The sequence below is a fragment of the Dryas octopetala genome, chromosome 6, assembly GCF_963921425.1.
Source record: "Dryas octopetala chromosome 6, drDryOcto1.1, whole genome shotgun sequence".
NCBI classification, from domain to species: domain Eukaryota; kingdom Viridiplantae; phylum Streptophyta; class Magnoliopsida; order Rosales; family Rosaceae; genus Dryas; species Dryas octopetala.
This window is the reverse complement of record NC_141371.1, coordinates 6810737-7089596: the sequence shown is the minus strand read 5'-3', so window position 1 is coordinate 7089596 and position 278860 is coordinate 6810737. Positions and strand designations below refer to the sequence as shown.

The following is a 278860-nucleotide window of genomic DNA, read 5'->3' as shown; positions in this document are numbered from 1 at the left end:
GGGCATGGGTTCAGTTCCTCCTGCAATCCTGGCAATGAAACAACACTAAAATATAAGGTTAGTTTAAAATTTTTATGCAGCACAACTGCAGAAGCCCACAAAATAATATTACCCAATTAGCAAATGGGTAGTTGGTAGTTTGATATACACTCTTTCTCAAATAGCTTGTACGGGATTAAATTGTTGTCTAATATGATATTAAAGCTCTTATTCTTGGATATTCTGAGTTTGAAACCTTCAATATACATTTCTCACTTAATACATATGTATAGATTAAACTGTACGTGAAGAAGAGTGTTAGCTTAATATACTTATCCGAACAACTTAAATTTTTAAAATTTAATGGCTGTCTCATAATAATCATATAGAATTGATTTAGAAGGAATATAGAAATTGGGTTTTTGGAGGAGGAGAAGAGAAGAGAGAGAGAGAAAGGACAATTGATGCCATTAGTGAGGAGCATAGATGATGTGTTGGGGACAGCATGCTTGGAGAAGTGAAGGTGAAGGAGTGGTGGATATGGGGAAAGGGAAGGGGGTGAAGGGGCGCGTGAAATAAAAATGAAATGTTTCCTATGCATACAACAAGTGTGTCGAGTGAGGGAGGGTGGATGGGGGCACAAGTTGATGCCTCATAACCCACCTATGTTTTATTCAATCATCCATATATATATATATGCACAGTGCTCCATAAGTCCATAGCACACCACCTTCTATCTCACTCCTCTGATATTACCCATACTTGCTCTGTTCCTCACATAAATATGCAAATGTTAAACAAATGTCGTATTTGAAAACTATTATTCAGTCAGTGATGCCCATCTTGGGAGATTTAAATAAATACACCCCTATGGGACTGTCCATTTTTGGCCTTTTTCAAGTTTTTTAAAAATGGGTAAAAATGGGGGTTTGTCTGGATTTCTAAAGTTGCAAATCTAGGATGAATAAACAAAAAGGGGCTAGCTAGATTATTGATAAATAAAGAGAAAATGCTAATATATACTTTAAGCCAACACTAGTGAACGACTTATAAGTTAGCTTCTTGTTATTCTTCAATATCTTTGCATCTTTGCCCAATTGAAATTAGAATGTGACATAAATGACATTATTATATGTGGACTTTTCAAATCTATGTTGGAGTAAGTGGGGTCTATCATTTTCACGCAACAAAATTTTCGACATTAAATTGTTCTAACAACTCAATTTATTTATTTAGAACTTTTTAAAGCCAAGACAAAGTATTTGATAAAATGTCTCAAAGAAACAATTGCAATAGGTAACTTGTTGTATTTTTCTTAAACAAGTTGTTTATTAACCAATCTCTTAGCCTTCTCCTTCTTTCTATTAACTTCAAGTGTTATACAAACAAATACATATACATATAATGTATATTTCACAATAAATGGACAACTTATTTATGCTTTTGTTTTATTTATGATGCCAAATGGTACAAAAACAGCAAGGGGGAGACTAAAAAATGAAAGAAAATAAGGGGAGGGAAACAAAACAAATCAAACAAAGTGGTCCACGCGTGCCAATGCTTGTAGTTGTTGTATTGTATGTGTGTGAATTTTGGGTGTGCAAGCTTGCTAAGGTGTGTCCTCACGTGTGAGGGGTTTATAAATACGCATGTGGAGAACGCACCACCAAAGAGAAGCTTTGTAGTGGTCAAGCTATAAAGCGCTTTGTGTCTACTTGGTACTCGAATTTTTCTGTGACACATAGGTTAGGAAGCAAAGAGACAGAGAACGAAAGAGGGAGATTCTTGTATTATTACAGAGGGGTGTTTGATTTTGTTAGCAGCACAAAAAAACAGGTGAGTGAGTGACTGATTGAGAGAAATGGAGATTGAGAGTGAAATGAATAAGCAATCAAAGTTTAGGAGGATTTGTGTGTTTTGTGGGAGTAGCCAAGGCAAGAAGAGTAGTTACCAAGATGCTGCCATTGAGCTTGGCAAGGAACTGGTATATATAGAATGGTGCTCTTTGAAATACAGTTTTGTTTTTTTGTTGTTTTGGGGTTCTGTTATGTTGCTTGAGGTTTTTAAAACTTGGGTTCTTGAGAAATTTTCAATTTTTATCTCCTTGGTTTTGGCGGAGATTGATTGTGACCATCTTTTTCTTTTTGTTTCTTGTTTATGTCAGATGGGTTTTGCTCAAACTTCATCTTGTTTATGTTTGTTGCCTTTTTATGTTAACTTGTTCTATTTTTTGGGGCAAGCACATTATGATTGTAACTTGTTTGTCGCTTGGTTCATGGGATTTTTACATTTTTTTGCTAATTAAGATTTAATTCCTTGAAGCTCAAACTTTTTTCTTTATTAAGTTTGTCTCTAGCAGAATGCATGAAAATGTGCTCTCTCTCTCTCTCTCTCTCTCTCTCTCTCTCTCTCTTTTCTTTGGTTAATGCTCTTTCTCTCTCTGTCATTATCAGAAAACTCAGCAACACTAAATAAACCCACTTAGAGATGGAAAAAGATTCCACTTTTGCATTACATGCTCTATTTATTACTTCCACATTTTTTTTTTATTTGTGCATTTGTATCTCTCCTCATTTAAATATAAAGATAAGAAGTTTGTGAGCTAATACGTACTGATATGTTGTATGAGCATTGAAGATTTTTTATTTTCTTTCTGCCATTCTCAATTTTTTGAATGTACTCTGAGTAGTGTGTTCCCAAATGAGTTCTTGACTTCTTGAAAAGTACAATTTCGAGCCAGTACCCACCTCACATATCTCATACTTTATTCACTTTTAGTCTTGCTGATGACTTTACTTTGTTTTCTTGAAGGTTTCGAGGAACATTGATCTGGTTTATGGAGGAGGCAGCATAGGCCTAATGGGTTTGGTTTCCCAAGCAGTTCATGATGGTGGTCGGCATGTTATTGGGTATGTTTTTGCTCCTAATTATCAAATCTCAGATGACAAAGGAATTAAATAAACTGACAAACAAAGTGATTAAGAAACAATAAGTGAGTTGAGACTCTTGTTATGTTTGGTTTTCTTGTCCATTGCAACTGATTTTGTCATGTTATTGTCTCTCTGCAGAGTTATTCCCAAGACGCTCATGCCTCGAGAGGTATGTTTCCTATGCCCAGATAAAGTCCTTGAACTTTTCCGGTTGGAAAGAAAAAAATTATAATTCTAGTTTATTTTATGTGTGAAACTTATACACATATGTATGTATCTATATATATGTATCACAGTTATTGGGATTTAGATTCATGTTTAATTCTTGTCTACCTCTTTCTTTCTTTTCAATCTTCTGTTTGTTTTTTATTTCTGGGAGTGGGGGTGGGGATGATGTGACCACTTGAAGCTACTTTTTTTATTGATTTTATTTTTCTCCTTTTTGCTCTTTATTTTGTTCTTTGTTTCTTGCTCTTTTTTTCTTTTTGTTATTTACTGTTTGGCTCTCTAGATTTCTGTTCCTTCAATGGATGCTTGGGAGGCTTATCCATGTCACTTGAGTACTTGGCACTACCCCACTATTATGTACATTTCTGGGTCTCTGGTGGTGTCTCTGATTTCTTTTTCTTTATATCTGTTTTATATGATCACTCGAGATATAAAGCATTCTTCTTCTTGTGTTTTTCTGTCTTGGCTTTTTCTATTCATCGAACTTTGTTTATTTTGCCATGTGGTGAGCTCTAAAATTAGTGGCTGGGGAAGAGCTGGGTTGAAAAATTTGTATTAAGTTCATCATTTCTGCAAACTCATCATTGCTTTGCTGCACAAAGCTCCAAATTTCTCTCTCTCTCTCTCTCTCTCTCTCTCTCTCTCTCTCTCTCCAGATTTCAATTTGTTTAATTTTTTTTCTGTGCATCTGTACCATTTTGCAGTTAACTGGTGAAACAGTGGGGGAAGTGAAGGCAGTTGCAGACATGCACCAAAGGAAGGCAGAGATGGCTAAGCATTCAGATGCCTTTATTGCCTTACCTGGTTAGTATAAGGCTATAAGCCTGCACAACTCTCTCTCTCTCTCCCTCTTTGCCTTACCTGGTTAGTATAAGGCTATAAGCCTGCACAACTCTCTCTCTCTCCCTCTTCCTCTCCCTCTCCCTCTCCCTCTCCCTCTCCCTCTCCCTCTCCCTCTCCCTCAAAGCCTACCTGCACAGTGTTCACTTGCACCAGAATTCTTGAACAAATAAAAAAAAATATATTTTTATTTTACTAATTCTAGCATGTAAGACTGACCATATTCCATAGTTTGATTTTGTGAGCATTCCCAAGTCCCTTTCCTGTGTTTGATCTGTAATTTCTCCAAACCCAATAAACTAAAATCGAAAGATCAGTGAGTGAGACAAAACCACAAACCACAACAGAGTGCATAACTTAATTATGCCTCTGGACAGTTGAGACTTGAATCTTAATTAAAACCATCCCATATTTTTGTTTTTTATGGCAATCCTTATAGCTAATTTACCTCTAGAAACGCTTTTGTTAATTAGATTTTGAATGCTTGAGCTGATGCCTTGAAATGAGTATATGACTAAATGTTGAAGCCTAGAAGCAATGCACAAAGGGAGTGAGGAAGAATTTGTCTAGATTAAGTCAAAATATCTTGATATTTTGCTGCTGTGGCTGTTATTTTTTGTGATGGTATAAATCATAAATGCATTGATATTTGATGATGCTGTGATTGCGATTGTGTGAATTCTAAATCATGACAACTTTCTCAACCCTCTTTCATTCACAAACCCCAAGACCCATCATGATTACAGAGCAACCCTTCAAATTTCAGTCCATGACCCATCAACATCTTACACTGAATATTAGAGCTTCTGAGCCCTGTTTTCTGTGGTTAATATACTCTTTTCCCAAATTTAGTCTTGTAGCCTGTAATGTGACTGCACCTGCTTATGGAGAAAAGGATAGCATCGGCTCACTTTCACCAAATAGTTTTGCCAACTAGCACCTGCACCTGACAGGGAATGATGCTGACCTCTTTCAAAAACTCCATGTATATCATCCAGAGTTTTAAACATGGTAGTATGATAGGGGAGGAAATGCAGGGGCAAAACAGTCATCTTCCTGTAATGGTTCTGTTGAAGAATTGAATTCTTCCAACCCAAAAGAAAAAGAGAGCACAAAAAATTAAAACACCCTCTATAATATGAGACCCATTATGGCCTGCTTGGATTAAATGGTCATGTAAATAATCATGGGTGCATGTCACAAAGTGACAAAGAACATGGCCATCATCAAACAGATATGTATTAAGAGTTGAAACTTTTTAATATTCTGTAGTCAAAGGACATTGCAATTTGCACCAAAGTTCAAATGAGCAGAAGTAGCTGACAGTATTAATGAGTCTGTTTTTCCTTTTTAGACCAAGATATCAGTGGTCTTTCCCTCCTTTTCCATGGATCAGAGAAATTAATGATTAATAGCATAATCCTTGTCCTTAGTCCCAGAGTACCTTCACTACTAGTTGTCTTGTTTTTCCTCTCTCTGCAATCAAAGTAGGCATCTAAAATAATGCAACATATTGTACATAAGGATCACTTAATTATTCAAATGCAAGACCCATGAAGCTTGGACTGTAACTCTGGAATGCAAAAACTTAATTGGATTTTACATGCAGGTGGTTATGGAACTCTGGAAGAGTTACTTGAAGTGATAACATGGGCTCAACTTGGAATTCATGACAAACCGGTAATTCATTTTTCTGCATTATTATAAGTTTATAACCATCTTGATGGTAAAACTCATGAGTGATGAACTTTTTGGGCTTAAACCACCTTTTCTTGGTTCTTTTTTCTTTTTCTTTTTTGTCTGTAGGTGGGATTGCTGAATGTTGATGGATACTACAATTCCTTGCTATCATTTATTGATAAAGCTGTGGAAGAGGGATTTATTAGCCCCAGTGCACGCCACATAATTATATCAGCTCCAACAGCAAGGGAGTTGGTGAAGAAATTGGAGGTAATCTTAAACATTGTTTGATTTTTTTTCTCTATGAAAAATTAAAACCCTTCATTTTAAATCTATATATCCAAATGCAACATTAGTGCATTAACCTCTATTGTTGTTGATTGATAATTAATGTCTTGGATGAAAATTTTGTTTGATGTTTAGTTTCTTATGGTGATAGGATTATGTCCCATGTCATGAGAGAGTTGCTTCAAAGTTGAATTGGGAGATGGAGCAGCTTGGCTACACACAAGAATATGACATCTCTAGATGATATGGGCTTGCAACACATTAACGCAATTGCTGTTGGAATTTTGGAAGTTGAAGAAGCTAATTTGTAGAACTCTAAATTTCTGATATGGGGAATTTCTTTCCTCTTTTCTTTTTATTTATTTTTGTAAATTATTGCAATTGACCTCACTATGTCAAGCTTCAACATTCCTTTTTGTGGAAATTTTCTTCCCCTTCTTAAGTTGTAACTTGTAAGTAACTAAGTACTAGAGTCTTGTGAATTTTCCCTATTAATTGTTAACTAGTTTATACCTTATTTCTTTTTGTTTTGTAGCCAAATCAAATGTGTGCCAGCACATATGCTCTGTTTCCCCTTTGTTGTGTCTTATCACTTCTATGGAATCAAATCACACCAAGTAAATGGACTAATGAAATGCTTGACAATGCATTGAGATGTGGTTGGAAATATAGAACCAATGGGTCCAATTCGAGGGACAATTAACCAAGAGAGAAAGAGGGGACAATTGTTGTTGCAGACATATTTAAGCCCACCTTTTCAAGTTATGCTTTCTGTTAATGTTGGAAGCCATGGCCAACAGAGGGGGCCAAAGCCAACCAACCCACCAGGCACCAACAATTCCAAAAGAGAAGTAATGTTGATTGGAAGTGGCAATGGAGGGGGCCTATTTTGAGAAGAGAGGACTGGTGCCCTTTGCCGTCCAACAAATGGGACAAAGACATGTGCTATGGCAGTATGGCCTATGGATGAACATAGGAATCTGAAATGTTAAGTGTTGGGGACATTTCGGACTGTCACTTCTAGTTCTAGACTTCCAACATTTGCCTGTGGTTGATTCCACTACAGTACTACTATGTACTATTTGATGGGGGTTGGGAGTTTGTGTCTTGTAAAGTGTACGTGTTGGTGAAATAGTAGTAAATTCTTAACAGTTTTTGGATATGTGGGCATAAGTGTAAGTGAAATCATTTCAACAATTATACATACAATGTCTCCTACTTGGTTTGAAAATCAATCAAGAAATTGTAATATGTAAAAATGAGTGCAAAATTGATCTAAAACCTAAATAGGTTTGAAGATCAATGGATCACTATTTTCTCTTAAAATTTATCCTTTGAGGCAGGTGTAATGAGTGCAAATTGTAATTTTTTTTATTTTATTTGTTACATTTGTGGAATCAATTCTGAACCTAGCCTAATCCTAATCCATTATCCCACCTACCCTCACTACTTGATTAATCCCAAGGGTTTAATTAAATCTTTTTTAGTAAGAGGGATGATGTGAGTATTTTGGTTTGGGCAAGTGACAATAGTTTCACTCAATGGAAAATTGGAAATTAATATGAAATTTCCAAAACAGATTTAACTGGATCGGCCCAACCTGATCTGAGTGGCTAATCTATATGGGCGGGCCTGGACTTGAAATATGTGTCCTAGCCCAGCGTTGCTTGAGAACTTGACCAATATCTGGTTTTTCAGTTGAGCCGTTGAGGTATGAATTTAAAAGGCCTCAGACTCAGAGTGACAAGGTGTAGCATAACAGGTTAAGTAATTGGAATGAATTGAACCACAACCTAACTTCTAAGCATGCATCACTTGCTCCAATTCACAGGCATGCAAAAGAATAAGAAATCTGGCATGTAAAAGAAAACAAGAAAAATATAATATAAACACAAAGATTTGAGGCTTTGAAGTTGAAGGGTCCACTTCGCTAGCTATTCTCATGATCTTGCTGTCCATTTAAGCATGATGTTGGTGCCATCCTATCAGAAGGCTTTGATTCTTTTGGACTACAAGGCTCCCTTTTTTTCCTAAAACCTAACCTTTTGGGAAGGATGTTCCAACTTCTCTTGGTCTTCACCAGCTTCTGAAGCTCCTTTTTCATACTTGAACACTCCTTTTGAAGCTCTAAAACTCGTTCCCTCATGTCGCGATCAATGCCCAGAGCTCGGTCTTGTGCAGGGTCCATTTGATGGGGAACATCATTTTTGGTGGGGAGCTCAAGGTTTGCACTGGGATTTTGTGAGTTCTCAAGATTGTCAACAAATAACCAGCCAGAAATAGATGTACGGAGTCGAAGCTGTTCGAAGAAAAGGACTTGAACAATTACTCGAAGAGGTAGCCTCTCATTCTGGGCTGCATGGGTGCTGGCTTCCAGTGACAGCTTGTTGCAGTTCATGAGTCTGCAGAGTTGCTCCCTTTCACAATCTGTAAGCCAAGGATGTGCCTGTGGTTATGAAAATGTAATGTTGTTAGCATGCATGACCAGGCATAGACACCAAGGTCATAAGAAAACACGATTCCAATGGTACCTACTGCTTCAGCATTTAGTATCATAGTAGTGGTGTCTGAGTAAAAATTGGGCATTTTTGAGAATGTTAATCAAAGTACATATCAAACTTCAGTTACAGGAATCCATTAATGACCAGACTGGAATTAAGGTTAAACCAAATATCATGAAGACAATCCACGCGCTCAAGTTTGTCTTACCTTCAAGAAAACATCAATTGCATGATAAATGCCATCATCCAGCGGCCTAGCATAATCAGGGATGACAGCAGCAAGTGCCTGAAACTTCGGTAGCTTCAAATTAACATCTGGCGCTACCTCGGAAAGATATCCATCCACCAGACTGGCCACCATAGTAATAGGTGTCAGTGGATCAGTGCCAGTCATCAATTGCCCCTCTTCAATTATGCATGGAGAACATGAACCAACTGCAGCCAGGTTTACTGACATGAAATGGTCAAGAATCCTCTGAATGCAGTCTATGTCATAAAGAGTCTCCACTGAATAACCCATATTTGGTATGAGAAGATCTACAAGCACAGCTTGGTCCAACTGGACACCCACCTTTTTCTCCAAATTTTCTCTACATGATGGACTTGCATGTAACATCATAGCAGTTCGTAGCAGCTTAAGTAGAAACTTGGAGGATGTGACTCCTTTCTTATTAGGAAGTAACCCCACAATTTCTTCAAGTAGAGCCCTTTGGTCTGCCTCAGATATGGTTGCACCTGAGTTTGCATGACTTGCATCGTTAAAGCTCGATTGCCCATTCATCAAGGGGAGATACTTTCTAGCATAGGACATGAGAGAAGCAGAGATACTCTCAGGCCTCATGCCTTTTGATTCAACAGCTTGAATCAATCGTTTGTATAGAGGTAAGCTAAGGAAGGATGCATCTTCGTACCACCAATCATCACCGAGAGGTTGTTGCTTAGTTTCATCAGCAGTTATTCCATTCCATAAGACAGCGCCTGTTGTGTTCTTCATGTCATTTCCTCCTGATATAGGCCAACTGAATAACTTTGGGTCTGCACAAGCTTTCATAGCCATGGAATCAATGCATCTTGAAACAATGTGAAGCTCTTCAGCATATGGTTGAACTTCTTCACATGTTTCAAGAGCTACTATGGAGTCTCTCCAAGTGCCGAAGACTTCATTAAGGAAAGCCTCTGTTTGTGCAATGAGGTTTCCTTGTTCATAATCTTGAGTCATTCGGAGGTATTCTGCTGCACATCTAAGGATGACAACATTCAAAGCAGTTAACTCTATTTTAACACCGTAGCAAAATTTGGCTGCAAGCTCAAATGCTTTAGCTCCTCCGGGCACACCATGAAGTTGCAAGACACAAACAGATCCTTCCTCAACAGAACACTCTTCGATAAGCTTCTCTAATAGCCCACTTTTAGAAAGCAATGGAAACTGCAGTAGTTGCCAAAATAGGAGCTAGAAAATGAGAACAGAGCATGAATGCCAATAAGAGTTGAAGTGATATGCAAATTATGAAAAGTGCAGACAGAGAGCATACTGAAAACATAGATGCACAAACGGTCCTACATGCACACACAAACACTACAATTTCTTTCATACTGCAAACATAATCAAACAAAATGCACCTTGTGGAGGTGAAAAGACATTTCCCCAACTTGAATTATAACATCGCTTGGAAGCCCAGTTGTGCAAAGCCTGAAAGAAAAACACAAATCAGATCCATAAAAATAGAGCTAAAATCATCTACTACAGCCATGAACTTGACTCAACAGTAAATTCTCGCAGAATCCAATTGTCACACCAAACTCGTATTCCATGACACAATTCATCTTTGTTACACACCCCTATGTGGTTGCTAATGGTTTTCTATCAAATGGGTTTATTTTCTGTTTAAGTTCTAAGTAAATAATAAGAAGTTAAGACTCTATAATTTATACACGCTTCTCAAGCAGTAGAGGACTTTGACTCTTTGAGTCAAAAAATGGAGTCACTAACACCATAATATTGCTGCAATTTTCTGACCCTGCTCATATCACACCCCATTACCCACAAAGTTGCCATGGCCTAAAGCCTAAAGGTCAATGAAAATATTGTCAACCTTGTTGCCTAGGCAGGACACCATGGTTATTTAAGCACTTTTGTGTCTAGGCCGAAAAAAAAAATCACTTTTGTGTCTAGGCTACGCATATATGCAATCACTTATCAGGCATGCACAAACAAAGGGCCCTACTTTTACAGTACGCTAATACTAAAACCAACACAGTCCAGACCAGATTGCTATTAATGCCTGACACATATAGATACATACATACATATACACATATCACTATATCAGTTTTGATGAATTTGAAAAGGTAAACTAAGAAACACCCATGTGAGCAATCTCTAACTCGTCAATCGTATCTATTTGTTTGTTGATCAAAATGTAAAGGCCTTACCAAGTTTGGCCTTCGCGGTGAAATGCTTCAGACTTAGCGCCCAGCTTCATGCAAGCCATGGTTTCTGGTGGTCTTCTAAAATGAGCAAACTCAGAATCATAAATTTAATTGAAACATCACCTCAGACAGTCACATAAAGACTTGGGTGTGAAAATGTGAGTGAAAGTGAATGTGTCATACATGATTTTGGGAAATGCTTTCAGAATTCAGAGAGAGAGAGAAGTAGCGAGTCTACAGCAACAAGTGAAGGAGAGAAGGAAGCGGTTGAACCGTTTCAGTGGCTCCAACTGAAGTTGCGCTCAGACTCCTTCTTTCATGTCCTATTCTCAGGTTTTTGACACGTCAACATGGGCTCATAGTAATGTTACCAAAAAGCCCATAGTATCAAACTTGGGCTCATGGCAATGTTACCAAAAACCCCAGAACATCTAACTTGGGCTCAGAGACAGTGAGTCTACAAACAAGGGCCCCTGTCATACTTTTATGGTCAAGATGCATGACCCATTTGCCACCAGGAAGTGGGCTTAATTTCACATAATCATTCATTTTTAGACCATGTGATGCATTATTTTGTAAGACTTATACCTCTACAAACAAGAGTATTGTAATATGTATCATTTCAACGCAAGTAGATCTCGTTTATGTTAGAGAGATAGTATAACCAATGACAAATTTATATTAAGGGTTGCATGAACTGTAACCCATGCAACTTTTTTTTTTTTCTTTTATAAATTTTCCTAGATAAAGTTAATTAACCCTCATACACCCCAGTTTGGCCCACTACAGTCGATCCTAGCCCACCCTAACCTATCTAATCCCCACTATAGCTCACCCTATATTTAAAACAGTATAATTTGTCCCATAGTACAATACACAATCAGTTCATAATATAATACAAATACTTATTTTGAATTGATTCTTATATGATGTGTGATTCATATTCATCGTACAACATAAACATTTAGTTCTTATATATGGAGATGGATCCATGGTATTCTACTTATTAATTTTTGTAGATAAACGATTTCTAATTTATTTAATTTTTACAAAATTGATCCTTTAGGAGTGGGCATTTGAAACCGAAATACCGAAACCGAACCCGTACCATTCCGTACCGTGTCAATTTTATGCCGAAAAACAATACCGATTACATACCGTACCGTACCGATTCAAAATCGGTATGGTATCAATATGAAACTTTCAATATCGTAATATACCGTACCGTACCGCACCGAATTATATTTAATTTAATTATTTAATATTCTTTTAATTATGTGTCTGTCATATTAGTGGCTATTTGGGCAAGTCTATAGACTATAGTAGACTTGCCCACAGCGAATTCTCAATCCCCTATTCTAGTATTCTCCATTCCCCATCAATATTTGGGCAAAAAAATTAACTAAATATGTAAGAATATTAGGTTAGAGCAAGGAGTAAAATTTCGGTTTCGAGGAAATTTTCGTGGAAATTTCGATTAAAATTTCGATTTCGACAAAATTAGATAAAAACGACGGAAATTGCTATCAAAATACGGAAATTTTGAATGAAACTTGACTATATACTTATTTAACATATTATCTACTATATTGATAAAAAACATTGAAGAAACCAAATTATATAGTAGGTTTTATGTAATATAAGATGAATATAATGCGCGCTGGTGGTAAATACTGTTAAAAAAATGGATCACTAATTAATAATTATATAAATAACACCTCAAATTTATTTATATTACAATTTTTATTTAACTTAAAAAAATAATTATATGTATACATACTTGCTTCTAATCTTTTTTGTTAGCTGTATATTTTGTTGACACTGTGTTCATAGTTAAATGTCATACATCTATTTTGTTTATATCAAACCGAAAATTTATTATAGTTAAACACTTAAACTTAAAATTATGGAACACAGTAAGGCCACGTTTGATATGTTAGACTGTGTTAGATTGAACTATTCTTATGGATTATGCTAGATAGTGTTGGACTAGAGTAAGCTAGATTAAGTGTTATCTTGTGTTTGATGCTATATCGGATTAGAAAGCTGGATAAACTAAATAATACTGTTCTGTGTTTGATGCATGACCAGACTATGCTATAATTCCTTTTAATTTTTAAATTAATAAAAAATTTTAATTATCTTTTTATTTTTTCTTTATTTTCTTTCTTTTGTTCTCATTTACATTTTTTTATATATTTTTTTATTACATTGTGCACTCATCATTTTTTTTCTTTTTACTTTTCCTTTTTTATTTGTTTGGCCGTGCGCACAGATAATACAATATACTACGAAGTATAAAGTCAATGTAAAAAACCTGTCCACTAAATCCAATTAGAAAATTTTAAAACTTTAAAGTTCCTGATGAACAATAATTATGATAATAAAATGTATGTAGATGGATGACATTTTTTTTTTGGTCAAACAAAAAAGATGGATGACATTTTTTATAATTTATTTTGAGTGAATTAAATAAAAAAAATTAAAGTCCTCTTGGTGTGCAAGTGGGAAAATAATTAAAGATATTTAGTGCCAATTGGAGAAAGTTAGATAAGAGGTTTTGCTTTCTGACTGACGTGGCTGCTTCCCATCCTTTTGTACCTCATATACTTTACTCAGATATTTCCCTGTATTTACACTTTTACCTTCTCTTTTCTGAACGTGATCTTAAAAGTTGCACAGCCCACAAGGCTGCTTTCCCATCTTCTTCTTATTATTATTTTTTTTCTATTCTTTCTTCATTCTCTCTTTCCTTCTTCTCTTTTCTTCCTCTCTGTTTTTTTTTTTCTTTCTTCTTTGTTTTCACCTGAGTTCCTCGGGTGCACTCATCATTTTTTTTCTTTTTACTTTTCCTTTTTTATTTGTTGGCCGTGCACACAGCCCACAAGGCTGCCTTCCCTTCTTCTTCTTATTATTTTTTTTTTCCATTCTTTCTTCTTCTCTCCTTCCTTCTTCTCTTTTCTTCCTCTCTGTTTTTTTTTTTTTCTTTCTTCTTTGTTTTCACCTGGGTTCCTCCCCCTCCCTCAGATTTTTTTTTTTTGTTCTTTTCTCCTTCCTTCCTTTCTTTCCTTCTGTTTCCTGCACACACTCCCCCTCCCTCAGCTTTGGGAGGTCGATCGGCATGCGGGTCGATCGGAGCAGCAGCCCACCCATCTTCAGACCTGGCTCCGAACCACATCGCGGCGATCTGAAGGATGTTTCAATCTTTTTTGCCAAACGGGTCTAATGGGTTACTTGTTTGTATTTGGGATTTTGGTTTGTTTTGTATTTTCTGATTGATTTATGTGAAATCGGATTGCTTGTTTGTATCTGAGATTTTGGTTTGTATTTCACAGCGAAATTTCGTCGAAATTTTGACAAAATTTTACCGAAAATTAAGGGTTATGTGATAAAATTTTGGGATCCCAAAAAAACGAAAATTTCGGTGAAATTTCGCCAAAATTTTCGAAATTTCACTCCTTGGGTTAGAGTTAGAGTTAGACAATTACTAGCAAAGAATTGACAATTAATATGTAAGAATAAAAGTGCAAGGGATTGACAGTATATTTTTTGGTTGTTAAATGTTGTTTTTTGACAAAATTTTTTTTTTAAATGTTGGCACATACCGAAACCATACCGAATTCATAGAACACTAGTATGGTATGGTATGGTAACAATTTTAAAAATGTCTATATCATACCGATACCGTACCGAATAAAAATTTCGGTATGATATCGGTATGAGGCTCATACCGTACCGTGTCCATCCCTAGCGTGGATTGTCTGCCTTTGACCGGTCCAAAAGATTAGTCAGGTATGCAAAACTTGGCCCAAGATAGCAGGACACCCTCGATTACAAAATAAAATAAAATAATAAGTGGGCGGGTTAATTGCATGCATGCATATATATACATATATGCGCCGGCATCGGCAGCCCAGGCGGCTGTGCATCTGCCTCGGCCAACCTGTTCAACACGTGTGCAATTTTAATGTTGTCACCAACCATCCATAAACACTCACAAGTCACGACACTATTCTAATATATTTCATATATATATAATATATTCAAATTAATCTATGTAGTCTTCGTGAGTTTTGAGAGCAGACCACCCACTTTGGGTGCAAAAACCCCAAAAGATGTGACCCCTCCACTCAGCCACTCTAATATTCCCACTATATGTTTCTTTAGATATTTGCACCATTATTGTGCTACCAATCCATGCATATATTTGTGTGTGAATTTTTTAAATTAATATATAATTTAAAATATATAAAATTATTTTTCTATATTATAATTTAATAGAAAAATATAATTAGGCTAACAATTAGTTAGGGCCAGTTTGATATTGCTGTGAGAAAAAACAGTTGTGAAGTAAAACAGTTGTGAAGTAAAGTCAACTGTAAGATAAAGCAGTTGAGTGTTTGGTAAACTATGTTTTCAAAAGTGCTGTGAGTGCAAAAAATAATATTAAAGTTTTTGGTAAATGTTAATATAAAAATGCTGTGACTGTGTATAATTACTAAAATGGACATGATGCTGAAAGTGCATTTCACTTATTTGTTTGGTAAAAATAAAATGTTTTTTTTTACTTGTTTTTGAAATTTTTTACTACAAATTTTTATTAGCTTTAATTTTTCTAAGAACAACATTATTAAATAAGTATGCCTATTATTTTTTTAAATATATTATAATTTTAATCGTATAGATAAAATATCATAATTAATTATCACAATATAAAATATAACTAACAATGAACATATTTTTAATTTAAAATAAACAAATAAAAATTATAGAAATCAATGAGGGTATTATGGATGAAATACAATATTCATTGTTGTTGTGAGTCGCTGTAGCTTTCAAAAGCACCTAGAAACCTGCTTTCTATTTTTGCTGTGGGGAGTTGAGAATTGTGGGGAAAAATAGTTTTTTATTTTTTTATCAAACACCAAAACTACTGTAGGTGATTAAGAATTGTCATCCACGGCAATTTTTTGGTTCTCCACCGCAATGCCAAACGGAGCCTTAATCTAATGACACACATGTTACATTCAAAAACTGACTAATAACTGAGTGGTGAGAAAAAGGTGGAAAGACAATTTCAAATTGAGATAAGTTAATAATTCAATAATGCTAATTGTTCCATTTTTTTTTTTCTATATTTGTATTCTACTTGATGTGTCATTACTTCACTAGAAATGTATTTCTTTTTTCTTTTTTAAGTTTTATTTTTTAATTTTTAGTGTCTAATGTATAAATATCATATAAAATGGTATGAAATTATGGTATAAAAATGTGGTAAGTGTGACATTACTGTTAATAATTCGATCACTCTTAAATAAGTAAAGATTTTTTTTTCATTATGCCATCTATACATGTTAAAAAACAATATTCGTACGAGTAGAAATATGGCCCTATGAGGTTATGACAGTTCTTGTTTGACTGTTTGAGGTTCTAACCATAATTTTGACTTGGACCAACTTTCACGTCGGCTTTTGTGCATGGATGTGTATTTCCAACAAACTCTTCACTTTTTCACTTTTTCACTTTTTCATTTAACCAAAAAAAAAAAAACTTTTGACTTTTTCATAATTCCATAATTTTGTTTTTCCATTTTCAAGGGTGGAGAAGGCTTTGGCAATTGGCATTGTGTTAGTGTCATCGGTCCATACCCAAAGGACTGTGCGGATCACAACACAATAAAAAAACCACGGGGGCGGGGCCCGTAGAATTGGTTCCTTGGCTTGGGGCCGAACGTCGCAGATCTAATCCCCCGTGATGGAAATGGGACGACGTCATCCATGATAAGCAAATTGACACGTGTCGGCTTGTTCAGGCAGAGGCATGAACAATGTGGAGAGTCAACGTCCACGCATTGCCTGCTCTTGTTGTCTTGTAGCTGTCAAGTTAGCGCGTCCTGCTTGGAAATCTCACTCCGCTCCGGTGAATTCCTTGCTCAGTTTCAGTGACAAGCCAATCATATTTCACCACGCCAGCATCCGGGTTAGGATGCACCCCACTACGACTGTTGACGGTGGGATTGTTACATGGACGTCCCTATTTTAATCTTACTCAAATAGTGAAATGTGAATTTTCAAAAATAAACACAAAAAATAGTAAAAGGTTTGAATTCTCCAGTACTTTATCCTCCTAACAAAATAGTAGTGTTTTATTAATTTGTACCACCTTAATTAACCTCATCAAAATCAACACTCTCCTCTTTATTATTAACCTAATTCTTATCATGAGGCCACTCTCAACTCTTAAAATGATACAACTAATTTTATAACTAAGTCAATATTTTGTCCATTAAGAATCGAATCGGTTGAGATCATGTAAAACAACTTAATTATATTGGAGTGGTGGTAAATTTAGACCAAGTTTATTAAATTTTGAAAACCTTTAATTAATAACTCGATCAGATGCTTAAGAGCATTTTTCAATTATATTTTAACTATGTACAAGTGAATAAAACATATACAAAATGAATTTAAGAAGTCCCTGTCAATTCATAAATTTATCCATGTTTTCTACATTGCAACTATCTTTAATGTCGCATAATTTGTTGGAGTTGGAGGGATGTAGCATAGGGTGGTACATGCCACAATTATTAGACAATTAAGATCAACCACCCCTAAAGAAGAAAAGAAAGATGCTATTTATGTCTAGTAATAATTATAAGGGTTAATTACAATTTAGTACCTCAACTTTACCTCCTATTTCAAGTTAGTACCTCAAGTTTAAAAAGTTTCAATTTCATACATCAACTTCCATTTTGTCACAATTTCATACCTCCGTTACTACTACCGTTAGGAAGTCCGTTATCTGCCTACGTGGCGCTGACGTGGCGCACGCTGACCCAATCACTAAGTGTTGACTTGATTTTTAATAATTTCCATGTGGCAGAATAATAATAAAAAAAGAATAAAATATTTAAAAATTAATTAAAATATAAAAAATTGAATTAAAAAAAACACAACCCTCATCCCCTCCCCCAGCCCGACCCACCCCCTTCCCCCTCCCCCTCCCCCTCCCCCTCCCTGCAACCCATCCCCTCACCACAACCCAACCCTGCCGGTAACCTCTTTCTCTCTCTCTCTCTCTCTCTCTCTCTCTCTCTCTCTCTCTCTCTCTCCTCATCCTCCTTGGCCGCGATGACGATATGTTGTCTCTCTCCCCCGATGCCACTACCATGTTCGAGATCTTCCTCCCGAACCATCGCCAGTCGTTCCCTTTGTTCGGCGGCAGCGTCACCTCGAGTCAGAGACGGCGGCGTAGTGGTCCACTGCCTCTGCGAAACTCTAGAGAAACACCAGGTGGTTGTGGTCGGCTTCTCGTTTCGCCACCGTGACGATCGTCCAGCATCATCCAGCAGAAATTGAGAAAAAAATAAAAAATAAAAAAAATACCCATCTCGCCCAGCAACCCAAAATAAAATGGAAAAACCCCATGATCTAGATCTTGAATAAAACGAAGAACACTGCATCGGTAACCAAGATCAACCCCAAAACCATTCTCTTATCATTTTTGCCCATTTATGTCTTTTTCTTCATTTTTTGAGGGGTTTCTTCAATTTAATGTAATTTTTTTATCTTTTATCAAAAATTGTTATTTTTGTTGGATGAATTTTGATGGGTTTGAATTGTTTGGGTGTACTGCCAATTTGGAAGCTTGGAAGCACAGAGGGGGAGGGGCTGGGTTGTGGGGAGGGGATGGGTTGCAGGGGAGGGGTTGGGTTGCGGGGAGGGGAGGGGAGGGGAGGGGAGGGGAGGGGATGGGTTGCAGGGAGGGGAGGGGAGGGGATGGGTTGCAGGGGAGGGGTTGGGTTGCGGGGAGGGGAGGGGAGGGGAGGGGATGGGTTGCAGGGAGGGGGAGGGGGAGGGGTGGGTCGGGCTGGGGGGAGGGGATGGGGGTTGTGTTTTTGACCAAAAAAAATGGGGGTTGTTTTTTAATTCAATTTTTTATATTTTAATTAATTTTTAAATATTTTATTCTTTTTTTATTATTATTCTGCCACATGGAAATTATTAAAAATCAAGTCAACACTTAGTGATTGGGTCAGCGTGCGCCACGTCAGCGCTACGTAGGCGGATAACGGACTTCCTAACGGTAGTAGTAACGGAGGTATGAAATTGTGACAAAATGGAAGTTGATGTATGAAATTGAAACTTTTTAAACTTGAGGTACTAACTTGAAATAGGAGGTAAAGTTGAGGTACTAAATTGTAATTAACCCTAATTATAAATCATGGGTATTAAATAAAATAAAATAAAAGAGAAATCTCAGAATAACCAGTGGATGTTTATGCTGGTGGGTTGGCTGTCTAAGGGTTTAAATGCCTCCACTTGGTCGTGCAAGCATTAAGTAATTGAGGGACAAAAACCCACCTAAAGTTGATAGTTGACAGTGTGTGTTTGGATTCTCTGCTTCTTCTTTTTTTTTTTGTATGTTTCAATACAAATTGTGTTATATAAATCTAATAATTTATGAAACATCATTCACACACAAAAAAAAGTGTTACTAAAACAAAAAACTTAAAAAAAAAAATAAGTAGAAGATCTGAATCGAGATGGAGTTACAATTTGAATAATGTAATAACAATAACAATGTGGGGGAGGTCCAATGAGCTGTGGCATGGGCTTAACTCCATCAACCCTCAACTATGGTTTTTGTTTATGGTGCCTCCAACCACTATCTTTTCATTTATATATCTCTTTCTTGGTAGGTCCCCAATAGAGGCAGCAGGAGCTCATGTTTTTGGTTAGCAAGTCTCCATCCATGGGGTTTGCAACATTGGTCACAATATTGTGGCCCTAGTTTACAACATAATGAGTACCAAATGGAAAGTTGGAAGTGAAAAAAACATTATGTAATGGGGAATTGTACGTTTTGTCATAATCAGGTCGGATTGGAGGCTGTGGATCAAAGGGACTGACTGCTCCCACAGGATGACACCACTCAAAACTCAAAGGGTAACAAGACTAAATAGCTAGGTTGATAACCCATAGGTTTGTTTCATATGAACTATATTACACTAGATAAATTTAGTATACAATTTAATTAAAGGGTTTTTTTTTCTTCATATTTAGTACCTAAACTTTGACCCTTATCTTATTAATGTGGTATCTAAACTTCTATTTGTCTCAATTGAGTACCTAAACTTTTATTTTGTGTCTAATAGGTACCAAAATGAATTTCTGTTAAAATTGTCAACAAAAGTTAGGGGCAATATAGTCACTAAAACAAATTATATTTTAATTATTTTATTTATATGTTTTAAAAAAAAAAAAACACAACAAACAAACAAAATATAATTTTTTTGAAGTGACCATATTGCTCCTAATTTTTGTTGACAATTTTAACAGAAATTCATTTTGGTACCTATTAGACACAAAATAAAAGTTTTGGTACTCAATTGAGACAAATAAAAGTTTAGGTACCACATTAAGACAAGAATCAAAGTTTATGTACTAAATATGAAAAAAAAACCCTTAATTAAATTACTATGGTTGGTAGGTAGGTGAAATTTAGCTAGTATACTATATTTAATTATGCCATTTCGATTGACAATCTAATTACACCATAGATCATCCCTCCTAAGAAAAAAAATCCGTCGCAAACTTGGAAGACATTCAGCTAGCTAAGGAGGGTTGTCGCAATTGTACATGTTAAGATTCTTTTAACCAAAGTTTGAGGGAGCCCGGATTTTTTTATCTTTAATTTTGAATTAAGAAAATTCTTAAAAAACCAAGATGTTGACGTTATACTCTCACGTCAAGCGGTTATGACTGACTTACTCTTCAATACAACAAAAACCGTCTTCCTTTTAGATAGATCATAAGAATCTGAAACTCTAGAATCACATTCTTACACGCTCATGTGTCAAGGTGAAACAAAGATTGTATTTAGTCTCTTTGACCTTTTTAAATGAGACTTGGGATATGAAAAAAGAGAATAATAGTCGAACTATAAAACTATAGTCGTAGATGAAAAATAAGTACTCTAGTATTAGACTTAGCAACAGGTCGTGTTTTTGTGGGTTCGTGTTGTTTTTGTGTGGTGTCGCGTTTGAGTCGTGTAAAAAATGGCTCCACCCAAAAACAATTCGTTAAGCTAACTGCTAAAAAATGTCAACACAAACACGACACATAAAATAATGAGTAAACACGATATGACCCATTTCACTCGTATTCACATATTGGATGTGAGTTGACTCGTTTCAACTCACCCTACTCATTTCACACATCAACGAGTATCAACACTCGTTTCACTCATTACAACAAAATATATATATATACTTCATTTTTAAACAAAAAATACAACGAATAAATCCACAAATTACTAAATTACCAAAATACTCTTATTTTTAACTGGTCCAAACGTGCTTGTCAGTTAACTCGGAAACGATATGGGTGGCTAACATGTCCACATGATATTAACACAACACAATAAATCTCAACCTGAATATTGAATTTTTTATATAAAATTGTATCATGTTAACAAGTGGTCGTGTATAATTTTGTCATATTTATCTAATAGTAGAGTTACAAGTGCTGACAATTATATTTCTTCATTAAATACTCAATAGAAGTACCTAATTACCTGTTCATTGTACATTAGCATTGAATTAAAAGATGGATCTCATTTACAGGAACCAAATCATTAAGTCTGGTAAAATGACAGACTTTTGATATCGGAAAGTAGAGTGAAACTAAGATCAGAAACGGTACTTTTTTTCATGTCCATTGAACTCCCAATGTTTCGTTTAATATGACCCCAACAAAAGTCATAAAATAAATGACAAATTTATTTGAACGGACAGAGGCCGCAATCCATTTAAAGTTGATTGAAAAAGTAACGCACATAGACGTGGTGCTCTGTATTGAGATTGATTAGCAATTGGCATGCTTAGGTTCTTTAGCACATGTGAATTTAATTTTGGTCATTTAAACGTGAATTTCATATTTATTAAAAATGTGACATATACATGGTAAGAAATATAACTTTTCTTAAAAAATAAGATAAAAATGTGGAATTAATAAGAAATGCACTTGAATGCTCGAATGTTTTAACATCCTCCAATATTGTCATATTTAACATTCTATATGTTATATGAAGTAATATAAACGAAATAATACAAATTGCTTAATTAGAAAAGAAATTAATTTTGGTCATTATCTTAATTCTTAAAGATTAAAAAATAAAATAATCTATTACCAAGAAAATAATAATCACTCGGGTCATTGACTAAATATTAGCGCGTGGTTTGCACTGGCTAGAAGCCTATTTGCAATTTCAACATTGACCGCGGGTGTAGTTTAGTCCTTAACCGCAGTTTACGACTGCGTTGCCTTGATTTTAGCGCAGAACTGAAAAGCGAACCCTTAACCCACTCACTCACGAGATGGTGAATATCTCGCGGAACACGGAAATCTATAACAATAGTCTGACTCATCCAATATATAAGTAGAAAAAATTAAGCCCTTGTGTTGATTGCTCTGAAGTCTGAATAGAATTAAATAAATTAATAATTTAATTGGTACTAATAGAATAAGATGAATCAAAAAAAATAAATATAAAAGGATACCTTCCTTAAAGATCTTTGTTGTTTTGCTGGCTTCTGAAGATACACACAGTTTCTTCAGATCCGAAGAAAAAGGTAAGTAATTAAAAATTCAAAACATATATACACATACTAATGTTCCTTAATATTATACTTAGTCGGGTTTATTTACAATTTACACGGTCAATTAGACGAGCGTTTAAGTAAAATATATTGCGCAAAATACAAATATTTTTGTTTGTTACCGTGAGTCTGTGGCAGTGTTAAGACGACCAGTGCCTGATATTTGTAGTAAAAGTGAGAGTGCGTGCGTTGGTTTGTTTTGATCTTTATTTATTTATTGGTGTTATTAAGCTGAGAGTGTGATTTTGGACTCTTGCATGATCCAAAAGGCTTTTGGTGCTCTGCTCTCTGCGTGTTTCTATGGCTTTTTATCTTCTTCTGTGTTGAGCCTCAGAGTTGTTGCTGTTGCAGTTGATTGATGAGTCTTTGAAGCCAAGACAACGACGACGACGATTCAAAGAGACCGACGACGATTCTCTGTTTTTGGTTGGAGAATTTTCTGCCGTGTTTTTCGCGCAGAGATAGGAGGAGAGGTCGGAGCTCGAATTTCACACACTCTCTCTCTCAGCGTAGATCTTGATTCTCTGAAAGTAGGCGCGGAGATTGAGCTCTGAGGACTCGGCGGATTGGAATTCGGAAAAGAGCAGAGTTGTTTTTTTTTTTTTTTGGCTCAGTTTGAGTCTGAGCGTTTTTCTTTTGTTTGGTTGAAAGAAAAGTTTGGTGGCTTTGGACTGGTTCAGTGGAAGCACTGCTTAATTAGGGTGTTGAGGTTGTGAATTCAATCTTCTGTTGAAGTTGGAAGAAAGGCGGAGCTGGTTTTGATTCCGAATTTGTGTTTGGTAGGGTTTATATCGGGTGCTAATTGAGTGCCAAAGCAATTGAACCTCTGAATTGAGCCAAAAATAAATGGATTCGAAGTCGAGGTTTGCTGTTTGGAAAATTAGATAGGGAGGGATTTTTTGTTTTGAAGATTGATAGTGAAAACGTGGCAGAAAGCTTTGTTTTTCGGCTCTGCTTCGAATCCTATATGCTTTATAAGGTAAGAAATCAATCGAATGCAGTTCATTGATTGTACTAATAATTTGTATTTTCTTATTTTCTAGGGTTCAATTGATTGGATTTTCCGAGTAACATGGCCTAATTTGGGTGGTTAATATGGTTTAATTTGCAGCATAATTTACAGAGAGCTAGAAGAAAAGGGCGGTTTGGATTTGTATTTTGAATTTTGTTTGTTTAAAGAATTGATATGATTACGTTTATGGATTCGAAAGAGAAAGTGAAGGAGGGAGAGAAGTGCTTGGACCCTCAGCTATGGCACGCGTGTGCCGGAGGCATGGTTCAAATGCCGGCAGTGAATGCGAAGGTGTTCTACTTTCCTCAAGGGCATGCCGAGCACGCCTGTGGCCCTGTGGATTTCCGAAACTGGCCTCGGGTGCCGCCGTACATACTGTGCAGGGTCTCTGCTATCAAGTTCATGGCGGATCCTGAGACGGATGAGGTGTATGCGAAAATTAGGGTGGTCCCTTTGGGTGCGAATGAGGGTGGTTATGAAGATGATGGAGTTGGGGCGCTTAATGGGTCGGAAGCACAGGATAAACCAGCTTCATTTGCGAAAACGCTGACCCAATCGGACGCAAACAATGGCGGTGGGTTCTCTGTCCCGCGGTATTGTGCTGAAACCATTTTTCCGAGGTTGGACTACTCGGCGGATCCGCCTGTGCAGACAATTCTTGCTAAGGACGTTCATGGCGAGACTTGGAAGTTTAGGCACATTTATAGGGGGACGCCTCGGAGGCATTTGTTGACCACTGGGTGGAGTACTTTTGTGAACCATAAGAAGCTTGTTGCGGGGGACTCAATTGTGTTTTTGAGGGCGGAGAATGGCGATCTTTGCGTTGGGATTCGGAGAGCAAAGCGGGGGATTGGAGGTGGACCGGACTCTTCTTCCGGCTGGAATCCGGCAGGTGGGTATGGAGGGTTCTCGGCGTTTCTGAGGGAGGATGAGACCAAAGTAATCAGAAATGGGAATGGGAGTGTAATGGGGAAGGGGAAAGTTGGGGCTGAATCGGTTTTCGAAGCTGCAACTCTTGCTGCAAATGGACAGCCCTTCGAGGTTGTTTACTACCCGCGAGCAAGTACTCCCGAGTTCTGTGTGAAAGCCTCGTTGGTGAAAGCAGCATTGCAGATCCGCTGGTGTCCGGGAATGCGATTCAAGATGGCCTTCGAAACGGAGGATTCGTCGCGGATAAGTTGGTTCATGGGAACTATATCCTCTGTTCAGGTTGCTGAGCCTCTCCGCTGGCCTGACTCACCTTGGAGGCTGCTCCAGGTACTCCTTTCACTTCACTCTGCTTTGGGTATGAGCTTATTCGTTTTTAGGTGCTTGTTTATGCTTTTACAGATAAATGTTGCCTAAATTTGGCATCCATATGTTGCAGGTTAGCTGGGATGAACCTGATTTACTTCAAAATGTGAAGCGCGTTAGCCCATGGTTGGTAGAATTGGTATCGAACATGCCCACCATCCATCTCACACCCTTCTCGCCGCCAAGGAAGAAGATGAGACTGCCACAACACCCTGATTTCCCATTTGAAGGTCAAATTCCAATGCCAACATTCTCCGGAAATCTCCTTGGACCCAGCAGCCCCTTCGGTTGTCTGCCCGAAAAATCTCCTGCTGGCATGCAGGGAGCCAGGCATGCTCATTATGGTCTATCCTTATCCGATCTCCACCTCAACAAACTGCAGTCAGGTCTATTTCAGGCTAGTTTCCCTCGGCCACTTGATCACCCTGCTACGCCCACCAAAGTTTCCAATAACGCCATGATTCAAAAACCTACCATGAGCGAGAATGTGTCTTGCATGTTGACAATGGCACATTCCACCCAGACTACAAAGAAACCAGATGATGTAAAGCCACCACAACTCATACTCTTTGGTCAACCGATACTTACTGAGCAGCAGATCTCTCTCAGCTGCTCTGGCGATACAGTCTCACCCGTTCTTACTGGAAATAGTTCATCAGATGGGGGCAATGCAGACAAAATGGCAAATCTTTCTGAAAATTCTGGATCCGCACTTCACCAACAAACCCTACAAGAGCGCTCATCTTGTGAAGGTTTCCAATGGTACAAGGATACTCGCCACGAAATTGAACCAAATTCGGAAACGGGTCACTGTAAAGTCTTCATGGAGTCTGAAAATGTAGGCCGCACTCTTGACCTTTCACTAATTGGGTCCTATGATGAACTGTATAGAAAACTGGCAGACATGTTTGGCATAGAAAACTCTGAGATGCTGAACCATGTGCTCTATCGAGATGTCACTGGTGCAGTCAAACACATTGGAGATGAACCATTCAGGTATGAATCAACTCCCATTGTTCTTGTAATATATAATTAATTACCTTTTACTTATTAAATGAATGGTTTGTAAGGTAATATGTTGATCAATTTATTGTTGAAGTTGCAGTGACTTCATGAAAACAGCAAGAAGATTGACGATTCTAATGGATTCAGGCAGCAACAATGTAGGAATGTAAAGAAAGAAAAGATGAAACCCCTTATTGAATTGTACAGCTGGTTGATAAAATCCTCTGTTCCAATGCTGACCTTTTACCCTTCCTGAAGTTTGCGGGAGAAGCCGCTCTGATCCAATTTTCAAGCTTCCAATCTAAAACTTTTCGAGTTTCTTAATTTTTCTTCCTTTTGTCCAAGAAAGGAACATTTAGATTTTAAGACTTTGATTACAATATCATCATTTGCTCAGTAGTTTTATTGGTTTTGGCTTTTTTCAGGTTTCTCCCTTCTTTTTCCCCCCTTTTTGTAGGAGTTGGCATTATGTACTTAAAGCCTTTTGATAATGGATTAAGTCTTCTAAGAAGGCAAGCTTAATTGAGTGAACATGTACATTAGATAGACAGGAACAGAGTTTGAGTAGAAGGAAATTCCTATTTGTCTTCTTCCATATGTAGTTTGAACTTGCAAGGAAGTGAATGCATTTTGCTTGGTAATTCTAGCCGTCTCTTTTACTTCAAGTGTTTGTTTTTGTGTTCCCCATTGTTGCTTTCAATTAAATACCTAGTCTCATGAAGTTGTAAGCATCACATATTGCAAAGTATTGTATGTGGCATTTTCCATGCCTTGCTTTGCTTTTTAACTTCGTTGTTGGTGGATCAAGAATTCAAAAATGTCCTTTATTTTCTTGTTATTTTTATTTCTTTCTTGCATGAATTTTTGAAACCCCTCTCTCTCTCAAGACACTCAAATGTCATTACCAATGAGAAAGGGATTCATCCCAAACTTACTTCTCAAACAAGTATAATTTAGAAGAGGAGGTGTGCATCATAGAAAAAAGAGAAAAAACAAAAAAATAAGGGTTGGTTCCGTGCATGACCAAGAAAAGGAGTTGGTTAAAGGTCTAATCAGTGTTCACCATCAGGTTATAAAACACAAGTTTTCAAGGTGAGTTGACTAAATCCTCTCATCATCATCCCAATTCTCATGGTTTGTTAGAGAGAATCAGTCGTTTTGCACGACCACAGATTTTCAGGGATTATAATCAAGAATCCCCAGCTACCACAAGACTGCCACTATGTATTTGAAGAAAATGAAGTTTGTTCGTTAAAAAATTCTACCATATAAGTGTATTTCGAACTTTTAACTTTTTAGGGATTCATTTTTCATTATTGAATTATAAATTTTTCATCTAAATATGTTTGTATCGAAAATTATATCTTAAAATGTGTGGACGATGAAAAACTGTGTTTTTATGTGTACATAAAAGTTACCAAATCTTAGAATTAGTATTTGAAGATCATTTAAAGTGCTAGTGAAATATATTATATAATTTATATATAGTACCCACAAATTTAAAGATCTACAACCTTTACTTTAGGGTGAAAAAGATAAATTCATCTAAATTCAAGAGTTATGAATGTATCCACGATAATGCTGAAAAATTTAAATTTGTATCCTAAATGATGTGTCATTATACATGTAAATGTTTTACTTAATGTAAAATAAATAAACTTTAAAGTAGACAATATATAAATCAGTAAAATATTGACACATTATTTGAAATAGAAAATTAGGATTAAATACCAAATCTCAATAATTTTTTGGTATAGCATGAAGACCATATAATATTTCAATTGAACTACCAATTTTGAATGTAATTTTTTAGATTAGGTCACAAATATGTTGACCTCTTTGATTTAAGCCTTTTCCATTTGACATTTTTATCTTTTGGCCCATATATAATGAATGTTAGTTAAAATTTATAAAATTTTGACAAAATTGTCCTTGAGGCTTTTATATTATCTTGAAAATTGCTAATGTAGTCTCAACTTCACATTTAGTTGTGACTGTACGACACTCACAACTTCAAATTTAGTTGTGACTGAACAACAGTCACATCTAAGTTGTGAGACAGTCACAGTTAAGTTGTGACTTAATTGAATTTTTTTTAGAGAAATTATACTATAATATAGTATAAACAGAGGTCAAAACAATACTTTTACTCAAAATAATATATAGTATAGTGGTGTAAGTTGTCTTTTTCAATTTACCAAGACAGTCACAGTTAAGTTGTGACTGGATTGATTTTTTATTTTTTTAATACAATATAGTATAAATTAATGTAATATTTGTGATGTAATATTATTTTTATTTTTTTATTCTAGTAGCATGTGATGTAATCTTTGTAAATTTTAATACCTTTTACTTTATTAATTTGTTTGACTTTTCAACTAGTAGCTAATCTAAAATACTATTTAATTTTGGTACCTAAACTAAAAAGTTATTAAAATTTAGTAGTTAAAATCAATGGACCTTATTTGAAATCCAAATTTAAAATATGCTCATATCCGCATGTTATACAGTATCCGCAACATAAAATTCTTAGTATATGTCGGTTGATATGGTAGGAATGTAGGATAAACCTTTTTTTTTTTTTTCTGAGCTGAAAAATGGAGTTAAAGCCTCAAATATTGGACTGGATAGAAGTATAGAAATAAATAAATAAATAACTAATTGTCCCAATCTTGACGCCACAAAGTATGGGATATTAACTTTATAGTAAATTATTATATGATTTAAGTTATTTAACTACTAGTTGGAAACTTGGAAGTAAAATAATCCTATTTATGTTTTATGGGGATTGCAAAAACAAAAATTGTCAAACACAAAGTCAATAACTAATACGTGGGGAGAAACAAAACAGCAGCAAAGGAGCTGGAAAGCAAAGCCAAAGGCGAAGCAGAAAGGATCCAATTCCTCTAAGGAAAAAACAAACACAAAACACATTCTGTCTGTTTAAGACTTTAATCTGCCGCACGTGCGAACCCGGCGGGTCCCCACATGGAGCTCCACTCAATAATGGATTCACGTGCGGGCGCACGTCAGCAGAGCTTGGTAAGAGAAAAACTTTCGCTTCTTTTGCGCCGTTTCGTTGACCGCGCTGTTCCTTTTGCTTTCCCAATTTTCACAATTTTATTACGTAACGTCGTCGTTTTGGGCCTTCCCAAATATATTACTATGTTTACGGTTTACCAACCGCGAACCAGCATCCGGTAACGGGTAACCACCCGGTGGCCCACTTTTCGGGTCGGACCCACAGCTAGTTATTTCAATTTATCGTGGTGTCATTGCGATAATATTGTATATAGAATTGAATTGAATTATGGGCTGGTTTTATAATATATTGTAGTGACCATGATCATCAATATAGGCAGGGACCAAACACAGGTAATCTCAGATGGATAAGTCTTTGGTAGACCCAATCCAACCAAAGCTGTGTTTTCAACAATGTCAAAACTCTTTTCATATTGATCAAAGAAAAAGATAGAAATGTTTTCTTTAGTAGAGAAATTAATGCTCTATGTTTTTTGGAGGACCACTTTGATTGATACTTCTCTTGAAAATGTTGTTAGAAAATATGCCCCAAGCCTTGTGATAATGATCTTAAAACTACCTAAATTCTAAAGAATGTATCACCAAAAAAAAAAGTGAATGCATGTGAATAACACATGGAAAAGTGAATAGAAGGTCAAGAAATATGTATTCAATAATTTAATATAATATTCGGGTTCAATTGAAGCATATCTTATCCAATAATAAAAATCTACCTACCCTTTATTTATTTCTTATTAATAAAGAAAATTAAACTTCTATCAACCCATTTTATCTCAAATTACATAAATTACAAAACATACATGGCTTTGACATTTTTTTTTTTGGGAGGGAGGGTAAATAAATGTTATTAATCATCTCTCCTTTACAAGAGATGGGCATAGCAACAAAAATGGTTGCCTCATTCAATTTGTGCAAGTGGGGGGCATTTAATTTGCCAACCCCAATAGATGAATACCATATTAAGGGGAAAGGGAAAGCAAATAGTCAAATAATGAAGGGGTGGTCAAAGACTCAAAGCACAAACAGAGAAGAATTAATGGGAGACAAAAACCCTTCCCAAAGCATTGTTTCTTTCTTTGTTTTTATTTTTATTTTTGGGTTATAATTACTTTGTTTTCAGTTCCCACTTTCTCCACCATACATGGCAGTATGGCATGGTTTCTACCTAGACAATTAAACAAACACATTCATATATCTGAGCCCTTCTTTAGTCCCCACATCACATGTCATTTGCTGTTCAACTGTAAAAATTATCTCTATTTTTAATGATATAATCGCAAATTTATCTAAGAATTACAATTATATTTGTATGATATACGGGTCTGCACCATAGCTTTGTTATCCAATATGAAAATCATACTCTCAAAATCCATCTAAGAATCATGACTGTGTATATATGACATACGAATCTGCATCAAAACTTTACTATTTAACAGTGAAAATTATATTCCATTCTGAATGATGTACTCTCAAAATTCATCAAAAATCACAACTGTCTATATGACATACTGGCCCGCACCATAACACAATCCCATATATAAAATCATAAACTAAAGCAATATTGTATTGGTATGAGCTGAGGGACCATGAGATGAGAGACCAGTGACCATGACCTCCTCCTAGGGATTACTTGACTTTAGAATTACGCCAAGGAAGTGTCAGTTTTGGAAGTGGGTTTTTTTTTTTTTTTTTTGAGAGATCCAAGCAACGGGAAAAGGGGCACTTCCGCACTTGTACAAGGGACATGTGCGTCATCAACATTGAATGAGTGTTGTCTAAACTCTAAACTGTCTGTGTCTGCTCTGCTCCCATATTTGACCCTGCCCTTTAGGAATTACTAGGCTTTGTTGTCATTTGCCAGTTGCCATTGGCATTTTCCTTTCTCATTATTTTGTCTGCTTTCAAGTTTCAACACTGAATTATTGCTGACAAGGCTTTTCTCTTTTTAACCCATTTAACTCTATGGGTTGATACTATGGCAAAAAAAAAAAAAAAAAAAAAAATCTATGGGTTGATACATTCTTCTAAAAAATTGCAGCCATATATGTGGACTTTTTTTTTCTGTTTTTCTTATTCCTTATATGGTTTGATCATTTGATAACTTCTTCTCTTTGGGCATTTGTTTTGAGAATTAAGAATTTCAAAAATTATAAAATAACAAATCCTACAATATTAGAGATTTTCGTTTACATTAAGACTCTTTCCACAATTACAATTAGACGTATTAAAAACTCAATTGAGTTCCAAAATTATTAAATGTTAACAAGAAGAACTTACATATCCCCCTATGTGATACCACATAGTATCCCCACCATCTCTTATTGACTCTCTCTCTTCTTTCACTCTTATTTTCTCTCTATTTCTCTTATCGTTTGTCTCTATCTCTCTTTTCAAGGGATGCCACATCACTACAATATAGGGATATGTAAATTTTTTCCAATGTTAACTACAATATAAAGTAAAATGAAGAAGCTTCACTTGCACAATTCTCACATATAGAATTTCAATCAATTCAAACATATGGCAAACTAGTCTAATGTTTTAAGAATCACTTGAATGAATCTCAATTTCCTGTGAAGCAAATCAATATATTGACTTCTTGCGGTATTTTAGTGAGTGGTTTTGTTTATATTGCGATTCTAGTGTCAACATGGTTTATTATTTGGAGTCTACAATCACATTTCACTATTCAAAATTATTTGAAATCCAATCCTAAGTTGTAAGAATGAACAAATTATCATTGGTTACAAAGACCTTTCGAAAATATTATGATCTTGTTCGCAAGTGAGACTAAATACCATGTATCTATTCGTGACAACATTTATATCAAAATTGTGATCATGTGATGAGTAATCACATAGTTGTTAAAACCACTATAATCGTAGAAAAAATGGTGCTGAAATATTTGTAGAGAATAGGTATTTGATCCATAATTAAAAACATGAATTTAACGCAAAAAAACAAAATTGAAAATAGAAAAGGAAGACTTTTTTGCAAATTGAAGAGGCTTTTATTACGGTACAAGTAAATAAGTTATGGACCCGCATACCTGACTTTTCTGTGTTCTGGTTAGTGGTTATGGTCCCTATCGGGTTCGCGTCTTTTACCCCAAAACAAAGTCTCTTCCTAAAACGACAGAGATTCTGATGACGTGGCGAACTACCACGCCCCCCGTGTGCTGTGGTCCCCACAATCTCTGCCCACCGACTTCCATATGTATGACGTACACGTCTCACTGAAAGCGACATGTCGTTGAAATTTCATTGGAGGGCCTGAGGCCTCGAATGTTGCCTTGGGCTAATGCTTAGCCAACAGACCAGGTTTAATACAAATGGGTCAGAATTGGCCCATCATTAAAAAAGGCTGGGCTGTATTTTTCTGGGCCAAAATCTCCACATGGGTCCACTTACTGTTAAGCCACAGTCTCATGATTCTCATCTCATGTGGATTGATCAATTTCACGATAGCACTAAGTGCTACAAGTAAATAACCAAGAGATAATGCATTTGAAAATGATAGCACAAAGTGTTGAGGAAACGGGTTAACGAGTTAATTAAGATTGGTCAATGTTCGATCTCTTTCAATTAAGATAGGTCAAAGTTCAATCTCTTTCAATGAATTCAAAGATAGGTTAAAATCTGAACTGCGAATGTGTAATACTCACAAATAATTGGGATTACCTAGCCACCCAGTTTGTGAGGTTTATTTTAATTTTAAAGTAATGCCATTTGGACCAAATTAAGTGACCAAATAAGATGTAGACTAAATGAGATATCACTTGAGAAAATAAGGAGATGAGATCCACATAACCACATGGAGATGTGTCACTTTAGTTTTACACTTTTACTCCAGCCATTCATTTAGTAAATGTTTTTGTTTTTCTCTTTAAATTTGGCGGCTGGCACAGACATGTAAAGAAAACTGATGTGTCAATTGATGAGTTTGGTATTTGCTACACCAGAAGACAGTGGGAAGCTAAAAATTTGTGAGAAAATAAATAGGGATAAGCAAGAGAGTCGTGACCAAATGGAATAGGCTCTGCATAAATTGACGGTTAAGATTGGAGAGTCACACGATTGTCAGGATTAGCAGGCCTCTACTAGGTTTGGCAATTTAACAAAAATTACTTAGAAATCTTATTTTCAGTGGGACGAGCATAATACAGCATCAAGCTCAAGGATTTTAACAGCTAAACTCTGAAACCTGATGCCACAAACAAATATACATTATGCATAATCACCACCGCAGACCATCATTAGTACCACTCCAAAGCAAATTCATTCAACACAAATATATGAAGTTAACACTGAGATATAGGTAGCCGAAACACTTCATCAACAAGTAGTTTTCAGAAATATATATAAGCTGTGTCATCCTAGGGGTTGTTGCGTTACAACACCATTACTACCACTGCAAATAGGGAACATATAATCTGCACCATCCTAGGATGGTGCAAAGCAAATTCATCCAACACAAATGTATTAAGTTGACATTTAGATATAGACAGCCCAAGCATTTCATAAGCAAGTAGTTTTTAGAAACATATAATCTGCACCATCCTAGGGTTTCAGTACATACAACACCACCTCTTAAGAGACTAGACATTAGCCCCACTGCCAGTGCATTGTTATCGGAAGGGAACACCTGAAAACAAACAAATTTATGTGTTAATATTCTGAAACTTCAAAAACAAGAAGAAGAAAGCTTGGAATGCACCTTCATCATCACCATTAGGCAGAAACAGCCTGGATGAATGATGATAAATTCTCGACCAAATAGCATTTTTATTTACAGAGAAACTATTGAGTGATGCAGGCAAAATTCAACAGAGCCTGGTTGATTTTCTACTATCAGAAAATTCTAACTGCCTTAATGAGCATATATTGAAATAACTTGCACTATTAAACTAAGCCAGATTTTTAAAAAGTCCAGTATATAATTAACAATTGAACACAACCAAAACCCCAATAACCCAACATAATCAAATCTGTTACGAAATAACCACTCTGAAAACATGCACAAATAGAGCATCATTTACATAAGCTAGTAGACGCACAGCATCGGGACATGAATTAACTTTGAAATATTAAAGTTGTACTGCACTCCCAACATTAGTTGAGGGACTGAAAAGGAGATTTGTGGGACTCCCCTAACCAACAACCTTGGGAAGTATTTAGGAGTTCCTTCGATCCACTCTAGAATGACAACGGAAAGTTATAAGGAAGTCATTGAGAAAGTTCAAAGTAGTCAGGTTCTTGAAAGAAAAGTTGTGGCAGGAGATGACATTCAAATTCCAGTTTACACAATGCAAACACATAAGTTTGAAGTCCTAGGACAAGATAAATACGCAGTTTTTCTGGGGAAGCTCTTTTACCATGTCCAAAATTCACCTTACGAATGGGATGGTGTATGCGGCCAAAAGCAAAAGGGTGGTCTGGCAATTAAAGGGATACAGTTTATGTACAGTACCTCTCTTGAGCAAGGCTAGTTGGAGCCAGGAGGACCATGCAAAGAGATGATGGTCTTTGGTCCAAAACGTTTAGATACAAGCATACAAAAGCTACTAAGTACTAACTTGGGTTTCTGAGATAAGAAAGTACAGGCCATCTGTAAGGTGCGGCAGAGAGGCTTAAACTGAAGAGTGGGTAACTCCAGTTTTCAATTAGCTTAGAGTTTACCAGAAATATGCACTATTTAGCTTTGCTTCACTATGTCATAGCCATAGAATCCAATTTCTTAGCGGCACAACCAAAATTCTGAACTAGTAATGTTTAAATTTGACAAGGAAATTAAGAATTAGTCATAGTCATAAAACCCAATTTCTTAGCGGCGCAACCAAAATTAGAACTAGTAATGATTAAAATTCGACAAGGTTATTAAGAGCTAGCCATAGCCACAGAACCCAATTTCTTTGGGGCACAACCAAAACTAAGAACTAGCAAATCAAGTAAGATAGGCAAACCCTAAAAACCCAATTCGCCCAATAAATTAAAAACCTTAAAATATCCACAGAATTGCAAAAATTGAGTATGAAGATAAGAAATTTAGCATGAGAGTGGACGCAATCGAAGAGAACCCAAACCTTCAGTTGTAATAGAGCTCGAGGCCCATGCCGTCATGGATTTCGTAGTCCTTGAGAGTGATGTGGTCCTTGTAGACATTGTACCACTTCTGGATCCGAATCTTGTCGGAGCGGGTACCCGTCTGAGCGGCCACCAGCTTCTTGAGGTCCCCAATGGTGTCGTCCTCGTTGCACTTCACCTTCACCTTCTTCCCCAGCCGATCGTTGAGCACCACCTCGATCATCTTCGATTCTCAATGAATGATCAACCTAACCCTAAACCAACTGAGAGACCCAGAGACAATTCAAGCAAGATTAATATACGACTCTCAGGGGCTTTATGGTCTTTTCAAATCTTTGACGGTCTTGCCCTCGCCGACTACAAGTCTACTTTCCACCCTCTCTTCTTGGTTTCCTTCCTTCTCCCTCGTTTCATGTCTATTCTTGTCCCACACGCATAGAGATTTTATGAAAGACTAATTATAGATATGATCTTCAAATTATATCCTATTTGACATTTTACCTTCTTAATTAAAACTTTTGACACTATTCTCAAAACTCAATTTCGGTTAAAGACTTTATTCCAAAACTGTTAAAAAAAAAAATTTTGTTAGTTAACCACATGTGGCGCCACGTTGGCACCATATGACCTTCTACCTTACGGTCATTTTTTTCTTCTCATTTTCAGCTTAAATTGATAATTAACACGAAAATACCCTTAAACAGAAGGCTACATATGCACAACTAAAGGAGAAATTAATTTTTTAACGATTTTGGGGGTAAAATATCAAAATATGTAGTATGAAGGGCAACATGTCAAACATTATATAGTTTGGGGGTGGTATATGTAATTAACTCTTTGATAAGTTAATCAAAAGTTTATTCTCTCTTAGGTAAACAATATTATTATGGTTACAGATTAATGTCAATTTGGTCCTCAGACTATTATACTTATATCAGTTTAGTTCCAAAACTTTTAATTTGAAAAATTTAGTCCTTAGACTTTTTCAATTGTGTTAATTGAGATTATTCAGTCAATTTACACACTTCTAATTGAGATTGTTCAATCAATTTACGCACGTGAATTTATAGTATAGTTTAGAGTAACCATTATGTCCAAAAAAAAAAAGGGCACGTGATTGGCACATAGTTATATGCAAATAGAGCTTTGGATGAAAAGTGTGTAAATAAACTGAATAACTTTAATTGACAAAATTGAAAAAATATGATATTAAATTGACATTAATCCCTTATGGTTATGATAATACTAGTTAGTCACTTAGTGTAAGTTAAAAAGAAGCATTATGTAATTGGCATATGGGGAAAAAGGACCCGTTGCAATTGGTGCACCAAGTCACCAACATCAAAAGTGTTGTTGGGTCACTCCACTCACTCATCACCGAGTCAGGCAGAGCAGCACGCCACACTGCCACACATGACAGATGACTGATGACTGATGATGAGAACTGGACAACAAAACCCATCAATTCCATCCATTTGTGATTCGGGTTCTTCTTCCTCATCCCCTTCCATTCCTTCACCAAACAAACACCAATTCAGCTGAAAAAGCAGGAATCTTGATTCTTGTTGAGAGGGATGGGATGGTTCTAAAATCGCTGTCTGCTGAGTGAGAGTGAGAGTGAGAGTGTAGACTGTAGAGAGAGAGAGAGAGAGAGAGCGATGAACGTGAGCCGCCCAATGGTCCACCCGGTGGAGGCCCCACCCATGACCGACCCGGCGGCCCAGGACCCACTCCGAGTGAGGATGAAGGACGTCCAAGGCATGCCCGGCACGCCAGGTGGCCTCGCCCTCCGTCTTTGCCAGTTCGTCTTCGCCTCCGTCTCGCTCTCCGTCATGGCCACCACCAACGATTTCCCCTCCGTCACCGCCTTCTGGTAATGCTTGCTAGCTTCTCTTGGGTGGGACCCACATCATGGTTTCACAATTTATTTTGTATTTATTGGTTTAATTATTCTTGTGTTTTGGTTTTTTCTGCTTCAGCTACCTTGTTGCTGCTGTTAGCTTGCAATGTGTGTGGAGCTTGTCACTGGCAATTGTTGATGTGTATGCTCTTTCAGTGAGACGGAGTTTGCGCAACTGCAGGGTTGTCTGTTTCTTCACCGTTGGAGATGGGGTAAGAATTAAGATAAAGAATCCAAACCCATCTACTCTTCTTGCATAGCTGCACATGCAATGCTGATATTCTTGTTGATTAGCTTTTTAGGTTCCATGGGAAATTTAGCTCAAGTCTGCTAAACTGGCTAGTAGAATGTGAGCTTCTATTTTCACCAGAAATTTAGCTAACCCTTATTCTATTGCCTCTTTGCCACTCAACCCTTTACAAATGTGACATTGAGAGATTTCCCTTCTGGGGTTTCCTCGAATTTGATGGAGGTGCTTTATCTCAGGGGATTCCTGTAGATATCCAGAGCAGAAGTTGATTTCTGGCGTAATGTTTTATTTAATTTCTGTTGGGAGATAGCATAACAGTGGTTTTCCATCCATTTTATGCATTTTTTAACTAGTTTTTTTGTTAGCATGTGCTACATTCAATTATCCATATACCATTGTGTGGATAGTAAAATTTTCTACTTCTGATATGCATGAAAATCCATTGTCAACAAAACACATGGTGGGGTGACAAATTGTAGATAACTTGCACATTGAAAATGCACAAGTAAAATATACACACATTTACACAAACTAAGACACTTGTGCAAACACACTCACACTTTCACTGACTTAAGCATAAGCAGAATTATAAGAAGAGATGATCCGGAAAAGAGAGAGAAGTCTTGATAATTTGAGAAAGAGAGTGGCAATGGTGACTGTTAACACTCCCTCTTACCACTGACTCTCTCACATCTGCTCTATTTGTCATATTGAGTTGCTCGGGTACTTCTATGAACTTGGTCGTGTTGAGTACTTTTGTGAACAAGTCCACCACTTGATTGTTTGTCTTCATATAATCCATATTTACTTGTAACACCTTTTCTCAAAACATAATGATAATGTACTTCTACATGGTTGGTCCACGTGTGATTACTGAAACTAAACAGACCACTAAGAGATCAAATTTGTTGTAGAGTGGCATTGCATTGTCAATGAACTGCATCAACCATGTACTTTTGTGCAATGCCATAGTTCCTGCTCTATATTTTGCCTTCGTAGTTGATAAAGTTACTACTGGTTGTCTCTTACTACACCAGGACACTACTCTGTCCAAGACTGACAAAATATGTTTAGTAGTTGGTTGGTCCATGCCATGATTCTTGCATAATCAGCATCACAATAGCCAACTAGCTTGCTGTCTTTACCTTTCTTGTGCAATGAAATAAGGTTAGATTTGCCCAACCCTATGCAACAGTAATGAAACCTTCATGTTTGGGTCTCTAGCCTCTGGACAGTTATTCTTCCCATTTTAGATTTTGAAATACTAGTAGTAGGATCTAATAAAGATATTTCTCGACATAGAAACGCTACCTTGTTAAAATATTGGTTGGTCATTGTATCTCATTGAGTGATGGACAACAACTCATCCTCCGAAGTCGCAATCTTGCATTGTTTCTTTTAAGAAAAGTGTCACAAATTTGTCCAATGTTTTAAGTGTTTCTACGAGCCTTTAATGTGCTCAAGTATCTTTTCTTTTGTCGTTATCTTGATTGTGAACATTGTCTTTCCTCCTCTGATCTTTCATTTCTTCAAAGTGGTAGCATGTTGTGGCCGTAGAGATATAACACCATACATATTATTATGGTTGTTGAACCTCTTGGTACCAATGACCACTTCTAGGTCCCCGTTATGATTCAGCCTAATTTCTCTTAATTCCAAGCTTAATCCTAGACAAGTTTCACAGTCCCAGCCTGTGCACGACCACTTGAAGCATTGTGAAAAACTGATCCCTAACTGGGTCACTCTGGTTCCACACCACCATTTCCCACATGTGACATTGACAGATGTCCCTTCTGGCTTTTGCCAAAATGTGTTGCCTTCATTTCTAATCAGAGATCGCTTAATATTAGTCCTTCATTTCTAATCAGAGATCGCTTAATATTGGTCCTTCATTCATTTTTTAATGAGATGCTTGGTTAATATGTACTTGTGCAAATATCCATTGTTTGGAAGTTGGAAAGTAGAACTTGGTGCTTCAGAAAGTCCATCCTCTGCTTACAAATATATGGGTGTTGTTTTCAATTTTTTCATGCAGATCACGTCCACTCTTACATTTGCTGCCGCATGTGCTTCTGCTGGAATTACTGTACTCATCGCCAATGATCTTAACAAATGTGGTGTGAACCACTGCAAAAGGTTCGAGACTGCGACAGCTATGGCTTACATCAGTTGGTTTGCTGTGTCACCATCCTTTCTTTTAAACTTTTGGTCTCTGGCTTCTCAATGAAACTCGGCAAGGGAGAATTCGTCAGTGAGCTGAGTCTTCTCATGTTCACGATTTTTTGCCCTTTTAATGGCTGTGCTTTTACAGGATATTTTGCTCTTATTCTGTACATAGAAACATTTTTCCAGAGTTTATTGAGGTAAAAATACATTTAGAATTATCAAATAATAACCTTTAACAAGGAGATCTGTATAATTTTGGATTTTGTTTCTATTATGAATCCTTTTCCTCATTGTGGTGTCATGTGATTGTAGTGAATTAGTGATACACTAGAAAGTAATACCAATCCATATTTTGCTTGAGTTTCATAACAAACCAAGATGCATCATTCAAATGATTTTCATGGGGGCCTCACTCTTTTCTCGTTACAACAAAATTCGTTACATTAGTTTTGTTGTTCCAAAAGCATTTTCCTATTGGTTTTAAAGTTCATAGAAGCTATAATCTCTCACTCATGAGTCATGGCCTAGGCCCTAGCATGTGTCTGAGACACAAATGCTATCTGAGTGAGACATTCATTTGAAAGCAGCTTTAGAAATTGCTGCAGTCCAAGCTTGTAGGTTCCAAATGGAGATGCCTGAGTACATTATGTGGCTGCATATGCTTTGTAGATCAACTTTAGTGAAAGGGTGATGCAGATTATCATGTGATCAGTTATAGCTTCTACGGCTGGTGTTGAAAAATGATAAAAGGGTTGGAATTTGTTTCAGTTTTTTGAGGGTTGACATGCAACAGGTGTGAAAGAAGACAAGTCGGCAAAATACAACCAATAGCTTTTGCTTTAAATGATAAAATAATCATAATTCACGGATTGCATGTTCTTCCGTTTTGCTGCTCTGTTCCATAGGTCATGGAAGGCATTTCTTAGGTCAAGAACCACATGATTCTGCTTTTCTCTGAAATTAGTAATGGAGCAAACCCTGAAGAAAAAAAATCTCTACCGGCCGTCCAGAATTTTTTCTTATTTTGGGTAAATAAAATATAGTTTTTGTAGTTTTCTAAGAATTTATTTATTATAGCTTTCTAAGAATCTATTTATTTTGTATTTTCTGGGCGGTGACTATATATGGAAAGTAGTTACAGTGTTAGTCTGTTAGATATGTACAACTCCCTCATTTGGTAAGTGTGATAATTTTTCTCGTGTTTAAGAGTGAGGAATGAGGATTATAAGGGTGACTTTGACGGGCTCATCTGAACACGAGATTAGCGTTTGAAAGCATAAAGGAGAAGAGAGATGGCAAGCAAGAGATAACCATCTTTTTCATCTTCACTTTTTGTATTGTCTGCGTAGAAGAGCCAAGACAGTTGGTAACGGCCATAGGCTTTCTTATGCTATTAACTGCTCCTGGAGGATCTTCACAATCACTATATATATGTTCCAACCTTTCCTCTAATCTTTAGCAATTTGTACCAAAGAGAGAAGGCCTTGAGGGTTGGAATATGTCTAATAAGGAAGTTGAGGAGGAAAGAAGGCTGTACCAGTGTGCAAGCAACTATGAAAAAATTGTAAAACAGGTATTATGCAATGTGTACCTCAACCAACTAGATTTCTTTTTCCCTTATCTAAACTTGGACCATGTTTATTAATCATGATTTCATATGCATTTTATTTTCTAGCTTTTATTTTCTTTTATTAAGGGTAAAATAGGTAGTTTCACAAGAAAAAAAGAGTTGGAGCGAGTATATTGTGCAATTGGAATGACATGAATAGAAGCACTCTTTAGTTTCTTATGGCACATAACTATTGGGATGAATTTCTGTTCTTGCAGTTTGATGAGCTGATTGAGATGATGGACACCAGGACCAGACTGCCTAAACGACGAAGGGTATCTTCCGTAAAACCCCTGAACTAATTTCCAGTCATCTTTAAATATTACTTATGTGCATGCAATGCATATATGCAATTCATTTACGTTTATTCTTTTGGTTCATGCATGACAGAGTTCTACAGCTGCCCCTGCACCCCCAACTGAACATGAAGACAATGAAGTATTTGTACAGACAATAACAAGATTTCTCAATGACCTCAAAACCAACCCTGCAGAACCTGACTGCTCCACAACCACCAGAGATGGAGATTAGTTCTGCTTAACAAGTTCAAAAAAGAATGGCACAAAGATGTGGCCCTCACTACCATCTAGGAGAGTATGATCTAGCTAGTAATTGATATATATAGAAATATCAATGTCAAAAGAAATATAATACCATCTATGAAACTCTGTCTCAGCATGGTTAGCATATAATAATACTTTTCCCAGAAGAAACTCTGTCTACAGTATTGTTCTCCGTCTTTTCTACAAAATCTGACTTAACAAAAGAAATAAAACAATGCATGCGCGCATAAAAGCTTGATAAATTTCCATACAGGCGCAGACATGTACTGTCCAGCAGGACAGCAACGATGTCCTAAGAGAAGAAAGTAAACTAGCAACCATATGCATTATAGCAGAAGCTAAACTAGTAAGAAATGGACAATATATTTTGGTCAATAAAACTGTAAACTTTCAGAGTTCAAAAGATTTTCCCAGGTCTGGAAGGAGCAGCCATGTACAACACCCACTATTAGTATATACCAAGAAGAATTGAAAGAAGAGACATTTTACATAAAACAATACGAGCCACAGACAATCAGAAATCCAAAATTTCACATCTTTCAATTAAATGAATTACTGGCTCTAAAATTCATGAAAATCTATTAGCACAAGGAATTCTTCCAGGAAATGTACAGCAACGTTGAGCAATTTACATTTGTTCCTAAGCATGAAGAAAATGGTGGTGGAGAAAAACATTGTATATTCCTAGGAGAACAGGGCAGCCATTTTATGAGAGCCTCACAGTTTCCTGGAAAGCAGCACAGTTAAGAGCTGTAAGGGGGAACATGCATCTCACATAGACAATCAAGAGTGCCTCGCTCATGGTTAAGTAACCACTGGAAGCTGCAAACTTACAAAGTGCAGATTGTGCTCATGAAATTAGTTTCTTGGATAAGAGCATATAGATTGGACAATAATGAAAAATGAGTTAAATTTGGTTGTGATGAAATTTTGGACCCTTGATCAGATAACCTATTGCAAGCTGCACTTCAGCTTCTCAGTCTCAAGCTCTTGTTTCAAGGCTTCCACCTGTTCAAGCAAGGCCATATTTTCCTGGAATTTCAGAAGTTGTAAGAAAAAGAACGAGACTCAAACCTAAAGGAACTTTTAACAACCTAGCACCATTTCCTTTCAAAACCAGTGGGAGAAAAAAAAAAAAAAAAAAAAAAAAAAAAAGGGGAGACAAAATTTTGATGTAAAATCAAAGCCTGCAGTGAATACAAATTTTTTGGGTGCGTAACATAAATTGATTGTAGCAAAATGGTATTTGATAATAAGAGCAAGCCATTGACAGCATGGTTTACACTGAGCTCCCTAATCCAGGTTTACCAAGAGCTGAATGAAGTGAATGTACATTGAAAAAGTACAAATGTGAGAGGAAAAGGAAGTTATGGGACATCATGAGAATATTTATATTAAAGAGTCGCGTATTGAAACTTAGAGAAAAAAGATCACCTTTTGTAGCATCACCAATTTCTGGTTGATGCCAGCAGCATTCCCATCCTCAAAAGACTCCTTTATCTGTCAAGAAGACATGCTTAATCAGTCCACAAAGGGATGACAGGCACAGAACAGACCTCTAATCTACCATGAGAATGGAGGGAAAGACAAAGGATCCAAATTCTGTGCATGTCTATTGTTGCTTATAAGAATAAGCCTGCATATTGAATGCCAAAACAGATATATGGCCCTCATCCATTCTAACAGCTAAAACCCCTAGTATTATAACTTGAGCCAATATGATGGCTATGAAGGAATCCGCTTTACCACCCTTTAGTGCATAATTTACACAGAAATGTTTAAAGCAATCATTTGACTGGTGGCCAGGCCAGGAATGAGCTTAAAAATTATTAGTATTGGCAAGTGAGAGGCGCAGTGCAAGTGAATATTATATGAAAGCCAACTACAAGCCAAACCAGCAGTTTTAGCACAGGAAACCAATAAAAAGGAAAAGGTTAATGATTTACTTGACAAGATCATGTTGTTAGACTGATGCATTACTTAACAAGTTATTCAACTCAATGATGCCCTTCCAAAGATTGGCCCCAAATGCGCTTCTACAATTTTTGACCAAAAAATTGTAATATTTTTTGGTTTTTAAAAGTGGTTTCAATCATTATTGGGGTTTGGGCACATATCATTTTGAAAGACTAAATCTTGCTCCAACATCCTTAGGAATCTATGCATGCAAAGTCACACTCCTAAGTTCATATGGGAATTGATTTGCCACACTAAGTATACATTAGCTACAATGAGATTAGTGTAAAAAACCGATAGCATGCAGTCAATACTACACACATAAATGAAGCTCTAATTGTTGAACAAATTGAAGGAAACTGGAGCATCCAACCCAAAACCAATTAGCAATAGGTGGAGAGGCTCAACTCCTTATAAGGGACTATGCAAGGCTATAATTTTCCAATGTGGGACAACACTCCACATTCTCACACAAATTATTAAAGAGTTTTCAAAAGGGGAAAGTAAATATGGTGCGGACCTGTTTGAGTTCGTTCATACACTTGGTAGCCCTTTCTGCTTCATTATCGTATTTCAGCCTCCACTCAGCAGATTCATCCATTGCTTCCCGATTAGCAAGGTCGAATTGTCGTCTACAAGATTTTGAGAGAACAAATATATAATTCAGTAACAAACAATTTAAACAAAATAAAAAGAATATGTAAATTCACATATTATTATGTAAACAAAAACCAACCCAGAACTGGAAATCCCATTTCATTCCAAGGCAATATTAATATCATTTGTTCACAGATTAAGCTCTGGAAATTAAAGGGTATATGTAAAATTATATAGTACAAAGTGTAAACATATGACCCAATCTAAGAAATTAGGATTGATCATCAATTAGCCAAAGAAACAGAATAGAGTCTTTGTCTTTTCCCACAACTGATATCAGTTGTACCATTAATAACTGTAAAGTCTATAATGAAAAGTAACGTAAACACTTGAGCTTAATTTTAGCATTCATTCATTCACGGATTCCTCAAAATTTGAACCCCTTAAACAAATTTGAAGTAAAAAGAGAAAAGATGGGAAGTTAAGCAAACCTTAAGAGCTCGGCGTCATCAGAAGAAATGTTATAATCGATGGTCCAAAGCCTCAAGTACACAGCAACCCCTAAAAACATCACCACCACCAAACCCACCAATATTTTCTTGCTCCCTCCACCACCCGCCATTCTCAATCTCTCACTCAGGACTTACTCAAGGTTCTGTCTCAGCAAAGACAGTCTCACGCGGGTAAGATGATGGGCCTCAACTACTCGGAAAAGGCCCAACAACGTCATTGAGACAGTGGCCTCAACTGGACTATGGGCCATGATCAAATACCATTCTTTTTTGGGTTTTTTTTCATATTTAGTACTTAAATTTTGACTATTGTTTTAATGTGATACTTAAACTTTTATTTATCCCAATTGAGTATCTAAATTTTTATTTTGTGTCTAATAAATACCCATGTGAATTTCTGTTAAAATTGTTAACAGAAGTTATGGACAATATGTTCACTTCAAAAAAATTATATTTTAATTATAATTTTTTAGTTTTTTTGTTTGTTGTGTTTTGTTTGTTTTTTTGTTTTTTAAATAATTTTAAACATATAAAGAAAATAATTAAAATATAATTTTTTTAGTGACTATATCGCCCCTAACATTTGTTGACAATTTTAACAGAAATTTATTTTGGTACCTATTAGACACATAATAAAAGTTTAGGTACTCAATTGGGATAAATAAAAGTTTAAGTACTACATTAAGACAAGGGTCAAACTTTAGGTACTAAATATGAAAAAAAAACCCTTCTTTTTTTTTCTTAAGTTCATTACTCCATACTACTAGACAATTAAAAATCTTAATCATAAATATAGTCAATAATATAATTAAATTAAAGGACAATTCCTACATATTAAGCGTGTCAGTCAACATAAATTAGACCATCAAGTACTTGGGAGTTACATTTGTTATTGAGCTGTATATGCATCTATAATTACCACTTGGTTTTTTTCTTGATTTTTTATTGAATTTTAATATCTGTGAGGTTGATTAGGTTTTTTTATAGTGTGTTTTAAGAAGTTTATTGGTTGAAGATTCAATATTAGGATTTTTTTTTATTGTGAATATATAATGTAGCTGCAATGTTTATTTTAAAAAAATTTAGCTACAATGTTGAAAGTTGAAACTACAAGTACAGTCAATTAACGTTGCAATTAACAAATACAAATATAGCTACCGAGAGCTTGGTAATAATTTTTGTTATGGAACTTAATAATGCAACTGGCTATCAAGAAAAAATGAATCAATACAGCCAATGTTCAATGTTTTTTCAGTGACAATTTTGCCCCTATTCAAAATGACTAAAAAGGACTAACCGTAAGCCAATCACCCATACAACCAGCCATTTAATCTAAGAATTAAATTTTTAAATCTTAAAATGTAAGCAATGAACAGAAACCGATTGATCGATGGCAGCCAAACATTAAAAAAATAAAAAATAAATCATATGGGATATGTACATGCAGCATATCCAAAGATTATGTGTTTTAGACCCTTATGCTGGTAGGGACACGTGTGAGAAAAAGAGGAATAATGGCCTCACTGCTGAAGCCTTAAAGCATCTAATTCCCATTTTTATAAGGCATTATTATGGGGGCCCAATAATTTGGAAACCAGACAAGGCCCACAGATCTGCAAAAATACCAAAAGCACATTCACTGAGTGAGTTTTGTGTCAAATCTCATCACCCGCATTCCATAAATTTCCATTCATGCATTGCAGACTTTGCGGTCACATCTCTCAGCAGACATAACTCATTACAAGGCTTTCTTTCTTCTGCTCTACGGCTCTACCCTATCCAACCCAACCTAACGACAAAAGCTTTTATGCTTTGGGTCTATCATCTATGCACTAAATATTACTAAACATATCAATTATTTTTCTAATATTTTAGATCTCAACCGATTTAGTAGTATTTTACATTTTAAAAAAATAAGGAAATTACAGATTTGGTCCACTTATTTTATACCTAGTTCAATTTTAGTTCATAATCTTTTTTAAGTTCTGTTTTGGTCCACTAATTGTTTCATTTGTTCAATAAAGGTCCAGATTTGTGACTTTAAATCCTTTGGGTTGTGTTTTCTTCAATTATAATTGAACTATAAGTTATATTTCATCATTTCTTAGTCATAAAAACAAATTTGGAGTATTATAATCTAAAAGAATTGAGATTGGGTGAAGTTTGAAAAATTGGCAGTTTCGGGTACCCTACTTTGGGGTCAATTATCTTGAGTTTTAGAACTCCAATTTGAATGATTTTTATATGGTTGTAAAGAAGAAATACATAGCTTTAAAACAAGTATATGTTAGCTGAATTTGGGTGAGATTTGATAGGATAAAAAGCATGCCAAATTTGAGAAAACAAATATGGACCTTTACTGAACAAGTGGAACATTTAGTGGACCAAAACAGAACTTAAAAAAGATTGTGGACCAAAATTGAACTAGGTATAAAATAACTGGACTAAATCTGTAATTTCCTCTTAAAAAATTAATATAGTTTTTCATTGGTTCATAATTAGATTCATTTTGCACCTTGTTTACTCATAACAATTAACAAATAAGAAAACAATTATATCATGTGAAAAGATTCATTATCTCATAGTGACGTCCCTCACACATTCACACATATGAGAGAGGAGGATTAATCCCCAAATTTTAATGTCTCAAATCTCTCTCTCACATTTGTGATGCCACATCAGTACATCACTATAGAGATAAAAAAGTTTTCTCTCCATAACATATATATATATCACATCATTAATGAGAGGCTATTATTCCCTAGCCAAAAAAAAAAAAAAATCACATAAGTTGATAATCAAAAATTAGGATAATTATTAGTGTATATTATATATTTGTCCATCTCTTTTATATCGTGATAGATAGAGATGTTCTTAAGAACAAACAAATTGAGACAACTGCTTCGAACTTCAAAATGGCAAAGGCCCCTAAGGCCTCGTTTGTTTCACAGGACTGTCTTAGCATGGATTATTTATAGGGACTGGCATGGACTAGCTTGGCATGGACTAAGTTAGCTAAGAACTGCCTTTATGTTTGGTGTAGTGCAGGACTAACAAGGTGGAGATACAGATTTGAATCCCAAACCAGAAATGAAATCCCAAATAACCAAAAAGATAGAAAATTTAACACCCACTTCATAAAATTACAACAACCAAATGAAATCTCAGATAAAAATATGATCTGGAAAGTGATACATATTCAAAACCGTACTGCAAATCATGGAAAAAACAAGAGGGCTCGAACTGGTTCCGTAGTGGACCAAATGGTGAAACAGATCATCCTTCATCATCCTCAAAAGCTTCGAATGCATCCCAATTCCATCCCCACTCAACTCGATCGCCGAGTTAATCAAAACCAGCGCGAAAAGCTGCACATCTTCATCAGCTGTTTGCACTGTATGCCCATCTGTCTCCACCACTTCAACCACATTAAGCAGAGAGCACAAGAAGTGGAATATATCAACCGCACATCGAACTCCATACCCAGAATCCAAATTCCCATCAACATCATCAGCATCTTCAGTATCAGTTTCGGAGCCATTATCATCGTCCCTGACCTCGATTTCAGGCAATCTTGAAAATATGATCTGGATCAGCTCGTGCATTGTGTACCTGGCACTTCGCTGGAGCAAGTCCCCTCGGTTCGTCGAAAGCTGCACGACATGAAAGCATGTGTTGACGACGGTGCAGACGGCTTGATCGGAGAGCAAAACCGAGGCGCGGTGGTTCATGATGGCGGTCAGAACGTGCAGAATGTTCATCAAGACGGCGTCTTCGGAGACCGGGTCGGTCCGCTCGAGCCGGCAGGTGGTGATGGTGGTGACGACGTGGTTGATGGCGTCTTTGGCCCCGGGGGTCTTCTCGTCGAAGACGCCCAGCTTCAGGATCTTCAGGGTGGCCGAGAGGGAGACCCGCGTGGCGGCCGCGTGGACGTCGTCGCTTTCGATCACGTCGAGGAATGGGGAGAGGTAGATGGACGGGTCGATGGTCCGCCATTCTTGTTGGGGGTTGAAGATCAGAGCGCGCAGAGATTTTAGGGATTGGAGAAGAGATGGGTCGATGCTGTCTTCTCCAATAGCAAAGCAGTGGGTGTGGGGGTCCACCGGACGGCGACGGATGACGGCGAGGACGGCTCCGACTTCGGTGTTGAGCTGATCCAGATCATATTTTCGGTGATGATGGTGAGGCTCCATGTGACGATGGTGAGGCAAGGCAGAGGTTCTTAGCTAATCCTCCACTTTTTCATGGGTTTCACTAAGCCTATCTAAGAAGGTTCATTTAAGTTAGAGGGGATTCACTAAGCCCCTCTTTTTTTAATCCCACTCTCACCAAACATGGGCTTAGAGTCTTAACTAAGCCAATCCCTGTTAAGAAGGTGAAACAAACGGGCCCTAAATTTATAGGTCTTCTTATATATTTATTTACATTATTAAATTCATATTGAAAGCTCAATTTTTTTAATTTGCTTCCCTACCCTGATAATAAACATTAAAGTTTTGCTCCAAGTCCCCAACCAACTCCAACTATTGACCCAAAAAAAAAACCAACTCAAAGTCCTTTCTCTTTTTGACCATAATGGTTTCAGTAATTCTAACACCCATCATGAAAAGTGAAAACAAAACCAGAGGCATTTTGCTTGTCATTGATGATCCTTTTTACGCAACCCTAATTAGTGGGAAAGTAACAAACTGAAATGGAAATTGGAAGCAAAAAACAGTGTGAAAAAAAAATCAAGCAGCGCCCCTGGTTTTTGGTAATTTAATACTTATAACCTATACATTAATGGCAGTTCGTTGGATTGGATAACCCATCTACATTAGATTAGTCTTATTGCATTTTAATTTTGGGCTAAGGAGATGCCTAGTAGTAGTTGGTCAATGATGAATTTGGAACAAGCTATGCTTGTCTTTTTTCAATTTATATTTTTCTATGTTTAATGTTGGCTGTTCATTTAGGGGGAGTTCTAGAAAGGTTGACATTGAATGGTGAACCCATTAATATTTGCAGCTGAGGATTTTGGCATATTCTGATGCCATGGAATGAACAAGTAAAAGGAAATACATAATACATAATACAAAAATACATAATTATATTTTGTATCACCTTTTTAATATTATGGTATAAAATATAATTAGTTAAGATTATACAAAACGCAGTACTCTAAAAGGTAAATTTCAAACCTAAAATGAACACCAAAATTCTTATATCTTGATTTTCATCAAGCTACCCTTGTACAAATCCAATGAATAGTAAAACCATGTCGTAAGTCAGTTTAGAATACTTATTGTTCTAATTTATTAAATATTATTTTGGAGTCATTGAATATACATGTTGACAATACGATGAGTGAGGAGTGAAGACAACCCAAAAAAGCTCGAAGTGTGCTTGCCTAGAAAGTGTTTAAAGACAGGTGGCCAAGAAAAAAAAAAAGTGTTGAATGACACTTTTTGAGAACCGTTTTTGGAATGCAATATTAATTAAGTAGTATTTTACAACAACGACCACCCACTATGAAACCAAATACAAAATACTTGTTTTCTATAGAATACAAAGTCGTAGGGGGCATTTGTCATCCCAAAGGGCATGAATTTTGCTTCAAGGTTTCTTCTGGTTGGTCTGTAGCTTTTGGACCTACCAGCCTACCAACCATTAACTAAGCTTCATTTTCATTTGCATTGCTAGACTTTCTAAATTTTCCTACTCAATTATATTAAGTGATGTGACAATTTTTTCATTTTTTCATTTACTCATATCTAAATCTATTTCAACATCAGTCACTAGGAATTATGATATACATTTTAAAAAAATTATTTAGGGAGTAAATTTAATAATTCCAATAATGGTAGTATAATCAAATTTATTCAGCAAATAACTTGTATACAGATATATGAATTTTTTTTTTTTTTGGTAATTAAAGGTGCTCCATGTATCAGTTTTCATACACTAAATTAATCTCTTGGGCTGATAAAAAATAAACAATTTATATCAGGAGATTTACAAAAAAATTTTACTTCTTTTACTGCTTAACTCCAAAAATATATAAATTTTTACTTGTTAAAAATAAATAAGAGTGAATATATATATATTGAAATAAATATAAAATACTGTAACATTATTTGTTGAACAGATTAAAATAAATGGAGTTGGTGACTGAGTCCATTACTCTTGCAAGCAATTCATTTTTTCGAAGCAGACATTTAAACTTGGGACCTCTTTTTATCTGCTTTGTGTTGGTTTTTCTTTTGTCTTCCTGACTTAAAGAAGTTCATTTTCGACAAAAAAAAAAAAATTCTAACAAAGTGGTAGAATTCAACATAATATTTCAAGCAATATCCAATAATAAAAATTCTCTTAGCAAAAAATCACCGATATGACAACCTCGAGAAGAGGAAGAAGAAGAAAGAAAGACAAAACGGAAATGCCATCATCTGAAGACTGAAAACCAAAACGATTATCCCCATTATAAGTTTTCTGTCTAAAAACTCAAAGTCAGAATTTTACATGCACATATATCATCAGGTCCTCTCATAAAACTCAGGCACCCAAAAAAAAAAAACCCCGAACCGAAAAAAAAAAAAAAATTCAATGTGACTGAGATCAAAGTCCCGTTAACCAGTCCTAAGTCAACAAATTTCAACGGCCCAGATCATATAGAATAATATCAGACAGCCATTTATCAATAATGACCTATTAATTTGGCCTACCAAAATTTTGCCAGAAAGTCTCTTTTTTTTTTTCTTTGCCTTACTCTAATGGATGCTCTGTTTTTTTCTCTGTCAATCTTCGAACCCAACTTTCTTCCAAATTGCATTTCTCACTCGGCGCAAGTCTCTTCCTTTCAGAGTCCTCCCGATCCCTTCGTGAACCGAAAGCGAAGCCCCTCTGGTTCTCGCCAAATACACATGAGGAGGGATCCTTCCGTCTTCGTCCTCATCGCCATCGTCGTCTTCATCGCTGTCTCTCTTCCTCTGCTCTTTGTACCCATCTTTCAGAATCTTTGACCAGTCCGGAATGTTGACCGGCAACGACGCAGAGGTGGCAGTGGTCTTCTCGGACACCGCCATGTTCATCATCACCATCTTCCTCATCCCCATTTTCTTCGGCTCTCTGAAACTGGGTATCGTCTTCTTCTTCGCCTCTGCAACTGGGTTTGATGAGTTCCATATGTCAGACTCGTCGAATTCGAACATTCCGTGATCGGACCCAACTGGGTTCGGTGATGGGGATGGGAATATGTAACTGGGTTTGGTCTTCCTTGACGCCATTGATGAACCAATTTAAAGTTTTGCTTTGCTTTCCCTGGAACTGTTTTGGAGTTGGACTTTTTTGTTTTTGTGTGTGAATATGGAGTTTTTTGTGCCCCCAAGCGTAGATTGCTCTGCGTTTTATAATGGGGTAATGGATAAGCTCTTTCTTTCTCTCTTCGTACAAACTTATGACCACGCTAGAAGACAAATTAGGATATAAAGAGACACTATGGGCGCCCTAACCTTTTTAGCATGGGGTGCTCCATTAATTATGTTCATGCATTCTCTAATTGCCTCTTATTTTACCATTTGTGCCACAAAATAATTAGTGATGATGAGAACCAATTGATTTCCTTTGTTCTAATCTTGATTTAACCTGTCAATCATGTTCAAGGCATGCATAAGAAAACAAACAAAAGAAAGCCATACATGTCACTTGCCCTTGATCATTAATTTCGTGTTTCTCAAACGCGTAAATGATTGTCAATCGTTAATGTATATAGATTCAACCGTATATTATAATAAATATTAACAACTTATAAACTTTTCAATAAAAACACTACATGCACCACAAGTTTTTCAAATTTAAAGAAAATTGATGTATTTAAACTGAAAATTAAGGAAATATTGCAACATTAATAACTGGCACTCAAAATTTAAGACTTTATCCAAAATTTAGGGCCTTATCCAAAATCTAGGAGTGATCATTCACTTACCAATTTAGTATTTCAATGGCAATTATCATGTTTTAATCCGTTTGATTTGGCTAATAGGATACACACGTCATCTACTATATGCACTAAGTGCATAATAAAAAATACTAACTACTGTTTTGGGATATTCCTTTATGGAAAATATTTGGGTCACTTCTAGGGGGTATTTCAAGGTCACTCTATCTCTCCAAATTTTAATTTTGGCAATGTCGGTGCATGATCGAAATCGTTCACTTTTTAGATAACCAATTAAAGATCATTTCTGTAAAAAATCAAATCAATCGGAAATTGTTTGGTTATATAAATGTTGTCAATTAAGTAGAAAAAATTGATAGTTTTCAATTAAAGAGTGATTTTTTGACTAAACTGTTGATTTTTTCTATTTAATCAATAACAGTTATATAATCAAACGATTTTCGATTGAATTAATTTTTTACAGAGATGATTTATAATAGATAATCTAAAAAATAAACGGTTCCGATTATACATTGATATTACCAAAATTGTTATTTTGAAAGGAGAGATGAACTTGGGATACCTACGGAGTGACAAAGTAGTATCCCTCCTTTATTTAGTACTTACAAAATAATTATGGAAGAGCTCAACATTGCCCAAACGATGAAGTAAGCTCAAATTTAAAAATCCCCAATTACAGCAGAATGACACGTAGGACAATATGTGTCAAATTTCATATGTACTAATAACAGATTAGACAAGCCACACAATGACACGTCATTCTGGACAATTACCAATTAATTTTCCGTACATAAAAATTCAAGTGAGCGATGGTCATAGCAGTCTAGCAGATATGGACGAATTTATCCATTCACAGATAGAGGACACGTGGACCAACCAGCAGCTTCCATTCAACTACTCAAATTCAATTATAATGGGCTAGTGAGCCCATGACACGCTATCGTCTCACCGTATAGTCGTCTCTCTTAACCCGGGCCCCTCTGGGCCACTGCAGGTCAAGGGAGTGGGCCCCACGGCCCATTTCACCATCTAGAAAAATTGGAATGTCCTTGTCGCGACACGTCACGTACGAAAAACTTGCCTTATTGGTGAAATACTGAAATAGGTTGTTTTTTCTGGAAGTAGCGATGTGGGGGAGGAGGGACAATCTGCGATACACTCAGTATATCTGCTGAGACTTCTGCGACTTGACAACTACGAGAAGAAAATCAATCCATTTTTCCCTTTATGAATAATAATAGAAAATAATTTAATAATTTTGGTTGTCATTTTTAGAATTTAGAGTTAATTTCACTTTACCACTTCAAGTATCACTAATTTTTTATTGGCTTAATTATCGATTTATCATCTAAAATTGTAATTCATTCCTACTTTACTATCTGAAAGTTTTTTTGTCCTAGATTACCACCTGTAACTTACATCCGTGTCCCATTTTACCTTGTTCCGACAACAATTCCGTTAATGCTGACGTGGCGCGCTGGATGTGTGCCACATGTCACATCTTTTTTGTATTTTTTGATTTTTTTGATTTTTCTATTTTTATAAACTTTGAAAATTAATTAAAAATAGCTCCGAACTTAGAAAAATACACGGAAAATTCCTACCGACTTGTCTTAACTAGTACTAATTTACTATAGGGTCAAAATGCCAATTTTCCCTCTAAAAATTTCCAAAAAATTTGGAAAGTCCAAATTTATTTTTAGAAAATTAAAATACTCTAGACTCTTTGAAAATTCATAGAATAATCTCCCGAACTCCAAAAAATATGAGGTCTGCACCGTTAGTCTTCTAAAAACTAACATTACCTTTCTCGTGAACACTTGCTACCCAAAAGATCTCTCGGTCTTAGAGAAAAATAAAATTCCCTATAAAATAAATTCTAGAAAAATTCTAAAATTTCTGTAAAGTTTCGAAATAATTCTCTAAAACAAGCTTTTGGTAATTTTTCAAAATATTTTTGAGAATTTGTCCAAGAGTTTACGAAAATTCTAGAATTTATTTAATAGAGGAAAATTTATTTTAATTTTTTAGAAATAAATTTGGACTTTCTAATTTTTTTGAAAATTTTTAGAGGGCAAATTGGTAATTTAACCTTATAGAAAATTAGTGCTAGTCAAGACGAGTACGTAGGAATTTTTCGTGTATTTTTCTGAGTTCGGAGCTATTTTTAATGAATTTTCAAAGTTTATAAAAATAAAAAAATAAAAAAATGCGAAAAAATAAAAAAAAGATGTGACACGTGGCGCACATCTAGCGCGCCACGTCAGCATTAACGGAATTGTTGACGGAACAAGGTAAAATGGGACATGGATGTAAGTTACAGGTGGTAATCTGGGACAAAAAAACTTTCAGGTGGTAAAGTGGGAATGAGTTACAATTTTGGGTGGTAAATCGATAATTAAGCCTTTTTTATTTGGTACCTTTTCTATGGTTGTCCTTAATAGTTTTTAGGGGCGATTCATCTAACAAATTGATTGACGCAATTTTAGATATTACATTGTAACTTTTTAAAGAAAGGGTACCATATTAAAATTTTATGTATATTTGAGAGACTAATGTGAAATTTATCTTAATTTTAATTATCAGTACAATTTTATCAAGTTAACAATAAACAAAAATAGATATACGCCATCATATTATTGAGTGCAATATCCCATATAAAAGGCGGGATATGTTGAGAGCAATATCCCATGTTAGATGTTACTTAAGATTTGTTTGGTATTTCTAAAAAATGTAAACTAAGAGGATGATATTTAGGATTATTGGACCGATCATGACATGTGAAAATTTGAACAAACTTTCTGACACAATGAAAGCATGAACAATTATCCCCACACTGCATGTGACAGGGAGCAAGACGAGTGGTTGAATCCATGAATTTGAAACTTGTTGAAAACCGAAGCCTCTGAAGAAGAGCTATCGATCATGACTTTTCAATTATGTTTTGTTCGTATGATTAATCGTCTGGGCATAACGACAAGTCACACAAGGCTTAACATCATGCTGTTTGGGCCTAAGCCCAAAAGACTAAGTCCTTCCTGGGCTCCTAGCCCCTGACCTGCTAGGCTCCGGCCTCCTAGGCCACGACCTCCTAGGCTCCGGCCCCCTAGGCCCCGGCCTCTTAGGCTCCGGCCTCTCAAGCTCAAGCCTCTTGGGCCCCCGACCCGTGTCAACTCACTCGGATCCTCGAGACCGGTGCCACATGGTGCTCCTACAGTGCAAGTCACCACAAAGGACACGTGTCGTCACCGGATTGGTTGACACTCTTCCAAAGGTACTATAAAAGAGGTACCTTCTTGTCACAAAAGGACAACTGAAATCATTATTATACTATTCACTCACTCTGCTCTCAGATCTCTCTGAACACTGACTTAAGCGTCGGAGGAGCTTTGGCCGGCACCACACCGGTGCCCTTCCCGCTCACTTTTGTGTACTTGCGCAGGGTGCTCTGGATATCATTCTCTCTCATTACTCACCAGTCGGACCCAGCTACTCGTTACTGCCCCACTTCGACGTGTCATCCACTCAGTGGTGGGTCAACGGGCCTACGTGGTTCGACTCGACGTTGACTGCTTTACCATTTTTGAGCATAAACATGTTTGTATCCAAATATATACCACCCCAAAACTTTATGATCAGGACATGCAAGTTATAAACTCGTGATCTGTGAAGGATTTACCACTCCTTCATATACATGAGGATGTGAAGGCATTAATGGCTGCTTCCCACCAACTTCCTAAACATTTTATCAGTACGTAAGTGGTCCCAAAAAAAAAAAAACAAAACAAAACATTTTACCAGTAATGTCACAGTTTTGTGATAATACTCATCTCATCATTAAACAACAAGCTAGGTTAGACAACCATTTTGAATTCTAGCTTTTAGTTTGGTACAATGAATTCGATCTAAGCTTTTTTTTTTTGGGTACAGTGACAAGGAAAACTCCATCAAATACAAGACTTTAGATATATATATATATATATATCCTGAATACACATTTCTTTCTTGAATGATTTTTGCTCATTGTAGCCCACATATATGTTGAGAATGATACAAAGTTTATTTCAAATTGTTAAGTTCTTACATAAGGAAAAAAATAATAGAAGGCTATATATATGGAGTATAATGGACTCACGAAACGATGATACAAATAATTGACTCACGTAGTACTCCAATAATCGTAGTCTTGAAAAACTGTTTTTTAATTACCACATCGATCGATCTCTTTATAAGATATCAGATTTGGTCTATCTATATGGATGGTCCGAATCAGCTAGCAGACTGATTGGCATTGCCATGATAATATAAGTACATACATGTGCATATATGGAACGATTAAAATCATCCAAAAAGCTGAAGTACAAAATTATCTCCGTTAAATAATCATTGTTTTGGCCAAATAATGAAGTTCACAACAATAATATTATTCTAACTGATCATCATCTAATTAAGAATAACAAGCTACTAAGCTAGCCATCTGATCAATCCTATTTTTATGTAATTGTTTATAGGAAAGCAAGTTCTGAGAAAAAGTTAGGGTTAGAAATGGATCGTAATATTATATGATTGCATGTAGAGTTAATTATGTGGTTGAAAATGCATGTGGCATGCGTGTAAGTCGATCTGGTCTCTAACTCGTGAGTCATGACTGACTGTACGTACCTTTTTATGCGTGAAGTCAAGCAAGTAAGAAGGGTTCACGGAATTACTTTATCCAAAACAAATTAACTTTCTTGATGATTAATTAATTAATTACATCATGAACGTCCTTGGTTTCTTGTGAGTTTCAGTATTTTTAGTAGCAGATTCGAAGTTCCGAAATGGGATGGACTGAGTCTTTAAAGGTAGGTAATTAGATAGGTCATAGCTTCGACCTAATTAACTAGTACTTTCTGTATTAAGTGGATACAAAATTTGTCTTCGTAGAAGAATATGATGAATAAGACTCTTGACCGACCGTTAGCTTAGAAATTGCCTTTTTAAGACATTTTATAAAATAATTTTACCTTAGCCCTCATGGAAAAATCAAGAAAATAAAAGGGACCATAGCCTAAATTTGATGGGGAAAGATATAGTTTCATGAGGTCCATTGATCCCTTAATGATACATGTGGATCTACCATTGCTTCTTGCTATCCAGCTTTGTGGTGAATAAATAATAAGATTTGTGATTTGAGAAGTTTGCACTACAATAAGAATATATTCCAATAACAAATTAATGATATAGTTTTAAGAGATAATGAAAAAGATTTGAGATTTGATATTGAGAATGAAGAAAATTAATGAGGACGGGTTTTGAGAGTTGCCAGTCAAGAGTCATGGACGGGCTAGTCCATGACTCGTAATACATAGGTTGACTTTGGGCTAGAATATGAGGCTTGTAACTTTGTATAGTTGTACCCACACCATATAAAAAAGAGGGCCGGACCAACCCGGCCCACTAGCAAGTTTAGACCAAATTGGGCTAAAGCTCAACTTAAGATTATGTTACATTCTTCATTTAATTACAATTCCTATTAACCACTCCAGCTCCTATGATGGATAATATTTTAAGGATTGAATTTATTTAAATAAATTATTGATTTTACAATCATATTAAATCAATCATTAAATATATTTTCCCTCACTAATTGCTTTTGTTAAGTGTCTTAATTCAACATTTACAACGAATCAATTGAGTAACTTTTTATTGTCACATGATGCTACTAATTCACTATTATAACATTTGTATATTTCTTAATACTACATTTTAAAAATATAAATCCATCGTTTACTCATATTCTAATGCGTAGATTAATAAGGTCAAACCTGAAAAGTTCACAAATCAATGATAATTGAGTCCTTCCAATTAATAAGCTCATGCTTGGATGGGCCTGCTTATATTTTGAGTTTTAGGGCTATCAGTAGGCAGAAATAGTTACAAAAGCCCAATAAAATAAATGGTTCACAAAGCCCAGGACAGATTAGTCATTTCATTTTCGCAACACCTAAATCTACAAAACCCTAGCGTTATATCAACCCCCTACAAAAACCACACTCTCTCACTCTCGGCGCCTCTCTCCGAACCCGCGCCTCCCAAAACCCTAAAATCCGCAAAACCCAGAGCGCAGCCGAAGTCATGCCGCCAAAATTCGACCCATCGCAGGTGGTGGACGTCTACGTCCGAGTCACCGGAGGCGAGGTCGGCGCTGCCAGTTCGCTCGCCCCCAAGATCGGTCCGCTCGGTCTCTCCCCCAAGAAGATCGGAGAAGACATCGCCAAAGAGACCGCGAAGGACTGGAAGGGCCTCCGAGTCACCGTCAAGCTCACCGTCCAGAACCGCCAGGCCAAGGTCTCGGTGGTGCCGTCGGCGGCGGCGCTGGTCATCAAGGCCCTGAAAGAGCCCGAGAGGGATAGGAAGAAGACGAAGAACATCAAGCACAGCGGGAACATTTCACTGGACGATGTGATTGAGATCGCCAAGATCATGAGGCACAGGTCCATGGCTAAGGAATTGGCGGGAACCGTGAAGGAGATTCTGGGTACGTGCGTTTCGGTTGGGTGTACTGTAGATAATAAAGACCCTAAGGATCTGCAGCAGGAGATTGATGATGGTGATGTTGAAATTCCATTGGACTGAGCTTGTTCTGCTTCGAGTACAATTAGTCAGTTTTGGTTCGCTGAAAATTTCTCTCATTTCTTTTGGCGTTTTTATTTATAATTGCTACCAATTATGGATTTTATAGGGTATTGAATGGTTTCGATTAAATGCAGAGATGTAATGCTTTAGTTTTGATGTTTTCCTCCCTATAATGTTTGAACGTAAAATGTTTAATGTCGAAATGCATTTGCTTTATGCTCATGAATGGTTGTGCAGTGGTTGATGTTTACTTGATATTTTGTGTGAAAATGAAGCTTCTTGGATGAATGTTTCTGGGTTAAGTGTTATATGACTTATGAAATCAGTATATCACTCACAGGTCTAGAGTAATTAAACTTGTGTTTCTTGAGCTGGTTAGGGATTTACATGTCTAATGCTGTGGTTTTGGTGGAATCATATTGTGTGAATTAATTGACTTGTTGGGATTTGTGAAGAATGCTGAAATCCTCATGATTTTAAGTTAAGATATTTTCTGTAGACCATCAGTGAAGAACTTGATTTATGAAATAGCAATGTTTGAAGTGTGAGTTGGAAAATGGGAAGTGTTTGCAGCTCATAGGTTGATACTTGGAAGACCCTAAGAACCATGGTGAGCAATGAAGGGTTGTTTTAGACTCATGTGAGGGGCTTGTAAAACTGGACAGACTTTGAGTCACATGACTCACATCTATTATTGATTAGAATGATTTCAAATTTGGGGTTTAATATGCCTTGATATGCTTTTCCCGTTTTAATACGGTGTTGGAAATTTAGGTATCATTTTTATTAGGGATTAATACTATTTTGCTCCCCCGACTATTACACTTGTATCAGTTTGCTCCCCAGACTTCTAATTTGGAAAATTAAGGACTCTGACTTTTTTAATTTTGCCAATTGAGGTTCTTTTGTCAATTTACACATTTTTTATCCAAATCTTTGAGGGCAAAATGGTCCCTTCCAATTAGATCTTATCATTTTTTCCTCATGCATCATTTTTCCTCTTTTATTTCTTGCTAAATTTTGCTTGATCATCTCGACATTTTAGATGAAAAATGTATAAATTGACGGAATAACCTTAATTGGCAAAATTGAAAAAGTCAGGGTCCTTAATTTTTCAAATTAGAAGTCTGGGGAGCAAACTGATACATGTGTAATAGTCTGAGGAGCAAAATGACATTAATCCCTTTTTATTATGGATTCACACTACTGTTAACTTGTTTTATTGTAACAATTTAAAAGTGTTGTAATGGTGGGGGTGGTTTCTAGCCTAAGTGGTAGTGCCTTATTCCCTCACAACCGTAACAAGAGTTTAATTCCTGCTCTTCTTTCACCTGAATAATATAGACAAGTACTTTAATGAAACATCGTTTAAAGTTTTATTCAAAACCTTGCGTGGTAGACATTACCTTAGCTTCCACTTGCTTTTTAAGAATGTGATGGGCATATAAATCTCTTAGGAAGTGATGTGATTGTATTTGAATTTTAAAGTTTGGATTACAGATTGTGTACTTGGAATTTTAGGGAAAGAACAAAGGAGCATTAGTTACCCTAATGCCATTTCAAGTCCTAGTACTTGGCGGGTTTTAGTTTTTAAGCTACATCTCTGAATTAGGGCTTGAAGCTCTTAACGATCTTGTGTCAATTCAAGTCGTGGTGGTTTCTTAAACGGTTGTTATGCTTGTTGTATTCCATTCCTTGTGTGACATATAAAACTTTCTAATGGTGTTGGAAGCTCCAAAGATGTGAGTAGTTATATTAAAATAAAACCCCTGGCCCCGGGTGTGTGTTCAAAGATAATTGCCTGATTACCCTTCAAAATATATATAATGGAGGATGCCCCTCTCATCACTTGCTGATCACGTGTATGCACATCCATTGTCTGCGATAATTTGTGGTTAAGATATGAAGGGCATTGAATTTGAAGGTTCATGTTTATTGCATGAATATCATTGGTTTCTTGTACACATAGGTGAGAGGGAGAGAAACTGTGGGCATTTATGGTGAGGGTACGTAATTTGGATGGTTCTCATCAATCGCATTTCTTGCACGTTTTACTTCATTCCTTGGTCCAAATCTCTTGCCAAGAAACTCGGTAATGTTAGGGTGTGTGAAACGCCATTATTGGACTTGGCCTCATGTTTTTCGGTTTTGGTACAAAGCCATTTTCAGCAATATCCACGTGGATTGCGGATCACCATCAATCACCCTCTCCCACCCTGACCGTACTATTTAAGTGCCTTCACATTCATAACCCATTCATAGTTTTTTGTGTTGTTGCATTGCACACACAGAAACCCTTCTTATAAAGATCTTAAGCAAACCAACCCTGTCTATCTCTCTTCTCTCTTGACATAAAGGGGGAAGAGAGAAACCCATCTCTTTGGTAACTGCTAGTCAGTCAGTCCTTTCGTTATCAGACTAAATTGAACAGGAAGCCCTTGTTTCAAGCTTCATTAATGGCTAAGCAGGTTAGGAATTTGGATGCATGGATGGAGGTAGCTCCAGCCCCCATCATTCACCCCCGAAAGCCTTCGAACTCGCCGGGTTTGGAGACAATTTGGGAAGAGAGTGTTAAGGAATGCGATGATGAGCCATAAAGAGTAGCTTTTCATGTTGATCTTTTCATTCTTTGGTCAGGGATCCTTGATGAAAACTTGTTCACATTGTTGAAGATGCTTGGTTTGGATTCATATCTGCACGTCTTGGCATCAATACCAAGGGAAGGAACTGCAGTGGTTCGGAGAATCGATGGCTGCAATTGGGTGGTGCTTCTGAGTAATGAAGCGGAAGGTTATCTTTGAACATTGTCTAATGGACAGTGTTGTAAATATGTAATTAGCTTCGACTTTCTTGTATGTAAATATTTATAGTCTCCTAATAAAAAAGTACCAAATGAATTATATTGAAAAGTATGTGTATTGGGTATGAAATTTGCAGCTTGCAGCTGTTAAGATTACTGACAATTTGAAAGATGCAAACAATTGTAGTTTGGATTCATTAGGGTATTTGAATTTTATTCTTGAGTTTGGAACCTGTAAGAATGCAACTGATAATTTGGTATGAAAATAGGCAGACTTAGGAGATGATCAATATGGTATTTGTGTTGGTCCAAGTTGGGCATGAAAATCTAATACTTAAAAGGACAAGTGGTTGGGCTTCAATCTTTATAGTTTCTAACTTTTGGCTTTTTAAGTAACAAGAAAAAGGCTTGCAACACACAAAAGTAGACCTGGTAATGGTCGTGTTTTTGCGTGTTTGGATCAAATACAACACGACCCGTTAAATTAAAAAGTGAACACGACACGATCCGTTAAGCTAACGGGTGAAAAAAATGCCAACACGAAAAATAACGGATGAACATGACACAAGTACACGACCCGTTTCACTCGTTAAAAAAAATATATATATATATTTTTTCAACAACAAATCTAAATTAAATATATTATATTACATAAGTAAATACATTTTATTTTATAAATGTATAGTTTAAACATTATACATAGGAAAAATCTAAAAAATGTGCAAATTAAATGATTAATATCATTAAAAAAAATAAATAAAAGATACTTATTTCTTAACGGGTCACTAACGGGTTAACACAAACACGACACGAAAATTAACGAGTTCACACGATTTTAACACGACATGATAAGCCTCAACCCAAACACTAAATTTTTAGTGTCATTTTGTATCGTGTTAACGGATCGAATAGGATTTTGCCAGGTCTGCACAAAGGTCTTGATACAATTCACAAATAAATTATCTACAAATCGTAAATCGTATGTATTAAGTAAATTTGAGTATTTTTTGGTTTGTGAGAATTTGAATTTAAAACATTTAAGTTTACAACTTATTCTATATTCTTCCTTTTACCATTGTGTCATCACATAGGTTTAGCCTCTACTTTTATAAATGAGGCTTTATAAGAATAGGTATGGATGTTGTAAATCTCATGTTTATGCGAACACATACTAGAAGACAACTAAAAATAATTGGATTTAGGTACAAAGCATATATATAATTAGTGAAAAAATTAGAGTATTTGATTTAAATTTAATCGATAATTAATAAAAGGGTCCATTAACATACAGGTATTAGTACCTAAATTTATTAACCAAAACCACCAAAAGCCCCTTTCTTTCTTTGCGGGCCAACTATCACAATTCTATTATTCCTTTGCGGACACCACATCCACTGGATAACAAAAATTAAAAATACCTGCCGTGTCCTCACCAGCTGCAACATGCCAAAACACTAATAAACTGAAACTGCAAGTCAGCAACTCCAATAAACTGCAGTTTCAACTCTAATAAATTGCAGTTTCTGCAGTTTCAGTTCACTTACAGTTTCAGCAACTGCAGTTTCAGTTCACTTGCAGTTTCAGAAACTGCAGAAAGTTCATTTGTAATTCCAGAAACTGCAGTTTCAGTTCACTGTAAACTGCATAAACTGCAGTTTTTTATGCAGTTTCAGTTCACTTGCAGTTTCAGAAACTGCAGAAAGTTCATTTGTAATTCCAGAAACTGCAGTTTCAGTTCACTGTAAACTGCATAAACTGCAGTTTTTTATGCAGTTTCAGTTCACTTGCAGTTTCAGAAACTGCAGAAAGTTCACTTGTAATTCCAGAAACTGCAGTTTCAGTTCACTGTAAACTGCATAACTACAGTTTTTTATGCAGTTTCAGAAACTGCAGAAAACTGCAGTTCTAGAAACTGCAGAAAAATGCAAAAAACTGCAGTTTGACTTAAAATGGCATAAATGCATAAAGAGAGAAGATGAACGTGAAGAGAGAAGAAAGAGAAAGACAAAAAGGAAATAAAATGGCAATTGACCAGATTTCAAGATAAGCCAGCTAGCTGCAACTTACCTTGTTATTAAAAAAAACTAATTGGTGCACTAGAGAGTAAAAACAATAAGTAAAAGGTACCTTAGAGTAATTAATTCTTAATAAAAAGACTGATAACATTATATATTATAATACAAAACTTATGTTTTTCCATGTAAAATATTCCGAAAATAGAAAAAGAGAGTTTCCTGAATGAACGAAACAATTTAGTGGGCTGAACATAGATTGGACATTAAAATTCAAGATACATCGAACACTTGGTGCGTTGCTAGAAAAGTAGAAATGTTTAATCATTGGCCCAATATGATACAATTGCCAATCCACATTTTCCATGTTCCTCACATGCCCTGACTGTAACTTTAGTGGTGTAGCGACTTTTTGCAACTTCTGGGGTGCTTTCCTTCACTCGTTTTCCATTTGTTTTTTTCACCATCATATAATCACCAGCCCCTATAAAAGGGCATCTTCACTAACTTTCCCTTCAACCCACTCTCACAGACTCACACTCTCACAAAATCTGCAGCAATCAAACCACCTCTTCATCCTTTCCTTTTCTTTGAAGCAAAAAATACAAACTCACCCCCCCCCCCCCCCCCCATCTTCAATAATCTTTTGCTTCCTTAATTAGCTAAGAAATCTTTGGTTGGTTTTCCAACTTAGAAGCAGCTCAGAGCAGGAAAGAAAGGAAAAGGGCTTTTGTTTGATGGCAATGGCAAAGGAGATGAGATTTTTGGGTTCATGGATTGAGGTTGCACCAGCCCTTCTGATATCTCCCAAAAAGATTTCAACTTGTCCTGAATTGGAGACAATAATTGAAGAGTGGGAGATGGAGGCAGAGGAAAATGACCAGGAGCCCCAAAATTGAATCTTATTTATCCTCTTTTGCTTATGTTTTTTTGTATTTTGTTTTTTAGTTTTTGAGTGAATTTGTAGAAGCTTGTGGACTTGGGTTGGATGTACCAAGAAGACCCATAAAATTTTGTGGTTTATCCAAACAAATTAATGGAATTTTCTAGTTCAATGACTGCAAAGTGCAATCCCATAGAAAAATGCTACCTTTTGCAACTTGGAAGGAATTGAAACTTTTTCTTTTCTTCTTGTTGATGTAATATGATTTTATGGGTGGATCTTTGATTGGATGTCATTCAGTCATTAGATAGTAGACTCATTACTGACTGCACTAGCTGATATTTTTATCAGGATGTTGCTTTCTGCTAAAAAGAAAAGACATGTAAAAGATGCCCAATAACACCTCAAAAGTTTAATATTCTTGAGGCACTCGCCACTCCTTAATAAAATCTCTTTGGAGTTTGGTTTCTATTTTCCTACAAGAAGTAATTAAGGTGGTGTTTGGTTGTGGGAATATAATAAGAACAGAGTGGAAAGAGAATGTTAATTGAATAAAGTAAGAAATGAAATTGATTCTTGAGTTGAAAATAAGAAATGAAATCAATTTTTTGGTTAAAATTTATGAATCACATTTTAAATATAGTTAAGCTTTGGTCTAAGTTCGAGGTCTAGGGTTTGAAGTAGTTCAGGTTCCTAGCTCAAGTTTGTTTGAGACTCAAGCTTAGGTCCAACATCCAAGGCTTGGGTGGATCCGCCATCTAGGACTTAAGATTTGGGACTTAAGGGTATAGGTCTCAATTCTTGAATTTGGGTTTCAAGTTTGGACTCTAGTGTTTGGACTCAATGTCAAGACCTCCCCATTTGGAGCTCATGTTTAAAATTTGGAGTTTTACACTCAAGTAAATTGAGGAATGAAAATGCTCACTCCCAAACTATATGGTAATGTTTGTTTTGAGGAATTAACTTTTAAGAAGTCTCATATTGTCAAGACCAATGAATTTTCTTTTTGGAAATATAAAGCCAAAGAATGAGAATAAGAAAACCTATTTTTTCCATTTCGTATGCAAAAACCTCCATATGTAATCTATGATAATCTTATATCTATAGTAAATGTCATGAACTTACCGAACCTGGAAAAGAAAAAATCTTATATCCATTTTCAAGTGGCAAAAGAAACACTACATATGTGAATTCAAACTATAAAATAGTAAATGGTCATGTACATGAGTCCAAGTGATAAGTAATTATCTTCAATATAAGAAGAATAAAGGAATTATCTTCAATATAAGAAGAAAAAGACAATATAGTCATTCCATAGGAATCCCATTCCATTTGCATATTCATTCCAATATGGTCATTCCCCATTGGCAGAAGATTAGAGAAGGTGAATTTTCTGATGGAACCGGTTTGGATGGTGATGCTAATTAAGAGCAATACTTCCATCGGTCCCTATTTGGTAAGCTTCTTCAATTTTTTTTACATATGCATGTACTTTTTAGTATTTTTATTTAATTTAGAGCAAATTACAATTTAGTACCTCAACTTTATATGTTGTTTCAATTTAGTACCCCAACTTTGAAACCTTGCAAAAAAGTACCTCAACTTTCATTTTGTATCAATTTAGTACCCCAACTTTGAAACATTGCAAAAAAGTACCTCAACTTTCATTTTGTGTCAAAATAGTACCTCCGTTAGTTTTTCTGTTAAAATAACAGGGGTATTTTCGTTTTTTCCTTAAATTTTAAAAATAATAATTTTTTTTTGAATAAAAAAAATTTTAAAAAAATAAAAATTTTAAAAATATTATTTTAAAATATTTAAGGAAAAGACGAAAATACCCCTACTATTTTGACAGAAAAACTAACGGAGGTACTATTTTGACACAAAATGAAAGTTGAGGTACTTTTTTGTAAGGTTTCAAAGTTGGGATACTAAATTGATACAAAATGAAAGTTGAGGTACTTTTTTGCAAGGTTTCAAAGTTGGGGTACTAAATTGAAACAACATATAAAGTTGAGGTACTAAATTGTAATTTGCTCTTTAATTTATGAATTAATTTTTTATTTATTTAAAATAAAAAGACTAAAAAAGAACATTGAGGTCAAACTGTGGAAGGTTCATCCCTTATTTTTTTATTTTTTCTTTTTTCAACATAAAAAAAAAAAATTATGGACATCATGAAATTTCTTTGTTACCATCACGAAAAAAAAGGAATTAGAACAGCGTCACGTCAGATTCTGGACCATGCTATTACATTTGCATGACACGTGGCCTAATACCAGCCATACTCTTTTTCTTATTATACTTTTGGCTCGGAGTTTAATTTGTCTTTTGTTTGTAGTTATTAATATTGTAGTATTTAGGATAATGTTGATTAGAACAGAAATTCCACTAAACTCACTAATCTAAAAGCAATGATTGGTGGAGGGCCGTGGCAGCGCAACGTGGCTGGAGGTGAGTGGTTGAGAGAATCAAAGGAGGTGAGGTGGGGCTCAGCTGGAAGTCTTCAACTTGGATGGGGCGGTGGTGTCTGGTTGGTCGGTTCGCTCACGCCCTCCTCTAAAACCAGACCAATTCTCACACCATACTCACAACAATCATGTGATCTTGACCTGTCCATGGCTGCGCCTAAGATCATGGGACACGTGTCACTTAGTAAGTGATTTAAGCTCTAAGGTGCCCGGTCATCACCCTAGTTTCTACTTTCTTCTAGCTAGTTAGTAATTACACCATGACTATTCCAATGACCTATTTCTAGGCACATGACTTTAGGGCAAAGTATAAAATCACACTTATCATGTAAATATGAGTATTTTATGCCTTTAAAGATTTGAATCTAAAATGTTTAAAGTTTATTATTTGCCACATTCATATCTATTTCATTAACGTTCTGATTACACGATATAATTTTAAATAATAAAGAGAATTCTTATAATGCATTTCCTCAACCAATTCGAAGACTTAAAAATAAAAGTCGAATATGTGCTATTACTTCAAAGTTCAAACAACATGTATCAATTATAAATGAACATTTCTTTGTCCCTCAATCAATTTAGAACGTTTGAGACTTTGAGTTTACCCTTTTATTTCATGATCTGTTTACAAGCCATGATTTTACTAAAGGCATATAGCTAGAGGTTACTGGAATTATCTATAAAGAACTCGAATTAGAGAATTGTGGTTGTGGGGTCACAGAAAAGGAGAAGGAAAGGAAAAGTAGTGAACTTGAAGCTTTGGACGGCCATAACCCAAGTTTAATAACACCATTCCACTCTCACCCAACCCCAAACCACCAATATATAAACCCCCCAACTCCCCCACTCTTACCCATCACAAACACCAACATTAATCACTTCCAAAGCCACCAAAGCACTCACTCATCTCTCTCTCTCTTCCTCCTCTCTGTCACTCTACCTAAACTAAGAGCTAGCTAATAAGCCATGGCCAAGGACATTGAAGTTGGTGGGTTCTCTGCAGGCAAGGACTACCAGGACCCACCACCAGCACCATTGATTGATGCAGAGGAGTTGGGGCAGTGGTCCTTCTACAGGGCCATCATAGCCGAGTTCATTGCCACCCTCTTGTTCTTGTACATCACTGTGCTCACAGTGATTGGGTATAAGAGCCAGACTGACCCTCTCAATGCTGGAGACCAATGTGGTGGTGTTGGCATTCTGGGTATTGCTTGGGCCTTTGGTGGCATGATCTTTGTCCTTGTTTACTGCACTGCTGGTATCTCTGGTGGGTTCATTTCCTTAATCCTTATCTCTCTTTAATTAAAACCTATTTAGCATTTAGCTTATGGTTTGCTAATATGTGCTTATCATGTGCAGGAGGGCACATAAACCCTGCAGTGACCTTTGGACTGTTTTTGGCTAGGAAGGTGTCACTGGTCCGAGCCATATTGTACATTGTGGCTCAGTCCTTGGGAGCTATATGTGGGTGCGGGCTTGTCAAAGCCTTCCAGAATGCTTACTACACCAAGTATGGTGGTGGGGCTAATGAGCTCGCTGATGGGTACAGCACAGGCACTGGATTGGCTTCTGAGATTATTGGTACCTTTGTTCTTGTCTACACTGTCTTCTCTGCCACTGATCCCAAAAGAAATGCAAGGGACTCCCATGTCCCAGTAAGTACCATAATTGCAATTAAAGTTCAATCCACAATTACTTGAAGAAATTAAGTTGATTTTGGTTACTCACTCTTTTCTTATGTTTGAATGAAATTAATTAAGGTCTTGGCTCCACTGCCAATTGGGTTTGCTGTGTTCATGGTTCACCTTGCCACAATCCCAATCACTGGCACTGGTATCAACCCAGCTAGGAGTTTTGGAGCTGCAGTGATCTACAAGAAAGACAAGGCCTGGGATGACCAAGTACTTGACCCTCTTAATTAATTCACCAAGTACAAAGGAATTTTTTTGCTTGCAAATGATACTGATCAATTACAATTTTCTTTTTTGTATTTGTTTCAGTGGATCTTCTGGGTCGGACCATTCATTGGTGCTGCCATTGCTGCCTTGTACCACCAATACGTATTGAGAGCAGGAGCTGTTAAAGCTCTGGGTTCTTTCAGGAGCTCCTCCAACATATAATTTCTGAATAATTTGCATTCTGGTGGCCAAAATGTTTCAAAGAGGATTTGTGTTTTCTAAATGGTGTGGGAGATCCACTTTGGAGTTTGGAGCCCATGGAATTTGTGTATTATTATGTATTTGGTGTTGTTGAGGATGTCAATTGTGTCAGCGTCTGTGTACAAGGGCACTCCTTTTAAATGTGCCTCAATGTTGCATTCTGCTCTGTTTTAATCTTTCTTTTTTAAAGCTTTGATCAGTTTGGTTATTGTGCCATGAATGATGATGTTTATTGATAATTATCATCAGCGGCAAGAAGTGCATTGTTCAATTTGGTAACTAGACTTGATGGTGTTACTGAATTGGCGTTTCTTACATTGTTGTGAGCTTGTGATGGGAAACATTAAACTTGATAAATTATTCCATTAGTAACAAACCCCACATATACATTAAATCTTAAATATTTAATCCTAAATTTTAAACCTTAGACACTTAGAACATACATAAGTGAAAGATGTATTTCGTTCATGTATTACTCTATATATCTTTTGCAAGATAAAAATTAGAAGTAACGAAACATCCTATCAATGGTTTTTTTTTTGTCGCAACTAAAGTGTGCATACTTACAAATGAATCTATCATTTTCAACTTCTCTTTCCTGGAAATTTCTTTCAATGGGTTAATGCCATGACTAAAACTTCATGGTAATCAACTCCATGAGTCATAATTGTTCCGCGCGCCTTAATTAGCTTTCGAACCGCATTAATTGTCCAAACTAAGCATTAAAAATGGGAAAGGGAATGTTTTCAAGGCAACCCTTTCATCATCAATACATAGACAAGGCAAAACCAAAAACCAAAATATGAAAATAAACCCATTTCCCCCCAATTAATACAATGCAACCTGAATCTCTTCTTTGACCATTATATATAACAAGCCCTTCTCCACCATTCAGCTGCAGAGTTTCACATCCATTTCTTCAAGCTAGGCACATTGAATCTTACAAAATACAATCTTTAACACTTCAACTATATATGGCATCTGATCAGCTCTTGAAGATATGCATGATCTGCATGGTTACAATGCTCTCTTTGGCTATGCCTTCACAACAACAACTCTCATTGACAAACGACACCATGCCTGCAGATGTTGATGAGCTTCCACAATACCCAGAAAACCTCGCTCCTGAAAGTGGTGGATATTCGGTCTCTTCAGATTCACAATACACTCCTCCTCCTCCACCAGCTTACATCAATGCCTTGGCCCCTGAACAACTTGAAGATGACCAGCTTCTCTCTCCTGAATACTCTCATTCTCCTTCTCCTTCTCCTTACTTCCAAGATTTGGGTCCTGATGATCAAATCACACAATACCCATCTCCACCTTACATTCAAGTTGAGGCTCCTGAGGTTTCTGAGGCCCCTGAAGCTGAAAGCTATGAGCTTTACAGTCCTCTTCAAGCTCCATCACCAGCACCCTTTTCAGGGTTGTTGGGGTCGTCGTCTGATCAATTACCATCCGATGCTGCTGCTGATGATGTTGATGACGTGTCGGCTTCTCCTCCTCCGGTGTTGCCCTTCAACTACAGAGCCGAGGATGAGAGTGCTGATGAATTTGAACGAGACTACTCTGAAGCTTATTCGGAGCAGAGTAAGAACAGAGGAAGGGTTGTGGGCTTTGTGCTTGGTGCTGTTTGCTTGGTTGGCTTGGCAGGTTTTGTGTTCAGCAAGAAGAAGTATAATAAGCCAAGAGCAGATTACGAGTACGAATTGGCTAAGAGAGAGGATCTCTGAACTCTGATATTCATACATTACATGCACTTAATTTCCATATAGCTTTATAGCTCTTATAATCTTGATCATCAAGTTTTGTAAATGGAACATCCCAACTACTTGTTACTACTAGTGCTACTCAGTCTACTCCTTAGGGGTTGAGTGATCACCATGGCAAAAATTGGGACATTATTGATGTAATGAATTATATAAGTATATGATGAAATATATACCCAACTCCTTTATCAAATATGACTAAGTTTCCGATTACTTAAAAAGAGAATAAATTTTAAAAAGACGATATTTTCAAAACACATTAATATTTAAAACGCATGCATTAGTAAATTACATTATGTGACAAGTGATGTGTGAATTAACAACTTGTCATGATAATGCACTAAATATACTCCACTTTTCACATAATGCATGTGGTTCACTGGTATGGTACGGGTTAAAAATGTAGAGTGCTGCTATTTGCACACCCTAAATTTCTCTTTGCACACCCTAAATTTCTCTTTGCACACCCTTTCTTGAAAAAAAAAAAAAAAACTCAAGAGAAAAGACCATTTGGCCCTTCCCTCACCCACACACCCCCATCCATTTTTCTTTTTGCACACCCTCCCTAAACAGAAAAAAAAAACACACACACACACACCCAAAACTCACACACCCCATCCCCATCCCCATCCCCCCCCCCGTACACACCCCCTCCCCATGCTGCACCACCCTCGCGCAGCACCACCACCGTGCGCCGCCCACCACCCTCCCCGCGCGCAGCACCACCACCGTGCGCCCACCACCCTGCTGCACCACTCTCCCCGTGCCCACCACCATGCACCACCCCTCTCTCTCCTCCCTGCTGCACCACCCTCCCCGCGCCCAACCCAGCCCCGACCACCCCAGCCCTCCAGCCACCGCGCGCAGCGCCCAACCCAGCCCGACCTCCTCCCTCCCCTCCACCCAGCCCCGGCCCCACTCTCTCTCCTTCCCTCTCTCTCTTTCTCTGTTAACACACCCGCGCAGCACCTTCTGCACCACCCTGCTCGCAGCAGTACCACCACCGGACCATCCTCGCGCGCAGGCCGTTCGGTAGTCATCCGCCGAAACCGGCGGGTTCGTTCGGTAGCCATCAGTCGAAGCTGTTAGTTTCGTTCGGCAGTCATTTGCCGAAACCATTAGTTTCGTTCGGTGGTTGTCTACCGAACCAACCGCAGCGACAGAGAAAGGGAGGGAAGAGAGAAGGGAGAGAGGAGAGAGGGAAGGAGAGAGAGAGAGATGGAGGAGCCGAGGAGGGGGCTTCCGGGCTGGTTGTGGTGGCTGTTTTGGGGGTGCTGTGGTGATGGTGCATGCGGAGAGAAAGGAAGATGGTGGTTAGTGGTGGCGCGCGGTGGTGGTGCTGCGAGGAAGGTGGTGCTGCGCGCGGTGGTTATTGGGTGAGTGGAAAGGAGAAAGGGGCTGCCGGGCTTGGAAGGAAAAAAAAACAGAGGGCTGCGTGGGTGGGTGGGTGTGGTCGGGTGAGGGAGATGAAGGAGGGTGTGTGTGTGTGTTTTTTTTTTTGTCTGTTGATAGGGTGTGCAAAAGAGAAAAAATGGAGTTGGGGTGTGTTGGGTGAGGGTAAGTGTGTCTTTTTTTTTAATTTTTTATTGTTTTTTTACAAAAGGGTGTGCAAAAAGAAAAAAAAGGGTGTGCAAATAGCAGCACTCAAAATGTATTCCTTTTAGCGCTATTTATAAATAAGTCACACTTTCTCATTGCATTATATAATTTTTATTTTATTTTTATTTACTAACCATATCAAATATCAATTAATTGACATGTAAACTGTCACAATAGATTTATTTGATGAATTTTTTTTAATTGTGAATAAAATATTATTTTGAAATTGAGTAATTTAATTTGTTTGTTTATAATTCTAATGGTAAAAGTATTTTACTTGACACTCACAATAAAAGTTCAATGTTCGCTCATTCCAAGATTAAAAACGAGGAAAAACAAAAAGGAGCAAATAATTTAACTAAGTAAATCTCTAGAGGACTAGAGCAAGATTGGCAAGAAAAGACCTCATATTTCACCACCTATGAATTAATGTCTCCAAAGGTTGATTTTGTTCATCAAGAAAAAAGGGTTGATTTTGTGTGTGACCCGAAAACTAACAACATTTTTATTTCGGGCCATTGGAGATAAAGATGCACACGTGTGTGATATGGATAAGCCCAAAAGCCCAATTCTATTGGGAACCGTGGGTAAAAAACACCGGAAACCAAAACAGGAATAACCAAACGACGTCGTTTTATTACTCTTGGTAATTTCGTTGGTTACAGTCATCTCTGTTTATACATAGGTACAAGGAGAGTCTCTCGCATCTGTGTCCCCGCTTTTCTCTGAATCTTCAGTCTCAAACCGAACACCGCTCTCCAACTCCCAAAGGTACTCACTTTACGTTCTCTGTGTCTCTGCGTTGCTTTATTTCAATCATCCATTTTCTTTTTTCTGTAATTTCCTGCTATTTATTTTTGTTATCATCCACAACAATTTCATTAGAATTCTGAGAAAATCTGTGAAATCGCGTTGCTTTGAGCTCCGATCTGTTCTCAGTTGCTATGATACGAATCACTCATTCCGTCAACTGGTCTAAGCGTCTTGAATGCTTTAAATCGCTCACTAGATGGCTTAGCTTAGTTCATTTTCAGTTTCGTTTGGATCTCTGTGTTCAAATAGAGATCTATTAATTGCTATGTGTGAATGTATGAATTCGAAAACCTGAGGCTTGATAGAGAAATCGTTTTCTGAGAACAAGATTTTCTTGAAGCATAATACCTGTTTGGATGTGCCATACATCCAAACCGGTATTATGGATTTTTTTTTTTTTTTTTTTTTTAAATTTTGTTAAAGGTTTTTGTAATAATTTATTGTTTTAATAAACTGTAGTATTTTTGCAGAAAATATGGCATCCAATAGGGGTCAAGGTGGAATTCAGCAGTTGCTGGCTGCAGAGCAAGAAGCTCAGCACATTGTCAATGCTGCCAGAACTGGTAATTTTTCCTTTTTGTTTGCTTGTTGATGCCTTTTTTCATATAATAATCTATTATCTGTTTGTAGAAGTACTTGATTTATAACTTGATGTGTGAATTTCTAGATTTGCATTTTGCAAACAGAAGAGACCTTCTGTTGTTGTGTTGTTCAACAATTGGCCTCTTGTGAACTCTTGTGTAACGATGATTTCTCGATTTTATTCAGAAAAGTTCTAGATTGATAGTCCGATATGTCAATCTGGATCATTGATTAAGTGGGTTCTTATTTATATGTGTAGTCTAGATTGATAGTCTATTGCTGAATGCTAGAATTTTCGACTAGAGAACATTCCCCTATATATGTGTGTGTATTGGTATATGCTCCTTGAAAGGGTTTTTTAGTTGCTACACCAAAACTCAACATCTTGAGTTGTTTCCTAATTGCTTCGGTGTTTTGTTGTCTTCTGTTAGCAAAAATGACTAGGCTGAAACAAGCCAAAGAAGAAGCTGAAAGGGAGATTGCTCAATACCGCGCCCAAGTAGAGCTTGAGTTCCAGAAGAAAGTTGCGGCGGTATGTATATGTTGGTGAAAGCTATACATTAACTCATTAAGTGTTCATTAGGTCGAGGCATTCTCAGTTTTCTAATGCGTGCCTTGTGATGTTTGGAAAATGAAAATACCAACTTAAATATGTAGTTTGTGTGTTCCTCCGTAGGTTTTCAATAGTATGTAACTGTCCCAATACTTTTGTAGTGGTTATATCTGTGTGGTAATTCTGCCTTTCTTTCCCCCATGTTTTCATATGGTCACTGAGCAGAGCAGTGGAGATTCAGGGGCTAATGTGCAGCGTCTTGAAATTGAAACCACGGAAAAGATCAAGCACCTCTCGTCAGAGGGCTCAAGGATATCGAATGATGTTGTGCAAATGCTTCTGAAGCATGTGACGACAGTAAGAAATTAATCCCATTGATGGTAAAAGTGTAATTTCAAACTCTTGCTAGTATTGTATTCTTTTAGCCTGATTCATCCTGCTCCTTGGATTTGTGGTCTTGTGGTTAGTATGCTAGTATTGGCTATTTGGTATGTTGTGGTGAACTTTGTCGAGCAAATAACTTTATAATGTATCCTGTTGGAGAAAAATAATGTTGAAAAAATTGTTAGGCCAATTGTGTGGAACTTGGTACGAGTTGAATCCTGTTTTAGTCATTGGAGTATAAGGGTTTATTTGGCACAGTTTTTGGAACAATCATATGATTTTTCTAGGTGTGGAATGCAATCTTTACATTTTCTTAGTTGGTTTAGCTGCAATTCTTTTATGTCTCTAAAAGTTACTGGAATCCCATGCCAAGATTTTGATTACTAACTTGTAGACAATTTCAGTTTTACCATAGCATCACTGCATCAGAACCTTTTATTTTCTTGAATGAATTCAGACGTTCTTAGTTTCTTTTCGTGAATGGATTCATTCAGAACTTGTTTGAACGAAGATTTTTAATTAAAAAATGCTCTGTCCCAAGAAAAATGAATAGGATGTACATTAATCTTAGTATGCCTCCCCTCTTAATATGAAGATGCTTCTGCTATGCCTTCAAGATTAGGAAAACTCTTAAAATGACACAATTTAATGAGATGTTAATAATTTTGGCATTTGTTTTAAAAGATTAACAATGTTTTAACTCTTTTACGCGGTGAAAGGATCAATATATCTAAAGAGCCGAGAAAGTTGAAATTAGAGTTAACTGGTTGAATGTGGATTTATATAGGGGTAATTTGGTCTAAAAAAACTTGAAAAATGAATTATTTATTTCAAAATAGATATGAAAATTGTGAACGCCTTGTATTGTAATGGATCATTTTACAAAGGCTTATTTACACCATTGCCCTCTGTAAGATACACTTTTTTTCACTTTGCCTCCTGAAACTTAAATCCTCTCAGTTTGCCACCTGAACTTCACAAAATTGTTGTAAAAGACCCTATGCCGTTAACTCTGTCAATTTTTCCGTTAAAATAGCTGACATGGCACCTATATGGCATGAGTGAGACCTTTTTTTAGTTATGTAAGATTCATGTAAACAAGCAAAATTATAAAAAATTGACATGGATCTTATTATTTTTAGTTTAAAAAATATTTTTTTTGTCTACATGGATTTTACATAACTAAAAAATGGTCTCACTCATGCCATATAGGTGTCACGTTAGCTATTTTAACGGAAAAATTGACAGAGTTAACGGCATAGGGTCTTTTGCAATAACTTTGTGAAGTTCAAGTGGTAAACTGAGAGGATTTAAGTTTCAGGGGGCAAAGTGAAAAAAAGTGTATCTTACAGGGGACAATGGTGTAAATAAGCCTTTTACAAAATTTCCTCCAAAATTGTCATCCATCCCTTGATAGTGTTACAAGAGCTTGAAAGAGGATCCGAAGTTGGCGAATGATCGAAGAATACGTTATCTAAGCCATTCTACAAACTCAAAAGCTAATTACTCCAAGGTGAATTTGTTAACTTGAGACCAAGGTGGCAAGGTGATAGTGTTAGCTCTATAATTTATAACTCTAGTTTAGTTTCAGTTTGTCTAGTCCCTTTCTTGTTCTTAGAGAGGATTAGTCTAGGGTTTCTATCTAGCTTCTTGTCAATGGAGACGAACCCTTGCTTGTTAATCGTTAGTTTTTTGTTTTGGGTACTTTACCTAGTAAAACCAAAATGAGAAAGGAGCACTTCAATTTTTACCGAACGAACTGCAATTTTTATTGAGCGCTCAACGGTATGTGCTGAGCGCTTAGCAGCTGCAAATGCAGCTTACATATGCAACCTAAACACTACATTTGCATCCTAAAAACTGCATATACAAGCTCAAAATGCCCTAAAAACTGCAAATGCAACTTCAAAATTAGCTCTAAGTGCAAATGCATCTCAAAAAAGTTGCAGATACACCCTGCATCTGCATCTGTCGAGCACTCGACAACTTTTTTTACACTGCCAATCGTACGCACGCGAATAGAATATCCTTTGGCTTAATTCTTTTAAGGTGGATTTCTAGTAAGAACCTTGCATTTTTTGTCCTTAGAGGTAATTTATTATTATTTTTTTCAAGTTCTGTGGATGGTGTTTTTGTACTCACAACGAGAGTTGGAGGTGTTGATATTGTTCTATGGGATAGTCACAGAGAGGTTGTGGTGGTGATGGCCCAGCCTCTTTTCGACATCTTTTCGCCCTAACAGGCTGAGATGTTGGCGAGTATCAGGAGGTTGCAGTACTGTTGAGTGCAGATATATCGAAGTATTATTTCTTGAATCAAAGGCTCAAGCTATCATCAATCGTCTTAGAAATTTGGCGGTGGATCTTGCTTCAAATGGGCACCTAGAGCATGTGCAATGGTTGAGGTCAATATGCAATTCAATACAAGCCTATTGACCTCATTCTTCAATTATTGACTCGACACAAATCTGTTTTGTTGCAATAGTTCAACTCAATAACATAAGTCAATAATTATATGTTTTTAAATATTTTCGTATATTTTCTTACAAATTAAAATTTATATATTTATTTATTTTAAAAATTATACCATTAAAATTATTTCAATGAAATCTTTAAAATGAGTCCAATATTTAATATTTTTTAATAATTTAAATTAATATCCAAATTTAATAAAAAAATCATAATTCATATTAATAACCAAATATGTTCACAAGCGCAAACTTCAACAAGCAAATGCAAGATGGCCCAATGGCCCCAATATCAAGCACGTTCATGTACTGATGTTGCAGCAATCCCGTGGGCTCAAGACAACTATTTACCACTTTTTCTCTCCTCCTATCAACTTTTTTTTTTTTTTTTTTTCATGGTGGGTTCTTTTATTAACTTTAGATTAATTGGCAATCGACAATTGTGAAGTCAATTTTTTTATCTCCCAATTGTCATTTTAATTTATTTATTGCCAATTACACTCCATTGCAAACCATTTTTATTTCAAATTGTCAATAAATATCAATTGAATTGTCAATTGGTCTCCATTGCACATGCTTGGGGGTCTCTTACATTTATTTGATAATACTAGATGTCACTTGTGCTTATATTTCTTGCAATTGTAACTGGGTTGCGCTTGCAGCCGTTAGTTTTGTTTTGAATTATAGCAACAATCATTTTTGGCAGGATTATTTAGAATCTCTCCTCCATGATACTATGTAATAACTCTTTTACTCAATGAATCTTGTTTTAGCGATTTAATAAAAAGGTAGGAGAATTTCCCGAGCATACATATACCGAGATCTAATTGTTTGATAAGTCATATTGTCCAGTTTACAATAGAAATCAAATGTTTTGGGCAAAGAAATTAAGTCTTGTGTGAAAGAGGCAGCTAGTGACCAAGTGCTGGGAATTGGGATCACCTTGTTCGATTCTTGCTTATTACTGCATTAATATTGAAACAATGAAATCTTTGGCATTGAGTTAACATACACTTATAATAAAGAACAATCCACGTAGATCACACAGAAACACCAAACAAAGAAGATCTAAGATAAGGTTCAGGGACATCTCCTTCCACGGCAGACCACATGGAAAGGATGGGTGTCATACAAACAAGTGGGTCCTATTCATTTTCACCAGGCAAGCCTCCCCCTATCCTCCTCTCCATTCCCCTTTGATTTCTCTTGTCCTTTATTATGGATCTTGCTGCCTGGACTCTGTGACAAAATGGGTTGTGGTGGCTGGCCCCAAAACAAGGATGGAGACATTTGCATGGTTAACATGATATATTGCATCATACACTTTCCATTTAACACCCAGCTAGCACCCAGTTTTGTTGCACTACGTACTAACGTGGCTCCACTATTAGTATCAATTGAATGCTCAATATTGTCTCAAATTTAATTATTTGGGTGAGAGAGATTTTCCGTAACAGAGGTATAGCTGATTTGGTATTCTAACTAAATGACATGCATGATAACACATATGTTCTTATATTTCATCACATAAAATTTTCTTCAATTTAAAAAAAAAAACATATTTCATAAGATGCCAAATCAACCTATTCCTTTATTATAGATAAGTTTTTTCCCACTTAGGTTCATTATTCCGATTCGGATTAGGGTGAGATTAGATTCTATGAACCTATCCATACAACAATGAAGCTAGGCACATGAGACTTAGAAGGGACACGTGCCCCTGCTCACTTTTTATTTGAGAAACTTCTGACATGATAAAATTAATTTATTTTACATAAATATACTTTTATTTTTTGGGTCGAACATACATAAATATACTTTAACTCTTACAATGCAACACAAATTGTGGCTAGTGTAAGTTGTGATTTCTATCTCTTTAACTCTTGCATTTTTTGTGGTGTCCCATGGGTGAATTTTTGTATATGGATAATTGGATACATTGCATTGGATTTTTGGATGGACCAGTGTACCTTTTTCAAAGTCCCATCTTTTAAAAAGCTTAATGTACCAACCATTATAAGTGATTTTTGTAGCATTAGGATTTGAGACAGCCCCATTGGGTCTGGGTTTGACTGGCAAAGGAAGAGGACCAAGTGAGTGGTGCAGTGGACTGGCTTGAAGGGAGTAGTAGTCATTTTGACTAGAGTCACATTTAGAATTAGGGAATCCAAATAGAGGCCAGACAGCTCTGACCTAGCAACCACGTGACGTGATCTAAGATCTCGCAGTTGAGAATTTCTAGGACATTTTACCAGCACAAGTCACGCTTTGAAAACTCAAGCTTTTGTCTAAATTTGAAGTTTCATTAGGCACAAGTTATGAAGTTTAATAGCAGCTTCTTAATGTGGGTCTGTCTCATTTAATACATCAAATGAAAAGCATTGCAAGATTTGCTCATATGTATTAGCTAGATCCTCCACTTTCATTTGGCATTATATGATTTTGAAAATGATCGATTCTGCAGAATCTGCACAATGATCCTCCTAAAATTTGCTTTCTAATTATGTTTAAGTTTAATCTTATTATGTGCATACATAAGAGCTCTAACAAAATATTCATAAACAAGGTTATCATACACTAGTGGCCCACGTTATTGGTCTTAAGAAATTAGTGAAATTGGACACCCACAAACACAGCAAATGAAGTATGGATTGTGCGGTTTTAGTGCAATGTGTGTAGCCATCTGATAGTGAAGCATTACCAAGTATCTAAATAATTAAGTCAACTTAAGGTTTCCTAATAAATGCTCGCTATGTAAAACTTAGATCTGTATTGGATGTTGGTGGCATTTATTTTATAAGGGCGATGTTATACTTACTTATAGAATATACTAGAAGCATAGATGAAGGTTAAGTAAGAAGGGAGAGAGTGGAGTATGTGGTACGAGAGTGAGATATGACTTATACTTACTTAGTCCGAATCAAGTGTTGATGCTTGGAAGAAGTGGATTTATCAATTAGTCAAACTGAACTTTGCTAGCTCCAACTTGCTTAATTAACCATGTAGCAGACATGGTGGCGTACTGTAATCCTAGTTTAACGCTAACGCGGTAGGAGAGGCAAAGAGAAGCCACTTAGCATTAAAATATGGTTGACAGTTTTGAGCAATTTTGACGTTCTAACGGTGCCACCAAAAAACTGTAAAAATGGCTGCGACACCCACGTTCTCTCATCGTCACCTTCTTCACACTCACAGCTCTCTAAACTTCAGCAAACCAACAACACGAACACCACAAATTTCATCCACACCATGCAAACCACTCCATGCCACCACTGATCCCAACCCGAGAACAAAACCATGCAAACCCATCAACCGGTTCCTGGGTTCTCTCGGACTATACCTCCTCCTCTGCTTCTGCTCCTGCTCCTGCTACTACTATGCTCCAGAACCGCATCTGGGTTCGGGTCAATGGGACCCATCTCCGCCTCTTTCGGCCCAGATGGGTTCTTCTGCGCCATAGACGCTAGCGGCAAGCAGGACGTGGTCTGTTGGGGGAAGAACAGCTCGTCGTCGACGCCGTCCTCGGCCTCTCCCTCGGCCTCGGCTTTCTTCAGCAACATTCCGGCGATGGCTGCTCTCTCGGGCGGAGAGGGATTTATCTGCGGCATTTTAGCGAACACCTCACAGGCCTACTGTTGGAGCTCCATTGCCCCAGGTATAGATCTTGTGCCTCCCGTATTCAAGACCACTGCTTACTCTCATATTGCCGCTGGGAAGAGCCATGTCTGTGCTATTAGAGGGTCCTATTATTCCGATCACGAGTTTGGTACTGTTGATTGTTGGGAAATTTTTGAAACTTGGAATAATAGTTTGAGTTCCAAACAGAGCACTCTGTTTTCTGACCAGTCTATTAGCAATCTTGTGTTCAAAAAAGTTGTTTCTGGTGAAGGGTTTAGCTGTGGTGGGGTTAGAGAAGGGGGGCTTATTTGCTGGGGACCTGATTCTTCTAATTTAGAGGTTTCAGATGCATTAGAAAATTTCACAGCTTTAGCTTCAGGGAGGGCTTCACTATGTGGAATTTCTGAACTTTCTGGTGAAGTGAAATGTTGGGGTGATACTGATTTGTTGGAGGGTCGTCCCAATGGAACCCAATATGTGTCGTTGGCAGCCGGTGCTCGCCATTTTTGTGGGATTCGGGAGGACAATCATGGTGTTGAGTGTTGGGGGATTTTTAACTCTTCTTTGATTCCAAAGGGTTCTGGGTTTGTGGCAATTGCTTCGTCGGATTTTACTACTTGTGGGATTAGGGAAGGTGATCTGGTGCTTGATTGCTGGGCTGCTAATGCATCTTCCTCGCCACCTGAGTATGATCCTCCACTGGAATTGTGCAGTCCAGGTCTTTGCACTCCTGGTTCTTGTGGGGTTGGGGAGTTTGCTTTCAATGCTAGCATTCTTAATGAGGTGGATTTGACAAGCTTGTGTGTTCGGAAAGATCTAATGATTTGTTCACCTTGCGGGTCAAATTGTTCCCAAGGATTCTTCCTATCCAGCTCATGTACTGAACATGCTGATAGAGTGTGCACAGCTTGCTCTCTTTGCCAAAACAGCTCTTGTTGGGATATTTGTGGGCTTCAATCAACTCCAGAGATGAAGAAGCTTTGGCATCATGTTCGTAGGTTGGTGATCATTTTTGGGTCTTCCACTTTGGGTTTTTTGTTGATATTAATTAGTTGGTGTCTTCTTCCCCGTTTAATCACTTCTCAGAAGGAAGAAGGGAACAAAAAGCAGTTTAAATCTTGCATTGGTAAACCAGAGTTGGAAGCTGACAATAATGAAGATTTAAACTCTTCTCCATCCATGGTTCCATGTCCTGGGATGGCTCGAGTGTTTCGACTCTCAGAACTAAAAGATGCCACCAATGGATTCAAGGAGTTTAACGAGCTTGGAAGGGGAAGCTATGGCTTTGTTTATAAAGCTGTGCTAGCCGATGGGCTGCAAGTTGCAGTCAAGAGAGCAAATGCTGCCACTATAATTCACACTAACAGTCGGGACTTTGAAATGGAATTAGAAGTCCTTTGCAAAATCCGGCACAGTAGTATTGTGAACTTATTGGGTTATTGCTCAGAGATGGGGGAGCGGCTGCTTGTATACGAGTATATGCCCCATGGGACACTTTATGACCATCTCCATGGTGGCCTTTCTCCTCTGAATTGGGGACTTCGGTTGAAAATTTCAATGCAGGCTGCAAAGGGGCTTGAGTACCTTCACAAGGAACTTGTGCCTCCCATTGTCCATCGGGACATCAAGACCTCAAATATTCTTTTGGATTCTGAATGGGGTGCACGAATTGCAGATTTCGGGCTCCTTGCTTCTAATGACAAAGATCTTAGTGGAGATGTGGAAAGTGATGTTTACAATTTTGGTATAGTACTGCTAGAGATTCTCAGTGGGAGGAAAGCTTATGACAGAGATTACACTCCTCCAAGTATAGTCGAGTGGGCATTACCTTTAATTAAACAGAGCAAGGCAGCTGCCATAATTGATCGTTATGTAGGTCTTCCGAGAAATGTTGAGCCTCTGCTTAAGCTTGCCGATATAGCAGGACTGGCTGTTAAGGAAAATCCTAGAGAGCGTCCTACCATGTCAGATATTGCATCTTGGTTGGAGCACATTGTGAAAGATAGTTTGATCTTGTAATTTCTGAACCTGATCGCCGTTTATTCATCAAACAAGAATTGAACATTATGTGTTGCAACTATTTCAGTAAGTACTGTTCTTCCGCAACTGTACATCTCTTATGAGCTTCTTGTAAATGACATTGTTTACTCCCTCCTTACTCTTCTTTCTTTGTTTCTGATTATTTCCTTCATCCTCACAAAGTGAAGGGGACACTATTTTTGTACCAATTTGATAATTTTGCCTACTCATGTAAAGCATTGGAGAGCCATCTCTACTTGAATTTGAGAGAGAGTATTTTAATGCACGACTATGCTCTGAGGATATTCTCGTTTTTATTAAGATGGTTTTGATTCTTCTTTAAATTAACAAATTCTTTAGTAAAATCTCATTTCCCAACATAACATTTTGTATTAACAATATACTTACATTTCAACTGAATGTTTGGCTATGACCCTAACTATGTCCTGCTCTAGATTGTCAACAATCATCATCATACTTTTAAGGTGGTGTTATTGCAATTATTGATATGTTGCACAAGAGAGTGATACTTAATTCATCAATCTTTAAATTACTGGTCAAATAAGTTCTGCGAATTGAATAGATTTTCTGATAACTGATATAGAAGTAGTGCAAATTCAGGTGCTCTCATTCATTCCACGCATGTTCCTTGTAGGTACATGAACCCACAGATGACCACCAGCAAGTTTGATTGCATCCAATAATATTCTTTTACCTTGTGTGACTAGATGTCATATTTCCAGTCATGGAATATTTGCTAGCAATTTTAACCATGACACCTTATAGAATTTTTCACTAACCAATTTCTACAACTGTTGGCCAAAAAAAAAGAAACAATTTCTACAACTAATAAATGAGAAAACTACGGTGTATTCTGCCTTGAATAAATTGAGAAGACCAATCCGTCTCTTGCAGTCCCATTTGAGAAATGGAAATCCAAGTCATCCAAGCACTCTATGACAAATCGGTTTCGGAAGAGAAAAATAACCTTAGCTTTATGATCCGGAAAAGAATGTAAGATCCCAGAACTTTATGGTAGGCTCCAAAAGATTGCCAACCTCATCTATCCCTTTTTCATTTCAGCTTCTGTCTTACTCTCTCATAGCCCCACACGACCTGTGCAGCCCTAACCAAACTTCAAGACAAAAGTAGAAAAGGAAGTGGCCTTTCAGGTGAAGTGGGTTTGTTTATCTGAGCTTGCTTTATGCAAGTAGCCAACTCAAAAGCTAGTTGATTGGTGTCTGAGCCAGGAGAACATAGTGGCGAAAAAGGTCAAGGGAGGTTAATATGGGCATAGTCCCTTAGAAGCTAACTTGAATATTCCTGATTTAAATGCTGCTTCACATTTCTCATACTCAAAAAGTGTATGTTCTACTTGAGTTGAGGCCCTATAGTGCTTTCTCAGCGCAGGCACCAAGTCTTGAAGTGGTAGGTAGTATAGGACTATAGGAGGTGTCAATATAGTGCAAAATTCAGTAAGAATGTATATTTATTCGCAAATGCAAGCATATAATGGCATGCCTGGTTCCCTGTATGCCATTTGCTAAACCCATCAGAGATTTGGTGGCCAAAGTGAATGGCATGCAAAGAGCCATGCATGGCATGTGTCATTTATTTGGGTAGATTGTGGGAACTGTATTCTAATATCATTTTGTTAAAGTTTAGTTAACAGAAGTTACAATGTTTTATAGGCTCTTGATCGCAAGTTAGGGGTTTCCCTTTCTAAAAACCCTGATCCTTCTGGGCCATTCCTGGAACTATACACTCTTTAATATTGCAAAGTACACAAAAACATTGTTAAAATTCATAGTCCTGCAAGTTGCAAGTCGAAAAGTTCTTGGCACACGATATATCAGTGCCCCTTAACTTCAACAGGAGATTCTGTATCGTTTTTGCAGGGACTAAATTGTTAACCTGTGGAAATTTGAGCTCCCATAGTTACTATTGCTCATGTTGGTCTTTCTCCATCTTCTTTTATTAAAATTTATTTTGTTTTCTTCTTTGTTAAACTTGGTATTATGATTTTATTTTTCTGGTGCTAATTATTATGATGTATTTGGCTCATATTGAACTTGCTTCATTAGTTACTAGTCTCTTCTTTTTTTTTGGTCGAAGTGTCTCTGCTGCAGTTTTTGAACTTTAGGCATTGTAAACCTCAGAAACAGTTCAAGAAAGCTCAACACCCGTGCGGGCTGCAAAGTTAATTTATTGGAGGTAACTTTGTCCACTTACATTTTGCAAAGTACTATCAACAACAGCAAGAAACAAAGTAAATCACCTCCACATTCCACAATTAATCAAACAATGTAAAGCCAAAAAAAAGTGGTCGTCTTCCAATTGGATTTGGCATGCAGATCCTATATACTCAAAGACATTCCATAGGCTCGTCCAATCTATATCTAGGCTCAAACGGTTTTCCTGGGGCGACTTGAGAAAAATAAGCAGGCAGAATCATTATAAGGACAACACATAGTCCTCAGATGCAAACTGGTTTTGCGTGGTACTAGCTGTGGAGAAAGTTCTCTGTTTACATGAGTGCTGTTGGCTCATTTTGATATCCATGAAATCAGAAACAAGTCCAGGTTGTGAAATCTGAGAATCGTTGATGCCAAACTCACCAACCAACATCTCAACAGTCCTTGACATTCGCGGCCGGAGCCTAGCGGTTTCTTGCACACAAAGAAGGCCCACCTTTAAGAATCGGATAGCTTCGTCCTTAGGGAAGTTCATTTGAAGTGTAGGATCAACTAATTGTGGAAGGTTGTCAGCCTTGTATGCTTCCCATGCCTGCAAATTCACACACAATATGGCTTCAGTTTACCTTATGATAGAAAGCTTGGCCAATGCCAGTACTAATTAATTGCTCTAACTTGTTTACCTTCTGAACCAGGTAATGCTCCCCAAGTTGCAAGTCAAAAGCCACAACTGCACGGCCGCTGACAATCTCTAATAGCAGCACTCCGAAGCTGTAAACATCTGATTTCCGCGTCAAATGCCCACTAATGGCGTATTCTGGAGCAAGATAGCCTCTTTTGGATTATTGTGAGAAACCCCATTAGCATGCAATAGCTTTCAGAGAAGAATCCAAAGGCAAATAATCATGATGTATGAAGAGCTAGACTTACAATGTCCCAGCAACACGAGTACTGATGTACGAATTGTTATCTCTTAACAGCCTAGATAAGCCAAAATCACCAACTTTTGGTGTGAAATTGTGATCAAGAAGTATGTTACTGGCTTTAATGTCTCGGTGCAGAATATGAGGCTCAACCTCCTCATGCAAATAGGCAAGTCCTCGAGCTACTCCTAATGAAATGTCCCTCCTCGCTTCCCAACTAAATCTCATCCTGTTTTGCTCTCCACCTATTAATTAATCAATAATACATAACTACACAATTTGCCTCATAAAAAAATTCTAAGTCATGTTCTTTTGAAGAAATCTAGGCATTCATCCCAAAATCAATTGACAATGGGAGGAGTAGCTCAAATCCTTATAAGCCACTAACAAGGCCCTCACATCTTCAATGTGGGATTTCTCTCAACATCTTTCTTCTGCAATAATTATAAATTATGCTCCTACTTCTGCAATAACTGTTGCTTCTAATAAAATGAGGATCATTAAAGTACAAATTGGGAAATTAAAGAAGAAGATTACCTAGTAAAGTGTGTGAGAGGCTATTGTTTTCCATGTAATCGTAAACCAAATATCTGGCAGCTCCATCAACACAACACCCTTGAAGCCTAACAAGGTTTTCATGTCTGATTACAGAGAGTGAAGTTAATTCAGCTATAAACTCCCTCTCTCCTCGCATGGATTCAAGTTCAATGGAAAGCACTTTTATAGCCACAAGAGTACCATCTCTAAGCCGACCCTTTAAAAAACTCAACCAAAATTAAACCCATATCAGCAAACACAATCTATATGTGTGTGTATTCATTATATGCAGAAATGAACCAATTGATGGGTAAGAGAAAAACCTTGTAGACAGAGCCAAAGCCACCTTCTCCGACCTTGGTTGAGGAATGGAAGCCATCAGTGGCAGACTTCAATTCCTTGCAAGAGAAAATTCTGAAGTTTTCTTCATTTTGCCCATCTGGGTTTTGTTGGGTTATAAAAAGGTAGAAAAAGAAAAGCAATCAAAAACACTGTAAATCACAACAAAAATCAAGAACAAACAACATATTATATATATTACCGTGCCCGCTTCTTTCAATGACTTTCCCAGATGAGCAACAGAAGCAATTTCTACAAGGAAGTGGGAACTTCATGGTTTTGGCTGTATCTACTCAATTCTGCTTGAAAATTGAAATCTTGAAGCTTGGCCTAATCAAAAAGAATTATGGAGAGTAACCATAAAACAAGAAGCTTTGGGGAAAACAGAAAATGAAGACGCAGCATTCTATTATTGCCCACCGCGGCTTTTGACTTCATTGGGACAGGCTTCAGACTTTTTCAGGGTTTGAACTAGTTTCTCATTTGAATTATTATATTCCTTGACTTCATTGGGATAGGCTTCAGACTCTCTCAGGGTTTGAACTAGTTTCTCATTTGAATTATTATATTCCTTGTTGAGGACTCTGGTAAGAATTCTAGTTGGTTGAAGAAAATTGCTTGCTCTTATATTCTTATCATGGCATGGTACAACAAGAAAATTCTTTAATTTATTAGTTTTAAATCTTGTTGAGTTAGATAATAAATTACCACCTAATATTACCATCACACTGTTCACACTTCACACACAGAATTTATTCAACTAATAAATTTATAAGTTTTTTTTTTTTGCTAAGGTTGAAATTTATATGTTTGAAAAAGAAAGTTCACTAAAAAATGGGTGAAATGAGGGATAAAATGAAGAAAAAAAAAAAACCAAAGTGAAGAAATGAATGGAGTAATTTCATAATGGACACACCTTTTAGATAATTGTCCACTACAAAGTACAAAGTACGGAACATGCAAATATCAACAGATTCAAGTCATTCAACACGCCTAGAAAAATAAACAAAGCAGAGCATACCGAACGTGCAAGATTCAGACCAACCCCTAAGACTGTTTCGAGACCCTTTGACCTTTGTGATAGGAAGGCTTTGATATATTGGCAACGGATGCATGTAAGCTTTTCTTATTGGTCACACCTTATTACTTCGCCTATATATGAACAATCAAAATGAATGACTATCCTCGTAATTATGTTTTCTCATCATTTTAACTAATTTAGAGAATGATTAGTTTATACTTACTACATCAATTATTATGATGAATAATTAATTGACACATTAAATATACCATATTATATAATGAATTACTATGATATCTTTAGTCTTATTCTAGGATAATTTATTTTGTATAAACATAACGTACCACTGTTTGAAAAAAAAAATCGTATTTATATATTATAACACGTAAATTAATTAGACTACATAAGGGTGTTATAGGCTTATAGCCATATAGATTAATGAGAAAATTAGAGTTTAGTCATTCTAACATTTTTTATTTAGAAAAAAACTTTATAACTTTTTTTTTTTTTCCAAATCAAGTCCTTATTTTTTCTAAATAAAGTCTTTTGACCATTGTCTTGTCAAAGAAATATGTTATTATTTTTTTATTTTTTGAGGGTATAGGATACGGGTTCACCTCTTACCTTCTTAGGGTATAGAATGAGGTTTGTAGATGTTACATATTAGGCTTTAGCTCTGAGATTTTGGGCATAAGCCGACAAACCAGAGCTTGAGAAAAAATAAAAATATATTACCGAACACTTAAAAATGTCCGTCAAAGGCTCAACACCTGGTATGTGTAAAAAAATTAAAACTAATAGACTAATATTATGTAATATAAAACGGTTATAATATTATTAAAGTTTAGTTAGAATTTTAAAAATCATAAGATTTTATTTAATAAATTATTAAACTGAAGACCTAAACGGAAGTTTTTTTAGATTAATTTATGTTTCTTAGCAAGAGCATCGTCATCCTACCACGTCAGGGTCCGGTCAAGTAGGTGTGTCAAATTTTATGTCACAAAATAGACCCTCAACATTTTAAAGAAAAGTAGACAATATTGATTACCTTGCTTGCTGGTTTCTGTGTAATTTGTAATAGTATTCACACGTGTACTGTGTACATTTGAATGTTATGAACTTATGAATGAATGAGTCAGAGTTTGAAAACCACGACTGGAAGTAGACCTGGCAAACGGGTCGTGTTTTGCGGGTTTGGGTCAAACCCGACACGACCCGTTAAGCTTAACGGGTCAACACGGCACGACCCGTTAAGTTACGGGTGACAAAAACGCAAACACGAACACGACCCGTATATAAACGGGTGAACACGACACAACCCGTTCTACCCATTTAAAAAAAAAAAAAAACTCCCTAGCTCCACTCCCTCGACCCCAAGCTCTTTCTGATCCATGCCCACTCCCAATCTCAGAGACTCCTCTACCGCCCCTCCTGCCAGAATTTTGAAGTGCGATTGGCTGCTCAAGCCCCTCCCGCTGGAACCAATAAACTCTTTTCATTTATATCATAATCAACAAGCAGTAAGCTTTCTTAATAATTAGTAAGACAAAAAAGTTGCAGAAGACAATTCAAAACCCCATTCACCGACAACACAAACACCTCCCAATTCAACCAGAAACCCAATCCAAATCAATGAAATCACGTACATTACATCAAATTACAATAAAAAAAATAAAAGCCCACAAAACCCATTTAACTAAAATCCAAACATGAAATATATTCATAAGAAAAAGTGAAAAACAAAATACATAGCAAACCCAATTTATTTAAAACAAAACCAAAAAAAAAAATTGATCAAAAGAGAATGATCAGTACCCTTCGATGGTTGGGCTGATTATCATTGTCTGAGAGCTTATTATTATTGACAGCGAAAGAGTTGTCAAAATTGGGATCTCGTCAGCGAAGTCGCAGAGGAGAAGGAAGTGGCACAGGGAGAAAGAGGAGAAGGAGGCCAACTCGAGGGTGGTGGTCTCGCCATCATCGACCGCCGGACGGCTGTGGATCGAGGAGAGAGAGAGCTCGAGAAGAGAGAGAAGAAAGAGAAGAGAGGAAGGGGCGTGGGTTACTGGGTTGTGAGAAAAAAAATCAGAAAGGTTGGGGTGGGTTAGGGCTTTTAGTTAGAATGACACAAATGCCCTTCTCTTAACGGGTCAAACGGGTTACCCGCGAATTGACCCGACCCAACCCGTTATCTTAACGGGTCACTAACGGGTGACACTGATATCAACCCGGCCCGATAACCTTGAACCCGAACCCGTAAATTTGCGTGTCGTGTCGTGTCGTGTCGTGTTAACGGGTCGTATGTATTTTTGCCAGGTCTAACTGGAAGGTGTCAATAGTGAGTGCCAAGTGCCAACACGCGCGCAGTTGCATTACGCTTTACTTGAGGTTGAGTTAGTTCAAGCCATCGTCTGCCAAAGTAATGCACAATTATTAATATTAGTATTTACTTTTGTATTTATATTACATGGGTTGGGGTTCAAAACCAAGAAGCTCGACTCATATATGATGTATCTAAAAATACAAGAAAAAATGACATGGTCATATCTTTCTTAATCTCTCCTATTATATTTATATATAACATAAGCAGTTTCAAGTGAGAATGCTCTTGAATTGAGTTTGTATTTGTAGAAAATTTAATGAATAAGTAAAACACATGTATGATGGTGAAAGGGCAAGTGGGATCTATGAATCTATCATCTATCCCCCCATAACAAAATATTTTACATAATTAATTTGCTCAAACAACTCAATTTATTCATTGATATTTTTTTAAAAATGAAAATAAAGTGCTCAATGAAAAAGTTAAAGGTAAACAATTAATTTATTGTATTTTTTTGTCTACACAAAATAAATTTTTTTGATCGGCCACTAATAAAGGTTGTCTACGTACCAATTGCAGGATCAAATCACACGTAGTTCCAAGGTTTAAGGATTTCAATAGGTGAATGACCCATTTAAATGATTTGAGTAATTTGGGTAGGGTTTAAAGCCCTTGGATTTGATTTGAGAAATTAATTCAGGGACTTTTATGTGTAGAATTAATTTCTGAAGGATTTAGGCGGATTTGATTTGGTAACAAAATTAATTCAAAGAAATTTGTATGAATTACTTTCTAAGGGAATTTGAAGAATTTTGTGAATGAGGTTGAGTGTGAATTTCGCTCACATTGCCTACGTACCCATAATAGAATCAAACTGGACGAGTTCAATTAAAGAATTTGACTTGAAGGAGAAGGCCAGTTTTTTTTTTTTTTTTTACTTTGTTTTCTTGGCTTTGTGCCGCTTTAGAGATGACAAACGTCATTTATATTTTTCCTTGGCTTTCCGCCATTTCTTTGTTTTCCTTGTCTAATGCAAAGGAAATAGATCTCAGCCATGAGACTTGATTTCTTTATTGGCTGATGGTAGAGAAAGTGATTTCCTTTGTGGGGTTCAGCATAGAACCACTAACTTAGAAAATTAATTTTGTGGGGTTTAGACCAGAACCTCTGTCTTTTGAGAGATGATAGATTTATAGGAGGTTCAGACCAAAACCCTCATCTTGATATGATGGATTCAAGAGATGTACTTCATCTTGAATGAGTCATACCCAAAATAATAAAACTATTATTCCTTAAATGAATTTGGGTAATATTATTAGTATTTATTTACAATTTTTGTTCAACAACGCTTTTAGTACGTTTTACACCCGAAACTCATAACTTTATATCTTTCACTCATCCAATTGAAAAGAACGTCAACTGCAGAAAGCTAACTACTATAGTAGTAGTAAGAACGTAACTAGTGTAGATTAGATAACGTTAATGTCAATATGCATGCTTGGTGGAATTAGCCAAAAGGCATTGATATTCTTATATTTTATTTCCTAAACTAGTTTTACACTTTACATTTTTCACTCATTCAATTGAAGAGAATCTCAACTCCATAAAGCTAACTACTTTAGTAGTAGTAAGTACTACTAAGTAGTGTAGATTGCATAACGTTAATGTCAATATGCATGCTTGGTGGAATTAACCAAAAGGCATTGATATTTTTATTCTTATTATTTCTTCCCTAAACTTGTTTTTCTTTTTTTCAAGGACAAATTAAAGTCAAGGAAACCAATTTAATAAAATTAGGACGCGCGCCCGCTAGTCTCCAGCTACATTGGGGTTTTGGTTGAATATAAAGTGAAAGTACTTGTCGGGCTGAACTCAAATTATAAATAGTACTCATCATAAAGATTTTCTTAGTCTATTATTGCGATGTAGTTGAAGACTTGAAGGATGGGATATGCCATCCTCTTATTCTAATTAAACTCACCACCAACTCTCTTTTTCTAGCTTTTTGTTTTGTGGTTTTAGTTTTTTGCAGGACCTACACTTCAAGATTGAAGTAGGTTTATTGTTGTAAGTATAAGAATTATTGTTGTAAGTATAAGAATTGTGAACGTAGATCAACTTATGAGAATGATGAGTAATTGGATTGTAAAATACCTAGTTATTTTAATTAAATTAAAATCTGGCAATCTAATGGTTCACCTTCAATTCTCATGTTTATGTATGTTTATTTATGAGTTAATTACAATTACACCTACTGAGGTTTATCGTTTTTTCACATACACCCCCTGAAGTTTCAATAATTACACACACCCCATGAGGTTTTAAAATTGTTGCATATAACCCCCTACAAGAAAATAAATAAAAAAAAAAAATATTTGTATTCAGGTTGTACCTTACACCTTTAATAATCTTATTAGGCTATTTAATCCTTTAACATGCTTTTTTGCATAATTTCTCATCATTTTCATCTCACTATAGGGGGTTATATGTAACAGTTTTAAAACCTCAGAGGGTGTATGTGTAATTATTGAAATTTCAGGGGGTGTATGTAAAAAGACGATAAACCTCAGGGGGTGTAAGTGTAATTAACTCATAAATAAACATACATAACTCGTTTATTTATTGATTCTTACGATAGAATGCATTTACCATCAAGAGTTAAAGATTCAAATTAGGGCTATGCTAGGGTGCCTTAATTATTGGTGTTCTAATTGTGCCCTAGGCCACGTTTGGGATTGCGGTGGAGGACCCAAAAGCTGCTGTGGATGACAATTCTCAATCACATACAGCAGTTTTGGTGTTTAGTAAAAAACTAAAAAACTGATTTTCCCCACAATTCTCAACTCCCCACAAAAAAAACAGAAAGCACGTTTCTAGGTGCTTTTGAAAGCTGCAGTGACTAACAGCAACAATGAATATTTTATTTTACCCATAATACCCTCATTGATTTCTATGATTTTTATTTGTTTATTTTAAATTTAAAAAATTATGTCCATTGTTAGTTATATTTTATATTGTGATAATTAATTATGATATTTTATTTATAGGATTAAAATTATAATATACCTAAAAAAATAATATGCATACTTATTTAATAATTTTGTTCTTAGAAAAATTAATGCTAATAAAAATTTGTAGTCAAAAATTTCAAAAACAAGTAAAAAAACATATTATTTTTACCAAACAAATAAGTGAAATGCACTTTTAGCATCATGTACATTTTAGTAATGAGGAAATTACAGATTTGGTCCACTAATTATATAGCTAGTTCAATTTTGGTCCACGAACTTTTTTAAGTTCGGTTTTGGTCCATTTAATTTATAACAAGTTCTGTTTTGGTCCTTTCCGTTTATTTGGAGTGGACGGACGTTTATGTAAGGGGCAAAACTGCCATTTCACCATTGGGTAATCGATTGGGGGGTCAAAAGGAGTCAAAGGCTGGGGTCAGTTGGGGGGTCAAAAGGAGTCAAAGGCTGTTGTGATTCTTGTTCGTGCAAAAGGGTTTTCTCTCTGGCATTTTCTATTGGGATCGCTGGGGTCGCTGGGGTCGATCTTATAATCAGCTTGGGTAATCGATTTTTTGGCATTTTCTGCAATGGCTCTTGAATTTCGGACATCTGGAGATGCCCCAATCTACGGTGAGTCATGTGGGTTTTGTTTTTTTAATTTATGGGTGTTAAATATTGATGGGTTCATGTAATTTTCTATTGTTTGATGGGAAACTCTTCTTCTCAAAAGTTTTGTCCTTTTGGTTTGGGTTTTGCATTCCTTAATGTGGTCCCGAATGCCTTTTTTCTTGTTTATTCCCAATGGTCTGCCGAATGCCTTTTTTCCAGTGGTCCCGAATGCCTTTTTTCTTGTTTATTCCCAATAGCACTAAAAAGACTTTTGAGTTTTTTGTAATGGTTTTTTATGTGTTTATCTAGTTTTTTAATTGTTTTGGAACACATGGATATGCTTTGATGGACTCTGTAGACATCATTTATTGACTGTGCATGGGTTGTTGATGAACATTGAATTGTAGAGGTACTGATGATGTGTGCTATTAATTGAACTAGTTTTGTACTCTGATTGTGAAAATTTGGAACACATGGGTTATGTACTCTGGTTGTAAAAACTTGGAACACATGGGAAATGTCATCATTTGGCACTTAAAAAAATTGTTACTAAGAGACAAAACTGTAAAGAGGCAGCTAGCTGTTAGTGTATATGGAATTTATATGCCTTGGTAACCATATTATTCTTGTTTCCTATTATAGTGCTATGTATAGAATTTGTAATTAGAACAACTTGTGATGACATGGTGCCTAGATTTTCTCTTATTTGATATAGATTTTTTGCCGATTGTTATGGGAGTTTGAGTTGCTTATATAAGTGGGTGATGCATTAGTAGTTAGTTATCTACATCTTTTGGCACCATCAGCCCAATTTTCTATAACTGTTTACACCCAGTAGTGGCACCCCATCCTTTACTTCTCTTCAGTCATGTGTCTTATGATATATTAAGTTTGAACTTGTGTACTGGGCCAGCTTATGTTTTAACTTATGGGAATGACTAAGTGCAGTTGTTACCTTTTTTTTTTTTTTTCTTTTCTTTTCCATAATGAATATACCAACCTTTTTTTTCATTTTTCCTCTCCATGTGGGTTTTGTTTTTTTTTAATTTATGGGTTATGTACTCTGGTTTGTAGGTGATCCTGATGGGCTGAGCTTAGAGCTCCATTATGGGGGTGAACTGAATGATGGGGTTTATTCAAGAGGTAGGGTGTGTTGGTTAGATGATCTCAATGCAGATATGTTGTCACTACTAGACCTTATGAAAATAGGGTTGGACCTAGGTTATCATGTGAACCTTAAGAAGGTTGAGTCAGAAAAAATGAAGATTTATTACAGGGTTCCTGGAGTAGATGAGCCAAGTGGTGTAGTTTATATTGGGTCTGATGCTGAGGTTTTGTCACTACTTGGGGTTGTACCAGCCAACAGGGTTGTTTGTTTGTATTATACAGGCCCATGTGACCTTTCTAGAGTAACTGTGAGTCAGTCATCACAAGTCTCATCACAGGTTTGGCCTACCCTAGATGGTCCAGAGTTTAATTTAAACATAAATGATATTGATGCTGATAATTTATTAAGTGAAGTGGCAGGGAAAAAATGTGTAGATGAGGATATTGATGTTGATATTTCTGGTGGTCACCAATATGGGGATGATATGCAAATGTTTGAAGGTGAGGATGCTGATTATGAACATCACCAAAAAGAAGGGCATGATGGTCACCAAGATGGTGAGCATGGTGCCCAAAAAGATGATGAAGCACAAGAGTTTGAGGACAGCGACTATGGGTATTCAGAGGATGATGTATATGATAAACATGTAGACCCTGAAGATGACCTTGTTGCTGCCACCAATAATGCTGGTGAGATCTCAGATGAGGGTGCCTTCTCTGATGAGCTTCAGAGCTTAAGTGAGAAATCTTCTGAGAATGAAGAGGAAGGAACTACAAGGAAGAGAAAGAAGAAGCTCCTAAAGTTCAAGCAATTCAATAGAGCTACTGATTTGCATGATCCAGTTTTGCAAATAGGGATGCAGTTTCCCAATAAACAGGATGTTATTGACCTCATCAAAGAGTGGGGGATTAGACAAGGAAGGAATTTGAAGTTTGTTAAGAATGACAATATTAGAGTGAATGCCAAGTGCATGGGGAGCAAGAAATGTCCATTCATGGTGCGTGCCAATCCATTGAGCTCAAATTCTACTACTTGAGCCATAAAGAAGCTAAGATTGGAGCATCATTGTAACAGGATAGGAAAGGTGAAGCAGGCAAACCCCAGATGGATGGCAGGGAAATATTCTGACAAGCTTAGAGTTGATCCTAACTGGTCATGGTCAGGGTTCCAAACTGAGGTAAGGAAGGAATTCAAGGTCAATGTTACTAAGAGTCAGGTGTATAGAGCCAAAAGGTTGGCCCAAGAGATTAATGAAGGTCATTATGAGCAGCAGTATGCAAGAATTAGAGACTATGCTAATGAGTTGTTGAAAACCAACAAGGGAAGCAGTGTTAAGATCAGTACAAGAGATGTTGGTGGGAAGAAGTACTTTCATAGAATGTATATATGTTTGGCAGCATGTAAGGAAGGGTTCTTAGCTGGGTGTAGGCGAGTAATTGGGGTTGATGGATGCCATATTAAGGGCCCTTATCCAGGACAAATTCTCACAGCAGTTGGGGTGGACCCTAATAATGGGTTATTTCCAGTGGCCTATGCTGTGGTAGAGATAGAAAATAAAAACTCTTGGATGTGGTTTCTAGAGTGGTTGATGGAAGATTTGAATATTACAGATGGGCAAGGGTATGTGTTCATAAGTGACAAACAAAAAGGGTTGGTTCCAGCCATAGAGACCCTTCTCCCTAATGCTGAACACAGAATGTGTGTGAGGCACCTTCATAACAACTTCAAGATGAAATATCCTGGGCTTGCATTGAAGAACATCTTATGGGCAGCAGCAAGGGCTCCTTGTATGCCTTGGTGGAGTGTAGAGATGGAAAAAATGAAGATTTTGGATAATAAAGCTTGGGGGTGGCTGAGTGATAAACCTGCAAAAAATTGGGCTAGATCACACTTTGGAACAGACACAAAGTGTGATCTACTTTTGAACAATCTTTGTGAGAGTTTTAACTCTGCAATTCTTGATGCCAGAGACAAGCCCATCTTAACAATGCTTGAAAGAATTAGAATGTGGTTGATGCTAAGAATGGCCAATAGGAGGGCAGCTTGCAGGAATTGGATACATTCTGTTGGTCCAAGGATTCTGAAGGTTGTGGAGAAAAGGAAGTTGTACATAGGGACATTGATTCCAAGAATGGCAGGTCCAGGTGTATATGAAGTGGAGGATATTGGTGGGTCGAATTTTGCTGTTGATCTCAATCATTGGACTTGTAAGTGTAGAAGCTGGGAGTTGAGTGGGATACCATGTGCTCATGCAATTTCTTGCATTATGGAAAGAGAAGCAGATGTTTTGGACTATGTTCATAAGTGTTACAAATCTGATGCATACCTTAAGGCCTATGATCCTATGATTTATCCCATGTCTGGAATGGATATGTGGGATCAAGGTGACCATGATAAAATCCTACCTCCCTCATTTAAGAAACAACCTGGCAGACCCAAGAGGTCAAGAACAAATGGGCCAGGTGAAGTACAAGTTCCTGCTGCCAACCCCCCACCAAACCCCAATCCTTTACAACCAAACCCACCACAAGTGTTGCCAAGGCTGTGGGTGAGTATAAGGTGTAGCAAGTGTGGCATAGAGGGCCACAATGTCAAGACTTGCACAAGAATGATAGGCAACCAGGTATATGATTTATCCTTTTAAATATGTTTTTGCACTTGCAAGTCATTTGGTTTATTATATGATAACATTCTGTTTGTATGTAGAATGCTAAAGGTGAAGGGAGTCAGTCAACCTCACACGAGGAATCCCAGCTGGCCACAAGAACAACCACAGTACAACTTGAATCTGCAAATGCAAGCATAAGTGCAGGCAGAGGCAAGGGTAGAGGTGGAGGTAGAGGAACAAATGCAAGCAGAGGTAGAGGTCGAGGTCGAGGTGGAGGAACAAGTGCAGGAAGAGGTACAAGTGCAAGCAGAGGAAAAAATGCAGGAAGAGGTACAAGTGCAAGCAGAGGTACAAGTGCAGGCAGAAGCAAAGGTGGAATAGTTGGAGGTACAAGTGCAAGCAGAGGTACAAGTGCAGGCAGAAGCAAATGAGATCACAATTATGTGCACTTGGAATAGTTTTTGGGACAATTTTTGTGAATGTCTAATTTGGGGAGTTGTATAATTTTGTTGAGTGGCAGTTGACATTTTTTTGTTAATGCCTTGTTGGGCAGTTGCCATGTTCTGTTATAGTCTAATCTGGGGGTGCAATTGGGGATGGAAGGGTTCAAAATTACATATGTAGGTGGACATATTTCTCAAACATGTTGATTCATTTTTGAATTCTTATTGACAGCTAAATGGTGCATTATCCCAGGTTTTCTCATACTTGCAAATTGGCAGATTACTAATGCTTTATTTTGGTGAGTTAGCATGGTTTATTTTGGTGAGATAGCCTATAAATTTCAGATTGCCTTCTCAATTTGATTTGGTTGCAAGTTATCCTATTATCAGTTATTCCACAAATTTCAATTGTCCACTTAAATTAAAGTTCCACTTCCATTTCAATAAATAAAATCCTTACACGTAATGCCCAAAAAACAGAGCATGCTAACATAAATCCCTCCTTACACATAATGCCCATACACAGAGAATACCAAAACCCCCAAAACAGAGCTTAAGTGAGATTGAACATCTAAACCCAAAGACAAAATCACATCATTGATCTTCAACACACCCATAATCATCCCATTGTAATTACATCATCTTCATCATTATTTAAAAAAAACAAAAAACAAAAAACAAGACAAAATCAAAATCAATAGCAGCTCATTCTCTTTTCTCCTATGTTGTTTTACTTCCTCTTCCAAAGATCCAATTTTCTTGAGCAATCCACCAATAACTTGCTCAAGAATAAAAATCACATCCTCCATTTTGTTGAAAAATAAAAATTTCTTCATTACCCACAAAAACAAACTCCATAAAACACAACCATTAGGAAAAAAAACAAGAAAATAGGCATTCGGGACCACAAAAACCCAAAGATGCAGAAAATGGAGAATAAAGGAATGCAAAACCCAAACCAAAAGTTTCCCATCACTACAGCCTTTGAACTTTGCACGAACAAGAATCACTACAGCCTTTGACACCTTTTGACCCCCCAACTGACACATGCTAATATGGTGAAATGGCAGTTTTGCCCCTTACATAAACGTCTGTCCACTCCAAATAAACGGAAAGGACCAAAACAGAACTTGTTATAAATTAAATGAACCAAAACCGAACTTAAAAAAGTTCGTGGACCAAAATTGAACTAGCTATATAATTAGTGGACCAAATCTGTAATTTTCTCTTTTAGTAATTATACACAATCACAGCATTTTTATATTAACATTTACCAAACACTTTGATACTGTTTTTTGCACTCACAACACTTTTGAAAACATAGTTTACCAAACAGTTAACTGCTTTACTTTACAGCTGACTTTACTTCACAGCTGTTTTACTTCACAGCTGTTTTTTCTCACAGCAATACCAAACTGGCCCCTAATGACATATAATTTCTATGTCAATTAGAGTATTTAATATTATTAAATACATCTAATAATATAAACTTATAAAAATACTCATTTGACCTTTATTAAAATCTTACAAAACTTAAATTAAATTAAAAATAAAAGAAATTTAAGATCAAACTTATCAATACGCATTGCAGTTCTCTTTAGCTTGGCTCTATCAAATAATAAAACCTATCAAACCTAGCTATCAGACCTATCAAATTATAAAACCTATCAAATTCAAGATCAAACAATAACCAATTGGCTCTTTAGATCCGCCAATTGAAACTAGTTCTCTTTTTGTTTTATTCGTTGTTTGGATTCTCCTTAATTAGCTTTAATATTCCATTTTTGTTACTATTGTTTGTTAGGTGTTGTGTGATTCTGGGTTGGGTTGCATCCCCCAATTTTTTAGTTTCTATGACCATTTGATTAGAATATATAGTTCTCAACTTTTGTTTTTTGCAAATTTTACAAACAGAACGTTGAAAGATCTGAAAAAATTAGAAATCTGAAAGAGGAATGAAAATGAGTACAATGGTTAAGATGGATTAAAGGTTGGATTTAAATGGAGTTGACCTAATGGGTTATTTGGTATTTAACTTAAAATGACATGTTAATTAAATGATGTGATGTGACAATTTAATAATGATGTATATTAAACTTATTTGTCACATCAAATTAGGATACAAAATCTTTTCCCTTCAAATTAAGTCTCAAACTTTTTCTATATAAGGATAAAGAATAGTTCATAAGGAAAGTATGTACAGAAAAGAGGTTTAGAGGCGTCCTGCCGAAAATGAGTATAGATTGCAAGATACATAGTGAAGGAAAGCAGTTTTGCTCACCCCCTTTAACTAAGGTGTATGCTCAGCTCCCATCTAAAATGTTGGCATGTGTTAAAAAGTTAACCATGAGTTAACTCATAAATATTTTATTATTATTTTATTTTTTTCCCCCAAAACCGGTTCCCACTTCCTCTCTCTCTTTTTTTTTTTTTTTTTTTTTTTCTTCTCCTCCTCCTTTCTCTCCATTCGCAATAAGCTTGCTATTCCTGCAACCGAATAAATGAATGTAAGTCCATCATACTTTCTGAATCAATAAGTAAAAGAGAAACCCAAATGGGTTATCCTAGTGAAAGTTATAATCACAACACATATTTTGCAGTAAACAAATAAAAAAGTAAGAAGACAACTAAAGTTGACAAGCACACCATTAATAACTTACCTATAAGGCCATGGCCTCACATCCCTATCAGAGCAGCAATAACATCACCCAAAGCTGAAAGAGAAAGATTTATGGCCCTTCCCTCATGAAGTGTTAGTCAGTGTGGCGCGAGGGAGAGAAAGCAGGGGAGAGAGAAAGGATGGGGAGAGGGTGGTTGACTGGTTGCAGGTGGTTGGCGCCGGCGAGTTGGGCTGGGGATGAAGGTGCTGAGAGAGAGAAGCACAGGGGATGGAGAGAAAGAAGGAGAAGAAAAAAAAAACAAAAAAAGTGAAAGGGGGAAGTGGGAATCGGGTTTTGGGGGAAAAAATTGAAAATGAAAAAAGAAATAATAAAATATTTATGAGTTAACTCATGGTTAACTTTTTAAACACATGGCAACATTTTAGATGGGAGGTGAGTATACACCTTAGGTAAAGGGGGTGAGCAAAACTGCTCTCCATAATGAAGTGGAATACACATATGACATGTTTCTTCTTTTAGGGTAATAGAATTAGGTGGACGTATTTATTAGCTTAGATGCATGAATGAAATGCTTGTAGACCCTCTTTCAACGGTTCAACCCTTAACTAAAGTCTCATAATATGCTTGTTAGAGAAAGTTTATAGCGAGAAATTAATCTATAAATGTGAGTATTTGACAGATACATTGTGGGTCATACACCACTTTATAGTTTAGTGATCCATCGTTTATTTCTTGATTTCTCTATTCAATGGTCATTTATGTAAAAAATTTTGACAAACCAAAAATCATATAATTTTATTATTTTATTAAATTGTGGTCATTTTAGTATGTATCTATTTATGAGAAATGATATTCACGTTCTTCAATTTACTTTTTCCACCAATTTTCTCATTTATTATTCTTAATTTGCAGTGCAAATTTATAATCGAAACCGTTCATTTTTAGGTCTAATTATGAATATCATTTTTGTAAAAATTCAACCAAATCGAAAATTGTTTGGTTATATAACTATAATTAAATATACATACGATTTTGGTAACAGTTTGATTCACCTTTTGTTTATTTAATAACGATTAAATGATCAAACGATTTTCGATTTAGTTAATTTTTTATAATGATGATCTTCAAAGAATTATTTAAAAAATAAATGATTCAGATCATAAAAATACATTGGTCAGTAAAAAAGATAGATCGGAAAGGGTGAATAGCATTCCCCTCTATTTATTTATCCAAAAGAGAAGTAATACTAATGGGTGGGGTTTTCTCTCCACAAGTAGAGTATGTATAATAGACCCATCTAGTTCTCTGCTGGACTAAAGATGACTATCCCTACTATTGGACTTCCAATTCTGTAGCCCAACCTGCTTATAAACCCAATAAGGACACGACATGTCGTTATTTGTGGATGGGACAGAATCTCAGGCCTGTAATGGGATCTTGGGCTTGGAGAGTCTAGGCTGCCTAGCAGACCACTCCAAGGTCTGCTGCCGCTCGGCTTAGCCGGAGCTGAGGGGTATATCAGTCTTTAGCATCATTCGCAGTACGTGGCAAGATCTGGTAGTTCATGTTCCCACAATATCAAGTTGGTTTTAGATCATAAAACTTGAACATCAATAAGATTGGATGTGTTAGAATATATTATAAAATAATTACAAGCACATAAGAGAATATCACACAGATTATCTATGCTTAATTAATAGACATAGTAGTCAGGTTTCAATCATGACTTGGTAATATACTAATATGGCAATCTGTAGGTTTTGGCATTCTTATTTAATTTAGTGAAATTATTTACATCCATATATGGGAGGTGCTATTGGATGACAAATAATTTCTTTAACTGAGGTGGAGTTTATCTATGTAGACAAGTAGGTTTCAGGTTCTGCTTCTGTTAAAAAAAATAGAGCCCATATGGTATCAAAAATATCCTATGAATAGTTTTATCCATCTCTTAATAGGCATGGCATGTTTGGTGCCCATGATTGGATAGAATATTTTAACTAACTACATTTAATGTGTACTGAATGAAGAAGGTAAATGATCTAACTAGAAGGAAGAAGATGGATTTATCCCACTAATCTTAACATATCAATGGGACGTGGATGAGATAAGTTTTAAATATTAATTCATTATAACTAATTCATCTTCTTTCTTTTAGGTAAAAAAAAAAAAAAGCATCTTCTTCCTTAAAGTTATAAACTTTTTCTTGAATATAAATATTAAATTTAATCATTTAACATATCAAATTCAATCGAAAGCATGAATTAAACGGGGCATATGATAAATATTTGGGTTAATTTGGATGACTTGGCTTTACCTTGGGCCTTGTTGGCTACCTTGGCCTGTTTTGTTGAAGCTAAGCAGACCTACATTACATAATACACAGCCATCAAAACTACAAGTAGGGATGGGTACAGTTCGGTTTAGGCATCAAATCGAAAATCAAATCAATAAATTTGAATGGTTTAGTTCGGTCGGATTTAACATAAAAACAATTTGTAAACCAACTCATTCATAACCAGTTTGGTCTGGTTTGGTTAAGCGGTTTCTACATACTATGTTCGTACACAAAACTGCAGAGATATACAATTCAAATAATCAAGCAGCAGTCATTCAGTCAACAAGCTCCAAGTCTAATTCATCAATGTCTATAAAATTCCAAATTGTCCAAGTTTAATTCATCAACAATACAAATAAAAACCATACATCAAACTCTCTAAGAAAAAAAATCTAACAATATTTAAATCCAACAACAGTAAAAGCATCCTTCTTGCAGAGTTTGCAGGCAGCAAAGATTCACACCAGAATGTATAGAAAAGAAAAAAAAAAAAAAAAACAAAACCAAACAGCAGTCTTCCAATATCCCAAACTGCAAAAAAATCAAACTCTGGGCCCCTGTTGGCACTGAAAACAATGCTCTCAACCTGCAGATTAACAACAAATCAGACACAAGACCAGCTGTTGAAAGAGTAGAATTACTACTGAAGAGAGTGAGAGGCGAAAGTGTGTCTGATCGATTGATCCGATTAGAGATTAGAGGCCCAATTAAATTACGCCACATATAAAATAAAAAAAAATTTAAAATATTCCGGTCCGATTTTAATGGTTTGTTAAAAGTTTATTTCAGAACTGAACCGGTAAAAACCAGTCCAGTTTGGTTTTTCAAATTGGTTGACTTTTTTGTTGACCAAACCAAACCAAACCGATTTTGACAGTTTAGTCCGGTCGGTTTGGCCGGTTTTTGCACACCCCTAAGTCCCTAACTGCAAGCAGGTGAAGTGACATCACTATCACTGCCTGAGTGCAGTGCCTCCATTAATTTCCATATTATAAGCAACTTGGCAATCAAAATAACAGGCATTATATGAGTCATATGCTCAACTCAAGCCATGCCCACTTTTTATTCTTCTCCTCCTACAACCCACCACAGGAATATTAAGGATAAGTTCATTGCTTCATAATGGAATGCCCTACCCATAACATATATGATATGTGCATATATGCATTAAATATGCAAGCAAAACATGAATGGAGTGCACCGCTATGAATATGAATGGTGCTGCAACATCAACAACATGTACATACCAGTGGGATTTGGAGGCTGAAAATACAACCTTTTTCATGTCCATAATCTCATATTCTAATTTATGGATAAAAAAAAAATAATAATAATAAAATAAAAAAGATAAAAAGAAGAAAAGAAGAAGAGGAAAGGTTAAAGGCGTTAGCTTTAGACTCTGAATTCTTTCTCATCATATCTCATGGGACATGGATGTTGTTTTGGGTGGAGCATTACGCAATCCCACTATACCCATCACCCCCGAACCATCACAAAAAGATTCCTAACCCAAACTCTCTCTCTCTATTATTATTAGATTATTAGATTATTAGATTATTATATTATTATTATTTATTATTTATTATTATTGGTTTTTTGTCACTTCTCTCTTACAAAGGTACAATACACTGCTTTCTCTTTCTTTCACTACCCACAATTCACAGACAGACACCAAAAGAAGAGAAGAGAGTCGAAATTCCCGATCTTTCATAATTGTATGACATCAACTTAAGCTTTTTTGTTTTGGGCGAATCTGTTAAACACACTCCAACATGGGCAATATTGGGAGTAGTAGAAGCAACAGCGCCCGCCGGAGATCACACGGGACACGCCAGAACCACCCGGCGCCACCCCCTCCAGTGCCACCTCAGCCCGAAATCAACCCCAACCGCTACGTATTCGCGGCGGCGACGCCGTACCCGTCTCAGTACCCCAACCCGAACACGCCCCAATACTACCAGTACCCGGGCTACTATCCGCCGCCTCCCATGCCGGTGCCTCTGCCGGCTCCGTACGATCACCACCACCGTGGGCCCCACCCACAAATGGACCCGGCCCATGCCAATTGGGCCGGCGGGCGGTACCGGTGCGGGCCCGTAATGCAGCCTCCGATGCCGTACATTGAGCATCAGAAGGCGGTGACGATACGCAACGATGTGAATCTGAAGAAGGAGTCTCTGAAGGTTGAACCGGATGAGGAAAACCCCGGATCGTTCCTGGTGTCCTTTACTTTTGATGCCACTGTTGCTGGCAGGTACATACAAAGCTTCAAGCTTTTACTTTTTGTTTTGTTTTGTTTTTGTATGGAATGCATAAATGGGGGTGTTTAAGTGAGATTAGCTTAAATGGGGTATAGGGGTTTGGTGGTTTCTGTTGTGTTGTGTTAGCCTTTGACTGGTGGAATGTGGGAATTAAAATTTATAGGACTCAGAAAATTTGGGGAAGAAACACTGAAAAGTTTCGTGGTAAATTAGTACGCAAATTGGATAGTGGGTCATTAGATGTTGAAGCTTGAGAAACAATTTTAATGGGAATCGAAGTTTTATAGAAAAGTACCTGAGGTCATCCCCATTATGAAGTGATTGTCATTATAGCTGATCCAGTTCTATTGCTCATTAATAATGCAAATAATAGGGATGGAATGGTGAGACTGCAGTAGGCTAAAATAATGGATAAATGATTTATGGTTTACTGATGATAAATTTGGGTGGTTTACCAATTGCCATTGTTTGGAAAAGCTTAATATGTGTTAGGTTGTGAGCCAACTGTTGTTGTAGCAATATAGGATGATGATGTGAGGAATTTAAGCTCTGTATGGTTTTGGTGGAAATGAGATATAAGAAATTGTTCTTTCATATGTGTCCATTTGATCTTTGAGCTTGGTATATTCTTTTGGTAGTTACATTCCCCGGTATAATATATATTGCCCTTGATTGAGGTGCACAAGGAATGATATTTTATTCATCACAAATCAAACTCAAAGATCATGCTCATGATGACATTTGCTTCAGTGTAACTGCATCAAATTATTGTTTTCCATATTCTTATCATATTTTCCATCTAGTCTGTAGGAATAATATTTTGTTTTCCATATTCTTATCATATTTTCCATCTAGTATGTAGGAATAATATTTTGTTTATATGTGGAATTATCAAAGGGCATATAGTAGTGGTATCTCTTTTTAGGCCAAGGTGTTAAAAATTCATTCAGTTACATGCATAACTGTTGGAGGGCATGAGTTTATGTGATAAAATTTTGTCTCTCTAGCATAATATCTGATCATCAAATTACTCTTCATGTACGGTTTTGTGAAACAGCATCACCATTATCTTCTTTGCAAAAGAAGGTGAAGACTGTAACCTGACACCAATGAAATTTAACATTCTTCCACCTGTGACGGTACATTTTCAACAAGGTCTGGGCCAGAAGTTCAGACAGCCCTCTGGAACTGGCATTAACTTCTCAATGTTTGAGGAGACAGAGTTACTGAAAGTAGCTGACTTGGATATCTATCCTATAGCAGTGAAGGCAGAGGCATCCCCACCTAACCATGATGGATCAGAGGGAAATCCAGTATCTATAACAACGAATTCCCAGATAACTCAGGCTGTATTTGAGAAAGAGAAAGGTGAATTCCAGGTGAGGGTTGTCAAGCAGATTCTCTGGGTGAATGGGATGAGGTATGAACTACAGGAGATATATGGCATTGGCAATTCGGTTGAGGGTGACTTGGACGGGAACGACCCAGGAAAAGAATGCGTCATTTGCCTGTCTGAGCCACGGGATACAACTGTTCTTCCCTGCCGGCACATGGTAATCACACTTCCCTCTTTTTTCTTTTCAAATTTTTGGATAATTGGAAGTGGAACCAGCTGATTTTATAATCTTGAGAGAAGTTTCTGATTGGTGAGGAATCTTGAGAGAAGTTCCTGATTGGTGAGGGCTAGTTTGTTGGGGGAAAAAAAGGTTGTAATTGACAGCTGATTTAGCATCCATATCACAGGGCTTTAATTACTTCAGTGATAAGAGGAAAAAGTTAAAAAGAATATAAAGAGGAACTTATTACTTGATGTTACTTGAATTACTGCAATGAAAATGAAAAGGGAACAAAAGATAAAGAAAGCTTTATTTGGGTTCAAAATCCCTTTCCAACTCTAGGATCTTTGTAGATTTTAAAGGGCTACATTTTCTTGCTAGCATCCATTTGGCAATTGCCATCTTGGAAAGCTAAGGAAGTTACTCAACTTGAATGTAAATTACTTAGAAAGTTGTTCTTTGACTGATTTTTGGTTGGATTTCTTTTCTTGCTGCAGTGCATGTGCAGTGGGTGTGCCAAGGTTTTGAGATTCCAGACAAACCGGTGTCCAATTTGCCGACAACCAGTAGAGAGGCTTTTGGAGATAAAGGTCAACAATGGTCCTGAGGAATGAAGAGAAGATGTGTTCTGCCACTAGCATTCTGTATAGTCCTAATTGTTATCATAACCCACCGCCGCTCTCTTTTTTTTTTTAATTCTCCTTTCCTTCTGCAATTTCGTTTCACTCTTTTTGGTTTTCATATTTTAAATGGCAAATTATATGCTTTATGAAAGTGTGCACAGAGAACATGCTGTTTTGCACCATATGAAATTATGCTTTTTACATACATGCTTTTAGTGGCCATTCTTCTGAAACATACATCTAAATTTCGTTTGGTTTAGAATGTTGCTGAATTGGTTCTACTATAGTATTTATTGTTTCAACTTTCAAGAAGGATTAATGTAGATATACTAAATCAGGCACTGAACCCACCTATTATAAAATAGCTGAATCACCATGGATATTCAATTCAGCTATAGCTTCATACAGTTAGCAGCATCTGCAATTAGTGAACTTAATAGCGGTAAATGCATGCCCCTGCCTTTCTGTAGAAAACGTTGTCCATTTTACATGTTATGTCTTTTTTGAGAATTCCCATCCACAGGCGACTGTGGTCCAAACTTGCTGCCGCGTGGTTGAACTTTTCAATACACATACAAAGATTTTGTTATAGTCTTTCTCCCATTTTTACCCTTGTCGAAATTTAAAGGAAACCCCATTTTTTTGTTTCATCTAGAAAAAACAAAGCATTTCTCCCTTGATCCCTTCTTCCTGACTGAACCACCTCCAAGTCCACCGTAAAAAATGGTGGAACCCATTTTTAAGCTACCTGAAGTTTATCCTCAATCCAACAAGAAGCACACTGACCATTAAACCATAAATCTTTAATGTTGTCACCGGAGATCAGTCTCCAACTTTCACCTTCTTTAAACAGCTTCTTCTGCCATTCTTGACAATCTTCTTTTCTTCACCAATCTTTATACTTAGGCCAACTGGGTCGTCTTCTCCAACACCCATGTCATAATCGTCGAGGTTGCCGACATTGGCGAACTCGAAGGCGTCGGCCATGGCGTATCCTAAGCTAAATGGGTTTTATTTTTATCTTTTGAGATTAAATAACCAAATGGGTCTTTGTTATTGTCTCTATACAGGGCTTTTTCTTGTGAGAGACTGAGAGGCAGAATATAAAAGATGAGAGGGGTCCTTCATCTCGTTTCCAGATGAGGGCATGATAGAGAAAGGAAATGGTGCCTTTTGGTTTACTATGAATTGACTGAGGGCAAAAAGGGAACAAAGGAGGGATAAAGTGAAAAGTAAATGGTAATATGTGTTTCGATTTTCTCAAAAGACTTTAATTCAAAATCAACTGATGTCTTACAGCTTCTAAATTACACATGTCAGCAAGTTTGGACCGCAGTCGCCTTTGTGGCTAGCAATTCTCTATGCTTTTTGAGAAAGCGTTGTCCATTTTTGTAAGGTCCCCTCAGAATGTGCATTTCAAGTAGATTATGATTGGCTTTTAAGAGCTTTGGAGTAAGATTCTCCATTAATGCTCATTTTACTTATCTTTTTTAACATTTAAAATGGATTTTAATTACTGCCGTCGGTTGTGGTACTATGGCCCAAAGAAGTCTCTGATTGCTTCAATCCTCCAGTAGTTGTGAACTGAAACTAAACCCTACAATGTGATTATGTTCATGCTATGACATGGAGTCTTTAACCAAGTTCTTATCCTTTAATCAAGTTTTGCAGCTAGAATGTGGTAAGGTACTACACAAGTGTAAAGTAGGGTCACCATACTTCCGCAATCACATTGATTAAGCAAAATAATACTAGTTTTTCAGAGGTGGTGGAGTCCACGCATTTCCAAAAGAATCACAGGCAAACCATACAGGTAGACAACAGACAATAATTATTATTAATAAGTTACTAAGCTGGAAAGCTCAAGTGGCCAACCAACCATAAAGCAACAACTTAGGATGTTTATCATCCAACACCAAACAACATAACACCAAACAAGATAACAATGGTTGCTTATTTAGCTTAAGTGCCCAACCATAAAAGCAACGTTAGATGTTCCCACATCATACATAATAACTTACTAAGTTAAACAACACAAGATCACATCATGATCAAACCAACACATCACACAACATCAATGGGATTGCCGTCTCCCCACCACTGATGGACAAACACACCACTGCTGCGGAGGCTTGTGAAGATGTCCATGCAGTCTGTCGGCATTGCACCTTCCGCATCTACTAGACCCGAGCAGTGAAGAAACAGCTCGTCTACAAAGCATATGGCTCCACTTTCAAACAGTTCCGTTAGGAACTTCAATTCCATACTGCCTGCATTCATCTTCAGCACCACGAAATCTGCAAACTGCACTGTTTCTTTAAACCAAGCAACAAAATCGAACCTGTCATCTCCGACATCTGGCTCTGCATCTCCATCGATGCTTACATTGTCTTTAGCCTTTGTTCCAGCCAGCCCCGGATGATAAACAAAGGTGATTCCTGGATTCTTGACATAGGACAACAGAACAGAAGTGTTATGGTCAACAAAGTAAACATGGAAAGCTGTGCGTGCTACAGGGTAGGAAGGCAGGAACCAGTTTGTAACATTTTCGTTCAGGTGCTCTGCTGCCCCAATATCAATATAGACCAACCGCTTCTTCTCGGAAAGATCAACCAAATTAGGCAAATAAGTAAACCTTTTTCCATAGTCAATTGGTTTTTCCTTCACAAGAGGCTCCATTTTCCCAATGAAAGGTCTGTTGTTGGTGATAGATTGGCAGTCAGCCGGAAGGCGATACTGCTCAAAGAGCCCAACATTTTCATAATTTTTCCTGAATACAACCAATGTAAAGTTGCTGATATAATTAACATGCATAACACTGGAACTTTTCAGTAATGAAGAAATTGGGGTGGCAGACCTAATCAGGCTATTCGGCGCGGAAACACTGCTAGCCACAAGCATAGCCCCAATCCCACCAGGGCTAAGAACACGCTCGATCTCAAGCACAAGAAGCGCAGGGACAGCAACCTTATCTAGATCCCTGGAGAACACGAAATCAAAAGATTTGTCCTTGTAGTCAATCTCATACACAAACTGCTTGCGCTTGAGAGAGAAGAATCGGTGTTCGTAAGCACTACGAGCAATGGGAAATCCCAAATCTTGTAACGCCAACACGGCGGAGGCGGATCCTTCCCCAACACAGAGAGCTTTGGTACCGTAATTCAATAGCTGCTTGCTCATTAGCTCTCTGACCACACTGACAGTCAGATTCACATCTTGCTTGCACTTCCCGGAATCGAAAGAACCCCAAAAGGGGTTCAGAACCCGGCTCTGGAAATTGAACTTGCCCGGGGTCAACTCGCCATTGGCATGGCTCAATTCCGAGGCACAGTCACCACCAGAGTTCACAAAGGCGAACATTTTCATATAGGGTCCGGACAAAATGTGAATCAGGGGAATGATGGACATAGCGGAGGCGATAAAGAAAGCGCGGAAAAACACACGCCTCGCTAAAGACCCATGAAGGATCTGCAATTTCACGGCCTTCAAATCCATGAATTTTACCTTTCTCAATATTCGGCTCTGAAACATATGGCGTAGTAGCCGCGTAACAATTGGGGGTTTTTCAATCAGGGGAGAGTAAAATCTGAGAATTTTATGATTTTGCTAAAATTCTTTGAAAATTTTGAGAGGGGAAAATGCCAAACTGAGAATGAGAGAGAGATTAGCGAGTGCAAAACCTGGACGAGGTGTGATTTCCACCCACGAGGAGACCCATTGATTTTTGGATTACTAACCAGACCCTCTTCGAAACCTTTCCTGGCTTTGCGTCGTACCAGACCCGATCCATGTTTGTTGGAATAGAAATCTACATCACACGACCTCTGAGATTGGCTTCGATTGTTGATAATCTGGGAGGAGCTTCAGAAACCCTAGAATTGAGAATTTGGGGGTTTCTCAAAGCGTCTTTAGAGTTGAGTGAAGTGAAGTGAAGCAGCTCAGCGGAGAGAGATAGATCTGGACTAATATAAATGATAGTCTACCACTCTCTACTTGTAGGTGCGCGATAAGGGCACCGACGCTCAAGGCATACACGTGTCGACATTATGAAGCTTTCCAACTCGGAAAGTGCCAATCATTATAATGTTGGTGGCATTTTCTTTATTTTTTACTTTTACGGTGCAATAGTGTAGATTGGGACATTTGGCAATTATTTTAGTAGTTTTTTTTCTTTTTTCTTTTTACTTCAATTCTTAATCGAAAAAGCTTCTTAACGTGCCAAGCTACTAGTTTGACTCCTTGAAGATAATATTCTATAAAATATTAACTGTATTGTAATTTATTTATAAAAATTAAGTTCCTTTTACCTTTATCAAAAATTTCAAATAATTATTATAAAGTCTATTTTACCTTTATCAAAAACAATTAAACCTACCCTAGGCAATGGCCAAAATCAAAAATCCTTCCCTAGATGTGACAGACAATGTTAAACTAGGAATATAAAATTGAAATATAAAAATCTATGAAATAATTGAAAGAAATGACGGACAATGTTTATTTGGAGTTATTAGGATTTAAAATTAAAAAACAATTATGATGTGACAGAGGCATGTAGTCCCACACTCCCACTGGGAATAGATTCCCTGCAAATTAAAGGTTGTGATTTAATGTTTAGCCAAAAAAAAAAGGTTGTGATTTAATGATGGTTCTAATAACCGTTGGTTGCAAACTTACAACACTTTACTTGGGGCAATTAGCTGAAGAGTAGAGTTCTCCTACAGTCCTACGTGTCACGTTGGCAATAGCGACAAGTCGTATGGTTTCTGTAATTTTGATGTGGAAAGCCGTACGATCTGCTTTTGTTGTATTAAAAAAGTAGACAAATGTTAGCATCGGTTGAGGTCCACGTCAATCAATGGAGGTATGATAACTTTTAGACATGACACGCTGGACATTGATTAAAAAAAAAAAACCATTGTTTAGTGAAACCTCGTACCGAGAAAATGTAACAGTTTGACCCTAATTAGGTTAATATTCTTTTTAGGGCAATTTGTGTAACAGTGTCATTTAGGGCAATTTGTCTCAACTTTTGTCTAACGTTTGACCTATCAAACTTTCACTAAATTCAACAAACATATACTGAGTTTAAAACTATGCATTTCTTCTTTACAACTATATAAAGATCACTCAAATCAGACCTTTATAACTCCAGATAATCGGCCCCAAATTAGGATACTCGAAACTTTCCAATTTTTCAGTTCTTTTCTCAGAGGTCCGATTGGACAGTTTCGGGTATCTTAGTTTGGGCTCGATTACATAGAGTTATAGATGTCCGATTTGAGTGATCTTTATATGGTTGTAAAGAGAAAATGCATAACTTTAAACCCAATATAAGTTTGCTGAATTTGGTAGAGGTTTGATGGGTCCAACGTCGGGCCAAAGTTGATATATAAACTGAAAAAAACAGGGTCCTTAATTAACATAAAATGAAAGTTTCAGTCCTCAGTTGACATAAAGTGAAATTCATGTCCTGAATAGAGACATGAGGTATAGTTGGAGTCCTTTAGCTAAAATTTTCCCTTTGTGTTATATAGTTTTTCATTTGAGCAAATTAAATTTTAGTATTTTTAACTTTACATGTTATTTCAAGTTAGTACTTTAATTTTAAAAACTTGTAAAAAAGTACCTTAATTTTCATTTTATGTCAAAATAGTACATCCGTTAGTTTTTCTGTCAATAAAGACGTTATCTGCTAATTTGGCAAGGGTTTTTTTGTCTTTTCACCATTTGTTAACAAAAAATAATATTTTAAAACGTTTTTGAATAAATAAAAAAACTCTATCTTCTTCCTTCTTTCCCTCCTCCACTCAAGCACCCTCACCCTCACCCTACATCTCCATCTCCATCGCGGAGGGGGGTAAGTTGGGCTTGGGTGAGGGTGAAGGTGAGGGGGAGGGGGAGGGGGAGGGGGAGGGGTGGGGGTGGGGGTGGGGGCGGGGGTGGGGAGAGGATGGTGCTGGCGCTGGCGCTGGGTTGGGAAGAAGATAGAGATGGTGGTTTGGGGTGGGGGGTGTTTGGATGGGGAAGGGAAGGGAGGAAAAAGATTTTTTTTTATTTACACAAATTTTAAAATATTAAATTTTTTTGTTTACATGTGGTGAAAAGACAAAAATACCGTTGTCATGTCAGTAGATAACACTCTTATTGAAAGAAAACTAACGAAGGTATTATTTTGACACAAAATGAAAGTTGAAGTACTTTTTTGCAAGTTTTCAAAGTTGAGGGTACTAACTTGAAACAACATGTGATTTAGGTCAATTTAAGTCAAAGTTGGGGGTACTAACTTGAAACAACATGTACTAACAGTAGTGCTAGACATCCCACATTTTTATACCATAATTTCATACCACTTTATGTGGCAACTTACATGGCATTCATGCATTGGACACTAAAAAATAAAAACAAAAATCCAAAAAGAAAAAGAAAAACTTTGTCCAATAAAATAATGACACGTAAGATAGTATAAAAATATGGTATAAGAATGTGGTAAATATAGCATTATTCTGTACTAAATTTTCAAAGTTTGACCCTAATTAGATTACTATTATTTTTTAATTATATATTTTAAGGCGTGTCTATTGTCGTTCGTTTTGTGTTTGTTGGTGTCATTTCGATCAATTTGTATTATCATATCGTATTTGTGTTGTATAGTTTGTCTAAGGTTCATTGACTTTAAGTATCAAATTTCAATAATTTTTTAGTTTAGATACAAAAATTTAATAGCATTTTAGATTAGATACTAGTTGAAAAATCAAATATAATAATATAGTAAATGGTACTATAATTCACAAATATTACATCACATGCCACTACAATAAAAAAAATGGTAAATTACAAATAAATCAATAAAAAAAATATTTGGTTTGTGTTTGACTGCTACGCAGCAAAACGACCTAAACCCTAAGCCATAAGCTCTGGAATCCTAATTCTAAACTTTAAACTTCATTTATATACCATACACCCCATTTCTATACCCTACATCACATTTATATACCCTAAACTAAATTAAGGGCAACGTTGTAATTTTATGCTCACAAGTACAATTAGACGACATTAACCAACTTTTAAGACAATATAAAAGCCTCAAGGACAAAAATGTCAAATGGAAAAACCCAAAACAAAGGGGTCAACATGTTTGTGACCTAATTTTAAAAATTACATTTAAATTTAGTAGTCCAATTGAAATATTATATAGTTTTCATGCTATTCTAAAAAATTATTAGAATTTGATATTTAATCATAATTTTATAGTTTTTCTATTCATATTAAAATTAGTAAATTAAAATTTGTTTTTGTTTTGTTGTTTAATCATGCTAAATGATTCAATATTAATCAAACTCATTTATTCATGTTGTGTTGAATTGGCTCACCTATTTATAAACAAAACCTAAAACTAAGTTCTCCTAATTTCTACATCAAATCTATCACTCATATATTTTCATAATATAAATTCTATTCAATGAACATATCTAATTATTCATGTCAATGAGTCATCTTAACTTTATGTCTGATTCAAATTGTGTTAAAAACTTATAACCCTACTACTTTTAAGTTGCGAATAACTTTTTGTCATTTAAGTATTAGATTAAAAGTTTGTAGGCTTCTTTTGCTTCTCTGTTTGTAGGTTGTCCGTTTTATCTCTTTGTTTGTTCCCTTGCTTTTGTGGCTTTTGAAGTTTTGATTAATGCAATTGATTTTCAACGGGCCAAAGAAAAAAAAGGATTAGATTAAAAGGTGTCTTTCTGTTTTTGAGAGATCGAAAAGTGGTGAAATTCATTGAGTGTGATTCTCATATTCGAAAAAAAAAAAAAAAAAAAAAAGTTTGATTCTTATATTATTATATGTTTTTCTAATCCTTAGATTCTGTAATGTGAAACGTGGTCTTCCCTTATTGGAGGACAGGTCACAAAGGGAACCAAAGGCAATCCACAGTAGCATCTGTTTCATATTATTGAAGGCAATGGTACACGAGACAGCCTGGATGACTAGTTCTATCTATGATTAAGACCAAGCAACTACCTATAATATATTAAACTCATCTCTTCATTGCAATGTGAAACCATGAATTTGCCTCTATATTATCGGCTCAAGGGCTCCACTTACGTGATGGAGTGATGGACCATTGGACCATTGGACCCAACTCCAATATAATAAAGGCTTAATTATGTTTTTACCACCTAAAGTTTACATTGATTCCCACTTTACCATCCAGAACTTTATTTGTCCCACTTTACCACCCAAAATTTACATTGATTTCCACTTTACCACCCAAAACTATTTTTCGTGTCCCAGTTAACCTTTTTCCGCCTATTCTGTCACTCTAGATTCAGGGGGTAAAGTAGGAATCAATGTAAACTTTGGGTGGTAAAGTGGAAATCAATGTAAACTTTGGGTGGTAAAGTGGGACAGATAAAGTTCTGGGTGGTAAAGTGAGAATCAATGTAAACTTTGGGTGGTAAAGTGGGACAGATAAAGTTCTGGGTGGTAAAGTGAGAATCAATGTAAACTTTGGGTGGTAAAGTAGGACAAATAAAGTTCTGGGTGGTAAAGTGAGAATCACTCTAAACTTTGGGTGGTAAAAACACAATTAAGCCTATAATAAAAGTAGCTTGATTTTACTCCCTACTATTTCACAATTAAAATTTTTAATTATAAAATAAAATATATAATATAATTAATATTTTTGTCGTTGATTAAGTTAATGTATAATGTATATTATGGTTATATATTATATAACCATAAATTAGGGCACCATTTATTGGTCGATTTTTTACTTGAATCTTAATATTTGTAGATTTGATTAAATTTTTCTATAATGTTTTAGAGAGTTTATTGATTGAATATTTAAAATTAGTGTTTTTTTTTTTTAGAATATATAATGTAGTTGTAATATTGTAACTACAGATGACTAGTGCTCCGTGGTAATCTTGGCTTCGAATTTAAAGAACTCAATAAAATTTTGGATTTTAAGTCCAAAACTTAACTTTTTGTTCAAAAGCACATGATAAAGTGGTTCACTTTTTTAATTAGCCTAGCGCTCAACGCCTTTTTTTTCAATGAAAATGTTGAATAATATCAGTAAAACTCAATGAATATGTTCAACAATTTCAACCCTAAAATCGTATAAAAATAACATTTATGCAAATGTCTTAAGTGTTTTTGTTGTTACACATACATGTGAAAAGAGAATAAAATAACTTACATCATAAAAATACAATCATTCGGAATAACATTCACACTAGTTTTGTAAATTACTTTTCAACAATTTCAACTATCTAGTAGGGAAAAAAAAAAAAAAAGACGCTGAGTGCTTGACACTATATAAACATGCCGCTCACTTTAAAACGTGGGCTGACATATCATACTTAAAAAATTAGGTGACTCTTTTTAATATCAAACACTTTATATAAGTTATTTAATCAAAGGAACCTACGAAGTAGACTAATCAATCATTTACTTTAAAAAATTTATATTGCCTCTCAAAATATTCTGTAATTTTATTTTATTTATTTTAGTTTTTGGCTTTTATGGAGTTCAGTAGACACCCAAGTTGTAGTTAGAATCCTAAAACCAAAAGGCCCAAGTCAATTCAAGGAAGAATGATCCATATAGGCTATTGGGCCTTCCAGTGCAAAAAAAAATTATTTTCTAGGTGAGCCTGGTCCAAAATTAAGGGTAAGAGGAAATTTGGAATCATTCAACCAGGTATTGGGTCATCAAGTGAAGACATTTTATTCACCAATTGGCCTTTGGAAACCTGTTTCCATGGCCTAAACCCATAACCTGGAGAACATACATAGAAAATTAACATAATAAATTTAAAACCAAGTGTCTAAGAAGAATTCTAAAGATTAAATATATTGAAAAACATCAACAAATTTAAAGTACCAAATGATGTGACAATATTCTGGTGTTCTTTTTCAAAACCTATAATATTGTATAGAGAATATATAGATCAAGTGGAACATTTAGAAGGTGGTGTACCCTTGTTAACTATACCCAAATCACCTCCTTTGATTTTCTTCATTGATTAATTCTCTCATTGTCTCATTTGTCACTAAATATTATGTGCCCCAATCTTCGAAAACCAAAAGTATATGTAGGGTCGATCCTCAATGTTGTTGCACTTACAATTTAGAAAAACCTTGAAAGGAATAGAGTGAAAGAACAACTAGGTCCTAAATTAAAGCAAGCACTTTGACAACTAGGATCTCCATCGCACTTGTGAAAGTGGTACTTCACTTTTGTGATGACCAAGTGTTAGTGGTGTGGTCACATTAAGATTTTGGGGTCTTTGTCAAGCCACATGTGAGATTTGCATTGCTAGCTAGCTAGCTATAGCACCTTGATTCTCTTTTAGACAAAAAGATGGATGGGGACTTCAGCCAAAGCTTGCATTACATGCTTTCTTATATATTGAACGATATTTTGATGTTTAATTTGGCCCTAGTGCTGTTTTATACAATTCTTAGATAAACCTCAACCATCAAGCAATCCTTTTTCGTACGTTGACTTACACAAAATGTATAAAAGAAACAAGAGCATCTAATCCTATACCAACTGAGCTTTCAATTTATTTGTATATTAATTGTTGGTACATATATATACTAATATAATCTAATGATTATAAGGTAGTAGTGGCGTAAACACCCAACTTCTTGTCTAATATATGCATCAAAAGATAGACATAAAAGTCTCTATATATATATATATATCTAAACTTCAATTATTTTGCACCTCATTTGTTTTTAATACACAAGATACTGTTATAAGAACATAACATTTTTTCTAAATCTTTTGTAACTGTCTCACTTATGGTGAGTCCCATGTTGAGAGAATTGAGCAAAGATTTGAGTTACGATGCATTTTCCTTGTTTTTATTTTTGAATTTAATTATGATATTAAAGATGTTGACACCATAGTTAACCTATATATTCACCACAACCACTTCTTCTCTAAGCTAAGTTAGCCGGCACTGGCAGCTCTCTGAAATATTATATTATATTGTGGGCAGATCTTACATGCATGCAATTATACAAAGCAAAGAATATTGAAGGCCATCTAAACAACTATTATATGGGTTTCCTCTAAAATAATATTAAAGTACTATATATGAGGTAGGATAACACCAACAATTATTATGTGGTCACAATGACCTTGCTAATTGTAGAAGGGTCAAATAATTAAGATATACAGAGTGGGTGCTTAAATATATCTTCTGGTCAACTTAATTTTAAATTCTTAAGTGTAAAATATATGCAGAGTGGGTGCTTAATGCCACTGCCCAACTTTAAGAAATCATATATTTATGAATTTCAGTGGAAAACACTTGGAACCGTGTGGTGGTGGAGATGCCCTGAAAAGTAGGGGTGGGCACGGTCCAGTACAGTCCAGTGCTCACCCCAAACTGTAAACTGAACTGTGGAGCTAATCCAGTCCAGTCCGGTACCAGAGAACTGAAAATTTTGGCTCAGAACTGGACCAAACTGAACTGGAACAGTTCCAGTTCAGTCCAGTTCACTGTTTGGGACTGGGCCTCACTATTTAAGCCTTAGCCCAATTAAATTTTTGCGCCAAAATAATTTTAAAACATGTTTTTTTTTAGTTTTTAATAACAAATCACAGTATTTTTTTTTTAACAACAAATCAAAACATTTTTTTTAACAACAAATCAATCATTTGTTCAAATCACAATTCACAACAAATCACAACAATTCAACATTTAACAATTAACATATAAGAAATCAAGTCATCAACATTCAACCATTACATTTTTTGTACCATTCCACAACCTACAAGATATCAACCACTAACCATTTCACAACCTTAAAGACTCAAAGTGACAAACCATTTCATCACTCATCAAGTGCAAGTGCAAGTAAATTAAAAAATAACCTAATAACTTACTAACCATACACCATTGTCCAAGTGCAAATGCAAGTAAATTAAAAGATAAAAACCAACCAAAGCTAAAGAAGTACAAACCAAATACAAATTACAAACCAACCTAATACAAATTACAAAGTACAAACCAATTAAATACAAATTGAGTTACATAACTAAAAATAACACAAATGAAAATACCCTAGCCAATCATCAACCCCCTGCCACCAGCCAATTGTCTTCAAATAACTCCTGTCAAAAACCAATTGTCTTCAAATAACTCCTATCAACAACCAATTGTCATCAAACACTATAAATAAATAACTAAGCAACTAAGCAACTAAGCAACTAAACAATAGAATTCAACTTAACAAATTGGGGCTCCATCTCTCCTAACAATTTAACAGACAGATTAACAATCAAAATTATCAAACCCAACAAGTAAATCAGTAAATCAATACACCCAGCAAGTTCCAATTTTCCCAACAAGTAAACCCAACAAGTTTCAATTTTCCCAAACAACAAGTAAATTAGTCAATCAAAATTATCAAACCCAAATTCAAGTAAATCAGAAAATCAAACCCTAAATCCCCAAATCAAACCCTAAACCTAACCCAAAATCAAACCCTAGTTTAGTAAATTAGACAGAATGAGATACTGAGATATGAGAGATGAGAGGTGAGAGAACTTACAGTCGGGTCGAGAGGCGAGATCAAGAGCCGAGTCGAGAGGCGACGGCGAGAGGAAGATCGCGATGGACTGATCACGAGAGGAAGATCGCGACGGCGATGGCGACACACTGAGACGATCGTGGGTTTGAGACACTGAGATGTGAGAGTGAGAGGGGAGAGTGACTGACTGAGACACTGAGACGTGAGAGAGTGACTGCGAGTTGGCGACGGCGACGGCGACGGGAAGAGAGGAAGATGGCGAGGGCGAGAGGCGAGCTGCGAGCTGCGAGACTGAGAGTGATAGATGAAGGATGAGAGGCGAGCTGCGAGACTGAGAGGTGAGAGACCCAGAGACTGAGAGGTGAGACCGTGAGAGGCTGAGAGCTGATGAGATTGGAGATCGAAAGAGGGCGGCGCGACGCAAGGTTAGGGTTTGGAATTGAGTGAGTGACTGTCTGAAATTCTGAATGAGTGAATGAGTTTTGTTATATTGGAGATTGACTAAATTGACTAGATGAGTGCGTGAGTGGTTGTTTCATTTGGGGGTATTGGGGTAATATTTGATCAATTGACTAAATTAGTCTAATTGAGTAATTGGGGTTTCAAACTTTTAATTGAGTGATTACTGATTAGTGACTTCAGTGTTTGAGTTTTGTAATTAAATTGGGGTTTTAATTTTTTAAACACTTAAGTCACTTGGTTTTAATTTTTATTGGGGTTTCAATTGTGGTTATATAGTTATACTTATATAGTTAATTAGTTATATATATTATATATGTATAGAGTAATTAATATAATTTAGGATACATGGTTATAGTTGACTATGAGTCCAATTGGGGTTTCATTGGGGTTTCAATTGGGTATATAGTTACATATGTTATATACTTATATACTTATTACTTATATATAATATATGCATAGAGTAATTAACTAATTAATATATTTTAGGGGGGGTATATAGTTATAATTTTATTAGGGTTTAGGGTTATAGACTTATAGTTGACTATGAGTCTAATTGGGGTTTCAATTAGGTTTATATACTTATATAATTATATATGTTATATACTTATTACTTATATATAATATATGTATAGAGTAATTAACTAATTAATATAGTTTAGGGTATATGGTTATAATGTATTAGGATATAGGGTTATAGTTGACTATGAGTCTAATTGGGGTTTCATTGGGGTTTCAATTGGGTATATAGTTATATATGTTATATACTTATATACTTGTTACTTATATATAATATATGCATAGAGTAATTAACTAATTAATATATTTTAGGGGGGGTATATAGTTATAATTTTATTAGGATATAGGGTTATAGACTTATAGTTGACTATGAGTCTAATTGGGGTTTCAATTGGGTTTATATACTTATATAATTATATATGTTATATACTTATATACTTATTACTTATATATAATATATGTATAGAGTAATTAACTAATTAATATAGTTTAGGGTATATGGTTATAATGTATTAGGATATAGGGTTATAGTTGACTATGAGTCTAATTGGGGTTTCAATTGGGTATATAGTTATATATGTTATATACTTATATACTTATTACTTATATATAATATATGTATAGAGTAATTAACTAATTAATATAGTTTAGGGTATATAGTTATAATTGTATTAGGGTATAGGGTTATAGACTTATAGTTGACTATGAGTCTAATTGAGGTTTCATTGGGATTTCAATTGGGTTTATATGCTTATATAGTTATTAGTTATATATGTTATATACTTATTGGGTTTATATGCTTATATGTTATATAACTATATACTATACCATAGAACTATAATAATTTTAGTATATAGGGTTTAGTGTATATATAAAGAATATATTAATTGTATTATAAAAGGTGTAACTAAAATTATATACTAAAACATTATTATATATATATAATATAGGCCATAGGGTTATATAAAATATATTTTAGAGTCTAAAATATAGCTAGGTTAATATTAATTTTATTATCTAAAATGTGTAAAATGTGTGTAAACATGTTTGTAAAAATGTGTATAAAAATGTTTAAAAAGTGTATAAAATTGTATAAAAATTAAATATGTATAAAAATTAAAAATATATATTAATTATCCGGTCCAGTCCAGTCCAGTCCAGTTCTGTGAAGTGCAAAACTGGACCGGAATTGGATTGGACCGGTCCAGTCCAGTTCGGTCCCGGTGTTGACCAGTTTTGGTCAAAGCGGTTTTTTACGGTTTTTTTCCCCCCGGTTCGGTCCGGTCCACCCGGTTCCCGGTTTAAACGCCCACCCCTACTGAAAAGTGAAAGATCTTTTTCTATTAAACTTTATAGCATTATTGTGTAACGTAGATTTGTAGGTAGGTAAATAATTGTGTTTCACAATCAAACGACCGGCCTCTTAATGTAAATGTGATTTGATTAAAAAAAATGTAAATGTAATATTCTTAATCTCAAATCACTAATCAATTATCTATTGATTTAATAATATTTCTCTTCCGATGTTCAACTCTCCTCTTTTTAAATCTAAGAAAAAAAAAAATCCTAAATGTTATTTCGGAATAGTCATAAAAGAGGTCTTGTATTGTTATGCAAAAGTTTCTAAAACAAGTAATCGTAAACAATATTAAATATTTATAAAAATACAAGAAATATCTATTATTAAATAATATCAAACTCCCAATATGAATTGATAATGCGAATTTATTAGTCTTTCCTTTAAAATAGTTGAAATCCACATTCTCCTGAAAAAAAAAAAATAATAAGAATACTAGAATACTAAGATATTATTGTAAATTTGGAATAAAAATAGTTATACGCCTCACTGCAAAACGCAAAGCCCAGAAATACTTAAAAAAAAGAAAAAGATTTGACCAAAAAAAAGAAATACTAAAAAGGCGCTAAACCCCTTACTACTAGTTTGTCGCCGAACCATCGTGTCTTCTAAAACTGTGGGCCCCGAGAAAGAAACACAAATCCGTTTTGGTTTTTGGCCTTTTTGCCTGACTGAGTCACTGAGTCAGACTCACACTCTGAGCTGAGCGGCCTCCTTCTCTCTCATTCTCTTTCCTTCCACTGCCACTTGTCCATATAACCCATCTCTCTGGTTTTTCAGCTTCTCTACACCGTCTCTCTGGAGGGTTCTGGTGTTTTTTTGCAGAACCTGAAGCAGAGCTCTGTGAAAACCCATTTACGTGACACCAACTATGGCTACTGAAGAAGAACCACCCGTTTCTAAGGACAGTGATGGTGGCATTTGCGCCAACCAAGTTGAACCTCCAATCTACAAGGTACCTCATTTTCGTTCCCTTGTTCAAATCTATGAGGGGTGTTCTGATATACTTGTTTTCTTATTATAATCTTCATTACTTGTGGATTCAATTCGTTTTACCAGATATATGTTCTGATGTTCATGATTGCTTATATGTTTGTTGTAAAAAGCTCAAATTCCTAAAGGTTGCTAAAGTTTTTTTGATTAAAAATAACAAAACTTGAACTGGGTGAAGCATACTTTGTGTGTCATACTCATATTCAGCTATGCAAATTTTGGTTTTAGACTTTTAGTGCACAACCCAGACAAAGTGCTGGACATCAATTGCTTCAGGGCTCCATAATCTGCCAACAATCATATTATCAATCTTCAGTTGGTATTTATAGAATTGTGAAATTCAAGTTATAAGCATCCAATTCCTTTTAGTAGTGGTCAGAGTTTACACTATTATTATTTTAATGTCATAATTTTTCTTTTTTTCTTTTTTAAGAAAAAAGCCTACTGTTGGGTTTGGTTTCAGAATTCTGCATTGTCATGATGCTCTTAACAAGGGACAATTCACATCATTATGTTCTTCATTATGCAATTCGCTTCAATATGTATCCCATTTGGTCTTTCCCTTTGTCAGTTTTGTCCTCAATGCTAATTCTTCAATATTTACTTCTCATTTTCTTCGTGCATCACAGACATGCTTGTCTGAGATTGTTGTGGAACTGGTAGTTGATCAGCTAAAGTTAATGTAAATGCATATTTTGCTGATCGCAGACAATTTTCCTTTCCATTTCTTCTGTCACAGGGCGGAGACTCCACCGAGATAATTGAAGAAACTCCTCCTGGTCATCCATGGAGACGACAAAACCTCGTCTTACAGATACCCTCAAGAACTCTGGAAGATGCCAAAGAGGATTTTGTGAGAATAAACATGCCCCCAACGCCAAGTCCCACTCCCAAAAGAGTAAACTTTCCCCCATTACCCAGCCCTAGTTTAGCCAAAATCAGTGGGTCCCCAGGTCCCTCATCGTCAAAAACTAAATCAACCATAAAAAGCCTCCTTCCGAAACTAAGTTTCAAATATAGGAACACTACTTCAGAGATTCAGAAGGCTGCCACTCTAGCACTGGGAGGTTCACCTGCAGGGACACGTGAGAAGCCTTTAATTTCAAGGACATTTTCCTTTACAAAACTTTTAACACCTAGACTGAAGAATACATCATCCTTGCCTGTAACCCCAATTTCTCACTCAAATCCAGAATCTATGCATGGAGGAAACAGGACTGGTCTGTTAAGTTCTGTTGTGAGTATCTATCACTTGTTAGCTTGTGAACTAATTAATGTGTTGAGAAGAATTCAAGTTGACCAAAATGTTTGGAGATTTTATAATAAAAATTTTTTAAATACAATTTGAAGGCCTATGGTTTGCATGTTTTGCTCTAAATTTTTTATGTACTGTAACTCAACTTTATTGAGAGATCATGTAATTGATTATATTATCTAAAATAGAGAGGAAATTCCTTTAATTTCCTGACTTTCCCCTCCTTGTGAAGGGTTCCCTGACTTTCCTGACTTTCCTGACTTTCCCCTTAATTTCCTGTACTGAAAAATATAACTTCTCAGACCAAAAAGATTCTTTTCAAAATCTTAGAGAATACACAAGGATGTGTCTGTAACAATTAAAATCAGATGAGTTTTATAGAGTCTAAGCAGCCAAGTTGCTTCCCACCAGTCAATTTGTGCGCTGCACATACTTTCTTAAGCAGAGTCTAAAATGTTGGTTCCTTCTCTTTACTCTATAAATTTGAGTTATACAGTGAGTTATACTCCTTTTATTGTATGATGTTCCAAGAGTTTATTGTTTTTAAGTTATCTCCATGAGGTGCATCTCTTAGATCTTTCATCCAGTCAGTTGTTTAAGCCGTTAGCTCTACTTCCAGAACATGCATATGCTAGTTTTTGCAAGTCTTTTCCTTTTTATTAATTATTAAGTATTTATATCATAATTAGTTGTTTGCATTAACCATCACATATATGTTCATCCACAATTTCAATTGATTCTTGCTAAAATCCTGACTTTGCAGAAAGGAGAAGCCCAACTACCTATTCATCGTTCACGTTCAGTTCCTGTGATCAATAAAGATGGAAGTATATATTTAGGTAGTGCCTTTCGTGTAATTCCTACCACACCACGAATGGCTGAGAGGAATGTGTTGATAACTTCAAGCACATCCCCAATACATGACACTGGTAAATTTTGTGTTCTGATTGTCTTTCTTTGTATCCATAAAAGAGGCCTCCTATCCTTGCAGGAATGTGCCTGAGTGCCAGGATATACCAATTGTTTGTATTTTCAGATTCTAGCTACCTTTGACCCTAGTTTTGTAACTTGTGATAACCAACCTATGCCTTATCTTAGTCTTGCGGTTCAGATGGAAGTAATGATGGTGGTGAAGATATTGCTGAAGAAGAAGCTGTTTGTCGAATTTGCTTAGTTGAACTGGGAGAAGGTGCTGACACCCTGAAGATGGAATGCAGCTGTAAAGGTGACCTTGCTCTTGCTCACCAAGAATGTGCTGTAAAATGGTTCAGCATTAAAGGTAATAAAACATGTGATGTGTGCAATGAAGAGGTTCAGAACCTACCTGTCACACTTTTGCGAATTCAAAATGTTCAGTTACGAGGAAGTAGAGCACAGCAGGCTGAGGTTACTCAATATAGGCAAGTGAAAATTTTCAACTGCTGTATGTGCAGGAAAGGGAAGCTTTTGCTCTTACCATGTCTTGTGTGTGTGTGTGTGTGTGTAAAAACTGCAGCTACTCTCTTAAACATATATTTGTTATTTCACTTGCACAAGTTTTATTTCATAAAATTAAGGATTTTTTGAATGAGAACCTTGATTGAGCAGAAATTGGGTTTGGGTCCAGTAGTTAAGAATGGCATGCAGTTTAAAAGGAGGGGAAAAACAACTTAATTAGTTTTCCTGATCATCTGTAACTTGTTGCCAATGAGGCGTGATCTTTCTTTTCCAATAAAATGGAGTGAATCTGGGTATGCGATTATTTTTTAATATGTTGAGTACCACCTTCTAGGGTTGTATAACTAATAGTTAATTCAAAATTTGCCAGGGTTTGGCAGGATGTTCCCATTCTTGTCATAGTCAGCATGCTTGCTTACTTCTGTTTTCTTGAGCAGCTTCTGGTACGCAATGCAACTCCTGTATGCTTTGCTTTTCTAGCCTTTCAATTTCTAATATAATCACATGGACAGGTAGGAAAAATGGGATCAGGCGCAATTGCTCTCTCTCTTCCTTTTTCCTGCATATTGGGTCTTCTGGCTTCCATGACATCAACCACAATGGGTAGGGGCCGTAGTGCTAAGCTTGAAATTCTTTTTTCATACAATAGTTTGCATGCATGAATTCAATCACCTTTCTGCTATACTGATTTGAAATTTGTGCCTAGTGAGAAGAAAATATGTCTGGGTTTATGCAACTATTCAGTTTGCGCTGGTGGTTCTCTCAGCACATCTACTCTATTCATTGGTAAGAGTTGTTCTGCTGACAATCAAGTAGTGATAGGATTTTTCAAGTGAACATTAAAATGTGATGATTCTATTTAGTGGTAAGAGTTGTTCTGCTGACAATCAAGTAGTGATAGGATTTTTCAAGTGAACATTAAAATGTGATGATTCTATTTAGTGGTAAGAGTTGTTCTGCTGACAATCAAGTAGTAATAGGATTATTTGTTTTTTTTTTTTGGCCATTGTGATAGGATTTTTTAAGTGAACATGAAAATGTGATGATTCTATTTAGCGGAAAAGCTTAGCAACGTTTTGGCTTACAAATGCTTAGAATGAGGGAACTGCCTGATCAATGTTGGTTTGATGAGGCTTTAAGGGCTGAATATCGGTGTTTTCCTTTTTACTAGTAAAACTGTCTTATATGTTCTTGTTGGGTCTACAGCTTCACATGCAGGCAGTTCTGTCTATTCTCCTTGCCACATTTTCGGGGTTTGGAGTCACAATGTGTGGAAATTCTATCATTGTTGAGTCTTTGAGATGGAGGGGAAGATGGCTTTCTCAGTCAAATCAACAGCGTGCTCAGGAGGTGACACAGCTGAACCAAGCACCTGAGAGCACACAACAAACCCAGACAAATCCTCCACAGCTTGAAAATGAAGTTGAAGGTGCAGAAGCTATTCATGGCAGCTGACTTGTATAGTTTGACATGCATTAATTGTCTCAGTCGCATACTAAAGGGGGGCTCTGGCTATAAACTGTAAAGAAACTATACCATATGTTTAGTCTTGTTCCTATAGAAACTATTTCGTATGTAGATGTTGGCATTACAAAGTACAAATGTCCTGTGGTGAAATCTTTGGCTTCCTTACCCACACATAGAGAGATGCGTAAGTTGACATTCTAATGAGGATCTAGGATAAGAGATACTTAGAGAGAGCTTCACTTAGAGTGAGAAGTAAATTCTCTTATGTACACAAGAGAGAGCTTGGTGGTGAGAATCTCCAAAGGTGGTAACCCAGTATACCAATGCTGCTATTTGCACTCTTTTTCCGGCCGGTTGTGTAACCCAGTATACCAATGCTGCTATTTGCACTCTTTTTCAGGCCCCTACAACCGGCCGGAGAGAGAGAGAGAGAGAGAGAGAGAGAGAGAGAGAGAGAGAGGTGGCTGGGGTTTTTTTTTTTTTTTTTAAGTTGTCGTTTATGGTATTTTAACATTAGGGTAAATTTGTAATTTTATAAATTAATAGAGATAGGTGTGTAGTGAGAGAAAAAAGGGTAATGGCAGTCATCTTTTGGTAATATTGGTGTTTTTGTAATCCTTGAGACTAGGGGTGGGCATCAACCCGTCCGAACCCGGCCCGCCCGCCTCCACCGACCCGCCAAGCAGCAAGTCGACCCGTCCGATCAATAACGGGCCAGTGTCGGCCCACCCCCTTCCACCGACCGTCGAAGCTGGCCCGCCCGCCAAGCTTCCAGCCACCATCTTCTCAGGCAAGCCAGTAGCCACCATCTTCTCAAGCACTGCAAGTCTGCAACCACCTCCATTTCCGTCACCGTTCACCTCCATTCCGCCATCAACCACCTCCATTTCTGTCACCAACCACCTCCATTTCCGGCACCGTCCACCATCGTCCACCATTGCAGCACAAGAACCACCTTCACCAGCCACCATTTCTCAGGCGAGCCACCTTCTCCTTCTCGGCATCTTCTCTCTTCTGCTTCTCCTTCTCCTTCCCGGCCAACCCATTTTCCGACCGTCTCCGACCCGTCCCCGACTGAGGTCCGAGCCGTTTAGTCCCGAGCCGATTAGTCGGAGATGGTTTGGGCTCCCACCTGACCCACCCGCCCGATGCCCACCCCTACTTGAGACTTGAGTAACTCCAATAATCCTATTTGTGTCTTCTAGTGTTGCTTAGAGAAAAACTCCTTATATAAGAGAAGAATTTTCTCTCGTTACACGTGGATGTAGGCTCAAACCATCTAGAATCACGTAAAATATTGGTACCTCATGGTTATTTTATTTATATTGTTACTTTATATTGTTTGCTCATTTTAATGACGCAAAGGGTATGAAAGTTTGGTTCATCGATCGCGGTGTTGATTTTTGTATTAGAAGATTCGTCAGCATCATTAGCAATAACCTTAAATGGAGGATATCCGCCATGCAAGAATTTGTACGAAGCAAATTCAAAATAATAGAAAGTGACCAGGAGAGGAAGTCGAGGCTGTTAATTAAAACTAGCCCAACAAAAGGTTAGAAGAAAGGGTAAGAATGCATTAGAAAGATAAACATCACTCAATTGCACTGCTGTTAAAAACAGATCTCAAGGGAGCAACATCATGTTATTCCTATCAGTCATTAAATATATTCTAGCAACAGCCGTTTTGTACTTACAAATGGGGGTTGTTTCTCCCTCCCAACCTCTTACTGCCTTCAATGGCATTTTTGTCTATACAATAGAATCAGTTGGTTGAATGCCAATGCCAGTCAGATTACACTCACAAAGTGCTATTTCCGTAAAAACCAACTGGATTGTAAGAGAAAAATGGCTACACAAGCAAATCGAACTGTAACCCAATGGAAAAAGAAACTAAAAAAAGAAAAGAAAAAGAGAAGCTTGTTTTGCTTTGCATCTGATGACAGTCTGGTCATTGCTTGTAACTGGAACTGCCAACCTTGCCCGATGACAAAGGCTTCTCCTTCGAGCTGGTACTTAACATGATTTCTGAGCTGTTTGATTGGCTTTCTGAAACTCCAGGTCTCATCCAAATTTTTATATGCCCCTCGCGGCAGACAGTAAGAACAGATTCCTGTGTAAACATCACGCCAGAGAGGGGTTCTGTGTGTACACGGTGAGCAACCACTGGTGAGATTTTTGGTACATCTCGCATGCTTGGAGCAGGTTGCAGAGTACCCACTGGAAGAGCATTGTCCCAATGAGAAGACTGGCTTCCAGTACTATAAGTGGGGGAGCCACCAGGAGGGCGCCGCAATGGCACCACAATCTCATCCATTTCCAGGTCCCACAGAAGCAGCTGTGTGTCCTGCACTCAAACGGGAAATTAAAAACATAAGATCAAAAGATCAATTCTCACAGCTTCACTTTCAACTTAAAATTTCTTATTTGTAAAAATCTCCCTACGGCTATGGTGATTGGTCTGCATTACAGGACCGACCCAACTCAGTTCTTGGCCAATAACTTAAATATTTTTCTTTCATCATTTTTAAAGTAAATTTTACTGCAGTAAACATAAAGGGTAAAGGAGAATACAAAGGTCATAACTTCTCTCAAATGCATTCATTTCAAATCCCTGTAATGTCCTATGTTAATAGTAAATCTTAGCATACCTTTATAGGTTGACCAGTTATAGCTTATATTAAAGTAAACTTCCTAATAAAAATTTAAATGTCAAATAAAGCTGGTTTTTGGGAAGATGAGAGAACCAATGAACAATTAAAATTTGTAGAAAGGAAATTACAACAAATAATGGCATCATGGCATTTTAATATATGAGAGACCTGATTATATAAATATATAAATTTTGACAAGACCAATATTTTCTGATACCTGACCGACAGAACCAAACCGGTACATGACAGTCTCCCCCATACCATCTGCATTTGGCGATGACCAATATGAATCAAAAGCCACTCCACTGACCTGCCAGCACCATACAGTAACAACTTCGTAAGTCGGCATAATGAGGTAATATTAACAAGCCCGATACTGTTTAAGAAACTTACCCAAGAGTTGTGCCCCTCTCCCCAAGCTACAACTTTCCGATCTTCCATGCTCCAAACTTGAACTAAATCATCTTCACCTCCTGTCAGTATGTATTTTCCATCCATGCTGTTCAACAGTATTTTGTAATCAATCATATCATCATCTCAAAAGAACAATAATATTTTGTTGCAAAAAGAGCCACAAAGACAGGAGTTTAAATGTAAAGGTAATCTACGAGATTGGAAGAATATTACAATAACCAGCAGCAAGCTTTAATGGAAAACCAGTAAAGATGCGCACCTCCAAGCGCAACATAGGAGAGCACCATAGTAACTTTTGCCACCACATATAAGTTGCTCTTTTGAGTAGTCAAAAACACGTAGATAACCTGCAGTCAGTAGCTAAAATTTAGCTCATATACTTTTGCAAAGAGAAACTAACAGAAAAGAGCAGTTGCACAACACAAACAACATTATATTGACAACGTACCATCTCTTCCAACAGTTGCTAAATAGGCCCCATCAGTCGAGAAAGCAATACTATTAACCGAACCTTGGCATATATGCCATCTGGCTATTGGGTTACTCTGCATACGCATAGCAGGAAGTCAAAAAAAAAAAAGTGGTAGGTGGAGAAGGAAGCAGAAATAGAAATTCAGCATGTCAGATGCAAATCTCTCCCTTATAATTATCTGACAGTTATCATAGTCATTTGCTAGATGCAAATGCAGTATTCAGCTAAGTAACCACAGGGACATTCCAGTATCCCACACATAAACCTGTAAGATCTCAACCAGATTACCTAAACAAAACATATTAGGATTTACTAGAGGCTAAAGCCTTTAAGATTCCTTGAAAAAATACAGGATATTCAACAGACCGCTGATGTTCCCACTGCTTGACAAAATGAAAAGGAAAGCATTTTTCACACTCTTTTAGTCAATGACCATAGCTTTCATGGTCTACATTTAAACCCCTTTTCCCTACTGCTGGCAGCCTAAAACATGCATGTGCAGACAAACTCCTGTCAACTCACCGATGTATAAACTTTAGTAACTATAACTAATGTATGGTACAAGTATCCCATCATGATATATTAGGGCTATAACCAACATTTGCATGAAATACACGTAAGACTTTATAGACACCAAATAGAACTTAAATCAACCACTAGACTGCTCAAACAACTTGTTATAACATGAGAATATTGTTGTCCAAGAAGCAAACAACATTTTGAGCCATATTACCAGTATCCTATCAAATGATATGTCACTAGTCTAAGCTTATTGTTGCAGTAGAAACCCATTCTACCATCAGGTGACATTAAAGTACAAGCTTTTATACAATAATGAGTGATATATGGTTAAAACAGCCTAACAGAGTGAAGATTGAGTTTCACAAGTGCCAAACAATGCCATCATTAGACTAGGAATCTACACAGTGGAGAATTACCCAAACACACCACCCAAAAAGATTTGTATCTAAAACATGGTACTACTGCAACATCAAAATTACAGCATAGTGTCTATTCCCTGTCAAACATCCAAATTAAATTCAATATGGTGACATAGCAGCAGCATGACATGCCTTATCTAAATGATAAACAAAATTTTCGGAGCCATTTTTAGAAGAAATACTTACATGAGAAACAAGTTAGACATGAAAATAAGCACAATTCCAATACCTTACTGTAACGTGCATGTGCAACAGAAAATTGAGTTTGATCTTTGATAAGTGGGAATGTAGAATCGCCTGCACCATCTTTGCTCTAGAAAAAATCAATAAAGAAAAATAAAAAACACTCAGATTACTTAATTTTACAACCATGGAACATAAAATTTAAGGCACTGACAAGTGTTTCTTTAGATAATGGAGGCTTGCCTTCTCATATACATACAGATTCCCATCGGCATGAGCAACAACAAAAGCACCGTCACAACCAGGAACCCATGCAATGCTAGTACAGCGGCTGTTGAAAATAGCTATTGATCAAACTACTCCAAACAATTGTACAAAAAAGTTAAACTATCACCAAACTCTCAATTGATGCCCATTGAGGAAATGACAAACACAAGCTAGAAATCAGTTTTCCACAAATACATAAAAATCCATGTCACATGGACTAAGTTTTCTGTTTGTGTACAACAGGTGTGTGTTCGGCATCAGTTCAGTTAGCTTCCAAATGATAAGATACAGGGGTGTAAGCAAATTTTTATAAACCAAAGGTCCAAAATCTACAATAAAGAATGAAAGGGCACCAATCAAACATCTACAAGAACATATGGTTCTCGAAACCAGAATCCATAATCCACATTGAACTTCTGATAATGGTCAATGTGAGGGAAAAAAGCATTACCCCTTGCAAGAGTGATGAAACAAGATAATTATCCACCAGCTTGCAGCCATATTATTCAGGAAATTAGACTGGTCAATTTGAAGCTTACCAAACCAGAGCTAGAATAATATTAACACCTGCTTCTAGTTTTTTTTTTTTTTTTTTCCTCTTTCAATAGTTAAGCAACCTTCTTGTCTTTATAGAAGCCAACTAAAAATTTAAAATATATCAATACCTACTTCATCAGTGGAATAAACTGCAGGGTAACTATCTTCATCCTATTCTAAGCCATTCAATATTACAAATAGAATAATGACTTGTGAACCGCTTATACAGAATGACTATTTAGTTCATCTCTGATTTCAGACGGAGAAACATTCTCGAAATATAGCATCCTTATGAAGTAGACAAGCTAAAAACAAGTAGAAATATTACAAGTGAGTTAACTTCCTCCAAGTCCATTAACAATGAGAGAGTTAATCTTGCCTGTTACTAACAGAGCCATCTTTGTTATAATGCTGAGCACCAACAAGCTTCTTTCCAACATCCTGTAATTGATATCTCAGTGACACTGAGTAGACTACAAGAATACACACACAACCATTTAGGAAATTTAAACTTGAAAAAACAAGATTGTGACTTCAAATTCAAGCAAGAACTTGTACCATCGCCGGAATTCAACCCGATAATCAAATCATGGCCGTCCTTCGCGTCTTGATCAAATGCGTGGCACACAGGGTTTGAATTACTGAAATGTATAGACTTTATTGGATCCTACATGCAACAAGAAACCTATCATAAATCGATCCCAGCACAAACCTACAAAAAAAACTCCTAAGATACCTTGTCTTGAGAATTCAAATCACTGATGAAGATTGCATCCCCCACATTGAAGATCAAGTAAGTCCCTTTCCCATCAAAATTTGAGGTAGAAGTGGAATTACTCGAACTGGAAGCCACCAGAGACCCAACTCTACTACTCGCACTGACACTCTTACTCCCACCATTCCCTCCAACGAAGCTAAGTGCCCGGCTCCCATTACTACCACCCAACAACCGTGCTGCAGCCGACCTTACACCACTGCTTGTGCTGAAACTAGAAGATGGGGCAGTTGGGGTTGATGGGGCAGGCTTGTCCTTAAGATGCGCTAACGTTACCTGATAATCAACAACCAAGAAGGCTTTTAATCTTAGGTATCATAATATGGATATTAAGAACAGACTTGCCAAATTGAATTAACTGAAAAATACTGTCTAACAGTTGCCCCCAGTAGATGAGCCTGAACATCCCTATAAGTTCATACTCATCCAAAATAATTTTTATGGAAATGTCGCAGAACAAAGAAAGAACTGGAAATATTAAAACTTATACCCAAAAGGCAATTAACAATCTATTCAACTACTGGGTCTTGAAACACCTTACATTCCAACATTAACAAACATTCATTTCAACAATTAATTTTAAAAACTGAACACTTGGAACAAAACCCAGACAATCAAAATTCAACCTTTAACTCTTCTTAAAAAACGGGTAATAACCATTGAGACAAACCCTAAACAATCATCACAAGAAAAAGCTCACAAAAAACAAAGCTTTGCAGAAATACCCAAAGTGGCTTCCAGATAGTAAATTCTCAAAATGGGTATTAAAGAAAACAATGGCAGAAGCAGAAATCGAGTACCTGAGTGACGGTTTTACCATGAGTGTAGTGCAGGAGACCCGAAGGGTGGGTCTTCTCGTAGTGAAGCTTGTACCTGCCCTCTGGGGTCTTGAAATAGGTCTTAAGGCCCGGTGACTGCGCGTTGCTCGACGAAGAAGCCGTTGACATCATACCGTTGGCCGAGTTGATCATGGTGGTGTCGTCGATTACGATGGGCCTTAGAGCATACGATCATGACCCCTCCTCATAGGGTTTAAAATGCTTCTCCTTTCTCTTTCTATTGTTTTCAAAATTGATAGAGAAAGGTGGGTTCTGCTCTGTTTGTGCTACTGTGCTTTGGTTTTGCTCTTGTGGGTTGTCTTCAATGGCTTCCGGATCAAATGGGGTTGGACTGGACTGTCTGGTTTGCGGCTTATGGAAACGTTGTGAGAGAAAAGTGATTGTTGGTGAAATTTTTAATGGTTGGAGATTTGACTTTGGGCTGCCAGTCAACGGAGTGAACGGCTGGGATCAGAGGAGCTCTCTTCTCTGTTTCGTCTAAACTTTAAAATAGTGAGCAAAGCGAAGCCATGAACCAGCAAGTAACAGAAGGAGATTGATTCAACTGGAAAAGGGATTGGTTTCTTTGTTTACTTTGGGGACTTTCTTATTCTTTTTTTTTTTTTTTTGGCCGGTGGGGACTTTCTTATTCAAACACACATACACATATACACATAGTGACTGTTTCTCGTGATTGTGGCCTTAAGATAATCTGAGATATATTCTGTGATGTCCATGGACTAATGGCACATTGGCACCCAATACAAGAGTAAATGCTAGGATACTAAAATAAATGCAAAATGTTTGTATATGATGTGGCAATATTTAATACAATATTATTAAGTAAATTTATTGATTAAATATTATATAACAATATTTTATTTATTCAATTTTTAATTCACTCTGTATCCTCATTGAATTATGTATACTAACAAATATATCATGTGACTCGAGTATTATTAAATTTGTTATGTTTATATATAAAACTTATTTTGAATCCCATCTTTAACAAAACACTTGTATGTACGCTTAATGCGGCCTAAATGACTATTTGATTTAATGTTATTTTTCTTCAATTTCGTGGAGGAGATCTAGATTCAATCTCATGAAAGACTTTGATACATTTTTAGTGGTTTATTTACAAAACGGTTATTTATTTATAAATTATGATTCAATAAACTCGGTTTTATAATTTTAAATCTTATAAATAAAAAATAGTATTGTCACTCTTTATTGATGTAAAATATTATAATGTTATTTGTCACATTATGTATTGATGATGTACTTAATTTGCAAAGGTGATTATTGCAAGAAGAAAAGGACCATTGTTAATGTGAGAGTGGGATGAAAGGTTAACCAACACTTTTGGGTTTAGGCAGTAGTGTAAGACTAAAGAACAAGTTCAGGTCTACAAGCCTCAAAATAGGATTAGCCTCGAATTAATCTGTCTGGGCCAATTTCGATATAGAATCAACATTTTTTTTTTTTTGGCCAAGATATAGAATCAACATTGAACAAGCTTAAACAGGCTTATCTTAATTTTTGACTTTTGAGATTGGCTTGAAATATCAAATTCCGTAGAAAAGAATTGAGCTTATGTGTCTATTATTGGGCCAAGCTTGAGCAATCATTACTCTCTTCCCTTAACCATTGCAATGTACATAACAGATGGGCCGGCCCGATTTGCTTAGAAACTTGAAGAAAGTTGGATCCCAAGGCTCAACCTTTGTGATATCAAAGAATAGTGTTAAGGCCAACATCTTTTGTAATGAAGGTTCTATTAATGGACTAGTCCTCAGTAGTGGGTTATGAAATGCCCACATCAGTAATAGGATGAATGGAACTATAAAAAGTAGGGTGGACTCGAACTCAATACGAAATCAACAAATTAGGGCTGAAATATCCACATAAGAAAAGGATATTTGACAATGCAAGCATAGAAACTTAAACAATGTGTTAGGTTACCTTGTCCAACAAGCTGATGACCAAAAATAGTGTTGAGCATAAAAATGATTTTTTTTTTCTTTTTTTATTTAGGGAGAGGGTCCGAATCCAATATTTTTTTTTGGGTAAAGATCTATTCCACATTGTGGAGAGACATACCACTAGACAAGTAGCTAGTTGATTAGCATAGAAATGATGTTTTGTATAATCATATAGAGTTTATGATCATTTTATGTAACAATGTCACATTGTCACATGAACTTTATTATTTTTCTTAACATTTTATAAATTTGGGCACAATTTCAAAAGTTGTGAAGAAAATTCTCTACATATTCTCTAATAATTACTAGCTACCACTAGATATATATATATATATATATATCACCATCAAACAAAAAAAAAAACATAAATCACTGAGATTGGGATGTAATGAAATCTCATATTCATAATATATAGCATCACATCTTGAGAACTTTTTACACAATTAATTAAGGACCCATGTCACCCATCGGTGGTTATTCCATCTATTCTTGAAATTAAAAGGATGTAATGGTTGAAATAATTGCCAGCTCAACTGTTTTTCTTAATTTTCTTTGCTTAAAGAGGATACCAAATTTCCAAGGGCATGTTAAAAAAGATAATCAATTAATGATTAATTAGTTAATACATAACAGTGAACACAGATGCTTATTTTATATTACTAAGAGCCAGAGGTGAATCATATTTAATCCCTCATATACATGTAGTGGTAAGAGTGACCTCAAAAAGGTCATTGCATTTGCATAGATGGGAGTTTCAAAATCTAGAATTTCTACTTTTAAAAAAATTAATTGTTTTCAAAAGAAATTTACATAGAAGCTTACAGTTAGCATTGAATTGTTTATGGTGGCTACACTCCCCTCTTCTGTTTGAATGTTATATCAAAGGGTCTCCTTAAATCAAAGTGTGGAAGAAAATTGGTCCTACGCTCCAACTGCTTATTATGAGAACTTGAACTAGAAGCTTTCTTCTTTAAAGTTGCACCAAACAAGAAGCAAAAAACTTGCATCATTCTCACTTAAAATGATACCCCACTCACTTCAATCGCATACCCTGCTATTTGTCCTGCCCAAGCAAGCAAAACTGTCTCTCTCTTTCCCTATTTCTCTTACTCACCAAGAAAGAGGTTCATATTGGGCTCAGATGACATTGTCTTGCCACCTTAAAATGACCCCCTTTCACCTAACCCTTTACTCTCCTCCACTCTCCCCCCCCCCCCCCTAAAATATATACCCTCTCACCCCTCTTCAACCTTATAGCCCAAATCATCCACCCTACTCTCTTATTGATCAAAACTAAGCCACACACACATAAAATTCAAAAACAATGACACCCCAATCTCTCTTCACCTCCTTCCTTTTGCTAATCTGCTTCCTCTACTCACCCACAGTTTCTGCACAGGCTCCAGCGGCTGCTCCAGCACCATCAGGCACCAATGTAACTGCTGTTCTTGAGAAGGCTGGTCAGTTCACCACCTTGATCAAGCTGCTCAAAGCCACAAGAATGGCTGACCAAATCAACACCCAACTCAGCACTTCAAACCAGGGCATGACCATCTTTGCACCCACAGACAATGCCTTCTCCAGCCTCAAAGCAGGCACACTGAACTCCATCTCAGAACAGCAAAAGCTTCAGCTTGTGCAATTCCATGTCCTCCCCACTTACTTTTCTACCTCACAGTTCCAAACTGCCACCAACCCTTTGCACACACAAGCTGGTAATAGTGATGCTGGCCAGTTCCCTCTAAATGTGACCACATCAGGGAACCAAGTGAACATAACAACTGGGGTTGTCAATGCTACAGTGGCTAACACCATATTCACAGACAATCAGCTAGCTGTGTATCAGGTGGACCAGGTGCTCCTTCCTTTGGGAATTTTTGGCACACAATCACCAGCTCCGGCGCCATCTAATGTACCCGAAACAAAGGTTAAAGGTTCTGATGCTCCTTCAGGGTCTTCAGATACAGGCAGTACCGCTGATGCAACTGCTGCAATGGGGCTGAAACACCATGCAATGGCAGCAGTATCCCTGGGGGTAGCAATTCTTGCAGCATTTTTGTTGTAAAGTTGAGATTTTGAGTTGAATTCTTGTGATCATTTGGACTTAATTTTGCTTTGTTTGTTTTCTGGCTTTCTGCTAAGAATTTTGTATTGTTGTTATCATTTGAACTCAATTGAACATTGTTTTTTGAATAACCCGAATGAGTTCATAGATGTTTCCCTGGAGTCTGGACATTGTTCTTTTCTATAGAAAATTAATGTTATAACTAGAACTCAAATAAAGGCCACCTTGACATAGAAAATGATTTGATTATGCAAGCCAAACCATCCAGGAATTTGATGCCACTTAACATGGGGAAAGAGCAACATAGCTAGTAAGAGTTTAGAGCCTTTAGGCAATAAGAGATTCCAAAAACATGGCTTCAATCTGATAAGCTGAATCATCTTTAAGCAGATTTCATTGGACAGCACATTAATAATCCCAAGAAACATAGCAAAATTAAACCCTGGCTACTACAAAATGGGTTAAGAACAATTGCATACAAGAAAAGAAAAAGGGAAAGTTTAGAGTAAACAACCCCCATTTTCTGGGTTGCAACCTCTTGTAGGTGCTAGTTCTAGCGAAGTCTACTAAATTCGACCAGATATACATAAGTGGTATGCTTTAGTTTAAACTAATTGCATGATAAAATACAATTTTCCCAACATAAATTCATTCCCTTTGTTATTAAGAAAAAAAAATCAATAAATTCAATTGCTAACGAGAATGTCCAGAGCAATTTCAGGTTGAAGTATGATGAGAACCCACTAAGGAAAGAGTACATGCAACATATACAGAAATGGTCTCATCAATTTCGTTTGATCAAACTAATACAAGTTGTTCCAGACTCATGACTTTTTGCGTAGTAACTCTCAATGGATACAAATCCATGTAACTATCAAGCCTTTTTTTGTGTTGGCTGACGTATACCTCAACGAATACCTGTCAGCAATTAGTCAGATTGGTTCGGGCACTCTCCTAGAATGACAGTTTGTAGCTCTCTTTCCGCAAACATATCAAAACTGGAATTCAAATCCGCCAGGAAAGCCGCCACCGCCAGGAAAGCCTCCTCCTCCAAATCCGCCACCACCAGGAAAGCCCCCTTCGAAATGGAATGTATATTGCTGTCCCCCGCCACCACCAAAAGGGTTAAAACCACCACTGCCACCACCACCCATTCCCACATCTTCAATATCTTCACCTCTATCATACCTCGTTCGTTTTTCTTCATCCCCAAGAACCTGTGAAGGATTACACAGGAGTCAGATGGAAACAAGTCTACAAATTATGGGTTTCCTTCTTGCAACATACTTTGCACGGTTAGCAAATAATAAGCGTAGAAAATCAAGTTAATGTTGAAGTTCAATAGGAAGGGAAAATATAAAAAGAGCTTCATACCTCATATGCAGCAGCAATTTCTCTGAACTTGTCCTCTGCTTCTTGTCTATTATCAACATTTTTATCTGGATGCCACTGCAAAGCAAGCTTCTTGTAGGCACGCTTAATCTCAGATATAGCTGCAGTCTTTGAAACTCCCAAAATCTTGTACCAGTCTTTGCGTTTGCTCATCTTTAAGGCTTTCTCGGCTCTCATATATGCTTCTCGAATATTCATATCCTGCATAATCAAGTTATTAATCCTAGAAATGTATTGATATTAAATGCATGCACGCAAGCAGGCTGAATTGCATGCATACAGAGAGAGAGAGAGAGAGAGAGAGAGAGAGAGAGAAATGGCTCTTAATCTAGTTCATCAAATTATCTATTGTAATCTAGTTTATCTATTGTTCTGTTGCAGGCCGCGACAGTGTGAGAGGGGCATATTGTATAAGTAATCACAAATTATAGGAGTAAAACATTATGGCAAACCTGAGGTGATTGTTGAGCTGCTGATTTGAGATCTTCCACAGCTCCCTCCCAATCCTCTGTCAGAAGTTTAGCTTCACCCCTCTACAAACACAAAATTTAGCAAACAAACTTGAGCACAGCCATATTCTATACATCATACGATATTAGACAAATTGGTGATCCTGTAAACAATACACAAACAAAAATTCTATGGCCCAATGGATAATAGAAGCATTAGCAAACCTGAACTAAAGCTTCAAGAAGCTCCCCATCAATGTTAAGTGCTTCATTGCAAGTGCTTAGAGCCTCCTTTCCCCTACCAAGCTTGACCAAAACTTTACACAAGCCAAGATGAAGATGTACATTATGTGCAAGATGATTAGGGTCCAATGCTAGGGCTGCTTTAAATTCCTCTACCGCAACCCGCAGCTTGCCCTTATTTACATTATCTTCTGCCTGCATAGAGCAAAATTGGTTGTAAGAGATTCACCACATGATGCATAACATGGTAATGACTCAAACAGGCTCTAAAGAAAGTCGACTAATGAAATAAAGAGTCACTACCAAACTTCTCACCATTTAAGCAAGCTCCCACCCTTGGGGGAAGAAGAAAGTTAACAAAAAGAAAACTCAAAAGAAATTTGTTAGACTTACACTTTTAGTCTTCTTGAGTAAGTTCTTCAATCCAAAATACGCTTTCTTCAGTTCACCATGCTCTGGATCTAGGCGGAGACCCTTTTGGTAATGCCTGAAGAAATTATGTATATTTATTTATATAATTCTACACAAATTATAAAGACATTACTCAAAATTTAACAAGGTGCTGAACAAACCTTTGAGCAACATCATGATCAGCCAAATAGTAATAGGCACGGCCACGGAGTAATAATGCCTCCAGATTATCCTCATCTTCTTTGAGGATGTACCCAGCCTCGGAAATAGTACCAGAATAGTCTTTAGTTGCTAACAACAATTTAACCTTCAGGATTTTGGCCTGCAACAAACGACATACTCAGAATTATGAGGCCAATAGGGTACTAAATTTGAAGACCCTCAATCCCAGCTCCCTAGGATCTGCCAACAAGCTGTTTAGGTATGATAATAACTAAGGAAGGTGAAATCAAACACATGCTAATGTTCAAAATGGAAAAGAAATAGATGCGATTACCTTTGAGCATGCGGGAGAGAAAACAAGTACAACTTTTTCAACATATTCCAAGGATTTTGCATAGTCGCCTGATTCAAAGAGAGTCAAAGCTGTATCCAGAGCACTCCGAGCCTGAATCAATTGAGAAAGCTCCTTTTCTGCAACTGATTCCCGTGGTTTTAGCTCCAAAAACTTTTTGTAGCTCTTCTCTGATTCCTCATATCTACATCAGCCAAAAAGCGCCTGAATCATATAATCTTCCAATCAGAAATTGGAAAGAAAAGGGGGAAGGGGGCTTCTAGCAACCTTTCTAAAAGTTCTGAAATCAACAGAATCTATATATAGGTTCATGATATTTTTTATTTTCTGGCAATGTCAGTCTCAATCTTACACCTGATGAAAAGATACAAAGGATAACAGTTGAATTGGCCACTGAATTAGTGTCAAGATCAACAATTATATTCTAATCATCAGTATTTTTGCAGCTGACTAGAGGAAGCCCAGTTTTGTTTTTGGCCACTGAGGTAGCCCAGTTTGAAAATGCCTATAGACATATAACCCAGGGCACAGCAGCTTTTGAGTTCACAAAAGCATAATTTGGATGCTGCACTGTAAAGCTTTTAGAAAATGTGCCCTGGGACCATACTAATTTTGCAAAAGGATCACAATGATAGCAGAAACAGAGTACAATCACATAAATCGCAAAGTAATAATAACTATAGAAGAACCTGCATATCTGACGAAGAACAGATGCACGATGATAATATGCTTCTGAAAGTGTTGGATCTGCCTCTATAGCAGCATTAAGATCATTAAGTGCCTCGCTATATCGCTTCACCCTTATATTTTGTGAAACCTTCTCAAACAACTCAGCCGCATTACCCAGTTTGCCATCTGCACATGCAAGGTTCATTTTGTGTAAGACATTATCAACACACATCAGTTAGTACCAAGCCACAGATAGAACTTCAACAAACAAAAAATCAAAGCAGGCTTGCCATCTGTATAGTTACAGAATATTCAAACTAATGTGATCCAACTCCTATACAACTTAGGAGTTATTATAGCCTTTTTCTCCACCGATATAATTACCATTTTGATTACGCAGAACTTAAATATTCATACTGTTGAACAAGTGGTTGTAATTCTTACTCAGCCATTACATATGTAATCTAGGGTACTGTACTCAATTTCTTGCATAGGAAAGAAACCTTTACGCAACCTCATTAGCAATTTAGCATATACAACTTCTTATCAGTCTAAATTGATTAGGCAGAACTTAAATATTCATACTGTTGAACAAGGGGTTGTAATTCTTACTCAGCCATTACATATGTAATCTAGGGTACTGTACGCAATTTCTTGCATAGGAAAGAAACCTTTATGCAACCTCATTAGCAATTTAGCATAAACAACTTCTTATCAGCCTAAGTTGGTGGGGGCAGCATAATAGAGGGTCCTATCATGACCTACATAAACACACAAAGCTCTACCCTTCTAAAAGCACTATAAACAGTGCAAGGTTCGGTGCCATCCCATAAATGAAGATGGTTCTTAGATGGAAATGGTGCAATCGGATTCAACCCCATAAAGATTTCTTTTCTTTCTTTTTCAGCGTGAAAATTGTTCATTTAGTTAGGGAAACATAATGCTCTTCTAGTACAATGGCAACCTCCAAACCCATTGACAAACTACAAACACAATGCAGCATATACACTAATACAACCATAAAGCAAGAATTTGTCAAACTTGTTTCAACCAATGAGACGACCCAACTAAAAAAAATAAGAAATTTAACATAAAGCATTAGATCGACGAACAAATTAAAAAGAGATCGAAGCAGTGAGTGAAACAGACCTAGAGCAGAAACCAGAGGTTGAAGAAGGAGGAGCTGGCACAGAAACACGAAATGGAGTATGAACACTGTGTACAGCAATCCTCTACAGGCCACCATATCCATGGCGAATGGGGAACTCCAAACCATCACCCTCTCTCTCTCTCTCTCTCTCTCTCCCTCAATTCTCAATCAAACAGAGTTTCAGTGGAAATATACTTTGTGTTTTTTGTTAACAGAAGAGTTATTAGTACCAAAAATAATTTGCAAAACTTGCGTTTAATACTAAGCTCTATATCAGTTCCACGTTACTAAGACCTATCACTCAGCTCCACGTGGATTTTGGACCTTCGCCTAACCGAGAGTTTTGTTGGCACCAATGAGGACCTGCCAACTCATAAAGAGCTGCCAGTCCATCCTTAATGGAGGCCCAAAATTAAATGGGCTTTTAAACAAAATCCTTAGTAAGCATTAAGCAGCCCACATGGAAACCTTATTGGGCCTGTATACTTCTTGGTTATAGCTTAATTGGGCCACAAAATAAGTTATTTCTCTTGCCAGCAAATGTACCAAGACCATTGACAAAATGAAACTATGCTTGAATACATAATTTAGATTGGTAATTCGACAACATAATATATCAAACTATTTGATAAAAAAATATGATAAACTGGAAGCTTGGTTAGCATGTTGGCTACTTAATTATAAGGAAATTGAATCTCTATTTCATAGAATAACTTGTCTAAGGTATATATGAAAGAAATACTATGGTCTTGATCGAGTGCTCTAAATCTAATTTGTTAGCAAGTTAATATGAAGCTAAGCACTCTTTTGAGCCCACCGCATGACTAATATCATAATCTTTAAACAATATAAGTGTAGTTGCACCTTACGGGTTAACAAATAAGTGGCGATCTTAGTTAGAGGGCTCATCTTCATGACCTGTTAGAACGATATTGGTGATTTTAAATCCAACCCAGACTTTTGGTATGTGTTAAAAAATCATTAAATTTCAAAAAAAACATTCTACTCAAAAAAGCAAACTAGCTATATATTATTTTTTTTCAAAGCAATGGCAAAGTGGGAATTAACAGGACAGAACATGCCCGAAAACATAGTTATAAGAAGGAAGTTGTTTTATGGGTAATTTAATTCAATAACCCCTTTTAATATGCAATAAGTTTTTTTGACCCTTCTCCCCCAAAACTTATATGTCTAATCCTTTTACATTTTTTTAGACCAAAATACCCCTTATATAAATATATCATATGTAGACCGCACATTCAACCAAAAAATCCACCAGTTGCTTATCTTCCATTTTCTTCCTGCAGTAGCCATGGGGACGGCGAAAGCCACCGAGAGCAACAACCCAAACCTTCCCCTCCCCACTTGCCGGCCCCACCTCCCTCACCGGCCAGTGACCCATCATCTCCTCTCTCTATCTCTCTCTCTCTTTCTCTCCCAACCCAAATAAAAAAAAACTTTTTTTTCCAAGATCTAGGTGTTTTCTCTAACTGGGTTAGGAGGGAAGGGGAGAGAGAGATAAAGAGAGACAGAGATGAGAGGTCGATGGGGGAGGTAGAGGATGGCGATGGGTTGAATATGTTGGGATGGTGGTGATGGGTTGTTTTGCCATGAAAAAAGATTGTCGTCCAGATTCGAAAACCCAAATCCCCCTTGAACTTGAACAACATCTTCTTGCTCTTCAACCTTTATCTTCTTTTTCATTTTCTGATTAGTTGCGGCCATCATCATCGTACGATCATAGCCGGAATAAGAGAAACAACTAATCAATTTTATGGTCCAGTTGTGAAATGCGCGGTCGCCAGAAGAGGTGAAGAAGATAGTTGAATTTCTGGTCTAGTACGTTGTCGAATGTGCAGTCTACATAAAGTCGGGCTTTTTATTATTAGGGTAAATTCAACATTTCATATGAAAAAGGGTTAGAAAAGTAAGTTTTGGGAAGGAATGATCAAAAAAGCTTATTACATATTAAAAATGGTTATTAAATTAAATTACGCTTGTTTTATAACCAATTTTGCTCAAAACTTGTTTGATATTTGTCCAACAAGTTAGATAAGTATTAGAAATGTTTACTTAAAATAGCTGAAAACCCAGGTCTCAAAAAGCTGGCCATGACAAGTACCAATAAAAAGGTCAAAACTCAATGCACGATAAAGTTGCACCTCTTTGAATATTGTTTCTTTTGTGCATTTTCATATAGGCCGAGGACCATTAAAAGTTGAAGCTAGCTTCTCCAAAAGCCTTCCATTAATTCCATCTCCCTACAAATCATAGGGCTCTACACCCACCATTATCAATAATAAACAAGTATGGCATAAGTCAAACTCAAAGCTGTTGTGTACAGAGACAGAGTGTCCTGCAACGGTTTCATAGGGGCAACAGTGCCCTATGATATTAGGACTTGGGAGGCATGCAGCTGCATATATATGCGACCTTGTACCTGAAAATAAGGGTCACCCCAAACAATGTTATTGTCTCTCTGAGGAACATTTCTCATCGGCAAAGCCAACTTTGCAACATTTCTGTTTTGTGCAATGCAAATGTTATAGCTAGATCGAGTTCCATTTTCCATGGCAGATGGGGAGATCTTATGATGAAGAGGTTTTTTGAAACATACAACGGCGTTCATGTATGTGTTTTGTTTCCGAGGTTCCACATTGGAACCCAAAAACATTCTTTCTTATTTCCAAGGTTGTAATATTGTAAGTTGTAACATATCTTCTTTAATAAACATGTATGAAAGGAGAGTTTAGATGTATCACATTTTTTATAGCATATTTTATGGATGTTTTTAAAAATGTATAACAAATACAGTACAGATAGTTTTATCAAAATATATAAACACTCATTTTTATAAGAATATTATTATTTGTAACATCTCTCAACTGATCGATTATATTTTGTATCTAAACGTACGCTATTAGTCTAACAAATTAATTTCATGCAAGATATCGAAAGGAGGAAACAACATGGAATAAGGCTAAGGTATGGCCTTAAATTGTCTATAACAGCAATTTCAAATATATATATACGAGCTAAGGTAGATCTTTATATTCATTCTATGATTGTACACACTAATTAAGCCATCAAGTGGCAGTGGACAAATGTAATCACACAGCTGTCCCTGACCCCAATTTTTCGAATTCAAATTTTTTATTTTCCCATTAATATGGCATTTTTATAATGATTATCAACCCAGCAGCATGCAGCTATATATATATATATATATATATATAGCTAGATTATGCCTAGACTGAATAACAGAGACGACTATAGGTGGTAGCCTTAGCCTAGTATGCTACACATATTGACCATAACCAAAAGACCAAGAGATGTATAGTAAAGCCTATAGCTCTCAACTTGTTACGTGCCATTGATGATGTCCAATATCAACGGTGCATGCACGTTTGGGTTTAATAATTAAATTAATCTTTCTTTTTTCTTAAACCAACCAACGTTGACTGGGCAGCCGGGTTGCTTTGACGGGCGGTCAACGCACTATATCATCACGAGGTTTTCTGTGCGCGCCTGCTGTTCTGTTCTGTTCTGCTCTGTTCTGTTCGATCAAATATCTCAAAAAGAAGAGATCGACAAAAGCCACTGACTCACTGATCCAGCCAACAGAGATTAAAAAAAGAAAAAGAAAAAAAAGACCATCATAATTAAACAACAAAGCTATAATAATAACATACAGTCACAAGATAAAACAACAACAACAACGAAAAGAAAAGGACCAAAACATATGCAGCTAGCAGAGCAGCATATGACGACTTGGAGTTTTCTCTTCCCACTGTCACTAATTCAGACAAATGCAAATCAGTGGGCCCGACCCAGCTGACTCAATCTCTGTGTGCATGTGTGTGACCACTTGCCTTGCTTGCACTGAGCCATTAGCTGCCACCTCTCTCTTTATTGATCGAGCTAGCTAGCAGCTGCATGCGGTCCCCAGCTACCTAGCTGAGTTTGATAGAATCCAACTCGGTCCCGACTCGCAATCTATCCGAGTTTGAATGTCAACCATTAACCCCGATCGATCAGTCTGATATTTTACAGTACTGCTAGCTCTGGTACATATAGCAATAAGCTGGAGTGACATGTGCTTAGGACAGTCGTCGAGCACGTATGTACGTACGTGGATGATTTGAAACTGTAGATCGATGCATGTTTCACAGTAAGTTCCACACACATCAACGATTGACAGGCACTCATCAGCGCTTGTCATTTCTCGAAGCTGCATGATTAGGACTTTAGTGGTTGCCAGTGAATTGGCTCAACCCCATAGCTGCACTCATTGAAGCAAACTTGGCAAGCTCTTGTGGTAACAATGGCCTGTGTGATAATTGATCTCCTCCAGCTCCCATGCCAAGGAAGTCCCTCGTTAGACTGTTTTGATGATCATGAATTGATGATCCACTACTCGAACCCCGATGAATGTTAAATCCAGTACTGGTTTGCTGCATATTCATTAGCTGCTCGAGAGTAGTGTTATTCGACGATGATGAACCTGTGAATGAGCTCAAATTTGGTTCAGAACTTAGATTCTGCTGATCCGCATTCTGAAAAACTTGATGCAGCTCGTTCGATCTGCTGGTTTGGTTCAAAGAGGAATTATTAGATGAGCTCATCACACCCAAGCTCGAAAACGATTGGTTGTTGTTGCTTCGAGTTGAGCCCAACTGGGCTGCTTTCTGGAGAAGTGCCGTGGCGGACATGGGGGCTGCAGGCCGCTTATTCGATAGAGTGGTCGCGGTCGTGTTCGTGTTCGTGTTCGTGTTCGTCCCACCTTCTTGATCTTTCAATAGTCCTACTGGAATTGGCGACGATAAGGAGAGATTTGCATTGCTCAATGTCGAAGTTGAAGCAATCGTACTACTGGTAGTACTAGTCTTCTCGAACCCAACTGGGAACTGAAGATTGGTATTGGAGCTTCCAAAATTGTTGGACATTGAAGATGATGACCCAAAAAGATTGTTGGCAGCTGATGCCATTTGCACCATTTCAGCGAAACCCGTTGAACTTGATGGTGCATAGAGATTGGGATTTGTACTCAGGTCCATCAGATTGAGCTGATGAGAGTTCGCCTGCTGATTGTTCAACCATAGTGACAATCTGGGCTTCTCATGCTGATGCGGATGGTCTGCCATTCCATTGAAATCAGGCCGAAAACCCGGACCGGAAAACTGGGAAATTTGAGGATTGATCATGGTATTGTTTGTAATTGTCTGATCATTTCCAAAGTTGAGATTGGTAGCTGGAGTAACTGAAGTGAGTCTAGCACTCTCTTCAGTTAGGGCATCACAAAAAGCTCTATGTGTGATGAAGCTATCTTTCCTGTTCAATTCCAACAAAAACAAACCCCATTTATGACTTAATGATATGCATATATATGGTTGCATTAAATTCGAACCCAAAAGATGGAGCATTTAATATATTCATTGAGTTTGTATGTATGTAAATATGTGTTTGTACCTGGAAAAGAGGGTTCCACAGTCACATTTGTATTCTCTAGTCCCACAGGTCTTGGAGTGAGCTTTCCAATCCGACTGGACTGCGTATTTCTTGGAGCACTTTTCGCACTTCCACTTCTTCTCGCCGTGCTTCCTGCTGAAGTGCTTCTTGATCCCGGTGAGGTCCCCGAGGGCTCTCGCCGGGTCGTGGTGGACGCACGACTTCTCGGGGCAGATGTAGACCTTCTTCTTGATCACCTCCGTTTTGGTTCTCTGCCGCAGCTTCCATGGCAGATTGTGACCCCTCCGGTGGAGCTGTAAATTCTGGTCCCTCTGGAATCCCTTGTTGCATATTTCGCACACGAACCGGTTCGTGGCCATCAGAGTTGTTGGAGATAGAGCAATAACTTCAGCATCTGGATCTGTTAATTCACACAAAATTATATATAATTATGACACAATATTGGAAATTAAAAGAGTACTAAATGAGAAATTGAAGAACAAGAGCATGGGGTTTGCTTTGCTTGCCTGGTGTTCCTGGGAGATTTCTCTTCTTCTTGGCCACAGGGTTACTAGGATTGGAGTTATGGGAGCTAGGGTTTGCAGTTAGTTGATGATCTTGAGCAAACCCATCAATGGCAGAGGGTATAATCGAAAACCCATCACCGGACATCATCTGCATGATCTGGGCTTCCCTTGTAATTTAGCTAGTCACACACACACAAAAGACTAGTTTTGGAAATGAGGCAGACAGAGAGCGTACAAACAAAAGAAGAAAGGGTTTAACAGAAGCAGAGAGAAAGCTTAGCTAGCTTGCTAGCAGCTAAACAAGCCTTCTTTGGTGGTATTCAAATCTGGCAAAAGACAGCAAAAAACCCCAAGTCAAGTTTTTGAGTGTATAATTAATACTCTAGAGCTACCTTCGGACTCTTGTTAGGGAGATGGTGTGGTTTTGCCTCTGTCTGTTTGATTTCTAAGAGAAAAAACCAAAAACCATGATGGCTATTGGCTAGCTAAAACAGAATATTTCTCATCATTTTTCTTTATTCCAAGCCTCTCTCAGTACTCTCTCTCTCTCTCTCTCTCTCTATCTTTCTTGTGCGAGTCAGTCTTTCCTCTATCTATAACTCGTATCCTCAAAGTCGGTCAGCCATATATTTCTCTGGGCCACCACACTCTCACTCTCTCTCTCTCTCTCTCTCTCTCTCTCTCTCTCTCTCTCTCTCTCTCTCTCTCTCTCTCTCTCAGTCACACACACACGTATGCACAAAAGTGGAAGTGTGCGAGAGCGAGCTAGGTGTTTGAGAAAGCAGAATGTGTAGGGCTCTGTGCATTTTGTTGCTTTGTGAGCTCAAACCCCAATTATGTTTACTCTAAATCAATAGTTTAATTGGAAAGGGGATCAGGGATGAGATTGTTTAGAAATTAAACAGGGTCATGATTTTTCCTCGGAAAGTTACTTGCCTTTTTATGACCCTTGATCGATCAGCTTTAACATGATTACTGCCATAATTAAAGTTAAAAAGGACAAATTCAACAATACTCTCACAGTCTCACCCTATATCACGTAGCTAAATGTTTTACTCTTTAAATTAACTTGATAGATTCATTTTTTATCTCTTAAATTTTCACCGTTAAATTTAGATGTATGACATTAATATATTTACTATAGATTTTTTAAACATTAAAATACTTTATGAAATTTTTTTTTATATATATTCATAATACCATGTGACATATTGATATATTAATTTACTTATAATTATAATACGTACGCTATAATTCATTTCTAAAATCTTAAACTTAAATTATTTGAATTTTTTTGTTTTTGCTTGTTTGAATGCTAAGTTTGCTAACCGTGTCATATAAATTTAAGAATGTATGTAACTTCATCAACATTCAAAAAAGTATTACAAATTTGTTTCATCTTTTTTAATTTATATTCTTAAATAATAAATAAGAAAAAAAAAGTTAGAACTATATATATGAGAATGAGAAGGAGGGAACAAAGACATGAGTGAGTGTGTGTGAGTGAATATTTGTGTGCATGAGAGTTGGGTACGTTTCCCGAGAGAGTTGATAGGACGGTCCGTGATAACTCAGGACTGTGTGTCTGCTCAACTCTGCACTTCTGCAGTGATCGATGATGCTGCTGCTGCTGTTGCTGCATCCATCATAAATTCATAATTCATACGCACCAAGTATATATGGGGCTGCAGCTACACTTTCTAACTTTCTATTTCAATGATATATGTTGATCAGTTGATGATGATGCCACTGTTACACATAATATATACCTACTCCTGCAGAAATGGTGAGATATACTTGCTACCATATGCTATTATAAATAATTAATCACAGAATTTTTTTATATTGTTGCATAGTCACAAGATTAGTTTTCTCACATGCATGGTATAGTCGTATAGATAATCTAATCTTTTAAGTTAATTATCATTTATAGATACTGCTACATATGCTGTAGCTATTTGATTCCCATGTGATTACCTAGTGTACGTTTCAAATGTAGGTTTGTTTATATATATATATATACAGAGACTAGCTAGAGAGGTGATGATCTAACAAGGAGAGCTAAATTGAGGACTTTTTAACTTGAAGATTATATCATTAATTGTTAAGACTTTACTCTACAATTAAGGTAATTTTATCATTTTGAACTGTTTATTTTTAGGCTCAAATTGGAATATCTTTCTTAAGAACATCAGCCATGATTAAGTCGGAAATTGCTCAATATACAATTTGATCATCATTATGATCATTTTAATTTTTATAATTAAGAAACAATAAATGTAATTTAGTAGGGTTGAATGGCCAACCTGCTCGAGTTTAATTAATATAACTTTTTTAAAAAAAAAATTCCTAATTCGACATAGAGAATATTATGAGTTCAACACAAGTTCAATTCGTGAATGAGTTTTTGAGTTCAGATTGCATGCTCATCTCTAACCCAAATTCAGTCCTAATTATGTTGGATTGACAATTTCTCAATCCCCATATTCTCGATCTCTAACCCATTCATATCACTCAAATTTTGGGTAGGCTCTAACCCAAATTCAATCCTAATGTTTGGATTTGATTAATTTTATTACTTTGTATTTACACACTGATAGTGCCAATAAGAAGCTAGAATAAATATATTCTCTCAAATTACAAGGGGGAGGGCTGGCCTTGCGTGGCAAATGGGTCATTATGGTGACGTCCTTATCTGTGCTGACTTTGAGCAGACCCAAGCTAGCTTTCATCTTACACAAACAATTAATAATTAATGCAAATTAAGAAACTAATTAAGGAAAAATAAAATGATAAGAGAACCATATATAAATAAGAAATTATTAGAATACCCAACTGCGTTTGGCTCCATGTATTCGGAGCTTCCTTCCACACATTTGATGCTCCCATCCCCATTCGGAATCCAATGTTAATTTCCCTAGCTCTCTCCTCCAAATACTACATGCACACGTATATATGTATATAATACACAAAACCCCATGTGTTTTGTTCTATACAATATTCATGATCAAAACCCTAATTTTCCAATGGGAGATAAGGGATTTTTCAATGGATCGACCTGAGGTAGGAGGAAGAGAATGAGCTAGGTTAATTATTAAATATAATATATATATATATATATCATGTGTTGACAAAGTAATGACATCCGTCCTATCTATCTATTGCATAGATTATTGGTGAGTCCTTCAAGATTCTTATTATATTTCCTTTATTCCTTCAAGTTTTACTTCATTTTTTTGGATATATATACCTACATATATATTAGACAATCTAACATGTTAATCTAAACTGTTCATTATATATGTGAATCTAGCTTGTTGTATTCCTAATTGACAATTTGATAATATAAAATAATACATTTAAAAATTTAAAATATCATATTAGGTACTTTGATTTGAAAACGCGTTATATATAGTGTTAGAATTTCAAACACCCTATGCATCTAGAGTACCCCTTAATGTGACATACAATTTTTTAAATGAACAAGAAAGGTTAAGATGATCAAATATAAATATGTTGTTGATGGATATGTCGAAAGTCTATATCCGGGGGCGGAGCTACATGTGGGCCTAAGGTGGCTCCGGCCCCTCCAACCCACATGTACTCTAGACATATATATTTTAGAAAAGATTATATAATGGCCCCCCACTTAATAATTTTGGATTCTTGGCCCCTCCAGAAAAAAAATTTCTAGTTATGCCCCTGTATATATATGTCTTGGACCAAAGACATTAAATATTGATGTTTATACCAACTAGTTATTATTCTAGTGATATTTTTCTCTACAATATTGAAGAGATCTAAAATTTAAATTTGGTATTCGATCCCTAGATTAAAGAAAATGCCCTAACTACATGTAATTAATTAATTAGTATGTAAATAAACTAACTAAATTTTTCCAAGTCAATCCGTGAGTTGAATTATATATACAATTGCTTCCAGAAGTTGCAAAGGAAAATACATCAATAAAAAGATAGCAAAATCATGTGCTTAAGGAGTGCTCTAAAGTTAACCAGTTAGCAAGTTAATACGAAGATAACCCTGTTTTTGGGCCCACCACATCACTAATCTCATAATCCGAACCATCAATTATTTAGGCCACACTTCAAAGATCATCATTGCAAAAAATTAACTAAATCGAAAATCAAATAGTCATCTAATTGAGATCAAATAAATAGACAATCAGTATTTTCAATATAAATAGTTGTTATTATAATCAAATGACTAAATGACTTTTGATTCTGAATAATTTTTACAGAAATGATCTTTGAAGTAGGGCCTAAAAAATAAACAGTTCGGATTTTGAAATTACATTTTGTAGTGGGCCCAACAGGGTGGTTAGTTTTGTATTAATTTACTAACTAGTTAGTTTTAGAGCATTCTTGTCATATGCTTATATCCAAATACTACGTTGTTTTGATTATATTAAAAAATAATCAAATAAACATATAAACAACATAATTTCGAGATAAACATAACATCATTTAAAAGAATAAGTATATAAGCATACAAGATCCAAACTTGTAAAAAAGGTCCTGTAAAGAAATTAAGGCCCGGAAATCATAGCAACGATTTTCATATATTTTATATTAATTGTGTTCTTTGGAAAATGCCGAGGAGTGAGTAAACACGTACAACACGTACATAGATGGATTCACAAAATTGATTTAATTATGGAATTGTAAACACTAGAAGTGCACAATTAAAAATGTTTGCTCATGAAAAAACATCCAAAACTACCTTCTTCTTTGGGAGTAGCTATCACCACATGGGGCTTGTCTATGAGAAATTAATGAATTAATAAATTTACCTAAGGATTCTCTTTAATGCGAAATGGGTTTTGTGAGATGCGAAACACCGTTTGATCAGTGACTATATCTACACCAATCAATCGGCTGTAATCACTGATTAATCAATCTCTCACATTTCACCTAAAATTCATTTGGCATTAGAGATAATTTTTTATTTAAACAAATGTGTTCATGTTAAGGGAGAAAAATTTACATGTAATGGGTGTATACACTCATTTTTTCATAATTAATGGTCACATATAACTAGTATGTGAGGACATGTTATGAGAAAATGAGTATATACATCCATTATATATAAGTTTTTCTCCATATTAAAAATATTGAATCCTTTCTAAAAGAAAAAAAAAAAAAATTGAATCCAAGAGGCATTAAAATTGATTCCCCACCTGGGCCACTTGTGGCCCTCTTGTGCGCCTATTTATTTGCACAAATTTAAATTAAACGTGAAAGAGGCCCAGAGATTATCTATTAGTATAAGAATAGATCTTATTGTTTAATTTTGTCGGAATTAATGTCTAGAGATTTGTGGTTTCAATTGTTTGTTCTTATTTTGTTAATTATTGAAGTATTAATTGACAAATTAATAAATGAAGGAGTAAGTTGGCTTTAAGCTGTCGGTGTAGAGACAATCCGAATAATAAGATGAGGTGCCAGAGAATTTTCTGCATACTGTGTATTTTCCAATATGTTTTGAATGACATAAATTAAATATTCGTTCTTTGACCAAAAAAAAAGGAGACTTCTAAGATGATCCCACATACTGCCTCCCACATTCAGGAAGATGATAATAATATGGCTGTACTATTTATATATATATATATATATATATATTGGGAACCCAATTAATGTTTACATATAGGCGTTAAAATAAAAATTAATTGACTAATTTAACTGATTATGTTAAAAGATTTAGTACGTACTAACCAAAGATACTTATTAATTACGTCACCTTTGAGTCTGATACATATATTTCATGAATCAAAAACCCAAAACTAGGACCTTTATATTTATAGAAACTCATCAATTATAGTCCAGTGTCAAAATGTAATTATCTATGTCTGATATAGTAATCCAACCTACTCTTGTATTATTTTTATTTAAAAAAATTTAGATATCTAATTCAAAATTATTTGGCAATGGAAAAAGAGGCATAGGACCTTATATATTATTAGACGTACAAGATTTCACATTTCGAATGTTGAATACTCTCAACATTGCAAATTGTGATATATCGAGTCATCATAATTAATTTGACTATGTGTATGTTCTATCTTTAATGATGATTATCATGCGTCACGGATTAGATACTATTTGCATGTTAATTTCAATGTTGTATTGATATTATTTCCAACTTTAACAATATATGTATAAGTTTGAGGTTTTATCTTAAAATATTTTAGTGCAAATTAGAAAAATATTACACTTAGTTTATCTAATATTATATAATTAATCACTTATATATCCTTGGCCAAAAAAACAAATCACTTATATATCCAATGTGAGACAACTTGATCTCACCCACACGATTCCAAACATATATATATTTGCTTAGATAAATATATGACTGGACTTTTTATATGGATTATATGTATATATACTGCATATATAATGACAAATAAATTAATTAATATGAATTGATTTAATTTATACCACACATGGATTGACGATTGAGGTAGAGGGGGTCAAAGTATATATATGTCACGTTTAAATTTGGATCTTTGCCTAATTTTCTCCTCTGTGGAAAGATTTGGACAACAGCCAGCAGGAAAGTGTTGAAGGTAGCTTGCAAACAAACCATGCTCCTCAAAGTTAACGTTATGATCAGCCATAAAAGACGAACCACAAACCTCGGTTAATCAAAAACCCATGTAAAAGGAATATTGTTTCTTGCCCATGTAAAAGGAATATTGTTTCTTGTCTGTAAATACAAAATATATATAAATATATACTTGCATGTGTGTTATACACGTATGTAATATAACATATACATATAATCAAACTTGACACTTGGGTGTATATATGTCTGTATTCTTCGAAAGCTCCATTTATTATCGCATTTTTCAAAAGATTTCTCGATCATATTTGAGTTAATCAATATTCTATACTAGTACTACTATAAACAGACAATTTTTGTCAATCATTGTATGGGACGATACCAATTATGTCGCCCTATTACATTAAACAATTTTAATAACAAATTTACTGCTAATGATTATTATAGGAGCCATATATTAGCCCACTTATTTTGTACATACGTACTCCAGTTTTTCTCTTCTACTATATTTGGGTTCGCTACAGATACATATATTGCATGTGTGTGATACAAGGGTAGGCCGGGTAGGCAAAGTAGACCATCATCTAGAGTCCTGAAATGTTAAGAGTTTTTCAAATTTTATAAATTTCTTATATACTTATATATTATGTTCAAATAATATACATACTGGTTTGAGAACTATATTTTTATGATCCATCTCGAACTTCCAAAATTTTAGGACCGACCATATATGGTGTGATAGTCCTAATAATAGTCATAAAGCTAGGTAGCCGTGTGAGTTGGGTATTGAACTTCTAAAATTCAACAATTGGGCGATTTCGGAAATTTCAAAGGACCACACAGGGAAAGAAAATATGTACATTGAAAGAGACTCGAAAATGGACAGAGAAAAATGGCAAGGAAGAGACTCCAAGGAGAAAAAGACATGCAATCGAATCTTTGGTATCAAGTTGGCCTTTTTATGTCTCCTCCTTTCAATAATATTGTCCTATTTCTTGGAGTTTTGCGCAGATGAATATATGGTATATGGTATATGGTATATGGGAGGAAGAACAAAGCCAAAGACAACATCCATTACAAATTTTTCCATGAAACTAGCTGCTGCATGCATGTGAACTTGGAAGAGACCAGGTAGTAAAATTGAATATGATCCAGTGGTACAAAAGGTTGACAACTACTGAATTCCGAAAATTTGTTATAATAGAATATATGGATGAACAATATATATCAAGTTATGCTTCTCTTAACTCTCGCAGTCGAAAACGTAAAAGGATTAAACAAACGTTGAAATCCTAAAAACTCTGGAATTCATCAGAAATTCGATTTTCTGAATATTGATAATATCCAAAATAACAAAATAACGAAATTACAAAAAATAACAAAGTTCTTAAAAATCTTAAAAACTACCAAATAAGGAAAAATTGACAAAAACACTAATTTGATGGCCCAAATGATGAAATTTGGCCAAAAATACACTTAGGCAATTGCAAAGCGACTATTTTTGGTCAACTTGTCGATTCCAATCAGCCTGCCAAATTTCATGCGATTCCGACTCCGTGGCCCATGATTTCTACTAGTCAATTTCCACTATCCGTCTTACTAATCTCATCCAATAAGGTTAATATATATATATGGTAAGTGATAAATAGAGATCGAATAAGGATCTATATTTTTTGAATCAGAGCTCTAACTAATATATACCATATTAGACAATAATTAAAGACTGAATAAAAACTTAAGCTATTGAAAAATGGGTTAACAATGTATATCAAACTAACACAAATTAATAAATTGATTTAAGCAGGCTCATGTTTTCCTAATTGGTTGGCACACTCCTTAGCCCATCCTCAATTACATAATCTGAACCAACTAGTTATTAGTCTAATAATATTTTTTTCCACAATATTAGAGAAGTCATAAATTCAAATTTCTTTAGCTCTCACATATAATTAAATAAAAAAAATTTGCACAATCTGATGTAGTTGAGGATAAAGATAAGAGCCTAGAATTGGACATTTGTACACCAAGAATAATGCTGATCAATGGTAGCAATGCACGTTAAGGGTGAGACAATGCAGTGGAGTGCAAGCATGAAATGATGTGGGGGACAATCACTCAGTTATGAGTCTGGACTTATATGGGCCATCCCCACCCAAAACAAGAAATTACATGTGTTGATATAATGATTTTTGGATTGATTGAACATTTGAACTATATATATATAATTTTATTCAGGTGCGGACGACGTTTGTCCGTGCAAACGTCTCACAACGAGCACTCAGTATGAATTCTATATCAGACTCGTGCGAACGTCCGCACTTGAATAAAATATATATATATATGCTCCAACAACTCATCACTCCATGATATGCATTGCCAGCAAACTAACCATCACCCATGATATGCCATGATATTTTCTGTGATACCTAAAAAACATTTAAAGCAATATATATATATATATGTATATATATATATGTGATGACGATATTCTTTCTGACGATATTCTTTCTTGGCCATGAAGAATCCACAATCATTCATTCAACTCCGTCTAAATGGTAATAGAAGCAATCTAAAGTAAGACATATATAGACACATCCTTCCAATTCTAGGCAGCATTGCGCACTATGGCCTAAGAATGATAGCTTATAGGTACCACGTACGCACGCATGAGAATTCAAGTAGAATTATAGTTTACCCTATTTGGAGTCCTTTTGGGGATACAGCGTGTAGATTTTATACCAGATTTGGATGGTGTGATGATTTTTTTTTTTTTCCTGTTTGATATTGTGCTTATGTCCATTATAAATGTTAAATAATAAATTCTAAACCCAAAGCGCGCGTCATTAAATTCTTACTTTTTTTTGGATATAATCATATAATTAAGCAGAAGATTAACGCCAACAACAAAGGGATAACACAACTTCAATCACACAATCATGTTCTTATACTGACTAATTAAGCACAAACTATAAGGTTTATGGGATATCTCCCCATATTATCCGCCCTGAAACATATAATTCAAGTTTGCTGTGAGAGGAATTAGATGAATAGTATCTCTTTGTTATAATTAAAGTTAAATTGTTGGTAAATAAAAGGTTGCAGTTGCAGTTGTAATCATAAAAATTTAAGCTCATTATAATTTTTTGTGTATTTATAAATTTATGTTGTTATATATATTTGAGACACCAATTATTTAAACCTCAACTATATATATAGTGAAGCTAGCATTTGTTGATGAGAAGGGGACTCAAGGTGAAGGTTTAATTTGTCTTGTCTTTTGGCTCTTCAAATCATAAAGCCAATTTCAAGCTAGTCATCTCGATCCTATATATCTATGATGAGATAAAGAATATGATCCAATGATTGTGAGCTAATTAAGAGTACAATCAGGTTAATTGCTTACTGCTCTCTTTCTTGGAACCTAGCTACACACACACACATTATATTATTGATTATTTGTTAACATAATTAATGTCCTTTTCTGATGAGATATATATAGGACTCATCCCCTATAAAACAACTGCACAGTGCATTCAAACTCTCACAACAACCATTTCGGTCGATAATTTCAGTGCCCCGGTCTCATTTGATTCCCTCTCCTTAGGTTCCTCCATCACACCAAAGATTACAACAAGCCCACTACCTCCATATCCAACAATGGAGAGGGAGTCACAAACCACTGATCATCACAACAACAACATTGATCAACTCCCAGCTGGGTTTAGATTCCACCCATCTGATGAGGAGCTCATCATCCACTACTTGAAAAACAAGGTCACTTCCAGCCCTCTACCAGCCACCATCATCACTGAACTAGACCTCTACAAGTACAACCCATGGGAGCTGCCAGGGAAGACCTCCTTTGGAGAAGAAGAGTGGTTCTTTTTCACTCCAAGGGATAGGAAGTACCCAAATGGAAGCAGGCCTAATAGGGCTGCTGGCTTGGGTTATTGGAAGGCCACAGGGACTGACAAGCACATTTTTAGTTCTTGTGGGACAAAAAGCATTGGGGTCAAGAAGGCACTGGTGTTCTACACTGGACACCCTCCAAAAGGTGTTAAGACTGATTGGATTATGAATGAGTATAGGTTGCTTGACACCACGATTTGGAGTACTACTTCAAAGCAAAAAGGCTCTATGAGGGTAAGTATTTGCTTGATTAATTAATTAACTACGTACATACCTTGACTGAATATTTTGTTTGAGCAATTTTCTTTTTGTCAATCTTATTACTTGTTACGTTGTACGTCAAACTATAAATCAAGATCGTTGGTTAAACATGAAAGAGGTTTGAATATGTGATTCTAATTTAGTATATATAGCAACGTAACATGTGAATGATGACTAGCTGATGAATATCGAAATAGAATCCTTAATTTGCTTATGTTTTTTTTTTTTTTTTTTTTTTTTTGTAATGATATCATGCTTGTGTCAAAACTACATCGTTTTTCATTTTGGAATGAAGCGTTTTGAACTTAGGGTTAATATAGGGACCCGTACTGATGAATATTCTCATTAATTCTATTTTGCATATTCTAGATCTTCTTTACACGTATAGGTTTCAATATTGTTAATTTCTTTTTGTTTAAGTAACAGTTGGATGATTGGGTGCTATGTCGGGTTCGAAAAAAATGCAACAACAGCAGGAATATTTGGGAAGATCAAAATAGTACTCCTAGTTATAATCTAGGAGGGTACCTTAGGCAAGTGGATGAGCCATGTTCAAAGGATACAAACCCTAGCATCGAAATGGTCAGGAATTATCTCTACAAAGATTTCCCAATGTTACCCTACATCTTTGGCTCCCAAGAACTTCCCTGCAGCATTAAAACCACTTCAAGCATAGGCTCTGAGAGCAGTGGAAATAGAAAATCTTGCACTCCAATTTATGAGGCCGATCCAAATAAGAATAATGGGCAGTTTTTAGTGTCTTCCCTTAAAAGTTTGATGAACCCATTGAAGAGAAAGCCTCATGCAGAAGGAAATGAACAGGAGAGTTTGGTCACACCCAGCAAGAAGATATGTAACAGAGAATATCAAAAGGAGGAAGTTAATGCATCTGTCAACTTCTGTGCAATGAATTCATGGGAGCAGTCTGGATCTGACAATTTCAATGTTGCAGATTATTGGAGTTCCATGATCCAGTATCAAGAACTTAATCAATTAACTGGGTTTCACTGTAAGTGATGATTAACTGGAGTAGTGCTGATAAACAGTATAGAGGAAGCATATATTATATTGTGCGAGTGAAATTACATTATTGTGTAGATAAATTGGTATTCAATGATGGTGAATATATATTCTTAGGTGAATATCTATTCTTATGTAAGTAGTGTGTAACTCCATTTTGATTTTGTTGTATGTATATGACAAATAGCATGTAAATTAGTTTGGTGTTGCTGGTTGTAATTAACAAAATATATTTCAAGATTGTGTATATGTTGATATATATTCGTAATACTAGTATTTAATTTTGTAGATATTGCGATTCAAATTTATAAAATGCTTTACATTTCAATTTTTCTTTTATCTCAAATGGTGTGAATATAATTTTGCAGTAGTGAGCCTGACATACATTGCTCCATTTTTCCTAGATTAAGTTCAATTCTTTTCTGTTCAGACCGTCCAAATTTTAGATTATCAATTTACCAAAGATTCTTCTAAAATTTGTGATCTCTTGAAAGATTTTTCAATTCAATCAACAGCCTACAATCATATGTGGGCTGGAAACCAATTGACACAAAAAGAAAAGAATTCGATCCTAAGTTCCCAACAAATATGACAAGCAAGAAGTCTAAGCCCAACATCCGAAGCTTGGATTTTGGATGGAAATTAAGGGGCTTTTGCTCCCCGTCATGAACCTTCCGCTCTTGGTGGTTGTGGCGGCCAAGCTTTCCACGATTTCCTTCCCCGCCAACACCTGTCTCGCTCCTGTTTCTCCTTCCCTTTTATAGTTCTTCAATAGGCAAGGAACCCATGCACCCCGTTAACACTTACAATTACTGATCAACTATCTTTAGTGAACTCAATGCATGGAAAAGATGAACAGAGGCCAGAAAGAATGCATAAAGTCCATGAGAAGATCGTAAAATCGAAGGTAACTGTCATTCCAAACTATTAACTACAAGGATCAACAAAGGTTTAAAGAATTTGAACTTAAGGATTCAGACAAAGAGTACCAATAGGCTCAAAGACCAGAATGCATAATCAATTGCAAAGTAAAAGTTAACTAATACAGACATGACTAATGTACCTGACAAAGACAGAGCATACATTCTCGATAGTGTGAACAAAGACTCTTAAGCATAAAATAAACAATCAAACACCACAGCGAGTCCTTAGAGAGCAATACAATACCGGACAAGCCAATAACACTTGAAACTGGTCAAACCGCCCTTTGTACCGTCTCACTTCTTCAGTACACTGTAAACGAAAAGGACACCAGATCAGAATACAAAAATGTCACATCTTAACACAAAAATGCAGAAATTCAAATGATCAAGTTCAATTATAGGTGCATTGAAAAACTAATTTCATATGTAAAAATTTTCATTTATCATTTAAGTAGCTGTTAGCTAATCACATATAATTATATTCCTAACATTGCAGTGACATCAAGTTATCACTTCAGCTCTCCAATAGTACTAGCCCAATTTCTCAGAATTTCATTACTGATTACATGCATATTTCCTTGTCTAGATGATTATGTAGCTCAACATGTAAGTTCATTTAAAAGGATATGAGCTTACTTGTACAAATATGCAGCAATGCCCAAAATTATACACAGCAATACAATATCAATACAGAAATTCCGGCTGGACCTCAGCTGTAACAGAAACAAAACTTGCATTAGGTCTAGCAACAAGGAAAATCTATAATGTCCAACTTCATATCATTAAATTAAAAAAGTTGCAGTACAACACCTGGTTGACTGTGTCTTTCAGTCTAACATTGGTATTCTTAAGGTCGGCAGATGCCTTGTCCACCTGTTGAGAGGGAAAAGCAACATAAATTTGAGAATTCAAACTGAGCATCTTGGAAGAAATACAAGGATATGACAATGTTTCTCACCTTTGAGTCAATCTCATCCATCAAAGGAACTTGCCTATCGAATTCCTACACATGCCACATATTACAATGAATTAACATGTGAATATATATTGCAAATAAGCAAGTAGTAACACACTAAAACAACTAACCTCGTTCATATCATGAGCCATATTTTTCAACGTATCCAAACCTTCTGATATCACATCCAAACCTTGATCCTGTGAAAAGGTCAAAATAAATAAAATGCAGAACCAATCCACATATTGAAGTATCTAACTTCCAAGCATGCAACTCCTTTTATCAAAACAGAAATCTCAGTTGTAAACAAACCAAAACTATATACATATGACTTGCCTGCTTTATTTTCCGCATTTCATACTCTTCCCTGAATTGACTTGACGACTCGGTTTGCTGGAAGTATTCATTGTCAAACCGTCCATCTATCATAATACATGAAACGCACAGGTAAAGTTAACTACAAAATAATGAAACAAGATTCGATTTCCAATAGATTATAATCCCAAAAGAAGCAACAGACAATCTCAATAAAGGTATAAAGATTACCCGAATCAAATTTGACTCCAGCACGAGAAGCCGAAGCTGCCCAACCTCCTCCAGTTTGTTTGGGCGCAGCTGGAGTCCCATCGGGTATATCCTGGATCCTATCCGGCAATGCATGAACCAAATCATTGCGAGCAGCAAACTCTTCGGATGAAAGCCCTTTAACCTGTGAACAAATAGTATCCATTATCAAACACGCTGCCCAGCCAAAACCCCAAAGTAATCATGCTTCGTATACACTGAACAAGCAAAATTGACTACTCAATTACACACGCAACAGCATCCCACATACTCTTCCACTTCATTTTATGAGTACAATCATCTTTCAATTTTCAATTTTGACTACAATGTGCCACGCCTAACATCAATTTTCTCAAACAATTCTACGAAATGCACAATTTGAATGGCGAACATTAACAAAATTCATCAAAATAGTGGAGGCTAACCTTCTTTACAGCCAATCTCTGCAACTTGGGAACTTCCTCAAGCAACCGAGCCTTGGTCCTACGAATCTCAGCATTTATCGCAACCACAGATGCCCTATTTTTCTCTTTCGAAGCAACCTCCGCTTTCTGCAGATCAAAATTACTAATTTGAGTCTAAAATTCTCGCGAATTTCAGCGAACTACGTCTGGATCAGCTATTAGCTCCTTGTATTTTCCCGAGTTTTCTCGGACACCAAACAGAGATCAAATAAAGTAAAAAATTTAGAGAGAGAGAGAGAGAAACACGAACCTGAAGAGCGGCTTCGATGTCGGCTTCGACGGCGGCGTAGAGGCGAGCGAAGGCATCGTCACCGGAGACATTGGAATCCTTCTGCTTTTCGACGTCGTATCGGTCGTACTTCTGGCAGATCGCATCTACTCTCGTCAAGATTTCGATCACGCTCATCTTCTTCTACCTTCCCTTTTTCAATGCTTCGATTTCTTTGTTTCTTTGGTTTTTCAATGTTTGCTTGTGTAAAAGCGAAGCGGTTTCAAAGAAGCAAACAGAGCAGCGAAGCAACAGCCTGTGTGTGAACTTTTTCATTTTTATTTTTTATTTTTTTGCTAATTATCAGCGGCCTGTGTGAACTGTGAAGTGTGAACACAAAATAAGAAATAAGATATTTTTTTTTAAAGAAAATTATTTTTCCCACCAATAATAATTTATGTAAACTATCCATAACCCCTTATTTAGAACTTAATTATTTCAAAACCTCCACCCTTAATATAATTAATTCAAAACCCCCAATTACCTACTTAAACTCTTCCAAAACCCCCTAGTCAACTAACACTTAGCTAAATTTGACTTTTTTTTTTTAATGTTCCTATTATAACCCTAGGTTATACAAAATCAATTTCCAATATATTTTCTCTCATTCTCACGCGCTCTCTCTCTCTCATTTCCGCATCATCTTTCTTCTCTCTGTTCTCTCTCCTCCGCACGCGGCTGTCGTCGGCGCGTGTGGCGTTGTCCGGCGACGATTGCCAGCGAGACCACCATCATCAACTTTGTCTCTTTCTCCTCTTCCTCCCTCTGTCATCACTCGCCCCGAATCATGCTCAAACAGCCCAGATCGCCGCGACTCCGATCGGAGGTGTTCGTCGGCGATCTGCCTTTTCCGGCGAAGTTGCAATGCTGGCCCACCCAAGTCTTCTTCCTCTCGACGTCCTGAGCACGATGGTGGTCTCCGATTCTCCAACTGACCACCGTGGAAGGCGACTCGACGTTGAGAAGGTCCGAGACTTACTGTCGTGTCGAATGAGAGAAGTCGGCGACATCCTCGCCGACGATCTCTGTGTTTCGGCAGCTAGCGGGTTTTGGAGTTGGTACTCTGCTTCTCTGCGCCACCATTGCTGCCCCAAAGGTCGACGATTTCATCTCTGCCTCTTAGCTCAAGTAATACCCATTTTGAAATAGATTTGAGGATTTCATTTTACTATTTGGGGATTTCGAAATTCCGACAGCACCACCACCTTTGGAAGCCCGCGGCTTCTCTGTTGTTTTCCAAAATACATATATATGATGAATCAAAATTATTTCAAGCTACAGTTTTGAAGGTAAACATGCATCAGCAGTGAAACTGTATTTGCAGAAACAAGTCTGGGTTCATAAGTCAAGTTCTTGTTCGTTTGAATTTTTTTGTTTCCTTTGAATTGGTGAGCTATTTGCAGACGGTTTGGTTCAAACGCCCTAATTTGAAAACCCTAATTTGAAATTGATTTGTGAATCTGTTTGTGAAATGTATAATTTGTGAATCTGTTTTAATTGAATTTGTTGTTAATCGGATAGAAATGTGGGTTTTTTAATTGATTTGTAAGTATATACAAATTTATTTCATTTATTAATGAAACAGTTTCAGTTCGTGAAACATGAGTTTTAAATGAATTTTGAATGAAATTATGGTTCTGAAATATGATGAATCAAATTTGCAGGTAAAAACAGATCTAGGCAGTGGCGACCGTCGTGTACTTGTCGCGCGTGAGGTGATCGGACGATGTTGTCTAGGGTTTCAGTTTTAGTATAATTGAACTCTTGAAATTCAGTTTCAGTGTAATTGAATTCTTGAAATTCAGTTTTAGTGTAATGAAATTCAATTTCAGTGTTTGATTTTAGTTTTAGCGAAATATTGAATTTTAGCAAAAACTTCAATTCAAAAAAAAAAAAAAAAACAGTTTCACCAAAATTCAGTTACAGTGATGTCAGCGTGCGTCAGCACATGTCAGCATGTGTCAGCGCGCGTCAGCGCACGTCAGAAGGGTAGGGGTTGAGCTTCCAGCTGTCCTGTGGACTTGCTTGGATGCGGTAATGGCTGGGTTCTAATAGCATACATGTAAATTAATGTAATTAATAAGCCTAAATTATTAGTAGGCTTATTATTGGGTGATGCTGGTGTGTTTGATAAAGGGTGGGTGCGGCAACAAAGTTTTCTCTATAAATGGGTGCTACAAATTACGGACTATAATAATTTCCCATGCTCATACATAAAAAAGAGGTCAATGATCCAAAATGAGAACATCATCTCTTTTTATTCTTTCTTCTTGTCTTGAAATTGTTGAACAATTATAATTTACAATTGTAATAGTCATGGAAAATATCAAAATAAGTTTTTTTTTTGGTCGAAAAAAAAAAAAACTTATTTTGATATTTTCCATGACTATTACAATAAGTTATTTTAAATAAGTTATTTGCATGCGAATTCAACACAATTAAAGTCAATTTAAGGTTTTTATATTTATTTGTTGAAAGCACTCTCGACATAAAAATGCTTACATATTTGTTATACAATTTTATATGCATCATTGTTCGATCTATTTGGTAAATATTGACAAACATTTTCATTTTCTAAAATGTATAAATTTATTTTAAATTGAACATGAAAAAGTAAGTTAATCAAGATTTTGAGTCAAAACCCGTACGAATTTGCTATTTAAGCCACATGTTGTAGGTTGAACCTTCTTTTTCTTTGTGGTAGACATGTTGGAGCTTTCAAATATTTTAATTATAGGTCCATTGATTTTAATTATTAAATTTTAATAATTTTTTAGTTTAGGTGTTAAAATTAAATAATATTTTAGATTAGATACTAGTTGATAAGTTAAACAAAATAATAAAGTAAAAGGTATTAGAATTTACAAATATTACATTACATGCCATTACAATAAAAAAAATAATATTACATCACAAATATTACATTAATTTATACTATATTATATTAAAAAAAAAAAATCAATCCAGTCACAACTTAACTGTGACTGTCTTGGTAAATTAAAAGAGACAACTCACACCACTATACTATGTATTATTTTGAGTAAAAGTATTGTTTTGACCTCTATTTATACTATATTGTAGTATAATTTCTCTAAAAAAAATTCAATCAAGTTACAACTTAACTGTAACTGTCTCACAACTTATATGTGACTGTCGTTCAGTCACAACTAAATTTGTAGTTGTGAGTGTCGTACAGTTACAATTAAATGTGAAGTTGAGACTACATTAGCAAATTTTCAAGATAATATAAAAGCCTCAAGGGCAATTTTGCCAAAACTTTATAAATTTTTAGCAATTTTGTCAAAACTTTATAAATTTTAACTAACACCCATCATATGTGGGCCAAAGGACAAAAATGTCAAATGAAAAAGGCTCAAATCAAAGGGACTAACATATTTGTGACCTAATCTAAAAAACTATATTTAAATTTGGTAGTTTAATTGAAATATTATATAGTCTTTATGCTTAACCAAAAAATTATTGGGATTTGATATTTAATCATAATTTGATATTTAATTATTTTAAATAATTAAAAAAAATGTATATGTGTAAGAATTATAATCATTAATCTACAACCTATAATTTAGGCATTTATTATTGCTCTCGAATTTGATGTTTAGGGTTTAGAGGTTTAAGATCTAGTATATATTGCTTTAAACACTAATCTTATTAAAACATTAAAACATGCACGACATGTCACGACAAGATAAATGAGTGAGCTGGGCCAAAGTTTTTAGCCCATCAAACATGACATGAGCTAAGTACAATACGAGCATGAGCATGAAATGAGCCCGAATTAGGCACGATTCGTTTGACCATATTTATTCTATATCTATAGAACTTTTCAACAAGGAAATCAATGTTTCAGGCACAAAAATCTTAGTATTTAATTAAAAGAAATAAAAAATATCATAAGATTAGTTTTTACATCTTAAAAAAACAAGCTTGTGGCCTGGCATGAGCATAAATGAGCCACGAGTCGTGGCCCATGTCGAATCTAGATCTTAACTATATAAATCGGCACAAACACGACACAAAAAACACTATAGGCTTAACTTAAATGGGCCGGCCAACCCGTTTGACACCACTAGCCATATGTTGGTTTTTTTTTTTTTTTGGTGGTTTTGTTTGATTTGGGACAAAACCATCACCGAACTGTCAAGCTTGGTATGAAACAGGGGCAGATCTAGAGTGGAGTCATTTGACCCCATTGACCCCATGAAACCATAAATCTCCCCCTAGATGGAAAATCTTGATCTCATGGTTCATGGTTGCTGCATGAAGTTACAGGGGCAAGAAATGGTGAAATGTGTTTGTGAAAATGTTTGAAAGAGGCAAGGAAAAGAAGAAGAGAGTGGATCACGTGTCTAGGAGGTGTGATTTTTTGTTTTTTAACTTAGAGACTTGCCAAAACAACGTCGTTTTGGCAATTTTATTTAAAAAACAAAAATTGAAAGACTTAACATTCAGACAACAAATATATCGACAAACTCTTTCTGCCTTTCACATTGAGAAAGATCAGGGTCCTAAACCCAAACCCAATTCGACTCTAGTCTCACCCAAACTCAATTCAACTCTCACGCATATGGTGAAGCTTGCCATCACAGAAGGTGTCGCCATCGTTGACTCTCACGTACTCGACTTGAATCTTGACCTCATAAACAATGATTCCTAAATCCGCCACTAGTATGAAAGATGGCAGAACCATAGCCAAACCATCTCCCGCATATAGGTGCGATATACCAACAAAGTTTTGAAACAGTTTTGTTTTTATTTGGGCCAAACTTGTAAACCATGTTTATTACCCCAACTTCGGTAGCATTCTAAACTTTATCGCTTGGAACATACCTAGCACACTAAATTGAAATTGAAGTGTTCTTTACCGCACCCCTTGGAGGTGCTCTTATTTTCATAGAAACTAGAAAATTTATGATATTGTTAGAAAATGCAATTATTAATTATCTATTACATTACAATTTTTTTTTATCTTGAGTTAGAAGGAATTTGAAATTGAAATCTCTCCAACACAGTGAGACATAGTTAAGAGAAATAGCTAATTGATTATACCGTTATACATATATTATCCTTAATTTCTAAATCTATTATTGCATTTATTTAAAATAATTTATGCGTACTTAAGATTACAAAAATAATGTAATGGATATAGATAGGGATATTAGAAGCAGATTTATTTATTTTTTTCAAAAAAACAGATTTAAAAATCACATTAATATATACCAAAAAATCTGAAACTTCAACGTAAAAAAGAAAAAAAATGTGAAGGACCACGTTCTACGCGTTTGGCGACCCGAAAGACAGCAGCAGTTGCAAAGGCACAACCCACAAGTCGCATTTGTTTGGGAGTGGGAGAGAGCTTCGAATACTCGCCATCAGAGCCGTGTAGTAACTAGTAACCCAAACAACACTCAAATATTCTTTTCTTATTTTTTATTCTTTTTATTAATTAGATGCACATCATGCACTGCACCTTATAGGTGCAATGCCGAATGATTCTTATCTCCCCCGCAAGACGCACCTCACAATCCACATGCAACTGTACCAAAACGACGTCGTTCTCAATTTTCATATTCAACTCTGTTTAATAATATCAAAAACACGGGCTGTGCCGGTATTCGGTAACAGTTGGCAGTCCAGACAATTTGGCCTTCTCTTATTTCTGTAAACAACGCACGCACCCACCCAAACCCAACCGCTTTATTTATCTTTCGCTCCTTCCTCAAACCCACCATCTCCTCCACCTCTCTCCCTCGAGCTTTGTTCCTTGTTTGCAGAACCGGCCTTTCGTCGAACACGAGGTATGCGTTTTCTGTCGAAAATTCACTGCAACTTTTATTTTCCACAAGCTGATCGTCGTTTTGCTGTGCCTGCACTGTTTATTTTGCTCGAATTTTGTTTCTGCTACCTTTGAGGTCCGATCGTCGTTTGCTCGACGATTTTGTACTCTTTCTTTCTTATCCTTTTGGTCACTAGTCTTTGATGCGTCGGTTCTGGCCTCTGATCGTTGAGCTTTGCTTGTGAGTGGATGGTTTTTCTATTTATTTTTCTGTCCTTTTCTGTGTTTGGGATTTTGTGGCTTTTGTGTGAAAGGGTGCTGTGGATTACGTTTGTTTGAACATATATGATGAAGGCTTATAATACGATCATTTTCATGGTGATGGTGATGGTGATGGTGATTGCGATCATAATTATAATTTGTTCCACCTATTTAGTGAAAATAAATTTTCTTAATAACTAACATCAGTGTCTCTAATCCTGTTTTCGTAGACAATTATTTTCCGTACTTTGTTTTGGAAGAAATGCTAGTTCATAGCCATTTTTCTCCCCCACCCGCCCCTTGGGTTTATATTTTGACAAAGGATTGCTTGCTGGAAGAGGGTTTTTAGATCATATATTGTTCACTTTGGATTACCTTAGAATCGACTAGGTTTAGATGGTTCTTATTATGCAGGTTTTCGTGTGCTGATGGTGTATCGTTATTGCTTACTTGTCTTGAGTTCGAACAATGTTTAGTACCCAAGTTCTGGAATGATGATATGACTGCGTCTGCAGGTGAGAATTTCTTAGAGCCATACCTTTCTAAAAGTAATCTTATAAAGTTATTCAATTGGGTTTTAGCTGCGGTTCAGTATAGTGGTCATGTTTCTTCATTACTTCTCATGTCATCATGTCTTACTATCTTTCCTAAATATTTCAAATCTTCTTTTTTATGGCTTATGTCAGTTTTCTTTGCAAACTTGCAGATTATTTTGATAAATATTTTGCCCCTAAAACTTGTTTAGGATATAGAAGTTGGGGGTAGTTCATTTGATGCTCTGAATTGCGAATGGTGTTGCAGGGACTTTTTTGATCAATTAGATTTCTGAAGAATGGATCTGAATTGAAACCCTGTCCTCGGGATTTAGTTGCACCATCTGCTGCCATATTTTGAGTCTTAAGTCAGCTGTAGTATTGCGAAAGCTCAATTTATGGTACTAACTCCTAAAGATTCCATTTTTAACTTGCTCAATTAGTTTTGAATTGGGATTTACAATAAGAACCGGGTCCATCCACTTGAGGTGGTAGAGGCCATTTTGAGATGGAAAAAACGTAGCCTTGATGGTGATAATGTCAAGATTTTTAGAAGGATCATGCTTGACACTTTGTTTAGTGATGGAAAGAATCAGAGTTCACGGCAGCCTAGGGAGGTCATTGATCTGAAATAAGCACAATTATTTTGATTTTTGTGACTATTGTGCATGCTAAGATGATGGAGAGGTTGGTTAAGTTATAGTCTCATGGGAAATTCCATTGACTTCTAAAAGTTTTGGTGGCCAATTCATTCTCTCATTGTCCTGGTATTTCTGATATTATGTAGAGGGGGTGAGGTGATGGATATAATGATAATTGTGTGCTTAGGTGATGTCAATGAAGGGTGTGCATGCTGATCTGCTTTTGGTTCATTGTGGTTCATTGATACATGTCATCTCTGGAGAATCTTGTGTAGTGGTTCTGGCTTGATATTATATGGCCTTTTGAGCCCAACAAGCTTTGATTTTAAGATGATGGCACTGAACCCTGTAGTTTGGTTTGCAATGTTTTCTGGGTGATGCTTGAATCTTGATTAACAAGTTGAACTTTGGACGTAGTGGTACTTAAGTTGTTTGTCAAAGCATATGGTGATTTTTTATCATTATCCTTGTGGTGGTTGATGGTCCAGAATTAAGAACTTTGAGGTGCTGATGTTTGTATCACCTCAACAGAGAGCTTGGTTCCCTAATACTGGTGTAGGCTATCAGGGTGGAGGGAGAAGTTGGGTGTTTCGACTTTGCTTGCAGTTGTCATTGCCTAGATGGTGGGAAGCAGTGGGCTGCTTGCTCATTATTTGGTGTTTACTCATTAATTAATGGGTATTTTGTAAACCTGCTCCTGACAGTTTTTTCCTGAGCTTTCACACAGAGCAATTTCCATATTTGAGATTTATGAGAATATCCTGGCTGCTTCTTAGGAAGTCTTCTTGCTGCCAAGTCTCTCTAGAGAGAGGGGTTCACGAATACTAATGTGATGCTTCTTTCTTCTGAGATTCCAAACCTATCTTATAGGGTGCAAGTATACCTCTTTATACATACTCTATAGCTTCAATTGCAACCTACCTAAAGATATGTAAGAAGACAACACCATTTAAGTCTTCAGAGGAAGATTCTCTTCATATTGAGGGTGGGTTTTTGTAAGTGTAGAAACTTGTTGTAGACTTAGAATGCTGCAGGTGTAAACTATATATGTATTTTTTGGTTATACTAACCTCATCCTGTGGCTTGACAGTTTTCAGAATTTAGTGTTACTTTCTGTAATCAGTGACTTAATCTCAGCTTGGTATTTAAAATGATAGAAAGGTATTGTTGGCAGCACTATAATGTATGCAATTATTCTATTATGCGTTTATGTATAATTACCATATTTCCTTAGCTTTTAGGTCTATTATCAAACTTGTTTAAAATAGTAAGGGTATTTTGACTTTTCCTTTTTGATGACTAATAAAGAGAGTTCTCTTAGTAATGTTAAAGATTTATACTGTTGAGTTTTTTTAGCTTAACCACGCCTTCTTTCTTTATTGTTCTAGGGTTTGCCTACTGTTATTTATTTCTCCATTTTAATAGAAGTAAAAAAAATCAAATTGTAAGGTTGTTTTTGACATTTTCTTGAATTCAACATTACTGTATTGTGGTAATTGAATTCCCTGTTACCTCATTGTATCCAAAACTTTTTGGACATGTGCAAGTCTATGTGTGACACGTATTGAATTATATACTTTTGATTTTCCTCATGACATCCAGACTCTATATGTGCCCCATGGTGCACATTCTATTATAATTATGTGCTCCAGCAGTGATTATCATGAAATTTTTTTGTTATATGTTGCACTCGTCGCTCCCCCTGAGGCGTGTTTCAGCCAAGTGGCACAAACTCGAATATATTTGTGCTCTTTGTCATGGGTAATAAATTTCAATTTATCTCAGATCTCCTTCTTAGTGGTCTTATCACAACACTTGAGGACTGCCTGGTACCTTTTTGTCTGTCAGCCATTGCATATAATGCCTCAGGTCTTCCAATTGTCCCTCCTTAGTTTCGTGAAGTGCAATTTTTCGCTCCACTGAAGGCATGTCATCCATAGTTCTTCTGATAATTTTGGGTAAAGAAGGGGTTGGAACTGATAATTCATGTATATACTAAGTCCAAGGTTCTCATCTCTTTATTTTTCCTTTTTTACATTTTCTTTTCTGCTTCTTCTCTTTTGTACTATTTTTATTTCACTCATAAATATCTTTAGTGCTGAAAGTATTAAGAACCATGCGTTTTTCAGAATTTGGAGGCTAGGGTACATCTGGTAGTGGTTTTTCTGGTCTTAGCTTTTCTAATTTATATTTCTATAGTTGATTTTTGAATGTCAAGCAAATGCTAGGGTATATTGATATGGTTTGTTATTGAGATTGTTATATCTTTAACACCTGCTAGGTGACCTTTGATCCCGTGATTCAAAGTCCAAACCCAGGTACTGCCTTCACTGAGTGGTCCTGTTCCAATCTTTTTCACTACTTCTCACTTTCAGCTAATTGTTATGTCTTTACGCTTTCCACTCTTTTTTATCCCTCAGAAAGAAATGGCTCTCCCTATTATCATTGGAAAGGCTATCTTATTGGAGATGAATGCGAGTGTCAAGGGAGTTGGTTGACATAGGGTGCTAGTGGGTGCTCTACATACTTTTTCCCAGATTTGCAATGCAATTAGGCTTTGACAGATCCTCTGCAGCATTACTTTTTTTTTAACAGAACACATCTGACTTTTACTTCACTTTTCGCCTTGAATAGAATGGAGAGTTGGTGGATTGAAGTGTGAAAGCTTATTTGTAGGCAGGGATCTCTTGGTCGAGTTTCTATTTGGGGTTTGTTGTGGCATATACTTCATACTTGGTCAAACTATTTTGAAATTTTATTTAATTGCTATGGTGAAGCAGGAGGTGGATTAATCTGTTTCAGTAAATCACATCTTGCCTTGCCATCTCTGGAGGCTAAATGTCATCTTGCATTTATATTGGTATTGGTTGGTATTGCTTGCATTTCTGCTTTTGAAACTTGATTGGATTAATTTCTTTAAATCTTGTCTGGTTTTGGTTTGAGGGGTCTTTTCTTATCTTGTAAAAAGCTTTTAAAGAATTCTTTTTTTTTTTTTTCTAATTATATCTGTGATGAGGCTTATAGCTCCTTTCTCCCAGCCACACTCTGAAGTCTGAATTGCACTAGAATTTTTCGTTCGTTTAGAAAAAAATTTAATTATTACTGGCCTGATTTTTATAATGGGTTACTCAGTGCCTCAGTGGCCTAGATGTGGGCCTCCATGTGTTTCTAATGGTAAATGTTGAAAGAAGAAAAATACATGTATGATCAACCTTACAGAGAAATTGGCCCTGACATAGGGTAGATGAAGGCAGGAGTTGATGCTAAATATTTTTCATTTTGAAAGAAATTAATTTTGATAGGTGAAATTTGTGCAGAAGAATCTATCTGTCAAGCCAAAGTTTTGATGTAAGGCTCTTTGGTTGATGTTGGAAAATCTTGGATTTTTGAAATCCTTGAATTTTTGTGTTATATAGTTGCCCCTTTTATTCCTATAAAAAATAATATAGTTGCCCCTTTTACTTACCCAATTCTCATCCGACTTAAATCTAATTTATCTGACCCTTCTTGGTATTTGTGTTTCTCCTGTTATTGTTATCCATTTGTGCTATCTTCCGGTATTTTGTTATTCTGTTTATAAATTTGTATTTGGCTTTAAAAAAATTATTTGGCATTTATTGATACTAGCTTACACATCATTGCAAGTATGATTTTTGTTTTTCAATGTTTTGAGATGCCTTTCTCTTCTTGTGCAGGTGGTGGTTTCATATTGGTAGATTCTGTTCCCGCACGTAACTTGCTTGTAGCTGTAAGGTGACAAAGTTATGGGGCATAGACATCAGTTCAGCACATCTCAAATTTTTGAGAGTGAAAATGATCAGAATTGGAATCATATGAACACAGAGCAACCTTTTGGGCATTTGGGTATTGTGTCTTTATATTCTTTTCGGGTAGTGTATAATTTGTATAGGTGATAAAAGCATATGCAAGTTTTCTTCTGTCAGTTAGAAATTTCAAGCGTATAATGTTGAATATCTGATAGTGTAACCTTTGTTTTCATGATTATTTCTAATTTTGGACCTAATACTGCAGCCAGGGCTGGGACTGGAGAGAATGGTTCTTTCTTTTATCCTGTGGAAAATATGTTTATAGATGGAGTGCATTTTGCTTCAAATTGGAACCCGGCTCTCAGTTCATATGGGTATTCTTCCCTGAGCCCTAGTGTTGATGTGCCACATTATCAACCTGATGCTTCTGGTCCATCTCATGATCCTTTTCAGCATCCATTAAGTGCTAGTACCTTTGGTATGCCCAGTGGAAATTATGCTCACCACGCCTCTTCTTCCACTTATGACCGACGGCCATTTCATGGTGTTGAGGGTGGTTTTGTCGATCTCACAATGAGCAATGGAAGAGGGCCTCACAAGAGGAAAAGCCCTGGGATCCCTTCAGTATCTGAGAGAGGCAGCACAAGCAGATACTATAGCGCTGGAAGTTCCTCTGATCTCCCTAGATCTACAGAATTACAGCAGGAGAAAGTAAACTTAGATACCCCACACATGCCTTGGGATCACATGACTATGATCCACCCCAGTTATAGAGGAAATGGCCTCTCAATTAGGGGTGAGGGATCCATGAGAAATGTGAGAAGCCGGTCTGAACATGATTTGGAGTCCAACCTAGCAAGGACGCATTTATCGAGCAATCCTTTACATAGTTCATACTCTACAAATATCCCTGTTGACCAATCTAGTACGATGGATCTTTCTGGTCAAGGTTCTACTGTTTTAACCCACGAGTGGAACCATATTAGCGTGTCTCCTTCTCATGAAAGGATTCTAACTTCAGGTTAGTTTTTGGATTCATTTCTCTGTCTTTATCCAGGTTCCTGTTATTTATCAGTGATCATAACTTGTAAATTGCAGATGCAAGTGGTTTCAGTCACGATCCCAACCACTTCCTTGTAGGAAGCAGTGTGGGTAATGCTTCTGTTGAAACTGGGGTATACCATCATGATTTCATTCCCAGCAGAAGTACTGCTGTTCCTCAAAGTTATCCTGGTACTTTACCCCAATCTGTAAGGGGAGTTCGCAGTAGCTATTCTCAAAGATCTAGCCCAACCTTCAGGGCTTCTTCAAGCAGCTTGCGATTGGGGCATGTGGCACATCCAGATGAAGGATTGCAGATGGCGTCTGAAAGTTACCCAAGACATCCTAGGCCAGTGGCCACTGTTGGGTGGCGTAACAGTGACAGGAATGGTAGATCAAGGATGTCTAATGATAGATATCGAGTCTCTGAAGAGACTAGTCTCCAGGATCGGTTTTCGTCTGAGGTATGTACTTCAACTGATGCACGTTAGCTTATCTTGCCACATTCGAGAAGGGTGCAGTTCCTTTGTGTTAATTGAGAAAACATTGTCACTGTTCTCCATATATTGCGTACAGACTGTTGTGTAGTTTCGGCTGGACCTTTATCACTTACAACTGAATTCCTAGCCTCTTGCGCATTCTGTGTCGTCATGGACTGTGCGTTCATTGGAAAATTTATTGTTAATAATAACTTCTGAAAATATGGTAAAGCTAGATAAAGTCCTAAATATAGCATAAACCTTGTTTCCATCCTAAATATCGCTGAGGCAATTGTTTCTCATTTTGTATTGCAGGGTTTTATGATGGTGGATCGCCCGGCCTTTTATGGGTCCAGAATTATGTTTGATCATCATAGAGACATGAGGCTGGACATAGACAACATGAGTTACGAGGTAAAATTGATATTCTAGCCTTTATTATTTCTTTCTTCCTATGGCTTTCAGGTCTTCAGAATTTATTGAAATATTGGAACAGGAACTACTTGCACTGGGTGAAAGGATAGGTAACGTCGGCACCGGTGTGTCTGAAGATTTGATACCAAAGTGTTTGACAGAAACAATATATTGTTCATCAGATCAAATCCAGGAGGAAGGCACATGTGTAATCTGCCTGGTAAGAATCTTCCAGTTTGAAATTCAGTTGCCTTGCGGCTTTATCTTCGCCGTAGACCAATTGGAGTTTAAATTGCATAACTTCTGAAAACTTTCATTTATCATAATTTACAGGAAGAGTACAAGGACAGGGATGACGTTGGGGCACTGAAAACTTGCGGTCATGATTACCATGTGAGCTGCATCAAAAAGTGGTTGTCAATGAGAAACTCTTGTCCGATCTGCAAAGGTTCTGCTCTCCCCGATATGAAGGAGAAATAATTTAATTGCATCGCTTGTGCTTCATTATATGGCATTCTATTTCTTGTATATATATTTAGAGATAATCCTCAAATGGAGGAAAAAAGACTAGTTTTGTGAAGTTGTAAAGGGAATGCTAGCCAATTTCAATCCATTTGTTTCAGGCTTCAATATAAATATTGTGAAGCCTTTTCGAAACCCATATTATTCTTTATGGGGCTTTAAATTAAAGGGGATGCGATTTTTATTATACCATTCTTTTGCATCTTTTCTCCTTGAGAACTGAAAAACTGGTTCATGAAAACTGCCATGGGGTTTGGGCCAATTTTAAGTGATTGGATGTGTTTTCTTTGGATTTCTCATAGGGGATGGCTTCCAGTTATACCATTAATTAAAGAGAAGTCGAAAAACATGGCCAAAAAAAAGAAGAGAAGAGGTGGAAAAAGAATGCAAACGAAATAAGGTATAACTCGTATCAGCTTATAATGCAAATGTCATAAAGCACTGCCCTTTGGTAATAGCCAGCTCTTATCAACAGTAAAAAAAATTACAAATTCATAACGCTTAATAAGCGGTGTAGGTTTAGGGTTTGGAAACCTTTTAAAGTGTGATCAGCTATTGTTTATTTATTTATTAACAAATGAAGTTGTCATGTGAGTGGGTGTTAGAAAAGATATATATATATATATATATATATTTTTTTTTGTAAAGAGTGATCACGATATTAACATCATACTGATGTGGTGAGTTCAATTATTAATAAGTAACCATGTATTGAAGGAGAAAAACTTTTCTGAATAGGTGTTGACCAGGAATCATAAGAGAGATAAATTTTTGGATTAGGATACCATGCCAACACTATTCCACTTATAGGGAAGTTTTCTTATATCAAAGATAATAACTCTACATTGGCCAAAAAAAAAAAAAAAAAGATAATAACTCTACACAAATAAAAAAAAGATAATAAGTCAATTGAGATCCTAAATAAGGCAGTTTATGTGTACCAAATTATGAAATTTATGAAACATGATCACTTCATTTGGAATTAAAATTTGTATCGAATTCCATTACTCCAAAATCCCACATCATGTCTATCAAATTCTTAGACCTATTATGATACTAATTACTCCCCTATTCCTTATAACTCGAAAAAAAAAAAAAAAAACATTTTACAGGTCAAATAAATTGAAATTTAATGAAAATAAAAAAAAATAATGGAAGGGTAAAAGAGTAACTTCGTTACATAATTTAAAAGGAGAAAAAATCGAAATAGAAGACCTACTAGGCTAATTTTCTTCTTGGACTAAAGTAAGCTACCTAATTTATCCTCACAAAGAAAATAAAAACAAATGAATATAGTGGATTGTTGCGACTTGCGACTTGTGAGTTGTGAGAGGTGACCGACTGGCTGAAAAGAAAATAAAAATGAAAAAGTAGGTCAAAAACGGTTGGCACCTAGCGCCTAGAAAATTCTTTTTTCTTCTCGGAATTGGCGCCTAGAAAATTCTGGACCGTTCGTTTCAGCAACTCCTTCTCGACCACAAATTCATCGTCCTTATCGGAACCGAAAAAGGATTCATAGTCGGTTTTATCTCCCCTATATAAACCACCTCTCCTTCTCTGCCTTCCTCACAATTCTCTCAATCGATCTCAAAGCTTTCTTTCGCAGTTTCCAAACGCTCTCGAATTTCAATTCCTCTTTCTCTTCTCTCAAATCGCAGTCATGCAGATCTTCGTGAAAACCCTAACTGGCAAGACCATCACTCTCGAAGTCGAGAGCTCCGACACCATCGACAACGTCAAGGCCAAGATTCAGGACAAGGAGGGCATTCCTCCGGACCAGCAAAGGCTCATCTTCGCCGGAAAACAGCTCGAGGACGGTCGCACCCTCGCCGACTACAACATCCAGAAGGAGTCGACTCTCCACCTGGTCCTTCGTTTGAGAGGAGGTATGCAGATCTTCGTCAAAACCCTTACCGGCAAGACCATAACCCTGGAGGTCGAGAGCTCGGACACGATCGATAATGTCAAGGCTAAGATCCAGGACAAGGAGGGCATTCCTCCGGACCAGCAGAGGCTCATCTTCGCCGGTAAGCAGCTCGAGGACGGCCGTACCCTCGCCGACTACAACATCCAGAAGGAGTCTACTCTCCACCTGGTTCTTCGTCTCAGGGGAGGTATGCAGATCTTTGTTAAAACCCTAACTGGGAAGACTATTACCCTGGAGGTTGAGAGCTCCGACACCATCGATAACGTCAAGGCCAAGATCCAAGACAAGGAGGGCATTCCTCCAGACCAGCAGAGGTTGATCTTTGCTGGTAAGCAGCTCGAGGATGGTCGCACCCTTGCGGATTACAACATCCAAAAGGAGTCGACTTTGCACTTGGTTCTGCGATTGAGGGGTGGTATGCAGATCTTCGTGAAGACCCTTACTGGGAAGACTATCACTTTGGAGGTGGAGAGCTCCGATACCATTGATAACGTGAAGGCGAAGATTCAGGACAAGGAGGGTATCCCACCGGACCAGCAGAGGCTCATCTTTGCCGGGAAGCAGTTGGAGGATGGCCGGACTCTGGCGGACTACAACATCCAGAAGGAGTCTACTCTTCACCTTGTGCTCAGGCTTCGTGGAGGTATGCAGATTTTTGTGAAGACCCTTACTGGGAAGACAATCACTCTGGAGGTTGAGAGCTCGGATACCATTGACAATGTCAAAGCTAAGATTCAAGACAAGGAAGGTATCCCACCGGACCAGCAGAGGTTGATCTTTGCCGGGAAACAGCTTGAAGATGGTCGCACCTTGGCCGATTATAACATCCAGAAGGAGTCTACCCTCCATCTTGTCCTCCGTCTCCGTGGTGGTGATTTCTGAGGAGTTTGCTTGGTGTGATTTGAAGTCTAGTTATGGTGGTTCTGTGTTTAGTTGTTGTGGTGGTGGTGTGTTTGTGTTGATTGGCAGGTATGCCAATATAGTGAAGTTCTGTTTAGGGGGTGTCTGTTGGTGTTTATGCATCTTTTCTTATTGTCAGAACTGCCTATTGGGTATTACTTAATAAAAATGTTCGTTTTAGTTCTGTAAATTTCCTATGCTCAATTGTGTTGTTGTGCATGAAAATTTCTTTTTTAATATCTGTGTTCTTTTGCTTGGAGAACCTTTAATTGATGATAGCTATGTGTGAATTGCTCATGAACAATGTTTGATTTCCTTATTATAAGACAAAACCAGTTAATATTAAGCAATTGAACCTGTTATTGTGAACATGCCGAGTGTGAATGATGGTCCATCTGTTGGTGTGGACTGGAGGTTGTTATTGTGGTAGTAGTGATGGTGGTTAAATCTGAATGTCTAAGCTAGTTTTTTCAAAGCATGATGAGAGTAATACGAATGTTCAATTCGTGGGTAGTGAATTTCATTTCATTAATAAGGGTTGTTTTGATCCATATTGTGAATCTCGTTACATATCTGTATAGCAAATTTGTGTTTTATTGTGTTGTGCTGTGTCAAATTACAGGGTATGTTTGACTGTAGACCATAATATGTCTGGCAGGCCCTTAGCTGCTATTCATGGTCTAGTTTTCTGGTTACCTTTCTTTCTCTTATCTATTTTATGATGTTTGCATTCCATGGTTAGTGTTTCATGTGAATTGTTGTGTATTCTGATCCCTCCCAACCAATTTTACTTTTGTGGCTCTCAAGAAGCCAATTTGATTTGCTAGCTTGTGGCTCTGTTTTCTCTTGGATTTAATTTTCTGTCGTTTCTTGAACTCTGGTCCAGTGAAAAACTTATGAGTGCATGTCAATTTGTTCTGAAATAGAACATGACAGGATGGTACAGTAGTATGGTTGAGCTAACTTTAACTTCCCTTTCCTTATAAATGTTTTTCTAGCTCAAGCACAAGGACTGATCTTAGTTAACTAGGTTTTTTAACCAATCAATTTGATATTTTCTGTACATCATCATCATCATATTGATATTGTGAAATTGAAAGGGGATCCGTCCCCAACCTTCATTATCAAAATTACACGACGTTTGATGATGTCTTACCAAATATTTTCAGCAAATGAGATTTGTGAGGATTGGCAGAAGATGACCATTCTTCTTCAGGACTGATGTGGAATTAAAATTTGGCTATGCCCTCTTGGAGGTAATCTGTTGTCTATTAACTGGTCCATTGTGTATTTGTTCTAATTTTTAGGGGAAATTTGTCTAGACTGCTCATTTCTTTCTTTTCTTTTTCCTGGGAATTAGCCCTAGAAAATTCTGAACTGTTTGTTTCACTGACTTCTTGAGCACAAATCCTGAAGAAATTTGTGAACTTGATGATTTTTCATTGATTAGTAACCCCTCAACATCCAGAAGGAGTCTACTCTTCACCTTGTGCTCAGGCTTCGTGGAGGTATGCAGATTTTTGTGAAGACCCTTACTGGGAAGACAATCACTCTGGAGGTTGAGAGCTTGGATACCATTGACTATGTTAAAGCTAAGATTCAAGACAAGGAAGGTATCCCCCTAGACCAGCAGAGGTTGATCTTTGCCGGTAAACAGCTTGAGGATGGTCGCACCTTGGCCGATTATAACATCCAGAAGGAGTCTACCCTCCATCTCGTCCTCCATCTCCGTGGTGGTGATTTCTGACAAGTTTGTTTTGGTGTGTTTTGTGTCTAGTTATGGTAGTGCAGTGTTTTGTCTAGTTGTGGTGGTGGTGGTTGTTTTGATTGGCAAGTATGCCAATGTAGTCAAGTTCTGTTTTATGGTATTTTTTTAATTTGTTGAAACTGTCTATTGCGCATTACTTAATAAAATTTGTTCCTTTTAGTTCTGTAAACTTGCTCTTCTCAACTGTGCTCATGCACGGACATTAAATTTTGAAGCACGATTATCATGGATCGGGTAGAACCAAACCAATTCGATACTTCCTAAATAATATCATGATTACATTTTGTAATGTGGTGGTTGCTCCTGCACAGCAGCAAATGAGATTGTGTTTTGGGCTTGAATATCTGCTAGTCCCAGCAGCAAATGGCCTATTGCGTACTAGTTCATTGTGTATTTGTTTTAGTTTTTATGGGAAATTAATGGATTATGCAGATTAGCAGATATATGATATATCAAAGTTTTGAAGATAAGGGTTTATTTTCTTGAATATCAAGCTTTGCGTTACAAACTTACAACTAATTATATATAGCACAGAGTCTCTTCATGTACAATCTACATTGACCCATTTGGAAAGCCTATAGGGCTTTTGGGGTCATCGCCTATTAATTTTTCTTCGTAAGTCTCTCAAATCCTTTCTGATTTCTTAAATGTGAATTCCGCCGGAATGTGAATTTCGTGTTGAATTACAGAACCATAACCAGCTAAAGAAGCATTCCCCAAGTCAGGTTCATGAACACTGATCTCTTCCTCCGGACCATGTCTTCTACTTTCTTGAGACCAAGGTACATCATCATGGTGGTGAGAGGGTGACTCTGGATCTTCATTATCAACATAAGACATCCTTGGAAATGTTTGAACACTGTCAATGTCATGTTCGGATTGATAGTGTCGTAGTAGATGGACAGGGGACATGTTATGCAAGGGAGTGCCTGGTGCACTAGTTGAATTTGACTGCTTGTTCTGTTTTACATGCTTCTTTGCTGCATGGTGCCACTTTTTTATAGCGTTTGCCACTCTGTCGTTAAAGATTGTAGGCTTCATAGTTGAACCCATCTGTGTTACCAAGGCATAAAGAGGAAGAGTCACATAGCTGCATAGTATTTGTATGACGACCCTGCACAAATTACAAAATCAATTGGCTCAGTAATTAAATCCTCGTAATGTGTAGATGTCTGTGTAAGCGGTAAATAAGGAAAGGAAACTAACCCCATTGATAATCTTAAGATGACATCTTCCAACTTCTCATGGTAGCAAGACTTCAAGCCAAACTCATACTGTGAAAGAAGAAGATAGAATCAACTGTGAGCTTTTTGTTAGATAAAGTAAACCATCTTTGCCAATGACAGTGAGAATGTGATGTGGGTTTACCCAAGTCCATGCAAAGAAAGCAAGTTGAAAGGCATTCTGTGAGGACAAAAGAATCACCAGGACAGAGAGTTGGTAAATAATGAGAGGCAAGAATAATGCAGCATATATATATATATATATTATATGTAGTGAGTGCTGTTCAAGTGGGAAGAAAGGAACCTGAAAGAGGACAAAGTGGATGAGATAAAGAATAAGGCGAGGGCGGTTGAACCAGAAGAGATGGTCACCAGGCTCAACCAATGGGGTACCCTTAACCACCTCTCCCCTTTCCTTTAACTTGAGGCCCATCTTGGTTATTATAACTTGTAGCTTTGTCCCTACTAACAAGATCATCTGCAAAAAGCCATAGGAATTATTAGATGATCGATCCATTTTTGTGGGACCTTGGAAGGTCTGAAAGAAACGAATTTGGATGGTGGTGATTGATGCTTACGATTAAGGGAATAAAGGGTAGCCACAGGTAAGAACGTGAACCTGTGAACATAAAGACACATAATTCAAGAAACCCAATATTAAAAAAATCATAAATTATTATATTGTGAAGCTGTACAAGACATGATAATTCTAGATACACCCATTGAAGGGTTGGAGAAGTAGAATGAGGCTTTACCATGAGTATTAGATAGCAGGAACAATACAGCAAATAACCAAATAGTTGGGCTGCAAGTGTGAAAAGAAATAGTTCAGTCTTAGAATTATTTAGTTAAAAGGTGAAGTCCTAAATTGATATACATGCATCTCTATGGTAAAAGAAAGCATGCTAGCCTAACTTTCCTCAGAGTAAAGTAATAGATGGCTGAAAAGCTTTAAAGAGCAATCAGCTTGTATGACCCACCTGATCCCTACCACAAGCTTGAAATCCTCTTCAAGTGACCTGTTAATGTACTTCTGGAAGTCAAACTTGGTTTGACTCTGAGGTGCCAAATGTGCCTGCATAGATAAACAGAAGCATATTAGTTTCACTTTCATGCAGAAACTACAACTGAATGACATGCATTCTATGCTAATTGTGTGTATACAAGACTTACAATGATAAACCCATGTCGTAGAGTCAGGTAATCAACCTTGGGCACTGATCTGAGGAACTGTCTGAAGAAGCAATTCTGCAATTTTTTCAAGAGAGCAACATAAACATTAGCACCTTCATGAATTGCATTGTCAATTTTGTTTGATACAAACTAAGTTTATGGCATTTTCAATTCTTACAATCCACAAGAGAATGGGTGAGCGGCTCCAAAAGCTCAAGTGCCTTCTCCCAAACGAAGTGTCTCTGGCAAATCTGAATCTTTCTGGGTCTACACAACACAAAGCACACACACCCCATTTGCTTTTAGGCATTGATAAAAGTAATTAAAAGGGGGTCAAAATCAATGTCATGGCTGCTGGAGGCTGGTCAAAGTACATGTACGTGAATTGAAACAATAAAAAATTAAGCATACCATGTGAGAACTGGTAGTCATTCGTCCTGGTCTCCAATTCCCATATTTTCCACCTCCTCATCTGAAAGAGCCATCCAACAAGAATTTGATAACAATTATTAGAATGAGAGAGAGAGTGAGACAGGGAAAAGGGTGGAGAGATTCGGATTGATACCTTTGCTCTGCCCAAAACCAAGGTGATTATGCAGTAAAGCACGTGGGAGACGGCTAGCACAAAGATGAATATGTGAAGTTGGTGGATCCCATCAGCTGACACAAATGGAACTTTGTTCTGCAAAAACAAATTACCACAAACTATGTTCATCTACATTTGCCACCCAAATTTCCTTGTAAAAAAAATATATGCATAAATACTTATAAGATGTTCTTTTGTGAGTACCTATATCATTCACACAAAAGTCGCATTATCTAATCGATATTACACATTCAAATAAGAGTTTATCTAATTAATATTGAAATTACAGTATTTAACTAAAAATTATTAGCAATAAATGAAAAGACTCAAAGTCTTGTATATTATTTTATAAGACTTGTTGATGTGAGATCCTCACATGCGAAGAGACTGAGCCAAGTACATATGTGACAAACCAAGCCCATATCACGCACTTGTCCAATGTGAGATGATCAGAACGAGCCTAACATGTTGAAAATAGAACATCCAATAATCTAAAATGAATTGGCTATAGCCTATAGATGGAGACACCAAGATATTTTCTATTGTTGTATGCTAATACTTAGACCGATTCCACATTGTCCAACAATTAATAGTGTTCGAAATTGACAGACGAGAATTAATTGCAAGAACATTGCCGTACATATCCACACCAACTTAATTTAAATAGCATATTCTTTATCCAAGCATGGATAACAAATTCAACGTACCTTGGCAGCGCATATGTCAGTTCCGGCTGCGGCCAAAACCCGCCGGGAACTCCCGCCGGAGCCGGAGAGTGAGAGAAGCAGCCTTCTATGGCCGCTGTCATCTGAAGTACTAGTGCTGTCCTCATCTTTATCCTCTTGCTTCTTACTACATGGATGCCACGTGGCTCCAACAGCCTTTGATATGCATATGTTGGAAATGGGTCCTTGTCCCACTGTTAGGAGCAGTGATAGGAATCCCAATAGCATAAGCTCTGAGAGAAACAAAGACAGATCGAGTGGTCATGATTTCATGCACATATATATCATGTATGTAATAAGTTTGATATATACACACTTTCCATTTTGCAAACCTGATTTGATCTTTTCGAGTGCTTCATATAGGGCTCGTTTGTTTCTCTTCTTCAACCACTGCAGAGTGAGTGCAAAAACCTCATTAATTCCAGATTCATAAACCAAAAATATTGGCTTCAAAACAAAAGTAACCCAATTAAGTATTCTAGTTTAGGAGTCTTTTTACCCACCTTTCCAATCAAATGAAGGATGTATTCGATGAGGATTGAGACCAAAACCAAAACAAAACAAACAACTGCAACAGCCCAAGTGGGTGTTTCCTCCAAAGATCGACCCCCTGTTGGCCCTGCCATTGCTTTTGAGTAATTAACAGAGACTAATTAAGGTCTAAGAAATTAATAAGCACCAAATGATAGGCTAGCTTTTCCTCAGTGTATGCACCAAGAATTAATTTATATATAATGGAATGAAGTTTTAGGTCGTATTGTCGTAAGCATATATATAGAGCAGAGAAGAGAGAGAGAGAGAGAGAGAGAGAGAGAGAGAGAGAGAGAGAGAGAGAGAGGCAAAAGGAGGAGACTTTGTCAATGGGTGGAATGTTATGATGTGATATGAAATGAGAGTTGAGAGAGTCTCTTTGACTGTGGATTAATTTGTTAAAGAAAAGTGACTATAAGCATATCATAATCTACATGGAATGTCTTCAATTTAGTTACTTTTCTTTAACAAATTAATCCACAGTCACTAATGAAATTGTTCCATGAAATGTCTTTAGTTAAAGAAAAGTCACTAAATTGACTAACTTGACCGTGGTTTTGGAACTTGGAACTACATACTCTACATGGAACATTGAAGATGAAAGAGATATATGGGCCATTGATGCGCCCATTGGTATTGCCTTGGTGGAAAACTTAGATGTTAATAAGGGGAGAACTGGAGAAGTAAGATACAATCATACAAATGACTCGAAAATAATTTTCTAAAAAAGTTGGCTCGAGCCATTTTTGTCAGAAATTTCAATAATTTTCTGGAAAAGTTGGCTTGAGTCACTTTTTTCAGAAATTTCATTAATTTTTTGAAAAAATTGGTTTGAGCCACTTTTGGCAAAAACTCTCAGACACACATTAGACTTTTGATTTCCTTTTTTTTTTTTTTTTTACTACGTTTCTAGCTGACTCTTGGAGTCATTTTTTGCATTTATTAGTCCCCTAATAACAGTAGGAAACTCTTTACTTTCCTATTCAATTTGTTACTGTTTTGTTTGTATTTAAAATACTTTTTAACGTTGTATTCGCTAGTTGAATTTGATTAAAGAAAAATTACAGAGAGATATCTCTTTTATCTTAAATTTCTTGGCATTCTTTGAATCAACAAGAATTTAGAGACTTGTTAATTCGGTATTGTTTTTCAAGCAATCAACGAATTCGCAGGAAGGCTGTGAATTTCGTGTTTTCTATTCCGCTATGCTGCATCAGCCATGGAGGGAATATTGGGTTCTTCTCATTTTTAACTAGTATTCAAGTTATTAATGAGTGCAAATTAAGCATCTGTAATTGGACACCAAGCATATTTTCTTTGACCGTTTAGTACACAATTGGATTTGGAGGGCTTAATAATTTGCTACTCTGGCAGATAGTCATAACCTCATAAATATTCAGATCAAATAATTTTAAAATAAAAAAGATGAAAAAATATTAATAGATTAAAGGGTTGTTTCTTGTTGCAAACAAACTTGTATGCTAATCTCCATGTGAGATTAAATACATCATAATCATATTCTGGTGGTGAATCCTTAAATTATTTCTTGTAGTTGCAGAGCTATGCAAGTTGGTGTTTTTTTATGGCATAAATTCAATTTAGACACATAACTATATAAGCTATTTCAATGGGGTCCATGAACTTTAAAATATTTTAAATATACACCTGATCTATTATCTAAATTGAAAAAATGAATTTTTGTCCATTGATTCGTTGAGAAATCAGTTAAATGACAGCTTGGCTTTTGCTGACCAAGATTACTTGATGACGTGGCAGTATCTCAGCAAACATTTTCCACCAAATGAGCGACACGGGCCCACAATTTAATAATAATAGAGAGAGTGAGAGTTTGTGGGCCCATGTCAGGAGTTAGGTGGACCCGTGTCGCTCATTTCCCGCCAAATGAGCGACACAAGTCCACCTAACCTCTGACCCAGGTCCACAAAATCATCATCTATTTCTTGCTCGTTGAATACAAGTGAGAGATTTATATTCGAATTTGGGGGAAACGTGATGTTTTTTAGAGACTAAATGGTTATGAAAGCGTTCGACGAGCGGGAAAGAGTTGATGGGTGTGTGAGCCCGTGTCAAGTGGACATGTGTTACTTATTTGGCGGAAAATGTATGCTGAGTTGGTGTCACGTCGCCAATTAATCCCCGTTAGCAAAAGCCAAGCTGATATTTAACTGATCTCTCAATAAATTGATAGACGAAATTTTATTTTTCAATTTATATAATAAATCAGGTGTATATTTGAAATATTTGAAAGTTCGTTAACCCCGTTGAAATAGCATATATAATTATGTGTCTAAATTGAATTTATACCATTTTTGTATTGTATGCCGGTTGAGTACCGATGGGCATGCAAAGTCCACAATGCAGCAAGCGAGCGGGGGCCAGTTCTAGATGGAAACTGTACGTATCATATATACAAATATATTCTTAACTCCTTTCCATTAACATGTGATAATTAAAAGACGCAGAATATATGCTGACTAGATAATATTTGGACTCCAGCACTTCATTTAACGTATGTATAGGAAACTAGGAAAGGTGGTATTCTAATTATGGTATAGTCTCCATTATTGATTATTTCATATTTGGAATCACTTTGCATCATAATTAATTGCATTGATCTTTATGGTTCCCTAATATATGCTCTACTCCATCCCCTTTGATTTATTGCAAAATTAGAGGGTTAATTAATTCCTAGCTCATAAGTTGATGCTACGTGTTGACTAGTAACATGAGCATTTATGTTGTGCAACATTTCCAGTACTTTTTACTTGGATTAGGTCACCATCTCTACCTCCATCTTCTCAAACTAAAATAATGATTCTTCCTTTTACTTGTTGGTCAAGGGACTTGTGCACATGTGGGTCTTCATTAAGGGTGGGCGCGGTGCGATTCGACTCACTTTTCCCCCGAAACCGTGCGCCGCGCCGAACATTAATACACGGTACAGTTCGGTGCTTAAAACCGTGAAAGAAATAAAAAAACCAAACCAAACCAAACCATTCAAGGTTCGGTGCGGTGCGGTTCTCCACCGCGGTTCTTGGCCTAATGGGCTATTATTCAGATTAGCACTTTTGGGCCTCATATTTATTTTTTTAAGCCTAAGCCCAATTATTTAATGATGCAAACCCATCCTAATTAACAAGTTTTGGCAACAAAAAAATAAATTTACAAGTTAATTCAATGAACTTAACCAAAAAGACACACACATTAAACTTTGCTTAATCTGCTTAGTACTTAAAACTTAAAAGTTAAAAACAAAATCAATTATACAAGTATACAACCAATGACTATAACTACAAGTTAAGAACCTGCTTAAAACAAAGTTACTAACTTACTAGTTACTACAAGTTATAAACCTTATATGGCATATACCCTATACACTTATATAGTATATAACTATATATTATACCCTAGAACTATAAACAATAAAAAAATTTAGTATATAGAGTATAAACTATAAATAATATACTAATTTTTTTATATAGAATATAAAGAATATACTAATTTTATTATATAGGTTAATGGGTATAACTAAAATTATATACTAAAACATTATTAATTTATTATTATATTATATATCTAGAAAATAGGTCATAGGGTTATATAAAATATATTTTAGGGTCTAAACCCTAAAATATAGTTACGTTAATATTAATTCTAATATTTTATTAGGGTTTAGGGTTTATGGTCTAAAGTGTATAAAAATGTGTACAAAAAGTGTATAAAAAGTATATAATAATGGTATAAATATATATAAAATGGTGTATATATGTATAAAAATATATTTTTTGCAAGTATGCGGTGCGGTTTGGTTCGGTGCGGTTAAATAAAGTGTAGAACCGGTGCGGTTCGGTTTTTTTGGCGGTGTTGACTTTTTTTGGTCAACACGGTTTTTTAACGGTGCGGTTCGGCCGATTTTGGCGGTGCGCGGTTAAAATGCCCACCCCTAGTCTTCATATATGCACCAATATTGTCCCCATAGCTAGGGACACTATCTAGATTAAGCCCAATGGACCTCTTCAAGTTTGGGGTTTTATTTTAAAAAGATCTTAATGTTGAGATGTGAGATTAATATTCATCCACACTTATGACTTATATCGAATCACATAATTTCAACACTTTGTACGATTCTCAACTATTGATTATTTCATATTTGGAATCACTTTGCATCATAATTAATTGCATTGATCTTTATGGTTCCCTAATATATGCTCTACTCCATCCCCTTTGATTTATTGCAAAATTAGAGGGTTAATTAATTCCTAGCTCATAAGTTGATGCTACGTGTTGACTAGTAACATGAGCATTTATGTTGTGCAACATTTCCAGTACTTTTTACTTGGATTAGGTCACCATCTCTACCTCCATCTTCTCAAACTAAAATAATGATTCTTCCTTTTACTTGTTGGTCAAGGGACTTGTGCACATGTGGGTCTTCATTAAGGGTGGGCGCGGTGCGATTCGACTCACTTTTCCCCCGAAACCGTGCGCCGCGCCGAACATTAATACACGGTACAGTTCGGTGCTTAAAACCGTGAAAGAAATAAAAAAACCAAACCAAACCAAACCATTCAAGGTTCGGTGCGGTGCGGTTCTCCACCGCGGTTCTTGGCCTAATGGGCTATTATTCAGATTAGCACTTTTGGGCCTCATATTTATTTTTTTAAGCCTAAGCCCAATTATTTAATGATGCAAACCCATCCTAATTAACAAGTTTTGGCAACAAAAAAATAAATTTACAAGTTAATTCAATGAACTTAACCAAAAAGACACACACATTAAACTTTGCTTAATCTGCTTAGTACTTAAAACTTAAAAGTTAAAAACAAAATCAATTATACAAGTATACAACCAATGACTATAACTACAAGTTAAGAACCTGCTTAAAACAAAGTTACTAACTTACTAGTTACTACAAGTTATAAACCTTATATGGCATATACCCTATACACTTATATAGTATATAACTATATATTATACCCTAGAACTATAAACAATAAAAAATTTTAGTATATAGAGTATAAACTATAAATAATATACTAATTTTTTTATATAGAATATAAAGAATATACTAATTTTATTATATAGGGTAATGGGTATAACTAAAATTATATACTAAAACATTATTAATTTATTATTATATTATATATCTAGAAAATAGGTCATAGGGTTATATAAAATATATTTTAGGGTCTAAACCCTAAAATATAGTTACGTTAATATTAATTCTAATATTTTATTAGGGTTTAGGGTTTATGGTCTAAAGTGTATAAAAATGTGTACAAAAAGTGTATAAAAAGTATATAATAATGGTATAAATATATATAAAATGGTGTATATATGTATAAAAATATATAAAAATATATTTTTTGCAAGTATGCGGTGCGGTTTGGTTCGGTGCGGCTAAATAAGGTGTAGAACCGGAACCGGAAAGAACCGGTGCGGTTCGGTTTTTTTGGCGATGTTGACTTTTTTTGGTCAACACGGTTTTTTGACCGTGCGGTTCGGCCGATTTTGGCGGTGCGCGGTTAAAATGCCCACCCCTAATCTTCATATATGCACCAATATTGTCCCCATAGCTAGGGACACTATCTAGATTAAGCCCAATGGACCTCTTCAAGTTTGGGGTTTTATTTTAAAAAGATCTTAATGTTGAGATGTGAGATTCCACACTTATGACTTATATCGAATCACATAATTTCAACACTTTGTACGATTCTCAACTATTTAATTGATGCAAGATGTATAATAGATATCACATAATCAATAGTTTGACATTGAATGATATAATATTTACCGTGAGTTCACTCAATCAACAATTATATATGAATCTCTCATATATGTGTGGATATATAATGATTAATGGTGGGCAGAGCCGTAGAGGTTATAAAAGTGTGCTTAATTGGGGAAACGAAACCTGATTTGAAGGAACAAGTTCTCCAAAGAAACTGGTGTTAAGGGTTGACTGGGTGACCTGCGAATTGTGAAGTTGACCGCTAACTATCTCATCCATCCATTTGTCCCATTGGCCCATCACCCAGTCTCCTACTAAAATAGTAAAATCCCAAATGAAGGCACCACAATTTCAATGAGAATCATTACATATAATTGAAACTGTGCCCTGTTTTATTCGTAATTTAATTTAGTCATCTTATTCACAATTTTCAATTAACAATGAATTAAGAATCATAGTAATCTTCTCTATAATTTTCAACTTGGTCAGAGCCTCAGAGGAAGCTACTAGCTAGGATCTTGACGAGCTAGCTAGTGTTGTTTTCAAACTTGCCCTAGAAATGAAAAAAATGATTCTCACAGCCTCACGTTCAGCTCGTTTATAAAACGTGTTGTAGGCGATGTTTCTTATTTGGCCGTCAAAGCCAATTATCAAACCCCTGATTTGATAATATCTAGATATTATCTTTCTCACATTACCTTCGATATCTCTTTTAACTATATAATTAAGTTTTCTTAATATGAACAAAATATAATTCATTATATTATTATCTCAATGCCAAATGTATGTAGGTTTATGTGGGTAATACATGAGTCCCTCAGCAAAGGTGAGGAAGTCATGTATTTTTTTTTTTTAACGGACATATTGTGATGTCCATTATATATCCACTAAAACTGTTAATTTTTTAGGTTTTCATTCAAGAATAATTTATAATAGAAATTAGGATTAAATATCAATTAAACTACTAAATTTAAATGTAGTTTTTTAGATTAAGTCACAAACACGTTAACCCATTTGATTTGAGCTTTTTTCATTTGACATTTTTGTCCTACATATGGTAGGTGTTAGTTAAAATTTAGAGGGCTGTTATTTGCACACCATCTTTTTTCTTTTTGCACACCCCTTCTAAAAAGAAAAAAAAACAAAAAAAAGGACCACTTTGGCCCTCCCCTCACCCACACACCCCATTCCCATCTCCCCCCCCCCCCCCCGCACACACCACATTCCCATCCTTTTTTTTTTCTTCTTCACCGTCAACCTTGGCCGCCGCCAACCTTGGCCACGCCTGCCATCGCTGGCCACCTCCCCGCGAGCAAAGACCACCAGCGGCTCTCTCTCTCTCCTTCCATCTCTCCTCTCTCCCTTTCTATGTCTGCCTTCAAGATCAGCGACCACCTCTTCGCAACTGCTTGCGCGCAGCACCCAACCCGCTGTCCTCCCACACGCTGCTACACCTCCGCCCGCAGCACCTCGTCTTCCACCTCGAAGCCCAGAACTAGCCACCATTAAAAAAAAAAAAATTCAGTTCGGCAGGTTCTGCAGACCAATGCCAAACCGGGCTGTTTCGTTCGGCAGTCATCCGCCGAATATAACAGGATTAGGGGGTGTGTGAAATGTATAAAATAGGGGTATTAGGGTAATTAGAGGGGTGTGTTAAAGAGAAATTTTTAATTTTGGGAGAAGATAGGGGCTGTGTAGGAGAAAAGTGTGTGCAAAAAGAAAAAAAAAAGGTGTGCAAATAGCAGCCCTCAAAATTGCCCTTGAGGCTTTTATATTTTCTTGAAAATTTGCTAATGTAGTCTCAATTTCACATTTTGTTGTGACTGTACAACATTCACAATTTCAAATTTAGTTGTGTAAGTTGTGAGATAGTCACAGTTAAATTGTGATTTAATTAAATTTATTTTAGAGAAATTATACTACAATATAGTATAAATAGAGGTCAAAACAATACTAAGACACAGAGTTTCATTGCACCTCAATCTTCAAAGGTTCAAACACCCAAACAAACATAATACAACCACTTAGTTTACTTAAACGCAAAAAGTATTAGACAATAAACTAATTAAATTATAATAAAAAGTAAACATAATAGTTAGATCTTGTCCTTTGTGCTTTGAGATTGTTGTGTAGCATCCATCATTCTCTTTTGGAACTTGGATTATCACGTTTCAGTTTTCAACTTATTAACTTTAAATTCATATTATTGATATGTATAATATTTAAGTTCCTCCCATATTGCCAAATCTTCTTGTCCAAATTGCACAAATGCGGTTTGAATTCGGGTTGGTTGGGGCAGTCTAGCACTCCAGCCCACCCCTACAACTAATTGTTGAATAAAATGTTTACCTAATTTATATTTTTTTAAAAATATTCAAACTCTTCTACTTGGAAGGGAATATATTCTTTTGAAATAAGTGAGATGATTTTCATAGGTAAAAAAATAAAAATAAAAAAGATCTTAGAAGCAACTATAAGATATAGGTGACTCTATATATATCCACAATGGGACAAATTTATTCAGACTAAGAAATAAACTATTATAACTATTTTGAAATCTCTGTCCAAGTGAAATGGTCAGAAAAATTTCTTTGCATTTGTACAGTCTTAACATAATTCCCATACATTAATAAATAAATAAAAGAGCATAATTCCTAGTGGCAAAAAAGAGAGAGAGCATAATTCCCATTATATTAAAAATGATCCCGAAAAGTGCTTGGCCCAGAGTATATATGGGCTTTGTTGTCCCATTATGGATGCATGGCCCAAATCTTTGGCCCAGTAAACAACAGAAATGTAAAAAGCAAAATGTAAGTAATGGGGCATTCCGAGAATTGAACTCGGGACCTCTCGCACCCTAAGCGAGAATCATACCACTAGACCAAATGCCCATGTTGATGCTGATAAATATGCAAAGTGGAATATAAACTTAAGTAAGTCTTGGGATTCTGGGCCAGTACACAAGTTACTAAGTTAGCATGGGCTTCAACTCCCAAGGATGCAGTATAAACTTCCAAAAAAGAAAAAACTTCTTCAAAGTTGCAAATGTGTTTGTTTTTTGGCCAAAAAGTTGCAAATGTTTAAAGCTTCAAAATTATCATGAAAATTTTCAAGGGAGAAGGCTTAGATACAACCTACACAAACCAATAATGATGACATTACACATGATAATTTAAAGAAAAACTTAAAGTGCAGTCCATTTTATAAGTCTTTCTTAGACTAAGACTGTTAGTAATTTAGGTTTTTTAATCAAGTTATTTTATTTTTCTTCTTTAACGGTTTTATGTTAGGTTTTAACTTCAGAATTTTGGGTGAAACATGCAGCCTCTTCAAAACTTATTCTACACCCTAAATACTCTTCAAATCGAAGAAGGATTTTATTATTAATTAAAATGATTTTCTAATAAATTTTAAAATACCTCTGATCTTCATCTAAACACTGTTTTTCTAAAAAACTCAAGCCTAATTATCTCTAATTTAAATTCAAAATATTGCATGACATAAATTCTTTTAATTAAAAATTGATATGGCTTAGCAACACTTGTTCTATGTGTTGTATTACGTACAAAGCAATACAACGGTTAGTGCCTAGGATTAAGTAATGACAAAAGTGCTAGGTTCTAGATTCATTGGAATCCCAGCTATAGAAACTAGCTAGAACCATAGCTAATTTAAACAAAACAAAAAAAACTAGTGACATAGCTAGTGATCCCCAGCTAATTAAAGAAGGCCAAATAACTTCGGTCATTGTAGTTTAAATGGGTAAAATTCTATTTTGGTCTCTATACAAAATAAATCAAATTGTGCACATCAAATATTATTTTTGATGATTAAATTAACAAAATTACGTATATATTCTCGAATTGCAACTATTAAGAAATTATATCAACAAAATTGACATAATGAAAATTAAAGAGGCAAAATAAAACTTTGCCCCGAAGACATATTTTGGTCATTAAAGACACCTCTCAAACCCAATGAAAAAACGAGATCATATATAAAGAGACTATTAGACAACTTATAACTCTAATAGTCAACAAAAATAGTTGATGACTTGTTATTTGTTAACAACTTATAAGTCAAGACTCGTGAAGACCAACAAAGACTAGGTAAAAAAAAAAGTCTTCCTTTGGAGAATTCCTCGAGCCCCAACTATTTTAGTTCTTTTTGTTATCTCTTGGTTTTCAAAAATAAAAATGATAAAAAAAATTAGTCAATGAAGGTAGGAAGGGATGATGTGGCGGCCGGCGAGTAGTCCTGTGAAGTACATCCATGGATAATTTTTTTTTTTTTGGTCTAACATCCATGGATATATTGAAGTCAAACTTTCTCCCATTTTTTGGTTTGAGCCAGCCACCAACACATTCTTTAATCTTTTTTTTTTTTAATCAGGTCAAAGAATGTTACGTACACATTCATGTACTCTTTTTTCCTATCCCCTTTCTAAGTCCAAATGGTAATTAATTTTTTACCTAAAAAAATGGTAATTAAATATATCATGAAACACATCCTTGAATAGATAGTTACTTGGAAAGAAGTCAAAACACTGTGCAAGTCATGTAACGCGTGGACACAAGCCAAAACCACAGCCTAAATTTGATTCTGGAAGACTGCATTATTGCATTAATCTATTACAAAAAACAAAAAAAACAAAAAGACAGGCCAAGTACATGTAATTGTATATATCCACGTGCCAAAATTATATCACCCCGTTATTCAAACAAGTAAGGAGTTGGTCAATTTCATACCGTTATATATGCAATCATATATGTATACGTACAAGTCTATAATAAAACGATAAATATTCATTGAATCAATATCTTCACCTACCACTTTAAGCTTTTATTACAAATATTTGTATAGATACAGACATGCATGGTTTCTCGTCTTCTTTCTCTTTCTCAACATGAAAATTTTTCAATAACCAAAAACAAAATCACTTTCGAATTAAGGTTACTAATTTGGAATGTTGGATTTGATAATTAATATGGATTATTGAGTGACATGATGAGTATCAAAGATAATCAAGAATTTTGTAAAAGAATAAAATTATTTGAACCATCTTAATTAATCACAATATAATCAGTTGAGATGATCACAATAGCATTATTCTTAAGCAACGTTTCTTTTAATTTATTAAGAAATTGAAACTTCTTTCTCATTCCATTAGCGCTTATAAAGAAATTGTCGCAAAAATGAGCTAGATTTGTTGACAAATGGGTGATTAGACTTGGCCTCAACTATAATGGCGTCAAAAGCTTAGTCTAGTTTTGCTATTTTCAGACATTTGAATGCTCATTTAATATCTTATTAACTTTATTTATAAATCGGAATTTAGTAATTAAAATAGATAAATGTTCCATTCAGTAAGTAATTAAGCCAAAATGACTCTTTTTCTATCTATTAAAAAAAGAAAAAAGAAAAAAACCATGAATGCCTTTTCCTTAATTATAAAAGACTGATCAAATAAATAATGAATATATGAAAAGAATCGAAAATTGGACCCCCAAAAAAGAAGAATAGAATAAGAACTTTAAAAATTTTCATTTTTGCACATTTTATTCGAAAATAAAATATACCGAAACAAAAAAAGTGTAGAATTACGAATTTGCTCGCGACAGGCGTGTCTGCTGGTTTGAAAGTCAAAAGATCGGAATGCCACGCGCGCGATGGTCTCCGACTCTCTGGAAACGAAAGCGCGCGGTGGCAAGCAAATGCTTTGAATTTAAACGCCTCATCCAGTCCGCCATTACATTACCGTATATTGACGGTTGACACCATGATAACATAGACTCTTTCTTATCAGTGCGCAAGTCTAACACAAATTCATTTTTTCTTATATATTCGTTCAATTTTTGGATATATAATTAATATTCTATTTACTATATATGCAATAATACAAGTTTGGCCCTTCACTGTGTAACGTGTATTATTGGGTACGTAATTAATCATCACAAGGTGTTCGTGTGTGGGTGTGAATGGGAGAGAGAAGGACCAAACATTCGTTGCAATAAGTCTGGGTTTTTAATTTCCTGTCTTATTCACATTTCAAGTCTTCAACCATAAATCACAGAAATTAACACAACAACAAGAAGAATCACATACAACAACAACAACGTACAACAGCCGCCATGGCAGAAGCCACCGCTGGCCCATCTCTGGAATACACTCCGACATGGGCACTCGCCACCGTCTGCTTCTTCTTCATCTCCATCTCCATCTTCCTCGAGCACGCCATCTGTCTCCTTGTCAGCGTAATTTTTTCAGCTACCCCTCTTCTCTGCTCTTTTATATCCTCTGTAACTTAATGTTGATTTTTATTCGATTCTTTCAATTTGGTGCAGTGGCTCAAGAGGCATCGAAAAACCGCCTTGAATGATGCGGTTGAGAAGCTCAAATCAGGTGTGCAAATAAACCCATTTCATCATACTTGTAATGGGTTAATATCATAATTATCAGTAAGACTTTTTATGTATCCAAACACGCTTAACTGCAGAGTTCTGATTTTGTTGTTCTGTTTGTGGTAGAGTTGATGCTTATGGGGTTCGTGTCACTTCTATTGGCAATGACCCAGAATTCCATATCCAAAATCTGCATACCCGCCAAGCTCGCAGACACCATGCTTCCATGTCGCAAAAAGGAAGCAACCCAAGTAGAAGAAGAAGAAACTGTTGAGCACTTTGTGGTCAAAGTTGCACGAAACCTTTCTTCGGGTGCAGATGCGTTGTTCGATGAAATGCTAAGGCAAACGCAGAGACGACTCGCCGCGGAGGATGAGGCAGCCGTTGATGATTCTTGCAGTGATGTAAGGGCGTGCTATAAGTAGTGGGTGATGGTTTTTAGTAACTGGGTTTTGGTGTTTATTGATTAAAATGAGATTTTTTTGCAGGGAAAAGTACCTTTAATGACGAAAAATGCCCTGCATCAGCTTCACATACTTATTTTTGTGCTGGCGGTGATGCATATTGTGTATAGTGTTCTCACCATGGCTTTGGGCAGGGCCAAGGTATGTGTTCAATGTTCATTGCAAGATTATTAGTCTAAGCTTGAATTAATGGAACTAATTATACAAATAACGTTTTGGGTACTTTTATTTTGGAATTGATGTGTATAGATGAGGCGCTGGGAAGCTTGGGAGGAAGAAACTCAAACAATGGAGTACCAAGTTGAAAATGGTATGTTATGTTCTTCTAATGCATCATGAGCTGAATGCTTCTAAGCTTTACATGACATGTCTGCATTTCCTTTTTCCCCCAATACATGTTTGGCTTCAGGATAAGGATGGCTTTGGTGGCAATTCAAGGGCCCTCACCCTTTTTCCATTTTCCATTTTCCATTTTTTACCATTCCCATTTTCTTTTTACCCAGAAAAAAACACTAAGTTTAGATGAAAACCATCATTAGTAAATGTGATATTTATGGACCACATCACTAATGGAAGTGACACCAACCTATATGTGATCTACAATACGATTTTTTATAACAAGAAAAAAAAATCTATAATATGATTCATAAATGTGGTTCAAGTAGTTTAATTGTGAAAAAAAAAAAAGTGTATAAAAATAGAGTTGAATCCACCGAAAGGCACATTAATTTATCAAGCAATTGTCCATAATCCATAAGTATAAGTAGAAAAAAGGAATTTATCTTACATTCTAAAATGCTTTTATTGAACTTTAATATTATTTTTATATTGGTCGGTTAGATAACCGACTCTAAAAAATTGATGTCTTAGAAAGACTGCTACATATTTTTACATTTCAAACAATTATGTAAAGCCCTTAAAATATCACCAAGTGGTTCCAAAGTCTTTGTCTGTGGACAGCGTCGACATTTGGTACTGATTTTTTATTTGTTCTCTTTGGGCATGAGCCACCTGTAATTTGGAAGGTCTTGCACATGAGCTGTGGCTGCATATGGTTTTACCATCGTTTTCTACTTTTCTTTATTCTTACACCGTTATTTTATTACTTTCTTTGGCTGCGACTGGTTCAGAAAGACTTTATAATAACTGGGCTTTCTAAGACGTACGTTTGAAGTGAAAAATTGTCAATCTTAGTTTATGTTACCTGGTTAGAAAAAATTTGTACATATTCTGGAACTTCTTTTTCTCTTCCTAAGGAGGAGGCTTATGGCACCGTGCCATGCATGTATTTGATAGTAATACGTCAGAAATGTAGACTGGAAATATCCCAAATAAGTGTGCAGCCAATCTAGACACTATGCACTGAAAACAGAATTTGTGTTTGTGTTTCACTTTTTAATTCTGTGGGATTTACAGTTGTTATATAATAATCCTTACCACAAAGAAAAGAAGTTCAATAATGAAACTGAGTTATATATTTTCGGTTACATTTGCTTTGCAACTAATTACTGACACTCTGTTAGTATGCAGACCCAAATCGATTCAGAATTGCTAGACAAACAACATTTGGAAGACGGCACATGAATTCTTGGACAGAGACATCGTTTCATCTATGGATTGTGAGTCCCTTTGATCATCTCGAAATGGGAGTTTTACTTGTTTGAATCTTTAGATAACAACACCAGCAGAGAATAAGTACATTTCTAATGACTTAGTTTTGGATGCTTGTGAAATGGAGCAGAAATGTTTCTTTAGGCAGTTCTACAATTCTGTAGCAAAGGTTGACTACCTCACCATGAGACACGGTTTCATATCGGTAATGAACTCAAGCTCAACCAGGCCAATTTGATAACTGTTTGATGGGAAAAGTCCTTTTTGATGGAATCAATTAAGCCTATTGCTAATGAATTTTTCTGCAGGCTCACCTGTCAAACAGGCACAACAACTTTGATTTCCAAAAATACATACAGCGATCCTTGGAGGAAGATTTCAAGATCTTGGTTGGCATCAGGTTGTTGATTCTTTATGATGCATTATTTTTATGGTTATTGTAGAAAATTACACTAATCTTACATGTTTTATCCGAGTTATTGTTGATTGACAAACTTGATGTGCTGTCTTCTCTCCACAGCCCTTTAATGTGGTTTGTAGTAGCCATTTTTATGCTGGTGGATGTGTATGGTAAGAATTCTTCTCGCTTATTGTGTGTGTTTTTCATTTTAGTTTGTGTTGAGATTGAGATTGAGAAATGTTATTTCATGGCATTTGTTTGAACTCTTACCAGGTTGGCACGTATATCTCTGGCTATCCTATGTTCCACTCTTGGTAAGTATATTGTATACTTGTATGTATGTTTAGTATATAAATTCCTCTGTTTCAAATACAATCATTAACTTCTCTTTTTAGGTGGTGCTGATTCTAGGAACCAAACTTGAATATATTGTTGCAAAAATGGCTCTTCAAATTAAACAACAGAACAGTGTAATCGTCGGAACACCTCTCGTTCGACTAAGCGATGACCTCTTCTGGTTCAGGAAACCTAGATTTGTCTTAGTGCTGCTACATTATACTCTATTCGTGGTATGCCCTCCCTCATATCATAATGAAGGAAAATTTAATTAGAATTTATTACTTAGTAGACCCTAATTCCCTAATATTGCTGTGTGTAACATTAATTGGACTAATATTACTTTCTTTGTACCTTGTAGAATGCATTTGAGCTTGCCTTCTTCATTTGGGTTACAGTAAGCTTGCTTCCCTATCCTTCATATTTTGCATAATTCAACATTTTGAAATTTTGCATACCTTATGACAGAATTCTCATTTTATGGTTTTAATTCTCCTTGCTCTTAGGTCCAATTCGGGTTCAGGTCTTGCTACCACGAGCACACAGTGATCATTGTTACAAGGATTGTCTTAGCGTAAGACTTTTTTCATTCTGATCACTTCAAAAGTTATTTTATGAAACTAAAAAGTGATTGTAAATTCCTTTGATTTCTCAGGGTGACAGTCCAAGTCCTCTGCAGCTATATTACTCTTCCTCTGTATGCACTTGTGACACAGGTAAAGTAAATCTGAAATGTTGTTTATAGGCTCGTAGCAACATTGACAAGAACTTCTTTCGGTTTTGACCAAATGCATTTTAAGGATGAAACTGAGTTGATATCTGAAGTCTTGTTGTTTATAAATATACACAGATGGGTTCACAATTCAAGGGTAAGATACTAGAAGACCAAATGGCAGGCATTTTAAAGCAATGGCATTCTGAGGTGAGGACGAGAAGGAAGAAGGAAGAACAACAACTTTCACAATCTGCACGCACATCTTTCTCATCAGAATGGAGCTCTGTGAGGAATAGTTTTTCAGCATTCGCTTCTTATATAAGACCAACTTCCAGACCAGCTGAAAGTACCAATTTCTCTAACACATTGGAGATCAGAGATGATATAGTAGATCCAGATCAGGGAAGCTCATCAAGGGGTTCCACAAGACTATTCGAAGGTACCCATTTCTCGAACAGATGGGACACCAGAGAAGAAATTGTAGAACTAGAGGAAAACTCATCGAGGGGTTTCAGAAGAAGTGGCGATTATGGGATATGAGTAGAACCAGAATGCTTTGATACTATATAGGAGGGTTAATGGCTGGAGGTCAGCTTCTCTGCAAACTCTGTGACGGACACTCTTGTACAGCCCCCTTTGTTTATAAATGAGAAAACCATTACTATGCATTGACTATACGAAAATAGTTTAGGACTTCAATTCTTTGAATACTTTGGCACGATTGGGCTGCAGATTGGATTAGATTAATCCAATTAAATCCATGGAAAATACATGCATAGCAATTTTTTTTCCACAATTTTTCTTCTTGTGATTGTATGGCAGCTTACCAACCTTGACGAACTGCACATATTTCCTTGAATGTAAGTAAGGATTGGTTAAAACGATTCATACAACAAACTAAAGAATGGGGAGAGAAGAATCTAATTCAGCAACTTGGATAGGATTTAACATAAAAGCCTAGGATCCCACTATTGTGGCTCTATGTGACCCAATTGGACCCATTAATGGACAATTGGACATGGCCATGAATTTTTTTGTATTTATTCATTACAACAGATTGGCGCTAAACTATTTTGTCATTTACTGCTTGTTAAAGGTGTGGAGTTAGGAGAATCCATTACTCCTGACCACATCCTCAATAATCATTTTCTTACACTTATTTTTTGTTACTTCCACAGCCACAACCACAACTATATATATACACTTAGATTTCTTTTGTAATCACTCTCTCTCTCTCTCTCTCTCTCTCTCTCTCTCTCTCTCTCTCTCTCTCTCTCCAAGTGGTCTCCAAGTGGTCTCCATACTCCATGGCTGATAATTTCTTTTGTCTTATTGGAGCCATAGATCGTCTTTGGTTTCACCAAACCATTCTCTTCTCAGAACCCATCTCATTACATGACCCCAAAAGCACTGAAACACCTCAGCAGTCCATCATCACAAGTTCTTTCACATACCCATCATCCAACCTCTCCTTGTCACCTCTTACAGACGAAGAGATCTCATCAGCAGATTTCTCATCTCTGTTACACCAACAAAACCCATCAGACTCACCACAAATGTGTGCTACTCCACAGGTAATTAAAGCTTAATATTAAATAATCTGTTCTCTGATCTCTGTTTCAGTTTGTTCTCTGTTTCTCAATTCTCATGCATATGCTGGGAACAATCACTAGGATGATGATTCCAATAATGAAGAATACGATGATGATGAGAAGGATCAATTTAAACAGCAGAAGAAAAGACCAATTACAAGACTAAACATTTTGGCCAACAGATTGATGTTACTTCGGTCTACTTCATCAGCATCATCATCATCAGCCCCTGCAGCTGCAGCCAGGAAGCTGCACAAGTCCATGAGCTGCAGGAGCTTGGGGGAGCTAGAACTTGAAGAAGTTAAAGGGTTCATGGATTTGGGCTTCACTTTCAAGAAAGAAAACTTGAGCCCAAGAATGATGAGCTTAGTGCCTGGCCTGCAGAGACTTGGAGTTGGAGAGCTACAGAATTCTAGTACTACTGCTGTTGATCAAGTAGCAACTAAAGATGGTGGTGATGATGATGGTGATGAAGTTGGAGTGCCGAGGCCATATTTATCGGAGGCATGGCTTATAAAACGACCCGATTCGCCGCTGCTCAATCTGAGGCTGCCAAGGGTCTCTGCTGCTGCTGACATGAAGAAGCATCTGAGGTTCTGGGCTAGAACTGTTGCTTCTGAAGTTCACCAGGAATCTTGATGAAAACTGAAAATGACTAGCAATTCAATTTGCCCCATAACAATTAACACCTGTTTTTTCATTCTCTAAAATAATACTGATATTAGTGGCTAATAATGCATTTGTACGTGGAATAGCCAATTCACAAAGAATTCATTACCACGTACACTTCGCTTATACTCGTATTAGACTTGATTAACTCAATCTCATCCAAAAGACTTTTGGGTTCATCAATTGTCTTACATGATATCAGATATTTGTTTGCAATAGATTTTGAGTTCGGACTCTCATGCTCTGATTACCCACTTCAATTGTTGGTTTGTAGGATGGAGAGTAGAGATGTACATATATGCCCCTCCCTTTGCCTATTCACGCGAGGAGGAGGTTGTGAATTTGGTATGCATTATTAGTACAGTGTAAATTTGATATACATTGTTCACTCATTTCTAACTGCTTCAATTTTTAGCTTAGTATTTGTCTAATAAAGTCTATAATACAAGATCTATTCAATCAACAATTATTACAAGTAGATTACTTATGCTAGCATTTTTCAAGAGGATAAACTCGATGAAAAGAAAAGGGACCTCCCATGAGTAGAGTTTGAGAAGGAATAACAAGGAGCGGCCTTTTTTCAGCCAAGATCCCGTGACATATTCCAATTCCATGTTGGGCTTGTCATCTCATGTGCTTTGAGAATTGAGAGAGCCTTTTCAGATTTTTCTTGTGCTGCTTAGGGCTTTAGCTTTGAGAGACCCATTTTCTAGTCTAGGCTTATTCTGTTTGGGCCCTTTACAATGTTTCCACAGTTTTGCATCAAAATATGGCCCAGTTAGCTTGGGCCTTATGGATTGAAGCATGTTCAAAGAGCCCAACGTAGCTGGATTGTTGGTGTCGACCTAATAGGCCCAAGGCCTTTTATGTTTGCTCGTCCACATCACCTACCACATTTCTCCACTAAAAAAGTTGTTATATAAGTCAACATTTTTTTTATCAAATGAAATGACATATAATGTGCATAAACAGTGGCAGCTCTTGAGGTTTTTTTACGAAATTATGCAGAGGCCTTCCAAATTTTTTTTTTTTTTTTTTAAATCTAAGTTAGAAGACCTTTTCTTCTTAAGTTTTTCATATTCATATTCAAATTTCCTACTAGACATAATTATTACTAATAACAAACAAAAGCTAAAGTATGAGATATAAGATTCAAGAACAATAAAACCTGATTTTAAACTTTGAAGTAATGGCTCTGCTAGTTTGCTGCCTCTGCAATTTTGAAGTAAAATGGCTCTGCAGTTTGCACTTGTCACATAGATGAACTAGCCCTTCCAGTAAAAAATCAGTCCGTAGGCCTGCTTCTTTTAGTTTTAGACGAGAAAATGAGAGAAAAGGAAAAAATGACAGATTACAATGCACAAATGAAACAAATGTGAGATGTCCCCGAAAACAATTCATGAAGCAATTTTTTTTTTTTTTGGCCTAGTTATTCATGAAGTAATTAATTCATCCATTCATGCTTTATCCCATGCCTAAGAGAATAAAAAAATCAAAAGTCCCACTAACAAATAATGAAAAATCTTTTGCCTAAACATTAAACAAGAAAGTGGAAAGTCTCTTTCTAAATTTTGAGACCTAATTGGCTAATTATAAATATTTAAAGTTTTTTTTAATAATGTATCAAATACTTTCAATATGAGGCCTCATTTTGACACATGCCTTGCTCGCCTTATGCTTGAGCCGGCACTGTGTATAATGCACGTGCGCATCACGAGACATATCATATAATAATATAGTCAAAAACATGTTATCTCATTTGTTTTTTTATCAAACAATATTGAGAAAAGGAATTCAAACTCAAAGAATAGGAATCCTTAACTACTAACATTGCAAATGCCATAATTTAAAATTTTCAAATAATTAAATACTCAATTTTCTTATCTGAAATAATAGCTAGAACACTCATAAATATATTGGCCATATCCACAACTCGTGTTTTTATTAAATAAATATGAATTTCAACTAAAATGATTTACCCACTAATCCATACGATCTATTCCTTAATCTCTACTAGTGGCTGAGAAATACTTAGTGGCTTTAAATTGAATCATATCCACTAACATTTGATAGCAATGATTGTTAACATCCATTGGCAATCCAACTTCAGAGGCTAATATTAACCTTCAATTTAATTATCGAGAAGCATTTATCCTAAATTCGTTGTATAAGTTCCATTTTCTCATATAAAATAAAACTGATATTTTCCTTTCATAACAATTAAAACTTTCATCTTACAAATCAATAATTATATATGCCGGCCACCCCAGCCAAAATCCTAAACACAGTCATGTGCATTGAAAACTCTATAAGAAATATTAATCCAAATAGGCCCTAAGTGTTTGACATAATATTCTCTATATATGTATCTTACAAGCTAACGTACTCAAGAGATTTTGCCACCCACAAAAGATTTTCTCAACCATATCCTATCCCTTCTTCTATTGACCCAAAAAAAAAATATATATATATCCCTTTTTCTTGCATTATCGATTTAATATGGACAATAGTGGGAACAAAACAAGAGTTATTTATTAATAAGTTACAATATACAATATTTTTTAGTTATAAACCCAAATTTTTAATCTATTTGTTTTTAAGTTATAAAAAATATTTTTAAGCTACAACTCAAGAAAAATCAAGTATGGAGGTTCAATATTATTGAAACTTAAGGTATTTAGGCATACCCAATTTTAATTAAATTAATTTTTAAACCAAGAATGATATACCTATAGGGAAGGTCTAAATTCGTCCAATCTCCACATAAATCATTATATTCCTACAAGGAAAAAGGAGCTTTTAACCCTAAATAAACGCCAAAAGATGAGACAAACAACCAGTCTCCTACTACTCTCTTACATTTCTCGGCCGGACGTCACTCTTTTGTCCCTTACTAGTTTATATTCTTTGCTTCTTTTGGGGAGAGTTGAGAGTTTTCATTTGTTGTTTATTCAATTTTTAGCATCAACATAAAATAATAAAGTCATTGACTATAAAATTCTAAAATTTGCCCTTTTTTTTTAATAGTTCCCCAATATATATTGGCTTTGAGTGGGGCTTCCCGCGTGGGGCAAATTTGCCCAAAGGTCAAAGAAAGTGGCTGGGTGGAGAGAGCTTAGAGGCCTCTAAGCTCAATTGGATCCAATTTTCCCAATATAAAGGCCTGCAGGCCCTGCACAATACCTCAAATACATCACACAATTAAGCAGCCAACTAACAAAGATGGCCTCCTATCAAGCTTTGTCCTCAAGCTTCATCTTTATCTTTATGCTACTTTTAGTACTCTTGCAATTTCAATTTGGTATGCATTCACCAAATCTGTGCTTTCACCTATGCATTTTTTGTTATCTTTCATTGTCTATTATTGACTTGTACAACTTTCGTTGAATATATATTTCTAATCATCTTTAATAAGCCAGAAATTTTCTCGTATATATGTCAAACTTTTATTACAGTATGATAAAAGAATGTTACCCGTCTTATACCTAGCTCAGTATACATTGACATCTATTTATGTGGTATATTTTGATTGATTGACATGCATATATATAGGTAAAAGTGAGCTGCAGCTAAACTATTACTCCCAGAGTTGCCCAAAAGCTGAAGAAATCATCAAGCAGGAGGTCACCCAGCTATACTACAAACATGGCAATACAGCCGTCTCCTGGATTAGAAATCTCTTCCATGATTGCATAGTTCAGGTATACATGAATTTTAATTAAGTCCAATTAAGCACAAAGAATACTTAATTACTTAAATTGTGCCTTAGAGTACAAGTAATTGATTAGGCAAAAGACGTGTGAAAATTAAGGATTCGTTTGGTTTGTGATTCTAAAACTGTTTTACAAGATTTTGTTCTTTGTTTCATCTCTAAATATTATAGATGAAAATAAAAGATAGTATCCGAACATTATATACCAAATACCTTAAATTTTTAATGATTTGTAATGCATGATATGCAGGGATGTGACGCGTCATTGTTGTTAGAATCGGTGAATGGCATAGAGTCAGAGAAGGCAACATCGAGGAGCTTCGGGATGAGAAATTTCAAGTACGTAAACACAATCAAAGAGGCACTTGAGAAGGAGTGCCCTCTCACAGTTTCTTGTGCTGATGTTGTCGCTCTTTCTGCAAGAGATGGCATTGTCATGGTATATATGCATGTCTTTCTGATCATCAGTACTTTTCTTTTAATATTTTCTCTGTATCATTAATTTTCTCTCCTTCCAAACAAAACCTTAAAGAAAAATCTATGTTGCAGTTGGGAGGGCCACACATTGAAATGAAAACGGGACGAAGAGACAGCAAGGAGAGCTATGCAGCAGTTGTGGAGGAGTTTATTCCTAATCACAATGATTCCATGTCGTTGGTGCTCTCTCGCTTTCAATCCATTGGCATCGATGTTGAAGCAACAGTTGCCCTTTTAGGTATGTATGCATTATCGATCTTTGGTATTGATCATCAATGTCACGTATTCAATATTCAAATGTATTTAATTAATCATATAAAGAAACTCCAACTAAAATGAACTCATATAAAGAAATACTTAAAAGAAACCCTTTTACTTTTGACCGACCATCTAATTAGATAATTAAAGTATCATTCATTGTTATCGCATGTATAAATAGATACAATAAACAATAATTCATATAACATACGTGAATTCATCTCTAGCTAACCCACTCCAGCCTTCATATCTAGCTCACTTTCATTTTATGATTTCCCTTACTACATCTTATCTTCTTAAAAGTTCAACCCACCGAAATTTTGGATATGACTACACCCTCACAGTGTCACTAGCTCGAATATTTAAAGAATCCCATGAAAGATGATTGATGATTGTATTAAATCATCTTTTTGTAAATATTGTTAATAAATTCTAACATACAAGGTTCATACAATAGATAACATTAAAGTCCATACGCTTAAAATACAGCTAAGTTGCACTAATGTTTATAAGGATCACAAACTAACATGCTAAATCACTAGAAATCACAATATTTGAGTTATGTTAAAATTACAATCCATGTATGCAGGAGCTCACTCTGTGGGTCGAGTTCACTGTGTGAATCTCGTACACAGACTCTACCCTACTGTGGATCCAACCTTGGATCCCGACTATGCCAAGTATCTCAAAGCTCGGTGCCCGACTCCGACACCCGACCCGGAAGCAGTGGAGTACTCAAGGAACGACCGCGAAACACCCATGGTCCTTGATAACTTGTACTACAAAAACGTGTTGGGCCACAAGTCCCTACTTGTAGTGGACCAGCAACTGGGCTCAGATACATCCACGTTGCCTTTCGTGGAGAAGATGGCTTCGGACAACGGATACTTTAACGACCAATTTTATAGGGCCGCACTTCTTTTGTCCGAAATCAACCCGCTCACGGGGGACCAAGGACAGGTCAGAAAGGATTGCCGTTATGTGAATACAAGTTAAAGTAACAATGTTTGCGACTTTTAGACCCGTTTGGTATTCTATTCAAAAATATTAACATTTTCTGAAAAATGTATCAAACGGACCACTAATTGTCTCAAAATATGTACAATAAATGGCCACAGGCCAACTTTTTTTTTTTCTCTTTGGAAAATGGCTAACTTGTTTGTGTGCAATTGTGCATGCTTGCAAATAGAATCCGTTTTGTTTAATAAACAAGGGATGGTTTTAGGGACTACGGGCCTGGACATATGTTCAATACAAGTTTAATTAGTTCATTAATTAGAGGCAGAGCAAATCCAACTTGTTTAATTTCACCCCAAAATAAGTCTTCAAATTTAATGGATTACTTATGGCCGAAAAACATTTAATGGATTACTTGGCCCATTGACAATGGGCCTGATGGGTCTACATTGCCGATCCGCCATGAAGCTTAAGAGTGACGCTCACCTCTGTTAATTGCAGGGTATAGAAAACGTACAATAATTGATTACATAAATTAATGTCATTAGGTAATATCCTTTAATTGGTCAAACAGATTCCATCATGTACTTAATAACGTCAGCTTTACCTCCAAACAGTCAGTAATTGAACTTGATGTTACATATTTAGTTTTGACCTTTCAACATAATATTTATTATTCAACATGATATCGATCTAGTACCAAACTATTTCTATAAGCATAATTGTACGTAGACGTAGAAAGAAAATATATAATCATTAAAATTTTAAGCTAATATTATAACTAGCCTTGCTATATGCCAAAATAATATTTCTATCGGTCTTTCATCACATATATTATCTATCTTCGACAGAGACTTAAACATAAATATATCATTATTCGACCGTTTAGAATGTCTGGCTCTATGAATATATGATCATATATATTATTGATTGGACAGTGTTTGGTGCGTGGCATTGTGCAACCCTACATGCACTTATATTATTCATTGGTTAAGGACAACGTACCCATAACAAGCTCTATATGATATTATCCACTATATATAGTACGTGCATAGAGACAAGGCCTTGTATATTTTTATCCGGGGGAGAACAGACCTAAACCATTCCTATAGAATATTAATTGTTAATGACTGGACTATATTGGCCTTAATTACCATAATTAAGCACCATTATCTCTCAATCTTCATCTTTCTCAACTCTGATAATAAAAAAATAAAAAAAAAATTTGATCTCTGCAGATTTCCTTATAAAATAACAAAGACCTTTGTTTATCAATTGATTAATCCATTCTCATTGACAGTTGACACTGATCTTTTTAAAAGAATAATGAAGATACAAATCATCTAGCAGAAGATGTGGCATTTTTAATTATCAGAGGATGTCAGGATGATGATGCATGTGCTTAGCTTATAAACAAAAGATAATGACCTTTGTGAGGATGTAGGGAAGTGAACATATATAATTTGTAAATTTGATGTTCACATTATGAATAATTTTCTTGATATGTTAAATATATTACTAGTCTATGTATCAATTAAAAACCAATAATCATCAGTTCTATGTGTCATTAATCATCACATTTCTAGAATTGTATGTGGCGAGTACTACTAGTTGACGATACTGATATACATCTTCAATCTTCATAGTCATATATATATATGCACACTACATATATTGATATTCTCTTTAATTTAGTCATACATTGATTATTAAGTATGCATGTGATTGTTCTAAAAGACTTCGAAATTAACGGGTGTGTTGTAGATCTTTATATGCCATTTATTTAATGGATGTAGATCAAATTACATAAATGAATCAAATCTAGCTACCACAAAACAAACCTTGGGCTTTTTACCTTATAAAATACAAACTTTGATATATACATAGTAGTATAGTACTAGTGATTAGTACTCCCAGAAATTTCTTGAACACATGAGCACAAGTGTAAAGTGGGGACTTGAGCATGTACAGCTTATAAATTTAAGTAATATATATGCAATATATGGGCCAAAAGATTTGTCAGGTAAGTACAGTAAAACTGTGAAACCCACTCAAACTCAAACTCAAACTCAAGCGCAGCTACCAAACAAATATCAATGGTACGATCTCCTTTCCAGTCCCACTACTCGTAACCTTCCTTGAGTTCCGATGAAACATTTCAGACAAATTAATTTGACCAAGCAGACGTCTCCATCATGCATATCCACCTAATTATGGGCCCCATGCAAATATGCAATATTACATGTAATTATAAACAACCGCCAATTCATACGACTGTGGAGTACCATCCAACTTTCGAATCATCCGTTGCTACATCATAGTTACACAATAACATACACTAAAGTATTATGTTATAATGTTATATGATATATATGAATTCTGACGTTTGTTTTTTAGTTAAAAAATGAACGTTGATCTTTTTATAATTTTTTAAAATTATTCATTCAATTTTTGGCAAGTTGCACCATTTTAGGATATAGGGTCAATTTTATATTTTAAAGTATAGAATCAACTTTCAAGGTTATATTAAATTTTAAGTCTCGAGTTTGCTCAAAACACAAGAGTTAAAGTCTAAAATTAAATGAAAGCTCAAAATCATAAGACTTAAAACCAATGAAAGAGTCTCAATTGCCAATTTATACGCCAAAGTATTAAACCCAACCAAGAATAAGATTAAAAAAAAAATCATAAAATATATGTTACAGTTAAATAACGAATGTCTTGTTGAGTAAACAGGGCATATATTAATTTTTTTTTTTCAATAAAAATAACGTACAGAGAGAATAACCTACGCATATATTAATTTATTTATTTTTTATTGAAATAAAAATGGACCTAAACCCGAGCCACCAAACCTATCATAATTCTAGCTCTACGTATAACGGTATAAGAAATTGGGGACGTACGTGAGTTTTCATAGAAAATAAAGAAAACAATGAACGGCGAAAAGTCGCAAACACAGCATGCAGAGATGGAACTGTTTAGTACTGGAATGGAATTATGGGACCAACCCTGAAACCCACGCAACGACTCTAAAGCGTGCTGCGAAATGATGCCTTGTGCTTATGTGGAAGCAAAAGGATGGTGACGTGGCGCACTTTAAATAACATATGTTAGCTAGCTGATGCAGTACGTGATGATTTATTGATTTCCATTCTCTTCACCTCTCTTGAAACTTGAAAGTTCTGAGTTGAGAAAATAAATTCAGGGAAAACAAAAAATACAGGTGGTGAGAAAAAGACAAACCACGCTAATTAATTTAAGGGACAAGTCTACAAAGTGGTGATGATAAAGTTTAGCCTTTTTGTTTATCGAGCATAGTGGATTAGAATGTGGTTTGAAGTGAGATTTAACATTAAGATCATATGTATATCCGGCCACAAAAAACATTAAAATCATATTTAAAGTTCAATATTATTTTTTAGCCGATAAAATATGTTGAAGTGTGATATAAGAAATTCGTGATTTTTTTAAAGAAATTTAAACATGTATTATTTTCAAATCCTAAAACAGTGTAATTAATTTTAAGAAGTTAAAACCATGCATCTACTAATCAATTGTTATTATGATCATTGTGGTAATAAAAATTATGATCGTCACCACCACCATATTTGCCATAATCATTGCCAATATTATCTTGCTCACTCACCAACCAAGACACCATCACTAACTCACTATTCTTACTACCATTAGTCCATCACCGATAACTTGAGTACTCTTATTACCAATGCTACGTACTACTATTACTATTACTACCATTACCGGCGGCCATATCAGCGGTGGTTTTGCTATAGCCGCTACAACTGCCACCATCAATCCATCACCATTAATGCTACAAAACCAACATTTTTACAACCCTAATTCCATCTAATTAATGTCGGTGATCAATTGACAATTAGCTGCCATTTTGGACTTTCAAGTAAAGTAGAGTGATTAAAAACGGAGCGTGACGTCTTGGCCAAAAAAAAAAAAAAAAAACGGAGCGTGACAAGTACGAGCTATAGCCACGTGCGAGCAGACATGTCCCGAAAGCTAAGGGTGTGTGAGAGTGGTGAGACTAGTGTGAGCCTGTGGCTGTGACTGTGAGCTTGAAGGAAAGTAAAAGAAAGCTAGCTTTATCAATTATATCACCCAAAAATAACCGTTACAGAGGGACGCGTGTCGCAATGCCTGCCCACCTGTCTGCTTTGGATTCTGTATTCCCCGTAGTCTTCCTTGTTTGCTTCCTCAGCTTGTTCTGTTTTAAGGCAAAGAATACAACCCAACCCATCTCTCTCTCTCTCTCTTACAAAACCCCGTGATTCTGCTTCTTCTTCATCTTCTTCATCTTCTTCAACCTTCCAAACCACCACCAATTCAGTCTCTCTCTCTCTCTCTAATGGGTGTTCATCATCACCAGCACTGAGCCACTGACAAACAATGTTGGAATCTCAATACTGCTCATCAACTTTTTCGCTCATTATCTTCTTCTTCTTTTTCTGCTTTTCCAACAGTGCCAGTATCACAGGCGCAGCCACCCAATTCGACTTCAACACCTTAACCCTCAGCAGCCTCAAGCTCCTCGGCGACGCCCACCTCAAAAATGGCAGCGTGCGCCTCACGCGCGACCTCGCCGTCCCTAACTCCGGCGCCGGCCGCGTCCTCTACTCCAAACCAATCCGCTTCCGGCAGCCCTCCTCCCCTTTCCCGGCCAGCTTCTCCACCTTCTTCTCCTTCTCTGTCACGAACCTCAACCCTTCCTCCATCGGCGGCGGCCTCGCCTTCCTCATCTCCCCGGACGATTCTGCCGTCGGGGACGCCGGCGGGTTCCTGGGGCTCGAAAATGTGTCGGGCTCGGATTCCGGGTCGGGTTTCGTGGCGGTGGAGTTCGACACGCTGATGGACGTGGAGTTCAAGGACATTAATGGGAACCACGTGGGGTTGGATCTGAACTCCATGGTTTCGTCACAGGTCAGTGATCTGGGCGCCGTGGACATTGATCTCAAGAGCGGCGACCTCGTGAACTCGTGGATCGAATATGACGGGTTGGGTCGGATTTTGAACGTTTCGGTCTCGTACTCGAATCTGAAACCCAAAGACCCGCTCTTGTCCCTCAATCTCGATCTGGACCAGTACGTCAACGACTTCATGTACGTCGGGTTCTCCGGTTCGACCCAGGGAAGCACCGAGATCCACAGCGTCGAGTGGTGGAGCTTCAGCTCCACCTTCGACTCAACTCCGTCGCCACCCGGGTCGTCATCGCCTCCGCCGCCGCCTCCGACGACAACTCTGATGAACCCGACGGCGAATTCAGTGAGGTCTCCACCGCCAAGCATGCCTCCTAGTAGTACAACGACGACGACAACGACGCAGAAGGACAGCAAGGCCTCGAATTGCCATAACCAGCTGTGCAAGCAAGGTCCGGGAGCTGTTGCCGGAGTGGTGACAGCTTCGGCTTTCGTTCTGGCAGTTTTGGCCGGGGTTCTGATCTGGGTTTACTCCAAGAAGTTGAAACAAGTCAAGAAATCGGATTCGAGTTTCGCTTCGGATGTGATCAAAATGCCCAAGGAGTTCACTTACAGGGAGCTCAAGGCAGCTACGAAATGCTTCAATGCCAATCGAATCATCGGGAACGGCGCGTTTGGGACAGTCTACAAAGGCATATTATCCGACACCGGCGACATCGTTGCAGTGAAAAGATGTAGTCACAGCAGTCAGGGGAAGAACGAGTTCTTATCCGAATTGTCCATAATCGGAACTCTAAGGCATCGAAACCTCGTACGGCTCCAAGGGTGGTGTTATGAGAAAGGTGAGATTCTATTAGTCTATGACTTGATGCCGAATGGGAGTCTTGACAAGGCATTGTTTGAGTCAATAACAGCATTGCCATGGCCTCATAGGAAAAAAATACTATTGGGGGTTGCCTCTGCTTTGGCCTATTTGCATCAAGAATGTGAAAACCAAGTGATCCACAGAGACATTAAGAGCAGCAACATAATGCTGGATGAGGGGTTCAATGCCCGGTTGGGAGATTTCGGTTTGGCCAGGCAGATTGAGCACGACAAGTCCCCGGACGCCACCGTGGCCGCCGGCACAATGGGCTACTTGGCGCCGGAGTATCTCCTCACAGGAAGAGCTACTGAGAAGACCGATGTGTTCAGCTATGGCGCTGTGGTGCTTGAGGTGGCCAGTGGGAGAAGACCCATTGAGAGAGAAGTGCTCAGTGGTGGGGTTGGGAAAGGTGGGGGTGTGCTTAGCAATTTGGTGGAGTGGGTTTGGAGCTTGCACAGAGAAGGAAGGCTGCTCATGGCGGCTGACCCGAGACTTGAGGGTCAGTTTGATGAGGGTGAGATGAGGAAAGTGCTGCTGATTGGGCTGGCTTGCTCTCACCCTGACCCAAATGATAGACCCACAATGAGGGGTGTGGTTCAGATGCTGGTGGGTGAAGCTCAGGTCCCAATTGTCCCAAGAACAAAGCCCTCCACCAGTTTCAGTACTTCACACCTGCTCTTGAGCTTGCAGGACAGTGTTTCGGACTGTAATGGCATGATCACCATCTCCACCTCCTCTTCAGAGAAAAGCCTCGATGGTGCTGGTGATGGGGATCATCATATCGTCTGATGATGGTCATCTAATCAAACGGTGTATATTTTTATTTATTTATTTATTTTTTGTATGTATGACACAACAATAACATGCAAGCAGATTAATTAGGGAGTTTAATTAATTAGCAGCAAAATTTTTGGTGTTAGGAATCATTAATACAGATACTATGATCTCCTAATTGGTACAATCTAAAGTGAGTCAGATTGGTAGGACTGTAGGAGGCAAAGGAAATGAGTGGGAGTTATTTTCTTAGTTTGATTGGTGAATGGTGAAGAGGTGAGAAGTGAGAGGTGGGTGATGGATTGCTTTCTTTGACAAGCAATCTCAATGAATCCACAGAGAGTCAAAAAGCAGCAGAGGCATTAGAGTTTGAGTAGGGGCTTGGTAAAGTATTATAGCATAGAGGAAAAGAGTGCATATATATTATTAGCTTTTTGGAAACTTCTTTTCGTTGTTGTGATTGATGATGGTGGTGGTGGTGGGTGTAACGGAACAAAAATGATCTATTATGTATAATTGAATTCACGAATGTTCCTTTCAAAGTTGTAATAGGTAATAACTACATCAAAGGCACATTTTTATTCTTCTTTCTTTTGGTTTTCTTTCCCATATTTGAGCTTGCGTTTCCTCTTTTATGTTTCTGCAATTGGGTGTGTGTTTTTTCTTCAATGCATGCCAGTTTTTCTCCATGCCTTTCTTTGAATTGAATCATGAAGTCTCTTACTCTTTAGGTGACTTTTGCAATCATGAGTTTGAGAAGGTCCTTTATACTCTCGATCATCTCCAATCTCAATTCATATATCGATCATGTAAAACATGTATAGCGATTATGTAAAAAGTGTATAAATCTTTACCTTGTCCCATTTGAATACTCAAATCTATAACTTCTTTTTTTTGTCCGAATACTCGAATTTACAACTTAAATCTTACTCACACGCCAAACTATTAGTTTGTAAAAATAACCTCTATCATTTTGTGTCATTTCATGGTAGAACTCTTTTACTTGGCTAGAGGCTTTTCCATAAACTTAAGCAAATAAATAGTATTTTGCCCAAAAAAGGGAGATAAATATCAAACACAACCCAAAAAAACATCTTGGAAATAGAAGGTAAGTTAAGTTTGAAGTGGCCTCATGAGTCATGCATTATGGACTGCACTAAAACAAGGGCCAGTTACAATTATGGTAAAAGCTGCATAACTAAAGGACCTTTTTTCCTTGGAATTTACAAGCTAGACCCCCAAGACTTTGGTCAGTAACATTAAAAGATAGGCAAATTTCCTACTTACTAGGCATGGTTAGAACTTCAATGATATGAACCTCTCATTCATCCTAAAAGGGAGAGCAATTGCATCACAATTTCCCTGAAACTCCTCCATGTTATGCTCCCTGGCCATGTGGCCCAGATCCAGCTCACCATGTCAGCATCATATACAAACTTGAATGGCTAAACTCCCTCTACCAGTTCATGAATAATTGCCAAAACTCCATTGCTTCCTGTCTCATGCTTTTAAATGAAGCAAGTGCAAACAGCCAATTTTCTAACTTCAACATTACTAGAGGAGTCATTCTCTTCTTTGATAAATGTGGGATGTAACAGAGCTTTCAAAACTTACTATGAGCATTCAAACACCATTTCGTATATTTTGCAATATTTTCTTTTTTTACACTAAAGAAAAAAATCAATATTATAACCTATCAACTATTATTCTAACTTTTAATTACCAATTGATGTGTCAAATAATATGGTAATTTATTACTTGTTGTGACTATACGAGTTTCATAGTTTCCCAACAATCATATGAAATACAATTATTCTTTGATCCTTACAAATTGATAAGATCACTTTTCTACTATCAATATAAAATTTTCTGATATCCTACAATAATGTACCAGAGACAAACTCAATAGTTAGTACTCGATCCTATTGTATTATACTATTATCTCTTTCTACTTTCATGGTTGTACAAATTTGTACTTCTCTGTAATAAAAAATAACCCAACTCTTTTTGCGTGAATCACTGACTAATTACAGAAAATGCAGCACCAAGTGGTCCAAGTTGCATTTTGTTTTTGCTATGATGAGAACCATGCCAAACCCATTTGCTGAAGTGGCATTCCCCAATTGGATAAGCAAGTACCTTTTTTAAACTCGTATTTTCTTCAGAAATCCCAAAATCTTAGATATGGTGAAGTGTGCCTTCTACCGACCATATATATACCCACCATTTTCTTTTAGACAGGAGTACAGGACCATATAAGGATCTTAATTAAACATGTGTATTTGAGAATCTTGTCAGCACTGAAAGTAATGAACTAAAATACTTGAAAATATACATTACACATTACAATATTACATTTTTGATTAATTAGAAAATCAAATGCCAAGTGGTCCATGGAGGCTACTGAAAAATAGGTCCCACCCATACGACATAGAACATATATACTTACCAGAACAAAACCACTTTGATACTCCCTTTAAAAAAATAGAAAAATAAAAAATAAAAACCACTTTGATAGTTTGATACTGATTTGAAATTTCGTGGGGTAGCCCTGTTTAATTATTTCAGCCATATCAACCCATGTCCCCCGTCCTGTTCCATCTGTGTTTGTATTCCTTAAGGTTAAGGAAATTTGAGTTTGATATGTGATTTATAGATGTATGATGGGAAACATTTGGATGAATCGCGCGTATTATCAATGAGGCTAGCGTATTGCGTCGGGCTCTCATATAATTGATGCATAACCCATAAATAATAGTGAATCACACACTCACTATTATGAGAGGCCAACACATTGCACCCAACTATTATGAGAAACACAAATACGTGAACTAATGTAAATTCATGTAGGGGTTAAGGACTGTTACTTCTTTTGCTGAGAGAAAGAGAGAGAATAGAAAAATAGAGAGAAAAAATACAGCGGCCATGATGAGCACCTTCCACCCTCTGAAACAGGACTTGTTAATGCCAGTTCTCGTTGCTGCAACTGTGGGATCATACTGTACTTGCTCTTCTTCTTTGTCTAAGAAACATACAAATAGTAAACAATTCCCAAAAATTAGTGGAAATGTTTTTCAAATGAATATGGATCGTGGAAAGTGTTTCATGGAGCATCAACTATAAAAAATTAAGGAATTGATTCTTGCCAAGAAGAGATTAATTAGAGTACCAAACTCATATCCCTTGTTTCAACTCACAACTCTTATTACAGGCAGAGCACAAGGCAAGGACTTACCTGTTCTTTATAGTCTCTGCAATTTTACTCTTCAATAGATTACTAAAGATAAAGATTTATGGTTGAACTAGAACATATATCTAAATGGGACAAAAACAGATTCTAAAGGTAAAACATGCAGTACAATCTTGGATCAATACACATTTGATATTTGCAAATTAAACACAAGTTCAAAAAGTAAAAAGGTGAATGAAAAAAATAGAATAGTCATGGAGGGATTGTGGATTGCTGCTTCTGTCGCCGAGGCAAGGAAGAGCGAGCAAAAAGAGAAAGAGAGAGAAAGAAGCCAGCAGCCATGATGATCCCCTTCCAGCCTCCGAGTCCGTACTTATTGTCGCCGCCTCTTGTTGCTGTAAGCATGCGATCATCCTGTAACTGTAATTGGTCTTCTTCTTCTGCTTTGTCTAGAAAACATACAAATAACCAAAAATTGGAGGATCAATGTGTTTGCAAGGAATGTGGACAGGTATAAAAGCTAGTCTTTGATGGAGCATCAACTAGGAATGAGACTTTGGAATTTGGATCAACAAAATAAACTTTGATGTTAATTTGTTTTTTAAAAATATATAATTGGAGCAAAACCAAATGCGATAATAAACAACACACCTGTATCTTCATCAGAGTCCGTAACAAGGTTATTCAACCAAGTGTTCCAACCGAAATTAGTCTGATCTATAGGTTTCCAGAAGAGAGAGTATGTTCCTGGCATCTTCTTCTCATACATTGACAAATCAGCACCAATGACAAATGGATAACAAGGATCCTCCGTGGTATTGTGTTGGCTACTCGTGATATCCTCTTCTTCCTCGTGCACAATTACGTTGATGCCCCACTCCTTTACCTGAAGCCAAGCTCCCATCAACACTGAAACAACCACTTCATCTCCACCTTCCAATCGATTCTCCATCTTCCAATGACTTAACCATATCATGTCTTCACCCTCGCCTGGAACACCATGGAATTTTGGGCCATAGATCCACTTCACACCCTGGCTCTTATTTCTGACTTTAATACTCATAAGACGATGAACCCACGACCAAGAATCACTGCCAGACTTTGCATAGACAACAAAGACGTTCAAGCCTCGAATTTTCAGATTAGGCGCAATGAAAGATATGGAGGACTCTGTAGTTTTATGGCTGAACCGACCTGGAACCTTATTCCCAGGAAGAAATGTGCTGAATATACCATATTCATACAGTCCCTATCATTTGGGATTTGGGAATCACAATATTGGTCAACTCTTTGAGATGGAATCTAAGAGAAAGAGAAACAGAGAGACAGAGAAGCTTACCTGGATGGGTAGGCTGATATGTGCAGTTTCCCGATCCATATACAAATTTATTTGAACGGTTGACATGGATTCCAAGTTGCACAAACCCAAAAGGTTGATCATTTCTACATCAACTCTGCCAATGGGTTCAAACTTGAAGCGGTGCCCAAACTCAACTAGGTTCCAGTTGTCCAAAACTATGGTTTCGTTAATCGGTTCACACAAAAGTGATTGAAATGTTATTTTTTCCAATGATGTGCATTCAGTGACAAGCAATTTTTGTACTTCTGGTAGCTCTTCAAGTGATTTGAGCAGCGTACAATCCTGAAAAGAGAGTTCATGAAGCTTTGCTATACCTTTGATGCAACTTGGTAGGCTACAAATTGGATTCGCACTTAGATCTAATCTTTGCAGTAAGGGTAGTTTACCAAAATCCCCCAAAAAAGCATCATCCGTAAGATTGCACCCTCTTAGACTCAAAGATACTAAAGAGTGTGGTAAAGAAGTCCAAAAAATACATAAACTTCTTCCTGGCCATGAGTTGACCTCCACACTGGTAGTGAGGAATTGATTCATTAATGGAATTCCATCTGTTTCAAAAACTTTAAGAGATTCCAAGTTCCTCATCATCTCCATTTGAAACTCATTAAGATTTGAGCAACCAGATATAATAAGTGTTTCAAGTGCTTTCAGCAAAAACATGTTCTCCGGAAGCATCCTAATATTTATGCAATCTTTTATATTCAAGTAAACAAGCCTCTCTAGTCCTCCAATGGATTCATGGACATGAATCAGGCTTGAACAATTGATAAGAATCAATTTTTCTAGATTGGGGCAAAATGAGAAGTCAGTATTTTCGGTAATGCCATGAGAATGACTGAGATCAAGGATCTTCAAAGATGGAAGACACTGTAGGAGAAAAAGGTAAAGAAGGAAACAACATGGAAGTTAATTATTACAAGAAATAGAGGAAAATAGAGGAAAAGGAAAAGTGTAGAGTAGTAACATACTTTTGTTCCCTTCTTCCAGACTTGCTTCAAGCTGCTATACTGCATTTCAAGAACAACCAGACTCTCCAAAGGAAAATTAATGGGCATAGTATCCAGAGGGAAATCAACCCAACACAACCATCTTAGTCCTGTAGGGAACTCTTCATAACATCCATTGAGTTGGACATAACTAAGACAGAGTAGTCTTAATTTGTACATCCTTGCAAATGCATTGGTTTCAAAGACTATCTCATTTGTATTTATTGAAGTCTCCAGAGGGTACATATATATGCTTGTTCAGCACAAGACCTTCAATTGCTTGCGTACCCTAATAGAAAAAGAAGGAGAAAACATTTAAATAATTAGTTGCAGAAATGGAAACACACACACAAGCATATATATATATATATATATATATATATATATACAAAGCATATTTCTTACATTCTTTTGTCTTAATACTTTGAAAGAATCCTTATGATGCCATAATCTACTACGTTTCTCAGGATCCTCTGATTCAAGGCGAACAATTCCTCTTCCCATATCCCGAATCATGTCATGCATCTGCACCTTGTCATTTTCATCAATTGTCACTAAACATCTATCAATGAGATTTTGAATGCCAACAATGGTGTAGAAATCACATCCATCTAGTATCCTAACAATGTATTCTTTATCCATTCCAATAAAGAAACACGCAATGTGAAGGAATAAGTTTCGGTCATGGCCATCTTGTAAAGAGTCGTAGCTTATCTTGAGTTCATTCATGATTTCACTATTTGGAATAGCTTCTAATTTCTTCAATGCGCTTTTCCATACATCTACACTTTCTCCCCGTAGAGAAGAACCCATAAGTTTAAGAGCTAGTGGATGTCCTCCACTGTGGTGTGCACCCTTTTCTGAAAGTTCCACGTAACCTTCAATGGGATGGTCCTGCCCAAAAGCATGCCAGCTAAAGAGCTCCAATGATTGATTGTGATCCAACGTTTCAACATGATGCACCTTGGTAACTAGGTGATGAGCCTTTGACAACCTTTCACGCCTAGTTGTTACAATAATTTTACTTCCAGGAAGAAACTGATGTTTCATCCTAAGTACTGCATCTAATTGGTCCATATGATCCACATCATCTAGCACAAGAAGAACCCTTTTAGAGCTTATAGCATCTCCAATCTTAGTCATTCCCTCACTAACACTTTGTATCTTCACTTTTTTTCCTTTCAAAATATCGGAAAGGAGTTGTGTTTGTATTTCAACTAAGCCATTGGGTAGTTTCGAAATTTCTCTAATATTTGCAAGGAAACTGCTTCTTTCAAATCTTCTCAAGTTTGTATGATAGACAAATTTAGCAATAGTTGTTTTCCCTATTCCAGGCATCCCATAAATTACAAGTATGCCAACATCAATTGATCCATCTTGTAACCATAAATTAATGTTTCCGGTTTGAGAATGGATTCCAATCATTTTGGGGTATACTTTTAAGGGTGTACGACGTAGTTTGCCTCCAATCACTTTGACAATCTTTTTGATGAACTTTGACTCGTACCTAAAAAATTGCATTTAAAATGAAAAGCAAAAAAAGAAACAACCAAATATTCAAACATGTCATGATGAGTTATAATTAAGGTACGAACAATGGGATGAATGCTTAACGTATTAGATAGTTCAAATCATGTTAAAAATTAACATGAAAGAAAGAACAATAGGAAAGAATCTCTTAAAAAGTTAAACCAATAGTTCAAATCACAAATCATGTTTTATGAATATTGGAATTAAATTATGACTAGTTAGGGATTATTAATCAACGAGAATTCTCCCATCCATACCTGGGTCATTCACATCTGGTCCAGATCGAATCTTATATGGAATTATACCAATCTTATACATGAAGCTTGTTCGAATGGAGATTCTATATAAGAATCTGGAATCTTATAAGAGAATCTTTAAGTATGAAAAACTTCTTGTATAAGACTAACATAAAGTATTTCTATATAGAATTTAATTTGAACCACATAACGATGACTGAAGCATGAATGCGAGAATCACCTTATTAATCAAATGATGATCGACTACGGAAATCACTTAAAACTACAACTTGCTTTCTTTTTTCTTTCTTTTTTTGCTTTCTTTCAAATACGGAGAATCATTGATTACTATAGCTTAAGTGCTAGTATTCTAACAAATTCCTTTTTTTTTTTTTTAAACTAAAGGTCAATAGCTCCAAAATTGTATTATATATGTGTCATATGTACGTATCAGAGCATCAGCGGATGCACCAGCTGTTGTAGCTGTGGGGCCTCCTTTTACTGTGATGTGGGGCCTATGTATTTAGAGCATGCCCAATACCAGAAATTAATTGCCTTAAATTTGATTAGAATCAATGTAAATTAAGGTCGCGCTTGTTAATCTTTTTGGTACGTTATGGTTTTAATTTTGTTTTTAGTTAAAGACACTTAGAAATTAAAGATACGAGACCAAGAAGGAAGGTGGATGAGGGATGATAGAGAAAAAATGAAAGAGAATGCATAAAACTAAATTGAAAAAAATGAAAACTCTTCGGAATGATTTTTAGTTTTTTTTTTTTTTTTTTTTTTTCTCATTCTACATGTATTTTCTCTTCTCTCTCTCCTTCACATATTTCGTCTCTTTTATTTTCTTTTTCTCGTTATTTTTTCAGAGATAATTAGGTTTAGATTCTTTAGAAAAATAATTTTCAAATGGAGACCGGAGGTGTTTTAAAATTTATAAGAAAATCATTTTAACTCATAATAAAGTCTTTCTCCGATTTAAAGGGTATTTTCCCTCTTAGAGTGTAGAGTGGGCTTTATAGAGGCTGCATATTAGGTTTAACTCTGCCCAAAATCTTAGAGTTAAAACCTAACATAAAGCCGTCAAAGAAGGAAAATAAAAAGACTTAATTAAAAATCCTAAATCACTACCGATTTTAGTCTAAAAAAAACTCATAAAATAGACTGGACTCTAAGTCTCATTTTTTTTTATCTTTAAATCATAATTATAAAAATGAAAAGTCAACTGACACTTTTGCTCCTTGTACTTTCATGAAATTTTCACTTTAATTATTTTTTTTTTGGCAATTTAATTCATGTATTTCCAATACGATAACAATTAAGTCAAATAATTAACTATGTTTAAATTGTTGACGGAAAATCTAGAGTGCACACATGAGTGACATTTTGGATATCTTACTCCACCTCGATAGATGCTTATGTAAGCCCCTAGCCGCCATTGTACACAATTAGTTTGGAAAAATATGCAGTTGCAGCGCGTAGGGATTCATATATGCATCCATTTGATGTTTGAAATGTCACTCACATGCTGCCACTTATGACGAATTTTCCGTCAAATTAAGTTAGTGAATTTGACTTAATTACTATGAAATTGGAAATATATGAACGAAATTACCAAAATTAAATAAAACAAGAAAGAATAAACATTTCGTCAAAGTACATGGAGGAATAATGTTATCATATATGAGGTCCTAAGATAATAGTCTACATTCTGAACTGTTAGCTAGATTTATATTTATATAATTGAAACAGGACATAATGAAATTCAGAAAGAGTCATAATTAACGCACCCATCAGCTTCATTTTGTAAGACCATCCCTGCAAGATCTGCAACTTGTGAATTGCCGCCCTCCATTGTTTGACCATGTTCGACCATCGACTACTTTTCTGGTGTCGAGCAAATGCTTTTGCAAAACTTCCTGTCTGCTTCCTCACTTGGGTTGGATCCACATCATAGAAGACTGGTAAAACGACATGGTCATCGTGGGAGGTGCTCTTGCGTTGAAGGATCATGAGAAGCTCATCAAGGCACCATGTGGAAGACGCGTACTCTTTTGAAAACACAATTACAGAACTTCGGGAGTGTTGGATGGCTCTCTGCAGTTCCGGATTAATGTCTTCTCCTCTCTCAATTTCATCGTCATCCCGGAACGTGTGAAAGCCTTGGTCCACAAAAGCTGTATAGAGGTGGTCAGTAAAAGTCTTGCGAGTGTCTCCTCTGAAACTCAAGAACGTACACGTCATAATGGCTTGGATGATGAGAAGGAGAAGTAGTGCTATTGGAAGAGGAGGTTGTTTGAGATACTGGTACAAGAGCCATAGATGAACAAACAAACAAACTACTTGGCCTGAGGAACTGAATTCCAAATCACTGCTTGTTTGGTGTGTATGTATCTGATCAGTGGAAAATAAGGCTTTAATTGACTGGGTCTACTTCCTGGATCGTGCAAACAAATTTACAGCAAAGCATGCCATAAAGTTACATACATGCACCTTTCTTTTAGTCAAACAAATGCAAACAATGTCTTCTACTAAAGGCATGCAATAATGCCCGCTGGTAACAGTGGTTATGGGGACCGCTAGACGTACTCTGGTGTCTTTTCTTTTGTTTCATTTCGTAACCAGCAATATTTAATATATATTAGGTTGTCAAGCATCTTTCTTATAATAAATATTAAAGATCTTTGTATGCCTCGCTCAGTCCTTACGCCACCCAATTTTTGGGGTAATCTCACATTGTCACCTAAAGAAACAAATTAGATCATATTGCTACTTTAATTTAAAATTTGTTGCAATGTGGTACGCATACTTAATTCCCTTAAGATTTTCATCTAAAATATAACATGTGATCAATTTCTAAGGGTATGTTCATCTTCTTAAGCACGTTCTGCTGTTTTTGGATTTATTTAAGGCTTATTTTTCTGTTTCTTAGAAGATGAAATCTTAAAATGTTAAGTATGGCTCCCACATCGCAACAAATTTTTAACTCAAATGACAGTGTGGTTCAATTTTTTTCTGGATGGCAATATATGAGAGGATCACTAAAGTATGGATGGTAGGCTCAGATTTAAATAAACAAAATATTGTCATATTATTTTATGAACAAAATTTACTAAACAAATTAGGTGACTCGATCTAACTTTATGAGTACATCGATGAGATGAGAAGATGCATTCGAAGAGGAGGTTTCTTAGAGGTGTTGTAAACAAACAAACTGCTGGGAAAATACCAAATCACAGCTTGTTAGGTGTATATATATCTAATCATGGAAATAAAGGGTTCAATTTCCAGGATCGTGTTAACAATTTAAAGCAAAGCTGCTCATGAATGACCAAATGACTTAAAAAGAGAGTCTTCCCATTGAGTACTTGACTTAAAAGCGAAAACCAATTAGCATAGAGATACATGCGTCTTCCTTTTAGTAAAGCAATGAAAACATGCCTTTCTTTTAAGGAGCTTTCGGTGACTTTTTTAAAGGTAATTAAGCTGAGTGGTGTCGTTTCTGTTTTTGCATTTGGCAACAAACAAATAATAATAATATGGAAAATTCCAAGAAAAGGTTTGGTAAATAATTGTCAAGTCCATTATTTATAAGGTTTTTTTTTTTTTTTTTTTTAAGTCCAAAACGAAAAATACCCTGATCGGTCGGCACCCCACCTGCAAAAACACAGTGACATGTCAGTCCACTTTAATGAGCCGAGCGCTCGGTAAATTGCCACTGTGCGCTTGAAAATTGCCACTATGCGTTCGAAAATTACCACTGTCAGACAGTGACAATCATTGTTACTGTGCGACAGTAGCTATTTAAATTACAAAAATACCATATAAATTGTTACTGTGTAACAATCGCAATTTGCCCATTTTTTTTTTTAAACAAAAAAAAAAAACCGCCAAGCGCTCGGCACAAACAACATGGAACAAAACATAACGTAAGCTCTATTTGTACAAAGTAGACTTATTCATCATTCCAATTTTTTAGGTGAGCTTGTTTATCATTAAGAGTTGTAAAATAGATTTTAAAGTAATTTACTTTTATTTATAAGGGTCTCACTAGTCACTACCTTTAAAAATATTCGAAAAGGTAAAGTTCAATTTCAAAACTTATAAGAAAAATTCACATTCATCTCCAACGCCCTCTTGAGGCTGTTCCAACACTCAAAAAATCTAGTGTAAGTTGTGCAACTGCATTTACAACTCTATGCTGACACAGATCTTGAAGATGGGCTAAATTTGGGTCTGCCCAATTGGAGTAAATTTGTGTTTAGTTTTTTTATGATTAAGTTCAGGCCCATAGGGGTGAAATTCTGACAGATCCAATAAGGCTGAAGATTTGGTTGTGTTCAACAACATTTTTGACATTTTTTTTTTTTTTGGTTACATTAGAAGGAATTGAACTCTGGACCAACTCTAATCTTAATTATTACCCCCACCCACTTTTACCATTTGGGCTAACCCTAAGGCTTAACATTTTTGACACTTTGTGACTTGAACAACTACCTTTAAGTGAGGAAACATCAATTTAACCATCACTCCAGAGATAGGTATTTGTTAAACCGGTCAAAAACATAATATTTGTATATAAATAAAACTGGGCTGGGCCTTGTTTGGGTTGATTTGGGTCTGGCCCAAGATCAACCCGAATTTCAAGTCCTGCCTAGAAAGTCTGCCCAAAATCCACCCAGCTCCAACTGATATTATAAGCTTAGCCCAAAAATACAATCCGAACAAAGGTCTAAATTGTCTAATTGTCAATGAAGAAAGGGTATAATTGTCAGGCCTAGCTAGTACCTTGGATTTCATCAACTTCATACTGCGATATGTACATGTGTTGCCTGTCGTAATATATTTTTTGTTGTTAATTAAGGACCTTAAGGTACATGTTTAACAGAATTCATACAAGCACTCTGCTGGTAATATGAGAGTTTTATTTCATTACCCATCATGCCTCATTAGATTTAATCAATTCACATATAATCTTTCATCACACACAACAACCTGTAATAAGAACTAAAATCATTATAAAGTAATAACCTAATTCATGGATACAAACTCATCATATCCCCTGTTTCCGGTCACACGGATATTGAGTATATAATATGACAACTCTAATTAGAGGCAGAGCACAAGTGCACAACCAAAATATCCTTAAAGTTCTAGTCTCTGCAATTTCAATCTTCAAATTAATCATTAAATTACTAAAGATTTAAGGACCTCACCCAGTCCCAAGCTGATATTTTCGGCAAAAGTTCTTGAAATATTAATGAAAATATGTTGATATTTTGATAAAATTTCCCACTCTTGAAGAAACAAAATTTTCACCGAAAATTTTGAAATTTTCCTCCTTGGTTACAAGGGTAGGTAAATGAGATAATCGCTAGACTTTTAAATTATATAAACTAACATATTATGATGATTTTTGTGTGTACTTAGTAAAAATATAAATCACCTTAATGCACACAAAGATCGAAACCTCATTTTTATAATTTGTCTCGACCCTTAGAATCTTAGAGCCACCCTAGGCCCATGTTACTTTGTTGCTCGATCATATTTGGGATTCCGCCACCATGTAGCACAAAAAACACACAATTCTAATTTATTTATTTTTTTTTCCATTTTTCCTTGTATTAATCAGGTAATTAGCAACGATCGGTACAAGAGTGTGCTCCACAGAGCTGTTGTGAACCGCAACAGAGAGAGAATATCGATTCCAACCTTCTACTCCCCATCACCTGATGCAGTGATTGGGCCTGCCAAGGAGCTGATCAGCCATGACCACCCACCGCTCTACAAAGAGTTTAAATATGATGGATACTTCGAAAAATTCTGGAATAAGCGCGTTGCACAGACTTGTTCAAAGTCAAATGACCCCTTGAGCATTTGTGCAATTATGCAATGCTGCAATGTTCTCTTATTAGCTTTGCTAATTACCAAAATGTTCCCAATAAAACGGTCTGATGAGTAATGTTAGAGAGAGTTAAAAGACCTTATTAGGACTAGTTTGGTATTGTTTTGACTTTAATTAGCTGTGAAATAAGAGTATTTTGTTTTTGAAAGTGGTTTGAGTGTAAAAAGTAACTTTAAGAAAAACAGTGAACCCCACAGCTGCAATCCAAGAGCCTCACAGATTCTGTTTTTTACTTTCTTAAAGTTAATTAATTTTGGCCATTGAAGAATAACCAATGGAAAAGGGTTACTTGCAACATCAATTTCTCAATTCTAGAAACCTATGACTTTCAATATACACTGGCCCAGTCAAGCCACCAAAATGGAAGTTATAATACCAAGGCCAAATTCACATAGGACATACAGAATATTCTAATCTCTACACGCACAATTTCTTCTTCATTTTGAGAATTAAAAAAGTTCAGATTCTTGATGGTGTTAAAATCTCTCATGGCTATATAAAGATTTACAAAAACAATAAATCCATAGCTAATATAGACTCACTCCCAATTCCAAGGCAACCTGTTACCAACATTCCAAATATTCCCTACTTTGGAAGACCAAATTCCACATGAACTTGGAGCAAAACCAGCTGAGAATGTTCACCAATGAAGAGGATACTCACTCCCAATATGCTATGCAACTAGCAAGCGCAGCAGTGCTGCCTATGGTGCTTAAAGCAGCCATAGAGCTTGGTGTGCTTGACATAATACACAGAGCTGGCCCTGAAGGCCTGCTTTCACCTTCCCAAATAGCATCCCAGCTTCCCCCACACAACAACCCAGATGCCCCTTTGGTTCTTGATCGTATGCTTCGCCTTCTCTCGGCCTATTCTGTCCTCACTTGCTCTGTTACCACCCACCAAACAGATGGGGAGGTTCTCAGGCTTTATGGGTTGTCACCCATCTCCAAATACTTCATTCGGAATCAGGATGGAACATCACTTGCCCCTTTTCTAAATCTATGCCATGACAAGGTCATCATAGATAGCTGGTATATAGTGCTATATACAAACCCTGTTAATTTGGTCATATCCATACATCACCATTTTGTAACTTCTTTATGAAATTATGTCATGGCAGGTATCATTTGAAAGATGCAGTTTTGGAAGGAGGACTTCCATTTAGCCACGCCTATGGAATGAATGTGGTGGATTACATTGGGAAAGATGCTAGATTAGGTGGAATATTCAAGGACTCAATGAAAGAGTTTAACCCCATCTTTATGAGGAAGGTCCTGGACACTTACAGGGGTTTTGAAGGCCTAAATACACTGGTGGATGTAGGTGGTGGTGATGGTACCATCCTTAACATGATTGTCTCCAAGTGCCCTGCTATCAAGGGTATCAACTATGATTTGGCTTCTGTGATAGAAAAGTCTCCCTCCTATCCTGGTATGGTATCAAACCTTTGTTTCCCCCCTCCCCTCTCCATCAGACAATTTAGTGTAGCTCCATATAATTCACTGTGCCTTGTTAACTTCTGGAAGATTTTTGCTTCAGGAATAGAGCACATTGCAGGAGATATGTTTGCAAGGATTCCAAAAGGAGATGCCATTTTCATGAAGGTTAGATTTGTTTGAACTAATCAAACATTTATTTAAAGAGCATGTTCCAAAACAAATGCCTATTTTTGCTGAAGACACTGATTTAACTGATGCAATGGCTTTTATAAACAGTGGATTCTGCACGGTTGGGATGACAAACATTGCTTGATGATACTGAAGAATTGCTACGAGGCCTTGTCAGACCATGGGAAAGTGATACTGGTGGACATGGTGATATTAGAAGCCCCTGAAACCAGTCTTTCTGCTAAAAACTTGTATCAGTTTGATATGTACATGATGAATACCAATCCGACGGGAAAGGAGAGGACAGAGAAAGAATTTCAAAGTCTGGCAAAAGAAGCAGGGTTTTCAAGCATTCGAGTGGCATGTTCTTTTTTTAATTTTTCAGTCGTGGAGCTGTTAAAAAATTAGAATCCAGATGGATTTGTTTTGTTTTTCTGTAGCTACCATTCTGTCTATTTTAATTTCTTTCACATTTTTTCATCTGAACATCCAACTTCCAAGTTCGTTTTAGACATGCAACAAGTTCTCAAGCTGTACTGAAAACTCCAAACACTTCTAGATTATGCAAGCTAGAGCATCATCATTCCTATGGTATAACCAACTCCACTAGCAGTTTAATAATGTGACTAATGTCATTAGAGAAAAAAAGAAAATTGTAGCAGATGCAATTGCAGACACAAATAGCATACAGTGTGAGCTCATAGGAGTTAATGCAAAGAGAGATATATTGAACAAATTTTTTCCTTGAAAATATTATGTCAATTTAATAAGAAACGAATTCCACATGAAAGAGCAAGCCAAAGAGATGGTATATATGAATATACTATCCTTCAACTGTGGAAAAAAATTGAAGTTCAGAAAACACCCAACCAACCTAGGTACAACACTCCAGCTATGATCACCATCTCCACCTCCTCTTCAGAGAAAAGCCTCGATGGTGCTGGTGATGGGGATCATCATATCGTCTGATGATGGTCATCTAATCAAACGGTGTATATTTTTATTTATTTATTTATTTTTTGTATGTATGACACAACAATAACATGCAAGCAGATTAATTAGGGAGTTTAATTAATTAGCAGCAAAATTTTTGGTGTTAGGAATCATTAATACAGATACTATGATCTCCTAATTGGTACAATCTAAAGTGAGTCAGATTGGTAGGACTGTAGGAGGCAAAGGAAATGAGTGGGAGTTATTTTCTTAGTTTGATTGGTGAATGGTGAAGAGGTGAGAAGTGAGAGGTGGGTGATGGATTGCTTTCTTTGACAAGCAATCTCAATGAATCCACAGAGAGTCAAAAAGCAGCAGAGGCATTAGAGTTTGAGTAGGGGCTTGGTAAAGTATTATAGCATAGAGGAAAAGAGTGCATATATATTATTAGCTTTTTGGAAACTTCTTTTCGTTGTTGTGATTGATGATGGTGGTGGTGGTGGGTGTAACGGAACAAAAATGATCTATTATGTATAATTGAATTCACGAATGTTCCTTTCAAAGTTGTAATAGGTAATAACTACATCAAAGGCACATTTTTATTCTTCTTTCTTTTGGTTTTCTTTCCCATATTTGAGCTTGCGTTTCCTCTTTTATGTTTCTGCAATTGGGTGTGTGTTTTTTCTTCAATGCATGCCAGTTTTTCTCCATGCCTTTCTTTGAATTGAATCATGAAGTCTCTTACTCTTTAGGTGACTTTTGCAATCATGAGTTTGAGAAGGTCCTTTATACTCTCGATCATCTCCAATCTCAATTCATATATCGATCATGTAAAACATGTATAGCGATTATGTAAAAAGTGTATAAATCTTTACCTTGTCCCATTTGAATACTCAAATCTATAACTTCTTTTTTTTGTCCGAATACTCGAATTTACAACTTAAATCTTACTCACACGCCAAACTATTAGTTTGTAAAAATAACCTCTATCATTTTGTGTCATTTCATGGTAGAACTCTTTTACTTGGCTAGAGGCTTTTCCATAAACTTAAGCAAATAAATAGTATTTTGCCCAAAAAAGGGAGATAAATATCAAACACAACCCAAAAAAACATCTTGGAAATAGAAGGTAAGTTAAGTTTGAAGTGGCCTCATGAGTCATGCATTATGGACTGCACTAAAACAAGGGCCAGTTACAATTATGGTAAAAGCTGCATAACTAAAGGACCTTTTTTCCTTGGAATTTACAAGCTAGACCCCCAAGACTTTGGTCAGTAACATTAAAAGATAGGCAAATTTCCTACTTACTAGGCATGGTTAGAACTTCAATGATATGAACCTCTCATTCATCCTAAAAGGGAGAGCAATTGCATCACAATTTCCCTGAAACTCCTCCATGTTATGCTCCCTGGCCATGTGGCCCAGATCCAGCTCACCATGTCAGCATCATATACAAACTTGAATGGCTAAACTCCCTCTACCAGTTCATGAATAATTGCCAAAACTCCATTGCTTCCTGTCTCATGCTTTTAAATGAAGCAAGTGCAAACAGCCAATTTTCTAACTTCAACATTACTAGAGGAGTCATTCTCTTCTTTGATAAATGTGGGATGTAACAGAGCTTTCAAAACTTACTATGAGCATTCAAACACCATTTCGTATATTTTGCAATATTTTCTTTTTTTACACTAAAGAAAAAAATCAATATTATAACCTATCAACTATTATTCTAACTTTTAATTACCAATTGATGTGTCAAATAATATGGTAATTTATTACTTGTTGTGACTATACGAGTTTCATAGTTTCCCAACAATCATATGAAATACAATTATTCTTTGATCCTTACAAATTGATAAGATCACTTTTCTACTATCAATATAAAATTTTCTGATATCCTACAATAATGTACCAGAGACAAACTCAATAGTTAGTACTCGATCCTATTGTATTATACTATTATCTCTTTCTACTTTCATGGTTGTACAAATTTGTACTTCTCTGTAATAAAAAATAACCCAACTCTTTTTGCGTGAATCACTGACTAATTACAGAAAATGCAGCACCAAGTGGTCCAAGTTGCATTTTGTTTTTGCTATGATGAGAACCATGCCAAACCCATTTGCTGAAGTGGCATTCCCCAATTGGATAAGCAAGTACCTTTTTTAAACTCGTATTTTCTTCAGAAATCCCAAAATCTTAGATATGGTGAAGTGTGCCTTCTACCGACCATATATATACCCACCATTTTCTTTTAGACAGGAGTACAGGACCATATAAGGATCTTAATTAAACATGTGTATTTGAGAATCTTGTCAGCACTGAAAGTAATGAACTAAAATACTTGAAAATATACATTACACATTACAATATTACATTTTTGATTAATTAGAAAATCAAATGCCAAGTGGTCCATGGAGGCTACTGAAAAATAGGTCCCACCCATACGACATAGAACATATATACTTACCAGAACAAAACCACTTTGATACTCCCTTTAAAAAAATAGAAAAATAAAAAATAAAAACCACTTTGATAGTTTGATACTGATTTGAAATTTCGTGGGGTAGCCCTGTTTAATTATTTCAGCCATATCAACCCATGTCCCCCGTCCTGTTCCATCTGTGTTTGTATTCCTTAAGGTTAAGGAAATTTGAGTTTGATATGTGATTTATAGATGTATGATGGGAAACATTTGGATGAATCGCGCGTATTATCAATGAGGCTAGCGTATTGCGTCGGGCTCTCATATAATTGATGCATAACCCATAAATAATAGTGAATCACACACTCACTATTATGAGAGGCCAACACATTGCACCCAACTATTATGAGAGGCCGACATATTGCACCCATGACCAATCTCATAAAAATTATTTTGCTACTTTATGCATGAAGAAAAATGGTTCAACCATCAAGCAAAACTTAGAACTGAAAATTTTCAATCTTGGAATTTAAATGGAAATGCATTTAGGAACATTTTAGTTTTGATCAATATGACTTGATAAGTTAAGCAAAACCAATTGCCATAACATGGTCCCCATGGATAGAGTTTAATCAGAAATCAGAATGCAAATTTTCCCTGGGCCTTTAAGCAGTCCACAGAAGCCCAAATAGCTCTAAGCTCCCAACAAGTAATGGGCCGACCCCAGTCAGCAAGCCCAGCCCAATCGCCAAAAGTCAAACCCAAAGATGATAAGGCCAACAAATTTCTAATTATGAGACCCAATCCCATGCGTTGCTACTTGCTAGTAGATCTCGCTCTCAAGTCTCATATTTAAGTCCTTCTCGAACCTTCTCTCTCTAATCCAGTTGGTGCAGTGAGCCGGATCTCTCTCTCTCTCTCTCTCTCTCTCTCTCTCTCTCTCTCTCAGGCTCAGAGCGAGACAGACAGCCATGGAAGACGAGTTCGCAAACAAGGTCCCCCCCTCCTTCGATCGCGTGGTATGGTTTCCTAAAACCCTCAGAAATTTATTCAGTAATTTCAGATATCTGTATTTTGAGAATCGGAATTTAGATTTCGAAACTGGAGCTGTTTTGTTTTGGTTGGGGGGGTTCCTTTCGTCGAATGTTATGCATGCATGGCTAGAAATGTTGGAATATTACATAGATTGCTTTGTGTTTGGTTGATCAGACAATATATTTTATGGGATGGGATTTTCGTGATCTGGAAATTATAGGATACAATCCAGATTTTGGGTTGTTTTCCGATTTGTTGTGTCTCTTGTGTGCGGATCATGAACCAAATGCCACCTTAATCTTGTAGGAGTTTTCCCAATTATGCCTTTTGTTCCTTGTTGATGTGTTTTCATATGTAATTATATTTTAGTTCAATGCATGATCAGAGATTCAGATGCCAAGGAACATCTGGCCAAAATGATTTGATCATGACAACTGGTTTGTCTGCATAGGTTATGTTGCTTGGAATGCATGTAATTTGGAGCCAATGTGTATGAGTATATTTTTGTCGATTCATATAGAAATGGGTTTTTGGTCCATCAATGTAATAGATGAATTATTTGATCTATATGTATATTTAGCTTGCCCCCCCAGTGGGGTGGTTTAGTGGTATGAACTCATTTATCTGAACGAAGCATGAGTTCGAGTCTCACCAACTCACGCAACTGGTCAGGCTAATACTGCGATTGGCTTGCCTTCAGCTGACAGATGCTATTTTTGGATATGGGGTTTCTACCGCATCCCCTAACTTTTTCAGCTTAGCCAAAGGGAAAAACTATATTTAGCTTTGTTTTCTAAAAGTAAAGATAAAATTTTCTTGGAATTTTGGTCACTTTCTATATCACTATGAAGTTTGTAGGTGGGTGGGTGGGTGCATGTATGCGTCTGTGCTAGTCAATTTGAGGCATTCTTCCAATCTATTTCCATATATTTGATGACCTGTATCTCCTATGCCAGTTTTGGCATCAGCTCTGATTCTTTGCTTCTTTACTTAAGCTTTGTTGTAATACCAACTTGTTCAAAAATTCAATCCACTTCCTTGCAATTTGTCCTTACAAACCAATCTTGTGTAATTTACTTGTTCTTTTAATATATTTAAGCATTTAATGTGGACTTGTGTGGGAAGAGATAGTCCCTTATGAATACAGGTTCATAGAAGGCAAGGAGTATGCTCATTATTCTCCGTTATATTTAACTGGGTTCTTTTTGAAAAACTGTTTTGTTTGTACTTGTTGAAGGAGAGTGGCAAGGCTAAGTCAATGGGGATCTTTCACATACTTGTTTCCTGCAGTCTTCATATACATATAATTAAGGGAAACAATTCAATTCAAGTGGAAATAATTTCGGGAATTGGGTGTCGATTCATCTACACTAGGTTTTATGTGATAAATGTGTGTACTAATACTCAGTTACATGAAGAAAATGAATAATGACAATTATTGTTGGGGACTACTTGAGGCAAATGTTGGGCAGTGGATGGCAGCTTTCCTTTCCACATTTCATTCTTTTGTTTTGCTTGTGTGTCTGTGTGTGGAAATATAATTTGCTCTGGTGATTGTGCAGGGAGATGTGATCAAGGATGCTGGGATGAAAGGGTTTAACCCTGGATTGATAGTTTTACTTGTTGTTGGTGGACTACTAGCGATTTTCCTTGTTGGAAACTATGCACTTTACGTGTATGCGCAGAAAGCTGTTCCCCCGAAAAAGAAGAAGCCGGTGTCCAAGAAGAAGCTGAAAAGGGAGAGACTGAAGCAAGGCGTCTCTGCTCCAGGAGAGTAAATATGAAAGACATGATATGGTCTATTGCACTTTCCATGTAGAACTGTTTTGCTCAGAAGTTTTTCCACCTCATGTGTTTGGGATTCTGAAGTAGTTTCTTTTCCCTTAATACTCAGATGGTATTGAACTTTGTAGTTGGAAGTTTAACCCTGTATCAGCGTAGAGACCAGGGAGTGAGAATGCTGATCTTAAAATACAGTTTTTATCTCATTAATTTCCTTTATGTACTCGTATTTCCTTTCTTAAAAGGAATAGTTAGAACTTAGAAAGGAATATTTTAGTTGTTTTTTAATGTTTTGAGTTTGAGTGATATGGAATAGAGGTCAGAAATAAATTATAATTAAGGGAGAGAGAGAGGGGAGGATGGGGATGCCACCTGTTGGTATCCCCGGGACATGCAAGTACTCCTCGTTAACCATAACAAGGACTGCCTACCAAGGGATGTTTTATATTCACGTCTTAGCCATTCTTTAACCATGTATTCGTGCTGCTCATTGTGAGTGTGATGCGAAATGTATCTCGTTCAATACAAGATCAATATGGGCTTGTGAATTATTTGGCTTTTGAGCCAAGCTATTGTTTGATCATAAGTAAAATTTGAGGTAGCAATGTATGTTCTACACATTATACACATCAATACATGAAGACTGAGATGGTGTGTTATGCGTGCAATAAATATTTAATATAATCTAAAATGTGACTAATATCTGGTTCCTCAAACTTTTCTTTTTGCATTTTGTGAGAGCGAGGATGAATTTGTTTGGGGTGCCCAATGGGGTTTTCATAATTAAATTGACTAGATGACTGTAAATAATATGAATGATCAATCTACCATCTGTTCTAAAATTTGGAAGCTTAAGTTACTCCCTAAGACCCAAGATTTTTTGGCTTAGTTGATGGTTAGAGAAAGATTACAAACCATTTAGTTGAGTTCTGGTAGGCTGATTGCCGAGAATCAACCAATAGAGGGGGAAAAATATATGCAAGGTGGATATCAGAAACAGCCTCTATAAAAAACAAACTGGCCAATTTAATTTCTCCACTTCCAATTATATTTTGCATTTAACACACGGTCATGTGACATGTCCAAGCTATCATGTATTACATAGTACATACAATCACAACATACACAAAAGTCTACACTTTCATCTTATCTTATTTATACTTGATTGCACAAACCAAGTAAAAGATGCGGTTCAGATAACTCAATGCATTTTAACACGGTTCTAGATATTAAAGCGCACTTAAGTATACACAGGGTACGAGCGTCTCATGCCCAGGAAGCTCACTCTCAAGCTCCACGGCCCATGGCCTGCTCCCCAGGAGGGATCATAACCAAAACTGGTTGAGCATTGAAACCAGGATGAGGCAGCCTGCGACGGAGCTCACGACCTTCTTGGCAAAGAGCACATGGATGACAGAAGATATGAGTTGCAAAATCACAGGTGGTCTCACACTGCTCCATTTGTAGCTCATCTTCCACAAAGCTTCCGCAGCACCCGCATGACCTATTAAGTGCCTCGCAGCTGCCCTGCTCATCAAAAACAAAAAACAATAAAACCACAAATTTAGATGCTCTCCTCTTTCATTATTCCCCCTCAATATATATGTGCATGACAAGCAAAAGAGCCAAATGAAGCAAATCCTTGGCAAAGTTTCAATTCACCTCAACTTCGCCATAATTTTTACAGGGCAAGCTCTCTTGTTTGAATATGTAAAACAAGGCCAAAATTCACTATGTAAAGCTTTGAGCCAGATAATATAAGTACTATGTTTTATGAATGGATTCATTGGAAAGCCATACAACAGAAAGGGACCATAGAAACGAAGCAAAATTTTAGAGACATACAAGCATAACCAGAATTTAACCTCTAAAGTAACCAGGCTAAGTTTAGTTTAAGTGTTTAACTGAATCAAAGCCATATTCATTGGGGGGAAAAATATGACTTGCCTCTAGGTTGAACCTGCGGCGGATAGCAGTACGACTAGGATATGAAAACCATGGTGCAAGAGAGTTCCCACCCAAAAAGGCATTTCCAATTAGATACAGACCAGAGTAAGGCAAACAGTGATTTGCAAACGTCCCAGGAGCAGATCCAAGCCTCTCAACATTGCTTCCATACAACACACAAGGAGCCATACTTCCAAGAAGGCCTAACCAGAAGTCATCAGATTAGTGTGAAAAATGTTGATAACATAGGAATGACAACTGGAACAGCATACTATAAAGAAATATGATCTTATGATCCCGAAGCACTGATTATCAAGTATTAGTCAACAAGTTATCCAACTCTTTCATCCAGGTACACAATTGTCATATTTTCCCATGTGCAAAAATTAAGAAAATCTGGACTAACAGGTTTGGTCACATCACCGCTTCACGTAAATGTATCTACTCAAACAAAATCTAAATGAATAAAAAAGTACTTTTCTTTAATCACACTTTTTTTTCCCTTAAATTTAGGGATCAGACGAATGTAATTTATGACATACTGCTAAGCCACAAACCTTACATTTGTAAAAGAAGAGAAGTATCTAAAGAGAGATCAAAGAGAATTATCACAGATTCACAATTATCCCTTACAGAAAATTAAAAAACAAAACAGGCAAAGGCACATGATCAATTCCAAATCATCCAAGACCTTGAATAAAATCGAAGGCTATTGCCTATTGGGATCCAATCAATAACAAATACCAAATTGTAGAATGGTACATCTAAAAAGACATTGTGGCCATTAGGTTCACGCTACTGCTTGGGCCAGTATGGCAATCAACAAGATGGATAATTATCCAGACCCCAGACAGTTTGCAAAATCCCATCTTTGAATTAGTGAGGGAAGGCATGGCTTAAACGCTACCGCATTCTGTTATTATATAATAACATTATATATTCAATCCAAACAATATTGCAATAGCAGATCATAGAGTAATCGATTGAGATCCAGTCGAATTGTGAAGCATTGTTATCTAAAATACGTAATAATGCCATTTCAATGCTATGATTGAGCCAATTTAGCCCCAATTTCCAATACCCAAATGCAATTAATTAATTAATTAGTCACCTAAAATCCAATATATCAGAGCTAAACCTGAATTGAAAAAAAAATGAAAAAGGAAAGACTTACAAACTTCAAGGTCGCTGCTACAGAATTCATCATTGCGGCCAAGACAGGCAAGGAGGCTGGAGTCCCAATGGTTCCGGCCCATGGGCTCACCCACCACGCTCCCGTGGCCCAACGGCAGCCCATCGGCGGTCCACCCGCACCCATTACCGCACCCGTTCACCTGCCCCATCTGCTCCGGCGACTGAGTCTCCGGCGATTCCTTGGCGGGTTTCTCAGCATCCTTTTGAGGCTTCTCCTCCACCTGCTGCTGGTGCTTGCTCAGAAGAGGGTTCGATTCCTCGTGGACGTTGCTCTCCCTGTTGGTCGCCATAGTTGATCGCAGAGAGAAATCAAAACCCTAAAAAATTGAATCGCAGAGAGAATGAAATTGAAAGTAGGAAAGGAAGGTGGTAGAAAACGAGGTTGAGAGGTGTTTCTGTCTTGTCTGTCTCGGAGTCGTCGGTAGCTACAAACCGTGTGAACCGCATATTCAGTAACGTCTTCCACGTCACCACCGCCATTAAATACCCTTTCGTGGTTCTAATCTGCTGCGGCACGTACTAAACTCACTAATCAAGTCACTGTTTACATTCTTGACACGTATAAAATCTCCACGTGACAAACAACTATTTGCGGACTGATCTACTAATAATGAGAAATTTTCTGAATGACCGTAACAGTAGTGCATGCTGATGTGGTGTTCTCATTGCATTTAAATTAGGATGATTTAAAGTTCAGTTTATTATGTGAGTCGTTTTTAGATTAAAATCGGTAGTAACTTAGGATTTTTAATTAAGTTCTTTTATTTTTTTTTTTTTGACAATTTTATAAAGCCCACTCTATACACTAGGAGAGAAAGTACCGTTTAAATCGGGGGAAATATCTTCAAATCGAAAAATAACTTTATTATGAATTAAAAAAATTTTCTTATAAATTAAAGGATTTTCTTATAAATTAAAAGGATATTCTTATAAATTATTTTAAATTAAAAAAATTTTATAAATTTTAAAACACCTATGATCTCCATCTTAAAACTATTTTTTCAAAAAACCCAAGTCTAATTATCTCTTTAAATTATAACAAGCGTTACAATTATTAATTTGAGTAAACTTATGTGATATTATAGTCACTCAGAAAATATTTCGTATATAATACTTGATTAAAATCATGATTTGGCATCATTCTCTCTTCTTAGTGAGATTGAGAATGTTATTATTGTCTGCTTGGTTAATGAATAAATTAAAGTTGTGTTTATTTCACAAATTTAGAACAAGAAATGAGTTTAATACAAATTAGAGTAGACTTGACTTTTTCATGAATATTCAAAACTTACAAACCAAGGCATATATGATATAGTGGAATGGATCTTTCTTAGAAGAAGATTGATTAAAAGTTGGGCTTATGGCTCACTGTTTTGAAATAAGAAGTTTAAAATTTAAATTGGCATTTCCTCCAACAGTAAAGTCCACTTGTTCACATATAGTGAAAGCAAAGTGATGATTATTTATAGCTCCACAGCCTCCACATTCAACTACTTTAATAGTAATTGCGAGCAATGAATTTGGTTGGTACTTTGTGTGAAACTACTCAAGTTTACCAAATCCCCAAGAACGAGTTACATCATGTAATGTATAGTCAATAATGTTGATGCGAGGAAATCCGGATAAGGGCTTCACCTGATCAGTTGGAGGGCATTTTCTCTAAGTTTGAAGTAGCCAAACTAGTTCGTCTTAATTTAAACAGAAAAAGACTTAACCAACAGGAAAAAAAAAAGATAGTAATGAAAAGCATATGTGTTGTGTCGTTAAATAACTCTATGATGTAAGTCTTTGGATTAGTTTAAGTGCTGAAGGTGAGTGAAATAATCGCTTAGAATTATGATAAGTCTACGAATAGATTTCCTTCGATATAACAAAAAAATGAACTATTTGATGCCAATGTTAAAAGGTGGATCTCAAGAGAGAATTTGGACAAAATAAATTTTTTTTTTTTTGTGAATAACAAAAATACATTTTAATGTATATAAAACATGCTTAATTAGTTAATTTTATAGAATAAGATGTAACATATTTGAAAATAACTTACTTATCCCTTGAGATACCATCCGGCATCCTCTCTCTCTCTCTCTCTCTCTCTCTCTCTCTCTCTCTCTCTCTCTCTCTCTCTCTCTCTCTCTCTCTCTCTCTCTCTCTCTCATATATCATATGTCCTTATCACAAGAACAAATAAGTTCTTCTCAACATATTTATAGGAGAATGGGAGGTCCTTACTCATTAATATGTGGGGTTTGGACTTGAGGGTTAAGATGTCCTTTTTGGCAAACTGGACACTCATAAGGATGACTTAAATCATGGTTGATGGCATAACATCATCCTAATCTCTCAAATCATGAATATGGGTGATGTCTTACCAAATCAATATTGATAAAATATTCCCCTAAGATTATGTCTAGGATAATCATGAGAACCCTAAGAGGCCACAATCGTGTCCTATTCTAGATCAATTATGTCATAGACTGTGTAGTCATTCATTGTAACACAAACTACAGTCTAGTTAGTTTAAGACTAGGTGACTTAACATAAGTCTTATCTCATTGTGAAAGAAGACTCTGTAAGACATATCTTATAAGATTGTGATTAATCTTTTAAATTTAGCCGATTATTGATCAATTTTGAAAGTGATAATGCGTGTGGCAAAACGTTGTCGGCTCTTCGGTTTGGTGAGAATGCCTTCATATATAAATAGCTTAGGGAATACGTACCTATAAGCATATAGTTGTATAGGTATATATCTATTCTCAAAAGGCTTCCATATTACAAAGCTTCTCTTGGCTCTTTCTTGTCCAAGAGTTGCATGTTTGTCTAGTACTAGCTAGAGGATTAATTTTATATCAAGGGATAGGTACTGATCATAATCATATCCATCAAGTCAAGGGTTAGGAACAAAAACAGGTTCTTGCCTGTATGAATTCAACTTTTTAATTTTTAGATTAATCATGGTCTGCAAAAAGTGTAGACGTCGACCAAACTAAGTAGGTTGAGCAAACTCGGTAGCATCAATTAATTTGGTCGTTTTGGTTCCCCCGGTGGCCTCCAAGTCTCCAACTGTGCATTCATAGGTGTTACCATCAATCCACAAACATTGCAAGGCTCACTGCCACATTACATGTGTGGCACACATGCACACATCCACCAAACCCCAACCAAATTAATTAATGTTCATTGAAGTGCACAGCGATAACTGATTGAAAAATATGAGATCAAATTGGGTTCTCACTCAAAGGTTACATAATGAAAAGAAAGCTAGCTAGCAAAACCATGTTTCATGCACTGAGATTTGGTTCGATGAATGAATTTTCTGGAAATGTCATTCTATACTCATTTCAGAAAATCAAAATATGCCAATGTCATTCATATACTCAAATCTATATCTGCAAACCAAAGAAACCTGAGGGTACTTAATCTCACATTTTGTGAAGTTCAAAGAGGAATTAATGCAGTAAATAGATGTAAATGCAAATAGCTATGTACCTGCTAAATATGATTCTTGGAACTTATTAAATTCTGAAGGAGTATGATATAAGTTTGAATGTAAGGTAGTCTGCATTCTTAGACCTAAAAATGTATATAACATTAATCATAATTACAACTATAATACATTATTTCAAGCATATATATATAAAAAAGATCTCACAACCCTCACTTATACAAGGCGATGGGAAGATATATATATAAAACATATAACAAATTATACATTGCTATATTAATGCTATTCATCATACATGCATATTAATCCATCAATCTCAACAATATTATGTTCTCGATGGATAACTATAGTAAAAGGGACCAAATTGTGAAAACTTTAACCAAAATTAATTAACATTCCCAGTACTGCAAAAGAATCTTCATCCATGTATTTTCTTCGCCTGCAAAAGAGTTCATAATAAAAGTGAGAACATCAATGTAAGCATATGCCCCAACCAAGTAAAAAGAAATTTCCTTATTACAAATACATATATTTTATGTGTCCATCTTTCTCATAAGGTAATACAGTGATTAAGAAAGACAAACACAATGAATGTATAAAAGTCTGAGTTTTTATATATCTTGAATGACAAGTACTGCAATATATCAAGCCCTTCAATGCCCCCATCAAAAATAGATATCATTTAAGCCTAATTTTTATATAAATGTCTATGAGATTACAATTCCAAATAGATTTGTTACCATTCTTCCCATGTTACCACCCCTAAAGCTCTTAAATTTGGGACTTCCCATGGAACTTTCTTTGTGGATCAAAGGCAGAGGCTTCCCATGAGAGTGATTAGGTGGTGGAACTGCAGAGTGGGTCTCTGGACCTCTATAATCAATCTCATAAACCTCAGTATCCACCATATCTGAAGACCCACCAACTAAAAACACACACCAACACACAAAACAATGAACTCAATTATGACCATTTACTGCATAATTCACCAAAACAAATTAATTAGATAGAGAATGATAGAATAAGTAAAAATTAAGTAGTGCAAAGTTGCAAACCTCTTGAAAAGTAAGGTGTGGCAAGCAGGCAGAGGAAGAAGATGGTGATGATGGTAGAGAACTTGAGCTCCATGGTCATGCTAATATTTTTAGGCCCAAAGCTGAGTCTGTCAGAACCCAAATGAGCATTTATATACAGAGAAAACAAAAGGGGTTCACGAAAGAAGCAAGGCAGAGGTAGATTTAGGTGTTTTTTTATTTTTCAGTTTCTTCACAATTGAAACCGTCACCATCCCTCACAGCAATAAGTTGTGAGGTACTGACATGGATGTGTTGGGTTGGATCATTAATGTTAGTGTGAGTAGCATACCACATATACATCAAATTTTATTGCTTTTTTCAGTTTTTATATTAATTTAGTGCTTTTTCTTTTTTTCTTTTTTTTTTGAAAAAAAAAAATTTATTTGTCTTGGGACAACTCCATGTGTCTATAATATTGCAATGTCTTATGCAGGGACATCCCATTTAGCCCCCCCTTGGCTGGACTGCATATTGCTCATTCAGACATAGTGTCTTTTGTTCTGCTTCTTGTTTGTCATCAAACTATATATAAAATTCATTTGGTAGTTGGTAACTTGGTACATGGGAAATAGATTAAAGCAATTAAATCCCTTTTACTCATTGTTTCTTAAATACTTTGTGTATTTTTTTTTTCATGGAAAGTAGCTTAGAAAAATAGTTTGTGGGATTTCATTATGATATATTTGAGATCTCTATGCTGTGATCAATCAACCTCATTCACAGCTTGTGGACAAGTACTGTTGAAGTCTTTGAAGACACCATTTTGGCTTTCACATTGACACCAGAGTTGAGAGTTGTATTTCTGGCCCTCAAAATAAAGAGAAGGAAAATAATTTGGTCAAAGGAAGCTAGAGTCATTTTCATAATTATTATTTAGTTGGCTAGAGCTCTATCATTAGAACCAGCAACCCTACTAAAATGCATCGAGTATGATTGTAAATGAAGGCTGAATTATATACCTCATTGAATAATAAAATTAGAAAATGGATATACATGCGAGTATTGTACTTGTTGTAAATATAAATAAGTTTTAAAGTGGACATAAATTTCAGTCAATCTTGCACAATTCCTAACTTACACACACAATTGGAGATGAATAATTACACAATCATAAAAAGTCTTAATATATTTAAGTGATATATATGTAAGAGCAGCTTAGGCATCCAACTCTCAAGCGTGGGTGTTCGAATGTTGTAACACATTTCATTTTGAAGTTTTACTTATAAGTATTGTGTATGTTATATATATAATTTAAGATTATAGTAATTTTTATATTAATAAACCACAGTCCGATTAATATAAGATACAAAATATGAATGATAAGTAAAGGATAATCCATCTAAAGGTTAGATTTACTTCAATAAAATATTAGTTTTACAATCATACTGAATCTTAACTCTTAAATATGTTCTTTTTCACTTGTTTTTCATGTTACCCGTAGTTTAATAAGCCAGATTAGTAAACTTAATTCATGGAGACCACATGGTGATATGAGTTAAGTTTGCATATCGTCGTGGACAGTCTTGTTGGGTCGAACATCAACAACAGCTATGTCATGGCTGGAGAGGAATGGCCAGTGGGTCTTCCTTCTTGATTCTTGTGTACGATCGGTAATTGCCTCTTCCAAGTAGGACACAGACTTCAAATTCTTCGACTATCAACTGCAATTTTTTATTTCTTAAATTTACTATTAAATGCATATAATACAAGTTATGGTATATATAGTAACATTGTTTGAACCTATGCCACAATGTACTATTTGGGTTATAAATGATGACAATAGTTGCAAGGAGCTTCTAAAGAATGGATTTCATTTTTCTCATAAATACAAAAAAAATACTAGCTCTCATGAGGGTCCATCTTTTCATACAATCCAATCATTCGTACTATATAATCATTTTTTTAATTAGATATGTATTAAAAAAAATACAACTTAGAAACCATTTAATTATTTAACAACAATTAAATTTAACAAATGACTGCAATGCTATGGATAATCTATAAAAAAATATGATGGTAAAGAAATATTTAGAAAAATTTCAATTTCATTGTTTTTTATAGAAATTATTTTAAATGAGAATTTAAAGATAGATTATTTAGATCTATAGTGTCACATCCCAAGTGAGCCTAACAACTATGTCCCTATCCTTTTTCTAAAAAGATTATGGATCCCTCTTTAGAAGGAGAGACTCACAGTATAGTTTATATATTGTGATAATAAGGAGGGAGATATTATATGAGTAATTATTTTGTATAATCGTTATATTGTCACGTGGAATAATTAATGTACATGATAATGATAATATGTGTGAATGCTACTAATAATATACCTATAAATATAAACTCATCATTCACATATATTATAACATATAAATTAATTACACTATATGACAGTGATTATACATAATAATTTTCATAGTATGGTACCAAAATATTTTATTCAAACCCCAATATTATTGAGGACCTTGAGGAGGATTATGGATGACAAACTTTCCCACCAAATCTGGGTTCTGCGGGGCCCGCATCAAATGCCGCGAGAGAAGAGGAGATACATGATTGGATTGAAAAGCCCATTAGCCCAATGGGCACATGCAACTCACTTTGCATATCACTTTCTTTCTCTATCCATTTTTAAAAGTCTCTTTAAAAGAAATATGTTCTTATATTTCATAAGTTACATAATACATTCATCAATAAATTCAAAATTTAAAACAAATTTGGATATTTAATTTCTTAATCCAAAGGGTAAGATATGAATATCAAACTGAATCCTAATAATGCGAGGAGTAATTTATTAGTGTGATTGTCACACAACCACATGATATTACAAATTCACTTAACATGTATATTTATTAATAACTATATCTTAAAAATATAAATATATTGTCTACCCATGTTATAACACTGAAAATTAGTAACACCATGTAAATGTGACCACCACTGGCAAGTCATCAATTGACATATAATTAGATAATAAAAAACATAACAATAATAAATTGTAAGTAAATCAGACATGTTTAAAAACTAATGAGCATATGATTGAACATTCTCATTCATTTGGGCTTTTTCAATATAAAGTTTGAGCACATGAACTAATCACAAAATCATATGAAGTCTGCAACAATCAATAACATTATTTGGTAGTACATACCGACTACGAGAAATTTTTTAGTGTAACCGATACACCGTTACGTAGTGTAACAAATATATGTGTCATAATATATGTGAATGTTATTAATATTATACCCTAAAAGAGATAAATATGTCATCTAATAATACCTTTATACATTAGATTGGTTACCCTACATTGGATTGGTTACACCACATAACAGTGTATCGTTAAAAAAAAAAAAATTATCACCGACTATAGAGTACTGCTTAATCATAGAGATGGGTCTGGGAGATTTCTCTTAGGATGCATACACTTATCCGGTGGTCTGTGGCACTCTCCTATAACATGGCAATCATGTTTAATCAAACGGAAAAAAAAAAAAAAAAAATCATCTTCATCGATATGGCAAATGGACATTATGGACAGTACCTTCTTCGAGTTAGCCAAAGTACAAGTGGTGAGATCCACACATAATGATGTGTTCCATGTATGCTTTTATAAGAGTTCAAATATAGTGCACCGGACGCATACAAATTTTTTCGATTGAGAATAAGGGTCGAAAATTAGAGTCCTTATTCAAGAATAATTTGTTTTCTACTTATTAGCGATTGATTTTTTTTACTTAACCTTCCTTACATGGTCTCCTCTTTTATCAACAAAAGTAAATTAAGGCTACATAACTTTCACGGAAAAAGCTTTTTTTATCACAAATGTATACATTTTGTGAGTTAGTCCATTTTACCCTAACTTTCACATAAGAAACATTTATTATGCACCAGGGCATGACCAAACCAAGCGCACCAAGAATCCGAGACTAGAAATCTTACAAAGAAATTACAATCAACCAATTTTATAATGCTGTGAAGTCTAATTCTATATTATATTAATCTTCACAAGCAATAAACAAACACAAACCCATCCCAACATGTATTAACTATTAAATGAAGAAGTGGGTCACCTCCTGCAGATACTATATTAAGCTTCTACCCAAGTGAAAATGTTGGTCAGAGTATCCAATGGTGCATATTATAACTTATAATACTCAAACCAAAAGTCCCATTACCACAAAAAAGCAGAAAGAAAACACAGAAAACAGTTCCTTTTAGAAATCCAAGACACACCACACAACACAAACTTAGATCAGTAATCAATGGCCCATGGAAATGAGGTGTGGATGAGTCGTAGGTGATCAAAAAGCAGACATAGCAGTTTCATTTCATTTCATTTCTTTCAGCTTCCAGTGTACGACCACAGCTTAACCTTTTTACATTACCATAGAAGCATAGACTGATAAAGAAGAGAGCCTAGAGATTCTCTCGTACAGCCCCAGATGTGAAAAATACACACTTTAACTACCCAAAAAAAATTGTTTTTTTAGAAATTATATTCAGTATTCATCAGTTTCAGTTGCCAAAAAAAATAATAATAATAATAAAAATAAATAGAAAAACAATGAGACTAATTAAGAATTTGATTAATCACATAACACTTGGTGAGCATGAATCAACGATACCCAACCTTCTCTTTCTCCAGAAACTCAACTCCGGGTCGAGCTTTGATGCCATTCTTGCTGGTTCTGATTTACACCTTGTGAGTATTAGAGGTCTAGCAGAGCCCCCATCTTTGGAATCTTCAATGCTTGCAGATTTGGCCATTCTTTCTCTTATTGAATCCTCCAATTCCTTGAAAAACACCAACTTTCCCTCAGTTTCTGAGTCTGTTCTCGCTTCTTGATCCGAAATGGACTCTCGTTCTGAACTGGGTCTCTCATTCTGGGTGCAATTTTCTCTGTTTTGGGGCTCCCTGCTCTGTTCTTCTTCCTGTGTTTCTTCAGCTCCATTAGGTGAGCCCCAGAATCTGCTGGCCAAAGATGAAGACCTGTACGGTGCAGATCTGCATCGAGTTAATAGCAAAGCGTTCTTTGGTGGGGTAGAGGAAGAAGAAGAAGCAAAAACCCTAGCTTTTCTTTCACTTTCTTGGTCTTCTTCTTGTTCTTCATCTTCCCCATCTGAACCTTCACTTCTACCCCCAAATTTCGATTCAATTTTCGACGGGTCTTCTTTAATTCCGGGTTTCCCACAAAAACCCAGCTGAAAAAACGGCATCCACTTGCGCCAGTTGGGTCGGAAAGACCAGGGCTTGATTTTCCCGGGAAAATGGCGGCAAAACAGGGCGTTTCGGATCCATTTACACCGTCGTCGTCGGGTTGGGGCTCCGGCCCGTTTGGCCTGTCCGGGTCTTGAAGCAGCTTGTTTGGAGGTCCTTCTGACTCGGACTTGCCCCATGCAAGTCACTTTGGGCGAGGAGGGCTCCTGGGTTTCAATGGCGGCGCTCTTCTTCCTCACAAACAGTGGGCTCGAACGTAACCGACCTCTGCTTCTGCTCCCAACATTGCTCCTCAGAAACCTCATCAATGGCGGTGGGAACTTCTCGGTCCGACCCGGACTCGATATGTGTTTCGCAGATAGCTTCATTTCCACCCAAATCTGACTGGTGGGTTTGATTGGTTTGGTTTGGTTGCTCAGCTTTGAGAGGTTGAGAAGAAGCTCTCTCTCTCTCTCTCACTCTGAAAATGGGTGACTGTAGAGCTCTGTTTTAGCTTCAATTTTTTTCCTTTTTTTTTTTTGGGTTTTTGTGGGTGTGGATTAAATTTTAGGCATAAATTTAATTTAGACACATAACTATATATGTTATTTCAACGGGGTCCACGAACTTTCAAATATTTTAAATATACACCTGATTTATTATTTAAATTGAAAAATAAAATTTCGTCCATCAATTTATTGAGAGATCAGTTAAATGTCAGCTTGGCTTTTGCTAACGGGGATTAATTGGCGACGTGACACCAACTCAGCATACATTTCCCGTCAAATGAGCAACACATGTCCACTTGACACGGGCCCACACACCCATCACCTCTTTCCCGCTCGTCGAACGCTCTCCTGACTATTTAGTCTTCAAAAAACATCATGTTTCCCCCAAATTCGAATATAAATCTCTCACTTTTGTTCAACGAGCGAGAAAGAGATGATGAGTTTGTGGACCCGTGTCAGGGGTTAGGTGGACCTGTGTCGCTCATTGGCGGGAAATGAGAAACACGAGTCCACTTAACCCCTGGCACGGGCCCACAAACTCTCACTCTCTCTATTATTATTAAATTGTGAGCCCGTGTCGCTCATTTGGCGGGAAATGTTTGCTGAAATAGTGCCACGTCGTCAAGTAATCCTGGTCAGCAAAAGCCAAGCTGTCATTTAACTGATCTCTCAACGAATCAATGGACAGAAATTCATTTTTCAATTTAGATAATAAATCAGGTGTATATTTAAAATATTTTAAAGTTCATAGACTCCGTTAAAATATCTTATATAATTATGTGTCTAAATTGAATTTATGCTTAAATTTTATTTGTGCTTGCACGGATGGGTGAATCGGACTGTAAAGATTTGTTTCTATATTTCGAGGTTGTAGGCTTTGTAGCCTCGCAGGGTTGTGTTTGGAGTTTGTACTGGCTCTCGAGGTCAGTTATTATTTTACATTTATTGTTTGGGACTTTGTTGTAGCGTATGCAATACAATATTGTCCATGTTTTATACGTTATCAGATGCATGTGTGCTGTAAATCTTGATGCAATCTGAGCCATTGGATCTTTCATGAAATTTGGGGGTCTTCTTTCTGGGACTTATTTAATATAGAATTATATTTTTCTTGGGTTGTCCACTCAAACTCACTCATTCAACAAACCATGATTGGATGGTGATTGATGCATGCTTCTTCTTTTCAAGGTTGAACCTAACAAACTCAACGGCTTATATGGATAATAAAGAAGAAAATACATTAGAAAACGTGGATAGTATTTCTCTTGAAATAATTGGATATTCTCATGCAAACATTACATAGTAGCCAATCTCTTTGCTTAAAAACCATTCGATGCGAAACTTCATAACATGATTCCCAAGTGTTTTCATATTCGTTTATACTCTAAAAAGTTAACAATTTTAACTCGTTTGAGCTATTTAAAAAACGAAAATAGTAGAGTTGGTAAAAAATAATGGTGGAATTGTTTAAATGTATATGAAAGCATAGAGTCGACAATGTCAAAATTAGAATCAAGTGATCCGAGGACATATATGGAGGGGTAATTTGACCCAAAAAGACTGAAAAAATAATTTATTAACTTTCTAAAATATGAATCAAAATGGTAAACAACTAATTAAATTAATCGTTTTATAAAGTCGTTCTGAATAGATTCAAAGGATTGATGTGGTTTGGATTGTATTAAAACATTTGACTAACAAAACTAAACACTTGCATGCTCTTACAAAATGAAAGAAGACAATTCCGTGCTCTTAGTAAAAAGAAACAAGACCAATGCCCGACCTTATGAAAATATGGAATTGACCAATTCACAAACAAACCGGCTTCTGCCTTGAATTCGACCAAATAATCTTCTACATCCCTTTCAAGCTTGTATTTATTTATTTTAGACAAATTTGTAAGAGCAATGATTTTTATTCAATTTTCTTGACATACATAACATAAACATAAAGTCTATTTGTATATTATACAAATTTGCATTTACAGCAATGGTTATGCTTGACATGATTGAATCAATGGCCCAAAACAAACTGGATACTTCAGTATTAAAATTATTTAAAAAAAAAATCAAATTTATAAGTAGACTTTTTATATTTCTAAGATTCAATTTAACAATTTACACTAAGAATTAAAATCAAAATCCCTATCATTTTCAATCCTTATATTGAAATGGACTCTTAACATTCCATTCATTCCCATTAACAAAATTCTATTTTAAAATAAAGGAAGAGATGCCATTAGGTCAAAATCATATGCTTGTAAAGTTGTATGCAATCAAAGGAATTAATCATTACATGGTAAACCACAAACCCCCACTACTATTCTTACTGTGAGAGAGACTCAAGACGTACACAAAAATTCATCTTTGAAAGGGAAAGGCAATACATCCAACACGCCACTTCAATGGCTCCACTTTCCTATCATCTGTCTCTCTACACAGACACACCAACCATAACCGCACTACAGCTTTCATTAGTCTCACTAATTTCCGATTTTGGCCCTAACTGAGTTCACACCCACCTACACTATGCTCAGTGCCATATGGTAATTTGGTATGTGACTGGGCTACTGAATTATAAACTCTCCCAAGTCCCAACAAGAGAACAAAAAGTCAACTTAGGTTTCAGAGGTCCTTCTGGCACTGCCACTTTTAAAAGAAGCAGGAAAGGCAAGCAAGTCAATTGGGTGTTGGTGATCACTGGGTAAAGACTAAAGAGAGCTCAGTTCTACAAACTAGGCATTAAAATAAGGATATCAGAATTTAATATTACATGTGCTGCAGAATGCAAGAAAAGATACTGCAAGTTTTGACACTAATAACATCGGGTGCTACAAGCCCATAAGCTGTACCTTGCAAGTTGGTACACAGCAGGCAATGTGGGGCTGCTATAATGTAGATTTGTATGGCCCACCCTTTACATTAAATTTGCCGGCTAGCATATCCTATAATGGTCTAGTAAACTAGTAAATTACCTTCAGCAGTATCACATATGAATAGGTCTTTTCATCCCAACCATTGGTTTTCTTGACTCAGATCCCTCCATGTTGTGATTCCAATCAGTGGTTTGCTCTTGTCCAATGTGTTCCTCGTTTTCATCATCTGGGAAACAATGCTTTGTGTTAGAGTCTGGAGAAATATTCCAATGCCAAAGAAAGAAATGGAGTATAAAATTTATTTAAGGAAGATAAGAAAGAACTTAAAAGGAGATCATGAAGTCCTGCCTGAGACAGTTGAAAGAGATAATTGAGTTAGGTGTCTAACACAGTCCTTCAATGCTTGAAGTTCAGTTTCTTTCTCTTGGAGTTTTGATTGGGCCGAATGCAGTTCAGATTCCAGCTCCACAATTTGGCTTCCCTGCTGTTCAATGAGCACATGGCATAGTTTCTGATCTAGTTCAGCTGGCAATACTCCATGGAACTGCTCAGTATCGAAACTCTGTCCCTGTTCATGAAACCCTTTAGCTGAAACTTCAGAGGCAATATCCTAAATTGGAAAGATGCGTTTTCATTAGAAGGGGAAAATCAGTTAGGCATAACATGAAATTCACCATTTAGCCATTTAGAATAGCCTATCTGATTTCATTCGTGCACCAAGTAAACGAACAAAACCACAATCCTATATCTCAGACCAAAAGATTCAGTCTTTTTTAATTACTACAGATAAAGAGTACCTATATAGCATACGGTTGCCACTTTTTGGTACGTCATGGGTGGTACTTAAAATCTTACCACTGATCAGTTCAGAAGATTGTTGGTTCAGCATCCAATATGTATTATTAAAGACGCAGAACTTGTTCCAGAATATTGCAAACACTACTAAATAGTATAAGCTACACATGATTGTCTAATTGTTAGCTCTAGATGATAGCATCAGCATAAAGGCACACCTCAGTAAGGTAAATCAACTATTCAAAGACTGACCTCACCCAGATTTCTCAATCCCTCTTCGCGAGGAGCTTCTGTGGTGATGCACCATGGAAGTTTCTGCAGTTCAGACTCAAGCTCTGCTTCCAATTGATCCATGTCCAGAACCTCTGGCTCTAACTCCTGCTCCTCTGTAAGAACACTACTTGCATATTCGCCATAATCAGAGACAGGGAAACTGGAGAGTTTAATATCATTAGGGCCTCTGTTTTCTGCACTTGACTTGTTGAGTTCTGGCTGAGTAAGCTTGCAACTAGTTGTCTGATGGTTCGTATTGGCTTCATTTGCAGAACCTGAAACTTGAATTGATTTTCTTTTATCAAGCTCAGATTTTAAGTCCTGCACAATTTTTGCGGTATCATCCATGGCTACATTCAGCTTACTGATTTCAGCTTTTCCAGCAGACATCATGTACATGATCCCAACGTTAAGTCCCCAACCAAATAAGGAGGTATCTGAAGAGTATAACAAGAAGTAAATTAATATGTTAAACTCCAATCTTCAAAAATAGCATGTTTGTGAATTGTGAGACTAACACAAAATCATCATAGGTTCAAGTCCATGGAAAAGTTTAGAGAAGACTGAAGATGCTGAACTATTATCAACACATGGATTCCAATTCTGTATTTACACAATATGCCTCATTAAAAATGCACAATAATTGAGATCAAATGCTTTCAGGGTTTCTGCTTTTAATTAGAATTTCAAGAGAGAACTTTAAGGATCTCTTGAAAGTGTCTTTACAAATCTCATCACCCTTCTTCCCAAATAGTAATGCTTATCACTGCTAATCATTCAAATTTGTTTGTCTGAACATAACAGCATTGCATTGTAGTTTACAACAAACAATAAGCATCACCTTCCTTTTGTAGGCAATATATAACAAAACATAGCCTGCAAAACCATAGTCCTATACTAAACTAGAATGTCACCACAGTGTTTGCTTTTTCCTCTTCCTACCCAAAAGAACTTAGAAAGATTACAACATTGAAACATGAGAGAGAATTAGATATATTTAAAGAGGCTCTGTAGCAAAGAAACTATCAGGGTCCACCAATTCCTTCTTTAAACCGATAAGATGCCAAATGGAAAGTTTAAGGCTTTGGGGATCAACCATGAGTAAAAAACTGCCCCATAAAAGCGGCTTAGCAAGGATATCCTATACTAGTCCCTAATCTACCAAACAACAAAAACTTTTCCAAAAGAAAACTTTTTCTTGCAATTTCTATTTAAAAGAAACCCAGCAACCTAGGTCCTACTTTGGGTACGCTGATGTTGAAATGTTACATTCAATTGGGAATAAGATAAGATCAATAATTCAGTTCTTGAATGCCTAATTTTATAAGTTTTCAAAGTTGACACAATATTTACATTAGATGAAGAATATCAACTAGTAATGATCAAATAAAGAATCGAATAGTTAACAGCCTAACACAGAAAGGAATAAATATCATAAAAGAAGCACATTCAGCATCATAAAGATTGATCATTTTTTATGATTTAACAGTGACAAGCCTTTTTCTTTTGCCACATAATTTTCTCAGCAACCAAACAAAAGAGAAACGAGAGGGACGACAGAGAAAGTAACCTTTGGAAGAAGACGATCCACATTTGGCAGCTACATTCTTGCCAGAAGTCTTCCTCTTCTTCAAGCAAACACCAACTCTCCTCGCATTCTTCCTCTGCTCCACAACACCATCCGATCTCTCAGCTCCTTTCTTCTTCGACCCGCTTCTCTTCTTCAACCCAAACCTGGTCCCACTCTTACTCCCACCCCTCGAGCCCTCGCTCGAAAACCTAAAGATCCCCTCGTTCAACTGTTCCTCGCAGTCGCTCTCCCACGGAGGCGGCTGAGCCTGAAACGCGGAAGCGATGGAGAGTTGGGGATTCCGCTCCGCATTATCGCCGACGGCGACGGTGGCGACGTCGGCGATTTCAGGATCGGAATCGGCGGCGGTGGGTTTGAAAAGGAGGTGCTTCTTGGCGAGGAGTCCAGTGGAGGCTGCTGCTACTGCTGCGGCGAAGAGAGCTTGCCACATTGTGACATTGAGAGATTGGGCGAAGCTAAAAGAACTAGGGCTTTGAATGAATGGAAGAGTCTCTCACTCTGACTGCGTCACTGGGAACTGAGAGAAGTGGAAGCTCTGCAACTGCCACCTACCACTACGAGCTTTGGTGTCGTTTGGTTGATGATGGTGTCGTCGAATGGTCCACGTGCTTCCCGCTTTCACGGTTGTACAGTTGGGAATATTTAATTGATTGGCTCCCTATTTGAATCTTTCGGTTTCGGGTCCGGTCTATTCAAATTTCAATGTGCTGTAATTTTTTTTTTTTTGGTCGAAGTTTCAATGTGCTGTATTGGGCCCTCAATTTGGTAAATTATTAAGTCAATGGTATGATTGGTATCTCAATTACAAAACATTTTTTCAATTGTTTGTATATGTTAATAAAATTCAAACTAAAACAAAACTTATTATCTATACTAATAAGTTGGGTTAAATAGCATAGTCCCTAATTAATTTGTTTATTGATTTAAATCAAATCCCTTCATTGAAGAGATTAGTCAATCAATGCCATTAATATAAATAATAAACCAATCAAAGCTCTTGATTCATGAAATTTAACCAATTTAGGTTAATTCATCCTTCTTTTAGCCTTCCTTTGACTTGATTACTGTAATTTTGTAATTTTGCCAATGGCCCGCATTAAGTTACATTTGTTTTTGAGTGATATTAAGTTACGTTGATATTAGTATTTTATGGGAGGATGAACTTTTATCACGTGACGATCATATCTAACTTCCTTCCCACAACATACATCCCCTAAGAGATAGGATACATACGACTGTCACATACAAAAGTTTTTCTTGTGTTGCGCACTAGTTAATTTTGATTAGTCAAATTGAATTATTGACTACTAACCAATTTGCTAGTGAATTTTTATGTCACAATAATTTTGATGCCAACAATAATATTATTCAAAATAAACTCCAACCCCAAGTCTCAACCCAAAACAAACCTTGAACCAAATTTGTTTTCTATTGCCCGGATCCCCTAATCATACTTACTTTCACTCCATCAATAACTCTTCTCCATACTCGTCATTAGCAGTGGATCAAGCAAACCTCACATTTCTTCTGTGAAAGATTTATGCAAAGGAAAAACATGCAAATACCGCTGGCCGATTCCACACATTGGGCACATAATCAGATGGTTCAAACCTCAAATTGGCTTGCTAGAGCTTAGAGGACCAAAGCACCCCAATTATGTGGATCCTGAGGGCCGTCTAATTGAGTTGAGCACAAATAACTCTGAGCAACTTAGTTCCATGCTTAGAGAACCAAAATACATTCAATAATTCATGAATGATGCAAGTGGAAAAATGTGCCGAATAACTTATGCAATTTCTTTTATTTGATGTGTGCTGAATAACATCTTCCAAGTTATTAGCAGACATGTAAAATATTTAAGTTTGCACATAACAGATCTCAATCTATAACAGTCCTTTCCAGCACCTTAGAACTTCAAGTATCATAGCATGCTCTCTTTTCTAATACATAAGAGCAGTATAAACTCCAATCAATCCGTCCAACTGGCTTCTCTAATCATCTCATCTATACAAGCAAAAGCCTGAATACTGGAGCAGAAACCTTGAGCTACTTACCTAAAAAAAAAAAAAAGCATAAAATATTATATGTGAATATCAAAAGATCAACCGAACAGAGAGAGAGAGAGAGAGAGAGAAAAAAAAAATGTGTACGATGGAGACTGGAGAGTTCTGAAACATGAATGACATTGTCTACAAATCTCAAAGAAATAGAAACAACTGATTTGCCATCCAATGGACAAGAAGCAAGAATTAAACTTAAATCAACTGGATTGTTGACACGACAACTTGAGATTTGCTCATATGTCATATATGTCATTATCTATTCTCTAAAAACTCTACAGAATCTTCAACTTGGATTTTCTTCTTCTTGCCTTCGCATAATTTCTTACCCCCCAACACATGCCACAAAATGATGCTCTACAGTATCTAACTTTAAAGGTAGATACCAACTCTGTTACAGTTGCCAGGACTTTGCAAGACAAAAGAAATAAACGATGGATCATTTGATGAAGTTTCTGATAGAGATTGGAGTTCATCCAATTCATGTTTATCCATTTTATGATTTTTATGTGAACCTTCTTTTCTGTTCATCACAGATTCACAGATATTTTCTTAGTGTTTAGCTTAGATTGATTCACAAATGTTTATCCGAATTGTGATGGCCTCTATAACTAGGCCATTGTGTTTCATTTCATGCAGACTTGTTAATGAATTAAACTTACATGTTCTCCTTAATTTCTCTTCGTTAGTTCCTCTACCCTTTCTTCCATCTCCCTTCCTCTCTTTAATTCTCTATTTAGTGCTACATTGGTATCCCTAATCCCTCAACAGTCACACAACAATAGAAATGCTCTTTCACTTACCAAGATTGTTATAAAGTAAGTGTGGTATATACATGTCATGTCATGTCAGCTTTGCTGCTTAATACCCTCTCAAAACTATAGGGTGATGAAGCACTGAAACAAATAATGTAATGCAGTAAAATAAATTGAATATCAGAAGAAATGTTTTGTGAAGCTTATCTAATACATCAACAGAGGTGTTCTGTAAAGCTCATCTAATAAACCCCTAGGTTCTAAATGCCCTAGGATATATTGTCATAATTTCCACAGAGATTATCTAATTATGTCATGTATGTTGAGAGTAATGTGGAGCAATGTCCCACATCGGAAAACTAGTGTTTAGTATATGTGCTTATAAGTCTTGGGCCTCTCCACTCATTGCCAATTGTTTTGGGCTGGATGCTCTAATTCTATTATAGTATCAGAGCTTGGTTATCTGCGTGTAAGGCCCAACGGCCACACATGCTCCCAGTCACCCAATACAATTTGTTCACGTGTAAGGCTCAAAAATCTCGCCACATGTGCGGGCGGAAAACTAGAATTTAGTATATGTGCTTATAAGTCCAATTGGTTTTGGACTGGATGCTCTAATTCTATCAATGTATTGTCACAAAAAGGACTAGGATATTAGGCATCTCACAAAGTTCCATAAGTGGTTCCATTTCCAAATTTCCTCAATCCACTCTAACTAACAACGACCTTCATAACTTCAAATTGAGTAACACCACAACAAAAAAAGTATGCAGCAAGCAATAAAGTCACACAAGCCAAGCTCAGTCCATAGTGACAACACAATGCTAGAAACCCATGTTCCCTTTTCTCCACTCTTATACAGTCTAAAGAATTCTTTCCCAGGCATATTCAAATCAATGCTTACTCAAGTAATGTATTCAAATCAATGCTTAATCAAGATAAAGGACATTTCTTTCTATCATAGCTCAACAAAAAAATGCCAAACGAACATAATTGCTTAAAATGAATCCAATGTCCATGTTAAACTCAAACAAAAAACCAATCACAACACAATCTTCAATAGCTCAATTCAGGAACTCAACATAAAGAATTGTTTATATCCCACATACCCAGATGAGTTCTTCATCAATCAGCTACACTTGGAAGCCAGTTTGTTCCTAGCTTCTCTCGCATTGTCGTACTCAAACTTCAACACATTGGGTATATGAGAAGTGTCCTTGATGTAAAACAATCTCCCAATCGCGCTCTCTTCGATAGCCGGAAAGTAACAGATAAGCACAGAGTTCACCACCCAAAACCACAGAGACCCAAGAAACACTCCCAGAGCAGAACCAGCAAAGACCTGAGCCACAGTGTGGTACCCCAAGTACACCCTCGAATACATAGTGAGCAAAGCCAAAGCCCAAGGCAAGAAATTCACAGCCCACTTGCTCTTCGTGTCACAGAGCCCAATCCCTTTGTACGTCATTAGGGTAAAGTACACAGCAAAGAAAAACATGTACTGGGAGTGACTCGAAGGCCATCCATGCGAATCACACATTTCAAGCAACGCGCAGGTCTCGGGCCGAGCTTGTTGGAAAAAATCCTTGATCACCTGGTTGATGAGCTGCGAAATTATGAGGCCGAAAGCGAAGAACATGCCTTGGAGCTCACGGCGAAAGATGAAGTGCGAGACGAACCCACCAAGGCTTATGAAGACTGGGACTAGCGAAACCCATGCCAGAAAGTGACCCAGTAGGTCACCCTTCTGGTACCGCACATCGGTCAGTGTCACAGCTTTGAAAGGTGGCCCAGCCATGGCGGAGAAGCAAAAAGAGGTGGAGAATTCTGGGTTTTGGGTATAATTGAATAGAATTCAAGTTTCTGGGAGTGAGTGGTTGAGAGATGGTGCCTGATTAGATCTGGGTTGTGAGGGAGTGTGAAATTTGAGAGAAAGGGAAGGGATTTAAGAGATGGGTATGAGCAAATCTGAGCTGCGAGGGTGTGAGAGAGTTGATAAATGAGATGGAAATTGAGTTGGGATAGTGGTAGTTGCTTCGTTGGAAATTTCTGAAGCAGATGGATTTTTGATGTGTTCCTTGTTTGTCTCTCGAGAAACCGTTGACGCTCGATCGATTTTTTTTTTTTTTTGGTACTATTATTAACGCCCCAACATTAAAGGAGGGGAAGAAGAGTCTGGAAAGAACAGCCATGGTCCATGGAGTTGGGCTACACGTGGCCCAGTAAAGAGTGTGGAAACTGGTGGGGCCGTCTGGCCCATGAGATCAGGCCCGTAATTGATTTGAGTCAAGCTTTAGACGAAGCCCATCAATATGTACAATACATATCAATAGGGTTATTCTATAATACGTATTGATATTGGGAGTAATTATTTAGTGAACAAAAATTTAGTAATGATTGTGCAATAGTACTTATCGTATTTTTAATTTGATCCGTGTACATAATTTTTTTCATTATTGACTATGGAAACTAGTGAGTTTTACATCACTAAATTTGAAAAATCGGATACAATTTATAACTCTCAAATGTTGTTATAGAGCATATACCTATATAACATACAACTTCATGGCTTTTGTTAATTGGATTTGCGACCTATTGCCTTCCTAGCAGCTCTAGCATTTTGATACTCAAACTTGAGCACATTTTCTAGATGAGAAGTGTCCTTTATATATAGCATCCTCCCAATAAGACTCTCTTCAATAGCTACAAAATAAGGAGAAAACACAAAATTGACCACCCAAAACCAAAGTCCTCCCATCAACACTCCAAAAAGATCTCCATCCAATACCTGCCCAACAGTGTGGTACCCCAAATACACCCTAGAATACATGGTTAGAAATGCCATAAACCAAGCACCACAAGTCATTACCCACTTCATGACCTTCCCATATAAGAACCCAATACCTTTGTAGGCCAAGAGAGTATGATATGTGGCAAAGAAGAACATGAAATGTGAGTGGTTTGAGGGCCAGCCATGAGAATGGCACACCTCCAACAAGACACATGCATGTCTCTGGCCGCGCTTGCTTGACTGACTCTTTGATGAAATCAATGATGTAGAAGGAGATGGTGTGGCCAAAGCTGAAGAATATGCCTTGTAGTTTGCCGGCGGAGAATGAAGTGGGAGATGAAACCAGAGATGCTTATGAAGATGGGGACAAGAGAAACCCGTTTTGGTACCGGACGTGTGTGAAATCCACAGCTTCAAAAACATGTGTAGTACTCATGGTGCGAGAGATGAAATTTGAGAATTGTATTCAGTAGTGTTAGACATTCTACATTTTTATACCACTTTATGTGGTAACTTACATGACATTCATACATTAGACACTAAAAAATAAAAAAAATAAAAACCTTATCCAGTAAAATAATGATACGTAAAATGGTATAAAAATGTGGTATAAGAATGTAATAAGTATAACATTATTCAGTTGTATTTGTTGGACTATATAGCAAGGTAGTTGCACATAATCTATTGTTCAAAGTTTATTAAGGTGGGGTTGGTTGGTGTTTATAGTAGCATAGGGAGGGCTAGGTGGCATGCTACTATGTGGGCTATATTTGCAATAGGTACTTATAAAACCTAGTGTAGATTAGGTGAAACCTATCCAATCCGAATCCAACTCAAAATTTGGACAAGTTTGGATGGATTGGATAAAAATGGATTGAAATCATTTGGGTTGAGTTCATATTTATAATTTGTACAACTATATACTAATCCGAGCCTAGCTAGAATAGGATAGGATGAGAATTTATTTATTTTTTTTTTCATAATGGATTCAAACTAAACAACAAAAACAACATAAAAAAATTTTAGGTTTAGAATCAAACTTTTGTTATGAGTATGAGTTTGGACTCCCACATAAAATGATTTGAGGAATTCAAACAAATTCAATAACACTAACTATAGTTATAAGTAGTATTTACCAACTAGCATTTAGTTTAATGATATTTTTCTTTATTAAGTTGAATGAGATTCTAATTACGACTTAGTGAAGAAATAGAGGGGAGAAGGAAAGAGTAAAAGATAAATAGAGAGAAATAAGGAGAAAGAGAGAAGGAGAGGCGGCCGGTCAATGAGGTAGGGTAGAGAGAGCATAAGAAATTGTAGATCAAATATATTTGTCCAGTAGTGCTACATATACCACATTTTTATACCATAATTTCATACCACCTTATGTGGCAACTTACATGGCATTCATACATTGGATACTAAAAAATAAAAAGAAAAACCCAAAAAGAAAAAGAAAAACTTTGTCCAATAAAGTAATGACACGTCAGATGGTATAAAAATGTGGTATAAGAATGTGGTAAGTATAGCATTATTCATATTTGTCCCACGTCAAATAAGTGTGTGTATTATTGGATATAAATATTATATTAAGTTATATATTCCTTTAAGTTACATCAAGGTTTGAGATAAAACCTCACAAGCTAGATGGAAAGGTGGGACTGTGGGAGGTTTAGGTGATTAAGTTGGTTTTTTTTTGTTCATAAATTTTTTAAAGAAATAGTCAGAATTTTTAAAATAGAAGTACAATGAAAGATTTAGGATTATATGAATAAAGAAAGCAATTAGAGAGGGTTTCAATAAAAAAATAATAATAATTACAGAGGGTATGAATATAATTTCTCCACGGTTATTCCATTACTATTATTAGGCATTAATGCATTATTGATCACCTAAAGGCTAAAATAATGATCAATATATTGGTACCTCCGTACCTCAGTGTTAGACCCAGTTCACCCACCAAGTAATCAAGTATCACAGCTCGGCATACCTCCTAAATCCCAGTTTGTTAACATTCAAAACCCTCCAACATTTTGGTACCAAGGAAAAAACCCTCCAACATTTCTCTGCTCGAAGACTAAGCTAGTTTCGACGCTCCCTCTGCAATGGCTGATGATAATTTGGCTTCTCATAGAAGAGACCCTATCAAGTCCTCAGGTACGTTCCTTATCGCTTTCCTCTAATTGCTGTTAAGCCTCTCTTCGGCTGCAGAGAAAATTAGGGAGAGAGAGAGAGAGAGAGAGAGAGAGAGGAAAGAAAATCCTTGGACTTCATGTTCTATGCTGTATTGGGTCTGTGATATATGGGTTCGCTGATAACCCATTACTTGAATTGGCGCAGTTGAGTTGGGTTTTGGTTTATGAGAAACTAAAAGTAAAGAAATTAGGAAGTGAAATAGTTTGATTCTATAACTTTCCCACTTTTTTCTTGTCATCCAAACAGACTATGTAACGATTAAATGTTAAATATAAAGACAAATGGTATTGGTTTTGCTTATTTTTGGGTTTCCCAAATGTGGGAACAATTGCGTGAGTTCTGTTTTCTGGGCGTCCTTAACCAATTAACAATTGGATACTTTAATCTTCAACTTTCTAGCAATTTCTTTGCGACCCAACAGACTTATTTTACTGTTTTGTAAATTTTGTTGGAGCTTTATTCAACTGTTATGTGTACTCTGCTGTTTATGTGGCATTTAGTTGGGAATGTTGCGGGACAGCGAAGGCGGCAGAATGCAGTTACAGTGGGAAAAGAAAGAAGAGAATCGTTGATGCGTGCAAAGCGCTTGTGCAGATTGGGGACTAATGGTGATAGTGATGTTCCCCATGATAGTGAAATGATGATTGATGAAGAGCAGTCGATCTTGGAGGCTCAAACTTCGTCAGCAGTGGAAGAGTTGAAGTCTGCAGTTGCATATCAGTATGTGAATCCTAATTTCCCTAAATGAATATGGCATTGTACTAAATCTCGGTTTTCTTCTATGTGGGGTGCAAATTAGAAAGGGTGACAAGCCTCCTGAGAGCTTTAGATGAATATGAGGCTCTATAGTGTGATATGCAAATGGGTTCCCCTCATTAAAATTCTTTGGGATGTTTGATTATGTAGCTAATTTGAAAAACAAACATAATGAGAACATGGAGCTACTCAATGGCTGCTTCAAACCCAATTAATGCCATATTGTTGTTTACTTTGTAGGGGGAAAGGTGCATGGCAAAAGAGGGTGAGTGCTCTGCGTGAACTCAGGCGCTTACTGTCAAGATCAGAATTCCCTCCAGTTGAAGCTGCTCTTAAAGCTGGTGCAATACCGTTACTAGTGCAATGTCTTTCATTTGGCTCTCCAGATGAACAGGTCCAGACAGCTTTTCATATTATGTGGTTTTGGTTGATTTCACTATGAATTCTATTTGCAGGCGAATAATTTTTCAGCACAAAGTGATGATAAGCAGTGTTTGTTTGGAACTATTTCAAGGAAAAGGGAAAGAAGGAACATTGGTTTTACTTTCTGTTAGGTTCTATTTATTAATTAGCAGTCTTTCAGAAGTTCTGTTTAATCCTTTAAAAGGGAAAGAAGGAACATTGAGTTTGTGCACTGAAGTCACATCTTCCAGAGCATGTTTGGCAGAAATCATTTAAAATTAGTGAATTACTTAAGGAAGAGTGGAAGGATGTATTCTGAGTATTTCAACTTTGCTTGATATGTTGCAGTTGCTTGAGGCGGCTTGGTGCCTTACAAACATAGCAGCTGGGAAACCTGAGGAAACAAAAGCTTTGTTGTCAGCTTTACCGTTACTTATTGCTCATCTTGGAGGTTGGTAAATGGCTTGCACGCTCTTTTTGGATTCCAGTAAGGAAATACTTTTTTTTTTATTTTTTATTATTCTCTTTGCTGATAGTTTATATACCAACATTTTTTGCTGCATATTAGTATAAGATTTGTTTAAGTGATTATAAGGTACCACTTTACCTTTGAAGTACCACTTCAAAGTTGAGATCATGGCATGTGATACTTAAGCATAGATTTAATCTGTTTTTGACCAGGTGGCTTCTTTTGATATCGCATCTATAGTTGCACTTCTTTTGCAGAAAAGAGTTCCTTACCTGTTGCTGAGCAATGTGCATGGGCATTGGGAAATGTTGCTGGTGAAGGAGAGGAGCTGAGAAATATTTTGTTATCTCAAGGTGCCTTACCACCTCTTGCAAGAATGATGCTTCCAAACAAGGGTTCAACTGTGAGAACAGCTGCTTGGGCACTGTCAAACCTAATTAAGGTGCCAAACCATTCACCCATGTACAATTTTATAACCCACATGCAAACACGTGATCTTCACAAATCAAACACTATTTTGGATTCCTATAGTCTCTTTGGCTCACTTGGCTGGGTAACCTTCTTCTTATCTGGAAATTAGTGTGACATTCAGGGTTCTTGTTAGTTTTTCTTTTTTGTTTCCTCCTTTTCTTCACCGTTAGTGCGTGCTGTTTTTTATGTTGGTTCTAAATAGTGTACGACCATCAATGTGGACTTACATATTATGTGTGAGTGGGTGGGTGGATGGCCATGTGTAGTCGTGAGTGCAAATTTTTTCAAGTTTCAGTTACAACATACATTGGTTTGCTAAAAATGCAGGGACCCAATCCAAAGGCTGCAACAGAGCTCATTAGAGTTGATGGGGTATTGGATGCAATTATTCGACACTTGAGAAAAGCGTAAGTAGAGTTTCATCATTTTGAATATATTGTAGTTAATTCTGGTCATCATGGTTTGTTGCCGTTAAACTTTTGCATTGCCTTCCCTGATGATGAGTTGTGTATATTAAACTCCTGTTAAATTCAGAGATGATGAGTTAGCAACTGAAGTAGCATGGGTGGTTGTGTATCTCTCAGCCCTTTCAAATATTGCTACGAGTATGCTAGTGAAGAGTGATGTCCTTCAACTGCTTGTGGAAAGATTGGCAACATCCAATAGTTTGCAGTTGCTTATTCCGGTAACATGAAATATAATTGAATCAATAAGCTCTTTATTGACCTTCTCTTTCTTTGCATATGCTTGTGGAACAATCTATATGCATCAATACGAAGGTTAAAATAGTTTACATTTTGAATGTTATATCTGACTAATTGCTGTACTAGGCCTAGTTTTCCATTCACAACTTTTCATTTCTTATCTGTATGGCTGTACGTGCTCTAATGTGCAGAAATTTCGAAGTACGATGATCCTTCTTCTTTTTTTTTTTTTCTTTCTCTTTGTGGAATTGTTCCATATGTGAGTTGTCTATCAAGTACCAATAATCCCTACCCTCAACCTCAAAGAAAACCATATGCTATGCGTTTCTTGACCTCTAAGGTGCTGCAAGATTTTTGCTGGTGATAGATTATAAAAATGGGCTCTCTAGAAACAAAGTGAACATCTAATAGTACATTATTTTTATATAATTTTGACCAGATTATATAGAGAAGTATGGCATGGTTCCATTGTTGAACTCTCTAAAACTGTGCTCTAACTTATCATGTCCCATATCTTCATAGTTCATGTTAGTAAGGTATGCCGTCTCTAGGTTTAATAATGTAGGATCTAATATTTCTTAGGGTGATCCATTCATGTGGACATAGCATTGTATAATTGGTGGGGAATACATGGATTTAAGATGTTTTTATTGTTTTGGTATATGGATTGAACTGACAAATAGTTTCCATCTAGGTGCTACGAAGTGTAGGTAATCTTATAGCTGGCGATTCACAGACAACCCATGCTGTTATTGTTCCTGGGCATGAAATTGCAGGTTAGTCAAATACTTCTGCTTCTTCGATGTGAAACTGTAATTCTGATCACATATTTATATAAAACCATTTCATTTGTATATATGACAATTTCAGGTAACATCATAGAAGTCCTGGTGAAATGTTTGAAGAGTGAGCACCGGGTCCTGAAGAAGGTATACAAGCTTGTCTTTAACGCTATGAGATGAATCTTATACTCACCCATACTCATTCAAAGTTCAATCGTTAATGTAGGAAGCAGCTTGGGTGCTATCTAATATAGCCGCTGGTTCTGTAGAACACAAGCAGTTGATATATTCAAGTGAGGCGTTGTCATTGCTATTACGTCTTCTTTCGACAGCACCATTTGATATAAGAAAAGAAGTAGCATATGTACTAGGAAACCTCTGTGTTTCCCCTATTGCACCTACAGAAGGTGATGGAAAGCCAAATCTGATCCTGGAGCACTTGGTTTCACTTGTTGGTAGAGGATGCCTTCCTGGTTTCATTGATTTGGTTAGCTCTGCTGATACTGAAGCTGCAAGACTAGGACTACAATTCATGGAACTGGTGAGCAAACATCTACAAAACTTAGGGGTGATTATACTTTTTACTTGTGTCTTTAATATATCTGTCACTCCCAAATAGAAGTCCTTGAGAACTTACCCACAGTATTTATACTTTTCTTAAAAAGGAGAGAAGAAAAATGATATTTATTCTTGTTCTCATGCAGGTTTTGAGAGGGATGCCAAATGGTGAGGGCCCAAAGCTCGTTGAGAAAGAGAATGGGATTGATGCCATGGAAAGGTTTCAGTTTCATGAAAACGAAGACTTGAGAAATATGGCAAATAATCTGGTGGATAAGTACTTTGGAGAGGAATATGGCCTTGATGAGTAGGCTAAGTGATGCTTTGGATTTCCTGTGATTTTGGTCTTTATCTTCCATGCTTCTATGCCATGGTTGCTGCATTGTTGTAAGAGGTGTAAAAATTTGATGTGCATGTGTTGAAGTGGTTTCTCTTTAAATGCCAGAAAAACGAATACAAGCTTATTTGTACATTGCAGTTATCTTTCATTGATAAAAGGGATTTCAATTTTGTCAATAACTTTACCCAGAAGAAACCGAAAGAAGGGTTTATCTTGGTATTTATATGTGATTCAAGAAAACTTGACAATTCCGGCCAAACTCAAAAGAATAAGGGATGACTTGGAATTTTTATTGTTCTCAAGTTTCCACACACGGATTTAACAATATAATAAGTAGCTGGAATCGAACTGTTCAGCCACACAAAATTTATAATCCAACCATTGTTTACCAATTCAAACCCTCAAAAGAAAAAAAAAAAAAAACACAAGGATTGTAGATCAACTGCTGTGATACGATTAAGCACACGTTTGACATGTCAAATTCGGAGCGTGTGGCTAGAATACCAACTATTGTCTGAGAATTTATGGCTGTTCTCCAGGCGTTTGCACAGCTGACATAGACTCGGACACTAGCACAAAGTCCGAATCCTAGAGCTCACACTGGCCTTGGCAAGTCAGCATTCAGTGCTTTAAGGAAACATAATGAACAGACGAGCTAGACTCAATATCATAACCATGGATATGATGCTGTCTTTTTTTGTACATTGTTCATGTATCTGGATGATTCAGTAACGAAAAGCTAAACCATATTAAAATGTGCCAAAATAATTTAAAGGAAAAGAGCTGCAGCTCAGTAAAGCTCATGGCTTCACATCATTTTCTTATTTTTCTCTGTTATAACCACTTTCTCATCATGCAGGAAGCAAAAACAGAACACCACATACCGTGCAAATGATGGTCTCTTCCAAGCTCTTCTTAAATCTTTCATATAGCACCATCTCAAGGCCTGAACACATCTATGGAAAGGGTGAAGGAAATCTCATCCATTCAGACATCATTTTTGAATTATATAAATCCCTTTACAAAAATTGCACATGTTCGGTGAACATGTGAGCATGCATGTCCGCACATATATTATATATGTGCAGGCATGATACAAGTGCATAAGTAATGAAGGATACAAAGTAAACCTCGCATATTAGTATCGTTCCATAATCTTATTTGCTTTCTGTATATACTCTTCTATAATCATCAATACTTCACGCAGTTGTGTAGAGATTTCCATCTTTTTTGCTATATAACTAAAATACTAAATTGTATTAAAGTAGGTTGTATTGTATTGCACAAAGTTTAAGAGACTCTTTAACTAACACGACTTAACAAATACATAAAAGTAGGCTAATGGAATATGAAGAAAATATAGGGGCAGTACTATATTTCAAGAAAAGTTAAAGGACGTCCATGTAATTTAGCAAAGTAGTGACAAGTAACACTGGCGGAGGAGTGCAAAGGGTTTAACGTCTCATAAACCCCAATCTTGCAGAGCCTTGCTTCCCGTCACCAACTCGCCGCCTATTATTACCTGCAAGCCTGCAACCAATCACAGAGGCCGAAGCTCATGGAAGAAGGCACTTCATTTTTGTTCGCCGGCGTCCACTTCAACCGGAGAAAGTTCTCCGGTGACTTCTCCCGATTCGAGGTACCAATATTCTCTGCTGTTAAATTATACTTCATTTTTGTCAATTTATAATTTCAAATTTCATTCAGAAGAAGAAACAGAGTGATAAAGAGGCAGACGATTCGAGCTTGGCCGATATTGCAAAATCTGAAGCAGAGGAAGAAAAGGAGGAGGAGGAGCAGGAGCCACTAGTGCCTGTGAAGAAGAGGAAGCGGAAGGCGAAGGCGTCCGGTAATTATCGCTTTTTTTTCTTTTGGGGTATTGAATTCATATGCAATTGAAATCCTAAGATTTTTGCTTGTGATTTGTTTTATTTTGTGATGAAAAAGAATCTGCGGACACAATCAGTGTCTTTAAGACCTCGAAATCAAAAGCCGCAGCGAAAAAAGATGAAGAGAAATCTGGCATTGTACGCGCCGAGAAGAAAAGGAAATTATATAGGCAACTTGAGGTTCATCTTCTTCCTTTTCCTTCATCTTCTTAGTGTTTGTGTTTTTCTAGTGCTTAAAATTCGTGGCTTTTTTCCTTTTTCTTCATGAGGTCAGCGGGATTCGCTATTGCGAAAGAATTATAACATTCATGTGTCTGGGAATAATATCCCTTCGCCGCTTGAGAATTTTGCGGAACTAAGCTCGAGGTATTCCTTTCTTTCTTTGTGAATACCCTTTTCTTATTTTTCTCATTTATGAGCTTGAAACTGTTTATCTACCAATAAATATGACTGGAAATGAGAACTAGTCTTGATTGTTTACAGATATGGATGCGAGTCGTATTTAATTCACAATTTGGGAGAACTTGGTTTTAAAGAGCCAACACCAATCCAAAGGCAGGCTATTACTGTCCTCTTATCTGTACGGTCTCTTATTTAAGCTATACACTGCTGTTGAGATTTTACTTTGTTCTTTTAAGAGATCATGAATTGATTATGGAGACTTTAGTTTCAGTAGAACATACACAGGAGTGGACATTTGGTTTTGAAAGATGTCCTGAATCCTGATCATAATCATTGTCTGCACTGATAGCTATTTTATTGTCATTTTTTCTCAGGGCCGGGAATGCTTTGCTTGTGCTCCAACTGGATCTGGGAAAACCCTTGCTTTTGTGTGTCCCATGCTTATGAAACTTAAGGTATTGTTCATGCATTCAACTGTTTCTGTAAATGTTGACCCCTGAGTTTCTCTGATGAAAGTTTTCCATATAACCAGCATGCATCTAAGGACGGCATTCGAGCTGTTATTCTTTGTCCTACACGCGAATTAGCTGCTCAGACAACCAGAGAGTGCAAAAAGTTGGCAAAAGGAAATAAATTTTATATCAAGTTAATGACTAAAGATCTTGCAAGAAATGCTGATCTTTCAAAGTTACCTTGTGATATACTTATATCTACTCCACTTCGGTTACGGTTGGCTATCAAGAAAAAAAAAGTTGATTTAAGCAGGTATGTTGTTGAATTTATTGTTGTTTTGCTCATACAAACTCAGAGGCTGGTAGAACCAACAAATCAATGTGTACAAATGATGATTTTGGTGCAAAAAGGTCCTTGTATAATGGCTCAATGGAATGTGCAAATGGCACTGAAATGAATAACAATACTAGTTAATATATGAAGCACTAATCAAAAACCTCATAAAACATAGGATTCAAAGCAAGTTAATATTTGAAAACCCCACCATTTAAGTTAGATGGTGAATTACATTGATTTTTTTTTCCTCATGAGTTTTTGTGTCATGCAGGGTTGAGTATCTAGTTTTGGATGAGTCTGATAAGCTATTTGAGCTTGGGTTGTTAAAGCAGATTGATGCTGTGGTCAAAGCATGTTCAAACCCTTCAATAATACGCTCCTTGTTCAGTGCTACTTTACCTGATTTTGTTGAGGAGCTTGCACGCACTATAATGCATGATGCTGTTCGAGTTATCATTGGCAGGAAGTAAGTTCGACTTTATCTTGTAGGGAATCATGGAGTGGTTCCATTGACATACATCTTCTCTTTTATATTTTCATACAGAAACACTGCTTCTGAGACTATCAAGCAAAAATTGGTCTTTGCTGGAAGTGAAGAAGGGAAACTTCTAGCACTTCGTCAAAGCTTTACAGAGGTATGCTCTTATTATTTGTGCAGTGGGGAACATTTGCATCTCATGGTTCCCTATATTAGTCCAAGCCAGAAAGCTTGTTTTTCTCACATCTCCATATTATCTTGTAACTATTATGGTGATAGAGAACATATTATATAAAAAAAGATTGGTTAAATTCACTCTCTTTTTTAGAAGTCACTACACTTCTACAGGAACCAATTCATTGGTGCGAATTACAGTTTTTGCTTCATAGAAGTCCTCATTGTATATCAAATAGTATTCCAAGGGTAGTTTTTAGAATTTCTTACCTTGTTTTCATTGAAGAAGGCCATTATCTAGTATAGGTCCTGCTCTAGAATACACAATTGCCAAAGTAGGATGTTTTTGCAGAAGTTAACTGAGTATTATTTAATATGCCGGCACCGATCTGTCGAAGTTTATTGATCATGCTATATATGTAATATTCATAAATCTTTTGTGAGTTTAACCTTTTCCAGACTTTCAAATGGACCAGCTTGATCTGTTGACCAATTTTTTATTGTTTATCTTGTTTGTAGAGTCTGAATCCACCAGTGTTAATCTTTGTACAAAACAAGGAGAGAGCTAAGGAACTCTACGGAGAACTGTCATTTGAGAACATAAGAGTTGGTGCCATCCATTCTGATTTGTCCCAAGCACAGGTAATTTTTATTCCTGTTGTTTTCAGCTGACCAGTCTTATTCCTATTATAGTCATGTCAACTTATGTAGGCCCCTTTATAATTTGCATGCTATCCCACTCAACCAAAGTGTGATGAAAAATAAAAAAATTCTTCATTGATGGTCTATAACCTGGTTAACCACTGGTATGCCCATGCTCATGAAAAAGGCTAGACCTGGATATCTGTGTGCCCAGGTGGTTTGCCTGGAAATAATAAAGATCTTGAATTTTGATATTCTCTTTCTTACATGTTCATTTTACATTGGATCTTATTACTAGTACTTGGGCCCGTGTAGTGTTTTAGTCATCTTTAAGTATATCATGCTCTATTGCCCACAGTACATGCTTTATTATTTCTACATACCTGAACAGTAATTGCAGTCTCCCTATTCTAAATTTTAAATGGAATACAGCGAGAAAATGCTGTTGATGACTTCAGAGCTGGCAAAACATGGGTTTTAATTGCCACGGATGTGATTGCCCGGGGTATGGATTTCAAAGGTGTCAACTGTGTGATCAATTATGATTTTCCAGATTCTGCTGCTGCGTACATTCACAGGATTGGTATGTTCTTCACTCTCCTACTTGTCCTAGCCAGTGTGGCCTATTTTCATGAATTTTATATTAAACATAATTTACGATGGTAAATAATTATATTTGAAAATGATTCTGTTTGGGTTTTCAGTTGCTCTTGTTTTATATCAGTGTGAAATTATTTGGGATTCCCCCCTATTCGCCTCCTCTGAGTCTTGTCCCTTTGCTTGTAATGCTTTACTCAGTGACCTCATTATATTACACTTTTTCCCACACAAGTAGTGCAATGCCATTCATAACATTGAAATAACTATTTGAATCGTTTTTGTGGAATGACTTTATTATGTGGCCATTGAAACCAAGATTGTAATTATTCCATGAAGGTCGGTGTGGCAGAGCAGGGAGGAGTGGAGAAGCTATTACTTTCTACACAGAAGAAGATGTTCCATATTTAAGGAACATAGCCAATGTGATGGCAGCTTCGGGTTGTGAGGTTCCATCATGGATCATGGTCTTGCCCAAACAAAAGTGGAAAAAGCACAGACCTGGAAGAGAGTCCATATCAACCAAACCGAAAGATGAGCAAGAATGAAGCTTACACTCCTCTGGCCGACTGGCTGCAGAGTGTATTTGAGTCATCCAGATTTTTGCATTTATGACTTTGGAAGCCCTGAAGCAACATTTTTTTGTTTATGAATTTTGGTTGCAACAGGGATAATATTGTTATCGCCTATTGGAGAGTTGGGGATGTTGTAACATGAGTATTAACGTATACAAATTCAAGTACAAAACAAATGGATCCATCTATCTCATTCAATGGACGTACATAGTGGAGAAGCTATCTTTGATGAATGATGATGGTTCATTGTATAATACTAGATGGTGGGCCAGTTGATTCATTTTAACATTTTCATGGTAACTGGCCTAGCAATTACAGAAATTCCAACAACTTATGATAACGACTCACGTTTTGATCTGACAGTCAATTCAGAAAGAATAACCCCGTTCAATCCTGACTCAGTGGTGCAATCTTTTTTAGACTAGAATTTTTGAGACGATCCTGGGCATTGCCTTCCTCTCTTTTCTGAACAATTAGATATCACTTCAACTTTGTGACTTAAAGCCTATGCCTGAAGTGGATCATGTCCATCATCCAGCATCTGCAACCACAACTCCTTTAGCATTGTGTATATTTTAACCCTTTCAGGATGCAGGCTCTCTTCAGCCAAAAATACATGAATCCTATCCTTGACTTCAATCCAGCTCTGACCTGGAACTTTCTTGACACGCTTCTCTCTCATCAAGTTCCTCAACCTGGCAACCTCACTCCAACTGCCAGAAGAAGCATGGATATTGCAAAGCAACACAAGAGCAGCAGAATTGGAGGGATCTAATTTTAGTATATGCTCTGCAGCCCGTTTTCCAATCTCAACGTTCCCACGGGTTTTGCAGGCAGCTAGTAAAGTCTTCCATACCACAATGTCGGGATCAAATTCCATTTTCTTGATGAAAGCCTCTGCTTCATTTAAGCATCCGGCACGAGCAAGTAAGTCAACCATACAAGAGCAGTGCTCTCTTGTCGGTACAATCCCATGTTCGGATTCCATAGTCTTGTACAATTGCCACCCTTCTTCTACTAGTCCAATATGACTGCAAGCAGTAAGAACCCCCACCAGTGTAACTTCATTTGGTTTAAAACCCAATCCTTTCATTGTTTTAAAAAGCTCAAGAGCTTCCTCTCCATATCCAAACTGAGCAAGACCCACAATTAAACTACTCCATGAGACAACATCTGGACACTCCATCAAATTAAAGAGCTTTTGGGCACTTCCAAGTGATCCACACTTTGTATACATGTCAATCAACCCATTGGTGACAGTAACATGAATCACAATCCCACTTTTTACAGTAAAGCAATGAACTTGATTCCCAACCTCTAGAGATGCTATGCCTGCACATGCTCCAATTACATTAGTTAAAGTAATATTATCAGGCTTAATCTCAGAAGTAAGCATTAACTTCAGTAATCTGAAAACTTCTCCAGCCTGGTTGTGCTGCATGCACGCAGTAATAATGGCATTCCAAGAAATTAGATCAGCACTATTTCTCATATCTTCAAACACAACAAATGCTTCGTAGAGATTTGAAGACTTTGCATACATGGTTAGCAAAGCATTGCACACGGTAACATTAAAATCAAATCCCCTTTTGACAATGTAGGAGTGAAACTGCCTACCCTGATAGAGTGTTGAAGGTCTTGTGCAAGCAGAAAGTACGGAGAGAACAGTAATTTCATCGGGGATCAGTCCCATATGCCGCATCTGAGAAAAGAATGATATGGCTTCATTGGCATCTCCAACATTAGAAAACCCTGAAATAATTGCGTTCCAGGACACCAAATCAGGCCTATCTATGCGGTAAAATACTGCTCTTGCAGGCTCTAAATACCCACATTTTGCATACATGTCACAAAGGGAGCAACCAGCAAAAGTGTCTCTCCCGAAACCAAATTTTATGCACATCCCATGTATCTGCCTTCCATATTCTGGTTGAAGAAGGCTGCTACAGGCACTGAAAGCACTCCCAAATATAAACTCATTCGGCCGGTAAGAACCCTGACAGAGCATTTCTCTAAAATGATCCAAAGCTTCTCTTTCATAACCAAGTTGAGAAAACCCTGCAATCATTGAACCCCAAGATATCAAATCCTTTGTTGTAACATGAGAAAAGACATCAAAGGCATCTGCAATTAGACCAAACTTTGTGTACATTGAAGTAAGGGCATTCTGTGCAATAGGGTGAGAATCAGTTTCTGATTTAATAACATGGGCATGCAGTTGTCTCCCCAAATATACATTCCCCAGACCTGAGCAAGCTTTTATTATGCTTCCTAAAGTGAAGTGATCGGGCATACAACCCGATCGAACCATTTGGAAATACAATTCAATGGCATTATCCTCTTGACTGTTCTGTGAGTACCCAGAAATCAATGAAGTCCAAGAAACCACATTTCTCTCAGGCATTGCATCAAAAACCTTTCTTGCATCATTGGACGACCCACATTTTCCATACATGTTGAGAACGTGATTCTGAAGAATAATGTCTGGCTGACAATTGGATGCCAAAATATGATCATGGATTTTCCTACCATGTTGAAGAGACCTCAGAGATGAGCAAGCAGAAACCAAATAGGCATAAGTGCTGGGAAATATTTGGAAATTCGTGTTCCCCTCCAAAAATTCAAATGCTTCAAGAGCTTCTCTGTAAAGCTTTTGCTTGCACAAGGAGCTTATGTGTTCGTTGCCAAACTGTTCGTTCTTGAAGTTTGGTAAAAGAGTTGAAGGTCTTGGCTGACTGTAATGGAAGGCTAAAGGTAGTGGGGTTTTGAATCTCTTTATCATTGTCAAGGACTGTAAAGGAAGAGGGAACTTTTTCTGTTTGTTCTTAGCTCTGATACAGCAAGAGGTCCTCTCTGTGCACCCAAAATGACTGAGAAACTGATACGGAAACCCAATGAATCATAGACTCAGCAGTACACTGCGTTGAAAAATGAGAGCACTCGCTCGCTCTCGTTGCCAAGCAATCTCAAGCCCGCTGTTCATTGTGATTTGGTACTCTTTTGTTTTAAGCCTTTAATATTGTGCATGATAAGTGTTTGTTTTCGTGTCTAAACAAAATGTTATAGACTAGACTGACTAGTTTAAGGGCGAGAGAAAAATTTTCATCCGACGGTCCTATACACTCAGTGCCGGCCCTGAAAGGGGGCACCAAGTGCGACTGCCTAGCACAAATTTTTATATTATATATTTAAAAAAAAATCTGCTGTAAAAAAAAAAAAAAAAACGAAGCTACTGGCCCATTATCAATACTGAGGCCCAATGTCAATACCACACCCAATTTCATCAAATTGTTTCTATACTTTCTTCACTGGTCTATCATATTTATTACAAATCAGTGATGTTTTGCTGCTGGAACAATTACCTTGCTGCTATTTTGCTTTTGTAGATAATCATAACTCATAACTTGGATATTATTGAGGTTAATGAAAAGAGTGTGTTGTTGACTGCTATTTTTCTCTTGTCATAGTTTATTGGCATCTTTGAGAATAATTGAATGTATTTATATTAAGGATAATGTATTGATTCTAAATTTTGGGTTTTTGGTAATGAAAATATTATAATGCATTGATTCCAAATTGTATGTCAATTGTGAATTGTTTTGTAAAAGTTTTTTTTTTTAATAACTAAAATTAGAAGCCCAATTTAGATTTTCGCCTCTAGGCCTTCTAAAAGTCGGGTCGACCACACTTAATGCGTTTATCTTTCTTATTACATAATAAGTCATATAATGAGCCACATAGATATAAATACATATAGGCTATCTCATAAAAGTGTTTTTGATATAAAAGCTAATTCATTTAGGAGCCAAAGAATGTCCTTAGACAAGCCTCTTTGACTCCCACTTCAAGATTCTACAAGATTGATGGTATGATTGTAGAAATTCTTCCATACTACACGTGCTTACAACTCTTATTTTTATATTAGTTACTAGTAAGCCAGTGGTTATTACAGGATAAACATTGTATTTGTGAGTTGTAGGTAAGAACATTTCGTATAATTGGCACATTTGGTGTGATTCATCTCAAACTCATAAACCACGTTTACGGGGTGACCTCCTAGCTTCAAAAAGGAAAATAAAAAATAAAAAAATTATTGTATTAGTTTGAACTCTTTTGTATGATCAATGTGTCATGGCTTTGATGTTTAATGATCTGAGTCAAAATATTATGATTGAGTCTCAATTAATTATGGTTCCTTCAAATGTTTGCATATGTAAACATAACATGATGTTTAAAACGAGTGACCAAATGAGTTTGAGCTTTCAACTAATCCACATCAAGAATCATCATTAA

The 278860-nt window shown here is 36.4% G+C and overlaps 37 protein-coding genes, 2 long non-coding RNA genes, 1 other non-coding gene and 4 pseudogenes across 56 annotated transcripts; 23 read left to right on the top strand and 21 right to left on the bottom strand.

Moving 5' to 3' along the window:
• Window positions 1-1671: 1671 nt before the first annotated feature.
• Window positions 1672-6462, top strand: LOG3 (lysine decarboxylase family protein). 2 transcript variants are annotated; one of them, XM_086246241.1, is made up of 7 exons: window positions 1672-1963; window positions 2791-2888; window positions 3048-3078; window positions 3842-3941; window positions 5587-5657; window positions 5784-5927; window positions 6097-6462. In XM_086246241.1, exons 1-7 carry the CDS (start codon window positions 1841-1843, stop codon window positions 6187-6189), a joined length of 660 nt encoding a protein of 219 aa, XP_086102367.1. In that variant the 5' UTR covers window positions 1672-1840; the 3' UTR covers window positions 6190-6462. The 2 variants fall into 2 exon arrangements, with proteins under 2 accessions (XP_086102367.1, XP_086102368.1); XM_086246242.1 differs by lacking the exon at window positions 1672-1963 and adding an exon at window positions 2485-2702.
• Window positions 6463-7831: 1369 nt separating this feature from the next.
• LOC147281815 (Phototropic-responsive NPH3 family protein) lies at window positions 7832-11144 on the bottom strand. Of its 2 annotated transcripts, XM_086248461.1 has the most exons (5): window positions 11060-11144; window positions 10880-10954; window positions 10067-10136; window positions 8655-9872; window positions 7832-8391 (listed from the first exon to the last, which is right to left on the bottom strand). In XM_086248461.1, the coding sequence occupies exons 2-5, from the start codon at window positions 10936-10938 to the stop codon at window positions 7876-7878; spliced, it is 1863 nt and encodes a 620-aa protein (XP_086104587.1). In that variant the 5' UTR covers window positions 10939-10954; window positions 11060-11144; the 3' UTR covers window positions 7832-7875. The 2 variants fall into 2 exon arrangements, with proteins under 2 accessions (XP_086104587.1, XP_086104585.1); XM_086248459.1 differs by having other exon boundaries at window positions 10880-11083.
• An 11650-nt stretch (window positions 11145-22794) lies between these two features.
• LOC147281814 (auxin response factor 18-like) lies at window positions 22795-26513 on the top strand. 2 transcript variants are annotated; one of them, XM_086247080.1, is made up of 4 exons: window positions 22795-23517; window positions 23650-24807; window positions 24917-25839; window positions 25943-26513. In XM_086247080.1, exons 2-4 carry the CDS (start codon window positions 23725-23727, stop codon window positions 26016-26018), a joined length of 2082 nt encoding a protein of 693 aa, XP_086103206.1. In that variant the 5' UTR covers window positions 22795-23517; window positions 23650-23724; the 3' UTR covers window positions 26019-26513. The 2 variants fall into 2 exon arrangements, with proteins under 2 accessions (XP_086103206.1, XP_086103207.1); XM_086247081.1 differs by having other exon boundaries at window positions 22796-23517; window positions 25949-26513.
• Window positions 26514-33220: 6707 nt separating this feature from the next.
• On the bottom strand, window positions 33221-35252 carry LOC147281813 (ubiquitin-like protein 5). The gene is made up of 2 exons (XM_086249269.1): window positions 34973-35252; window positions 33221-33534 (listed from the first exon to the last, which is right to left on the bottom strand). Exon 1 carries the CDS (start codon window positions 35194-35196, stop codon window positions 34975-34977), a length of 222 nt encoding a protein of 73 aa, XP_086105395.1. The 5' UTR covers window positions 35197-35252; the 3' UTR covers window positions 33221-33534; window positions 34973-34974.
• Window positions 35253-36358: 1106 nt separating this feature from the next.
• On the top strand, window positions 36359-39579 carry LOC147281812 (CASP-like protein 5A1). Its single transcript, XM_086247187.1, has 3 exons — window positions 36359-36846; window positions 36953-37085; window positions 39159-39579. Exons 1-3 carry the CDS (start codon window positions 36632-36634, stop codon window positions 39348-39350), a joined length of 540 nt encoding a protein of 179 aa, XP_086103313.1. The 5' UTR covers window positions 36359-36631; the 3' UTR covers window positions 39351-39579.
• Window positions 39580-40366: 787 nt separating this feature from the next.
• On the top strand, window positions 40367-41596 carry LOC147281811 (uncharacterized). Its single transcript, XR_015123121.1, has 3 exons — window positions 40367-40862; window positions 41117-41173; window positions 41289-41596. It is a non-coding gene; the product is annotated as an uncharacterized LOC147281811 (long non-coding RNA).
• A 333-nt stretch (window positions 41597-41929) lies between these two features.
• Window positions 41930-44654, bottom strand: LOC147281810 (acyl-CoA-binding domain protein). 2 transcript variants are annotated; one of them, XM_086248708.1, is made up of 4 exons: window positions 44506-44654; window positions 43938-44049; window positions 42896-42961; window positions 41930-42469 (listed from the first exon to the last, which is right to left on the bottom strand). In XM_086248708.1, exons 1-4 carry the CDS (start codon window positions 44634-44636, stop codon window positions 42413-42415), a joined length of 366 nt encoding a protein of 121 aa, XP_086104834.1. In that variant the 5' UTR covers window positions 44637-44654; the 3' UTR covers window positions 41930-42412. The 2 variants fall into 2 exon arrangements, with proteins under 2 accessions (XP_086104834.1, XP_086104833.1); XM_086248707.1 differs by having other exon boundaries at window positions 41979-42493.
• A 6469-nt stretch (window positions 44655-51123) lies between these two features.
• Window positions 51124-51855, bottom strand: LOC147281809 (senescence regulator (Protein of unknown function, DUF584)). Its single transcript, XM_086248742.1, has one exon. The coding sequence runs from the start codon at window positions 51789-51791 to the stop codon at window positions 51303-51305; it is 489 nt and encodes a 162-aa protein (XP_086104868.1). The 5' UTR covers window positions 51792-51855; the 3' UTR covers window positions 51124-51302.
• Window positions 51856-58492: 6637 nt separating this feature from the next.
• Window positions 58493-59302, top strand: LOC147281808 (large ribosomal subunit protein uL11 pseudogene; annotated as a pseudogene).
• An 8767-nt stretch (window positions 59303-68069) lies between these two features.
• Window positions 68070-69717, top strand: LOC147281807 (aquaporin PIP2-4-like). The gene is made up of 4 exons (XM_086246181.1): window positions 68070-68516; window positions 68609-68904; window positions 69010-69150; window positions 69250-69717. The coding sequence occupies exons 1-4, from the start codon at window positions 68216-68218 to the stop codon at window positions 69367-69369; spliced, it is 858 nt and encodes a 285-aa protein (XP_086102307.1). The 5' UTR covers window positions 68070-68215; the 3' UTR covers window positions 69370-69717.
• A 3689-nt stretch (window positions 69718-73406) lies between these two features.
• LOC147281806 (V-type proton ATPase subunit G1-like) lies at window positions 73407-75424 on the top strand. Its single transcript, XM_086247450.1, has 4 exons — window positions 73407-73547; window positions 74060-74152; window positions 74603-74703; window positions 74950-75424. The coding sequence occupies exons 2-4, from the start codon at window positions 74065-74067 to the stop codon at window positions 75091-75093; spliced, it is 333 nt and encodes a 110-aa protein (XP_086103576.1). The 5' UTR covers window positions 73407-73547; window positions 74060-74064; the 3' UTR covers window positions 75094-75424.
• A 5176-nt stretch (window positions 75425-80600) lies between these two features.
• CCR1 (CRINKLY4 related 1) lies at window positions 80601-83486 on the top strand. Its single transcript, XM_086247690.1, has one exon. It carries the CDS (start codon window positions 80873-80875, stop codon window positions 83210-83212), a length of 2340 nt encoding a protein of 779 aa, XP_086103816.1. The 5' UTR covers window positions 80601-80872; the 3' UTR covers window positions 83213-83486.
• Window positions 83487-85383: 1897 nt separating this feature from the next.
• Window positions 85384-87871, bottom strand: LOC147281804 (putative serine/threonine-protein kinase). Its single transcript, XM_086247122.1, has 6 exons — window positions 87409-87871; window positions 87191-87306; window positions 86868-87084; window positions 86338-86575; window positions 86091-86241; window positions 85384-85999 (listed from the first exon to the last, which is right to left on the bottom strand). The coding sequence occupies exons 1-6, from the start codon at window positions 87479-87481 to the stop codon at window positions 85667-85669; spliced, it is 1128 nt and encodes a 375-aa protein (XP_086103248.1). The 5' UTR covers window positions 87482-87871; the 3' UTR covers window positions 85384-85666.
• Window positions 87872-104905: 17034 nt separating this feature from the next.
• LOC147281803 (putative E3 ubiquitin-protein ligase LOG2) lies at window positions 104906-107935 on the top strand. The gene is made up of 3 exons (XM_086247449.1): window positions 104906-105542; window positions 106607-107102; window positions 107603-107935. The coding sequence occupies exons 1-3, from the start codon at window positions 105061-105063 to the stop codon at window positions 107717-107719; spliced, it is 1095 nt and encodes a 364-aa protein (XP_086103575.1). The 5' UTR covers window positions 104906-105060; the 3' UTR covers window positions 107720-107935.
• A 1607-nt stretch (window positions 107936-109542) lies between these two features.
• On the bottom strand, window positions 109543-111693 carry LOC147281802 (uncharacterized). 2 transcript variants are annotated; one of them, XM_086249236.1, is made up of 2 exons: window positions 111409-111693; window positions 109543-111314 (listed from the first exon to the last, which is right to left on the bottom strand). In XM_086249236.1, exons 1-2 carry the CDS (start codon window positions 111516-111518, stop codon window positions 109793-109795), a joined length of 1632 nt encoding a protein of 543 aa, XP_086105362.1. In that variant the 5' UTR covers window positions 111519-111693; the 3' UTR covers window positions 109543-109792. The 2 variants fall into 2 exon arrangements, with proteins under 2 accessions (XP_086105362.1, XP_086105364.1); XM_086249238.1 differs by having other exon boundaries at window positions 109543-111250.
• A 7747-nt stretch (window positions 111694-119440) lies between these two features.
• On the bottom strand, window positions 119441-120738 carry LOC147281801 (uncharacterized). 2 transcript variants are annotated; one of them, XR_015122995.1, is made up of 2 exons: window positions 120304-120738; window positions 119441-119894 (listed from the first exon to the last, which is right to left on the bottom strand). It is a non-coding gene; the product is annotated as an uncharacterized LOC147281801 (long non-coding RNA). The 2 variants fall into 2 exon arrangements; XR_015122994.1 differs by having other exon boundaries at window positions 119441-119863.
• Window positions 120739-123328: 2590 nt separating this feature from the next.
• Window positions 123329-128115, top strand: LOC147281800 (uncharacterized). The gene is made up of 8 exons (XM_086247186.1): window positions 123329-123572; window positions 124350-124847; window positions 125629-125794; window positions 125977-126265; window positions 126673-126745; window positions 126815-126905; window positions 127009-127088; window positions 127509-128115. The coding sequence occupies exons 1-8, from the start codon at window positions 123489-123491 to the stop codon at window positions 127755-127757; spliced, it is 1530 nt and encodes a 509-aa protein (XP_086103312.1). The 5' UTR covers window positions 123329-123488; the 3' UTR covers window positions 127758-128115.
• A 1336-nt stretch (window positions 128116-129451) lies between these two features.
• LOC147281799 (Transducin/WD40 repeat-like superfamily protein) lies at window positions 129452-135467 on the bottom strand. 2 transcript variants are annotated; one of them, XM_086246185.1, is made up of 11 exons: window positions 134810-135467; window positions 133971-134285; window positions 133793-133901; window positions 133614-133707; window positions 132674-132761; window positions 132477-132560; window positions 131283-131379; window positions 131094-131181; window positions 130814-130919; window positions 130638-130730; window positions 129452-130113 (listed from the first exon to the last, which is right to left on the bottom strand). In XM_086246185.1, exons 1-11 carry the CDS (start codon window positions 134978-134980, stop codon window positions 129718-129720), a joined length of 1641 nt encoding a protein of 546 aa, XP_086102311.1. In that variant the 5' UTR covers window positions 134981-135467; the 3' UTR covers window positions 129452-129717. The 2 variants fall into 2 exon arrangements, with proteins under 2 accessions (XP_086102311.1, XP_086102312.1); XM_086246186.1 differs by having other exon boundaries at window positions 134827-134963.
• A 2595-nt stretch (window positions 135468-138062) lies between these two features.
• FLA11 (FASCICLIN-like arabinogalactan-protein 11) lies at window positions 138063-139033 on the top strand. The gene has a single exon (XM_086246189.1). It carries the CDS (start codon window positions 138137-138139, stop codon window positions 138875-138877), a length of 741 nt encoding a protein of 246 aa, XP_086102315.1. The 5' UTR covers window positions 138063-138136; the 3' UTR covers window positions 138878-139033.
• Window positions 139034-139324: 291 nt separating this feature from the next.
• On the bottom strand, window positions 139325-143852 carry P58IPK (DnaJ P58IPK-like protein). Its single transcript, XM_086246187.1, has 9 exons — window positions 143705-143852; window positions 142576-142741; window positions 141869-142070; window positions 141534-141694; window positions 141355-141448; window positions 140944-141156; window positions 140722-140802; window positions 140252-140470; window positions 139325-140094 (listed from the first exon to the last, which is right to left on the bottom strand). The coding sequence occupies exons 1-9, from the start codon at window positions 143829-143831 to the stop codon at window positions 139870-139872; spliced, it is 1488 nt and encodes a 495-aa protein (XP_086102313.1). The 5' UTR covers window positions 143832-143852; the 3' UTR covers window positions 139325-139869.
• Window positions 143853-147348: 3496 nt separating this feature from the next.
• On the bottom strand, window positions 147349-150218 carry JKD (C2H2-like zinc finger protein). The gene is made up of 3 exons (XM_086248867.1): window positions 149681-150218; window positions 149175-149574; window positions 147349-149036 (listed from the first exon to the last, which is right to left on the bottom strand). Exons 1-3 carry the CDS (start codon window positions 149832-149834, stop codon window positions 147953-147955), a joined length of 1638 nt encoding a protein of 545 aa, XP_086104993.1. The 5' UTR covers window positions 149835-150218; the 3' UTR covers window positions 147349-147952.
• A 9635-nt stretch (window positions 150219-159853) lies between these two features.
• Window positions 159854-161603, top strand: LOC147281795 (NAC transcription factor 29-like). The gene is made up of 2 exons (XM_086246032.1): window positions 159854-160408; window positions 160862-161603. The coding sequence occupies exons 1-2, from the start codon at window positions 159923-159925 to the stop codon at window positions 161450-161452; spliced, it is 1077 nt and encodes a 358-aa protein (XP_086102158.1). The 5' UTR covers window positions 159854-159922; the 3' UTR covers window positions 161453-161603.
• A 790-nt stretch (window positions 161604-162393) lies between these two features.
• LOC147281794 (syntaxin-71-like) lies at window positions 162394-164886 on the bottom strand. Of its 2 annotated transcripts, XM_086246033.1 has the most exons (9): window positions 164612-164886; window positions 164323-164448; window positions 163880-164042; window positions 163670-163755; window positions 163465-163533; window positions 163337-163381; window positions 163189-163251; window positions 163015-163091; window positions 162394-162688 (listed from the first exon to the last, which is right to left on the bottom strand). In XM_086246033.1, the coding sequence occupies exons 1-9, from the start codon at window positions 164765-164767 to the stop codon at window positions 162673-162675; spliced, it is 801 nt and encodes a 266-aa protein (XP_086102159.1). In that variant the 5' UTR covers window positions 164768-164886; the 3' UTR covers window positions 162394-162672. The 2 variants fall into 2 exon arrangements, with proteins under 2 accessions (XP_086102159.1, XP_086102160.1); XM_086246034.1 differs by lacking the exon at window positions 162394-162688 and having other exon boundaries at window positions 163011-163091.
• Window positions 164887-170300: 5414 nt separating this feature from the next.
• Window positions 170301-178273, top strand: LOC147281793 (RING/U-box superfamily protein). 6 transcript variants are annotated; one of them, XM_086247732.1, is made up of 8 exons: window positions 170321-170445; window positions 171099-171199; window positions 175554-175722; window positions 175891-176646; window positions 176724-177130; window positions 177461-177559; window positions 177642-177779; window positions 177893-178273. In XM_086247732.1, exons 3-8 carry the CDS (start codon window positions 175623-175625, stop codon window positions 178037-178039), a joined length of 1647 nt encoding a protein of 548 aa, XP_086103858.1. In that variant the 5' UTR covers window positions 170321-170445; window positions 171099-171199; window positions 175554-175622; the 3' UTR covers window positions 178040-178273. The 6 variants fall into 6 exon arrangements, with proteins under 6 accessions (XP_086103854.1, XP_086103858.1, XP_086103857.1 ...); XM_086247731.1 differs by lacking the exon at window positions 171099-171199 and adding an exon at window positions 175161-175206 and having other exon boundaries at window positions 170326-170445; XM_086247728.1 differs by lacking the exon at window positions 171099-171199 and having other exon boundaries at window positions 170301-170445.
• A 1375-nt stretch (window positions 178274-179648) lies between these two features.
• Window positions 179649-181098, top strand: LOC147281792 (polyubiquitin 4). Its single transcript, XM_086247735.1, has one exon. The coding sequence runs from the start codon at window positions 179742-179744 to the stop codon at window positions 180888-180890; it is 1149 nt and encodes a 382-aa protein (XP_086103861.1). The 5' UTR covers window positions 179649-179741; the 3' UTR covers window positions 180891-181098.
• A 180-nt stretch (window positions 181099-181278) lies between these two features.
• LOC147281791 (polyubiquitin pseudogene) lies at window positions 181279-182655 on the top strand (annotated as a pseudogene).
• Window positions 182656-183152: 497 nt separating this feature from the next.
• LOC147281790 (MLO-like protein 6) lies at window positions 183153-187009 on the bottom strand. Its single transcript, XM_086247727.1, has 14 exons — window positions 186887-187009; window positions 186716-186773; window positions 186366-186616; window positions 185638-185754; window positions 185484-185544; window positions 185251-185339; window positions 185073-185147; window positions 184880-184974; window positions 184655-184704; window positions 184478-184518; window positions 184204-184377; window positions 184045-184080; window positions 183883-183950; window positions 183153-183790 (listed from the first exon to the last, which is right to left on the bottom strand). The coding sequence occupies exons 1-14, from the start codon at window positions 187007-187009 to the stop codon at window positions 183301-183303; spliced, it is 1728 nt and encodes a 575-aa protein (XP_086103853.1). The 3' UTR covers window positions 183153-183300.
• An 8476-nt stretch (window positions 187010-195485) lies between these two features.
• TRNAP-AGG (transfer RNA proline (anticodon AGG)) lies at window positions 195486-195557 on the bottom strand. Its single transcript has one exon. It is a non-coding gene; the product is annotated as a tRNA-Pro (tRNA).
• Window positions 195558-198464: 2907 nt separating this feature from the next.
• Window positions 198465-203797, top strand: LOC147281788 (MLO-like protein 3). Its single transcript, XM_086246357.1, has 15 exons — window positions 198465-198920; window positions 199011-199068; window positions 199194-199471; window positions 199556-199672; window positions 199781-199841; window positions 201062-201150; window positions 201273-201347; window positions 201451-201542; window positions 201663-201712; window positions 201816-201856; window positions 201938-202111; window positions 202240-202275; window positions 202385-202452; window positions 202534-202594; window positions 202729-203797. Exons 1-15 carry the CDS (start codon window positions 198798-198800, stop codon window positions 203131-203133), a joined length of 1728 nt encoding a protein of 575 aa, XP_086102483.1. The 5' UTR covers window positions 198465-198797; the 3' UTR covers window positions 203134-203797.
• Window positions 203798-203860: 63 nt separating this feature from the next.
• LOC147281787 (uncharacterized) lies at window positions 203861-205231 on the top strand. Its single transcript, XM_086246358.1, has 2 exons — window positions 203861-204167; window positions 204267-205231. Exons 1-2 carry the CDS (start codon window positions 203901-203903, stop codon window positions 204822-204824), a joined length of 825 nt encoding a protein of 274 aa, XP_086102484.1. The 5' UTR covers window positions 203861-203900; the 3' UTR covers window positions 204825-205231.
• Window positions 205232-208058: 2827 nt separating this feature from the next.
• LOC147281786 (Peroxidase superfamily protein) lies at window positions 208059-210340 on the top strand. Its single transcript, XM_086247285.1, has 5 exons — window positions 208059-208155; window positions 208407-208555; window positions 208817-209005; window positions 209116-209281; window positions 209891-210340. The coding sequence occupies exons 1-5, from the start codon at window positions 208077-208079 to the stop codon at window positions 210295-210297; spliced, it is 990 nt and encodes a 329-aa protein (XP_086103411.1). The 5' UTR covers window positions 208059-208076; the 3' UTR covers window positions 210298-210340.
• A 4174-nt stretch (window positions 210341-214514) lies between these two features.
• On the top strand, window positions 214515-216896 carry LOC147281785 (Concanavalin A-like lectin protein kinase family protein). Its single transcript, XM_086247023.1, has one exon. It carries the CDS (start codon window positions 214678-214680, stop codon window positions 216856-216858), a length of 2181 nt encoding a protein of 726 aa, XP_086103149.1. The 5' UTR covers window positions 214515-214677; the 3' UTR covers window positions 216859-216896.
• A 2890-nt stretch (window positions 216897-219786) lies between these two features.
• Window positions 219787-226774, bottom strand: LOC147281784 (TMV resistance protein N-like; annotated as a pseudogene). The gene is made up of 6 exons (XR_015122842.1): window positions 225939-226774; window positions 222785-223886; window positions 222362-222668; window positions 221373-222260; window positions 220685-221282; window positions 219787-220482 (listed from the first exon to the last, which is right to left on the bottom strand). The product of XR_015122842.1 is annotated as a TMV resistance protein N-like (transcript).
• Window positions 226775-230491: 3717 nt separating this feature from the next.
• On the top strand, window positions 230492-232146 carry LOC147281783 (caffeic acid 3-O-methyltransferase-like). The gene is made up of 4 exons (XM_086247453.1): window positions 230492-231084; window positions 231174-231484; window positions 231593-231657; window positions 231769-232146. Exons 1-4 carry the CDS (start codon window positions 230663-230665, stop codon window positions 232066-232068), a joined length of 1098 nt encoding a protein of 365 aa, XP_086103579.1. The 5' UTR covers window positions 230492-230662; the 3' UTR covers window positions 232069-232146.
• Window positions 232147-235884: 3738 nt separating this feature from the next.
• LOC147281782 (DNA-binding protein S1FA-like) lies at window positions 235885-238054 on the top strand. Its single transcript, XM_086247649.1, has 2 exons — window positions 235885-236037; window positions 237616-238054. The coding sequence occupies exons 1-2, from the start codon at window positions 235990-235992 to the stop codon at window positions 237829-237831; spliced, it is 264 nt and encodes an 87-aa protein (XP_086103775.1). The 5' UTR covers window positions 235885-235989; the 3' UTR covers window positions 237832-238054.
• Window positions 238055-238841: 787 nt separating this feature from the next.
• LOC147281781 (PLAC8 family protein) lies at window positions 238842-241416 on the bottom strand. The gene is made up of 3 exons (XM_086249271.1): window positions 240957-241416; window positions 239783-239985; window positions 238842-239362 (listed from the first exon to the last, which is right to left on the bottom strand). Exons 1-3 carry the CDS (start codon window positions 241264-241266, stop codon window positions 239123-239125), a joined length of 753 nt encoding a protein of 250 aa, XP_086105397.1. The 5' UTR covers window positions 241267-241416; the 3' UTR covers window positions 238842-239122.
• Window positions 241417-244637: 3221 nt separating this feature from the next.
• On the bottom strand, window positions 244638-245671 carry LOC147281780 (uncharacterized). The gene is made up of 3 exons (XM_086248947.1): window positions 245477-245671; window positions 245162-245346; window positions 244638-244860 (listed from the first exon to the last, which is right to left on the bottom strand). The coding sequence occupies exons 1-3, from the start codon at window positions 245553-245555 to the stop codon at window positions 244840-244842; spliced, it is 285 nt and encodes a 94-aa protein (XP_086105073.1). The 5' UTR covers window positions 245556-245671; the 3' UTR covers window positions 244638-244839.
• Window positions 245672-249962: 4291 nt separating this feature from the next.
• LOC147281779 (protamine P1 family protein) lies at window positions 249963-251257 on the bottom strand. Its single transcript, XM_086248435.1, has one exon. It carries the CDS (start codon window positions 251081-251083, stop codon window positions 250088-250090), a length of 996 nt encoding a protein of 331 aa, XP_086104561.1. The 5' UTR covers window positions 251084-251257; the 3' UTR covers window positions 249963-250087.
• Window positions 251258-254432: 3175 nt separating this feature from the next.
• On the bottom strand, window positions 254433-257310 carry LOC147281778 (POLAR LOCALIZATION DURING ASYMMETRIC DIVISION AND protein). The gene is given in 4 exon segments (XM_086248657.1): window positions 254433-254526; window positions 254528-254688; window positions 255126-255583; window positions 256717-257310. Coding segments are annotated over 4 exon segments (1122 nt in total). The 5' UTR covers window positions 257168-257310; the 3' UTR covers window positions 254433-254474.
• A 1185-nt stretch (window positions 257311-258495) lies between these two features.
• On the bottom strand, window positions 258496-261667 carry LOC147281777 (lipid phosphate phosphatase gamma-like). The gene is made up of 2 exons (XM_086247437.1): window positions 260662-261667; window positions 258496-258791 (listed from the first exon to the last, which is right to left on the bottom strand). The coding sequence occupies exon 1, from the start codon at window positions 261348-261350 to the stop codon at window positions 260682-260684; it is 669 nt and encodes a 222-aa protein (XP_086103563.1). The 5' UTR covers window positions 261351-261667; the 3' UTR covers window positions 258496-258791; window positions 260662-260681.
• Window positions 261668-262127: 460 nt separating this feature from the next.
• On the bottom strand, window positions 262128-263702 carry LOC147281776 (lipid phosphate phosphatase gamma pseudogene; annotated as a pseudogene).
• Window positions 263703-264292: 590 nt separating this feature from the next.
• On the top strand, window positions 264293-269200 carry LOC147281775 (importin subunit alpha-9). Its single transcript, XM_086247840.1, has 11 exons — window positions 264293-264500; window positions 265040-265259; window positions 265536-265689; window positions 266046-266148; window positions 266424-266608; window positions 266965-267044; window positions 267172-267322; window positions 268036-268117; window positions 268212-268270; window positions 268350-268664; window positions 268828-269200. The coding sequence occupies exons 1-11, from the start codon at window positions 264449-264451 to the stop codon at window positions 268990-268992; spliced, it is 1566 nt and encodes a 521-aa protein (XP_086103966.1). The 5' UTR covers window positions 264293-264448; the 3' UTR covers window positions 268993-269200.
• A 1305-nt stretch (window positions 269201-270505) lies between these two features.
• LOC147281774 (P-loop containing nucleoside triphosphate hydrolases superfamily protein) lies at window positions 270506-275052 on the top strand. Of its 2 annotated transcripts, none has more exons than XM_086247103.1 (12): window positions 270506-270660; window positions 270732-270870; window positions 270969-271090; window positions 271185-271276; window positions 271394-271490; window positions 271687-271767; window positions 271845-272077; window positions 272373-272567; window positions 272646-272736; window positions 273273-273395; window positions 273828-273978; window positions 274332-275052. In XM_086247103.1, exons 1-12 carry the CDS (start codon window positions 270580-270582, stop codon window positions 274538-274540), a joined length of 1614 nt encoding a protein of 537 aa, XP_086103229.1. In that variant the 5' UTR covers window positions 270506-270579; the 3' UTR covers window positions 274541-275052. The 2 variants fall into 2 exon arrangements, with proteins under 2 accessions (XP_086103229.1, XP_086103228.1); XM_086247102.1 differs by having other exon boundaries at window positions 270729-270870; window positions 274332-275051.
• Window positions 275053-275072: 20 nt separating this feature from the next.
• LOC147281773 (Tetratricopeptide repeat (TPR)-like superfamily protein) lies at window positions 275073-277508 on the bottom strand. 2 transcript variants are annotated; one of them, XM_086247101.1, is made up of 2 exons: window positions 276185-277508; window positions 275073-275899 (listed from the first exon to the last, which is right to left on the bottom strand). In XM_086247101.1, the coding sequence occupies exons 1-2, from the start codon at window positions 277347-277349 to the stop codon at window positions 275073-275075; spliced, it is 1992 nt and encodes a 663-aa protein (XP_086103227.1). In that variant the 5' UTR covers window positions 277350-277508. The 2 variants fall into 2 exon arrangements, with proteins under 2 accessions (XP_086103227.1, XP_086103226.1); XM_086247100.1 differs by having other exon boundaries at window positions 275073-277508.
• Between the last annotated feature and the right edge of the window lie 1352 nt (window positions 277509-278860).

Bases quoted from the DNA above. Each gene is read 5' to 3' on its own strand.
- LOG3 (XM_086246241.1), top strand. From the start codon at position 1,841: ATGGAGATTGAGAGTGAAATGAATAAGCAATCAAAGTTTAGGAGGATT. The intron at 2,889-3,047 runs GTATGTTTTTGC...GTCTCTCTGCAG, and splicing joins GGTGGTCGGCATGTTATTGG to AGTTATTCCCAAGACGCTCA. The intron at 5,658-5,783 runs GTAATTCATTTT...TTTTGTCTGTAG, and splicing joins TTGGAATTCATGACAAACCG to GTGGGATTGCTGAATGTTGA.
- LOC147281815 (XM_086248461.1), bottom strand. From the start codon at position 10,938: ATGGCTTGCATGAAGCTGGGCGCTAAGTCTGAAGCATTTCACCGCGAA. The intron at 9,873-10,066 runs GTGCATTTTGTT...CAACTACTGCAG, and splicing joins TGTCTTTTCACCTCCACAAG to TTTCCATTGCTTTCTAAAAG. The intron at 8,392-8,654 runs GTAAGACAAACT...TCATAACCACAG, and splicing joins CAATTGATGTTTTCTTGAAG to GCACATCCTTGGCTTACAGA.
- LOC147281814 (XM_086247080.1), top strand. From the start codon at position 23,725: ATGATTACGTTTATGGATTCGAAAGAGAAAGTGAAGGAGGGAGAGAAG. The intron at 24,808-24,916 runs GTACTCCTTTCA...CATATGTTGCAG, and splicing joins CACCTTGGAGGCTGCTCCAG to GTTAGCTGGGATGAACCTGA. The intron at 25,840-25,942 runs GTATGAATCAAC...TTATTGTTGAAG, and splicing joins ATTGGAGATGAACCATTCAG to TTGCAGTGACTTCATGAAAA.
- LOC147281813 (XM_086249269.1), bottom strand. From the start codon at position 35,196: ATGATCGAGGTGGTGCTCAACGATCGGCTGGGGAAGAAGGTGAAGGTG.
- LOC147281812 (XM_086247187.1), top strand. From the start codon at position 36,632: ATGAACGTGAGCCGCCCAATGGTCCACCCGGTGGAGGCCCCACCCATG. The intron at 36,847-36,952 runs GTAATGCTTGCT...TTTCTGCTTCAG, and splicing joins CCCTCCGTCACCGCCTTCTG to CTACCTTGTTGCTGCTGTTA. The intron at 37,086-39,158 runs GTAAGAATTAAG...TTTTTCATGCAG, and splicing joins TCTTCACCGTTGGAGATGGG to ATCACGTCCACTCTTACATT.
- LOC147281810 (XM_086248707.1), bottom strand. From the start codon at position 44,636: ATGGCGGGTGGTGGAGGGAGCAAGAAAATATTGGTGGGTTTGGTGGTG. The intron at 44,050-44,505 runs GTTTGCTTAACT...AAAATCTTGTAG, and splicing joins GATGACGCCGAGCTCTTAAG to ACGACAATTCGACCTTGCTA. The intron at 42,494-42,895 runs GTGATCTTTTTT...CTGAAATTCCAG, and splicing joins AATTGGTGATGCTACAAAAG to GAAAATATGGCCTTGCTTGA.
- LOC147281809 (XM_086248742.1), bottom strand. From the start codon at position 51,791: ATGGCGTCAAGGAAGACCAAACCCAGTTACATATTCCCATCCCCATCA.
- LOC147281807 (XM_086246181.1), top strand. From the start codon at position 68,216: ATGGCCAAGGACATTGAAGTTGGTGGGTTCTCTGCAGGCAAGGACTAC. The intron at 68,517-68,608 runs GTGGGTTCATTT...TATCATGTGCAG, and splicing joins CTGCACTGCTGGTATCTCTG to GAGGGCACATAAACCCTGCA. The intron at 68,905-69,009 runs GTAAGTACCATA...AAATTAATTAAG, and splicing joins CAAGGGACTCCCATGTCCCA to GTCTTGGCTCCACTGCCAAT.
- LOC147281806 (XM_086247450.1), top strand. From the start codon at position 74,065: ATGGCATCCAATAGGGGTCAAGGTGGAATTCAGCAGTTGCTGGCTGCA. The intron at 74,153-74,602 runs GTAATTTTTCCT...GTCTTCTGTTAG, and splicing joins TGTCAATGCTGCCAGAACTG to CAAAAATGACTAGGCTGAAA. The intron at 74,704-74,949 runs GTATGTATATGT...GTCACTGAGCAG, and splicing joins TCCAGAAGAAAGTTGCGGCG to AGCAGTGGAGATTCAGGGGC.
- CCR1 (XM_086247690.1), top strand. From the start codon at position 80,873: ATGCAAACCCATCAACCGGTTCCTGGGTTCTCTCGGACTATACCTCCT.
- LOC147281804 (XM_086247122.1), bottom strand. From the start codon at position 87,481: ATGAAGTTCCCACTTCCTTGTAGAAATTGCTTCTGTTGCTCATCTGGG. The intron at 87,085-87,190 runs GTTTTTCTCTTA...AGTTTTTTAAAG, and splicing joins GCTTTGGCTCTGTCTACAAG to GGTCGGCTTAGAGATGGTAC. The intron at 86,242-86,337 runs GTAAGTCTAGCT...ATAATCCAAAAG, and splicing joins ACTCGTGTTGCTGGGACATT to AGGCTATCTTGCTCCAGAAT.
- LOC147281803 (XM_086247449.1), top strand. From the start codon at position 105,061: ATGGGCAATATTGGGAGTAGTAGAAGCAACAGCGCCCGCCGGAGATCA. The intron at 105,543-106,606 runs GTACATACAAAG...TTTGTGAAACAG, and splicing joins GATGCCACTGTTGCTGGCAG to CATCACCATTATCTTCTTTG. The intron at 107,103-107,602 runs GTAATCACACTT...TTCTTGCTGCAG, and splicing joins TTCTTCCCTGCCGGCACATG to TGCATGTGCAGTGGGTGTGC.
- LOC147281802 (XM_086249236.1), bottom strand. From the start codon at position 111,518: ATGGATCGGGTCTGGTACGACGCAAAGCCAGGAAAGGTTTCGAAGAGG. The intron at 111,315-111,408 runs GTTTTGCACTCG...TAAAATTCTCAG, and splicing joins GGAAATCACACCTCGTCCAG to ATTTTACTCTCCCCTGATTG.
- LOC147281800 (XM_086247186.1), top strand. From the start codon at position 123,489: ATGGCTACTGAAGAAGAACCACCCGTTTCTAAGGACAGTGATGGTGGC. The intron at 123,573-124,349 runs GTACCTCATTTT...CTTCTGTCACAG, and splicing joins TTGAACCTCCAATCTACAAG to GGCGGAGACTCCACCGAGAT. The intron at 126,266-126,672 runs GCAAGTGAAAAT...AAAATTTGCCAG, and splicing joins GCTGAGGTTACTCAATATAG to GGTTTGGCAGGATGTTCCCA.
- LOC147281799 (XM_086246185.1), bottom strand. From the start codon at position 134,980: ATGATCAACTCGGCCAACGGTATGATGTCAACGGCTTCTTCGTCGAGC. The intron at 133,708-133,792 runs GTACAAGTTCTT...GTATTCTTGTAG, and splicing joins CGGGTTGAATTCCGGCGATG to TCTACTCAGTGTCACTGAGA. The intron at 132,762-133,613 runs GCAAGATTAACT...TATTTTCAACAG, and splicing joins GATGGCTCTGTTAGTAACAG to CCGCTGTACTAGCATTGCAT.
- FLA11 (XM_086246189.1), top strand. From the start codon at position 138,137: ATGACACCCCAATCTCTCTTCACCTCCTTCCTTTTGCTAATCTGCTTC.
- P58IPK (XM_086246187.1), bottom strand. From the start codon at position 143,831: ATGGTTTGGAGTTCCCCATTCGCCATGGATATGGTGGCCTGTAGAGGA. The intron at 141,695-141,868 runs GTAATCGCATCT...CGTTTGTTGCAG, and splicing joins TCTCTCCCGCATGCTCAAAG to GCCAAAATCCTGAAGGTTAA. The intron at 140,095-140,251 runs GTATGAAGCTCT...AATCCTTCACAG, and splicing joins AAATTGCTGCTGCATATGAG to GTTCTTGGGGATGAAGAAAA.
- JKD (XM_086248867.1), bottom strand. From the start codon at position 149,834: ATGCAGATGATGTCCGGTGATGGGTTTTCGATTATACCCTCTGCCATT. The intron at 149,575-149,680 runs GCAAGCAAAGCA...GTGAATTAACAG, and splicing joins AAATCTCCCAGGAACACCAG to ATCCAGATGCTGAAGTTATT. The intron at 149,037-149,174 runs GTACAAACACAT...GGAATTGAACAG, and splicing joins TGTGGAACCCTCTTTTCCAG to GAAAGATAGCTTCATCACAC.
- LOC147281795 (XM_086246032.1), top strand. From the start codon at position 159,923: ATGGAGAGGGAGTCACAAACCACTGATCATCACAACAACAACATTGAT. The intron at 160,409-160,861 runs GTAAGTATTTGC...TTTAAGTAACAG, and splicing joins AGCAAAAAGGCTCTATGAGG to TTGGATGATTGGGTGCTATG.
- LOC147281794 (XM_086246033.1), bottom strand. From the start codon at position 164,767: ATGAGCGTGATCGAAATCTTGACGAGAGTAGATGCGATCTGCCAGAAG. The intron at 164,449-164,611 runs GTTCGTGTTTCT...TTTGATCTGCAG, and splicing joins ACATCGAAGCCGCTCTTCAG to AAAGCGGAGGTTGCTTCGAA. The intron at 163,534-163,669 runs GCAAGTCATATG...ACCTTTTCACAG, and splicing joins AAATGCGGAAAATAAAGCAG to GATCAAGGTTTGGATGTGAT.
- LOC147281793 (XM_086247728.1), top strand. From the start codon at position 175,623: ATGGGGCATAGACATCAGTTCAGCACATCTCAAATTTTTGAGAGTGAA. The intron at 177,131-177,460 runs GTATGTACTTCA...TTTGTATTGCAG, and splicing joins AGGATCGGTTTTCGTCTGAG to GGTTTTATGATGGTGGATCG. The intron at 177,780-177,892 runs GTAAGAATCTTC...CATAATTTACAG, and splicing joins GCACATGTGTAATCTGCCTG to GAAGAGTACAAGGACAGGGA.
- LOC147281792 (XM_086247735.1), top strand. From the start codon at position 179,742: ATGCAGATCTTCGTGAAAACCCTAACTGGCAAGACCATCACTCTCGAA.
- LOC147281790 (XM_086247727.1), bottom strand. From the start codon at position 187,009: ATGGCAGGGCCAACAGGGGGTCGATCTTTGGAGGAAACACCCACTTGG. The intron at 185,340-185,483 runs GTATGCTTAATT...TGTGTTGTGTAG, and splicing joins TGACTACCAGTTCTCACATG to ACCCAGAAAGATTCAGATTT. The intron at 184,081-184,203 runs GTTCCTTTCTTC...TTGTCCTCACAG, and splicing joins TCCACTTTGTCCTCTTTCAG to AATGCCTTTCAACTTGCTTT.
- LOC147281788 (XM_086246357.1), top strand. From the start codon at position 198,798: ATGGCAGAAGCCACCGCTGGCCCATCTCTGGAATACACTCCGACATGG. The intron at 199,069-199,193 runs GTGTGCAAATAA...TGTTTGTGGTAG, and splicing joins GGTTGAGAAGCTCAAATCAG to AGTTGATGCTTATGGGGTTC. The intron at 202,112-202,239 runs GTATGCCCTCCC...TGTACCTTGTAG, and splicing joins TACATTATACTCTATTCGTG to AATGCATTTGAGCTTGCCTT.
- LOC147281787 (XM_086246358.1), top strand. From the start codon at position 203,901: ATGGCTGATAATTTCTTTTGTCTTATTGGAGCCATAGATCGTCTTTGG. The intron at 204,168-204,266 runs GTAATTAAAGCT...AACAATCACTAG, and splicing joins AAATGTGTGCTACTCCACAG to GATGATGATTCCAATAATGA.
- LOC147281786 (XM_086247285.1), top strand. From the start codon at position 208,077: ATGGCCTCCTATCAAGCTTTGTCCTCAAGCTTCATCTTTATCTTTATG. The intron at 208,156-208,406 runs GTATGCATTCAC...GCATATATATAG, and splicing joins ACTCTTGCAATTTCAATTTG to GTAAAAGTGAGCTGCAGCTA. The intron at 209,282-209,890 runs GTATGTATGCAT...CCATGTATGCAG, and splicing joins AGCAACAGTTGCCCTTTTAG to GAGCTCACTCTGTGGGTCGA.
- LOC147281785 (XM_086247023.1), top strand. From the start codon at position 214,678: ATGTTGGAATCTCAATACTGCTCATCAACTTTTTCGCTCATTATCTTC.
- LOC147281783 (XM_086247453.1), top strand. From the start codon at position 230,663: ATGAACTTGGAGCAAAACCAGCTGAGAATGTTCACCAATGAAGAGGAT. The intron at 231,485-231,592 runs GTATGGTATCAA...TTTTTGCTTCAG, and splicing joins AAAGTCTCCCTCCTATCCTG to GAATAGAGCACATTGCAGGA. The intron at 231,658-231,768 runs GTTAGATTTGTT...TTTTATAAACAG, and splicing joins GAGATGCCATTTTCATGAAG to TGGATTCTGCACGGTTGGGA.
- LOC147281782 (XM_086247649.1), top strand. From the start codon at position 235,990: ATGGAAGACGAGTTCGCAAACAAGGTCCCCCCCTCCTTCGATCGCGTG. The intron at 236,038-237,615 runs GTATGGTTTCCT...GTGATTGTGCAG, and splicing joins CCCCCTCCTTCGATCGCGTG to GGAGATGTGATCAAGGATGC.
- LOC147281781 (XM_086249271.1), bottom strand. From the start codon at position 241,266: ATGGCGACCAACAGGGAGAGCAACGTCCACGAGGAATCGAACCCTCTT. The intron at 239,986-240,956 runs GTAAGTCTTTCC...ACTTCTGGTTAG, and splicing joins TAGCAGCGACCTTGAAGTTT to GCCTTCTTGGAAGTATGGCT. The intron at 239,363-239,782 runs GCAAGTCATATT...TTTGATGAGCAG, and splicing joins GCCGCAGGTTCAACCTAGAG to GGCAGCTGCGAGGCACTTAA.
- LOC147281780 (XM_086248947.1), bottom strand. From the start codon at position 245,555: ATGACCATGGAGCTCAAGTTCTCTACCATCATCACCATCTTCTTCCTC. The intron at 245,347-245,476 runs GTTTGCAACTTT...GTGTGTTTTTAG, and splicing joins CACACCTTACTTTTCAAGAG to TTGGTGGGTCTTCAGATATG. The intron at 244,861-245,161 runs GTAACAAATCTA...ACTCTTTTGCAG, and splicing joins GTGGTAACATGGGAAGAATG to GCGAAGAAAATACATGGATG.
- LOC147281779 (XM_086248435.1), bottom strand. From the start codon at position 251,083: ATGAAGCTATCTGCGAAACACATATCGAGTCCGGGTCGGACCGAGAAG.
- LOC147281777 (XM_086247437.1), bottom strand. From the start codon at position 261,350: ATGGCTGGGCCACCTTTCAAAGCTGTGACACTGACCGATGTGCGGTAC.
- LOC147281775 (XM_086247840.1), top strand. From the start codon at position 264,449: ATGGCTGATGATAATTTGGCTTCTCATAGAAGAGACCCTATCAAGTCC. The intron at 265,260-265,535 runs GTATGTGAATCC...TTTACTTTGTAG, and splicing joins AAGTCTGCAGTTGCATATCA to GGGGAAAGGTGCATGGCAAA. The intron at 268,118-268,211 runs GTTAGTCAAATA...TGACAATTTCAG, and splicing joins TCCTGGGCATGAAATTGCAG to GTAACATCATAGAAGTCCTG.
- LOC147281774 (XM_086247102.1), top strand. From the start codon at position 270,580: ATGGAAGAAGGCACTTCATTTTTGTTCGCCGGCGTCCACTTCAACCGG. The intron at 271,491-271,686 runs GTACGGTCTCTT...ATTTTTTCTCAG, and splicing joins CTATTACTGTCCTCTTATCT to GGCCGGGAATGCTTTGCTTG. The intron at 273,396-273,827 runs GTAATTTTTATT...AATGGAATACAG, and splicing joins CTGATTTGTCCCAAGCACAG to CGAGAAAATGCTGTTGATGA.
- LOC147281773 (XM_086247100.1), bottom strand. From the start codon at position 277,349: ATGATAAAGAGATTCAAAACCCCACTACCTTTAGCCTTCCATTACAGT.